Source organism: Agelaius tricolor, unplaced genomic scaffold (assembly GCF_023055355.1).
Source record: "Agelaius tricolor isolate 1412-34295 unplaced genomic scaffold, bAgeTri1.0.p SCAF_30, whole genome shotgun sequence".
In the NCBI taxonomy this organism is placed as follows: Eukaryota; Metazoa; Chordata; class Aves; order Passeriformes; family Icteridae; genus Agelaius; species Agelaius tricolor.
Window position 1 is genome coordinate 5,157,420 of NW_027269290.1, and position 273,603 is coordinate 5,431,022.

Here is a 273,603-nt window from a genome sequence, read left to right on the forward strand (position 1 = left end):
CGGTGCCATGGCTGCAGGGCTGCAATCTGCAGGGTCGGTGCCTCCGTGCCCAGCTCCAGGAGTCACCAGGCTGGGCTGGGGGCCTGGGCAGGGTCCTGCCAGCCTCACCTGAGCCATCCTGGCCACCAGCTCAGCTGCTGGGGGCTGTCCTGCTGCCCATCCCCTCCCCGTGGGTGACAATCCCGGGGTGCAGATCCCACCCTGCTCCAGAGGGCTCCACACCTGGCTGGCACTAAAGGGGCTCCCCTGCCCTGCCAGGTGCAGGATCCCGAGGGATGCACGGTCCCAGGGATGGGGAGGAATCCAGGGGATCTCTCTGTCCCCCATTCCAGTGCTGGGGTGCCTGGGGAGTGTTGTCCAACGCTGGGGTGCAGGATCTGGGATGCTGGGATGTGGGAAAGGGAGCAGGGTCCCCTCTGTGCCCCGACATGGGGATGTGCAGGGGAGCTCGGTCCAGGCTGTGCCCAGACTCTGGGATACGGGTCCAGGATGTGGCCAGGTTCTGGAATTCGTGTCCAGGCTGTGCCCAGGTACTGGGATATGGGTCCAGGCTGTGCCCAGGTTTTTGGGTGCAGGTCCAGGCTGTGCCCTGGTTCTGGGATGTGGGTCCCCACTGTGCCCAGGTTCTGGAATTCCTGTCCATGCTGTGCCCAGGTTCTGGAATTCGTGTCTGGGCTGTGCCCAGGCTCTGGGGTACGGGTCCAGGATGTGTCCAGGTTCTGGAATTTGGGTCCAGGATGTGCCCAGGTTTTGGGGTACAGGTCCAGGCTGACCCCCAGGCTCTGGGATGCGGGTCCAGGATGTGCCCAGGTACTGGAATTCGTGTCCAGGCTGTGCCCAGGTACTGGGATGCGGGTCCAGGCTCTGGGATGCGGTTCCGGGCTCTGGGATGCGGGTCCAGGCTGTGCCCAGGCTCTGGGATGCGGTTCCGGGCTCTGGGATGCGGGTCCAGGCTCTGGGATGCGGTTCCAGGCTGTGCCCAGGCTCTGGGATGCGGGTCCAGGCTCTGGGATGTGGGTCCAGGCTCTGGGATGCGGGGTCCAGCGGGTCCCGGCTGCTCCCCGCGGGGTGCGGGGGTTGTGCTCGGGCCGTGCATCGCTCTCCATGCCCCGGCAGGGTCCCGGTTCCCCCCGGCGGGGCCCAGGGGGGCTCGGCGCGGTGCCCCCGGGGGCTGCGGGGGTGGGGGGCGGTGGGGGCGGCGCGGCCCCCCCGCCCCGCTCGGTGCCAGCCCGGCGTCACGTGCCGCTCGGTGGCCCCCGAGCATGCCCAGCTCCGGCTCCGGCTGCGGCTCCGGCTCCCGCTCCGGCTCGGGCTCCCGCTCGGGCTGCGGGTGGCCGGGAAGATGCTGCGCCCGTAGGCAGCGGGGGGGATCCGGCCGCTGCCCGCCCCGCACGGTGAGTGCCTCCGGCGCGGCTCCTTCCTCCTCCTCCTCCTCCTCCGCTCTTCCTCCTCCTCCTCCCCGCGGGCGCTGAGCGGGGGGCGCGGAGCGGCAGCGCAGCCCCTCAGGGTGCTGGGGGGGCTCTTTTAGGGAAGGGGGGGCTGCGCTCCGGCCCCACGGGCAGAGCAGGGCGCGCTGTGGGGGCCGGCACCCCCGGCTGCCCGAGGGGCTCCCACAGCGCGTCCTGCCCCTCGTGCCCAGCTTTGGGTGACGAGTGGGGCCCCCCGAGCTGTTCCCGCCGTGTGTTTATGGGCTGCGAGCTGGTTTGTGTCCCCAAAACCCCAAATGCTGCGGGCTGGGAGCCCCTGGTTTGGAGCCCCCGACTCCGTGCAGGGGCAGAGCAGCGCCGAGGCTTTGGGGGAGCCCCGCTATTCGCTGTCTCAGCACCCCCAAACCCCATCCTGGTGAGGGGGGGGGGCTCGGGAGGGCCGGACCCCCGAGAGCCGCGTGCCGCGCTGGGGACGGGATGTGATGGATGGGGCTGAGAGATGTCGTCTGGCGCTTCCCAGGAAAGCCGAGACCTTCCCTTGGCTCCGCGGCTCGTTTCGCTGCCTGCTGCGAGCGGAGAGCCATCCTCCTCCTCCTCCTCCTCCTCCTCCTCCTCCGCCTCCTCCTCCTCCTCTGGGCCGGGAGGAAGGGCAGCGCCGCCGCTCCGGGGCCCCCCCTGCACCGGGGGGTGTCTGGCGGTGCCGGAGACGCGAGAGGCGCAGCCGCTGCCCCGAGCCCTCAATCGCAGCTTTGTTGCGCCGCTCGCAGCTCGCAGGGAAACAGCCTCTGATTCATCACATGATGGGGATGTTCATACGCCACGAGTCTATTAAACCCCAGCGGAAGGGGCCGGACCGGCCTTTTCCCCCCCCGCCCCGGGGGACCCCCCTGCTGACCGCGGGCCGGGGGCGTCCGCTCACCCCGGCACCTCCGAGCGGGTCCGGGCCGCACCTGGCGCTGCCACCCCGCGGTCCCTCGGGGGCAGGGGGGCAGGGGGGCGGGCCCCCCGCTCCAGATGGCCGCGGGAGCCGCTCCGTTAATCCCGGCGTGCGGGGAGGGCGCCGGGGCCACCGCGGGGTGCGGGGAGCGCCGGCAATGGAGGGAGCCGGGGCCGGCGTTTGCTGCAGGATCCGCCGCTCCAGGCTGAGCTGCGGCGCTGCGGGCGGCTCTGCAGCCGGGCATCGGCAGCACCCCGCTGCTTTCTGCCGCTCCTGCGCGGCTGCAGGAGCGCCTGCAGCCCGCCGTGAGCCCGCGGTGCATCCCTCCATGCATCCCGCTGTGAATCCCGCTGTGAATCCCTCCATGCATCCCGCTGTGAATCCCTCCATGCATCCCGCTGTGAATCCCTCCATGCATCCCACTGTGAATCCCTCCTTGAATCCCACTGTGAGCCCGCCGTGAATCCCACTGTGAATCACACTATGATCCCTTCGTGAATCATGTTGTAGATCCCTCCATGAATCCCACCCTGATCCCTCCATGAATCCCACCTTGATCCCTCCGTGGATCCCACCACAATCACTCCACAAATCCCACCATGAATCCTGCCTTGAATCCCTCTGTGATCCCCCCATGAATCCCACTGTGATCCTTCCATGAATCCTGTTGTGATCCCTCCATGAATCCTGTTGTGATCCCTCTGTGAATCCTGTTGTGAATCCCACTGTGATCCCTCTACGATTCCGTGAATCCCGCCTTGAATCCCGTTGTGATCCCTCCATGAATCCTGTGATCCCTCTGTGAATCTCATTGTGAATCCCACCGTGATCCCTCCATGGATCCCCCTGTGGTCCCTCCATGAATCCCACCCTGATCTCTCCATTAATCCCTCCATGGATCCCACTGTGATCCCTCCATGGATCCCGTTCTGAATCCCTCCATGAATCTCATGAATCGTGCTCTGCACCGAGCTCATCCCGGGGTGCCCAGGGCTTGGTGTGTGCATGTGGCTGCTCCAGACCCTTCCCCAGGGTCCTGCTGGCATTTCCTCAAGGGAAAGGGGAGCTCCTGGAGCTCCTGTCCCACTCGGACCTGCCCCTGTCCCTCTTGTCCCCATCCCTTCACCAGGAGATGCTTCCCAAGCCAGCTCCTTCCCTCCTTGGCCTGGCAGAGCCGTGGCTGGGGGACACCTGGGCCTGTCACCCACCCCGAGCCACCCCATGGGGACACTGAGCCAGGATTAGGATCCCGGAGAGGGGGTGGCTGAGGAATTACAATTCCTGAGCTAAAAATCCCATGGGAAGCACAAAATCCAGTTTTCATGGACATCGGTGTTTGCGGGGGACCCCTGGCACCCATCCTGCTGCACTGGGCCAGCAGGGCCATCCCACAGGGACAGGGGCTGTGGCGAGGGGTGCCCAGAGGTGCCCCTGGCAGAGGCGGTGACAGGGTGACAGCAGCTGGCACCGGGCTGGCGCTGCAAGCCGCGTTTTCCTGCCGAGTTCCCATAGAAACCGGCGGGAGGCTGGCGAGGACGAGGCAGAGGAGGGACGGGCAAGGAGGGTGAGGGACGTGGCTGGCAGTGCCTGGGTGAGGCCACGGAGCCAACACCTCGAGGGCACCGCTGACCAGCGGCTGCTCCATTCCGTGGGGAAGGGACAAGGGACAAGAGCGTGGCCATGGCCGCGTGTCACCGTGACACGGGTGAGTGTGCCCGTGTGTGTGTGTGTGTGTGTGTGGTGGTGCCCACATCCCCCACACCACTGGGCACAAAACCCACCCCAGATGGGCACTGAGAGGCACAAACCCCACCCCAGATGGGCACTGAGAGGTTTTTAATCCCCCCGAGGCCTCCTGAGCCAGCCAGGCAGGGTCGGGGTTGTTTTCTGCTCCATCTGTGCCCCCGGGAATCAGCTGGGCTGGGGATTTCTCCTAAAGCTGGGCTGGAAGGGGCTGTGTGGCTCCGCTGCTGCTCCTCTCTCTCTCTCTCTCCCAGGATTTGGTAGTAGCATCCCCCACTCCTGTTTTCCTGGGAAAACACACAATCATCCGCAGCAGCAGCAGCAGCAGGAACAGCGCCTGGAGGAGCGCGCTGCTGCCTCCTCTCCATCCTCCTTCCTCCGCAGCGTTCGCAGCTCTCCGCCCACCCAGGGAAGTCCTGCCCCGCCGGCAGCCCCTTCCCACTGCCCCGTGGGGAGGTGATGATCCAAAACATCCCTGATGATCCAAAACATCCATCCCTGCTTTCCCAGCATGGTGATGATCCAAAACATCCCTGATGATCCAAAACATCCCTGGTGATCCAAAACATCCCTGGTGATCCAAAACATCCCTGATCATCCAAAACATCCCTGATGATCCAAAATATCCCTGGTGATCCAAAACATCCATCCCTGCTTCTCCTGGCACGGTGATGATCCACAACATCCCTGGTGATCCAAAACATCCATCCCTGCTTTCCCAGCACAGTGATGATCCAAAACATCCCTGATCATCCAAAACATCCCTGGTGATCCAAAACATCCATCCCTGCTTCTCCCAGCATGGTGATGATCCAAAACATCCCTGGTGATCCACAACATCCATCCCTGCTTCTCCTGGCACAGCTGAGGAGTGCAGGGGCACGGGTAGATTGAAACCTGCAGGCAGAGAGAGGGAGGGGGCACATGTGGAGCCCCCCTTCCAGCCCTGCCTGCTCCTTCCACCATCCCAAGGTGGAAAATCCCCCGGGATTGGGTTATTCTGTGCAGGCAGCGCTGCTTTTCCACGTGGATTTGGTTTGATTCTGGTTTTCACTCGGTGGTAGCAGCACAGGGAGCCCTTCCAGGGCTTGTCCAGAGCTCCAGAGCCAGGCTGGAGCAGGGAAAAGGCTCCAGAGCAGCGGCTGCGGGGTGAGGTGGCCCCGGCTTGCAGGGAATGAGGCTGGATGGTGACAGGGAATGGATGGTGACAGGGAATGAGGCTGGATGGTGGCAGTGAGTGAGGCTGGATGGTGACAGGAGCGAGGCTGGATGGTGGCAGCGGCCGGGTTGTGCCCTTAATCTGCGAATCCACTAAAGCTCTTTAATAAAGATTCCAAGTCACCAAGTTCTCAATTAAGGGATGAGGCAGCTCTTGATCCGCGTTTCTGGGTCAGCCGGAGAAAGGCCATTCCAGACCTTTGATGTTTCCAGGGAACGAACACCTGGCTCTGCAGGAGGACGGGAGGCTCGGCCTCCCCCGGGGCAGGACCCGGGTCCAGCCCCGGCTGCTCCTGACTCACGGGCTCCTTCTGGGAGAAAGTGGAGCTGCTGGAGCCGGCCCAGAGGTCACGGAGGTGCTCCGAGGGTTGGAGCATCTCTGCTTGGAGCCAGGATGGGAGAGGAGGCTCCGGAGAGAGCTCAGAGCCCCTCCCAGTGCCCGAAGGGACTCCAGGAGAGCTGGAGAGGGATTTGGAACAAGGAATGGAGGGACAGGAAGCGGGGAACGGCTCCCGCTGCCAGAGGGCAGGGATGGATGGGATTTGGGAAGGAATTCCTGCTGTGAGGGTGGGGAGGCCCTGGGATGGATTTCCCAGATAAGCTGTGGCTGTCCCATCCCTGGAAGTGTTCAAGGCCGGGTTTATGGGATTTGGAGCCGCCTGGCACAGGGGACGGTGTCCCTGTTCCCTGCCCAGCTCTCCCAGAGGAACTGGAGGGCTCTGGAGTTCAGTGGGACCCTCTGGGCTCATGGGTGGTCCCCACCCCGCCAGGGCCCCCCGGCTCTCCAGGGCTCTTCAAACCCTCTGTTTACCTCAACAGCAGCCGCCTGCACGGGTGTTAATTGCAGGAGCCGGCAAGGCACTAATTAGGGGATAATGAGACGCCTTTGTGTGTGTTTGGCAGGCCGGCGACAGACGCCCTGCTCCGAACACCCGCGGGCCGGGGATGGGCCGGGGCGTTGGGGAGGGGCCGTGTCCGTGATCCCCCCCACGCTGTGTCCGTGGTCTTGGATCGTGTCCCTGATCCTGGGCTGTGTCCGTGATCCTGGGCCATGTCCCTGATCCTGAGCCATGTCCGTGATCCTGAGCCATGTCCAGGATCCCCCCATGCCGTGTCCATGATCCCCCCGTGCCGTGATCCCTCCACACCGTGTCCGTGACCCTGGATCATATCCCTGATCCTGGGCTGTGTCCATGATCCCCCCACACCATGTCTGTGATCCTGGATCGTGTCCCTGATCCTGGGCTGTGTCCCTGATCCCCACATGCTTTGTCCATGATCCCTCACACTGTGTCCGTGGTCCTGGATCATATCCCTGATCCTGTGCCGTGTCCATGATCCCCCCACACCATGTCTGTGGTCCTGGATCGTGTCCCTGATCCTGTGCCGTGTCCATGATCCCCCCACATCGTGTCTGTGATCCCCCCACATTGTTTCCCTAATTCCCATCCTGTATCCATAATTCCTGTGCCATTTCCATAATCCTTGTGCCATGTCCATGATCCCTCACACCGTGTCCGTGATCCCCACATGCCATGTCCATGATCCCCCATGCCGTGTCCCTGATCCTGGATCGTGTCCCTGATCCCCTCATGCAGTGTCCGTGATCCTGGATCGTGTCCCTGATCCCCTCATGCTGTGTCCGTGATCCCCCCAAACTGTTTCCGTAATTCCCACACCGTGTCCCTGATCCTCTCAATGTGATGTCCACGATCCTGGGCTGCGTCCCTGATCCCCCCATGCCATGTCCATGATCCCTCCATGCTGTTTCCATAATTCCCACACTGTGTCCCTGCTCCCCCCGTGCCGTGTCCATGCTCCCCCCACGCTGTTTCCGTAATTCCCACGCGGTGTCCGTGATCCCCCCGTGTCCGTGATCCTGGATCGTGTGCGTGCTCCCTCCCTCCCTCCGTGTCCCCCCATCCCCTCTCCCGGGATTTATTCAAACCCCAGCCCCTCTCCCACCCCGCGGTGTCCCCGCAGCTGCTCCCGAGTCCCTCCGGAGCCTTTCCCGAGCATCCATCCCTTTGTTCTCGGAGCGGGAGGCAGGACCCGCTGCGGGCCTCCCGGTGCCCTCCGCCATCCCCGGGACCGTCCCTCCGCTCCTCGGGGCGTCCCCATCCCTGGGGGGCTGGAACCGGAGGGGCTGGGGCTTGTCCTGGTGAACATCCCGCATCCTCCCGCATCCTCCCGCTGCTCCCGCACCCCCGTTCCTGCCTCTCCCCTCCCGCCGCAGCCACCGGGAGCCGCCGTTTTCCCCCCTCTCCGAGCTTTCCTTACGTAACGGAGCCGGCAGCGGCTCCTCCGGCAGCTCCTCGGTGACACCGAGGCCCGGGCGTCGCGTCCAGGTGGAAAAAAAAAGGGATTGTGGCTGCTGGATTTCTCCAGGATGGGGTGGGAGATCCCTCTCTGTGGACAGGTGGGGTGGGAGCGGAGCTGGGAGGGATTTGGAGGTCCTGGAGCTTTTGGAGAGACCCCCAGGAGGGTTTGGAGAGACCCTAAGGAGGGATCTTGAGATCCAGGAGCATTTGGAGGGACCCCCAGGAGGGTTTTGGAGATTCTAGAGGATCTCCAGGATCTCTCCTAGAGGGTTTGAAGAGACCCCTAGGAGAGTTTTGGAGGTCCAGGAGGACTTTTAGGGACTCCCCAGGAGGGTTTTGAAGATCCAGGGGAGTTTGGAGGGACACCCAGGAGGTCTAGGAGGACTTTTAGGGACCCCCCCAGGAGGGTTTTGGAGCATTTGGAGAGACCCTCAGGAGGCTTTTGGGGATCCTAGAGGGTTTGAAGAGACCCCTGGGAGAGTTTTGGATGTCCAGGAGGATTTGTCGGGAGCCCCCAGGAGGATGTTGGAGGTCCAGGATTGTTTGGAGGGACACCCAGGAGGATTTTGGAAGTCCAGGATTGTTTGGAGGGACTTTCAGGAGGATTTTGAAGGTCTAGGAGGACTTTTAGGGATCCACAGGAGAGTTTTGGAGATGCAGCAGGAGCATTTGGAGAGACCCCCAGGAGGATTTAGGAGGTCCAAGAGGGTTTGGAGAGACCCCCAGGAGGATTTTGGAGGTCTTGGAGGATTTTTAAGGACCCTCCAGGAGAGTTTTGAAGGTGCAGGGGAGTTTGGAGGGAGACCCAGGAGGATTTTTAGGAACCCCCAGGAGGGTTTTGGGGCCCAGGACCCTTCACCGTGGGCGCTGCTCCACAGCTGAGCTGGGCGATGAGGTTCTGCTGATCCACAGGCACAGGGCTGGGGACAACCAGGCTGAGGCCGCCCCCGGGGGCTCGGGTGGCTCCGTGGGGCTGTCCCGGAGCCCCGGGGATGCCGGGCCGGGCTCGGGCTCCGGTGGAACAGCCGGGACCGGTCCGGCAGCCCCGGCCGCCTCCCCGCCCTGCCCGGCCGGTCCCGCCGAGCTCGGCAGCGCCTCCCGGAGCAGGCGGAACGCGGAGCTGCCGCACGCCCGGGGGCTGCGGGGCACGGGGGAGGCCGGGGAGGGGCCGTGCCCATGGCAGAGCCCTGGCACAGCATCCCAGCCTGCGGGGGAACAGCTGGAAAATCCCATCCCACTGGCACTGCCGGCCTGAGCCTCGTACCCACAGCCCGGGCTGGGCACCGCGAGGGGCTGGAGGCACCCCCAGGAGGGATTTGGAGGATTTGAAGGGACCCCCAGGAGGGATTTGGAAGTCCAGGAGTGTTTAGAGGGATCCCCAGGAGGGTTTTGGAGGTGCAGAAGGATTTACAAGGACCACAGGAGGGTTTTGGAGAGACCCTCAGAAGGGTTTTGGAGGTCCAGGAATGTTTAGAGGGATCCCCAGGAGGATTCTGGATGTCCAGGAGGATTTGGAGGGAGCCCCAGGAGGGTTTTGGAGGTGCAGGAGGGTTTGCAGGGAGCCCCAGGAGGGTTTTGGAGGTGCAGGAGGGTTTGCAGGGAGCCCCAGGAGGGTTTTGGAGGTCCAGGAGGGTTGGCAGTGAGCCCCAGGAGGGTTTTGGAGGTCCAGGAGGGTTTGCAGGGAGCCCCAGGAGGGTTTTGGAGGTGCAGGAGGGTTTGCAGGGAGCCCCAGGAGGGTTTGGAGGTGCAGGAGGGTTTGGAGGGAGCCCCAGGAGGGTTTGGAGGTGCAGGAGGGTTTGCAGGGAGCCCCAGGAGGGTTTTGGAGGTCCAGGAGGGTTGGCAGTGAGCCCCAGGAGGGTTTGGAGGTGCAGGAGGGTTTGCAGGGAGCCCCAGGAGGGTTTTGGAGGTGCAGGAGGGTTTGCAGGGAGCCCCAGGAGGGTTTTGGAGGTGCAGGAGGGTTTGCAGGGAGCCCTCCTGCCGGGCTGTCCCCTGGCCCCGTGTCCTTGGTGCTCTGTGGCCGTGGCGCGCCCAGATAAGCGGGATCCTGCAGGAACGAGACTGATGGGGCCAAAGTTCAGCTGCCCTGCGCAGCCACGGCCCCTGGGGCACGGCACGGCCGAGAGCAGAGCAGGGCCACCCCCTGCCAGGTGCCACCGAGCGCCGGCCCTGGTGCAGGAGGGGCGGAGGGGCAGCACGGACCCGTTCCCGTCCCCATGGGACCATCCCGGCCGGGGTGGGATGGGGTCTGCGGGACTGGGGCGCTGCCCTCCGAGGCAGAAGCACCGCGGGGGATTTTGGGGTGCGGGGATGGGGGCGCTGGGGCTGTCGGAGCCTCAGGGGCGAGGCTGGGAGCAGAATACGCGCCCTCAACCAGGGAAACTGAGGCACGGAACCACCCAGCGTCCTCATTCCAGAGGTTTTTATGGGGGATGGGATGGGGTGGGTGGGATGTGCGCGCCTGTGCACCCGCGGGCACCCAGCAGCCCCGTTTCCCATTTCCCGATCGGCTTTGGGTGTTGCCATGGCGTAATTAGCGGTAATTGCTCTCTAATGAGGCAGCAATCCTGCGGCTTCCCCCGCCCCGGGCCGTGCCCCCGGTGGGCGCTGGGCGGGGGCTCCCGGGGAGATTTGGGGACATCCGGACACAGGGGTGGCTCCCTGGTGGCTCCGGGGACAGCGGGCGGTGGCAGCGCCCGTGCCAGCCTGGCAGCGCGCCCCGCTGGGCACTTCCCCTGCCTCGGCCCCGCTTGTCCCCGCTGCTGGTGCCACCCCTGGGCGGTGTCGCCCCACTGTGGCAGTGTCACCCCTCTGGCGGTGTCACCCTGCTGGCGGTGCCACCCCTGGGCCGGTGTCACCCCACTGACAGTGTCACCCCTCTGGCGGTGTCACCCCACTGTGGCAGTGTCACCCCTCTGGCAGGGTCACCCTGCTGGCGGTGCCACCCCAGTGACAGTGTCACCTCACCAGTGGTGCCACCCTGCTGGCGGTGCCACCCCTCTGGCGGTGTCACCTCAATGACAGTGTCACCCCTCTGGCGGTGTCACCTTGCTGGCGATGTCACCCCACTGTGGCAGTGTCACCTCGCCAGTGGTGCCACCCTTCTGGCGGTGCCACCCCGCTGTGGCAGGGTCACCCTGCTGGCAGTGTCACCCTCCTGACAATGCCACCCCTCTGTGGCAGGGTTACCCTGCGGTCGGTGCCACCCCTCTGGCAGTGCCACTCCTCTGGCGGTGTCACCCCATTGTGGCAGTGTCACCCTTCTGGCGGTGTCACCCCGCTGGCAGTGTCACCCTTCTGGCAGTTGTCACCCCACTGTGGCAGTGTCACCTTTCTGACGGTGTCACCCCACCATGGGTCACCCCGTGGGCGGTGCCACCCTCTGGCATTGTCACCCCGCTGGCCCCGTCCCCTTTCCCTGCCCCACCCTTCCCCAGAGGAAAAGCCACCCCACGCCAGCCCCGTGTCCCCGCAGTGCCACCACGCAGGTCCCCCCGCTCCTGTCCCTTTGTGCCGCCCTCCGCGGGTGCCAGCGAGGGGTGCCACCCGATAGGGGAATTTTGGGTTTTTTTCCCTTTAATTCTCCAGTTTAAGCCCCACGCTGGCTCCGCCGGGCGCGGGGGTCGCAGGCGCGGGCAGATCCCGGCAATGGCACCGAGGCTGCCAACGCTGCCACCGGGATGGGAGCGGGCACCGGGGCCTGGCACAGCTTTGGGGTGACCCCTGGAGCGCGGGGTGGGTTCCCCTCCTCTTTTCCGGGGAACCCTCGGGGACCCCTGGAGCTGCTCCCCCCTCCCCGAGATGGGCTCCCCTCCTCTTCTCCCTCGGGGGACGCTCAGCCCGCGGTGCCCCAGCGAGGAGGAGGAGGAGGAGGAGGAAGGCTCGGGTGTGCGCCAGCCCCAGGTGTGTGCCAGAGGTCCCCGTGCCCCTCGCTGGCCGCCGCGGGTTTGGTTTTGTTTTCCTGGCTCTCCTTTCAGCTCGGCTGAGCAGCGATGATTTGCAATTCCAGTTTTCGTGGCAGCACCTAATGCGGGCCGGGCTGGGTGTGCCCCCCCTGGCGCTGTCAGGGGAACCCTGACACATTATTTGCTCTGCTTTGTGATTTATTTGTTATTTTGGTTGCGTGGTTTGTTTTGGTTTGGTTTGGTTTAGTTTTTTTTAATTTTTAATTCAATTTTTCCCCTTTCCCCTGAACCAACGCTTCGCCCGATTAGGAAACAACAACCACAGGGGGAATGGGGTGGAAATTTTAAAGCTCATCCAAGCAAGAGGCTGATGGGGGAGGAGACGTTTGGGGGATGTTTGGGGGGTGCTGGACCCCTCAGCCTTGGGGTGCAGGGCTGGAGGAAGGGCTGCTGATAGCGCCGAGGCTGCCCAGCCTTATCTCATCCCCTCTTATCAGCAGACATGCTTGAGCTGCAGATAAGCGGGACCTTGGGTTCAGGCTCGGGTTGCTGGAGCAGGGGAGGGGATGCTCCGTGTCCCAGAGGGGTGGGAGGTGTTGGGGGGGCTGAACCCCCCGTTTGGGAGTGGGGGATCCCCTAAAAAGCTCCATGTGGGGCTGGGGTCACAGAGCAGCCCCTGGCGAGTGGAGGCTGCGCCTTTCCCTGCATGGATGGGGCAGGAATTGGGGCTGGGAACGGCCTGGGGGGGTTGGCTCTGTTCCTTCTTCTCTTGAGGTGAAAGAAACTGAAGAAAAAAAATCACATTTGGGGCCAATTTGATGACTGTGCATTCAAAACACCCATGGAGAGGCTCCCAATTCCTCCTCCATCTCCCCCAGATCTCTCTCCGTGCTGGCAGGAGCTCCAGCCCGTGGTGGAGGTTCCCTGCTCCATCCCCAGGGATTTTTGCTGGAGGTTCCCTGCCCCATTCCCAGGGATTTTTGCTGGAGGTTCCCTGCTCCATCCCCAGGGATTTATGGGGATGCTGGAAGGTGATTTGGGTGCTGCCAGGCCTTGTGATCGCTGCTGGGGGGGGAATTTTCATGCCAGGGGCACGGTGGGCGCCGTCCCCAGGAGCCAAAACCCTCGGGGTGGCCCTGGGGAGGAAATTCTCATCCCACTCCATCCAAATTTGCTTTTCCAAAGCACCTTTGGGGGATGCTGAGGCTCAGGGCGCTGCACCCCCTGTACTGGGGAGTGTCCCCACACCCTGTGCCTGTCCCTGGGGGCTCTGGGGACAGCTGGTGGCCCTGTCCAGCCCTTTGGGGTGGATCCAGGAGCTCCAGCTCTTCCTGCCAGGGCGCTGGGAGCCGGGGAAGCAGCAGGTGGCTGGGATGGTAAACAGGCTGGGATTGTCACTGCGCCCTCGGGGCCGCTTGTGCAACCGGGGCGGGGAGCTGGCTCCGAGCTCCGTGCCTGATTTCCAGAATTCCGGTCCGGATCAGCCTTGGGAGAGCAGGGAATGCGAGCTGCACCTTCCCAAACTCAGCTCCGTGGCACGAAGCTGTCAGTGTCCCCACAGATGTGCCGCGGAGAGGCTTCACCCTGCCACCGGCAGAGCTCCTGGCATTCCCTTTCTGGATAAATTATTTGGATAATTTGGATCGTTTGGATAATTCCCAGGACACCCTGCCTGGCCCGGCCTCGCCCGTGGTACGTGACCGTCCCAGTGCGGGGCTGAGCCTGAAGAATTGGGAAAAGCAGGGCCGGGTTTTGTCCTCCCGGCGGGCTCTGTCCCTGCGCAGGAAGGGCGGGAATTCTCCCCACACAAGGAAGTCCTCAGTGGCACGGCGTGGCCACGTCCCGGCCATCAGCCACCAGCCACCGTGTCCCCAGCGAGCCCAGGGTGTCACCCTGCCCTTGTCACGCCCGTGGTGTCACCCAGGGCGAGGGGACATTTCCCACCGGCTGACCCAGCGCGGCGCTCAGCCCCTCCCACCCGCATTTTTAAGGCTAAACCCCGCGTTTTCGCTTCTCCCACGCGGTTTATTCCCGCATTCCCCAGCATGGCAGCGCCCACCCGGTGCCCACCGCGGGTCCCGTCCCCTTCCCAAAGCCCAAACCCCGCTCGCAGCCGCCCCGTGGAGCCCGAGCGCACCTGAAGCGCCACCCCAAACTCAGCGAGAGGCTCCACCTGGAGCACGGGGGAGGGCAGGACCGGCGACAAGGGGCTCGGGAGCGCGGCTGTCGCTGTCGCCGTCGCAGCGGGAGTGGCAGCGCGGCCGGGGGTGTGCGTGGTGTTTATATAGCGAGCAGCCCAAGCTGCAGGTTCGGGTTTCAGCCCTCGCTTTATCAGCCGGGCTCTTCCTGCCGCGCTCGCTCGGACGTGGCGGCTCCCGGAGGCTCCCGGAGGCCACCGAGGCTTTTCCCGTCCCTTTTTCCGGCCAGCTCGGGGCTCCTGGGCTCTGCTCCCTCCGCACCTGGAGCAGGTAACCGAGGCGGCTGCGTCCTCACTGCCCGGCTTTAAGGGTTAAAAATGGGATTGAGGCGATGGAGGGAAACTCCGAGGGATGGAGGGGTTGAGGGGGAGCCAAAGGTGGGGTTTGGAGCATCTCGTGGGGAGGGGACACAGCCTCGGATGTCACACGGGGACAGTGGCACCGCGGGCAGGTGGCACCGCGGGCACAGCGGGCACAGCGGGCACAGCGGGCACGGGCCAGGCCGTGCCGTGCCGTGCCAGGGGTTAACTCCGTGCCGGAGCTGCGGGGAAGGTGTGGCAGCAGGATGAGGCTGGCACGGCCGGCAGCGGGGCAGGGGCAGCAGCCCCGGGGCTGCGCTGGGCTCCGATTCCAGCCGGGATTGGGGGGATCCTGCCCGGTTTGGGGGGATCCTGCCCGGCTAGGAGAGATCCTGCCTGGTTTGGGGGGATCCTGCCCGGCTAGGAGAGATCCTGCCTGGTTTGGGGGGATCCTGCCCGGCTAGGAGAGATCCTGCCTGGTTTTGGGGGAGATCCTGCCTGGTTTTGGGGGGATCCTGCCCGGCTAGGAGAGATCCTGCCTGGTTTTGGGGGAGATCCTGCCTGGTTTTGGGGGGATCCTGCCTGGTTTTGGGGGAGATCCTGCTTGGTTTTGGGGGAGATCCTGCTTGGTTTTGGGGGAGATCCTGCCTGGTTTTGGGGGGATCCTGCCTGGTTTTGGGGGGATCCTGCCAAGCTTGGAGGGGATTCTGCAAGGCTGAAGGGGATCCTGGGGGAGCCTACCCGGCTGGAGGGGGCTCTGGGGGAGATCCTGCCCAGCTTTGGGGGGATCCTGCCTGGTTTTGGGGGAGATCCTGCCCTGTTGGAAGGGGATCCTGCCCGGTTTTGAGGGAATCCTGCCTAGCTTGGAGAGATCCTGCCTGGTTTTGAGGGGGATCCTGGAGGGATTCTGCAAGGCTGGAGGGGATCCTGCCTGTTTGGGAGGGGATCCTGTCCAGCTTGGGGGGATCCTGCCCATTTTGGGGGGATCCTGCCTGGTTTGGGGGGATCCTGCCCAGCTTTGGGGGGATCCTGGCTAGCTCAGAGGGATCCTGCCTGGTTTAGGGGAGAATCCTGCCTGGCTTGGGGGGGATCCTACCCATCCTACCCTGTCCCTGTGCCACGGGCCAGGCCCAAAGCCTGGAGGAGCAGCCCTAAGGGAGCTGGCTGGGATTCTTGTAGAGATTCCAGCTAAAATCTCCTGGAAGTGCTGCTTCAAATCACCTGGGAGAGACCCCGCCGTGTCTCCTGCTTCATTCTCTCTAAAGGGGTGGTTTAGAAAAGGCTCTTTTAAATTGACTTTTCCCTGTGGGCCCTGTCAAGCTTCCCAGGGTTTTCCTGGAGCTTGGAAAAGCCCTTTGCTCCCCAAATCCCAGTGTCAGGTGTCCCAACCCCTGTTTGGCAGCAACGTGTGGGTGTGCAGGGATTCCCTGGCCTGATGAGGGATTTGGGATTTCCCTATCCTGATGTGGGATTTGGGATTTCCCTATCCTGATGTGGGATTTGGGATGGCTGTGGTGGGATTTCCCTGGCCTGATGTGGGATTTGGGATGGCTGTGGTGGGATTTTCCCTGTCCTGATGTAGAATTTGGGATGTCTGTGGTGGGATTTCCCTGCCCCACTGTGGGATGTGGGATTTGGGATGGCTGTGGTGGGATTTCCCCATCCTGATGTAGAATTTGGGATGTCTGTGGTAGGATTTTCCTGCCCCACTGTGGGATGTGGGATTTGGGATGACTGTGGTGGGATTTTCCTGCCCCACTGTGGGATGTGGAATTTGGGATGTCTGTGGTGGGATTTTCCTGCCCCACTGTGGGATGTGGGATTTGGGATGTCTGTGGTGGGATTTTCCCTGTCCTGATGTGGGATTTGGGATGACTGTGGTGGGATTTCCCAGTCCTCATGTGGGATGTGGGATGTGGGATGTGGGCTGGCTGTGGTTTCCATGCCATGGCTCCCAGCCATCCCTGGGATGCCCGGGAGCTGGGAATGAGCTCTGCAGCACTGGCAAGGGGGCGGGTTTGGAGCTGAGCTCAGTCCTGGCTCCTGCTCTGTCCCTCCCTGAGCTCACCCCGTCCTGCTGGGACAGGGAAAGGTGAGGGGGGACAAGGCCCCGGGGCAGGGATGGCTCCTCCCTGCTTCCCTCAGGAGCTTTGGGATCACATTCCCTCCATTCCTGCTGGCTCCTGGCCTGGGGCACACGGTTCCAATCACATGGAACAGCATCCCTGAGCCAAACCCATGGGAAATGGGAGCCACGGAGCCGTGGGCACCTGCTGGAGTGATCCCCCTTGGATCCACCTGTGATCCCCCTTGGATCCATCTGTGATCCCCCCTGGCTCCACCTGTGATCCCTGCCCTGGCTCCACCTGTGATCCCTGCCCTGGATCCACCTGTGATCCCCCTTGGATCCATCTGTGATCCCTGCCCTGGATCCGCCTGTGATCCCCCTGCTGGATCCACCTGTGATCCCTGCCCTGGATCCATCCATGATCTCCCTCCCTGCTGGATCCACCTGTGATCCCTGCCCTGGATCCACCTGTGATCCCTGCCCTGGATCCCCCTGTGATCCCACCTGGATCCATCTGTGATCTCTGCCCTGGATCCCCCCTGTGATCCCTGCCCTGGATCCCCCCTGTTATCCCCACCTCCCTCCTCAGCCCGGCCGCTCTTCCCACGCTTTTATCCCGGCTGTGCCCTCTGGGAGTGTGGGACAGCCTCGGGCTCTTCCCAGGGCTCAGCAAACCCATCCCAGCCCCTTGGGCTGTTCCACTCCTTGGTCCCAGCTGCTTGTGAGGACCCTTGGAAGGATCCTGGGACATTTTTGGGGGGGATTCTGTGGCACTTTTGGGAGGGATCCCGTGGGCATTCCAAGGTGGGGATCCTGCGACATTTTTGGAGGGATCCAGTGTCCAGTGAGCGTCCCAAGAGGGAATCCCATGGGCACTCCAAGAGGGGATCCATGACACCCTTGGAGGGACCCTTGTGACAGTTTTGGTGGGATCCTGTGAAATTTTGGGTGGAATCCTGTGACATTTTTTGAGTGATTCTGTGGCACTTTTGGGAGGGATCCTTTGGGCATTCCAAGGTGGGGATCCCATGACACCCTTGGAAGGACCCTGTGACATTTTGGGTGGAATCCTGGGACACCCTTGGTGGGATCCCGTGACATTTTTTGAGGGATCCCGTGACATTTTTGGAGAGACCCTGCAAGCACTCCGAGGGGGAATCCTCTGACATCCCAAGGGGCTCATCCCGAGCTGCTCCCCCGCCGCCAAAGGCCCCTCCGAGGGCTCTCCCCAGGCCGGGCCTGGCCCGGCTCCAGCCCGGCTCAGCCATCCCGTCCTTCCAGCTCCGCTCCCCGGCTCCGGGGCCGCTCCTCCCCGCGGGGCGGAGGAAGCGCCGGGGCCGCGTTTATTTGTAGGGGAGAAGGAAGGGGGAACTGGCACCGGGCTCCGGCGCTCATGGGATTTCTGGGAAGCGGCGCTCCGGCGCTGCTGGAACTGTCCCGATTTCCAACTGGAAGCGTCCCACGGTGACCAAACAAGAGCCCGACCCGCCCGTGGCGCTGCGGAGGTGGCGCTGGGAGGGGGACAAGCGACACGGCCAGGGCTGTTTGGTGACACAGAGGTGTGTCCTTGTCCCCGCACTGCCTGGGAGACTCCCAGGGTTTGGTTTTCGGCTCCGTCTGTTTTTTCCCCCAGCAGATTCCCGGCTTTTCCCCCGCAGCTGCTGCCCGGGGCTGCTCCGGGCTTGGGGCGCTGATGAGGACGCGGTTGGGAAGCTGGGAATGAGCTGTGATTCACCGGGAAGCCGTTCCCGGGCACACCAGGGTGTGGTGGGCTGGAGGTGACAATAAATCAGGGCTGTCACATCCGAGGACAGCGAGGGAAAGGCTGCGATTCCCCCCGGGATGTCTCAAGGGAATTTCCAGAGGAAATCTTGGCAAAGGCTGCAAATCCTGAGCCTGACCCTGGGATTTGGGGAACCACGAGTGTGGTTTTTTTTAGACCTTTTTGCTTCGGACAAACCCAATTTGAGGGACCTTTGGCCCTTTTGTACACGGGGATTGGTGAGGTGGGCACGTGCCCATTTTTTGGGGGGGCTGGAGCTGCTGTGCCATCCATGGGTGCCAGGCTCGGCTCTGCAGTGGCTCTTCCCAGGCACTCAGGAATGCTTTTGGCTGCCCCACACATTTCCTGGCACCCAGGCCGCAATCCCAGGGCCGTGGGATGTGCCACAGATGGGTTTGGGGCTGGAGAGCCACCGTGGCCAGCCTGGAACCAGCCGGAGCCGCCGTTGATCGCGTCCTTGGGAGCAGTTTGGTGCAAAGCCCTTGCACAACCGGCACGGCTGTGTCACCGCCGGTGACACGCTGTTCCCAGGCCTGGCAAGGTGTGGGATCAGATCTAAAAAAGGAGAATTTCCCCATTCACACCCAGCCTGACACAAGGGACGTGTGGCGCCGCACCAGCAAAACAATGGGGACGCTCGCTCAGCGAGGTGACAAAGCTGCCCACAGTGACAGGTTCGCCGTGTCACCGGAGCACAGCTGCTCCTGCCCCGCCACCCCGGCCTTGGGACCGTGCCTGGGATCCATAAATCTGCTGGCACGGCCTGGATGGTGCCGCTGGCACCTTCCCAGCCTCCCGCTCCGGCAGGTGTGGGGCTCCGGGTGCCGGCTATGCCAGGAATGTGCCGAATGTGTCGGGGCTTGACTGCGGGAGGTCGGGGGCGCGGGGTTGGGATGAATCACCCGAGGCCTGGCAGCGCTGCAGCTCCCGGGCTGGGGCAGAGCCAGCGCTGCCCAAACCCCTGATCCTGAGCCTGCAAACGGCCCCGGGAAATGGGATCCCGTGGTGGCAGCAGCGATGTGGAAGCCGCCGCTGTCTCGTGGCCCTGAGGTGCCGCGTTTGTGGCTTTGCTGGATTTTTGAGCGTGGGAGATCTGGAGCGGAAAATTGGGGAGTTTAGCCAAAAATCATCAAGAGCTGGGGCTCACCCTGTGCCCCATCCCGGTGGGCCAGAGTGGGAATAGCAGCTGCTGGATTTGCAGAATCACTCAAGAATCACTGCTGGCAGCAGGGGGATGCTTCAGCTTCATCCCCCTGCACCCCCTGAGTGCTCCCAGTCTGGGGTGTTCACAAGGAATTTGTGGCTCTGTTGGTTTTTTTGAGAGTGGGAGATCTGGAGTGGAAAATTGGGGAGTTTATCCAAAAATCATCAAGAGGCTCCACAGCCTGATGGAGCCCGGGCTGGGGCTCACCCTGTGCCCCATCCCGGTGGGTCAGATAGGGAATAGCAGCTGCTGGATTTGCAGAGCCTCAAGAATCACTGCTGAGAATGCTTCACTTCACCCCCCTGCACCCCCTGAGTGCTCCCAGTTTGGGGTGTTCACAAGGAATTTGTGGCTTTATATCCCAGGTGGGAATGGGAATTCCCAAAGCTGTGCCCGTTCCACAGCATCTCATGGACACGGGGATCCAAACCGAGCCCCACATCCGCAGGGCCTTATCAGCTGCTGCTCCCGCCTCGTTCCCCCGGGCGGTTTTGTGGCCTTTTGGTGGGATTTGACCGTGATTGAAACCATCCCGCGGCCGCCCCGGCTGCAGCCCGGGGGTGGTGCCGTGCAGATGTTTGTCCAAGGCTGTTTGTGATCATTCCAGCCCCGACGCCCCCGGCTGGAGCTGCAGCTGGGGCTGGACAAAGGCGAAATTCCCGCGGTGGCCGCGTCGGGGGGGAAGGTGGTGCCGGTGCTGTGAGTGCTCCAGGGACGTGGGACAGGGGTGAGGGACAGGGTGGGGACCCTCTGTGTGCTTGTGGGGACAAACTGAGGGCTGGGAGTTGGGACAGAGGTGAGGGACAGGGTGGGGACCCTCTGTGTGTTTGTGGGGACAAACTGAGGGCTGGGAGTTGGGACAGGGGTGAGGGACAGGGTGGGGACCCTCTGTGTGTTTGTAGGGACAAACTGAGGGCTGGGAGTTGGGACAGGGGTGAGGGACAGGGTAGGGACCCTCTGTGTGTTTGTAGGGACAAGCTGATGGGGCCTGGCATGGGATGCTCCAGGGACATGGGACAGGGTGGGGACCCTCTGTGTGCTTGTGGGGACAAGCTGATGGGGCCTGGCATGGCCCGCTCCTGGGAGCTGGTGACAGAAGCGCAGGGTCCCCAGGTGCCACCGCGCCGCGGGGCTGTGCAGGGACAGCGCCGGGAGCCGGCGGCGGCGCTGCCCGAGGTTAATCATTCAACCCCTCGGCAGGTTGGGTAACGCGGCGGGGGCGGGGGGAGGCGACAGGGACATCTGTCCGTCCGCTGCGCAGGGCTCGGGCACGGGGACAGCGCTGTGCTCCTCCTCCTCCTCCTCCTCCTCCTCCTCCAGCCCCCTCTGCGTGGGGATGCAGGTGCTGATCCCGATGCGGGGGGCACGGCGAGGGGGGACACAGGGACGCTGTGACAGCGCCGTGTGGCGGCTGAGCGGGAGCCGAGCTGGCCCCCGGCACGGCTGAGGGAGCCAAGAGCCGCAGCTGGGTTGTAAACACGCCGGGATAAAGTTACAGCCATTGATGATCCTTGGAAAAGCTGCGGGCAAAGGGAGAGGGAGCTCCGAGAGCCCCGAGCTGCGGTGCCGGGGTGCGGGGAGCGGTCCCGGGGTGCAGGGAGCGGTCCTGGGGTGCAGGGAGCCGTCCTGTGGTGCGGGGAGAGGTCCCGGGGTGCAGGGAGAGATCCTCAGGTGCAGGGAGCGGTCCTGGGGTGCGGGGAGCGGTCCCGAGCTGCGGTGCCGGGGTGCGGGGAGAGCTCCTGGGGTGCGGGGAGCGGTCCCGGGATGCAGGGAGCGATCCTGGGGTGCAGGGAGCGATCCTGGGGTGCGGGGAGCGGTGCCGGGGTGCAGGGAGCGGTCCTGGGGTGCGGGGAGCGGTCCCGAGCTGCGGTCCCGGGGTGCGGGGATCAGCTCCTGCCCCTCGGGATCAGCTCCTGCCCCTCGGGACCAGCCTGAGCGTGGGGATAGCGGCGGTTCCAGCAGCTCCCACCGGGATGTGGCGATTTGGGCACCTCGGGGACACGCGGGGCAGCTCCCAGCGCTCGTGTGCCGGACACAGGGGACAGGGCAGGGGGGACACGCAGTCGGGACACTGCAGGAGCGGCCGCGGCTCCGTAGGGGTGCGGAGCCCCTTGGAAACCCTTTTTCCTGCCGGGCCGCTTGTCCTGCGGTGACTTTGCCGTGTCACGGTGCCATTAAAGGAGAGCAAGGGGTGGCTCCCGGCGCTGCGCCCGGAGCCGAGGGGGTTAAGCTGGCGGCAGCTGCGGCGGCTGTTAATGATTGATACCGATGACGGTCTCCATGGGCTTGGAAGGGAAATCAGGGAAATCATCCGCCCCGGCCGGCTGCGGGAGAGCCACCGGCTCGGCGAGTGGCGCAGCAGGCGGAGGGGACGCGCGGTGGCACCGGTGAGTGTGAGCGCGTGTGGCTCTGTGCGTGTGCGTGTGTGTTTGTGTGTGCAGCCTTGTCACAGAGCCCGGACGTGTCACACGGACCCTGGAGGTGTCACACGGACCCTGGAGGTGCCACACGGGCCCCGGCCGTGGCACTCGCGGGCCATTGTCTGCGGCCAGCGAGCAGCGGGTGGCCCGAGGGTGGTGACAAGCAGAGGTGGCAGGAGCAGCACGCCAGGCACGGCCCCGGCAGCACCGGGTGTGATTATGGAGCCCACGGCTCGGGCAGGGGATTTGTCCCAGCAGGATTTTCCCAGCGGCGCTGCCGTAAATCCCCTGAGCTGACCTGGCCGGGGAGGGGTTGGGGCCGCGCTCCTTTGATGCCAGGGATTGCTCGGGACAGGAATTCCCGGTCCTAAAGAGCTTAGGGAGAGTTCCAGCCCTCCAGGGGCGAGTCCAGGCGGTGGCTTGGAGGTTGTGGTGGGAATGGTGGCACTGGGTGGGAATGGTGGCTCCATGTGGGAATGGTGGCTCCATGTGGGAATGGTGGCTCCAGGAAGGAGTGATGGCCCCAAGTAGGAATGGTGTCACTGGGTGGGGATGGTGTCACTGGGTGGAGATGGTGGCACTGGCTGGGAATGGTGGCTCCAGGAAGGAGTGATGGCCCCAAGTAGGAATGGTGTCACTGGGTGGGGATGGTGGCACTGGCTGGGAATGGTGGCTCCATGTGGGAATGGTGGCTCCATGTGGGAATGGTGACTCTGAGGGGAGATGGTGGCTCCAGGTGGGAATGGTGGCTTTGAGGGGGGAATGGTGGCTCTGAGTGGGAATGGTAGCACTGGGTGGGAATTGTGGTTCCTGCTGGGAATAGTGGCTCCATGTGGAGATGGTGGCTCTGGGTGAGAATGGTGGCTCCTGCTGGGAATGGTGGCACTTGGCTGGGAATGGTGGCACTGGGTGGGAATGGTGGCACTGGGTGGGAATGGTGGCTCCTGCTGGGAATGGTGGCTCCATGTGGAATGGTGGCTCCAGGTGAGAATGGTGGCTCTGGGTGGGGATGGTGGCTCTGGGTGGGAATTGTGGCTCCGGGATCCCGGTGATCCCATGCACAAGGAACTGCAGCTCGGTCCCCACCAGGGGACAATGGAGTGACATCAGCGCTGCCAGGGCACAGACTGTCACCCACCCTGCCCCGATCCAGAGCTGTCACTCTCCCCAAATGTCCCCCCACGGGGTCAGGACGCTGCTGCCGCGCCTGCTCCAAACCCCGGCAGCAGCAGCAGCAGCAGCGGCGCTTTTTGGCCGGCAGCCCCTTGGGCCGTGCCTGGGACGGAGCCGGGGTTTCCAGGGAGATAAAACACAAACTCCCGGTGCTTTTTTTGTGCTTTTTGTGCTTCTCCCCGACCCCAGCTGGCGCGGCAGCGGGGGACTCACCCTCCCCGCCACGCTGGCTGCCAGCAGCCGCTTTGTTCTCTGGAAATCCCCGGCCTTCCCCCGCTCCCGGCCCTCCGTCCGTCCGTCTGTCCATCCATCCATCCATCCATCCATCCATCCATCCATCCGTCCATCCGTCCATCCCCCCGGGAACTTCTCCCGCTGTCCCTCCCTGCGCCCCCCAACCCCGGGATGTCCCCGTGTGACGCCGCTGATGTCACACACGGCCCATGGTGGCTGCTTCCTTGCCCGGCCGCCCCTCCCGAGGACTTTGCCCAGCTTGGCAGGGCTGGCACCGCAGCCCGGCCGCTTCCTTGCCCAGCTTGGCAAGGCTGGCACCGTGACCCAGCCACTTCCTTGCCCAGTTTGGCAAGGCTGGCACTGCAGCCCAGCCACTTCCTTGCCTGGCTTGGCAAGGCTGGCACCGCAGCCCGGCCGCTTCCCAGGGCATCCAGCTCAGCTCTGCCCCCACCTCCCCTCCCTGGCCGCTCCCACGGGAATCACGGCGTGAGGGGGAGCTGGTGGCCAGCGTGTCCTGCAGGAGAGGGTGGCCCTGCGATGGCTTTTGGGGCCTGGGAGGTCCTGGGATGGTTTCTGGGGTCTAGGTAGCCCTGGGCTGGTGTTTGGGGTCTGGGTGGCTCTGGGCTGGTGTTGGGATCCAGGTAGCACTGGTTTCTGGGGTCTGGGTGTCCCTGAGATGGTTTCTGGAGTCTGGGTGTCCTTGAGATGGTTTTTGGGGTCTAAGTGGCCCTGGGATGGTTTTTGGGGCCTGGGATGTCCTGGGCTGGTGTTGGAGTCTAGGTAGCACTGGTTTCTGGGATCTGGGTGGCCCTGGGATGGTTTCTGGGGTCTGGGTCGTCCTGGGATGGTTTTTGGGGTCTGAGTGGTCCTGGGATGGTTTTTGGGGTCTAGGTGGCCCTGGGATAATCTTGCTGGCCAGGGCAGGAGCTGGGATGGGCCCGTGTGGAGATAGAAAATTTAATTCCGTTAATTTTTTTAATCCCTATGGTCCATGCAGGATGGACCCAGAGTGCAGAGAATCCCTGGATTTTTGTGCCTTACAATCCATTTTTCCCCCTGTGTTTTGTGCTTTATAATCTGTTTTTTCCCTGATTTTTTTCCCCTTTTTTAATGCCTTATAATCCATTTTTTCCCACCCTGGGCTCCTGTGCAAAGCGGGGCTCAGCAGTTTGTCCTTGCTCTCCCGAGGGTGGATTGTCCCTCATGGGGACCGTGGGTGACAGGGTGACCCTGAGTGCCCTCCCCTGGGTGCTGAGCGCTGCAGTTCCCAGGGAGAACAGAAAATGGGATTTGCAAGGGCTGCAGCAGGAGGAGAGGGATGAGAGGTGAAGAAAGGGTTGGAAAAACAAGGGAGGGAGGAAGGGAAGGGAAGAGAAAAAGAGAAAAAAGGAAAAAGGGGGAAAAAAAGGGAAGGAGAAGGCGGGAAAAGGGAAAAGGGGAGGGAGGGAAGGAAGGAAGGAAGGAAGGAAGGAAGGAAGGAAGGAAGGAAGGAAGGAAGGAAGGAAGGAAGGAAGGAAGGAAGGAAGGAAGGAAGGAAGGAAGGAAGTGGCGGAAGTGGCGGAAGTGGCGGAAGTGGCGGAAGGAAGGAAGGAAGGAAGGAAGGAAGGAAGTGGCGGAAGGAAGGAAGGAAGTGGCGGAAGGAAGGAAGGAAGTGGCGGAAGGAAGTGGCGGAAGGAAGTGGCGGAAGGAAGGAAGGAAGGAAGTGGCGGAAGGAAGGAAGTGGCGGAAGGAAGGAAGTGGCGGAAGGAAGGAAGGAAGTGGCGGAAGGAAGTGGCGGAAGGAAGTGGCGGAAGGAAGTGGCGGAAGGAAGGAAGGAAGGAAGGAAGGAAGGAAGGAAGGAAGGAAGGAAGGAAGGAAGGAAGGAAGGAAGGAAGGAAGGAAGGAAGGAAGGAAGGAAGGAAGGAAGGAAGGAATCAGCCGTGGCTCTGCCATGTCCCTGCCCATCCCCAGACACCACTGACTGTGACAGTGCCCAGCTGGTGCCCGGACCTGGTGCCAGCTCTGGGCTGGCAAACCCGGCCTGAACCGAGCTCAAAGCCCCCAGACCTGGCACAGCCCCAGTGACACCGAGCTGCTGTGGCAGAGGGTGACACCCCAACACGGAGCCTCCCGTGGCTCCCTCCCTGCTCCTACCACACTGTCCCCAGATCGCTGTCCCCAAAAATGTCCCCAGAGCCTCCCATGGCAGGTGCCACCCCACCATGGTGGCAGTGCCACCGGGCGAGCCCTGGTGTTGTCACCAAGGAGGGCTGGCACGCACCTGGAGCCATTGGGGGACCTTGTCCCCGGATCCTTGGCTGGGGGTGATGGAGGAGCGGGTGAGTCACTGTGGTGGGGACATGGGGACAGGGGGACAGGCAGCACTGGGGCATGTGCCACTGGTTCAGACCCTGGCACGAGGCTGGTGCTGCCCACAGGCCGTGTGGTGGCAGTTTGGCCAGGGACATGTCTCACCCCATGTGCCCGGTGCCTTAAAAAGGTGGATTTGGGTTTGATTGGGCTTTGTTTGGATTTGTTTTGGTTTGGATTCAGTTGGGATTTGGTTTGGTTTGGGTTTGGGTTCAGCTCAGTTTGGATTTGGTTCAGTTTGGATTTGGTTTGGGATTTGTTCGAGTTTGGATTTGGTTCGAGTTTGGGTTTGATTCGGATTTGGCTTAGTCTGGAATTGGTTTGGTCTAGGTTTGGTTTGGTCTGGGTTTTGGGTTTTGTTTGGATTTGTTTCAGGTTTGTTTTGGGTTTGGTTTGGTCTGGGTTTGGTTTGGGTTGGGATTTGATTTAGGCTGGGATTTGGTTCAGTTTGGATTTGGTTTCGGTTTGGATTTCGTTCTGTTTGGAACTGGTTTGGTCTGGATCTGGTTTGGGTTTGAATTTGTTTTGGTCTGTTTTTGTTTCAGTTTGGATTTGGTTCAGTTTGGATTTAGCTCGGTCTGGATTTGGCTCAGTTTGTGTTTAGTTTAGTTTGTGTTTAGTTCAGATTGTGTTTTGTTCAGTTTGTGTTTAATTTAGTTTGTGTTCAGTTCAGTTTGTGTTCAGTTCAGTTTGGATTCAGTTTTGTCGGTGCAGCGTTGGCACATTCTGGGATGGGCTGGGACCTCTGGTGCCACCCCTGGGCTGGTCCCTGGCACTGAGCTCACCCCAAAGGGGCACAATTCGGATTTTTGGGAGGAAGATGCGGTGCTGGGCAGTGCCCCAGGGCGCTCCGGGATTTTCGGGAGCAGGGCCGTGGCAGGAGGGAGCCCAGCGGCCTCCCCGTGCTGCGCTTCCTTCTTTGGAGCTTTCCTGGCCGTGTCAGCCCCATCCCTTCCCTCCCTCCTGCCCACGGATCTTCCTGCCCGCCTTGAGGGCTCTGCATTCTCTCCCCGAAGTCCAGGCAGAGCGTGGCTCACCCCAAATCCCGCTCTTGACCGTTCCCAAGGCCTCCCCGGGGTTTTTTGGGGGGTGCTGATGCCCTGCGGGTCTGTCCCCCCCACCCCGGTTTTGTGCTTGTCCCCATCGTGGCCCCCGGGATTTCCTCCCGGTGTCCCCTGGGGAAGGAACAGCCGCGAGGAGGAGGAGGAGGGTGACACACCCGGGGATGCTTTGGGGACACCCGGGGATGCTTTGGGGACACAAGCAGGGGGAAGGGACGCAGCCGCTGAATCCAGGGCAGCGGCAGAGCTCAGCTCAGCGCGGCTGCTTCCCGTGCTGTGACACCCGCCCTTCCCGCTGCCCTGCCGGGCTGGGGGGGCCCGGGAGCCCCTCACCAACCCCTCTGAGCCCCCCTGAACCCCCCCGAGCTGCTCGTGTCGCCCTTTCGCTGCCACCAGCATCTCCCCGGCTCCGCACCTGGGCTGGGGGAGGCGGCTGTGCCGCGCTGCCCTTCGCCTCTCCTCTGCGGAGCTGTTTGTCCCCGCTGTCGCCTTCCCCGCCGCCTGCCGCACACCGGGGCCGCCCAACCCCGCCGCTACCGGAGCCACCGGAGCCACCGGAGCCCTCCCGGAGCCCCCCGAGCTCCGCCGCCAGCGGCACCGCCAATGCCACCGGCTCGGGGCGGCTGGCACGGCTGGCAGAGCACGGGCAGAGCCCTCGCCCGCCGCCCGCGTCCCCCTGCCCCGCGGGGCCGCCCCGCTGTCCCCGCTGTCCCCCGGCAGCGCGGTGGTGGCAGCGGTGCCATGCCCGGAGCCGGGAGCGGGCGCTGAGCCGGGCGGGCCCCCGGGACCATGCTGAAGTTCCGGGCGGACCGGAGGGTGAGGTAGGAGCCCGCGGGGGGCTGGGGGGGCCCGGGGGGACCCGCGGGGAAGCGGCGGGGCGGGACCCCCGGCCCGGGCAGTGGATCCGGGCAGTGGCTGCTGCATTGCAGTGCTGGGAGGCCATGGGCACTGGCGAGGTTCGGGAGCGGAGGCAGCCCCGGGAGCGGCCGCCGGGCGCTGCTTTCCGGAGCTTTCGGCTCCTCCCGGGGGCTGGGGGCGCGGGCAGCTTTGGGGTGGGGGAGGCAGCGCGGTGGGTGCCAGCAGGAGCCCAGGGGGGCTGCGAAATGGGGGTGTCCCGCCCGCAGGGAGAGTTCGGGGACCTGCAGGGATTGGGGGATACCCAGTGTGAGGTTCAGGGACCTGCAGGGATTGGGGACACCCAGCGTGGGGTTCAGGGATCTGCAGGGATTGGGGACACCCAGCGTGGGGTTCAGGGATCTGCAGGGATTGGGGACACCCAGCGTGGGGTTCAGGGTGGTGGGCAGGGATGGGGGGACACCCAGCGTGGGGTTCAGGGACCTGCAGGGATTGGGGGACACCCAGTGTGGTGTTCAGGGACCTGCAGGGATTGGGGGACACCCAGTGTGGGGGTGGTGGGTGCTGGCAGCGCCCACTTCCCACGCCTGGCGCTTTCGGGGTGCTGCTCTCAGCACTGCACCCTCCCCGCACGCCGGCGTCACTGCGGGGATGGGACCTGCCCCAGTTCCCGGCATTTGAACCCCTCCGAAGGCACCGCCGGGGGCAAAGCCGCGCCGGGAGCAGCTCCAGCCCTGGGGCAGAACCGCCCGGGCTGGGCTGGAGCGCGGGCTGGGCACTGAGGGTGGCTCTGCTCCAGCCAGGAGGGCACTGGGGGGATCTGGAGAGCGAACCCCCCCCCAATTATGGGGTGCACGCACATCCCCCGGGTTTTAAAGGTGCCCCCAGAGGGGATCAGGAGCCTGGCAGGGGTGGGGGCTGCAAGGCAGCAGCAGCAGCAATTTTTGGGGTGTCAGTGGTGAATGGCTCCAGAGCCGGGTGGGTGGCATGGCATGGCATGGCATGGCATGGTCTTGGCAGCAGCGTTTTTTTGCTCAAACTTCCCCCATTTTGCTGACTGGCAGGAGGAGTGGGTGGCGTGCTGGGGCTGCTGGCACAGGGGTGGCTCCGTTTCCTGGTGCCCGGCGGGTTTGGGAAGGAGGGGATGGGATCGGGTGTGAAATCCCTGGGACGGAGCTCTGAACCTCATCCTTTCCCCCTGAGCACCCCAGGAAGCAGCATGGGAGGGGGGTCTGGGGTGCCTGGCAGTGCCATCTCTGTGGGACAGGGCAGGGATGTGGCACAAGGTGCCAGCTGAGCCTGGGACAGCCCTGTGACACCGCTGCTGGCACTGCCAGGGATCCCTACAGCTGCACCCAGTGCCAGGGAGGCAGAACAGCTTGTGTTGGGAATCCTGGGCTGGAGTTTGGGGTCTGAGGGGTCCTGGGGTGGTTTTTAGGGTCTGAGGGGTCCTGAGGTGGTTTTTAGGGTCTGAGGGACTCTGTAGTGGTGTTTGAGGTCTGAAGGGTTCTAGGCTGGTGTTTGGGGCCCAGTCCCCATGCCCAGGTGACCCCACTCAAAGCTTCGAGGTGCTTTGGAAATGGCTCCGAGAGCAGCCAGGGGAGGAGGTGACATTGGGGACATGGCTGCAGGCACAGCCCTGGATGGGCCATGGCCGCTGCTGCTGCTGCTGCAATGACTTGTGAGTGTGGCCAGTGGTGACAGCTGGGATGTGACAACAGCAGGAGCGGTGGCGCGGCCACCACAGCCCTGATTTTGGCACTTGAATGAAATCTTTGCGTGCCCAGGGAAGGGGACAGAGCTGGGGAAGGGGCTCAGCCTGGAGAAAAGGAGGCTCAGGTGGGACCTTGTGGCTCTCCCTGACAGGAGGGGGCAGCCAAGGGGGCTTGGGCTCTGCTTGCCAGCCCTGGGAGTGTCCCATGCAGTGGATGTGGCACTTGGGGACACGTTTGGTGCTGGGTAAATGGCTGAGCTCAGTGATCCTGGAGGCCTTTCCAGCCTAAACCATTCCATGATGCTGTGAACGATCCTAAATCTGGGATTAGTGGGGTGCTCAGGGCAGGGCAGGGGATGCCAGCCCTGGTGCCAACCCCGGCGTTGTCATGGAACCAACAGAGCAGCAAACGTGGCGCCAAAGGGACTTTGTGGGTGACACAGGGACAATGTGAGGGACACGGGGACTCCTAACACCCACCCATTGCTGTCCCCACAGCCACAATGAAAGGCGGAACACCTTCCTGCACCCAGTGACGGGACAGGCCCCCGAGGACACCTCAAGGCTTGACTTGCCAAAGTAGGTCTGGTCCCAATCCCCTTGGGCTGGGGGAGCCAGGGAGGGCTGGGCTGGGAACACTGGGGGAACCAGGGAAGGCTGGGCTAGGCTGGGCTGGGCTGGGGGAGCCAGGGAGGGTTGGGAACACTGTGGGGATGACCCCAGCAGGGTGCAGGAGCACAGACCCGCTGATTCCCCTCTCCCATGTCACAGACACAGCTCGGACATGTCCAGCAAGGCGGGCAGCAAGCGGCCGGCCACCGTCCCCAGCGAGCCCCCCAACCACGCCATGGTGGCCGAGGTGCCCCCGGAGCGCCCCGGAGGCCGGGTGAGTGCCCGGGGAGCTGTGGCATGGCTGTCACCAGCTCAGACAGGGACTCAGGGAGCCCAGCCCGGGCACTGAGCATCCCCTCTCACCCCACGCAGGCTCCGCGCTCATCCCGCAAGGGCATCGCCTTCGGGAAGCGCTCCAACTCCATGAAGAGGAACCCCAACGCCGCTGTCACCAAGAGCGGGTGGCTCTACAAGCAGGTACCCCCCCGTGCCGCCCCTCCCGGCCCTGCAGAGCCCCGGGAACCCCCCTCTCACCGCCCCTCTCCCTTAGGCCAGCTCGGGGGTGAAGCAGTGGAACAAGCGCTGGTTTGTGCTGGTGGATCGCTGCCTCTTCTACTACAAAGGTACGGCCACCCCCGGAGCCCGCGGCCACCCCCGGCGTGCCCCAGGGCCACCAGCACAAAGTCCCCAGGCTCTTTCCGCGCTCCACCCTGTTTCTCCCGGTGTTTGCCGCGCCCAGGGGTTAATCCCGAGTTTTCCCCGCCTCCCTGGCAGCTCCCGGGCTCGCATCAATAATTGAGGAGGTTGTTTGTGAGCCTGGCACAGCTGCGGGAGCAGCAACAGGCAGGGAGCCGATCCCACAGGTGGGATGGAGCCGGGGCACGGGGAGGGGGCTGCGCCGGGGGTCCCTCCGTGGGTGTAACCCCAGGATTTGCCTCCCCCCCCCAGACGAGAAGGAGGAGAACATCCTGGGCAGCATCCCCCTGCTCAGCTTCCGCGTGGCCGCCGTGCAGCCCTCGGACAACATCAGCAGGAAGCACACGTTCAAGGTCAGTGCCCCTGCCGGGGGCTGGCAGGGGACAGCGTGGCGCTGGCGCGGCACCGCGGTGGCACTGGCGATGCTGGCAGGGTCCCCGCTGCTCTGGTGGCTTTCTCGGTGACGGGGCATGGAGCACGCTGCGGTGACCCCCCCCCCCGTGGGTTGGGTCTGGGTCACAGCAGTGTCCCCAAGGTCAGCACCCACCCTGCAGGGCCCTGCGGGTGCTGCCACCGCTCTCCCTGCCCTGCTCTCCCCCGTCCATGGCTGCTGCCCCCAGCGGCTGCTCCCGGAGCCGGGCTCGGAGCTGTCCCCAATTCCAGCCCCGTTTGAGCCGCTTGCCTGGCAGGTGTCACCAGCAGCTGCTGTGGGGCTGGAGAGGGGAGCAGGGAGAGGTGACAGCGGCTGCTGCTCCCCCACATCCATCCCTGGCAGGGTCTGAGCTTCCCCGGCGCTTTCTGGCACCACTGGGCACCTTTGGCATCACCGGGCACCGTCCCCAGCCCAGCTGCTCATGGTCACGGGTCTGACACTCCCTTGTTGACCCCAGTGTGCCCTCTCCGTGTCCAGAGCTGGGGCTGGGCTTCCCACAGGACATTCCCGAGTTTTCCCAGTCTAAGGGAGGGATTTGTGGAGCTGCCCTCCCTTAAACCTGAATTTAGGCTCAGCTGAGCAGGGTTTAGAGGGGAGGGATGGCATGGGGTCTGCCCTGTGCCTGTGCCCACCCTGGTGTCGCCTTCTGTGACCTGGGGGTGTCCAGGGAAGGGTTTGGAGAATCCTGAGGGAGCTGGGAAGGGTTTGGAGAGTCCTGAGGGAGCTGGGCAGGGGCTCAGCCTGGAGCAAAGGAGGCTTAGGGGGAATTTCTGGCTCTGTCCCTGCCAGGAGGGGACAGCCGGGGGGATTTGGGATCTTATCCCAGGGAACAGGGACAGGAGGAGAGGGAACGGCCTCAGGCAGGGCTGGGGAGGCTCAGGTTGGACAGCAGCAGGAATTTCCTCATGGAAAGGGCTGGAAGGGGCTGCCCAGGGGGGTTTGGAGCGCCCATCCCTGGAGGTGGCACTGAGTGCTCAGGGTGGGGATCGGGCACAGCTGGGACTCGATGATCCCACAGGGATTTTCCAGCCTCAATAATTCCATGATTCTGTGAAATCCCTGCTGCCTGGCACTGATGAGGGAAAACCTCTCAAAGCTGCAGCCCACACCCCAAGCTCTGCAGCTCCAGGGTTTGGGAGAAGCGTTTTGTCCAGGGAAGGACAGAGGGGTTCCCACCCCACTCCCACTGACCCCGTGTCTGTGTTTCCTCCTCCTCCTCCCTCGGCGGGTGAGGATGCCAGGACAGGAGGGGTTCTTGGTGCCACCACCACGCCAGCACCCAGCCACCACCAGCTAGGTAGTGTTCCACCTTCTTGTGTTTGTGGTGCATGCAGAGGCTGAGGGACCCCTGGGCTTGCTCTGCTCCCCGCTCCTGCTAATCCCAGGGATGGATCCCTTCAATTTCCCCTCTTCCTCTGCCTGCAGAGCTTCCAGAACTGCATGGGGGGGCTCAGGAGGTGACCCCAGCTGGGCACGGTGGCTGCATGCTCTGGGGAGGATGGAAACTCAAGGGAGGGGTTTAATCAGACTTAATTTTTCTGTTTTAGTTCTTTTTCTTTTTTTTTTTTTTTAAGAGATTGAACCCTTGAAATTCTTTCAGGAGGAGAACTCCGCTTCCTCCCTTTTCTTCCTCCTCGCTTTCCCCCACCCCTTTCCACAGGGGGAAGGTGGAAGCTGCAGAAAGGCTCTCAAATAAAGGCTCCTTCCAGCACGTTCTGGGCAGAGAATGAGCACCAACACCTTGGATTAAAACTGAGCCTTTTCTACCCAAAATATTTCCTGGGCCGAGAAACCACCTTCCCCCTCACCCTGCATGGACGATGCTCCTCCGGTGCTGCCGCTCTTGCTGGGCCCCTTTGCCCCCCAATATTGGGGTGCTCTCGGGGAGGTGGGGGTTGATCCCAAAAAATCCTTGTGAGTGACTCCAAAGGGGATAAAACCCCGCCATGAGGGGCCTGCAGAGCTTTCCCCCCGCACACAGAGGGGAAGGAGCACTGCTGGCAACCCCTGGAGCAGCGGGATGGGGCGCCAGGCTGGAAGCGGAGCTCTCACCCCCTGTCTGTGTCTCCCTCCCCGTTCTGTGCCCCCACAGGTGACGGTGTGCTGGGTGGAGGAGCTGCCGGCGGGTAACGGGCAGTCCCTGTCTCCTCCCCAGGCCGAGCACGCCGGCATCCGCACCTACTTCTTCAGTGCTGAGAACACGGAGGAGCAGGAGTCCTGGATCCAGGCCATGGGCGAGGCCGCCCGCGTGCAGATCCCGCCGAGCCAGAGGTCAGTGCCACCGCACTGCCCGGATCTCCTGGGGACACGGTGCTGTCCTTGTGTCCTTGCCCAGTGCCACCGCACTGCCCGGATCTCCTGGGGACACGGTGCTGTCCTTGTGTCCTTGCCCAGTGCCACTGCACTGCCCGGATCTCCTGGGGACACGGTGCTGTCCTTGTGTCCTTGCCCAGTGCCCACAGCACTGCCCAGCCCTCCTGGGGACACAGTGCTGTCCTTGCCCAGTGCCACTGCAATGCCTGGCCCTCCTGGGGACATGGTGCTGTCCTTGTGTCCTTGCCCAGTGCCACTGCACTGCCCGGATCTCCTGGGGACACGGTGCTGTCCTTGCCCAGTGCCACCGCACTGCCCAGACTACTTGGGGGCATGGTGCTGTCCTTGTGTCCTTGCCCAATGCCACTGCACTGCCTGGCCCTCCTGGGGACGCAGTGCCCTCCATGCTTGGGGACATTTGGGGGGTGTAAGTAAGAAACACTCTGGAGAAGGGAACTGCGGGAGCGGTGACCCCACAGGGCTCAGGGAGGGACAGAGCAGACCCAGAGGCCAGTGCCCAGTGCCATCACACTGCCCAGCACTCCAGGGGACACGGTGCCCTCCATGCCTGGCGACATTTGAGGGCATGAGGGGCACTCTGGAGAAGGGAGCTGGGGAAACTGTGACCCTGCAAGGTTCAGGGAGGGACAGGGCATCGCCGGCCACCCCAGGGACACTGCCAGGCCTTGGTGACCCCTCTGTGGTGTCTCGGCACCCCCAGGCACGAGAAGCCGGACTCAGAGAACATCCCCCCCAGCAAACACCACCACCACCACCACTGCAACGCCGCCCACCGCGAGCACCCCAAGGCTGAACCCGACACCAAGACCCGTGGCGAGGGCGACGGCCGTGGCTCGGAGAAGATGGAGCGGAAGCCGTCGGAGCGGGCGGACGGCAAGAAGGATCCTCTGGCCAAAACCAACGGCCTGGTTGGGCAGGAGCCGCCCTCGGAGCCGGGCAGTCCCTACCCCGAGGGGCCGCGGGGGCCGGCGAGCGCCGAGCGGCCGGCACAGCCCAACGGGTGGCCGTACCCCTCGCCCAGCCGGCCCGGCAGCACTGCCTTCCCCCCGGCGGGTGACGGTGACAGCGGGGCCCAGCGCCGGGGCGTCACCCCCAGGTCCCACCCCGAGAAGGTGGCCCAGCGCAAGAGCTCCATGACGCAGCTGCAGCAGTGGGTGAACTCGCGCCGCGCCACCGCGCCCACTGAGGAGCTGCGCAGGTGAGGCTGTGCCAGGTGCTCCTGTGATCCAGGGTTGGTCCCTCTGGGAATGTTCTGCCCCTTCCTGTCTGTTTTGTGGCCTCCTGGGGGTTAGAAAATCTCGTTTTTCTCTCCTTTTTTCTTTCTCTCCCTGTTCCAGCTCGGAGCTGGGTGTAGGACATCCCAAAAAGGGGTGGGTTGTAAAGGGGAGTCCCTGGGACGAGGAAAGCCAGGATGGGAAAGCCACCACAGGGTGCTTTGGAGGAGGGATACAGGGACAAGAAGCCACCAGAGCATCTCTGGGACAAGGGAGCCACCTCAGTGTCCCTGCAGGAGAGATATGAGGAGAGAAGGCCACCATGAGACCCCAGAAAGGAGGAATTCCATGAGGGGAAGCTCCCGTGGAGCCCCTGGCAGGAGGAATTCCACAAGCACTGAACCCCTGGCAGGACAAATGCCACCCATCCAGCATTCCTGCTGTCCTTGCCCACCACCACCTTGCCCAGGCACTGCCCACTGCCAGCCCGGCTCTCACCTCTCTCTCCCCCTCTCCAGCCCCACCAGGTTTTACCCCGTGTCCCGCCGGGTGCCCGATTATTACTCGCCCTACTCGCCGCAGTACCCCGAGGAGTACCAGTACTACCCGCCGGGCGTGCGCCCCGACAGCATCTGCTCCATGCCCGCCTTCGACCGCGTCAGCCCCCCGTGGGCGCTGGAGGACAAACGCCGCTCCTTCCGCAACGGGGGTCCCTTCCACCCCGCCTTCGGCCGCCAGGACGTCCCGCTGTGGCTGCCGGCGCCCTCCAGGCCGCCGAGCTACCTGGACGAGGTGGACGCGGCCTCGGGCTCGCTGCGGAGGATGTCGCTGCAGCCGCGCTCGCGCTCGGTGCCGCGCTCGCCCAGCCAGGGCTCCTACGGCCGCGCCAGGGTTTACTCGCCCGTGCGCTCGCCCAGCGCCCGCTTCGAGCGGCTGCCGCCCCGCGGGGATGAGATTTACGCCGACCCCGCCACCTTCGTGATGCGCAGGTCCATCAGCTCACCCAAGGTGGGCACCGGCGGGGCGGGGAGATGGGGCAGGGGTGCGGCCGTGTGGCGGCTGTGTCCCCTCTGTGTGCACAGCCTGGCTGCAAAGGGACACCGAGCCCGTGGATTGGGGCAGAGAGGGGCTTTGGGGTCCTCGTCGGTGTCCTGCAAAGGTTCTCTGGTTGTGTTTGTTGGGTAGGATGGGATCCGTGGGATGGGATCCATGGGATGGAATGGGATCTGTGGGGTGGGATGGGATAGGATGGGATCCATGGGATGGGATTGGGTCAGTGGGATGGGATCCATGGGATGGGATGGGATGGGATGGGATAGGATGGGATTTGTGGGATGGGAAGGGATCCATGGGATGGGATCAGATAAATGGGATGGGATCCATGGGATATGATGTTTTGAAAGGAAATGATGTGGAGTTTTTAGAGCAAAACCATGATTTTGCCAGTGGTTTTTGGAGGAAAACCTTGGAGGAAAACCCTGATTTTTCCAGGGGGGTTTGGAGGAAAATCCCAGATTTGCCAGTAGTTTTTGGAGGAAAGCTTTTGGGAGCCCAAGATGTGCTCCCAGGCAGGGAGTGCTGATGCCCCAGTCCCTCTCCTGTGCTTTCTCCTCCTGTCCCGTGTCCCTGATTTTGGGGTGGGGGTCCCCTCTCTCCACAGTACGATTACCTGGGTGACAGGCGGCCCGTCCCGGCCGGGATGTACCCCTACCACTTCCCGGCGTCCCCCACCATCCACGACAAAATGGTACGTACCTGCTGTCCCCTGGGGGTGACACTGACGGGGGGCACAGACCCCACCCCGGGCACGTGGGGCAGTTTGGGGGGTCCTCACTCAGGTGGCCAAGGAGGAACCAGTGCACTCCAGGGGCAGAGCTGGGCCTTTCATTGGTGTCTCCGCTCCCTCCTGGCCATTCCCGCAGGAATCCACATGGGAAGGTCCCTCTGTAGCAGTGGGACACCCTCGGACCCCCAGGGTGGTCCCTGGCTGAGTCCAAACCTCTCCCGCTCTGCTTCCTCACATCTGGCCACAGCTGCTTTGTTCTCCTGCCTCGTGTCCCCTCCCAGAGCCGGGGGGTGACACCAGGAGGTCCCCACAGATCCCAAAACCCTGGGACGGGACCGCCAGAGGAGGGAGAAGCCTGAATTTCACCACAGCCCACCCATGCCGCCCATCCATCCCCGCAGCCGGAGGCAGGGTCTCCCTAGAAATAAAAAGATAAATAAGAAATCAGCTGCCCGAGGGTCTGCAGGGCACATTCCCAGCAGCATTCCCGGCAGCATTCCCGGCCCGGGGGCCATTCCATAGGCTCCCCCCTAACTGCTTTGCTTCTTCTTTTATGTGTTTTGCTGCTCGTTTCTTGCCTGCTGGCTCCTGGTAGGATGAACTTTTAGACCTTCAGTTGCAAAGAAACCTAGAATATTTGGACCAGCAGGTAGGCGGAGCTGGCTGCCAGCCTCACCTCACCGGCTGCTTCTCGTCCCCTCCCGTGTGCCCTGTGTCCCTGTCCCCTCCTGCCATCCATCCTCACCGGCATCCCAGCAGCATCCCAGCAGCACCAGTTGTCTTTATTTTTTAGTTTGGCTTCTTCCATCCTCTGCATCCATAGGGCCGCTCATCGCTCAGCAGAAAATTCGCCCCCCAACCTCTGGCAGTGCCTCTGTGTGGTTTTTTGGGGGGAGTTTTGGGGGTTTTGGGGCACATCCCCAGCATTTCTGGGGGTTGTCCTGGAGCTCAGGGGGTGCAGCGGCTCTGGAACCCCCCAGGTCGGTGCTGGGCACCTGCACGGTGCCAGCGTGGCTGTGATGTCCCCAAGGCTGGCACCCTTTGCCCAGGATGTCCCCTGTGCCAGGGGTGGCAGGTGATCAGTGGGGACCACGGCCGTGGTGATGTGGTGGCCCCTCAGGGCTGAAAGGCCTGGTGAAGGTGGGCACCAAAAGCCAGCAGTGCTCAGGTGGTTTTGGAGAGGTTTTTGGAGGAAAATCTTGGTTTTGCCAGTGGGTTTTGGAGGAAAACCTTGATTTCGAATGGGGTTTTTGGAGGAAAATCTTGTAGGAAAAACTTTGACTTTGAATGGAGTTTTTGGAGCAGAATCTTGGAGGAAAAACTGTGATTTTGTCAGAGGTTTTGGAGGGAAATCCTGGATTTGCCAGTAATGGTAGTTTTTGGAGGAAAACTCTAGTTTTGCCAGTGGTTTCTGGAGGAAACCTTGATTTTGCCAGTGGTTTTTGGAGAAAACCCCTGATTTTGCCAGGGTTTTTTTGAGGGAAAACCCTGGAAGGAAAACCATGATTTTGGTATGGTGTTTTTGGAGGAACACCCTGATTTTGCTAGAGTTTTATTGAGGGAAAACCCTGGAAGGAAAACCATGATTTTGGTATGGTGTTTTTGGAGGAAAACCATGATTTTGCTAGAGTTTTACTGAGGAAAACCTTGGAAGGAAAACCATGATTTTGGTATGGTGTTTTTGGAGGAAAACCCTGATTTTGCCAGGGTTTTTTTTTGAGGGAAAACCCTGGAAGGAAAACCATGATTTTGTATGGTGTTTTTGGAGGAAAACCATGATTTTGTATGGTGTTTTTGGAGGAAAACCCTGATTCTGCCAGCAAATTTTGGAGGAAATCTGCACTGACTCCATCCCAGGAGCGTGGGGAGGGGGATCCAGCCGGGAGAGCCCCCAGGGACGCATCCAGGCAGCGTCTGAAGCCTCAGCCGGGCACAGGAGCTGCAGCCAGGCTGGCACAGAGGGAGCTGCTCCCGGCACGATCCCATTTGGCTGCAAATCTCCCCATGGCCGGGATCTGTGTCCGCCTTGGAGCGGGGCCAGGAGCTCCCGCTGCAATAAAAGCTCCCTCGCAGCCGCCGGCAGCGCCGCAGCCTCTCCACGGCTCTTTAAAACGCTCCCTAAAAAGGTTTGGCATCTCCTCCTCCTCCTTTCACAGAGGCCTCTGGAGAGGTTAATTCGGAGTGACGCTGTCAGGGCCTCTTTTCAAACATCCTCCTGCTCTGTTTGCTCTCTCCTTCCTCGCCCACGGCTCCCCGGCTGCAGCCCCAGCAGGGTTTGGGCCCCGCTTTGGTGACAAAGTGTTGTCACCTTTGGGATTTCAGCTGTCCCAGGGCTTCCCTGGAATGTCCTGCTCAGGGCTGGGGGCTCTGGGATGAGCTCCAGTGCTGGTGACTTGAGTGGCTTTGTCACCTGGCACCCAGGGAGCTGTGCAGCGCTGCTTGGGGACAGTGCTGTCCCCGTGGAGTGGCACAGAACACGCCTGGCAGCAGGGATGTGCCATTCCCATGCCACCTGGAAAAGGGGACGCTGCTGTCCCCAGCTCCAGCTGTCAGTCACCTCCCCAGCACCCAGCAGGGCTGTGCCAGCCCTGACTGAGCACAGAGCCACGGGGCAGTGCCAGGACCTGTCCGTGTGTCCGTCTGTGTGCCGGGCCACGCCGCTGCCGTCCCTGTCCGAGCTCGTGTCCGTCTGTGCCGTCTGCTCCGAGCTGGCTCTGTTTTATCCGTGTTTTCCCCCCAACAAAGGCACTAAAAGGAGCAACAGCAGCGCCAGGCCACAGCTGGAGCCCCTGGGCCATCTCAGGAGGTGGCACTTTGCATCCCGAGGGCTCCTGGACCGGTGACCGCTGGCACAGGCGCGTGTCCCCGCTGACCTGTGCCCTTTCCTTCCCTGTGTGCCGCAGATGAGCGAGAGCGAGACCCTCATCACTATGGTGAACAGGATGGTGGAGACCTCCTCCCCTAGGGCCCAGCTCTACATGCAAGTAAGGCTCCGGCCACCGGGCCCCGCATGGCTCGTGCCTGGCGGCCACCCAGGGTCACCTCCTGCCACCCGGGGTCACCTCCCGCCATCGCCACTCACGCAGCGGCCGCGGCATCCGGCACATCCCGCTCTCGCTCTCGGGGGAGGCGCTGCTCCATCCCAGGCTTTGCTAATCCATCCATGAGCCATCCCAAGCCGGCAAATCCTCGTGCTGGCAGCGCGAGGTGGGCACGGAGCTGCCCTCGGGGACTCGTGGGGACGGAGCCACCCTGGGGACTCTTGGGGACGGAGCTGCCCCGGGGACTCTCGGATGGATCTGCCCCGAGGGTCTCTTGGGGACCGAGCCATCCCGGGGACCCTTGGGGACAGAGCCAGCCCCGGGGACTCTCGGAGCTGTCCTGGGGGTCTCTTGGGGACGGAGCCGCCCCCGGTGACCCCCGGACACGCAGGGCTTGGCTCGTCCTTGTTTCTCAAGGAGAAGTTGTGGGGTGACAGGAATGCAGCTCTTAAACCAAGGGAATAATTCCTGAAACAGGGACAGGGAACGGCCTCCCACAGCCCCCGGAGGTTCTTTCTGTCCCCAGCACTGGGACATCCCTGCAATGTCACACGGCTTGAGCCCCCCCCCGCCCGGTGCCACCCACCCCGGGTTGTGCTGCCCTGGGCACTTCCTGGATGGGATTTTCCAGCAAAAACGGCGCCTGTTTGCATCTGCTGCCAGCAGGGATGTGCTGGAGGGTGAATCAGGAGCTCCCGGGATGCTCCTCCGGCTGGCCGGGCTCCCTGCCCGGAGGCCGCCTCATCCCGATCCGGCCGGCTCTGCCTCCGTCCCCTCGGGCATTTCCCAGATCCGGATCCATTTGCATCATCCCGGAGCTTTCAATGGCTCCAAAGCGCCCTCTCCCTTTCTAGCAATAACCATCCCCTCCTGCCTATCTGCTGCCTTTCATCTCCGGCTCCTCGAGGCAGTTAATTGCCGAAGGTCCCATTAGTAATTGAGATTTCCAGGAAAGGAAAATGACTCACGGAGGAGCCAGGCGGGGGTAAACAGGCCCTGCTGCTGCTTTATCGGCGCTCCCACTCCGCCGAGGTGGAATTGGAATTACAACTCAATCTCGCTGCCTTTGTTTTTCCCCGCCGCTGGAATGGTGCTGGTGGTTAATGATTCACGAGGCAGCTCCTGAAACTCCTTGCGCGGAGCTTTTCCCTGCACCGTTCCCGCTGGGAATGGGCAGGGAGAGGCTGCGGCTTCATGCCGGTGACTCCCGACTGATGGGGAGCGTCCATCGCTCCGGGGCTCGGCTCCTGCCTCCTTTTCCCGGCTCGCAGGGAGGGCAGAGGGGGCTGGGAGCTGCCTCCCCTCCCCTGCGCGTCCTGGCGAGGGCTGCGCTCACCCCTTGCTCTCCTTGCAGGTGACGCCGTTCCCGGAGCCCTACAGGGACACCCTGCACCCCTACAAGATCAGCGAGCAGGACACCGATGTAAGAGCCAGTCCTGTCCCCTCTGTGTCCCCTGTCCCTGCAGCCTGGTCACTTGGTGCCCCTCAGGGATAAATCTTCCCCTGAGTTTTGGTCTTGCCCCATCTCCCAGTTTGTCCCGTGTCACCCCAAAGTCCCTGCAATGACAGCAGGAGTTTGGAAACCTCCCCCAGTGCCATAAATCCCCAAAAATCCCATCAGTCCTGGCTGCATCCCAGTGGGGTTCTCATCCTCTCCCCGCTTTCTCTTCCCCCCTGGCGCAGAAGCTGCTGGGGAAGCTCTGCGAGCAGAACAAGGTGCTGCGGGAGCAGGAGAGGCTGGTGCAGCAGCTCCGCGCTGAGAAGGTACCTGGTGGCACCTCAGGTGGCCACATGGGGACCTGGTGGTGGCACCTGCGTGGTGAGGAAGGGACGTCACCACGGGAGGGTTTGGGTTGAACCTGGACGTCCAGGTGTGAGTGTCCCCTGTCACTCTGAATCTGGACACCCAGGTGTGTGTGTCCCCTGTCACTCTGAACCTGGACATCCAGGTGTGTGTGTCCCCTGTCACTCTGAACCTGGACATCCAGGTGTGTGTCACCTGTCACCCTTAACCTGGACATCCAGGTGTGTCACCTGCCACCCTAAACCTGGACATCCAGGTGTGTGTGTCACCTGTCACTCCTAAACCTGGACATCCAGGTGTGTGTGTCACCTGTCACCCTTAACCTGGACATCCAGGTGTGTGTCACCTGTCACCCCTAAACCTGGACACCCAGGTGTGTGTGTCCCCTGTCACCCCTTGGCCTGGACATCCAGGTGTGTGTGTCACCTGTCACCCTTAACCTGGACATCCAGGTGTGTGTGTGTCACATGTCACCTTTAACCTGGACATCCAGGTGTGTGTGTGTCCCCTGCCACCCCTGATCCAAGTCAAAGTGTCTCCTGCCACCCCTGTCTTGAAGGGACATTGAAAATCTCTCATTCCACCCTTGGGCCGCCATCCCAGGTTCTCCAGCCTGGCTTTGACCCTTCCAGGGATGCGGCAGCCACAGCCTGGGGACATTTCTGAGCTGGGGGAGACTCCTGGTGTGCTACTGAGCAGCCAGGACCTCGTGGCTCCGTCTGTCCCCACAGGAGAGCCTGGAGAGTGCCCTGATGGGGACACACCAGGAGCTGGAGATGTTTGGGAGCCAGCCTGCCTACCCGGAGAAGCTGCTGCACAAGAAGGAATCGCTGCAGAACCAGCTCATCAACATCCGCGTGGAGCTGTCCCAGGCCAGCACGGTAACGGGCGGGATTCAGGTCCCTTTTGTCCCTTTTGTCCCTTCCTGGCTGGGAAACAGCAGGGAATTCCCCTTGGCTGCCTGAGGACAAAGTCCCTCGCTGGGGACAAAGCACCCTCCAGGTGCCACCTCAGCTCCTGGTTCTGTCTCTGCTGTGCCCCGGGCACCTCCGAGCTTGTCCCCTCTGCTGCCACCCCCTCCCCAGCTTGGGGGGCTGTGCTGGGTGACAAAGAGCCCCCTGATCCCCCCACTGTCCCCTCAGGCCCTGGCAAACAGCACGGCCGAGTACGAGAGCCTGGAGAGCGAGGTGTCCACCCTGCATGATGACCTCTGGGAGCAGCTCAACCTGGACATCCAGGTGTGTGTCACCTGTCACTCCTAAACCTGGACATCCAGGTGTGTGTCACCTGTCACTCCTAAACCTGGACATCCAGGTGTGTGTCACCTGTCACCCCTGAACCTGGACATCCAGGTGAGAGGGTCACCTGTCACTCCTAAACCTGGACATCCAGGTGTGTGTCACCTGTCACTCCTAAACCTGGACATCCAGGGGTGTGTGTCCCCTGTCACTCCTAAACCTGGACATCCAGGTGTGTGTGTCCCCTGTCACCCCTGAACCTGGACATCCAGGTGTGTGTCACCTGTCACCCCTGAACCTGGACACATCCAGGTGAGAGGGTCACGTGTGACTCCTAAACCTGGACATCCAGGTGTGTGCGTCACCTGTCACCTTTAACCTGGACATCCAGGTGTGTGTGTCCCCCTCTCATCCCTAAACCTGGACATCCAGGTGTGTGTGTCACCTGTCACCCCTGAACCTGGACATCCAGGTGAGAGGGTCACCTGTCACTCCTAAACCTGGACATCCAGGTGTGTGTGTGTGTCACCTGTCACTCCTAAACCTGGACATCCAGGTGTGTATGTCACCTGTCACCCCTGAACCTGGACATCCAGGTGTGTGTGTCCCTGTGCCACCCCTTAACCTGGACATCCAGGTGTGTGTCACCTGTCACCCCTCAACCTGGACATCCAGGTGTGTGTCCCCTGTCACCCCTGAACCTGGACATCCAGGTGTGTGTGTCACCTGTCACCCCTAAACCTGGACATCCGGGGTGTGTCACCTGTCACTCCTAAACCTGGACATCCAGGTGTGTGTCACCTGTCACCCCTGAACCTGGACACATCCAGGTGTGTGTCCCCTGTCACCCCTTGGCCTGGACATCCAGGTGTGTGTGTCCCCTGTCACCCCTTGGCCTGGACATCCAGGTGTGTGTGTGTCCCCTCTCACCTTTAACCTGGACACCCATGTCCCCTGCCACCCCTGTTGTCCCCATGGAGATGAAATCCCCCCTGTCCCCCCACCCGTGGGTTCTCTGTGCCCAGCCCTCACGTCCAGCTCTGGCCACTGTGGCCACCTGGGTGCCATCGAGGGGGACAGCCCAGAGTCCCCACAGCCGCCCCAGCCCTGGTGGGCTCTGGGGAGCCGATCCAGGGATTCCAGCAGGATAAAAAACCCTGGATGTGGCAGTTCAGCCCCGCTCAGCTCCTGTGGCTGGGTCTGGGGCCGGGCTCTGCCTGGTTTGGGGTTGGCACCGGTGCCCTGGGACCCCTCTGAGCGCTGCCTCTGCCCCATCCAGAACGAGATGCTCAACAGGCAGATCCAGAGGGAGATCTGGCGGATCCAGGACGTGATGGAGGGGCTGAGGAAGAACAACCCCTCCCGAGGCACCGACACGGCCAAGCACCGAGGTGAGGGGGGCTGGCCCTGCAGGGGGTGTCCCCAGTGGGTTCCTGCTCAGCGGGGTGAGAACCTTCATTATTACCTTTAATTATCTTTAATTATCTTTAATTATCTCGTTCCTCCGCAGTGGCCCTGGGCCCCTCGGGCACGTACAGCTCCAACAGCCCTGCCAGCCCCCTGAGCTCTGCCAGCCTCACCAGCCCCCTGAGCCCCTTCTCCCTCATCTCCGGCTCCCAGGGATCGCCCACCAAGCCCGGCCCTGGCGAGGTCAGTGACCCTGGCTGTCCCCTCTTTGTCCCCAGCGGGGATGGCAGGCTGCTGGGCACGGGCACGGAGCTGCCTCCCCTCATGGCTCTGCTTGGGGACACCGTTTTGGTGACGTGGATGGGTCCTGGTGTCACTTTGGGGCCCGTGGTCCTTGCAGGGCTGTGTGTCCGGAGGGACGGGAGTTGCTCAGCTCCAGGAGCAGCTCCTGGTGCCACCACAGCTGCTCTGAGCGCCCTCCCCCGGGGCTGGTGCCACCTTCACACACACCACATTCATTTAGGGCACAATCTGGGGACTCCCCAACCCCACCTGGCTGCACAGAGGTGACACCAGCGCCCCCAGGAGCTGCCAAGAACCCTTCACTCGGACAGCCCCAAGCCCTGCCTGGCCTTGGGGACTGTGACCGTGCTCACAGGGGTCCCAGGATGAGGGAAGAGACGAGGATCTGACTCGATGTTTCAGAAGGCTTGATTTATTATTTTATGATATATATTATATCAAAACTATACTAAAAGAATAGGAGAAAGGATTTCATCACAAGGCTAGCTAAGAATAGAATAGGAAAGAATGATCACAAAGGTTTGTGGCTCGGACTCTCTGTCTGAGACAGTTGGACTGTGATTGGCCATTAATTAGAAACAACCACATGAGCCCAATCCCAGATGCACCTGTTGCATTGCACAGCAGCAGACAATCAATGTTTACATTTTGTTCCTGAGGCCTCTCAGCTTCTCAGGAGGAAAAATCCCAAGGAAAGGATTTCCCATAAAAGATGCCTGCAACAGGGGACAAGCAGCAGGATGTGGCACACCCAGAGGAACCCCCTGGAGCCACTCCCTCCCCTCCATCCCTTCCTCCAGGACGCTCCCGCCGTGTTTCTCTCTCTTTTCTAACTCTCTGTTCCTTCTCTGCTCTCACGCCTCCCGCTCTGCCCGCCCCAGGAACCGGGCCCGCCTCGACCTCCCCTCCCCAAGTCCTACGTGCCCCTGGAGTCTCCTCCGGCCGTTCCTCCGCTCCCCAGCGAGAGCCGCCTCTGGCCCTACCCCGCCTCCCCTTCCTGGCACCAAGGAGAGGCCAAGCGGGGACAGGTACCGAACCCTGCCGTCCCCTTCCTCCTCCTCCTCCTCTTCCTCCTCCCCGTGGCATGGAAGGTGCTGGGATGAGGCAGGAGCCGGAGCTGCCCGCCCTGAATCTGCAGGGACAGCGTGGAGGTGGCACTTGGTGCAGGGACAGCTCTGCATCCTGCCCTGCCACACCCCTGGTATCCCCAGGGTCGCCACGCCCTGTGCGTGCCCAGGACAAGGATTGTCCCCTCCTCTCCTCCCCCTCTTCCTCCTCCTCCTCCTCTTCCTCCTCCCTGTGGCATGGAAGGTGCTGGGATGAGGCAGGAGCCGGAGCTGCCCGCCCTGAATCTGCAGGGACAGCGTGGAGGTGGCACTTGGCGCAGGGACAGCTCTGCATCCTGCCCTGCCACACCCCTGGTATCCCCAGGGTCACCACGCCCTGTGCATGCCCAGGACAGGGATTGTCCCCTCCTCTCCTCCCCCTCTTCCTCCTCCTCCTCCTCTTCCTCCTCCCTGTGGCATGGAAGGCGCTGGGATGAGGCAGGAGCTGGAGCTGCCCGCCCTGAATCTGCAGGGACAGCGTGGAGGTGGCACTTGGCGCAGGGACAGCGTGGAGATGGCACTTGGCACAGGGACAGCTCTGCGTCCTGCCCTGCCACACCCCTGGTATCCCCAGGGTCGCCACGCCCTGTGCGTGTCCAGGACAGGGATTGTCCCCTCCTCTTCCTCCCCCTCCTCCCCTCCTCCTCGTGGCATGGAAGGCGCTGGGATGAGGCTGCTCACCTCGAATCCACAGGGACAGCATGGAGGTGGCACTTGGCACAGGGACAGCGTGGAGGTGGCACTTGGTGCAGGGACAGCTCTGTGTCCTGCCCTGCCACACCCCTGCTGTCCTCAGGGTCGCCGTGCCCTGTGCATGCCCAGGACAGGGATTGTCCCCTCCTTCTCCTCCTCCTCCTCCTGGGGAGGTTGTCCCTGGTTGTCCCCTCTGCTTTGCTCTGCCTCTGTCACTGTCCTTTCGTGTGGCCGTGTGGCACTGGCAGGCTCTGAGCCCCCAGCTCCGGGGCAAAGCTGGATTTGGGAACTCCTGGTGACACCTTGGCCATGTGTGGGGACACAGGTGCCACGAGTGTCCTCACGGCCAGGGGTGGGGATGTGTGACCGTGGAAAAGCAGTGGCTGTGCCGAGCTGGGAAGGGGCACGGTGCCAGCACAGGGGGCACAGTGGTGGCTGTGTCATCCAGGGGTGTCAGGGTGAATTTAGGGGGACACTCTGGGCTGCTGGCCCTGTTGTGCCACCCCTCTGTCACCCCAGCAGTTCTCATGGGATGCAAGAGGGGAGGGACCCCAAAAATGTCCCTTTGCTGGCTCTCCTGTCCCTGTATGACCCCATGGGCACAGAGTGCTGTGGGAGCCCAGCACGGAGCCAGGATGTCCCTGTCCCCAGCTCCTGCAGGCTGTGCAGGGATTGTCACCCTCGTTGAGGGGACAGCAGTGGGTGCCCAGCCCTGACAGGGTGGGACACAGCAGGGAGAGGAGCAGAGCGCCCTCAGCTCCTCTCCCCACAATTTTGGGGTGCTCTGGTCCCACCTGGCCTCTGTCTGTGTGTCCATGGAGCATGATCACAGTCTGGCTGTCACCCCAAGAGCAGCTGGAGTGACAAAGCTGCCCGTGTGTCCCTGATCTGTCACCCCAAGCGCATCAGGTGTCCCCTGTCCGTGTGTCCCTTTTCTGTCACCCCAAGCGCAGCAGGTGTTCCCTGTCCGTGTGTCCCTGATCTGTCACCCCAAGCGCATCAGGTGTCCCCTGTCTGTGTCCCCTTTTTGTCACCCCAAGAGCAGCCGCTGTCCCCTGTGTGTCCCTTTTCTGTCACCCCAAGAGCAGCGGGTGTCCCCTGTCCATGTGTCCCCTGTCACCCCAAGAGCAGCCGGTGTCCCCTGTGTGTTCCTGATCTGTCACCCCAAGAGCAGTCAGTGTCTCCTGTCCGTGTGTCCCCTGTCACCCCAAGAGCAGTGGGTGTCCCCTGTCCATGTGTCCCCTGTCACCCCAAGAGCAGCGGGTGTCCCCTGTCCATGTGTCCCTTTTCTGTCACCCCAAGAGCAGCGGGTGTCCCCTGTCTGTGTGTCCCTGATCTGTCACCCCAAGAGCAGCGGGCGTCCCCAGGCAGAGCGTGGCCTCCAAGCAGGACCGGGGCTCACTGGGGCCCTTTTCCCCCCTGCACAGCCCAAACCAGGCCTGGAGCAGAGCAAGAAGGAGCCACCCCGGCCCAGCCCCCCCGGCCCCACGCCCGAGGGGCTCCCACAGACCCGCCCGGAGCACGACGGCGACAAACAAGCAGCTCTCAACAAGGGTACGGCAGTGGGGACAGCCGGGGGTGGCACTGGGACCCTGCCCCGGCTCCCCGAGGGCTCATCCGGTGCCGTGGTGTCCCCACAGTGGGAATCGTCCCCCCCAGGACCAAATCTCCGGCGGAGGAGGAGGCGGCGCCCAGGAGGAATGGCCTGGCCAACGGGCTCAGCTCCCGGGTATGGCTGGGCTGGGGGGGCTGGGTGAGCTGGGGGGGCCCTGCTGCAGCCTGGGGACAGGAGGGTGGCTCCGGGTGTCACCATCTGTCACTAAGGGACACGAAAAAACACCAGCGTGCACCGCTGTTCTCAAGGTGAAGGAAAAAGGGGGGTTTATTTTCTGGCTCCAGCATTTAGAGTTTTCCGAGAGTGACAGCGGATTGGAGGGTGACAGTGCCACCTCTCCAATGACACTGGGCAAACCAACAGCCCATCAAATTTCCCCTCCTCCATAAAGGAATGCAAAACAATGAGTTATTTACAGAAAATGTGTGAGAAAGTTCCCTACAAGAATGTCAACATCAGAAGGCTTAGAAAAATCTCAAAAAACCAGGGTGACAACCATCCACCTCCTGGAGCCCCCCAGGGTGAATTCAGCACCTTCCCCAGTGCTGGGAGTTCTCGGGTTGCTGTTTGATAATTGCTGCCCTGAGATGTGCAGGGTGTCTCTGTTTCACCCGTGCATCTGAAGAACGAGTCTGGACTCTTCACTTTTCACTCTTGAGGTTGTTTATTAATTCTTATCTATAAAATTTTCTTTCTGCCCAGCTGAGGTGTGCTCAGCAGGGCAGCCACAGGCACTCTGACCGCCCTCGGGGTGGTGTTGTCCTTTTATACTACAAACTACATAAAAAATATTGACACTTAATTCCCAATACCCATCACCTGTGTTAGACAGTGCACTTCTACTCTAAATATAACATATTTACACTTAATTTCCAATACCTATCACCTATGTTAGACAGTGCACTTCTACTCTAAACCAATCCCACAGTGCCAACATCACTGCAGAAAATGGAGAACAAGAAGAAAAAGAAGAAAGGCTGGACACGCCCATCTTGTCCCCATTACCCCCATACCAAAAATCCGAAAATCTACATTTTCACCCTGTGATCATTTTGTTATTATGCTATTTAAACTTCTGTGACTTTCATATCCTCATACAAAGCTGGTAACTCGCTCCAGGGGTCACAATCAAATCCCCAGGTGTTCTGGGCTGTGTGCCGGGGTCCTGGGCAACTCTGGACACCCGGAGGGATGCGCTGAGTTCCGACAGGGAGTGACATCCTCGGAATGTCACAGATATCCCAGCGGCTCCCGGCAGAGGAGGGTGGCACTGGGAGGATGTGACCGGCCACCAGCGGGTGACCGTGAGGCTGTGACTCGTCCCCAGGAGAGACCCAAGAGCGCCGTGTTCGCCACCGAGACCAAGGTGAAGATGAGCGTGGAGGAGCAGATCGACCGCATGAAGCGCCACCAGAGCGGCTCCATGAAGGAGAAGCGGCGCAGCCTGCAGCTCCCCGGCCCGCAGCCGCTGCCCGGCCCCCAGCCCGAGCCGCCCGGCACCAAAACCCCCTCGTCCTACAAGGTGGTGAGTCCCCGAGCCCGCGGGGACACCGCGGGGCGGCACAGGCGACAAGGCGCCACCCCGTGGGGACGCTGAGCGGGACGCGCGGTCTGTCTGTCGCAGGTGCGGCGGCACCGCAGCATCCACGAGGTGGACATCTCGGACCTGGAGGCCGCGCTGCGCTCCGACGAGCCCGACAAGGTGTACGAGACGCCGCAGGAGGAGATCGCCCGGCTGAGGAAGATGGAGCTGGAGCCGCAGCACTACGACGTGGACATTCACAAGGAGGTGAGCACGGCGCGTCCCCGAGTGTCCCCAGGGTGGCAGCAGCCCGGAGCAGTGTCCAGGCAGGGGTTGGGGGTCAGCAGGGGGGGCTGGAGTCCCCCAGGGTCCGGCACAGGGCAGCACAGAGCTTGTCCCTCTCTGTCCCCAGCTGTCCACGCCGGACAAAGTCCTGATCCCCGAGCGCTACGTGGAGCTGGAGCCAGAATCGCCCCTCAGCCCTGAGGAGATGAAGGAGAAGCAGAAGAAGGTGGAAAGGATCAAGACTCTCATTGCCAAATCCAGGTGAGGCTGTAGTGCCCATGCCAGCCATGCCAGGGGTCATCCTGAGGGGCACTGACCGCCCACCTGCAACCTGCACCCCTTCCCTGGGCACCCTGAGCAGAACCCACCTCCGTCCCTTCCCTGAGCAGAACTGACCATCAACTCCACCCCTTCCCTGAGCAGAACTGACCATCAACTCCACCCCTTCCCTGAGCAGAACTGACCATCAACTCCACCCCTTCCCTGAGCAGAACTGACCATCAACTCCATCCCTTCCCTGGCCATTCCAAGACCACCCACCCACCTCCACCCCTTCCCCACCCATCCCAGGGGGACCCTACCACACCTCTCCCCCATCCCATCCCATCCCATCCCATCCCATCCCATCCCATCCCATCCCATCCCATCCCTCTCCCATCCCATCCCGGGGGTCCTGGCAGGGGTGCTGACCCCAGGTGCCATTCCCAGCCTGCAGAACGTCATCCCCCTGGGTGAGGGGGAGGTGGACACCCCGCAGGACCCTGAGGTGCAGCTGCAGGAGCAGGAGAAGAGGATCGAGATCTCCTGTGCCCTGGCTGCCGAGGCCTCGCGCCGCGGCCGGATGCTCTCGGGTGAGGAACGGGGCCTTGGAGGGCCAGACCCTGCAGATTCCTGGCAGAGCGAGGTGCCAGGAGGGCAGGGGGGTGAGGACAGCACAGTGGGCAGGACAGGGGTCAGCCTTGGGACAGGGGGACAGGTGATGCCAACAGCTCCTGGGCCTGCCTGCCACACCTGGGGCTACCCACGTTCCAGCACGAGGGTGGGAGTGCCTGGCTGGGTGGCATGAGGTGGCATGAGATGGCATGAGGTGGCTGAGCAGGCACGGTGGCACCCCACGCAGGGAGGCTGTGGTGTCACCCCATGCCCGGGGAGCTGTGGTGTCACCCCTTGCCAGAGGGATTGTGGTGGCACAGGCTGGCACCTTGTGGCCGTGCATGGTGGCGCTTCATGCTGGGGGAGGATTGTGGTGGCACGCTGCGCCCAGGTGAGCACGGTGACATCCTGCACCTGGCTGACTGCGGTGCCACACCGTGCCTGGGTGCCCACGGTGCCACACCGTGCCTGGGTGCCCACGGTGCCACACCGTGCCTGGGTGCCCACGGTGCCACACTGTGCCAGGCTGCCCACGGTGCCACACCGTGCCTGGGTGCCCACGGTGCCATGCCATGCCTTGTCCATGAGGAGCCCTGCCGGGAGCTCACGTGTGCGTGCTGTGCCCAGCTGTCACTCTCTGTCCTTCCTGCCAGCTGTGACTGCCCTGCCAGCTGTGGCTGTTTGTCCTGCCAGCTGTGACTCAGCTCTGCCCAGCCATGGCTGTTTGTCCTTCCCAGCTGTGGCTGCTTTTCCTGCCAGTTGTGGCTCTGTCCTGCCCAGCTGTGCCTGTCTGTCCTGCCCAGCTGTGCCTGTCTGTCCTGCCAGCTGTGACTCTGCCCTGCCAGCTGTGATTCTGTCCTGCCAGCTGTGATTCTGCCCTGCCAGCTGTGATTCTGCCCAACCTGCGCTTGCTTCCCCCTTTCCTTTCTCTTTCCTCCCTGCCCCTGCCCTCTACGCTGTCTCTGTCCCCTCTGCGCTGTCCCCTCCTCGCTGTCCCCTCTGCTGTCCCCTTTGCTCTGTCCCCTCTGCTCTGTCCCCTCCACTCTGTCCCCTCCGCTGTTCCCTCCTTGCTGTCCCCTTTGCTCTGTCCCTTCCTCCCTGTCCCCTCCACTGTCCCCTCCGCTCTGTCGCCTCTGCTCTGTCCCCTCCGCTGTCCCCTCCGCTCTGTCCCCTCCTCCCTGTCCCCTCCTTGCTGTCCCCTCTGCTCTGTCCCCTCCGCTGTCCCCTCCGCTGTCCCCTCCCCTCTCCCGTGTCCCTCACCCCGCTCTCCCGTTTCTCGTTTCCAGCTCAGTGCGCCACCCCCAGCCCTCCCACCTCCCCAGCCTCCCCGACTCCACCGACCAACCCCCTCTCGTCCGAGCCGCCCCGGGCCGACAGCAGCCACCTCATGCGGGTGTGAGCCTGTGACGTAAGCACCTCTTCTCTCTGACGTCATCCCCTCCATCCCCTCGCTGCCACGTCAGCCCCGGCTCCTCCATGGACCGTGTACCCCCCCCCCCAAAGCCAAGCCCCCAAGGCCAAATGGGGGAAAGGGGGGGTCCCAGCATGAAAACCAGGGGGTTCCAGCCTCCTCCGGCTCCTTGGAGCCAAATCCCAGCCGCGTTTCCCATGGGGGGTGGGCACAGGGTGGAGCCCCCCCAACTCAGCCCCTCTGTCCTGTCCCCCCCACCAGCTCAAGCCCTGGCTGCTGCCGGCGCCATCAAGTTCCACGGGGCCACGTTTTAGTCCCCTCCTGAGGTGACACCGAACCTCTCGCCACCGTCCTCGGTTCTCCCAGACCCCCTTCCCTCCCTCCGGCGGCGACACCAGCGGGAGAGGTGGCACCGACGGGAGCCACGTCCCAAGGAGACGGGAGGGGGACTGGGATTGTCCCCAAGGAGCCCCCAGGGCTGTCAGTGGACACAGGGACACCCCCGGACAGCTGTGACAGCGGCCACCTGGACACAGCTGTGACAGTGGCCACCAGAATACACCTGGACAGCTGTGACAGTGGCTACAGGGACACAGCTGTGACAGCAGCCACAAGGATACACCTGGACAGCTGTGACAGCGGCCACAGGGACACAACCGGACAGCTGTGACTGTGCCACAGGGACACAGCTGTGACAGCGGCCACAGGGACACAGCTGTGACAGTGGCCACAGGGACACAGCTGTGACAGCGGCCACCGACCCCGTGGCGAGCACAGGACTCCTGGGACAGCCCCCCAAGCTCTGTGAAGGGGCTCTTGGGGTGGGGACCCGCCTGTCCCCACCACGGATGGTGCTGCCACCTCCCAGCGGACCTGGCTGCTCCCCCTCGGCTCCTCGGGCGCCGTTTCCCCTCCCTGGGCTCTGACCCTGATTTTGGAACCCGTCTGTGTCACCCCCGGTGGCTCAGCCGGAGGAAGAGGGGACAGGACGGATGGAGGTGGCACTGGGGGGACACGGAGGTGCCCAGGGCGCTCCAAGGGCTCTCCAAGCACGGAGCAGGAGCTCTGGGCAGGGACGGGGGCAGAGCAGGGAATTGGGGTGCCAGGTGGGATAACGGAGCTGTGGGGTCGGCAGGGACCCCCTCCGGAGGGTGGGGACGGTGCTGAGGAGGGGTCTGGGGACAGAGGTGTCACCTGGGGACCTGCTGTCACCTTCCAAAAATCCCTTCCCGCGGCTCTCCAGCCCCTTCCAGCGGTTCGGATTTCCTGTAGCAAATTCCCCCTTTTCTTTATCATCCCGGAGAGTGGGAAAGAAGCAGAATCCCTGGAAGGATGTGAGCATGGCAGGGGCCAGGAGCTGGATCCCCAATCCCACATCTCCAACCCCAAATCCCATCCATCCCTCCTGGCCCCATCCCAAACCCCCAGGACTTCCCTGCATCCCAATCCCAACTTAGCAATACTTGTAGGATCCCTGGAGCCCTAAACCCTGCTCCCATCTGAGCCTCCCTCAGCCCCTTTAGCTCATAAAGCTGGCCCTTTATTTTGCTATTTACATGCCTTAATATATGTTTGATGGAAATTCTACATTTATAATATATATCTATATTTGGTTTTTCCTCTTCTTTTCCCGGGAAAAAGCTCGTGCCGAGCTCTCTCTTCTCCGCAGGATTTGTTGGCGCCAGCCCCGCCAACAAAACAAAACAAATAAACAAAAAAAAAATTCTTTACCAATTTATCAGAGGGGGAAGGAAATAAAAAAACAAAACAAAAAAAAACCAAAAAAAGAAGAAGAAAAAAAAAAGGAAAAAAACCTATTTAAAAAAATATATCTATTTTTTCTGCTTTTATTAAAAGCAAATTTATTTAAAATAAAATATACAGAGACTGTAAGTTTGAAGAGAGGATGAGTTTATTTCCCTGTGTCCCCTCTTGGGTCACTGGGGCAGACCCCCCCCTTACTCTGGGGACGCCTTGGGGACATCCTGAGGTGGCTGTGGGGCAGCAACTCCCTGAGCTTTGGTCCCTTTGGGCAACTCTCCAGGACCCAAAGCATCCACCCTGCCCCTCCCAAAGCCACCAGCTGCTGTCCCCAAAGTATGACCCGGCCGCGATTTTATTTTATTTTATTTTATTTTATTTAAAAAAAAAAACAATAATAAAAAAAAAAAAGGAAACCAAACCTCAATCAATTAATTTTATTTTGGTTATTATTTTTCATAAACACTTCATAAAGCAGTGACTTGTTAACCCGGAAAGGATTTGCATCGGGAGGAAATAAATAAATAAATAAATCTATTTATGCATTTGGAGAGGGTGGGACGGGAGGGCTTTGGTTTTCTGGGATATTTTCCTAGCAGTAGAGAAATAAAAATATCTATGAAACAACAACATTCTCCTGTCTTTTATTCCTGGGAGTGGGCTTGGATGTGGATTTTAGCGTTGGGTTGGAGAAGCAGGGGGTAATGGGGCTCCAGAGGCAGCTGCTCCTCTCTCTCCCTGGTTTTTGGGATTTGTTTTTCCACTATGGTTGGGTTTGGTGCTTGTGGAGGTGCTGTCTCCGAAACTGTGACATGAAGCCACCACGTCCCCCTGGATCCACCATGTCCCTGATGGAGCCACCACGTCCTCCTTGAGCCACCTTGTCCCGCCTGGAGCCACCATGACCCCTTGGAGCCACCATGTCCCCCTGGAGCCACCATGACCCCTTGGAGCCACCACGTCCCTTCTGGAGCCACTGTGTCCTTTCTGGAGCCACCATGTCCCCCTGGAACCACCATGTCCCCTTGGAGCCACCATGTTCCCTTGGAGCCACCATGTCCCTCTGGAGCCACCATGTCCCCCTGGAACCACTGTGTCCTTTCTGGAGCCACCATGTCCACCTGAGGCCACCTTGTCTCCCTTGAGCCACCTTGTCCCCCCTAGAGCCACCATGTCCCCCTGGAGCCACCATGTCCCCTAGAGCCACCATGTCCCCCTGGAGCCACCATGTCCCCTGGAACCACCATGTTCCCTTGGAGCCACCATGTTCACCTGGGGCCACCTCATCCCCCTTGGAGCCACCATGTCCCCCTGGAACCACTGTGTCCCCTTGGAGCCACCGTGTCCCCTGGAGTCACCGTGTCCCCTGGAGCCACCGTGTCCCCCCCCGGAGGTGGCACCGTGGGCGTTCCCGGGCCGTTAATGATTCCCAGGATGACGTGGGGACTAAAGGGCTTTTCCAAGGGTCACTCTGCAAGCGGGGCCACCCTCGCCCGGCCTCGCCCAGCCCCGTCACCGCCAAGATGGTGTCCCTGAGCGACTTCCAGCGTAAGCAGGCACGGGGTGGTCTCGTGTCCCAGCTGGAATTCCTGTCCCGGCTGGAATTCGGGATCCGGGAGCTCCGTGGGGACCTTTGGCACATCCCAGTCCCGGCTGGGATCCCCCCTGGATGGGGTGGTTGGGGCAGGGAAGGGTGAGATGGAAAAGGGGATGGGCTGGGGGTGGAGAGATTCTCCAGGATCATCCAGGGATCATCTCCAGCTTTTCCTGGAGGGAAAGGGGAAAGGGAAAGGCTCGGGGAAAGGCTGGGCAGGGATTCCCCGTGGAGTTTTCCTTTGTGGTTCCTGATTTATCCAATGCCCTTGGGGGGTTTCTGGAGCACCAACGGCCTCCTCCAGGCCTGGCCTGGGTGCCAAGGCTGGTCCTGAGATTTGGGCGAAAAGCCCAAAGGGTATTTTTGGGAAGGAGCGGGACAGGGAGGTGCTGGGATCCCAGGTGTGGAGCCTTTGCCTCTGCTCACCCGTTTTCCGCAGGGATCGGAGTGGGCCTGGTCGGCTTCGGCCTCTTCTTCCTCCTCTTTGGGATCCTCCTGTACTTCGACTCGGTGCTCCTGGCTTTTGGGAACGTGAGTAGGGCCGGCCTGGGGATCCCCACAGGGGGATCAAGGAGCGGCCCTGACCCTCTCCCCTCCCTCCTCCCAGCTCCTCTTCCTCTCTGGCTTGGTCTTCATCATCGGCTTCCGGAGGACCTTCACCTTCTTCTTCCAGCGGCCCAAGCTGAAGGGCACCAGCTTCTTCTTCGGGGGGCTCATTGTGGTCCTCATGCGGTGGCCAATCCTGGGCATGCTGCTGGAGGCCTACGGCTTCATCTCCCTCTTCAGGTGCAGGATGGGATCCTCAGGATGGGATCCTGGGCATGGGATCCCTGGGATGAGATCCTTGGGATGGGATCCTCGGGATAGAGCCTGAGCTTGGGGGATGCTCCCCAGAGCTCAGCATGACCTTTTGTGTCCACACAGGAGCTTCTTCCCAGTGGCTTTTGGGTTTTTGGGCTCTCTGGCAAACATCCCCCTGCTGAGCCAGGTAAGAGGAGGCTGGAGACCCCTTTGGCTGGGCAGTGCCTGGCTGGGATCCATCCCCCTGTGCCCCTTGGGATGGGCAGTCCCTGGCTGGGATCTGTCCCCACGGATGGGATTGCACAGGAAATGTCACCGTGGTGTCCCCAGAGCTGACCAGGTGGATTTTCCCGCTGATCCTGGTCTGTCCCTGTTGCAGCTCCTGCAGAAAATGGGGGACAGCGGCTCCATGGTGTGACCTGACCAGTTCTGGGCCGAGTGGCTGCGATGGGACAGGGTGAGAGAGCCCCAGGTCTGGCTGTGCCCAAGAGCTGGGGACTCTTTTGTCCCCAGGACCCTCAGTGCTGGCCAGAGCCACCCCCCAGCAGGGACAGTGTCCCCTCACTGTCCCACAGGGCTCCTGAGCCAGGCTCCGGGCTCCAAGGGCTGTACCAGGCTGGATTCTGGAATTCTTGCAGTTATTTAATTATTTTCTGTGAAAGATTTAATTTAATAAAAAAATATCCGACAGTGAGCTCAGACTCGGCTCCTTTCCATTGGCTCAGGGCTTGTCCCAGCGCTGGCACCTCCCAATGTCACCAGGAGGCATCGTGGCCATGGCTGGAGGTGGCACAGGGACATTCCCGTGGCGGGAGATGACACAAACACATTCCCATGGCTGTTCCTGGAGGTGGCACAGGAACCTTCCCCTGGTCATAGCTGGAGGTGGCACAGGGGACATTCCTGTGGCTGGGGGGTTCCTCCACAGCTTTTTCCCTGGAATCAGCCTTAGTCCTAGGCTGGGTTTACTGCCTAGGGTCAGGGTTATGGTTACAGCTGGGGTTAGGGTTTGGGTTTTTAAAAGAGAAAGCCCAGAATTCCAGGCACAGTGCAAAAGGCATCCCAAGGGGAACAGAAAACTGCCAAGAAAACAGAAACGTGCCGTTCTCCACAGCTTTTGAGGAACCCCGGAATCATGGAATGATTTAGGGTTTTAAGGATCTTCACACCCATCCCATCCCATCCCATCCCATCCCATCCCATCCCATCCCATCCCATCCCATCCCACTCCCTGCCATGGGACACCTTCCCTTACCCCAGGTTGCTCCAAACCCCACCCAGACACTTTCTCCATTCCATCCCTCCCCATCTTCCCCAGGATCCTCCATTCCATCCCTCCCCATGTCCTCCAGGATCCTCCATTCCATCCCTCCCCATCTCCTCCAGGATCCTCCATTCCTTCCCATCCCAGCCAGTCCAGGATCCTCCATCTCCTTCCCACCCTCCCGGTCCAGCTTCTCCAGGATCTTCCCTTCCTTCCATCCCTCCCCATCTCCTCCAGGATCCTCCACCCCTTCCCTTCCTCCCACCCCGTCCCCATCTCTCCAACCCACAAACCCATCCCCTCCGTGCCTGTGACCCCCAAAACCTGACCCCATTTTGGGGCTGTCCCCGTCCCCCACAGCTTTTCCAGGGCTGGGAGCTCCCTCCCCAGAGCTCCTCTCCCGAAGGATTTTCCCAGGAATGTTCCCCCCTCCAGCTCAGTAAATCCTCTCTCTGGCAGGGTTTTGGTTTCAAGAACCAGCTCCGGGTTTGCCCTGACGTCAATCCCCGAATTCCCCCGGTGCCGGTGCCATCCAGAGCCTCCCCTAAGCCCTTCCCAAAAGTTGCTTTTACCCTGGAGCTTTTTGGTCACCCGGAATGAGGATCCTCACAAGCCTCGTGTGCTTTCACCGGCAGCAAAATACTGGATTAGAAAAGTGTGGAAAATGTGAGGGAAGAGCAGAAATTCACCTCCATTTTTCTGTGCTGCTGCTGCTGCAAAAAAAATCCCTCAGGAAATCAAAGCTGTTTGGCCAAACTTCACAATGATTTTGTTTGGAGTGTAAAGAGCTAAAGAATTTGGATTTTATTTTAAGGAAAGCACCCACACAGCCTAGCAGGAGAGAAGAAGGAATTTATCCATGGGGAAGGCGATTGTTCCTCTCTGGGAAATGTTTTCCTTCCATTCTCCCTGAAAAACAGACAGGAAAATAACTGGAAAATTCCCTGCTATTTCCAGAGGAGCTGCTCCTGATGGGATCCATAATTGGATAAAACCCCGGGATTTTGGAGCAAGGTTCCCCACATGGATCCAGTGAGGGATTCCTGCCTTTCCCTGAAGCTCTGAAACCTCCTCTGCTTGAAAATTCCACTTAAGGGAGACATTTTGGGGCTGCATGGGAAGAGTTCAGGATCTTCCCTGTGCATCTGAAGGGCTGGGAGTGAACCCAGCACTGTCCCAGACCTGTCTGATGTCCCTGTCCCCTTGCCTCCCATGTCCCTGTCCCTCTGACACCCCCAAAAACACTTTTCCAGGTTTTTTTAAGCCTTTTCCATCACAGCACAGGGGACTGGGAAATTCCTTGAGGGGGTTTTCCCAGCACTGGAAAAGTGTCCCATGCTGGGGACATCCCAGAGCCCTGGAGCTGGGACAGCCACCCCGGTGGCCGCCTCAGAGCATCAGCCCTTGGCTCTCTGATGGATTTGGGGAAGTCACTTTGCCCATTTTCCCTCCATTTCCCATCCAAGGGCGTTTTGGGGCCACCGAAGTGGCAGGGAAGGGTTGTGCCCCTCTGGTTCCCCCATCCCACTGCCCTTCCCAGCTCATCCCACCCTGGAGAGGGGTCCAGCTGTGCCTGCTGGGACAAAGCCATGCCCAGGATACCCCAAATCCTCAGGGATCTCACAGATGTTGCTGCCCTGGACCAGAAGGGGCTGGAAATTCAGATCCCCATGAATGGGGCCCCTTTTTCTTTTGAAGCCCCAAATCTCCAGGGATCCCACAGATGTGGCCATGCCCAGAATACCCCAAATCCTCAGGGATCCCACAAATGTGGCTGCCCTGGACCAGAAGGGGCTGGAAATTCAGATCCCCATGAATGGGGACCCCTTTTCTTTTTGAAGCCCCAAATCCCCAGGGATCCCACAAATGTGGCTGCTCTGGACCAGAAGGGGCTGGAAATTCAGATCCCCACCAACGGGGACCCCTTTTCCTTTTGAAGCCCCAAATCCTCAAGGAATCCCACAGATGTGGCTGCTCTGGACCAGAAGGGGCTGGAAATTCAGATCCCCACCAACGGGGACCCCTTTTCCTTTGAAGTCCTGCTGCACCCGTGGCTTTTCCTGTGGGGAATGGAGCTTGGCAGAGCCCGTGGGATGCCCGGGCAGGGATTTACAGCCGTGGGCTCCCGGCCAGAGCCTCTCAGCTCCTGACCCTGCTCCGTCCCCGCAACCTGCGCCGGCCACGAGGCTGCCCGGAGTGACGCAGGGACACGGGTCCTGCGTGGGAAAAGACGTCAGGGATGGGGGCAGAGCCCCGTGGGGCTGAGCCCTGGGGCCTGCCGGGGTCAGCAGTGCCCTGGCAGCCAAAATCCCACAGGGAATGAGGCGGTAAACGGCCAGCTTTGGGGAGAAAGTTGTTTGGAGTTTGTGGGGTGTGCCTTGGACTGGGGTGACAGCAGGGCCCTGAGCAAATCCCATAAACAGGAGGGTGATTGTGGGGCTGGGCTGGGGGGAAATGTGTCCTCAGGGCTCTTCCAAGAACAAATCCCATAAGCAGGAAGGTGATCGTGGGGCTGGGCTGGGGGTGGGGGGGAGTGCGTCCTCAGGGTTCTTCCAAGAACATTTTTATTGCCTTTGGGGTAATTTCCCTCTGAGATTCCCGAGGTCAGGAGACCCTGGGAGCGGCGGCGCTGATGCAGCACCCCCACCCCGGGCTGGGCACTGCCAGGGAGGCACAGCAGCCTGCAGGGGGGCCAGGGGTGCAGCTGGAAGCCCCTGAGGGTTTTGAGCAGCGTCTCCCACCCCAAACACCAGGATCCGGCCCCGTAAGGAGCAGCTGGGATGAGTTTGGCTGTTCCCTGCTCGGAGCTCCAGAGCTGGGGCTGGGGGGGTTCCCCAGAGCACCCCCCAAAGGGCAGAGGGGGCTGGGGGGGTCCTCACTCGGTGTCTCCATGGCCAGCAGGGCTGAGTGTCCTTTGCCATTCCCATTCCCCTGGGGGAAAATCCCATCTGCAGCTGGAGTCTGGGGACATCTCCTTGGCCAGGATGTCACCCAGATCTGTGCCACCACCCAGCACCCCCCATCAGGTCTCCCAGGTGGCACCAGCAGGGATTTGTGCCCTTCACATGCTGTGCTGGAGAGTGGAGCAATTCAGGAGCAATCAGCCCCATGGGATGTGGGATCCATCTCTCAAATATCCACAGCTCCCCTTGGCACGGGGCACAGGGGGCATCCTGGCCCTGCCACCCTCCGTGGGGACTGTCCCAACCACCTGCCCGGTGTTCTCCATGGCATTCCCACCCTGCCCAGTTCCATCCATGCCATTCCCAGTCTGCCCAGTGCCATCCATGCCATTCCCAGTGCTCTCCATGCCATTCCCAGCCTGCCCAGTGCCATCCATGCCATTCCCAGTCTGCCCAGTGCCATCCATGCCATTCCCAGTTTGCCCAGTGCCATCCATGCCATTCCCAGTCTGCCCAGTTCTATCCATGTCATTCCCACCCTGCCCAGGTCCATCCATGCCATTCCCAGTTTGCCCAGTGCCATCCATGCCATTCCCAGTCTGCCCAGTTCCATCCATGCCATTCCCAGTGCTCTCCATGCCATTCCCACCCTGCCCAGTGCCATCCATGCCATTCCCAGTCTGTCCAGTTCTATCCATGCCATTCCCGGTGCTCTCCACGCCATTCCCAGCCCTGCCCCTGCCAGGGGAGGAGAATCCCGCAGGGATGGAGGATCCCGGGCTATAAAAGCTTCCAGCCCTGCGGGAAGGGACGGGACTGCGCCGCCGGCAGGGAGGGGACAGCGGGGGACACGATGGCGGTGGCACCCAGCAGGAGCCTGCGGCGCTGCCTGCTGCTCCTGGCCGTCACCTGGGGCGCCACTTTTGTCCCCTCGCCAGCCCAGGCTTTGCAGAGGTAGCCGGAGCTCGTGTGGCCCTCACGGGGCTGTCCCCCCTTTTATTCCCGGGGTCTGCTGAGGACGGTGAGGGGCTCTGCTGCTTCACGCCCTTCCTCCTCATCCTCTTCCTTTTCCTCTTCTCTTCCTCCTCACTCCTCTTCCTCGAGCACCGCATGCTCACGGTGGGACTCCACGAGCGCGGGGGTCTTTCCTAACTTAATTTAGGAGCACCCCGAATCCCAAATAACCGAGTCTGAGGCCGGGCTCGGGGTCCGGGGGTGTCCCCAACCCACCTGGGGGTCCCCAGCTTGCGGCGGGAGCGGCGGGGAGCTGCTGCCATCTAGAGCCGCCGGGCTGGAGCTGGAAGCTGCCGGAGGGGCCGGGGGGGATCCCCCGGTGCCCCCCAGCTCTGTGCCGCCCCCCAGGATCGCCCTGCGGAGGATGCCCTCCATCCGCCAGACGCTGCAGGAGATGGGGGTGAAGGTGCGGGAGGTGTTCCCGGAGCTGCGCCGGGCCACGCGCGGAGGAGGGGACGGTCCCCGCAACGGGACAGCCGCCACCCTGCTCACCAACTACCTGGATGTGAGTGTGGCCCTGCCCAGGGGCGGGTTTGTCACCGCCGTGTCCCCCTGCAGCTGGGCTCGGTGTGAGCCATGGGGTGCTCCCCGTCCCCGTCCCCCCCCCCCCCAGACCCAATATTTTGGCGAGATCAGCATCGGGACCCCCGCGCAGACCTTCAAGGTGGTGTTTGACACGGGCTCGGCCAACCTGTGGGTGCCATCCTACAAGTGCTCCCCACTCTACAGCGCCTGTGGTGAGTAGGGGGGGGCACGGACGGGGCTGGGGGTGACCCCCCAAAACCTCAGAGCTGCTCAGACAGGGTTGGGGTGTCTCGTTGCTGATGGATTTTAACATGGGGGGGGTCTCTCTGTTGGTGTCCTGGCATTGAGGTGGGATGGGCCCTTTACTCACCCCCCCAGGGGGTTTTGGGGGACAGAGGTGCTCTGTGCCCCTCTGGGATGTCCCTGCTCCCTGTCCCCAGTGTCCCACAGCCGCTATGACTCCTCCAAGTCACGCACCTACATCGCCAACGGCACCGGCTTCGCCATCCGCTACGGCACCGGCAGCGTCAAAGGCGTCCTCAGCCAGGACATCGTCATGGTGAGCCCTGGGAACCCACAGAGCCCCCAAAATCCACACACCTGGAACCCACAGAGCCCCCAAAATCCACACACCTGGAACCCACAGAATCCCAAACCCACAGAACCTCTAAAATCCACACACTGGAACCCACAGATCCCCCAAATCCACACACCTGGAACCCACAGAATCCCAAACCCACAGAGCCCCCAAATCCACACACATGGAACCTACAGAATCCCAGACCCACAGAACCCCTAAAATCCACACCCAGGAACCCACAGAATCCCCAAATTCCATACACCTAAAATCCATAGAGTCCCCAAAACCCACAGAACCCCCAAATTCCACACACCTGGAACCCACAGAATCCCAAACTCACAGAATCCCCAAAATCCACACACCTTGAACCCACAGAACCCCTGAATTCCACATACCTAAAATCCCCAAAATCCACACACCTGGAACCCACAGAACCCCCCTAAATCCACACACCCAGAGCCGCCGGCTCAGCCAGAACACGTCTGGGGTTTTTTAGGGTTCCAGCCCTCCCAGCGCCCCAAAAATCCCCCCCATGCCCTCCCACAGGTGTCGGACATCCCGATCATCCAGGTGTTCGCCGAGGCCACGGCGCTGCCCGCCTTCCCCTTCATCTTCGCCAGGTTCGACGGCGTGCTGGGCATGGGCTACCCCAGCCAGGCCATCGATGGCATCACGCCCGTCTTCGACCGCATCCTGGCACAGCAGATCCTCCAGGAGGACGCGTTCTCCGTCTACTACAGCCGGTGGGGCTGAGGGGCACGGGGACACCCCCAAAACGGGCTCAGGGTTGGGGCGGTCACGGGCACGGTGGGGAGGGGTTTGTGGGTCAGAGAGATGGGGATGGGGATGGGGATGGGGATGGGGGGGAAGGGAAGGGAAGGGAAGGGAAGGGAAGGGAAGGGAAGGGAAGGGAAGGGAAGGGAAGGGAAGGGAAGGGAAGGGAAGGGAAGGGAAGGGAAGGGAAGGGAAGGGAAGGGAAGGGAAGGGAAGGGAAGGGAAGGGAAGGGAAGGGAAGGGAAGGGAAGGGAAGGGAAGGGAAGGGAAGGGAAGGGAAGGGAAGGGAAGGGGTGGAGGATCCTGGTGATGATGGGAGGGGATGGAATGGATGATCCTGGAAGAAATGGGGATGGAGGGAGATGGGGATCCTGGAGGAGATGGACTGGGACACTGGGAAGGAAATGGAGGCTCCTGGAGGAGATGGGAGGGAAGGAATGGAGGATCCTGAAGGAGATGGGATGGAGGGAGTTGGAGGATCCTGGAGGAGATGGGGTGGGATGGAATGGAGGATCCCGGACAAGCTGGACTGGGAGGATGAGAAGGAAATGGGGGATCCTGGAGAAGAAAGATGGGGTGGGATGGAATGGAGGATCCCTGGGAGAGATGGAATGGGAGGGTGCGAAGGAGATGGAGGCTCCTGGAGGAGATGGGAGGGAAGGAATGGAGGATTCTGGAAGCAATAGGGATGGAGGGAGATGAGGGAATTCTGGAGGAGATGGGGAGGGATGGAATGGAGGATCCCCCGGGCCTCTGTGTGTCACCTGTGTCCCCTGGGCTCCCTGGGGACACTGCTGGCCCTGGCACTCCATGGAGCATCCCTCTCTTTGCAGCGCCTCCAAGTAAGAAGACCCAAAGCGCGAGCGCCCTCGAGGCCACCCACTGCCAGCCCCCTGTGTCCCCGGTGTCCCCTGGTCCCTCTGCCAGCCCCAGGATGTCCTGCCCGGGTTCTGCCCCCACTCAGGAGCCACCACACCCACCTGGAGCATGTGTCACCTCGCTGTCCCTGCTGCTGACAGGGCCAGCAGAGCCTCATGGCTGTGGGATTTTTGGGAAAAGGGGAATCGATCCCTGCCTGGGTGGGATTTTTGGGGAATGGGGAATTGCTCTATGACAGAGCTGGGATTTTTGGGAAAAGAGCAATCATCCTCTCTGGGATGGGATTTTTGGGGAAAGGGGAATCACTCCCTTCCTGGCTAGGATTTTTGGGGAATGGGGAATTGCTCCTGTAGGGCTGGGATTTTGGGGGAAAGGGGAATCACTCCCTGCTCGGGTGGGATTTCTGGGGGAAGGGGAATCACTCCCCCTGGGCTGGGATTTTTGGGGAAAGGGGAATCCCTGCCGCTGTGTTTGGCACAGGAATGCTCCCCTGAAGCCCGGTGGGGAAATCATCCTGGGAGGCAGCGACCCAGCCCATTACACCGGCGACTTCCACTACCTGAACGTCAGCAGGAGTGGCTTCTGGCAGATCCGCATGAAGGGGTGAGGGCAGGGACAGCCCTGCATGGCCCGGGAACCCCAAATCCCGGGATTTGAGGTGGGAAAGGCCTTTGGGATCATCGAACCCAACATTAGCCCAGCACTGGCAGGTCCAGGGCTGCATCCCGCGGCTCTGTGAGGGTGGGATTTTGGGGATTTCGGGGATTTCAGGGATGTTTTCCCTCAGTGTTTTTCCCAATCTGGGGAGGAGAGGGGTGGGCCCCTCCAGCTCCTCCAGGCTCAGCAAGGAGCCAGGAGCAGCTGGGAATGCAGAGGGGGTGGCACCGTGGGCTGAGATTCCACCCGGGAGCTGCAGTTGGAAGAGTTTAACCCCCGTCAGTCCTGCGGGAGGAGCTGAAACAATCCCGCTCTGTTTAACCAAAAAAACCCAAAAAAATCAGCCCTGCAAATGATGGAGCTCAGATCCCACGTTGGAAAAGCCGGGAGCGGCACGTGCCTGGCTGGGGTGGGATGTGACATTCCTGGTGTCACCAGGGGACACTCAGGATGGGTGTGACACTCCCAGGAGCATCAAGGGTGTCACCAGGGATGTTTGGGTTGGATGTGTCACTCCCAGGGAGTCACCACAGGAGATTTGGGATGGAAGTGTCACTCCTGGGAGCACTCTTGATGTCACAAGGGGGCATTTGGGATGGAAGTGACACTTCCAGAAACATCCGTGGTGTCACCACGGGAGATTTGGGATGGAAGTGACACTCCCAGGAGCACCCTTAGTGTCACCAGGGGACATTTGGGATGGAAGTGACACTCCTGGTGTCACCAGGGAACACTCAGGATGGACATGTCACTCCCGGGAGCACCCTTGGTGTCACCAGGGGACATTTGGGATGGATGTGACACTCCCAGGAGCACGCTGGGTGTCACCAGGGGACACTCAAGGCCACCTCTCCCTCTCCAGGGTGTCTGTAGGGGCTGAGATCCTGTTCTGCAGGGAAGGCTGCTCGGTGGCTGTGGACACTGGGGCCTCCTACATCACCGGCCCCGCCGGCCCCGTGTCCGTGCTCATGAAAGCCATCGGGGCCACCGAGGTGGCCGAAGGAGAGGTGAGTGACAGCCAGCCCCTGCCCGTGTCCCCCTGGCTGCCCGGCCCTGTCCCAGCACTGTCCCCTCCCCTGCAGTACGTGGTGGACTGCGAGCAGGTGCCTCAGCTGCCCAACATCTCCTTCCACCTGGGAGGGAAGGTCTATGGCCTCAGCGGCCCGGCCTACGTGCTGCGGGTGAGTGTCCAAAATCAGCCCCAATCAGCCCCAAAATGATGCTCCTTGCTCGCCCTAAACCCTCCTGGTGGGTGGAGGTGCCCACCTGAGCCAGGGTGAGCTGTCCCTGCGTCCTTGGGTGGCCTGGGGGGGATTTGGGGTCAGCAGGGATGGGTTTTGCTGGGATTTGGATGTCAGGAAAGGTTTTTCATCCCAGAACAGCGGGAAGTGGCCACCAAGAGTTCACAGTGGGCAAATCCACATTTTCCCTGCGGTCAGCACGAGTGGAGCTGCAGATCACCATTGTTTGTGTCTGTCCACACTCTGAGGAGCTGATCCAGGACAGAGCCCAGCCTAAACCAAACCTAAATCTGGGCAATTTGGGCAGCAGGGACCCACCAGCAGGACGCTGAGGCTGCGGCTGCTCCCCAGCTCCAGCTCACCTGGAGCTCCCATGGGAAGGTGGTGCCACCCCCGTGCCAAGGGCCACCCCCCTGCCGTGGGAGCCCTGCCGTGGCTCGGTCCTGCCCCAGAGCTGCTGCCCAGCCCTTGGCACGGGCACCATCCCACCCTGACCAAACCAGTCCCGCAGGGGCTCCTGTGGCTGCTCCTGCCTCTGCTGCCCCGGTGGGATCCTCTCCACAGCGCTCAGCACCTCTTTGGGGCTTTGCCAAACCCAAAGCAGCGCAGGGAGGTCACCCCCAGGCACAGGGTGGGACTTTTGGGGATTTTTGGGGCTGGCTGTGTAGGGGAAGGAGCCGGTCCCGATGATCCTCGTTCAGGATATTCCATGATCCCCGAGGAAGGAGCAGCACCAGGGGGTGTGGAGCTGGGGCACGGCGACACCGGGACCCTCCCCCTGTCCCCTCCATCACCCCTGCAGCAATCCCAGCACCTCCGGGGGGCTTTGCCAAACCCAAAGCAGCGCAGGGAGGTCACCCCCAGGCACAGGGAGGGATTTTTGGGGATTTTTGGGGCTGGCTGTGCAGGGGAAGGAGCCGGCCCCGATGATCCTCGTTCAGGATATTCCATGATCCCCGAGCAAGGAACACCACGGGCGAGCAGGGGGTGACACCGGGACCCTCTCCGTGTCCCCTCCATCACCCCGCGGGTCCCCTTCCCGCAGCAATCCCAGTACGGCGAGGACGTGTGCGTGGTGGCTTTCTCCGGGCTGGACATCCCCCCTCCGGCCGGTCCCCTCTGGATCCTGGGCGCCACCTTCATCGGTCACTACTACACCAAATTCGACCGGCGCCACAACCGCATCGGCTTCGCCACCGCCCGCTGAGGGCCGGGGGCCGCGGGGGCCGGGCTGGGTGTGCAGAACCAGCCCGGAGGCTGCGGGAAGCAGCGAGGGAACAGCAGCTCCCTTCCAGCTCTGCCACCTCCTTTCCAAATCTCGCTGTTCCCGCTCCCAAAACCCCCGCGCTGTTCCCGGGAGCCGAGCCTGGAGCGGGGCTGCGAATCCCAGCGGGATCCTGCGGGCGGAGCGGCCCCTCCGGGCGCTTTCAGGGCCATATGCGATGGCAGGAGCAGCGCACAGCACGGGGACTTGGTGCTGGTGCGGCTGAGGGACCTCTGGGACTGTTCGTGTTGTTCCTAAATTGGGGGCAATAATCGGTGTTTAAGGATAGCTTTAGCCGGTGTCAGCCCTGCCCCTCTTTGTGAGTTTGATATTAAACGATTTAAAGCACCGGGAGGATGAGAGGAGGGCTGGTCATGCAGAGGGGGAGATTCTATTCCCTAAATATCCCTTTATTTAGGGAACTGGGCCACAAATGTCCCTGTGCCAGGAGCCACCTCTTCATTTGTGCCCCTTCCAGCCCATAAGGGTGCAATGCCCTCCCCAGCTCCTGCGGGCAAACCAAGGGCTCTGCAAAGCTCCTCCTGCAGCTGGGATGGTGCCAGGAGCCCCTGGTGTCCCCTTGGGGACAGGGACAGGGCTGTGCCTCAGCTCTGCCGTGGCACTTCAGGGAGGGGACAGCGCCTGCGGGTCTGTGTCACACAGGTAGGTGGCTCCTGTCCCAGGGTCTGTTTTCATTAAAAAAGCAGAGGTTTTCCTCTGCCCTGGGTGTGGAGGTGCCCCTGGAGGTGCCCCCTGTGCCAGCTGGCCTGGAGGGAGGGACAGGGCCATGTTCCCAGTTCCAGCCATGGATCCCCGTGCCAGGGGAACACGGGCTGGCCTCCAGTTTGACCAGTTCAGGTGGCTGGGAGTGGGAAAGCTGCTCCTGGGGCAGGGCCTGGAGCGAATCAGGAGCTCACCATGGAGGTGGCAGGAGCTCCTCACCCTCAGAGCTGCAGAGCTGGGGAATTGCCAGCACTGAGGAACCCCAGAGGTGACAATTCCCAGCACTGGTGAACCCCAGAGGTGACAATTTCAGTTCTCAGGAACCCCAGAGCTGACAATTCCAGAACTGAGGAATTTCCAGAGCTGACAATTCCAGCCCCGAGGAACACCAGGGCTGACAATTCCAGCGCTGCCAAATTCCCAGAGCTGCCAAATTCCCTCTCAGCTGCAGGGATATTTGGGAAGGGGAGCCAGCGGCTGCTGTGTGACCCTTGCAGCACCTCCCCCTAAGCTCCCAGCCCTTTATCCACCCCTCCCAGCCCGGATCCTCATCCCCAGGGCAGCCCCAGAGTGGAGAGGATGTGCCTGGGGCGGATGTTTGTCCCTCCTGGGAGCTTCTCTGCAGCTTCTCCGTGCTGGGATGCACAACCCGGGGGCTCCGGGGATGGGAAAATTCCGGCTCCGGGGCTCTGGGGATGGGAAAATTCCGGCTCCTGTGGATGGGATGTGGGGTTTTTTTTCTGTCACCTCCAACGCCGGGGTGGTGGCAGTGGCTCTTTGGGGCCGGGGTGTGGAGGGAAGGGATGAATTTCTGCTCTCATCCAGCGTTTCCTGAGCCACCCAGGAGTCGGGAAGCAGCGGCAGGGAGGGATGGAACCATCAGAAAAGAGGGAACCTGCTGAGGTCAGGGCACTCACAGCCTTCTGGATGCGCAGAAATGCTTGGCTCCCTTCCTACGGGAGGGAAATCGCACCTGGAAATGTCCCAGCCTCCTCTGCACTGCTCTCCACAGCCGAGGCCAAGTCTGGAGAAGACTCGAGTGGGTGCAAAAGGTGCCTTCAGCCCCCACCGCGGCTTCTGCCACATCCCGCAGCTGGAAAAGGCCCAGCCCGGCCTAAACCGGGATGGTTTTGGCGGAGCCGGTTCTGTTCCAACTCCGCGCACTCGTTTCAAGCAGCGAGAGTTAAAACCCGCCCGAGCCGCTGCCGGGCCCCTTAAGCCGGGTTATTAACACCTCTAATCGCTGCTCCGGGGGCAATTTCCCGCTGGATGCGGCGGCCCTGCCTGCGGGGCTCCGCTAGCCCGGATTAGATCGTTCCGGCCGAGCAATTAGGCCGCGCTCAGCCCAGCAAAGCGCGGCAGCAATTATGCGCATCCTATTAACACGGACAGGGCTGGCGCTATTTATAGCGACACGGGAAACTGCCCGGCGGGGTTTTTGTCCCCCAGTTCCCTCTCTTTAAATGATTTTTCCCCAGGTCTCCACGGTCCGTTGGGCTGGTTTTAGGCACGGCCAGCTGGGGGCTTTGGAGGGGGGCACTCCGCGGTGCGACGCTGTTATTTCCTCTGATAATGAAGCCGCGTCCGGCAGCTGCAGGGGCTCTGCCAGCGGGAAAATCCCGCTCTGTCCTCACCCCTAAAAGCTCTTCCCATTCCAGCTGTGAATCCCTACGGAAGTCAGTGCGCGGAGGGTGCAGTGGGAGAGGTGATCCCGAGCGGAGCCCTGGGGGCTGGAGCGCATCCCGTGCGTGGCTCCTCAGCCTTTGTCACCCCAAAGGAGGGAGTGGGGCCAGCGCGGAGCCCCCCGGGATGGCGGAGGGGTTCAGCTGATGGATGGGTGGGCATTGGGGCGCGGGGTGTGGCGGGGGCGGTCCCGGTCCCGCTCTCGGATCCTCCGGGGCGGCTTTGGGGTTCCGGGAATGGATGGGGAAGGCACCGACAGCAGGTGCGGAGGGGGGATCTCGGTGCGGGGCGGCTGCCGGGGGTGGCTGAGAGGCTCCGGGAATGGGTGGGGGAGGCACCGGCAGCAGCTGCGGCAGAGCGGGGTCCTGGTCCTGGCTCCGGTACCGGCCGGGCGGGGCCCCGCTGCCCAGCACGCCGTTGATGGGATGCCCCATCCCGGTGCGGATCCCCTGCCCGGGATGCGGTCCCGGTGGGGCGCTGGGGTCCCGGTGCGGGTGGGATGCCGGTCCGCTGATGCCGGTGCGGATCGGGGCGCGGATCCGCTGCACAGGTCCCGGTGCGGGTCCGCTGATGCCGGTGCGGATCGGGTGCGGTGCGGCGCCCGGGTCTCGGCGTGCGGGGGGTGCGGGTCCCGCCCTGCCCGGGATGCCGGTGCCGGTAGGATGCGGGTGCCCGGTCCGGGATGGCGGTGCCGATAGGATGCGAGTCCCCTCCCGCGGTACCGGTGCCGGTAGGATGCGGAGCGGCTGCCCGGGATGCCGGTGCCGGTAGGATGCAGATCCCTGCCCCCGGTGCCGGTAGGATGCGGGTCCCTGCCCCCCGGTCCCGGTAGGATGCGGATCCCTGCCCGCAGTGCCGGTAGGATGCAGATCCCCACCCCCGGTGCCGGTAGGATGCGGGTCCCTGCCCCCGGTGCCGGTGCCGGTGCGGGCGCTGCCGCCGCTGCCGGGGAGGCCGGCGGGAGGCGGGCCGGTGACTCATGGCTTCCCAACGGCGGCGGCTCCTCCCCGCGGCCGCCGGCCCCGCGCAGCCCCCGGCACATGGGCCGCGGCTCCGGCAGCGCGGAGCTGGCCATGGCCGCACCGCCCGCCCGCTGCCCCGACTGCCCGGGGCCGGAGCGGGGGGGCGGCGGCGCGACCTCCGCCGTGCCACACCTCGGCATTGCGGTGAACGAGGGGGACGTGCTGCCCGGGGCGCTGCGGATCGTGCGGCGGCTGAGACCCGCCTGGGACCCGGCCACGGTGAAGACCAAGGTACGGGGGAGAGCCTGAGCCGGCACCCCGCGAACCGGCGGCCGCTCGCACCGGGGATCGCCCGCTGGGGCTGCGGAGCCCGGCCGGGGGGCGGGTGTGGGGTTATAGGGTCTGTCTGAGGCGGCTGCGGTGCTCGCCCCGGCGGGGAGTGGGGGCAGCTCAAGGGGGGCTGAGGGGCTCAGCCTGGGCGCTATGGGGTCTGTCCTGGGGGGATTGTGGGGCTCAGCCTGGGCGCTATGGGGTCTGTCCTAGGGGGATTGTGGGGCTCAGCCTGGGCGCTATGGGGTCTGTCCTAGGGGGGTTGTGGGGCTCAGCCTGGGCGCTATGGGGTCTGTCCTAGCAGGGTTGTGGGGCTCAGCCTGGGCGCTATAGGGAGGCTGTGGGGTTGAACCCGGGGGGCTCCCGGGTCTGTTCGAGGGGGAATGTGGGGCTCACCCAAGGGGCGCCGTGGGGTTCACTCCGTGGGGGCTGTAGGGTTCACCATGGGGGGCTGTAGGACTTGCCCCACAGGATGTGACACCCCGTACCCCCACCCCTGGGTCTCCCCTTTGTGCCCAGAGCACGACCGGGGCTTCATCAGCTGTGCAAAGGCATGACACCCCCATGGCACCCCCCCCACGAGGTTTAGGGACCCCTGGAGTGGTCACCGAGCAGTGGCTGTGGGTACAAAAGTGTCCCCAGGCCGGCTGCCGAGGAGTGCCCGCAGGAGCGGCCGCTGCCGGGAGCCGCTCCTGTTTGGGATATTTGTTTGGCTCCCACATTTCCCTGACTGCGTGGGCTGAGCCCCGGTTCAGGTGGGAGCTGGACACCAGTCCCGGGCTCCTGGCACGGGACAGGGCTCGGCTGTGCGGGGCTGCCAGGGCTTTGCTGGGAGAGCTGGGCTGGCGTGGGAATCGCTGCGGCCGGGGCTGGGCTGACACAGGCTGGTGGCGCCGGTGCCCTCGGCTGTGCCCTGGCGCTGGGCACCGGAGCGTGGAGGGGCTGGGACTGCGTGCCCTTAAACGTCTGCACGTGAGCGAGTGTCCCCTCCGAAGGCACACGCTTCCCGTCATTAAAAATGTATTAATAGCCAAGTGTAATTAAATACAAGAAGCTGCAGGAAAAGCCATCTGAAAGGGCAGATGGCAGCGGGCAGGAAGCTGGGAGTTGGAGTTTGCCGGGGCAGGAAATGTCTCGCTCTGCTCGCAGAGCTCGGTGGTTGTGGAGGGACCCCGGCGCTGCCGTATCCAGGATCCGCAGGGGTCAGTGTTCCACAGCAGCTCGGGTGTGCGGGCGTGTGTTTTTAATTAAAAAAAAAAAAAAAAAAGAAAGAAAAAGAAAGAAAAACACTCAGGAGTTGAGGGAAAACCCTCCCGTTGTATTTCCCTCGGTTGCTTTCCCTCCTCCCGCGTTTCCCCTCGCAGGAGCCGCTCGGGATGGGATGGAGCGGGCCAGGGGCCTCAGCTGGTTCCCATTAGCGATCCCATTCCTTGCCCGGTGCCCTGGAGCTCTGCCCCGTTCCCAGCACCTCGCGGGGGCTGTACCAGGCTGTGCCAGTGGCTTGGGAAAATCTCCCGGAGCTCAGGAACGTGGCAAGAAGGATCTGGGAGCTCGGGCTGCCCTGCCCTGCGCTCCCGGTCGTGCCCAATTCCCAGAGCTCCTGCTCCTCATCCCCGAGGAATGTCTGTGCAGCTGAGCCAGCCCCTCCCAGGAAAGCACAAACTCCTCCATCCATCCATCCCTCATCCATCCATCCATCCATACATCCATGTATTCCATCCATCCATCCATCCATGGATTCCATCCCTCCATCCATGGATTTCATCCATCCATCCATGGATTCCATTCATCCATCCATGGACATGGATTCCATCCATCCCTCCATCCATGAATTTCATCCATCCCTCCCTCCATCCATCCATCTATCCATCCATGGATTCCATCCATCCATCCATCTATCCATCCATGGATTCCATCCATCCATCCATCCATCCATCCATCCATCCATCCATAGATTCCATCCATCCATCCATCCATCCATAGATTTCATCCATCCCTCCCTCCATCCATCCATCCATCCATCCATCCATGGATTCCATCCATCCATCCATCCATCCATCCATCCATCCATCCATCCATCTCTCAACCAGAGATAACAGCGGCAGCGCCACGGAGCCACAGCCGTGCGGGGTTGCTGTGCAGGTTTGGATGTTTTTAGCCCGGATTTGGTGACAAGGTTGCCCTGCTGGTGGCCAGCCCAGGCTGGGGGTGCTGAGGCAGCAGCACGGTGCTGTTTTGGGAATGCTGTGGGGGTCTCCTGGCAGTGAAGCACCAGCAGTTGGATTTTGCCGCCTCACCCCAGTGCTTTGGCACGGGACTCGCTTTGCGTTTAATCCCTGCAAAGTTCACGGAGTGTCACTCCTCCCCTCTGTCCCTGCTGCCACCTGGCTGCAGGAGGGAAGGATTTGGGGTGGCTGCAGCCTGGGCCCACAGGGAACAGCACTGGGCATCCCCAGGCAGCCACTGCCACCCTTGGGAGCCACCCCCAAAGGCAGCAAGTCCCTGCAGGTCACCCAGGAGCCACGTGTGCGTCTCCAGAGTCGGTGGCCTGGAATTCAGGGGGGGATAAGGCTCAATAATCCCATTAAACCTGCTGGAAAGGGCTGCCTGGGCTGTGGGGCAGCAAAACAAACAGCACCAAGGATTTCACTCCATGTGGAGCTGCTCACCTGCAGCTGACCCATGTGTGGCCCATGGTGACACCTGCATGGACAGGATGTGACACCTCTGCTGCCTGAATTTCCAACCTCTGGGGCCTGGCAGGACAAGAGGAGGAAAGAGCTGAGCACCAGGGTGAACCCAGATTATCAGCTCGGGGAAAAGCAGCTTGAGAAGGCTCTGCTGCAGCTGAGGGGGCTGCCCCCGAGGATGGGGCAGCAGCCTCGCCCTGCTCCCCCCAAATCCAGCTGTGGAATGGGGGAGTCAGCCCTGTCTGGCTTGGAGGGTCTCATTCCAGTGCCTGGAGTCTCCCCTGGGAGGCTGCTTGGGGAGCCCTATATATAGGAACCCTATAGGGGAGCGTGGGTTGCTGAGTGGGATGTCTAAAATTATCCGTCCCATCCCTGAGCTGCACGGCTGCCGGAGCAGGAGCCCTCTCCCCCCTCCTGCTCCAGCTCCTCGATCCCACAGGAGTGAGGGAATCATTCCCGTGGGGAGCCACGGCACCCCAGAGTGCCCAGTTTGGAGCTGGCACTATGGGGGGCAATGGGACAGGGGTTTCTTGTGGGGTGACAGAGCCCCAAACCCCCTCAGTACCCTGGGAGTGGCCAAATCCTGGTGGGATGAGGGAATCATTCCCAGGGCAGGCACGGAGTGCCCAGCTTGGAGATGAACATCCCACGGTGTGGGGGGCAATGGGGCAGGGAATTCCTGTGGGTGACAGAGCCCTAAACCCCCTCAGTGCCCTGGAAGTGCCCAAAATCCCAGCGGGATGAGGGAATCATTCCCATGGGGACCTGCAGCACTCTGGAGCTGGCACGGGGACAATGGGACAGGGAATTCCTGTGGGTGACAGAGCCCTAAACCCCCTCAGTGCCCTGGAAGTGCCCAAAATCCCAGTGGGATGAGGGAATCATTCCCAGGGGGAGCTGCAGCACCCCGGCGTGCCCAGCTTGGAGCTGGCACGGGGACAATTTCCTGTGGGGTGACACATCCCTAAATCCCCTCGGGTGCCGCAGAGATGCCCGAAATCCCGGCAGGATGAAGGAATCCTGCCCAGGGGGAGCCACAGCACCCCAAAACTGGCACGGGGACAATGGGACAGGGGTTTCCTGTGCGGTGACAGGTCCCCAGACCCCCTCGGGTGCCCCGGAGGTGCCCAAATCCCGGCGGGACGGGGCGCGGACCCCGGCGCGGGCGGCAGCAGCAGCCCCGGCATGTGCGCGGGCAGGCGGCCAAGGCGGAGCTCGGGGAGAACAAAACTCCCTTTCCATCTGCGGGGAGCCATCAGAGCGGTGACACGAGATGTCCCCAGCAGCGACATCCCCGCCTATCAGCGCCCCGGCCCGCGGGGAGGCTCGGAGGAGGGCACGGGGGGTGGTGTTTGCTCCGGCCTTGTTTTCAGCCTCGTTGCGTGGTTTATTTATTTATTGGTTTTTTGAATTTTGTGCCAATTGACGCTGATTTGCCCCCCACATCCTCTCCCCCCTTGGGGAGACATTCCCGGGGCTGCTCCCGTGCCAAGTGTGCTGGTGGCACATCTGGCCTGAGCTGCTCCTGAGATATCCCTGAGCTGTTCCAGGTGAAATTAGCAGGATTTCCACCCAAACCACCCCCTCTGCCTGCAGAGCTGTTCCTGAGCTGTTCCTGAGCTGTTCCTGAGCTGTTCTAGGTGAAATTAGCAGGATTTTTACCTAAACCACCCCTTCTGCCTGTTCCTGAGATATCCCTGAGCTGTTCTAGGTGAAATCAGCAGGATTTTCACCCAAACCACTACCTCTGCCTGTAGAAGTGTTCCCGAGCTGTTCCTGAGCTGTTCCTGGTGAAATTAGTAGGATTTTTACCCAAACCACCACCTCTGCCTGCAGAGGTGTCTCTGAGATATCCCTGAACTGTTCCAGGTGAAAAATAAGAGGATTTCCACCCAAACCACCACCTCTGCCCGCAGAGGTGTCTCTGAGATATCCCTGAACTGTTCCAGGTGAAAAATAAGAGGATTTCCACCCAAACCACCACCTCTGCCCGCAGAGGTGTTCCTGAGATATCCCTGAACTGTTCCAGGTGAAAAATAAGAGGATTTCCACACAAACCACCCCTTCTGCATGCAGAGCTGTTCCTGAGCTGTTCCAGGTGAAATTAGTAAGATTTCCACCCAAACCACCCCTTCTGCCTGCAGAGGTGTCTCTGAGATATTCCTGAGCTGTTCCAGGTGAAATTAGCCAGATTTCCACCCAAACCACCCCTTCTGCATGCAGAGGTCTTCCTGAGCTGTTCCAGGTGAAAAATGAGAGGATTTTCACCCAATCCACCCCTTCTGCCAGCAGACCCCTGAACCTCGGTCCTCCCAAACTCATCTCACTCCCCCCAGGAGCTTTCCTGGCTGTGTCTCCTCGCTCCTTTTCCTCATTTTTTGCCATTTCCACGAGGTTTTCCCGCCGGGCTGGGAAGCAAACATGGGGGTTCCCTTATTCCCAGCCCCACCCGGGTGTCACCCCCGCGGTGTCTGTCCCCTCCCAGCTCTTCACTGATGGCATCACCAACAAGCTGGTGGCCTGCTACACGGACGAGGGCATGGCGGACGCGCTGCTGGTGCGGGTGTACGGCAGGAAAACCGAGCTGCTGGTGGACAGGGAGACGGAGCTGAGGAATTTCCAGGTGCTCCGAGCCCATGGATGTGCCCCCGACCTCTACTGCGCCTTCCAGAACGGGCTCTGCTACCAATTCCTGCCAGGAATCGCGCTGGGACCCGACCACGTGAGGGATCCCCACATTTTCAGGTGCGTGGGGCGTCCTGAGGGGATCCCCCTTACCAGTTTTTTTCCCCAGTTTTCTGGGGGTTTGTTCTGTGTTTTCAGCTCTTCCCTGACTGTCATGGGTGGGGGTCACTGGTGTGCCCAGTCCTGGGGTAAATGGGGGTTGAGGGGTGAATGGGTCAAACTGCAGCCAGAGTTGTCAAAATTACCAAATTTCTGGTTTTTATCAGGTTTTGGTGAAGAGAGGTTTCCTGGGAAGTTGGAATTAAGGTTCTCTGGGAGGTTGGAATTAAAGTTTACTGGAAAGTTGGAATTAAGGTTTTCTGGGAAGCTGGAATTCCTTGGGAAGCAGAGTTTAGGGCTGAATTTACCCTGAAAATGGCAATTCTGAAACGCTTCAGAGGCCGATCCCTGGCACGGAATGAGGGCTCAGCTGTGCTAACCCTGTGTTTTAAGCAGGATTTTCAGGGAATCCCCCTGAAGACACCCCCAAATCTCTTCGGGGGATTTGGCAGGGGGGATTTTGAGGATCTGGGACCACCCCTGACCCCTCTGCTGTGCTCCATGCCAGGCTGGTGGCCCGGGAGATGGCCCGAGTCCACGCCATCCACGCCAACGGGAGCCTCCCCAGGCCCATCCTGTGGCAGAAGCTGCACAAATACCTCAGCCTGGTGAAGACAGAGCTCAGCCCAAAGGTATCCAACGCCAGGTAAAGGCAGAGGGATCCCACAGAGCCAGGCTCTGCCTCGGGCACCCCCTGCCCACCCTCTGGGGCCCAGGTTCCCAGGTAAAGCCTCTGCAGGGATTCGGGGCTGGATTTGGGGCTGGATCCCTCTCAGAGCGCCTGGAGCAGCTCCAACCCTTTCCTGCTGCCAGTTTGGGGGGGATTTCAGCTTTTTTGGAGCTGTGGGATGTGTCTGTGCAGGATCCAGCTGGAGCCACAGCCTCCCACTGCTGGAACAATCCTCCTCCTGGGAATTTAAGCCTAGAATAAGCCCCGAGCTCAAGCCCTGCTGAGCTGACAATTAACCCCAGAAATCAAAACACGCAGTTCTCACTCCCAGCCAGCCCATCCCGCTTTTTTGGGGCGGCTGGTTGGGCCCGGCAGGTGGGAGCTGGGGTGTCTGGGAAGGGCTGGGGCAGCCCCAAGGGGCGCAGGAGGTGAACGAACCCCGGGCAGGGCAATCATTAACCCGCGGCAGGAGCCAGCCGGGCTCTTCTCAGCACCCGCCGGGCCAGGGCCAGACTTTACCCACCCTGCGCCTTCCTCGCGGCCAATTAGGCAATCATTAACGAGCTCTCTTCTTGGAAGCTCTCCTGAGGTTACCGCCGGGCTGCCAGAGTCCAAAACATCCCCGGGGGCTTTGCCGGATGCTCGGGGAGCGAGCGCTGGGTGGATTTGGGGGGCGGGCGTGGGGGTTTTTGGGGACAAGGGATGCGCTGAGGCTGAGGTGGGGTGGGTGCCTGGGTACCAAACCTGGTCACGTCCCCAAAAACAGCCTTTGTGTCATTAGTGGGGTCCTTTGTAAGGCAAGGGAGGGAAAGTCGGGGAAATTCTGCCCCTGAGCCCCCAGGGAAGCGCTGAAAGCCAGGGAAGAGCAATTCAGCCCCTGAGCCCCAAGGAAAGCGCTGGAAACTGGGGAAATTCTGCTCCTGTAGCCCCAGAGAAGCAGTGGAAGCCAGGGAAGAGCAATTCTGCCCCTATAGCAGCAGCGATGCCACCCTGTCCCTTTTGTCCCTCTGAGAGCAGCAGCGATGCCACCCTGTCCCTTTTGTCCCCTCTGAGAGCATCAGCGATGCCACCCTGTCCCTTTTGTCCCCTCCAACAGCAGCAGCGATGCCACCCTGTCCCTTTTGTCCCTCTGAGAGCAGCAGCGATGCCACCCTGTCCCTTTTGTCCCCTCTGAGAGCATCAGCGATGCCACCCTGCCCCTTTTGTCCCTCTGAGAGCATCAGTGATGCCACCCTGTCCCTTTTGTCCCCTTCCAAGTGCAGCAGCGATGCCACCCTGTCCCTTTTGTCCCTCTGAGAGCATCAGCGATGCCACCCTGTCCCTTTTGTCCCCTCTGAGAGCAGCAGCGATGCCACCCTGTCCCTTTTGTCCCCTCGGGCAGCCTCCCGCGGGACGTGCCCAGCCCCGAGGCGCTGGAGCAGGAGCTGGCCTGGATGCAGGAGACGCTGTCGCAGCTGGGCTCCCCCGTGGTGCTGTGCCACAACGACCTCCTGTGCAAGAACATCATCTACGACAGGACACGAGGTCTGTCCCTCAGGGGGTGGCACTGGCAGCAGTCACACAATGATCCTGTCCAGGTGCTGTTATTGAGGAGCTCTGGGCGTCAGGGGTACAGACCCAAATCTGGCTCCGACATGGGCTTGGGATGAACACATTTTTGTACTTTTGTCCTTATATAAATACATATTAATTGTTAAACTTATATTGTTCTGTTGGATACATTGATCTCATCCAAGCCTGGGTTCTTGTAATTTCCATCAACCCCCCCAAACATCGTTTCTCATAATTTTTGTTGCAGTTAAGCAATAATTATATCTAATTACCAATCAATCATTGCAATTAGCAATAATTATATCCAATTACCAATCAATCATTGCATTTAACAACCATATAATTTATCATATTTAATGATAACTCTGATAAACATTATCATATTTATAAATATTATAATGAATATAAATATAATAAATTTGTAAATATGATAATATAATGAAAATATAATATATTTATATTTATTTAAATATTATGTTATAATATTTCTAAATTTTATAATAAATATAAACATAATAAATTTATACATATGATAGTACAATGAAAATATAATATATTTATGTTTATATTGATTTAAATATTATTTTATAATATTTATAAATATTGTAATCAGTATAAATATAATAAATTTGTAAATATGATAATATAATGAAAATATCATATCTTTGTATTTATTTAAATCTTACGTGATAATATTTCTAAATATTAAAATGAATATAAATAGAATAAGTTTATAAATATGATAATATAATGGAAATATAATGGAATATTTCTATATTTCTAATATAATATTTGTAAATATGATAATATAGATGTCATCATATTTATAATATAATTTATCATATCATATAGTAATTTCATTTATCATAGTCATTAAATTATTATACAGCTGCAGTTTCACATGATCCAGTAAAACCTAACATTTTCCCAGGGCCTACCAGACCCAACCTTTCTTTCCAACTGCCCTGAATATCCCACGATTTTGGAACCATTTTATCCCTGAGGTGCTGCCACCACCCCTGTCCCCACCGCTGACAGTTTTTGTCCCCGCAGAGCGCGTGCGCTTCATCGACTACGAGTACACGGGCTACAACTACCAGGCCTTCGACATCGGCAACCACTTCAACGAGTTCGCAGGTGGGGAGCACCCGGGGGCCCCCAGAGCCCCCCATCCCCGGCCTGGGGTGTCCCCATTACTGGGATGGAGGAGGGAGTCATCCCCAGTCCCATACTGGGAAATGGGGTGTTCCTGTTACTGGGAATTCCATGTCCCATACTGGGAAATTGGGTGTTCCTATTACTGGAAATTCTATGTCCCATACTGGGAAACTGGGTGTTCCTGTTACTGGGATGGAAGAGGGAGTCATCCCCAGTCCCATACTGGGAAATGGGGTGGTGTTCCTATTACTGGGAATTCCATGTCCCATACTGGGAAATGGGGTGTTCCTATTACTGGGATGGAGGAGGGAGTCATCCCCAGTCCCATACTGGGAAATGGGGTGGTGTTCCTATTTCTGGGAATTCCATGTCCCATACTGGGAAATTGGGTGTTCCTGTTACTGGGAATTCCATGTGCCATACCGGGAAACGGGGTGTTCCTGTTACTGGGATGGAGGAGGGAGTTGAATCCCCAGTCTTAGGGTGGGAAATGGGCTCTCTTCATCCCTGGGATGGAGGAGGGAAGTTTTTCCTGTTATTGGGGGTGAAGGAGGGAGTTTTATTCCCAGTCCCATACTGGGAAATGGGGCTGACCCCAGGGATGGAAGATGGAAATGTATCCCCAGTCCTGGGGTGGAAAATGAGCCTGGCTTGGGGTCTCCCCATCCCTGGGATGGAGGAGGGAGTTGTATCCCCAGTCCCATACTGGGAAATGGGGTATCTCTGTTATTGGGATGGAGGAAAGAGTTTTATCCCAGACTTGGGGTGGGAAATGGGGTCCCTATGTCCCCCCAGGTGTGAAGGAGGTGGATTACGGCCTCTACCCCAGCAAGGAGACGCAGCTGCACTGGCTGCACTCCTACCTGCAGGCCTACAAGGAGCTCACCCAGGGCCACCCAGGTGACAGCCAGGTGTCCCAGGAGGAGCTGGAGACCCTCTACGTGCAAGTGAACAAGTTCTCCTTGGTGAGTGAGGAGGAGGAAGGAGCCGGCCTCGCTCCAGGGCTGAAAACACAACCCAGGGGACGAGGGAGTGAGGGATTTCTCCTCTGCTCTTGGCCTTCCAGCTGGTGCCAGCTTGAGGGCTTGGGGACATCGGGGACAGGCTGTGCCACGGGGCCTGGCAGTGTCTCAGGGACACCGAGCTCCTGGGCAAAGTCACAGGGGTGTGTTGGGGACAGCTGTGCCCGACAGGGTGGCCTTGGGCAGCCCTTCAGAGGGGTCAGGCACGGCTGGAGTGAGGAAATCCTCTGTGCTGACTGCCAGCGGGCGGCCCCAGCCGGTTTTCTGGAAATTTCGGGTGAAACATTCTCTGTTTTCCCGGCTGCAGCCGCCGGGAGGGCAGCACAGGGGTGGAACCCCATGTTCAGCACCCTCCCTGCTGCTGCCATCCCTCGCTCCAGCTCCAGCCAGGAGCAGCCTCTGGAGGGCACAAAAACCCCGCCGTGGGTCCATGTCCTGTCCTTGTCACAGCCCTGGGGATTGGGGCACGGGGGTTTCTGTCCCCGTGGCTGTTCCCTGATCCTTGCTCTGCCCCTTGCAGGCGTCCCATTTCCTCTGGGCCTGCTGGGGCCTGATCCAGGATAAATATTCCACCATAGACTTTAATTTCTTACGGTGAGTGCGCACAGGCTGCTCCCAGGGAAATGGGTGGAGAGGGAGGAGCCCGGAGAGGGTCATGGGGAGGGTCCCGGGGAGGATCTTGGCAATCCCTGGGGAGAATCCTGGAAATCCCTGGGAGAATCCTGGGGGCAGTCCTGGGGAGGATCTTAGCAATCCCTGGGGAGAATCCTGGGGAGGATCCCGGGGAAGATCCTGGGTAAGATCCCGATGGTGCTTGGGGAGGATCCCAGCAGTCCCTGGAGAGGATCCTGGGGAAGATCCTGGTAATCCCTGGGGAGGATCTCAGGGAGGATCCCAGGGAGGATCCTGGCAGTTCCCAGGGAGAATCCCGGTGGTCCCTGGGGAAGATGCCAGGGAGGATCCCAGGGAAGATTCCAAGGATCCTGGGGAGGATCCTGGTGGTCCCTAGGGAGGATCCCGGGGAGGATCCTGGGGAAGATCCCAGTACTACCTGGGGATGATCCCAGGGAAGATCCTGGTGGTCCCTGGGGAGGATACCGGGGAGTATCTCAGCTGTCCCTGGGGAATATCTTGGCAGTGCCAGGGGACACGAGTGTCTCAGAGCCATCCCTCCTCTCTCCCTCTCTTTACAGATATGCAAAGTTAAGGTTTAAACAGTACTTCAAGATGAAGCCGGTGGTCACAGCCCTGCAGGTCCCCAAGTAGGGGCCACCCCGAGCTCTCCTGTCCTGGCCGTGCCCTCGCGCCCCCCTCGCCCCTTGCCCAGCCCGGCCGCGGTGCCAAGGGGGACAAGAGGAGCCCTGCCCCGGCCACCACCGCTCCCAGGAGAGCCTGGCCACCCCCAAGACTGGACCATGAGATGCTGGAGAGGACCAGGGCCCCGGCGAGGCCCCAGCCCATGCCAGGAAGCCTCACCACCGCCTTAATGCCAAGCCCCACGCGGCCCCGGTGCCCGGCAGGTCCGTGCCCCGCTGGCACTGCTGCTGCTGCTGCTGCTGCTGCTGCTGCTGCCTGGCACTGCCCCCTCCCTGCACTGCCCCGAGGGGCACACGGGGTCACCCCGGCTGCTCAGGGCCCCCAGAGCTGCCCCACTTTGGTCACTTTGACTGCCCCACTGTCCCCTCCTGCCCTGCTGGGTGCCACCCCCAAAGCAGCGCTGTCCCAGGTCCCTGCTGACCCCAGGCATGGGGCTCTTGTCCCTTTGGGGTGGCAGCTGCGGGCAGAGGGGCAGAGCCAGCCGTGAGCCCCTGGCACCCGTGGGGTGCTGCTGGTGGGCACTGGGTGCCCGTCCCCTCTGCAGGGTGTCCCCACAGCTGCCCCTGCCTGTCCCCACTGTCCCCTTGGCTTGGTGGCTTCCCCCCTGCCCTCAGCTCTGCCCCCAGGGTCAGGGGGGTCTGGGGACATGCAGGGGGGTCTGTCCTGCCTGTCCCTATCCCTGTCCTGCTCCCTTGGCTGTGTCCCCACCCCTGGCAGGAGGTGGCACGGAGCTGCCTCGCTCCGGGACCGGGCACAGCTTCACCCCTGCCCTGCTGAGCCCCATCCAGCTCCTTGCAGCAATCAGGGCCCTGTGCCCCACCTCGGCTGTGGGGACAAGGTGATTGTCCCTTCTCCAGGCACAGGGACCTCCTGTGCCCCACCCCTGGCTGTGGGGACAAGGTGACTGTCCCTTCTCCAGGCACAGGGACCTCCTGTGCCCCACCCCTGGCTGTGGGGACAAGGTGACTGTCCCTTCTCCGGGCACAGGGATGTCCCCCAGAGCCCTGTGCTCCCCTGGCTGTGGGGACAAGGTGCCCTGTGGGGACAGGGTGACTGTCCCTTCTCCGGGCACAGGGACCTCCCCCAGGTGGCCCCAGGGCTGCTGGCACATCCGTGTTTGTTTCCGTGGGAAATAAAAGCTGCTGGTAGCTGGAATTTGGGGCTGGTGGATCTGGGGCTGGAGCAGGGGCAGCTCCCCCCCGGGCTCTGGGGGTGCTCCTGTCCCTTCTGTAGCCTGAGATGTCCCCATCCAACCCAGGCCCCACTCTCTGCTCCAAAAAGTCACTTTTATTGTGCCAAGGGCCAGGGGGAGGAACGATTGTAAACAGGGATGTGAAATATACAGGTTAAGTTACTCGTTGTCTTATTAACAAAATAAAGCTCTATCTATATTTACAATCTTTAAAAAACAAAACGAAACAACAACAAAATAAAAAGAAAAAGAAATGGAAGAGAGACACAGGAAGAGCTGCAGCTGTGGGGAGGGGACACATCTGCTTCCAGTCCCTCTGCAGCACAGCCTGGTCCAGCCCTGGAGCTGGGACCCCTCCCCAGGGACCCCTTTCCATCCCCAGGGACCCCTGTCCCACCTCAGGGACCCCTGTCCCTCCCCAGGGAGTTGGGAATAAATAAAGCACTGACAAAGGGCAGGGGAGCAGGGAGGGGCTGGCTGGGCAGGGCAGGGGCTGGCGGGATGTCCCCTGGGATAAGGGATGTCCCCACGGCAGTGTCCCCACGGCAGTGTCCCCACGGCAGTGTCCCCAGCACTGGAATGCTGGTGCTGCTGAGATTCGGATCCCCCGCCCGGCTTGGGGACAAATGGACAGAGGGACAAGGGGACAGAGGCCGGTGCCCACTTTGTGCAGCCTCAAGCCCGGGTGGCCACGGTGTCCCCAGCACTGTCACTGTCCCCGCGGTGTCCCCACGGTGTCCCTGTTCCCGCGGTGTCCCCAGCACAGTGACAATCCCTGCAGTGTCCCCAGCATGGTGACAGTCACTACGGTGTCCCCAGCGCTGTCACTGTTCCTGCAGTGTCCCCACGGTGTCCCTGTTCCCGCGGTGTCCCCAGCACAGTGACGGTCCCGGCGGTGTCCCCACGGTGTCCCCAGCGCTGTCGCTGTCCCCGCGCTGTGCCAGGCTCGGGGCTGTTCCCGGCTCTGCCACACGGAGGTGCCGCAGCCCCGCGCACAGAGGGACAGCGGGGACACGGCCGGGGAGAGAGCGGCTGAGCACGGGGGGGACACGACACACACACCTGGGCATGGCACACACACCTGGGCACTGCCACACACCTGGGCATGGCACACACACCTGGGCATGGCACACACACCTGGGCACTGCCACACACCTGGACATGGCACACACTCCTGGACACCCCTAACTCTCACCTGGACACCGCCATGCCCAGCCACACCCCAGCCCCTGAACAGGTTCTGACCACACCAAGCTCATTTTTTCTCATCATTCCTTTCCCTCACGGCCGTTCCTTCTCCCTCCCTCTCACCCCACGGGGCTCAGGTGCAGCCCGGCCTGCAGGGCCAGGTGCCCGGGGACAGGCGGGCACGTCCCCCCCGAGGAGGGGCTGGCAGGGCAGGAACAGCCCCTGCTTTATTCCCAAACTGGGCCAGAGCTGCCGGCAGCACAAAGGGCCCCGAGGAGCCCTTGGCTGGAGCCGGGGCCAGGCTGGAGCTAAAATTGGCTCGGTGGGAATTGGCTGGCAGGCGCCAAAGAGCGAGCGGGAAGCGCGGCAGGGAGGTCACACCAGGTTAGAGGAGGGACCAGTGTGTCCCTGTCCTGTGTCCCCATCCCATGTCCCTGTCCTGTGTCCCCACCTCATGTCCCCTGTCTGTGTCCCCACCTCATGTCCCCACCCCGTGCCCAGCAGTGCAGCAGGTGAGGTTCTCCAGGACACGCTGCAGGTGCTGCAGGGCTGGAGATGCTCTGGACGTTCCCTCCAGCCCGAGAGCCTCAGGTCCCCTCAGGGGTGACAGCACAGCAGCCACAGCATCACCAAATCTCCAGGCTTGCTGGCCTCAGCTCCACGTGCCACCAAAGCAAGGCCAAGTCCTTGCCACCCAAAATCCCAGGTGCCCACCCTCGTGGGACCCTTCTACAGGTGGGCAGCTCCCCTGTGGCCGAGTGCCACCGCACCAGGACACGCCCAGAGGTGGCAGCCAGCCCTGCCACCCCCTCCTCTGTCCCCCTGTGCCCCTCAGTCCGTCAGCACCACCAGCTCGCCGTCACTCTTGTCCTCGCCCTCCGAGTCCTCGTCCTCGCTGTAGCGGTACATGTCCCCCTCGGGCACCGAGTGCCCGTCGTCCCCGGCGTCACCATCCTTGAGGCTGCGGGTGTTGACGATGACGGGCATGGTGGGGTCCACGCCGCGGGGCAGGTAATGCTCCAGGAGGGGCGGGGGCAGCTGCACGCCCACCGGCCGTGGGTACAGCACGTCCGAAGAGCTGGGGGGCACCTGGCTGCCCTGCGGCCTGGGGGACACGGGGGGCGGGCGCTCAGAGGGGCAGACAGGGCTCAGGGGGCTGCTTCCCTTGGCTGCCCCAAGGGGGGAATCTGTGCGGGGCAGGTGGGCACCAACCCCATGGGCACAAGGTGGGCATGCGCCCATGGTGACCAGGTGAGGCCCCACCCCATGGGCACCAGGTGGGCACAAACCCCATGGGCACCAGGTGAGCCCCCACGCATGGTGACCAGGTGAGGCCCCACCCATGTCAACAGCTGGGCACACACCCAGTTCACCAGGTGAGCCCCCCCCCAGCACCACCCCTCCAAGCCCATGGGGCGGGGCACACAGGGTGTCCCTTACCAATCCCTCCTTATCAATCCCCCTTACCAATCCCCCTAATCAATCCCCTTATCAATTACCCTATCAAGTAGTCCTGCCTGGTGTCCTGGCACCAGTTCCTCATCAATTCCCCCTTATCAATGCCCCTAATCAATGTCCCTTATCAATCTCCTCTTACTAATCCCCCCTAACCAATCCCCCCTTACCAATCCCCTTTACCAACCCCCCATTACCACCCCCTGTTACCACTCCCCTTATCAATCCCCTTATCAATTACCCTATCAAGTAGCCCTGCCTGGCGTCCTGGCGCCGGTTCCTCATCAGTGCCTTGTACTCTCCCACGCGCAGCCGCTTGCCCTCCACGATGCAGGTGCGCTTGGGCCGTGGTTTGTATTTGTAGTCCGGGTACTTCTCCAGGTGCTGCCGGCTCAGCCGTGCCTGCTCCTCGTAGTAGGGCTGCTTCTCCTGGTTGGACATGGATTTCCAGCGGGATCCTGCGTGGGGAAAGGAGGAGAGCGTCCTCACAGCCTGCCTGAGCGAGGAGATTGGGGGTGAACCCATCCCAAGGTCGATTGGTGCTGTTGGTTGGTTAATTAATGGTGTTAATTAATGGCATTGCTTGTGGGAATGGTGCCTGGATTTACAGCGGTGCTGGTGGGAGCCACGTGCCGCAGCTGGTTCTGCTGGAATATCAGGAACAGCTTCCCTGAATTTCCCTGGGCATTTCCAGGGATTCATCTCCTCATTCCCAGACCTTCCCTCCTGGGAGTCATCTCCTCATTCCCTGACCTTCTCCAGGCACCTCCAGGGATTCATTCCCTGACCTTCCCTAGTGTATTCATCCCCTCATTCCCTGACCTTCTCTCCAGGATTCATCCCCTCATTCCCTGACCTTCCCCAGGTCAGGGAGGTCCCTCCATTGAGATTCAGAGGGGATCCCCCGTCCCCAGACCTTGTTCCCATCCCTCCATGGGATGCAGAGTGGGTCCTGCCCCAGGATCTTGTGGGGGGCTGCAGAGGGGATCCCCTGCCCCAGGATCTCATTCCCATCCCTCCATGGAGATGCAGAGTGGATCCCCATCCCTAGATCTCGTTCCCATCCCTCCAGTGGCTGCAGAGGAGCTCCTGCCCCAGGATCTCACCCAGGATCTTGCTGATGCTGGAGTTGTGCATGTCTGGGAACGCCTGCAGGATCTTCCTGCGCTCGTCCTTGGCCCACACCATGAAGGCGTTCATGGGCCGCTTGATGTGGTTGTTGTTCCTGGACTCCGGGAAGTGCCGGGAGCCTGTGGGGAGACGCAGGATGAGGGCAGGAGCCAGAGGACAGAGCCACCCTGGGGTCACCACCGTGCTCCTGGCCACCCTCACCGTCCATCTCGCAGCTCAGCAGAGCCTCGTCCAGCCGGTGGCCGGGGGTCTCCTCCATCCTCTCCTTCACCGGGGAGGAGTCAATCCCGACGGGCTCCTGCCAGACAGAGGGGTCAGGAGCCAGCCCCCAGCCTGGGGACAGCTGTGGCTGGTGATGCTGGGGTGGCAGAGGGGACGGTGACCACACGGAGTGACCCTCACCTTGCGGTAGGGGCTGCTCAGGGACCCCTCCATGGCGGCGCCGTGGCCGTGCAGCAGCTGCCGCGCGTCGTGGATGGCTTTGGTGATGGCATCGCCCTCTCCCAGGAAACCTGGCAGGACACGGGCACCCGTCAGTGCCAGTGGGCACTCTGCTGACCACTCACAGCACCCCGTGGGCACCCGTCAGTGCCAGTGGTCACCTCACCGACCACTCACACCACCCACCCTTAGGGGCACCCATCAGTGCCAATGGTCACCCCACTGACCACTCACAGCACCCACCCCTAAGGGCATCTGTCAGTGCCAGTGGTCACCCCACTGACCACCCAACCCACCCCTATGGGCACCTGTCAGTGGCCACTCTGCTGACCACTCAACCCCCCCCTATGGGCACCCATCAGTGCCATTGGTCACCCCACTGACCACTCAACCCCTACGGGCACACATCAGTGCCAGTGGCCACCCCACTGACCATTCAACTCCTGTGGGCACCCATCAATCCCAGTGGTCACCCCACACTACTGACCCCACCCTGCCCATGCCCCAAGTGGTGGCACAGCCCAGGGTGACAGGGCTGTCCCTTGTGTCCCCACCCAGCGGGAGGTTGGAGGGGCTGCTCTGCAGCTCCCTGCTGGCCCCGTGGCTCGGTGCCAAGGTCTGGCAGCTGCTCATCTTCAGACTGGGAGAACTGGAGGCGCTGGGCAGCTCGGAGCCTTTGGGTTTGGCCGTCAGGTTCAGCGGCTGCGAGGTCTCCTGAGGAGGAGGTGGAGGAGGAGGGAGGGATGGAGGCTGAGGAGCTGCTGCCCCCAGAGCCCCAGCTCAGGGTTTGGGGGGGCTGTACCAGGGTTTTTGGGGTTGTACCAGGGGTTTTGGGGCTGTATTAGGGTTTGGGGGCTGTACCAAGGTTTGGAGGAGTTTTGGGGGCTATACCAGGGTTTGAAGGGGTTTTTGGGGCTGTGTGAGGGGTTGAAGGGGGTTTTGGGACTGTACCAGGGTTTGGGGAGCTGTACCAGGGGGTTGAAGGGCATTTTTGGGGATGTATCAGAGTTTTGGGGCTATACCAGGGTTTGGAGGGGGTTTTGGGGGTTGTACCAGGGTTTGGAGGGGGTTTTGGGGCTGTACGAGGGTTTTTTGGGGTGTACCAGGATTTTGGGAGCTATACCAGAGTTTTTGGGGTTTTTGGGGCTGTACCAGGGTTTTTGGGAGCTCTACCCAGGTTTTTGGGGGCTGTACCAGGATTTCTGGGGAACTGTACCTGGTTTTTTTTGGGTTTTTGGGTTTTCTGGGGCCGTACCTGCATCTGGAGGTGTCCTGGGCCCGCGGGTCTCTTCAGCGTGGCAGGAGGAGGGCTGTGCAGGAGCTGCACCGGGTAATCCACTGCGGGAGCAGAGGGACAGCGCTTGGGGACAACAGGGACACGGCTGGGGGACAAGGCCACCCCGCAGGGCTGGGACAGCCCCGACTCACCCGGTTTGCAGGGGATGGGCTGGATGGGCAGTGCCAGCTGGGACTCGGGGGTGACCGGGAGGGGCTGGTGGCCGGGGGTGAAGGCGGGGATCATCACGTAGGGCATGTTGACCTGCTGGAGGGGACAGGGACACCAGATCAACGCTGCGGGGCAGTGCCACCCCCGGCTGGGCACAGCAGGACACGGCTGCAGTCACAGGGACGGAGGTGTCCCCTGCCTTTACCTGGATCTGCTGCTGGAGGAGGTTGATCTTGTGCTGCTGCTGGATGAGCTGCTGCTGCTGCTTGGCGATCTGGGGAGGGGACAGTGGCGTTGGTGACATCAAGAACCTGGCAGAACCCAGCCAGCTCCACAGAAAAAGGGTGGCAAGGGGTCCCCAGGGCTGCGGGAAGGGCAGGAGGAGGGGCTGAGCCACCTTGAGGGACACAAGGGCTGTGTGTGACACCCCAGGTGTGACAGCGGTGTCACCCCTGCCCTTGGGAGAGGAAAACCTGGTCTTCAAGGAGCAGGTGAGCACAGGCAGGAAGCACCTGGGGTGGTTTGTTCATCTCGAGGAGCTCAGCCCCCATCTCCATCCACCCTTGGTCCTCCCAGCTCCGAGGGCTTTGGGACGGGAACACAAAACAGGGACCCCAAAGCCACTTGTGGTCCCGCGATCCCAAAGGGACCTACTCCTCTAACTAGGGAGATTGAAGACTTTGGGGTGTGAAATGCGAGGCAGAAAAGTCCTAAAGCCACCAGAGCCACCACTGGGTGAGCAGGGAATGTTAGACTGGGGAGGAATGGAAAGATCCCCACATGCTGATCCCAAAGGGACCCCGGAGGGGTGACAGCGCCCACCTGCTCCTGCTGCTGCCGTGCCAGCTCCATCTGCTGCTGCTGCTTCTCAAAGAGCATGGTGGCCATGTTCTTCTGCTCCGAGTGCGCCGTCAGCAGCTGGTCCCGCAGTGTGGACAGCTGGTTGATCATCACCAGCAGCTGCAGCTCCTTCTCTGCCAGGCTCTCCTGTGTTCCTGTGGGGGAAAAACCCAGCTGGATGAGGGTCAGGGTGTGGGGAGGGGGAGAGGGTCAGGCACGAGGTGGGCTGGAGGTGGTTTTGTTTAAGGAGTGTAATTCCCATTTCCGTTCACTGGGGAGATTGAAGAGTCTGGGGTGGGAAATGCGAGGCAGAGAAGTCCTAAAGCCAACAGAGCCACCACTGAGTGAGCAGGAAATGTCAGACTGGGGAGGAATGGAAAGATCCACACATGCTGAACCCCACCCACCAAGCAGAGGCAGCAGAGATGCTCACCTCCAAAAAAAAAAAAAAAAAAAAAATTAAAAATACGAAAAGTGGACATTTCCGCTCCTGCTTTGGTGCTCCCAGCTGGGATGCAGGAGGGAGCTTGGTGGAGGTGGATCCCACCTTTCACTTCCTTGGATTCAGCCGTGTTCCGACCCAGCAGCCGCTCCTTCCAGTCACTGGCCAGCAGCTTCTCGATAGTTGGCATCACTGGGGACAGGGACAGGGACAGGGAGGAGAGGACACCCACATGAGCACATCCCAAGGCTCTGCAGCACGGCTCGGTCCATCCCACAGCTCTGGGGAAATCCCAAGGGGCGGGGAAGGGATCCCAAGAGGTCCCTTGGGAACATTTCCCACCTTCCTTCAGGTTCCTGTTGAAGTCCAGCTTCTCCTGGCCGCTCCCGGCCGGCTCGAAGGCGGAGCGCCGGGGCTCGGGGACATCCCCGGTGGGAGAGCGGGATTCCTGAGAGGCACAGGACGTCACTGCCACCCCCAGGGACACCCCCGGCAGGGGACATCCCCGCCTGGTGGCATGCTGGGAGCTGGAGCACGCTCTGCCAGGCACATTCCCTGAATCCCGTCTAGAGAGCAGCATGGAAATGCTGGAATTTCCCCCTGAGCTCCTCTCCCCTCTCAGAGAGAGCAGGGAGAGGGAAAACCCCAGGACAATGGGAAAGGGAGGCTGAAGGGATGGGGAACACCTGGAGGGGGTCGTTGGGGGTTCCATGCCGAAGGTGAAGCCCTCAAAGCCCAGGGATGACCCCAGAGCAGCCCCAGGTTTGCCATGGGCAAAGCTGAGCTCTCGTTCCCGATTTTCCAGGTTTTTGGGACTCAATCCTCAGGCAAACCAACCCCTCACACCCTGGGAGCTCTTGTTCCCTGTTCCCCAGGTTTTTGGGTCTCAATCCTCAGGCAAACCAACCCTTCACACCCTGGGAGCTCCTGTTCCCACTTTTCCAGGGTTTTGGGGCTCAATCCTCAGGCAAACCAACCCCTCACACCCTGGGAGCTCTTGTTCCCACTTTTCCAGGTTTTTGGGGCTCAATCCTCAGGCAAACCAACCCCTCACACCCTGGGAGCTCTTGTTCCCTGTTCCCCAGGTTTTTGGGGCTCAAAAGAGCAGCCAAAAAAGCCTTGGGAAAGCCTCAAATTTCCGTGTTAATTCCTCGGGATAAAGAAAAACCACTCAGGGGAGCAGCCACTGCCTCCTCCATGGGATGGAGGGTCTGGAGCAGGGCTGGGGGCAGCACCACCTTTGTCACACCCACCTGTGGCAGGGCCTGGGGGTCGGTGCCATCCCTGGGAGGTGGCCCTGGCGGGTCGTGGGGCCGGGGCTCGGTGCTGGGGGCAGCCCCCGGGGGCGTCTCGGGGCCGCCCTCCTTCTTCTCCTCGGTCTTGACGGCGCAGTTCACCATGGTGCCCGCTCCATCCAGCTCCGGGGGTGGCGAGGTGGGGCTCCTCATGGACATCCTGGGGACAGCGGGGACGTCACCACGGCCACCCCTGGGTGTGGGCACGCCTGTCCCAGCCTGGTGCCACACTGGGGTGCCCCGCAGGGCAAGGACAGAGTCCCTGGGGTTTGCCGTGGGCAAAGCTGAGCTCTTGTTCCTGGTTCTCTGGGTTTTTGGGGCTCAGTCCTCAGGGAACCAAACCTTCACACCCTGGGAGCTCTTGTTCCTGGTTCTCTGGGTTTTTGGAGCTCAATCCTCAGAGAAACCAGCTCTTTATACCCTGAGAGCCCTTTTCCCTGCTTTTCCAGGTTTTCAGGCTCAATCCTCAAGGAACCAGACCCTTCACGCCCTGGGAGCTCTTTTTCCTTGTTTTCCAGGTTCTTGGGGCTCAATCCTTGGGGAAACCAACCCTTCACACCTTGGCATGGAGGAATAAATTCCTAAAGGCAACCCGGAGATCCCAGGGACTGGGAGTGAGGGACAGTTTAAGGGACCTTCATACCACATCCAGCAAGCCCAGGCTGAGGGTGACAGGGACCAGCACCCCAGGTCCCCTCACAGCTCCAGGAGCCGTGCCTAGAAAGCCGCCGGAGCAGCCGCGGGTTTCCCGATCCAGCGGGAAGGGGAAATCCTGGCTCTGCCCAACAATGGCTGGGACGGCAATGGAACGGCTCCTCCAGGAACCCCCGGCACGGGAGGGAGCTGGGACCAGGACTGGCCACCAGAATGGCTACTCCAGGAATCCCTGGATTGGGATGGGACTGGGACTGGCCACCAGAATGGCTCCTCCAGGAATCCCTGGATTGGGATGGGACTGGGACTGGCCACCAGAATGGCTCCTCTGGTACTTCCTGCCATGGGATGGGACTGGCCACCAGAATGGCTCCTCCAGGAGTCCCTGGCATGGGAAGGACCTGGGACTGGCCACCAGAACGGCTCCTCTGGGAGCCCCTGCCATGGGATGGGACTGGGACTGGGCACCAGAACAGTTCCTCCAGGAATCCCTGGAATGCAATGGGACTGAGACTGGCCACCAGAATGGCTCCTCTGGTAGTCCCTGCCATGGGGTGGACCTAGGACTGGCCACCAGAATGGCTCCTCCAGGAATCCCTGGAATGCAATGGAAGTGGGACTGGCCACCAGAACGGTTCCTCCAGGAGTCCCCAGCATGGAATGGATCTAGGACCAGGACTGGCCACCAGAACAGTTCCTCCAGGAGTCCCTGGCACAGCACCACCAAGGCCCTGCCAGGACGAGGGTCTGGCCCCAGGAATGGCTCTCCCTGATCCCACAAACCCCTTTGGGTGCCAATCCCCACCCCAGTGCTGCTGGATTGGCACTGCAGGAATGACAATGAGTTTTATAGGGAGCGTAGAGGACCCCGAGCACTGGAGTCCCATGGGGTTTGTCCCCAAAAAATGTGTCCCACCCCTCACTCCGAGTGCCAGGGCTGCCAGGAGCGAGTGCCAGGATCAGTGGCGCCCACGAGGACTTGGCTTCTGTGGCCACCAAGCCTCACACCACACACAGCAAGAACGGGGACAAGCATTGTCCTCGCCTTTCAGAGGGAATAATGAGAAAAGGAGGCAGCTAAGGAAGGGATTTATCCCAGAATCGGGAGCTGGGCTGTGGAACTGCCCTGCAATGGGGACAGCACCTGTCTGGGGGCTACCACCCCAAACCCAGCACGCTCTCACCTCCCAGACCCCCCTCAGGAGCCCCTAAAGACAGTTTGGGGGTGCAAAGCGGGGTGGGGAGGGCTGAGCTGGGCCGCCCGGCTTGGGGGCAGCAATTACATAACAAACAAAGCCCGGCTCAAGCTGCGAATTAATCAAACGGCTGAAAATAAAACCTTCCTCTCAGGAACTTCAAACAAAAGAAATGAAAACAACAAGGCCGGCTGGGTAATGAAAAGCCAGGGCTGTGAATAGGGGACAAAAGGAAGTGGAACAATGGGGTGTTGGACAAAAGCAATAAAGTAAAGGGAAGTGTGACAGCTCCACAATAGGGCACTGTGCTCGCCAGCCTTTCTGATCTTAGCGGGCCTTTTTTTAATCTCGGTTCCCTCGCCCTCCGCCGAACAAACCCGCCGGGTTTCCTCCCGGCCCCGCATTGCCCGGGGGCTGCCGCATCCTGCGGCGCCCCTTCCTGCCCCGGCTCACCTTGGCCGGGGCCACCCGGCCCCCAAAATCCATCACCGGGAAGGATCGGCCCTGGTGGGAAGCCGTGCCCGCTCCAGCAAGGATTGGCCTTGTGGGGATGTTACAAGTGGGGAAACTGAGGCAGGAATGCACAGCACAGCACCTCAGGTGTGCGTGACACTCCATTTTTCCAGCTTTTTTTGTGGTTTTTTTCTGTGCAAAAATCCAAATTTTGTAGGTTTAGGATGCTGCAACGGCAGCACCGCGGCACGGAGCGATGGCTTTGGTTTGAGGCAGGCACAAAATCCCATCCCAGCCCTCCCACAGGTCCCGTTCCCATTGTCCTTCACCTCCCGGTGCCACTGGAAGTTCACTCTTAAAATGGGGCCAGGCTTTAATAGGGCCGTGTTTGAAAGAGGCCTCCTCGAGGGTTTGTTATCCACCCCGCCGAGCAAACAAAAAAAAAGGGGGAAAGGGGAAAAGGCGCTGTTATCTCATTCCGGGCGGGTCTCAGGTGTGGGCTCCGGGGCTGCCTGGGGCACACAATGGGCACGGAACAATCGCCCTGGCACGGCACTGAAAGGATCTTCTTGGTTTTTAATGTTCCCCATTAAATCCAGGGTGGGGAGGAAGGGAGGGAATGGAGTTGGGATGGAAAGCACCAGCCCAGAGGACGGAAACAGATCCCAAATCCTCATGGGATGCTTCCTTCCCTCACAGCTTTTTGGGGGCTCATCCCACAAGCCCAGAAATTCCCATATTTCACCTTTCCTCCCGATCCCAGCCTGGCAGCTCCAAGATTTTGGGGATGGTGACAGCTTGTGTTTCCCGGTTCGTGGCGGTGAACGGCACGTCCTGCAATTCTCCCGGTGGCCGTGCCACCCTTCCTGCCCGCCAGCCAGGCCTGATCCTATCGGCCCTGGCTCTGTGGAGCAGAACAGCTCCAGGGGCTGGGAAAAGGGGATGAGGTGCCAGAAAACCCCCACCCTGCCCAGCACCGGTTTGGGGATCCGAGAGATGCCAAAATCCCGGCGCTGCAGGAGCTCGGAGATCCAAGAGATGCCCAAATCCCACAGCCTGGGATCCAGGAAAATCCAGGAGATGCTGAGATCCCAGCACTGCAGGAGTTTGGGATCCAGATGCTGAGATCCTGGCACTGCAGGAGTTTGGGATCCAGATGTTGAGATCCTGGCACTGCAGGAGTTTGGAGATCCAAGAGTCAATGGGATTCCAGCACAAATGGAATTTGGGGATCCAAGAGATGCTGAGATCCCAGCACAGCAGGGATTTGGGATGCAAGAGACACCAAGAACCTGGCACTGAAGGAGTTTGGGATCCAGATGTTGAGATCCCGGCATTGCAGGAGTCTGGGAATTCAAGGAGCAGCGAGATCCCAGAGCTGCAGGAGTTTGGGGATCTAAGAGATCTCCCAACAAGCAAGAGATGCTGAGATCCTGCCACTGCAGGATCTTGGGGATCCAAGAGCCACCAAGATCCCTCACCCTGTGTCACACCACTGCTGCCTCAGGGCTCATCCTGCTCCTCAGTCTGGGGACAATCCCACCCCAAGGACAGCAAGGAGACCCTCGGTGAGTTGGCTGGGGGAGCTGCATGCCCAGATTTTCGGGATCACCCTGCCCTCTCCTGCCCATCAGGTTCTCCCAGCTCCTGGAGTTCTTGCTCTCCTCCCTCCCAAAGCTCTCCATGCACACCTCTTCCCTTCAGGACCCCAACATGGTGCCCAAACATCCCATAAAAACCTCATCCCGCCACCAGAGCCCAGGAAACCAGGCAAAACAGGGAAAAACCCGAGGAGGAAACACCAGAGGAGCAACGCCGGCACGAGCAGCAGCCGCGACACCCCTGGGAGAGGGCAGAGGAAAAAATAAAGACACACACGGAGATTTTCCTCTTCCAGGCAGGACCTGAGGAATCCCGGCCGGCCACCGGGACAGACAATAGCCCATCTCCTGCCAGACAAGCGGGGCCGCTTTCCTGCCAGACTTGGAATGTCCTTTCGGGGCCGCTTCCAAGCGTTTCCGGCCCGCGTGTCTTCCAAGAGAAAAGAATGGATGTTTGCTCCGCCGTGCCCGGGCAGGGATGGCCAGGGGTGGCCCATGGCCCTGGATGGGGGAAGTTCATGGGGCTGCTGGCCCTTCCCTGGGGATCCAGAGCATCCTGGGATTTGGGGTCATTCCCTGGGAATGGCAGGTGGCCGTGGGAGAGGTGGGATGTGACATCCGTGCGTGGGGGTGGGAGAAAGGCGGGTGAGGAAATGCAAGACACCAGGGTTTGATGGTTTGGAAAAATTTGGTTTTAAACCCCAAAAGGGCAATGGGATGAGAATTTTCAGCCCCAAAAATGCCACCACCACATCATAGCCACAGGTTTTGTTGGTTCTGAAAATTTGCTTTTTAACAGAATGAGCGTTTTCAGCCCCCAAAATGTCATCACCATCGTGTCAGAGCCACAAGGTTTTTGGTTCTGAAATATCATTTTTTAGCCTCAAAAGGCAGTGGGATGAGTGTTTTCAGCCCCAGAAATGGCACCACCACCATGGCAGAGCCACAGGGTTTTCTTGTTCTGAAAAATTGGTTTTTAACCCCAAAATGCCACTGGATGAGGGTTTTTAGACTCAGAAATGCCACCACCACCATGGGAAAGCCACAGAACAACATGTCACTGCTCAGAGCCTGTGTCCCCAAGGTTCTGGTTCTGAAAAATCATTCTTTAACCCCAAAAGGCAACAGAATGAGTGTTTTCAGCCCCAGAAATGCCACCACCACCACCACGTTAGAACCACTGGATTTTCTGGTTCTGAAAAATCATTTTTTTAGCCCCAAAAGGCAACAGGATGAGCTTTTTCAGCCCCAGAAATGGCACCAGCAGCACGTGAGAGCCACAGCTTGTCGTGTCACTGCTCAGAGCCCGTGTGCCCTGCGCAGGCTGTGTCCCCACCCCGCTGTCTCACAAAGCAGCAGTGGAAACGCTCCTAATTTGGGCTCAGCCCCATCCTCGGCTGCCTCCACGTTCTCAACACCTCGGCAGCAGAAAAACCCAAAGAGAGCTCAGGGCACCGGAAAAGCTGCAAAACCCACCCTGAGATGGAAGATCTTTGGTGGCCACAGGGGATCTGGGGAGGGGGATGCTCCGAGGCGCAGCAGGAGCAGGATGGGAATTGTCCGGTTTGTCCTTTCCCAATGGAAAATCCCCATCCCAAAGAGACCCCCAGACCCCAAATGCCCCTTTCCATCCTGGCCTGGCCTTTGGGATGAGCAGGAACTGGGATTTCCCGCTGTCCCCCCAAACCAGGCGGGTGTTTGTCCATCCTTCACCCACCCTCAGCTCCCTGAAGGAGATTTCTCCTTCCCCGAAGGACAAACGGCCTCTGGAAACATCTGGAAATGTCCCCACGGGGTCAGGGCACGGTGACAGCGCCAACATCATGGAAACTCCCGGCACAGGAAGGGGTCGGGGTCACGCCTCTGCTTGTGCCACCTCCCTTCCACCAGGTCCCCTCTCCAGGGCTGTGGGACCCCATCCTGGTGTCCCCATGGAGGGATGTCCCCTCCTCATGCCCTGGAATTCTCAGCACAGCCACGTTATGGGGGTTTTTTGGGGGGAGCAGAGCATGAATTTTCCATCTTTTAAGATGGAAAGGAGCAATCCAGGTCTCCAGGTTGAATCCTAAAGAAATTACAACCATTTTTACCAATTTTATCCCAAAAAAACCCAGCCTGCCCCTTCCAAAGGCCTCCAGGCCATACCTAGGGTTATTAATGAGATGCACATTGCCCTGATGAATTCCTGCAGAGTTCTGGGGGCAAATCCAATCAATCCTCTCTAAAACTTGAGGAAAGAGGGAAATTAAGAGGGATTCACCCCTAAATTCTCTCAAATACAAGGCAGGGAGGAAAAGGGGAATTCCCAGGCTGGGCCAAGGGGAAGAGGAGGATCTGGGAGGCTCCATGGGATGCTCCATGTCCTCCATCAAGGACGTTTCCCATCCCCTATAAATCCCAGGATCCTGGTGTCCCAGGAAATGGGATGAGGACTAAACTGCAGATCAGTGGCCCCACTCCTGCTTTTCCCATGGGATTGTCCCTCTTGGCCAAATCCAACCCATCCCTTGGGGCTTGTCCTCCCTGTGTCCTGCAGGATCTGACGGGGAGAGGAATGGGGAAACAAAGCCCCCAGCAAAGCCTGAGAAGGATGAGTCAAACCCCACACATTCCCTGTGGGCATTGGGATCAGGATCCGTGCCCCCACACACCACTGGGATCAGGATCTGTGCCCCACACATTCCCTGTGGGCATTGGGATCAGGATCTGTGCCCCACACATTCCCTGTGGGCATTGGGATCGGTTGGGTCCATGCCCCACACATCACTGAGATCCATTGGATCCGTGCCCCACACATTATTGGGATCAGGATCCATGCCCCACACATCATCGGGATCTATTGGATCCATGCCCCACACATCACTGGGATCCATTAGATCCCTGCCCCACACATTCCCTGTAGGCACCAGGATCCGTTGGATCCATCCCAACCTCTGGGACCCATCCCAGTGCCCCTTTGGATGGAGAATTTCCATCTCCCTCTGCTTTCCCACTGCTCCAAGGGGGTTTGTCCTTTAGGATCCCAAAACCAGCTGGGACCTTCCTTCCCAACCCCAAATCCAGGGATTCTGCCTCCCACGAGCCCGTGTGACAAAACCCAGCCAGGAGGTCCATAATTATCCAAATTAAACCCCATCCCTGGAACATAATTACCCAAACAAAACCCAATCCCTGGAACATAATTGTCCAAATAAAACCCAATCCCTGGAACATAATTACCCAAATAAATCCCAATCCCTGGAAGCAGCCGGATCCTTCCCTGGCCCAGGGCCACCTCTTTTCACAGCCACGACCCAAACACATTTTTCCTTTTGCTGTAGGGAGGGTTTGAAACAGGAGGGGAGGGGAAAAAAACAAAACCCGCCTGAACCTCAGGTGGAACTTCCTGGCCGCGGGATTTATGAGGCGGGAATGATCTCATCAGGGAAGTGGAGGAAACTCCGCTGGAATTATTTCCAACCCCTCTAAATCCCCCCCCCCCAAATCCCAGGAACAATCCCAGGACGAGCCACGTGATGGCCCCGGGACCAGCGCTGGTCATTCCCATTTCCTGGCCCTCCAGAGCAGACTTTGGGAGTTTCGGGTTGGTTCTGCCACTCCAGGAGATAAATCCCTAAGGAAAAGGCTCCTTGCAGCACCTCCGGCTCTGCAGGGTCCGTGTGCAGGGAATTTTGTGGGGCTTTAGGGGAAGGGGATGATCAGGAGAGGGAAATTAGGGCAGAAAAGCACAGAGTTTCCTTCCCAGAAAACCACAGGTTTAAACCTCTAGGGAAAAGCAAAACCCTTTTTTTTTTTATCCCCCTTTTCCTCTGCCCTTCCCACCCCTCCCTGAATTAAAACCCTAAAAAACCCCAAAACGTTCCCATTTTAATAGAGGCAATCCTGGGGCTCTGAAAAATGGGGATTTACCCTTTTTCCCCTTTTATTTTCCTGCATCAGAAATAAACTTTAAAAGACATTTTGGATCCAAAATAGAGGCAATCCTGGCGCCCTGAAAAATGGGGATTTACCCTTTTTCCGTTTTTCTTTTCTGCATCAGAAATAAACTTTAAAAGACATTTTGGATCCAAAATAGAGGCAATCCTGGCGCTCTGAAAAATGGGGATTTACCCTTTTCCCATTTTTCTTTTCTGCATCAGAAATAAACTTTTGGATCCAAACCCCCCTGGACTGCAGGTGCTGAGCCTTTATCCCAAACCCAGCAGGGCTGGATCATCCCCATGACCCACAGCGGTGTTCTGGGGGCAGCTCCAGATCTTTGGGATCCAGCAAAAAACCCCTGGAGCAGCTCCCAAACCCCCTCCAGGCCATGCCCTCGCTCCCCAAGATGACGGGAATGAAATTCAAAAAGCGACAAAACCCAGAGAAATAAAGAAAAATCCAGGACTGAGGATGGGGACAACTCACCCAGAGGCTGGCACGGCGAGCCTGGCACGACGAGCCTGGCACGGTGAGCCTGGCACGGTGAGCCTGGCACGGCTCCCTCCTTGCCCTGCCCTGGCCCCAGAGCGGGGTTTATCAGGGTGGCCGATCTCGGTGGCGTTTTTGTGTCACTTGTGTCACTCAGCGTTTCCAGGCACGGCCGGGGGGTGGGGGGCTCGGCTGAGACGCTGAGCGCAAACAAGATTTTAATCAGGGATTTAAACCAGACTTGACTCGAAACCTGACTTTTTAAAGCAGAATCTCAAGAAGATTTTAAACCCGAATCTCAAGCAGATTTTAAACCAGGATTTAAAGCAGAATTTCAAGAAGATTTTAAACCCGAATCTCAAGCAGATTTTAAGCCAGGATTTAAAGCAGAATTTAAAGCAGATTTTCCTATCGCCTGAGGGAGGGAGGGCCAAGATTTCCAATCCTTTTCCCGGCCCTATTGGGAAAAAAAAAAAAATCCCAAAGCAGGGCTCACCCTCCTGCCCTGCAGCTCCAAGTGGGAGGGAAGCTCTTCCCAAACTCTTTTTCCATGGGAAACCCATGGGTGGAGTTGGGGATGTGCAGAACTTGGTGCTGGGACCATCCCAGTCCCTCGAGCTTTTATGGGATTTTAAACCTTCCAATAATTCCTTCTTTTTCCAGGTTTTTGGGGTGCCCATTCCATGTCAAAATCCATATCAGTAACCCCCAACTCTTGAGCTTTTATGGAATTTTAAACCTTCCAATATTTTATATTTTCCCAGGTTTTTTGAGTGTCCATCCCATGTCAACAATCTCCCATCCTTGAGCTTTTATGAGATTTTAAACCGCCCAATAATTCCTTATTTTTCCAGGTTTTGGAGTGTCCATCCCATGTCAAACCCCATATCCATAACCCCCCACTCTTGAGCTCTTATGGCATTTTCCACCTTCCACCAACCCATTCTTCTTCCAGGTTTTCCCATACGCGGGCACCAATCCCACCTGGAGTTTCCCAGGGTCGCTGGGCACACCCAGGAGCACCCAAGGGTGCTCAGAGCCAGCTCTGGGGTCTGTCACCAGCAGCACCCAAGCCCCCAATCGCACCCCAAAATCTTACGGGGCCGCGTTTCCGCCCTGCAGCCACAGCCAGCGGCGCCCCGGAAACCTTTGGGGTCCCTGTGCTCAGCATCCTGCGCTGCAGCAAACACGTCCTCACCTCCAGACTGTCCCCCCATGGAGGGACAAAAAGGGACATGGAGGGACACAAAAACACTTCCCAGATTTGGGGCGCGAGGAGCCCGAGATGTTGGGGTTGCTTCATGTCCCGGCAATGGGATTTTTTTTATGGTGCTTTGGGAGCTGCTCCAGGAGCCATCAGGGCCTTCATGAACCTCAGTCTGAGGGAAAAGGTGCCACTGGCTGCTCCTCACCTGCCCCAAAATCATCTCCTGTCCCCAAAATCATCTCCTGTCCCCAAAATCATCTCCTGTCCCCAAAATCATCCCCTGCCCCAAAATCATCCCCTGCCCCAAAATCATCTGCCCCAAATCATCTCCTGCCCCAAAATTATCTGCCCCAAAATCATCTGCCCCAAAATCATCTCCTGCCCCAAAATCATCTGCCCCAAATCATCTCCTGTCCCCAAAATCATCCCCTGCCCCCAAATCATCTCCTGTCCCCAGATCACCCCCTGTCCCAAATCCCTCCCCAAAGTCAGCCCTGACTCCATTCCCACCAGGCTCATGGGGATCAGGGATGGATGGGCTTGGATGAGACCCCCTGAACAGAACATTTTTAGCCCCATTTCCTCAGCCAGCCAGGGCTGTTTGGGTGCTGTTTGCCTGGTTTTGGGTGCGGGTTTGGGTTCCTGAGCTCATCCCCCACCTTGGGTGAGGCCGAGCATCCGGCGGCGCCGCTTCCGCGGCCTCGCGTGTACCAGGAGCTGCAGGAGGGCCTGGCAGCCATTGCTGTCACTGTTTTGTCATTTTTCGGGCATTATTTCAGCTCACAGAGACACCCCCTGCTTCTGGGGTTTGGCATTTGGGGTTTGGGACACCCCACTTCGCATCCCGCTGCGGGATCCAAAGGGATTTGGGAGCGGCGACCTCCAGATCCCCAAAGGGATGGGTTTGGGAGTTGGGCCTCTGCCCTCCTCTCCCTGCTGGGTTTGGGGGAATTAAAAAACAGCAAATTCAGCTCTGGGATGGGCTCCTCACCTCGGGGGGAGCAGAGGGACTTGGGAACGAGGGTTTTGGGAACAAGGGGTTTGGGGTGGTTTTCAACGCACAACAAAAATCCAGCACAGACAGGAAGTTTTGGGAACGAGGGGTTTGGCAATGAGGGTTTTGGGAACGAGGGGTTTGGGAACGAGGTTTTTGGGGTTGTTTTCACTGCACAGCAAAATCCCAGCACAGACCAGGAGCCGCCAGCCCTCCCCATTCGGGATGGGATTTCAAACTGAGCTCCCCATGTCCTGCAGCATGCAAGGGGCTCACGGTACTGGAGGCACCTGTGTCACCCCCTGTCTTGTCCCGATATTCCCTGGGCTCCCTGAGCAGTGGGAATTGGCAGCTCTGGCCTCCAGGTGCCCATCCCAGAGAAACAAATGGATCTGGGGGGGGGATTTTGGGGCTGTGTTTGCAGCCTGAGGAGTCCTGGGCTCCTGTGCCTGTTCCCTGGGCTGTGCCAGCTTTGCCCAGCCCCCAGGATGAGCTTTTTTGGGGGGGGGAAAACACACAAATCCCACATCCAAAAATGTGTTTTCCCCAGCCAGATTCCCAGCACGGACCCACAAACCAGAGGAAACACAACAGGAAGGAGCCAGAATGGGATCCCAGAGAACCCAAATCCCTAAAAGAGCCCCTAAAAGCAGCAAATTCTGCTCTGCCCTGCCCAGCCTGCAGCTGGGCTCTCCAGGAGACCTCCCTGCTCCAAAAATCCACATGGAAAACCAGCGGGAAAGGGCTCCCTGCGGGAACTCGCTGGAGCAGCCACGAGGGGTCCGTGCCACCCGTGCCACCCCCGCCCGTCCCTGCCGCGGATCCGGGCACGCTCCCGAGCCAGCCCTGCCCCGGGGGACCCCGCTTCCCGCTGGGCGTGAGAGGAGAACAATGGGGCCGAGCCCTCCATTGTTCCAGACAAAAGATAAGGCCGGGCTCTGGCATTCCCCAGCGCCCGCCCTGCTCGGGAGCTGCTGTTCCCGGCCCTGCCATTCCCGGCCCTGCCATTCCCAGGCTCTGCCATTCCCAGGCTCTGCCATTCCCGGCCCTGCCATTCCCAGGCTCTGCCATTCCCAGGCTCTGCCATTCCCGGCTCTGCCATTCCCAGGCTCTGCCATTCCCAGGCTCTGCCATTCCCGGCTCTGCCATTCCTAATTCTGCCATTCCCAGGCTTTGCCATTCCCAGCCCTGCCATTCCCAGGCTCTGCCATTCCCAGGCTCTGCCATTCCCGGCTCTGCCATTCCTAATTCTGCCATTCCCAGCTTTGCCATTCCCAGGCTCTGCCATTCCCGGCCCTGCCATTCCCGGCCCTGCCATTCCCAGGCTCTGCCATTCCTAATTCTGCCATTCCCAGGCTTTGCCATTCCCGGCCCTGCCATTCCCGGCCCTGCCATTCCCAGGCTCTGCCATTCCCAGGCTCTGCCATTCCCAGTTTTCTGCCATTCCCAGCTCTGTCATTCCTGGCTCTGCCATTCCCCATCTCTGTCACTCCTAATTCTGTCATTCTTAATTTTGCCATTCCCAGCTTTGCCATTCTCATTTCTGCCATTCCCAGGCTCTGCCATTCCCAATTTCTGCCATTCCCAGGCTCTGCCATTCCCAATTTCTGCCATTCCCAGCTTTGCCATTCCCAGCTTTGCCATTCCCGGCTCTGCCATCCCCAGGGTCAGGGCAGCAAATTTTCCAAGCCGTCCCCACAGCAGGTGACCCCTTGGGGCTGCTGGAGGGAACAGTCTGAAATATCTGAAATTTTGTCTCTCTGCAATTTAGAGCTCCGTTCCCAGGTCAGAAATATCTGAAATTTTGTCTCTCTGCAATTTAAAGCTCCATTCTCAGGTCTGAAATATCTGACATTTTGCTTTTCTGTAGCTCCCTGAGCTGCAGGAGCCCGGGCAGTGCCCAGCACCCGGCAGCTCTGTGGGGGCCGGGGCAGACCCCAGCCCTGCAGGGGCTCCCTGGAAGGCGCAGGATGGGCTGAAAACATGGAGATATTTTCCAGCAGAACTGTCAGAAACTGCACTAATTTATTTCCCTTCTGCGTGTTCCCCGCTGGGTTAAAGCGGGTGGGGATCGCTGATGCATCGCACAAAACTCCGGCCTGGAGCTCCCCCCCTGCGGTGCAGATAAACCAAACCAGAACCAGAACCAGAACCTGAACCTGAACTCAAACCTGAACCCGAGCTCAAACCCAAACCTGAACCCAAACCCAAAACTAAACTCGAACCTGTACACGAATCCAAGCCCAAACCCAAACCCGAATTTGAATCCAAACCCAAACCCAAACCCAACTCAAACTTGAACCTGAACCCGAACCCAAACCCAATCCCAAACCCAAACCTAAACCCAAACCAGAACCCAAATCCAAAGCCAAACCAGAACCTGAACTCAAACCCGAACCCGAACTCAAACCTCTACCCAAATCCAAGCCTGAACCCGAGCCCAAACCCAAACTCAAACTTGGACCTGAACACAAACCCAAACCCGAACCAGAACCCAAACCCTAAAATGCTGCAGGAAGGAGCGCGAAGAGCCCGGAGAGCCCGGCCCCTGTTCTCGGTGTGGCCTCAGGGCTGCCGGGAGCCCCGGCCTGGGAGCGCCCAGCCCAGCCCAGCCCAGCCCGGCTCGGCTCAGCCCAGCCCAGCCCAGCCCGGCTCAGCTCGGCCCGGCCCGGGGCTGCGCGGCTCTCCAGGCTCTGCCTCCCTCCGGGCGCGGCCGCTCCGGCAGCTCCGGCAGCTCCAGCAGCTCCGGCAGCTCCAGCAGCTCCGGCAGCGCGGAGCCCTGCGGCTCGTCCGGGTCTGCTCAGCTCCTCCCGAGCCCGCAGATCCTCCTGAGGACCCCCAGATCCTCGTGAACCCCTCCAGATCCTCCTGAGAATCCCAGATCCTCCTGAGGACCCCAGATCCTCCTGAACCCCCAGATCCTCCTGAGGACCCCCAGATCCTCCTCAGCACCCCCTCAGCTCCTCCGGAGTCCCACAGCTCCTTCATTACCATCCCTGAGCACCCAGAGGCTCCTGAGCCCCCCCAGATCCTTCTGAGCACCCCAGTTCTTCCTGAGCTCCCCCAGCTCCTCCTGAGCCCCCCAGATCCTTCATAACCATCCCTGAGCCCCCCCAGCTCCTCCTGAGCCCCCCAAACTCCTCCATACTCAGCCCTGAGCCCCCCAAAACTCCTCCATCCTCAGCCCTGAGCCCCCCCAGCTCCCCCCACTCCTCTCAGCCCCCCCAAAAGCAGCACCTCGGACCCCCCCGCCTCTTTTCCCAGGGGTTCAGGCCGGATTTAGGGGCTCCACGATCCCAAATCTCTTTTCCAGCGCTGGGAACCCCGGCATTGGGAGCAGCGGGAATTCCTCAGCCCAGCCCGCAGCGCTGCTCCCCCGGAGCACAGAACAAAAGAGGGCAGCGGCTCCTCCGGGGCTCCGCGGGCTCGGGGCAGGCCCTGCCCTGCCATGAGGGGATTGTTTTGCTCCAAAAAAATGGAATTTTGAAGGAAAATGAGCGGCGGGAGTTTCCCCAGCACGGCTGGGACAGCAGGAGCGGCGCTGCCCGAGGGTGTTCAAGGTGGTCCCTGACAGTGACCGCGGAGGGTGTCAAAGGTGGCCCCTGGGTGGTCAGAGCTTTTTTTGGAAGCTTTTTTGGGATTGCTGCCATCCCACGTGCAGGGACAGAGCCCTGGTGCCAGCCGGGAATGTTTGCAGGGGGATAAAGCTGGAGCGAGCAGGAATGGGGCTGTGGAGGTGACGGCGTCCCTGAGCGCCCAAACCCACGGGATCGGCTCTGAGGGACCCCCAGAAGTGATGCCAGGAGCTGTGGCCACCCCAATGTCCCTGAAAGTTTGTTTGGGGTTCGTTATTTGTGGGTTGGGATCCCAGAGCTGAGCACAGGGAGGGCTGGGACAGCAGCAGCTTCGAGAGATCGGTGCATCCCAGAGATTCCCTCTGCACATCCCAGAGATCCCCTCTACAGATCCCAGAGATCCCCTCTACAGATCCCAGAGATTCCCTCTGCACATCCCAGAGATTCCCTCTGCACATCCCAGAGATCCCCTCTGCACATCCCATCTGCATCCCAGAGATTCCCTTCATCTGCATCCCAGTGTATCCCAGAGATTCCTGCCACCTTTGTCCCAGAGATTCCCTCCACACATCCCACCTGCATCCCAGAGATTTCCTCCACCTCTATCCCAAAGATTCCTTTCATCCAGATCCCAGAGATTCCCTTCACTTTCATCCCAAAGATTCCCATCACCTGTACCCCAAAGATTTCCACCACCTGTACCCCAAAGATTCCTATCACCTTCATCCCAGAGATTTCCTTCCCCTGCATCCCAAAGATTTCCTCCACCTCTATCCCTTCATCTGAATCCCAAAAATTCCTGTCACCTGTACCCCAAAGATTCCCTTCCCCTGCATCCCAAAAATTCCTGTCCCCTGCATCCCCAACATTCCCTTCCCCTGCATCCCAAAGATTTCCTCCACCTCCATCCCAAAGATTCCCTTCCCCTGCATCCCAAAAATTCCTGTCCCCTGCATCCCCAACATTCCCTTCCCCTGCATCCCAAAGATTTCCTCCACCTCCATCCCAAAGATTCCCATCACCTCCATCCCAAAGATTCCCTCCACCTCCATCCCACAGGGATTCTCTCTCCCACCCCACATCCCCACCAGGAAAATCCCAGTCCCTGTGTCCCAAATCTTGGGAATTCTCAGCAGGGATGGACTCCCCACCCTTTTTTTGGGGTTTAGACCCCCCAAACCTCACCTGGGGGGTTCAAACCAGCCCGGAGTCACCTTCACCCCACAGCTGCTCTGCCCTGGAGAGCCCCAGCTGAGCACATGGGACCCCAGAAAAATCCCAAAATTAAAAATAACCCCACTGAAAAATTGCTTTTAACTGGCTCCCCTTCCCAGGAGTGCCAGCACCAAAATTACAAATAATCTCAGTGCCAGAGCAGATTTACTGCGTTCCCCTTTTTGGGGAAATTCCCAAAATTAAAAATAATCCCATTGAAAAAGCAGTGTTAAAATGCTCCCCTTCCCAGGGACCCTAGAAAACTCCAAAATTAAAAATAATCCTGCTGAAACATTGCTTTTAAAGTGCTCCCCTTTTTGGGGACCCCAGAAACCCCCAAAATTAAAAATAACCCCACTGAAAAATTGGTCTTAAAATGCCTCCCTGCCCAGAGATGCCAGAAAGCCCAGAAAATTAAAAATAATCCTGCTGAAATTTTGGTTTCAACATGCTCCCCTTCCCAGGAGTGCCAGCAAACCCCAAAATTCAAAATAACCCCAGCGCCAGAGCAGCTTCAACATGCTCCCCTTTTTCAGGGACCCCAGAAAACCCCAAAATCAAAAATACCTCAAAAAGCAGTTTTCACGTGCTCCCCTTCCCAGAGACCCCAGAAAACCCTGAAATTTTAAAAAAAAGCAGTTTTAAAATGCTCCCCTTCCAAAGAGTGCCAGCAAACCCCAAAATTCAAAATAACCCCAGCACCAGAGCAACTTCAACATGCTCCCCTTCCCAGAAACCCCAGAAAACCCTGAAATTTAAAAACAATCCCATTTAAAAAAAAAAGCAGTTTTAAAATGCTCCCCTTCCCAAGAGTGCCAGCAAACCCCAAAATTCAAAATAACCCCGGTGCCAGAGCAACTTTAACATGCTCCCCTTCCCAGGGACCCCAGAAAACCCCAAAATAAAAAATAACTCCACTGAAAAAGCAGTTTTCACATGCTCCCCTGCCCAGAGACCCCAGAAAACCCTGAAATTTAAAAAAAAAGCATTTTTAAAATGCTCCCCTTCCCAAGAGTGCCAGCAAACCCCAAAATTCAAAATAACCCCAGCACCAGAGCAACTTTAACATGCTCCCCTTCCCAGGGACCCCTGAAAACCCTGAAATTTAAAAACAATCCCACTAAAAAAAGCAGTTTTTAAAATGCTCCCCTTCCAAAGAGTGCCAGCAAACCCCAAAATTCAAAATACTCCCAGTGCCGGAGCAACTTTAAAATGCTCCCCTTCCCAGGGACCCCAGAAAACCCCAAAATCAAAAATACCTCAAAAAGCAGTTTTCACATGCTCCCCTTCCCAGAGACCCCAGAAAACCCTGAAATTTAAAAACAATCCCACTAAAAAAAAAAAGCAGTTTTTAAAATGCTCCCCTTCCAAAGAGTGCCAGCAAACCCCAAAATTCAAAATAACCCCAGCACCAGAGCAACTTCAACATGCTCCCCTTCCCAGAAACCCCAGAAAACCCTGAAATTTAAAAACAATCCCATTTAAAAAAGCAGTTTTTAAAATGCTCCCCTTCCAAAGAGTGCAAGCAAACCCCAAAATTCAAAATACTCCCAGTGCCAGAGCAGCTTTAACATGCTCCCCTTCCCAGGGACCCCAGAAAACCCCAAAATAAAAAATAACTCCACTGAAAAAGCAGTTTTCACATGCTCCCCTGCCCAGAGACCCCAGAAAACCCTGAAATTTTTAAAAAAAGCATTTTTTAAAATGCTCCCCTTCCAAAGAGTGCCAGCAAACCCCAAAATTCAAAATACTCCCAGTGCCAGAGCAGCTTTGCCGTGCTCCCTTCCCAGGGACACAAACCCTTCCCCTGCAGCCCATAAATGAAATTTAAACCCCTCGAGCACATAACAACTTTACGAGCTGCTCCACGTCCCCCACCCCAGGCTGGCAGGGCACAGATCCCCCCCCTCTGGAGGAATAATAATGGACATTTCGGCAGGGAGACAAAAAGTCCAGAAATTCTCCCCTCAGGACATCTCCCAGCCTGGGATAAACTTCGCTGCTGCGAGACAGATTTAGGGAGAGGGGAGGGTTTGGGTGGAGGTAAAAAAAGCAACGGGGGAGCTGAGATTTTTCCAAGGGAGGAAAAAGGGGTTTAAAAAAAAAAATGGGATTTAAAAAAAATGGGATTAAAAAAAAATGGGATTTAAAAAAAATTGGATTTAAAAAAAATGGGATTTAAAAAAAATTGGGATTTTAAAAAAAATGGGATTTTAAAAAAATGGGATTTTAAAAAAATGGGATTTTAAAAAAATGGGATTTTAAAAAAAATTGGGATTAAAAAAAAAAAAAAGGGATTTAAAAAAAGGAAAAATTGGGATTTTCGCTGATGGTTCTTGGTGGCATGGGAGGGACACGAATCAGTGTGGAGGGAGAGGATGATGACGGTGAAAATGTGTCAGGGAAAAGTGTCCTGAGCCTGGCCGCGCTTGTTAAAGGCCGGCTGCTATTTTTAATAGCACAAAAGCATCCGAAAATCGCCTGGTTTCGAAAAGAAAAGAGAAAAAAAAAGAGAGAGAGAGGAAAAAAAAAGAGAAAAAAGTACTGTATCAGTGTCACCGGAATGGATTCTCCAAATGAAATTGAACCGAGAGAGGAAATTGCAGGAATTACAAACAGGAGTTATCGGCTCCATAGGGGAGGGAGGGACCTTATCGGGGAAAAAATCCCATGGACCGAGCTAATTTTCCTTTTTCACTCCCCAAATCCATCACTCCCGCGTTTCTTGGGGAGTTTTCCGAGCCCGAGGTGCTCCACGAGCCTCCAGCACATTTTCCCTGGGCAGCATCATTCATTCCTTCCTCCCTGGCAGCGACCCCCTGGAAATGGCTCATCAGAGGTGGAAACGGCCGAAAATTTCTCTTTATTGGCCTTTTTGGCCTCAAAACCTCCCCTTCAGGAGCACGCAGCTCCCGCCTTTCCCTTCCCCGCTCAACTTCGCCGGGTTGGATGCGCTGAGATTTTTCCGCTCTCGAGGGGTGAAAAAAAACCCCAAATTTCCCCCAATTCTGCAGCCGCAGCTCCTGCAGGACCATCCCCGCTCTGGGGTCACCCCCGAGCCCCCCAGCCAGCCCGGGGATGTCGCAGTGACGGTGGCGAGGGTTGTGTCCCCTCAAAGCGACAGAGACCAGCGCTGTCCCCGCTGCCAAAGCCTCTGTCGCGACAGTGTCGCGGTGTTGGTGCCTCTCGCCACCCGCGGGTGACACCGGCCGGGTTTTCCCGTGTCCCCAGGCCAGGTGTCGCCTGGGATGCGCCCAAAGTGTCGCTTGTCCCGTGGGACAGCGATGAAGGGCGGGACAAGAGGTGGCGACAACGGGGACCCCAACCCGCGACAACGGGGACCCCAACCCGCGACAACGGGGACCCCAACGGGGACCCACAGCCGCGTCCCCCCCGGCCCCAGGACACGCGCGGCCCTGTCCGTCCGTCCGTCTGTCCCTGCGCACCGTGGGGACACCGGCTCGGTGCCCCCTGTCCCCAAATCACCCGGCGGGGACCGCGCTCTGTGCCCGCACAGGGGGACGCGCAGACCCCGGGATTAACCCCTCCCCTGCCGTCCTGCCGGGTTTAACCCCTCTCCTGCCGGGTTTAACCCCTCTCCTGCCGGGTTTAACCCCACTCCTGCCGGGCTCCCCGGGGCTGCGGAGGGGGGGGGGGGGCTCGCAGCGGAGTTCGCAGCCCCGAACTTTGCGGGGCTGAGCGGGGCCGGACCCTGCGCCCCTTTCCCCCTTTCCCCTTCTCCTCCTCAAGCCCAGGGGCTCTGGGGAGGTTCTCCCGCTCGGTTCCCTCAGCCGCCATCCCCGAGGGTGCTCCCCAAGCCCCGAGAGTGTCCCCTGAGCCCTCAGGGTGCTCGGCACCCTGGGGCTGTACCCCGGTCTGTGCCGGTGCCCCCCGAGGCTCTATCGGTGCCCCCGGGGCTGCCTCGGTGCCTCCCGGGGCTGTGCCGGTTCCTCCTGGATTGTGCCGGTTCCCCCCCAGCTCTATCGGTGCCTTTTGGGCTGTGCCGGTGCCCCTCGGCCGCACTCACAGCTCCGCTGCGCCGAGCCCCGGTGCCGCCGCCTCCGCCGGTGCTGCCGGTGCCGGTCTTGCCCCGGTGCCGGTGCCGGTCCCGCCCCGGTGCCGGTGCCGGTCCCACCCCGGTGCCGGTTCTGCCGCCGCGGGCTCCGCCACCGCCTCAGGTCCGCTCCATGTCCCCAGCGCCTCCGCTGGGAGCTGCCCCGGCGCCGGGCGGAGAGAGGGAGCGAGGAGGAGGAGGAGGAGGAGGAGGAGGAGGAGGAGGAGGAGGAGGAGGGACCCCGCTCCAGCCAGCCAGCAGCCGCCTCCGGGGCGGCCCCGTGCCCGTCCCCTCCCCTCGAGACCCCCCTGCCCACGTGTGACAGCGCCGGGGCTCCCACGCTGTGCCCGGAGCTCCGCGCAGAGCCCTGACCCCCTCCCAAGGCTGGGGCGGCACTCGGAGGGGTCTGGGGGGACCCTCCCGCACCCCGGGTTGGGCAGGGACCCAGCGGAGCCCCCTCGCTCGCTCCGAGCCGTGCCTGGAGTTTGGGGAGCCCAGCCCGCATTCCCGGGGGTGAGGGTCCCCAAAATCACAACGCGCCAGTGGCACACCCCAAAATCCGCCTTCCGATTTGGGGATCACCCCGAGTTTTGTTCCTTTCATCCCCCACCTCCCCTTTTTTTTTCCCCTGGAAATTCCTGACCATCCGATTCCATTCCAGCATCCCAGAAATTCCCGAGAATTCCGGAGACGCTCCCTGAGCGTACCGGGGAGGGCAAAGGCGGGAACAGAACCGGAAACCTCACCTGGGCAGGCCAGGTGGGGCACGGAGGGGGCACCCGCGCTCCTGGCAGCCCTGGCACCGCTTTCCCCTGGATGCCAGCCCGGCCCCATTGTGAGGCTCTGCCCGAGTGGAACGGTCCGATTGTGGGAGCACTTTGGGAATTCTTCCCGCTCCTCTGCTTGCCAGCTTGGCTGCTGGCCAGCGTGGAAACTTCCTGATGCCCCAAATCAATCATCCCCCGGCCCTACAAACACCTCAGAGGTGAGGCCCTCTGAGCTCACCTCCCTCGGGGACTCTTGGAGCTCCCAAACTCCCAGGTTTGGGATTTTCAAAGGCTTTTGCTGCTTACAACCCCCTAAAACATCTCCAGGCTCCTCCAGATCCCCAAAGGGTTTCCCCTTTTCCAATCCCAAGGTTTTCCCCTTTTCCAATCTCTACAAGATTTCCCCTTTTCCAATCCCTACAAGATTTCCCCTTTTCCAATCCCAAGAGGATTTCTCCTTTTCCAATCCTGAGGGTTTCCCCTTTTCCAATCCCTAAAGGATTCCCTCTTTTCCAATCCCTAAAAGGTTTCCCCTTTTCCAATCCCAAAAGAATTTCCCATTCTCCAATCCCAAAAGGGGATTTGATTTATTTCATAATTAAATCATAACTTCAGGGAACCCCATAGAATCATTCTTTTAAAAGGATTAAGTGCTGCTAAACCCTTTTTTCTGTTTTTTTTTTTGCACCCACCCCTTTTGTGTGCCACGGCAAGGCTGGCACGGAGCAAGGGGAACAACTGGCAGCCCCCCAGCTGGACAGATGGACAGACAGACACCATTCCCACATGTTTGGGGATGGAAAACCAGGAGCTCAGCTGGACCCACGAGGTTTTTCCTACTTGGGGAACCCCCAGGATCTCCCCACACCCCAAACCCAGCGCCCCACACACCTCACGCCCCCAGCAGCTCCGGGAATTCCATCACCCACCTTCCCCCGGGAATCAAATCCCTTCCAGGAGCAGCTGGAGAGGGACAGGGGCTGCCTCGGGCCACTGTTGACAAGGAGCCTTTTTTTTTTTTTTTCCTGCCGTGAAACCTTTAAAATGTTGTGTCAACACGGAAGGGCTGTTTATGTTTCACCAGCCGGGAAAGTTCCCATTGACTCCCGGCTCTTTCCTCCCCCACACCGTTATTTTCTGTTATTTTCTTCCCTGGGAATTTCTTTTTTTTTTTTTTTTTTACACAAGGGCAGGAGAGAAGAGGAAGAGATGGAGCTGCTGCTGGGATTTGGGGTTTGCTGAGCTGAGCTGGAGGTTCGGGAGGGGTTTGGGCACCCACACCCCATTCCCAGCCCTCTCCCTGTCCCCATCCCAAAGAGCAGAGCAGTGACCTGGGATCATTTCCCATCCTCACCCTGAGGATTTCACAGGAAATAGGGGAAATGGGCTGCACCCACAGCCCCCAAACCCTAAAGGGGCTCGGTGGAACATTCCTATTAAACCCCGTGGGACATTCCTGTTGAACCCCATGGGACATTCCCATTAAATCCTATGGGACATTCCCATTAAACCCCATGGGACATTCCTATTAAACCCTGTGGGACATTCCCATTAAACTCCATAGGACATTCCCATTAAACCCCGTGGGACATTCCCATATTCCCATTAAACCCTGTAGGACATTCCCATTAAACACCATGGGACATTCCCATTAAAACCCAGTGGGACATTCCCATATTCCCATTAAACCCTGTGGGACATTCCCATTAAACCCCATGGGACATTCCCATTGAACCCCATGGGACATTCCCATTAAAACCCAGTGGGACATTCCCATATTCCCATTAAACGCCGTGGGACATTCCCATTAAAACCCAGTGGGACGTTCCCATATTCCCATTAAACCCTGTGGGACATTCCCATTAAATCCCATGGGACATTCCCATATTCCCATTAAATCCCATGGGACATTCCCATTGAACCCCATGGGACACTCCCATATTCCCAATCCCACCCGGAGAGGATGGGACAGGTCTCCCCCAGCCCCTCCGAGCCCCCTCCCTCACTGGGGACACAGCTGGTCCCACGGCCACCCCTGGCACGGGCAGTCCCGAGTGTCCCCAAAGCCACCACCCCCTCAGTGTCACCCCCCAACCCCGACAGGACCCCGAGAGGCCCCGGGAGGGGGGGGTCTATGGGGGACCCCGCGACCCCCGAGGTCCCCAAAGCCACTCCAGGGGACACAGGAGCAGTCCCCAGACTGGATGGGGACACAATTCCCTGCAGGGCCAGGGACCCGCGCGGAGCTGGAGCTTTGTTGGGGTGGCCATGGCAGCAGCCGGCCCGGCCCACTCGGATTTTCACCTTCTGTTCCTTCCTCGCCTGCCCCGGTGGCCCCGGGGTTGGTGGCTGTCCCCTCAATGCCACCAGCACTGCTGGCCCTGCCCCTGGCACCCCTTGTGGATCTGCTGGGCACTCCCGGGACCTGCTGGGCACCCTCAGGACCTGCTGGGCATTGCCAGGACCTGCTGGGCATCCTCAGGACCTGCTGGGCACCCTCAGGACCTGCTGGGCATTGCCAGGACCTGCTGGGCATTCCCAGGACCTGCTGGGCATTGCCAGGACCTGCTGGGCACCCTCAGGACCTGCTGGGCATTGCCAGGACCTGCTGGGCACCCTCAGGACCTGCTGGGCACCCTCAGGACCTGCTGGATGCCCCAGAACTTGCTGGGCATCCTCAACACCCACTGGGCATCCCCAGGACCTGCTGGGCATCCTCAACACCCACTGGGCATTGCCAGGACCTGCTGGACACCCCAGAACATGTTGGGCACTCCTGGGACCTACTGGACGTCCTCAGGACCAGCTGGGCATCCTCAACATCCACTGGGCATCACCAGAACCTGCTGGACACCTCCAGGACTTTCTGGACACTCTCAGGACCTCCTGGCCATCCTCAGGACTTGCTGGACACCCCAGAACTTGCTGGCCATCCCCAAGGCATGAGGTGCCAGGCAGGGGACAAGGGCACAGCCACTGTCCCTGTCCCTGCCCTGGTCCCACCCGGGACTGGCTCCCATGGCTGCCGCAGCGTTCCCGGAGCCTGTCCCGGCAGAGGAAGCCGGGACAATGGCTGGGGGGGCCGGAGAGCCGCCCGGCAGCGCTGCCGGAGCAGGGGGCACGCAGGGCAAAGGCTCGGCCGGGGATCGCCTTCCTTTTCCCAGCCCCGAGCCCTGCCCGAGCCCGCGGGGCGGCGGGGCTGGGTCAGGGAAGGGCTCCGGACCCGCAACCGGCCCGGGGCAAAGCCGGGACAGGACAACAAAGCCGGGACATAAACCTGGGACAGCAAACCCGGCCTGTGGAAATCCCGGGCTGATGCAGTGAAGGCGCTGCCACTGCCCACGAGCTCACTGCCACCCACCCCTCAGTGCCAGCAGCTGGCCTGGTGGCACTGGCCACCTTCCAGCACCCCAAATCCATCCTTCAGTATCCCAAATCCACTTTCCAGCACCCCAAATCCATCCTTCAGCAGCCCAAATCCACCTTCCAGCGCCCCAAATCCATCCTTCAGCAGCCCAAATCCACCTTCCAGCGCCCCAAATCCATCCTTCAGCAGCCCAAATCCACCTCTGATCACCCCAATCCCACTTTCCAGCAGCCCAAATCCACCTTCCAGCGCCCCAAATCCATCCTTCAGTATCCCAAATCCACCTTCCAGCACCCCAATCCCACTTTCCAGTACCCCAATCCCACCCTCCAGCACTCCAAATCCACTTTCCAGAGCCCCATTTCCACTTTCCAGCACCCCAAATCCGGCCGGACTCCAGGCTCACCCCCCCAGTGCCCACCCTGGAGGTCCCCACCGTGTGTCCCCCCCGTGTGACACCGCTTGTGCCAACCCTCCTGGGGACACCCAGCTGCAATCAGGCATCCCCTGATTGAGGGGGACTCAATTCCCGACCCGCTTTTCACCCGGGCTGTTCGGATTGTCCCTGTCCCTGTCCCCGGCACAAGGGGCCAGCCCAGCCACACACCGCGGCAGTGCCACCACGGGGGGGGTGACACAGCCAGCCTGGCACTGTCCCCACCGCGTCCCAGCCGTGCCCAGACCGGAGGGGGTGACGCTGAGCGGGGAGGGACACAGGGACAGCGGGAGGGACAGAGGGGACGGCCGGACCACACAGCGGGCCCGGGGGGCAGCGGGGCCGAGCTGAGCCCCGACCTCCCCCGGGGCCCGAGCCCGGCGCTGCCGCTTCAAAGGCGACACCGAGGCTGTCCCAGGGCTGTCACCCTCCGCCAGCCCGGCTCCGGCGGGGACCCGGTGCCACCCAGCCCCACAGAGGGGCTTTTCTTGTCCCCCCGCCTTTGTTTTCTATTTAGTGCTTTTGTTCCCCCCTCTTTGGGGCTTTGTTCCAGCTCGTCCTTTGTTCCGACGCCTTTGGTTTCTCTTCCCTTTGATGCTTTGTCACTCCCTTCATCTTGGTGCTTTTCTTTCCCCGTTTTTTTTTTAGGTTTTTTGGTTTGTGCTTTTTTTGTTGTTGGTCCATTTTTTTCTTTTTTCTTTTTTTTTTTTTTTTTTTAAGCTGGCTCTTTGGTTTTGGGGGGATTTTATTGGGGTTTTTTTGTTGTTGTTGTTTTTTCTCTCCTGGCCGCTCCGCTCTTGGCATTTTTCTCTTTTCTGCTGCCTCGTCCACTCTCGGGTCACATGGACGCGGCCCGGATTGTCTCCAAATCCCCATTTGTCTTGTTTTGGTGCCTGCATTTCCCTGCCTTTATGTCTTTTTTCTTAAGAGACTCTCAGCGATTTCTTCTCCCGGCCGCGGGGAGAGCGGAGGGAGGGGAGGGGGGGTCGGGGCTTAATTAATTAGCGAGTGTAATCTTGAGCTGCGGGATGTGCGGAGCGTCATTAGGGCTGTCATTAGGGTGTTAGGGGTTAGCGAGGATTTAAATACCAGCTAATTGCAGCCAAGAGCTCCCGACTCCGCCAAAAAAAAAAATTCCAGCGGGAAGAGCCGGCCTTGGGTTTTGGGGAGAATTGGGAGAAATTCCCGGCAGGGAGGATGAGAAACAGGAGGGGGTAAAAGGGTGAAAAATCGTCACTTGAGGGGTGTTCAGTGTCACTTCGGGCATTCCTTGGCACGGCAGAGCCAGCCCAGGATGCCAGGGCAGAATGGGGAGGGTTAAATGCCCTGCGGGTGGCGATTTTCCCCCGTTCCCATCACCCAGGGAACCCTTTGGAAACGGGAATTCGGATGGACGAGCCCGGGCGGCACACGGGGCCGCTGCTGCCGCGGAGGGGACAAGGACTTGAATGTCACAGCCGTGACACGAGCGGCTCGGGGCACGTGCGGAGCCCCGCCGCAAGATCAGATACCGGGATTCGGGAGCCGTTTTCACCCCACGAGCGGCTCCGCTTTGATTTGAGCGCCCCAAACCAAGCTCGGGCGCGGTGGCACCGCTGAGGTGTCGCATCACCCCCAAAGCGAGCTCGGGGTCCTTTTTCAGAGCCCCAAATCCCCCCCGTGCCGCAGGTTTCGAGCGGCTGGCGCTGCTCCCCAGCTGCCGAGGGGAGGAAACAGCCAAAATAGCAACAGGATGTGCCCCCAGATAAGGTGATCGATATCAGAAAGCGCCGCTTTTTCAAGGCAGAGCCGAGCCCAGCTGCTCGAACAGGAGATCGGCCCCCGATAGGGGCGGCTCCGGCTTCTCGACACCCCAATTTCTCCTGCCCCCGCCGGTTTTCGGTAACCCGGTGACGTCCGCGGGGTTTTGGAGGGGTTGGTGTGGGAGGAGGGGGCGGAATTCGGATGGGGAGAAGGGCGGGAGGATCCCGGGAGCTGCAGGGAGAGCTGGCTGATTTGTGGGATGTCCTAAAGGTGAGATTGGGGTGGATCTGGCTGCTGCCAACACACCCCAAAAAGTGCTGAGGGTGTAACCGTGATTCCTGGGGTGAGCTGGGCACTGGGGGACAGCTGGGAAGGTTCCAGAAGATTTTCTGCGATGCCACCTCCATGATCCCACAAATGAGCACAGGCACAGCCGGAGCTCTCCATGGGTGAGGAGTTCCAGGGAATGGGCGCAGAGCAGCCCCAAACAGCCCCTGCCGACCCCAATCCCACATGGAAAACCGGGAACTGTGGCTCCAGGAGTGCCAAAACCTGAGCAGGACATCCCCAGGGACATCCCCGGGGACATCTCCAGGGGCATCCTCACCCCTCCCCAGCCCTGCCCTGCACATTGTCCCCTCCAAACTGCGCCACCGCCCCGCGTCACCGGGCCCGGGTGACTCCTCCACGGCCAAGGGGTGCCAGGGAGCCGTGCCAGCCGTGCCAGCCGTGCCAGCCGCTCCCGGCCCTGCCAGCACCTTCAGAGGTTAAAAACCAACACAAGGAGCCGCAAAACCCATCCTGCAGGTCTGCCCGGTCCCGCGGCTCTTCAAATGCAAACTCGGAGCCCATAAAACCCGATTGTCCATCCTAAAACTCCAGATTGTCCATCCTAAAACCCTGAATTGTCCATCCTAAAACTCCAGATTGTGCATCCTAAAAACCCAGACTGTCCATCTCAAAACCCTGGATTGTTTATCCTAAAACTCCATCCCAAAACCCCGGACTGTCCATCCTAAAACCCAGGATTGTCCATCCTGAAACTCCAGATTGCCCATCCCAAAACCCAGGATTGTGCATCCTAAAACTCCAGATTGTCCATCCCAAAACTCCAACTGTCCATCCCAAAACTCCAGATTGTCCCTCCTAAAACCCCGAATTGTGCATCCCAAAACCCCCGCGGCTCCCGCTGTGCCGTGGCCCGGCCTGGTGTCACCTCCTGCTGCCACCCCCTCCCCTGGCATTGCCACCGGATCACCCTGAGCTCGCTCTGCCGCGTCCTCCAAAGGGCTGAACCTGTTTTTATGGCAGAGCTGGCACCGGGAAGGCTAAAAAAAAAAAACCAAAAAAGCCTCCCCTGATCTCTGTATCTGCAGCCATGCAAGGAATATTGTTCAGCGCAGCACAAAAGCATCCCTGAAAATAGAAGCGCCAGGGCCAGGCCTGCCAGTGGCTGTGTGAGATAACGTCTACTTGCAAACAGTGTGTCTTTGTGCCGCTGTCACTGTCCCCATTGTTCAGGAGCCTATTGCCTCGGGGATATTGTTCCCTCCTTTTGTCTCAGCCCGGCTCCTTTTTGTTTGACTTTACTTTACCATTTCATTCCTCTCCTTTGTGCCGCCGTTCTTGCTTTTGTCTCCCTCTCTCTCTCTCTCTCTCTCTGCCTTTTCTCTCGCTGATTTGTATTTAGCGATTGTTCCCGGCTCGCTGCGAGCACAAAGTGCTCCGGGCTCTTTTCTCACTCCATTCATTCCCTATTCAGGTGCGTTTGTTTGCCCGTAGGTACCGGCAGGAGCGGATTTGGGGGGGGATTTGGGGTTTTAGGGGGTCCTGGAAGCCGGCAAAGGGAGCTGGAGGCTGCTGGTGGCCTTTGGGGACAGTCAGGTCCCCGTGTGCCCCATCCCCGCACCAAAAAAGCACCGGGAAAAGGACAAATGAGCCCCCAGGTGGAGCGGCCGAGGATGCTGGCAGGGACACGGGGGTGGCACCGGAGAGGTGACCGGGCCCGGTGCCAGCTGGGCCGATCCCAGAGCGGATCCGAGCCCAGCCGAGCAGTCCCGACCCTGGAACTGGCGGTCCCGGCTCCCCCCAGCCCCGCATCTGCAGCACGCCCGGATTTTAGGAGCCCCTGGAGGCACAAGGAGAACATTCCACGGCCTCTCCCCTCCTCTGCACCGCGGCTGTGCCCTCCCGGAGCGACCCTCGGGGTGGCACCACCCACCCCCGCTGCCACCCCCCGGTGTCCCCAGCTGGGATTCACCCTCGCGACCACAGGGACAGCGGCTGGATCCCCTGGAGGTGGCCTGGGGACATCTGGGGAGCGGCTCAGCGGCTCCCGGGGTGCCCCAGACCCCGCAGGATGGGGGGCACCCCCTGCCCCCCGGGCCCTGCCGCCTCCTGCCCGGACCTGCCCGCTGCAGGGAGGGCTCGTTCCCAGCGCCACGAGGAGGAGGAGGAGGAGGAGGAGGAGGAGGGTTCGGATTCCCCAGGAATCCTTCAGGGCGAGCTGACAAGTGGCCACCCCCGGAGACAACAAAGCCCCGCTGTTCTCCGGGCACGGCCCGCGTGACCCGACGGGACTTTTCCATCCCCTCCCCGCCACCGAAACCCCGGAGGATCCAAGAGAAACCTTCCTCCTCCTCCTCCTCCTCCTCCTTTACACACCCCACGCGAAGCGGGAGAGGCCCCGCGGGGACCCCCCCAGACTCACCCCGGGAACGAGGGACGGAGCGGGACGAGGGGACAGCGAGCGGCGAGCGCGGTGGCTCCGCGGGGCCAGCGGGAGCCCCCGGGCCCGGGCGGTCCCGGGGCCGCGGGGGGGGCGTGCCTGGGAATGGAGGGAGCGGACTGAGGGCCATTGTCTCATTGTTCGGGCTTCAAAGGACAATGGGCCATTGTTGTCCCCGGGGATGCCATTGTTTGCTTCCCCTGCAGATCCCGGCCGCGCACGGAGCTTTCCCGAGGGCCGGCTCCGTGTGTGGGACGCTCCAGAACAACGAGGCAGGAATGTTTCTTTCCTTCCCCACGCCCTGGTTTTGTTGTTTTTTTTTTTTTTTTTTGCACGGTTGTGCCATCCTGAAAAAAGGCACGGCCAGAGGGGATGGGACCACCCAGAGACCCCCCTGGACCCCGCAGGGATGGGCTGAGAGCGGGGGGTTCATCCTCCATCCCTGCACATTCCAAGGGTGAGAGCACAAAATCCAGCCGGGGTGAAGCCGCTTCTGCCTCCAGGAGCAGATATCCCGATTTTCCATCCCGCGGATCCCCCAGATCTGCCCCGGCACGGCGGCGTTTGGCTCCTGCAGCGCCCAGGAAAAGCGCTCGGGAAGGGACGGCCCGGCCCGGAGCGCTCCTGGAGCGGATTCCCGGGGCTGATCCCTCGGGGAAATTCAACGGAGGGGCCGAGGAAAAGCTCGGGGAGGGGGAAGGAGCAGGGAAAGAGGGGGGAAAGAGCAGAATTCCAGGAGCAGAGAAAGGTGCAGAATTCCAGGAGCAGGGAAACGCACAGGGGAAAGAGCAGAATTCCAGGAATAGGAAAGGAGAGGGGAAAGAGCGGAATTCCAGGAGCAGAATTCCAGCCCCTCCGCAGCCCGAGGCGAGCCGGGGGATGGATGGAGCAGGAAAGGGACTCGCTGTGCTCAGGGACACCCTCACTGCTGCCAACAGCCGGGAAAGGCGGGAGGAACTCCGGGAGCCCGGGACGAACCCCGGGATGAGCTCCGGGATGAACCCCGGGAGAGCTCCGGGATGAACCCCAGGATGAACCCCGGGAGAGCTCCGGGATGAACCCCAGGATGAACCCCGGGAGAGCTCCGGGATGAACCCCGGGAAAGCTCCGGCATAAACCCCGGGAGAGCTCCGGGAGAGCCCCAGGAGCGCTCAGGGCTGGCACTGGGGGAGAAGGGGGCACTGCCCCTGCAGGAATCGGCCTGGCCGCGGTTCCTCCCCTCCCCAGGGCTGCGACCACCCTCGGGATGAAGCCTTGGAGCGATCCCAGCCCGGCTGGAAGAGCCCCCGAGCGCCCCAAGCTCGGGCTCAGCCCCTCCAGAGCTTTGTCCCCATTGCCCGCCTGTCCCTGCGGGTCACCCGGCCCCTCTGGGGAGTTCCTGGGTCTCCGTCCATTCCAGCCGCCAGCCCGGGAGGTGACAGTGGCTGGGGACACGGAGAGGTGACAATGGCTGGGCACAGGCAGAGGTGGGCACAAACCCGGAGAGGTGGCAGTGGCTGGGGACACGAGGAGGTGACACAAATGGGAAGGTGGCAGTGGCTGGGGACACCGGGAGGTGGCAATGGCTGGGCACAGGGGAAGGTGGCAGTGGCTGGGGACAGGCAGAGGTGACACAAACCCAGGGAGGTGGCAGTGACTGGGGACACAGAGAGGTGACACAAACCGGTGCCAGGTCCTTTCCCAGTCCCCACAAGTGATTTGCACACCTGTGGGGTGACACACCCACCCTCAGTGCCCCCCAGTTTCCTCTCCCACCTCTGCTCTGCCCTTATCTCACCCCCCTTATCTCATCAGCCCTGCTGATAAGGGCTCGTGGCTGATGGGGCCCCCAAACGGAATTTTGGGGCCAGCTGTCCCCAAACCCCTCTGTGGGGCCCCGCTGCCGTCACTGCCCCCAAATCGGGGCTCCCCTCCCTCCTGCAGGGCCCCCCAACATCTGCAGGGCCCCGAGCGGCTCCGGGCTCTGGGGGGGTGACAAAAAAGGGTCGGGAAAAGAGGAACTCCCCAGGAATCCCGGCCCTGTTCCTCCTCCTCCTCCTCCTGATCCCGGGAATTCCGGCCGGGATTGGGGTCGGGCAGAGCCGGGATTGGGATCGGGAATTCCGGCCGGGATTGGGATCGGGCAGGGCCGGGACTGGGGTCGGGAATTCCGGCCGGGATTGGGATCGGGGAACTTCGGCCGGAATTGGGATCGGGGAATTTCGGCCGGGATTGGGGTCGGACAGAGCCGGGATTGGGATCGGGGAATTCCGGCCGGGACTGGGATCGGGGAATTTCGGCCGGGATTGGGGTCGGGCAGAGCCGAGCCCGCAGCTCCCCCTTCTGTCCAGAACCTTCTCAAAGTTTTTCCCCGTTCTGACAGGAATTTGGGACGCTCCAGGCAGAATTCCCACAGAATTCCCGAGGCTCGGGAAAAGGAATTCCAGCTGGGAATGAAAAATCCCCCGGGTGAGGCAAAGCTGAGGTTTGAGGGAGGAATGGGAAGGGATTTCTTGGCAAAAAGGGATTTGATTTGGGGAAAAAGAGATCAATTTTGGTGAGGGGGGGAAGGATTCTTTTTGGGATAAACAGGTTACTTATTGGGGAAAAGGAATTGGTTTGGGAGAAGGATTTTTTTGGGATAAAGAGATTGGTTTGGGGGAAAAAAAAAGAGGATTATTTTTAGGATTAAGGGATTTTTTTGTGGGGAAGAAGGGACTGGTTTATCCCTTTAGGAAAAAGGGATTTGGTTTGGGAAGAAGGGATCGGTTTTGGGATAAAGGGATTTTTAGGGGAAAGGGATTTTTCTGGGAAATTAAGGATTATTTTTGGGAAGAAGTGATGGGTTTGGGGAAGATGGGATTGGTTTGGGGAAGAAGGGATGGTTTTCAGGAAGATGGGATTGGTTTGGGGAAGAAGGGATGGTTTTCAGGAAGATGGGATTGATTTGGGGAAGATGGGATTGTTTTTGGGATAAAGGGCTTGGTCTGGGAAAACCTGAACCCCCAGATCCAACCCCACAGGGAAAAACCCTTGGAAAACATTTCCCCCACCCCGAGACTGAAACCCCATTCCCAGACTTTGTTACAAAAACCCCGTTTTATTGCCCAAAGAAAAGCCCAAACTACAAAACACGACTCCCAGAGGAGCTGAGGGGTTTCCCCCATGGCTCATCCCGTTTTTGCAGCGTTCCCAATCCCATTCCCAGCTGGAGCAGCCTGCCCCTAACTGGAGACGCTCTGCAGGAGGGTGATGTTGTCCCCCTTCAGCATGATCCGACCTGGAACCCAACGGGAGCGGGAATGGGCGCGAGTTTTGGGGTGGGAGCGCCCCAAAACCCACCCAGCCCCACAGATGGAGCCTGGAACCACAGCTGGAGCCCAATCCCACAGCTGGAGCTCAGCCCCAAAACCTGGATTTCAGCCCCAAAACCTGGAGCCCAATCCTGCAGCTGGATTCCAACCCCACAGCTGGATTCCAACCCCAAAATTTGGATTCCAACCCCAAAGCCTGGATCCTAATCTCACAGCTGGAGCCCAATCCCAAAACCTGGATCCCAGCCCCACAGCTGGAGGCCAATCCCAAAACCTGGATCTCAATCCCACAGCTGGATTCCAATCCCAAAACCTGGATCCTGGCCCCAAAACCTGGATGCTGGCCTCAAACCTGGATCCCAATCCTACAGCTGGAGCCCAATCCCAAAACCTGGAGCCCAATCCCACAGCTGGATCCTGGCCCCAAAACTGGAGCCCAACCCCAAAACCTGGATCTCAATCCCAAAACCTGAATTCCAAACCCACAGCCAGAGCCCAATCCCAAAGCCTGGATCCTGGCCCCAAAACCTGGATCCTGACCCCAAAACCTGGATCCCAATCCCACAGCTGGAACCCAACCCCAAAACCTGGATCCCAATCCCAAAGCCTGGATCCCAGCAGGATTTAAGGCACCACTTCCAGGTTCCAGGCTCCCACGTTGGGATTTTAGGGTCCAACACTTGAATTCCAGGATCCCACACCTGATATTTAGGACCCCAGCCCCAGATTTCAGGTCCCACCCCCAAATTCCAGGCTTCCCCACCGCCCTGCCCTACCCAGCTGCTTCCTGGATTTGGTTTTGGAGTGAATTTCCTCAGCATCGTCCAGCACCAGGTTCATGTACTCATCAAAGCCCTGCAGGAGCAGCACCAACCTCAGTGAAAATCCAAAAAAAACCCCTAAAAACCCCAAATCCCCCCCAAAAAACTCCACCCCCTCCAAAAAACCCAAAACCCAAAAAAAACCCCAAAAAACTCACCCAAACCCCCAAAAATTGAAAAAAAACAGAACAAAAAAAAACCCACCAAAACCCCAAAAAAATTTAAAAAGCCCCAAACCCAAAAAAAATTTAAAAAGCCCAAAACCCCAAAAAAAACCCCAAAACACTCCAAAAAACCCCAAAGAACAAAAAAACCCAAAACAAAAAAAAACCCAAAAAACAAAACAAAAAAATACTCAAAAAACCCCTCCACTCCCCCCCAAAAAACCAAATACAAAACAAAACAAAAAAGCTTCAAAAAACTCCAAAAAACCCCAAACCCCTCCCCAAAAAAGTCCTAAAAAAATACAAAAAACCCCAACCCTCCCCCCCAAAAAGAAACCCCAAAAGCCCCGAACCCTGCAATTGCCAGGAGAAGCACAAGGCAGAAATGGGTTCAGGGGAGGGGAAAAGGCAGAGGGGTGACCCCAGAGCAGGGGGGGTGACAAGGGGACAGTGGCACTCACGATGATGCAGCCCTCGATCCTCATGTTCACCTGCTCGTAGAGCCACACCTGGATCCTGGATCTCTGCAAGGCACCAAAAACACCTCTGGGGGGGCCCTGGGGGGTTCAGGGTCCATCCTCACCCCCAAATCAGGGGGGGTTCCCTGGGAATGTCCTGTGGGATGGCAGTGGGAGGAGCAGCAGGGCCTGCTCTGGTGTTTGGATGGATTAAATGGAGAGAAATGGGGTTTAAATGGGGTTTTGGGAAGGAATTGCTCTCTGGGAGGGGTTGGGGTGGAATTCCCTGAGGAGCTGTGGCTGCTCCAGCTCTGGGAGTGTCCCAGGCTGGGTTGGACAGTGGATAAAATGGATAAAATTTATAAAATGGATAAAAAAGATAAAACGGCACCCTTGGATGGTGGAAGGTGTCCCTGCCATGGCAGGGCTGGGAATGGGATGATCCTTAGGATCTTCCAACCCAAACCATTCCAGAATTCCATAAAAAATCCCAATTTCAGGACTCCAGACTCATTCCCAGCCTGCCAATTCTCACAGAATCTGAGGCTGCCCCATCCCTGGGTGTCCCAGGCCGGCCTGGAGCAGCCTGGCCCAAGGGAAGGTGCTGCCCATGGCAGGACTGGCAATGGGATGATCCTTAGGATCTTCCAACCCAAACCATTCCAAAACTCCATAAAAAATCCCAATTTCAGGACTCCAGACTCATTCCCAGCCTGCAAATTCCCACAGAATCCCCATCCCTGGCATGTCCCAGGCCGGGCAGGAGCAGCCTGGCCCAGGGGACGGTGTCGCTGCCATGGCAGGGCTGACACCGGGTGGCATTTGGGGTCCCTCTCCGCGGTGATTCACTCACGTTCTGCAGGTAGCGGAAGATCAGGTTCTGGAGCCGAGCGTTAAGGGCACAGCACAGCCGGGAGCCCCGGGCACGGCCGGGACGGGACCCGAAGCCCTGAGGGGACCCCGCGAGTGGGGCCTTGACCCCGCCATGGAACCCGCCCGCCCCGCTCCCTTCCCGCCCGCCAGCCCCGCGCTCCCCGCAGCCTCCCCGCGCTCCCCCGGTGCCCTCAGCGCTGGCGGCAATGTAGGATACGATGGGCTGCACCATCACCTTCTGCACCTTCTGGCCCTGCCCGCGGTACGCCATGGCTGCGCGGGGCCGAGGGGCACTGTGGGAGAGCGGCGGTGCGAGGGGATGGAGGAGCGCGGGGCACTGTGGGATGGCGGCGGAACAGGATGGGGAAATACAGAGCACTGTGGGATAGTGGAGGAACGGGAGCGGCACCGTGCGGGGCGCTGTGGGATGGTGGCGGTGTGAGGGGATAGAGGCGGTGTGAGCGGATGGAGGAGCGCGGGGCACTGTGGGATAGTGGCGGAACAAGATGGGAAACACGGGGCACTGTGGGATAGTGGTGGTGTGAGGGGATGGCACCGCGCGGGGCACTGTGGGATAGCGGCGGAACAGGATGGGGACACGGGGCACTGTGGGATAGTGGTGGTGTGAGGGGGAATGGAGGAGCACGGGGCACTGTGGGATAGCGGCGGAACAGGATGGGGACACGGGGCACTGTGGGATAGTGGTGGTGTGAGGGGGAATGGAGGAGCACGGGGCACTGTGGGATAGCGGCGGAACAGGATGGGGACACGGGGCACTGTGGGATAGTGGTGGTGTGAGGGGATGGAGGAGCACGGGGCACTGTGGGATAGCGGCGGAACAGGATGGGGACACGGGGCACTGTGGGATAGCGGCGGTGTGAGGGGATGGCACCGCGCGGGGCACTGTGGGATAGCGGCAGAACAGGATGGGGACACGGGGCACTGTGGGATAGTGGCGGTGTGAGGGGAATGGAGGAACGCGGGGCACTGTGGGATAGTGGCGGTGTGAGGGGATTGCACCGCGGGGCACTGTGGGATAGCGGCGGAACAGGATGGGGACACGGGGCACTGTGGGATAGTGGCGGTGTGAGGGCGGCCTTTTTTTCTTACTTTTTTATCATTATTTTTAGAATTTTTTTTTTCTCTTAGTAGGTTTTTTCTTGCTAGTATTACGGGGTTTTATGCCATTCTTTTATTTGGGTTTAATTACCATAATTCATTTAAAAAAAATTCCCTAAAAATATTCCCCTAGCTCAGAGCTATGTCCTAAAACACTCAACTTTCAAATAAAGTGATTTTTGTGCTCTTACAGCACCGCAGCTTTCCTGTTCATTTGTCCCTCAAGAAGAAAGCCTAAAAATCCCTGAAACATCTCCCATGGCCCCGTTCCCTCTCCTCCTGTCCCTGGTCCCTGGGATAAGATCCCAAACCCCCCCGGCTGTCCCCTCCTGGCAGGGAGTTGTGCAGAGCCAGAAATTCCCCCTGAGCCTCCTTTGCTCCAGGCTGAGCCCCTGCCCAGCTCCCTCAGGACTCTCCAAACCCTTCCCAGCTCCCTCAGGACTCTCCAAACCCTTCCCAGCTCCCTCAGGACTCTCCAAATCCTTCCCAGCTCCCTCAGCTCCTCCAAACCTTTCCCCTCTCCCTCAAGATTCTCTCCAAACCCTTCCCTGGTTTCCTCAGGTTTCTCCATTCCCTTCCCAGCTCCCTCAGAATTTTTCCAAACCCTTTCCCAGCTCCCTCAAGATTCTCTCCAGGCCCCTCCCAGCTCTTCCAAACCTTTCCCCCTCTCCCTCAGGATTTCTCCAACCCTTTCCCAGCTCCCTCAGACCCTTCCCCAGCTCCCTCAGGACTCTCCAAACCCTTGCCCAGTTCCCTCAGCTCCGCCAAACCCTTCCCATCTCCCTCAAGATTTCTCCAAACCCTTCCCAGCTCCCTTGGGATTCTCCAAACTCTTCCTTGGTGCCCCTCAGTTCCTCCAAACCTTCCCCAGCTGCCCCAGGACTCTCCAAAGCTTTCCCTGGTTCCCTCAAACCTCTCCCATCTCTGTCAAGCTTCTCTCCAAACCCTTCCCTGGTTCCCTCAGGACTCCCCAAACCCTTTCCAGATCTCTCCAAACCCTTCCTTGGTTCCCTCAGTTCCTCAAAACCCTTCCCATCTCCCTCAGGATTTTTCCAAACCCTTCCCTGTTCCCTCAGGACTCCCCAAAGCTTTCCCTGGCTCCCTCAACTCCTTCAAATTTTTCCCAGCTCCCTCAAGATTCTCTCCAAACCCTTCCCAGCTCCCTCAGGATTTTCCAGCCCCTCATTAATTCCTAATTAACACTCAGCATTCCCAATCTCTTTGGTGCCATTCCTTAAAAAACCCACGGACACCACACAGTGAGCAGCCTACCTTTAATCCCTTAAATAGAATCATACAAATATAAAATGGAAGAATAAAATATTTACAGAAAAACAAAAAAAAAAACAAATCCCAAAACAAAATGGAAAAAAACCCCCACGGGGATTTCACTCAATCCCATCTCCAAAGGGCTGGAAAAGAGGGAGCAGCCAAGGGGGAACATTCCAGGTGTTTGATCTTTCTCCCCTCCAAAAATGATCCCAGCTGGATGTGGGAGGTTCATTGCAGGGAGAAATCCTCAGAAGGCAGAGGCACTTGAAGCAATGTTCCTTTTCCAAAATCCCAGGAGGAATTTTGCTTTCCCCCATGGAAAAAATCCCCCAGATCATCCCGAGCCAGGCTCACCCTGGCAGGCTTTGGTCCAAAATCCTGCCTCAGATTTTGCCTCTTTTCCCTGAATTCCCCCCAAATGCGAGTCCATCCGTGGCTCCCAGAGTTGACACAGTAACTCCAGGGATTTTTTGGGATTTTCTGTCCAGGAGGAAGCTCTGGAGATGGGATCTGTGGCCCCTCAGGGCGTTCCAAGTGCTCTGTCCTGTCCCGTGGGGGGACAAACTCAGCCTGGAATTTTGGGATAACTGAGAGCAGACTCTGCCTAATCCTAACAATCCAACTGTGCTTCCAGCTGGGGCAGGGTCTCCTCCACAGATCCAACAACATTTACAGGATTTTTGTGGGAGGTGAGGAGAAAATTTTGTTTTTTCAGGGTGGTTTTTTTTTTTTGGTGTCGTGTCTTCTTTCCCCATTTTTTTTTTTTTTTTTTCCAAAAAACCTCCCCTCTCAGCTGTCAATCATCTCAGACAGTTCCAGCAGGAGATCATCCTCATCCTTGCCTGGATCCAGGTCGATTTCTGCCTCCAGTTTTCCCCCAGAGATCTCCCAGATGAGTTTCTCAAAGTCGTCCTCCACCGAGAGCGCGGCCTTGGCGCCGCCGGCCGAGCTCAGGCGCCGCAGCTTCAGGGGAGCCTCCAGGGAGGAGGAGGAGGAGGAGGATGTGGATGAGGAGGATGAGGAGGAAGAGCCAGACACCTCTGACTGTGCCAGGGAATCCCCCTGGGTGCCAGGCTGCAGCTCAGGGCTGGGGAGAGCAGAAGGGAGGAGTCAGCGAGGGGGGACCTGAGGGGGAGACTGAGGGTTTGGGTTTGCAGGGGGAGGGGATTGGGGAGGGTGGGGATGGGTTTGGGGAGTCCTGGATTGGGTGTGGGGAGTCCTGGATTGGGTTTGGAGAGTCCTGGGCTGGGTTTGGGGAATCCTGGGCTGGGTTTGGGGAGTCCTGGATTGGGTTTGGGGAGTCCTGGATTGGGTTTGGGGAGTCCTGGGCTGGGTTTGGGGAGTCCTGGGCTGGGTTTGGGGAGTCCTGGGCTGGGTTTGGGGAGTCCTGGGCTGGGTTTGGTGGGGGCTGGATGGGGTTTGGGGAGTCCTGGATTGGGTTTGGGGAGTCCTGGATTGGTTTGGGAAGTCCTGGATCAATTTTGGCAGGTCAGGATCAAATTTGGAGTCCTGGATTTGGTTTGGGAGGCTGGGACTGGGTTTGGGGAGTCCTTGACTGGTTTCGGAAGTCCTGGATCAATTTTGGCAGGTCAGGATCAATTTTGGAGTCCTGGATTTGGTTTGGGAGGCTGGGACTGGGTTTGGGGAGCCCTGGATTGGTTTGGGAAGTCCTGGATTGGGTTTGGAGAGTCCTGGATTGGGTTTGGTGGGGGCTGGATTGGGTTTGGAGAGTCCTGGATTGGGTTTGGAGAGTCCTGGGCTGGATTTGGTGGGGGCTGGAATTGGTTTGGTGGGGGCTGGAATTGGGTTTGGTGGGGGCTGGATTGGGTTTGGTGGGGGCTGGATTGGGTTTGGGGAGTCCTGGATCAATTCAGGCAGTTCAGGATCAATTTTGGAGTCTTGGATTGGTTTTCGGGAATCCTGGATTGAGTTTTGGGAGGCTGGGACTGTGTTTGGGGAGTCCTTGACTGGTTTGGGAAGTCCTGGGTCAATTTTGGCAGTTCAGGATCAATTTTGGAGTCCTGGATTGGGTTTGGAGGGCTGGAATCAGTTTTGGGAAGTCCTGGATCAATTCTGGCAGTTCAGGATCAATTTTGGAGTCCTGGATTTGGTTTGGGAGGCTGGGACTGGGTTTGGGGAGCCCTGGATCAATTCTGGAGTCATGGATCAGTTTTGGGAAGTCCAGGATCAATTTTGGGACTCCAGGACCAGTTTTGGGAAGTCCAGGATCAATTTTGGCAGTCCAGGATCAATTTTGGGAGCCCAGGATCAATTCTGGGAGCCCAGGATCAATTCTGGGGAGTGTCCACGTGCAGCATTTGTAGAACCCCAAAGCAGCTCTGCTGCACAGACATGAATTGCAATTAAATCTTCCTCTGTAGGATTCTGGGCCTGATTTCCCTCAAAGCTGGGATTTCCCCTGGTGCCCACCCCACATCCCATCCCTGGGGTCAGGAGGGAAAAGGGAATTTGGGGTTGGGATTTGGGGTTACCTGCTCTGGGAATTCTCCCTCCGAGGGTTGGAGTCCAGGCTGTTGTCTGGAGAAGGGGGAACAACCTGACAATGAGGAGCAGGACAAGTTTTAGGATCTAAAAAATCCCAAATTTTTCCTTTTCTGCTTCACCTGAAGCAGGACACTCCTGAAATAAGGAATTTGGGGTTTTTGAAAAGGAATTTTTGCCTTGGAAAGGATAAAAATCCTTCCCAAATCCCAGCAGGGAACTCTGGAGAACCTGAGAATTTTTAGGATCTAAAAAAATCACAAATTTTAGGAAAATTCTTCCTTTTGTGCTTCACCTGAAGCAGGGCATTCCTGAAATGAGGAATTTGGGTTTTTTAAAGGAATTTTTGCCTTGAAAAGGAGAAAAATCCTTCCCAAATCCCAGCAGGGAATTCTGGAGATGCCTCCAAAGCAGGAATGTGCTGCCCTTGAGATTCCTGGGGTGAAAAGGGCTGGGAGAGCTGGAGAAAATTTCAGTTTTCCAGGGTTTTTTTTTTTGGGGGGAATTTGGGGAGATTTGGGGCCTTACCTTGGCTGGGGACTCCTGGGTGTCCCCGCTGGTGGCACTGAGTGGCTTCACTGCCACCACAGCAGGGGGGTGGCCCTCGGGGCCCTTCCTCTTCAGGGGCTGCTTGGGAGGAGCTTTGGCATCCAGGGGCTTCAGGCACACCTTGGATTTGGCTGGGATGGAGAGAAAAGGAGGGAAAACAGGGAAAGGAGAGGGAAAATTTACCTATCAAACCCCTTCCTTTATCAATCAAACCCCTTCCTTTATCAATCAAACCCCTTCCTGTATCAATCAAACCCCTTCCTGTATCAATCAAACCCCTTCCTGTATCAATCAAACCCCTTCCTGTATCAATCAAACCCCTTCCTGTATCAATCAAACCCCTTCCTGTATCAATCCAATCCATTCCTTTATCAACCCCTTTATCAATCAAATCTCTTCATCAAATCCCTTTACTCATCAAATCCCTTTATCTATCAAACCCCCTTATCAAGCCCCCACCTCTGCCTCCCTAAACCCCAACCCAACCCCAAACTGAGCATTCCCACAAACCCCAACCCCAAACTGAGCATTCCCACAAACCCCAACCCCAGACCATTCCAACTAATCCCAACCCCACACTGAGCTTTACCATAAACCCCAACCCCAGAACATCCCCACAAATCCCAACTCCAGATCATTCCCACTAACCCCAACCCCACACAGATCATCCCATAAATCCTAACCCCACACTGAACATTCCCAACCCCACACAGCCCATCCCACAAACCCCACACAGCCCATCCCACAAACCCCAACCCCAGACCATTCTCACAAACCCCAAACCCACACTGAACATTCCCAACCCCACACAGAACATTCCCCTAAATCCCAACCCCACACAGAACATTCTCAACCCCACACAGCTCATCCCACAAACCCCAACCCCAGACCACTCCCCTTAACACCAACCCCAGACCATTCCCCTAAACCCCAACCCCAGACCATTCCCCTAAACCCCAACTCCAGACCATTCCCACAAACCTCAAACCCACACTGAACATTCCCAACCCCACACTAAACATTCCCAACCCCACACAGCCCATCCCACAAACCCCAAACCCAGACCACTCCCCTAAACCCCAAACCCAGAACATTCCCCTAAACCCCAACTCCAGACCATTCCCACAAACCCCAAACTCACACTGAACATTCCCAACCCCACACAAATCATTCCCCTAAATCCCAACCCCACACAGAACATTCTCAAGCCCACACAGCCCATCCCACAAACCCCACACAGCCCATCCCACAAACCCCAACCCCAGACCATTCCCCTAAACCTCAAACCCACACTGAACATTCCCAACCCCACACAAATCATTCCCCTAAATCCCAACCCCACACAGCCCATCCCCCTAAACCCCAACCCCACACAGATCATTCCCCTAAACCCCAAACCCAGAACATTCCCCTAAACCCCAAATCCACACTGAACATTCCCAACCCCACACAAATCATTCCCGTAAACCCCAACCCCACACAAATCATTCCCCTAAACCCCAACCCCACACAAATCCTTCCCCTAAACCCCAACCCCACAAAGACCACTCCCAACCCCACAAATCCCACCCCACAAACCCCAAACCCCACAAACCCCACACAGCCCCACCTCTGCCTCTCCTCTCGGGCAGCTGAGCTCCCTTTTTCCCCAGCTCCTTCTCTGGGGTTCCCCCTCCATCCTCGGGGGCTTTTCCTCCTCTCCTCCTGCCCAGCTGGGCTGACCCCACAGCAGCCTCAGGGCTCCCTGATCCTGGGGTTTTTTCCTGGTTTTTTTCCTGGTTTTTCTCCTGTTTTTTTTCCTGGTTTTCAGCTGGAACTGCCCCAGCTCCCTGCTGCAGTTTCTCCTCCTGCCGTTGTTTCTGCTGCCGTTTCTCCCACATGATTTCCTCCAGGCTCTTCACCTGAATTCCAGAATTCCCTGAATTCTGACAGGGGGAAAAAAAAACAAAAAACACCAAGAGGGTTCTTAGGGGAAAAAAATCTAGTGATAAAAACTTATGGAAATGGGAGGAACTGATCAGAAATGTGAAATTTTTGTTATAAATTTGTTCAGACTCACCTCAGCAGGGGCAGAGCCATTTTTGGGGGAAGGTTTGTTCAGCTCCACAATCATTTTTTCTTCTCTTCCAGGTGCTTTAAACCAAGAAAAAACATCCAAAAATTGGTTTTTTTGTTTTCTTGAGGGGGTTGTTTCCCTATTTTTATTGACAGGAAGCAATTCCTGTGGGATTTTCTCTCTCCTTCAGTCCCACCATTGAGCACCATCATCATTACTGTTATTATTACAATAATTATTTTTTGCTCAGAAATGGATAAATCCTTCCCAAACAATATTCCAAAGGGGAATGGGATGGATTCCACCATACAAAATCCAGGGCAGAATAAAAAGAGGGAAATTCCCAAGGAGAAGCAGAACTTCCAAATGAAAGCACAATTCCAAAGGAGGAGCAGAATTCCCAGGAGAATCAGAGTTCTCAAAGGAAATCACAATTCCCAAGGAAAAGCACAACTCCCAAAGAGGAGCAGAATTCCCAAAAAGAATCAGAATTCCCAGGGGAATGAGAATTCCCAAGAACAATCAGAATTCCTAAGGAAACACAGAACTCCCAGGGAGGAGCACAATTCCCAGTGGGAGCAGAATTCCTAAGAGGGAGCAGAATTCCCAGGGGGGAAGCAGAACTCCCAAAGGGAATCAGTTCCCAGGGACAATCAGAACTCCCAAGGACAATGAGAACTTCTGGGGGGGAAGGAGAATTCCCAAAGGGAATCAGTTCCCAAGGAGAAGCAGAATTCCCAAAGGGAATCAGAATTCCCAGGTGGAAACCACAATTCCCAAGGAGGAGAAGAACTCCCAAGGGACAACCCCAACTCCCAAGGAGAAGCAGAACTGGAACTCCCAGGGGGGAGAAGCACAATTCCCAAGGACAACCAGAACTCCCAAGGGACAACCACAACTCCCAGGGGACAACCCCAGCTCCCAGGGGACAACCAGAACTCCCAAGGGACAACCAGAACTCCCAAAGGGACAACCACAACTCCCAAGGACAATCCCAGCTCCCAGGGGACAACCACAACTCCCAAGGGGACAATCGCAGCTCCCAGGGGACAAACCCAACTCCCAAGGGACAACCAGAACTCCCAAGGAGAAGCAGAACTGGAACTCCCAGGGGGGAGAAGCACAATTCCCAAGGACAACCAGAACTCCCAAGGACAATCCCAGCTCCCAAGGGACAACCCCAGCTCCCAAGGACAACCAGAACTCCCAAAGGGACAACCACAACTCCCAAGGGACAACCACAACTCCCAAGGGACAACCACAACTCCCAAAGACAATCCCAGCTCCCAAGGGACAACCCCAGCTCCCAAGGGACAACCCCAGCTCCCAAGGGACAACCCCAGCTCCCAAGGAGAAGCAGAACTGGAACTCCCAGGGGGGGAAAGCACAATTCCCAAGGGACAACCCAAACTCCCAGGGGACAACCAGAACTCCCAAAGGACAACCCCAACTCCCAGGGGACAACCACAACTCCCAAAGACAATCCCAGCTCCCAAAGACAATCCCAGCTCCCAAGGACAATCCCAGCTCCCAAGGAAAACCCCAGCTCCCAGGGGACAACCCCAGCTCCCAGGGGACAACCCCAGCTCCCCAGGGGACAACCCCAGCTCCCCAGGGACAATCCCAACTCCCAAGGAGAAGCAGAACTGGAACTCCCAGGGGGGAAAAGCACAATTCCCAAGGACAATCCCAACTCCCAAGGACAATCCCAACTCCCAGGGGACAATGAGCATTCCCAGGGGACAATGAGCATTCCCAGGGGACAATGAGCATTCCCAGGGGCTGGATCCCTGCTCACCCAGGAGCTTGGTGACCCTGAGCAGTTTCCTGCCCCTCACGGCAGCCTCGGCCTGGCCAGGGCTGGCAGGGACGTTCTCCCCGCTCTGCTGCAGCCTCAGCGCCTTCTCCCTCTTGATCTCCTCCAGGGTTTTGATCCGAACTTCTCCAGCTCCTTTGGCTCTGCCAGGCTCTGCCAGCTGCACCCTGCCTGCCCCAGCTGGAGCAGGAATGTTCTGTTTCCTGGCATCTGCCTCACTTTTGGCCCTGCTGCCGAATTCCTCGGGTTTTTCCTTCTCCTCTCCCAACCTTTTGTGGTTTTTTTCCACCAGGGCTCCCATCAGGGATTTGCTGCGGGCAGCAGGGGAGGGTTTTGCTCCTAAATTTGGATCTTCAGTTTTCCTTCCTTCTCCTGGGATTTTGGCTGGGGGCTCTCCTCTCCTCTGGTTGGCTCTTTCCAAGCGGATTTCCTCCAGGGTTTTCACTCTGATCTCCTCGATGGGCTTGGCAGCTTTGTCTGAGGGCAGAAAAATCCAAGCCAGGAATCAAAGAGACATCAAGGAGAGGGGGAAAAGCCTCCAGAATTCCTCCCAGCACTGAGGGAATTTGGGATTGAGGGCTCTCAGTGCTCCTTGGCTTGGAAGGACTCTGAGGATCATCCAGGGACACTTTGCTCTGTGCCAGGTGGCTCCAAACAGGACTGGCACATTCCAGGGATGGAGCAGCCAAGGATTCTCTGGGAATGAGTCTGGGGTCCTAAACTGGGATTTTTTAATGGAATTCTGGAATGGTTTGGGCTGGAAGATCCTAAGGATCATTGCCACCCCATGCCCCTTCCCATGGTGCCCCAAACCCCATCCAGCCTTGGGGACTCCAGGGATGGGGCAGCCACAGATTCTCTGGGAATTTGCAGGCTGGGAATGAGTCTGGGGTCCTAAACTGAGATTTTTTTATGGAATTCTGGAATGGTTTGGGTTGGAAGATCCTAAGGATCATCCCATTCCCAGCCCATGCCCCTTCTCATGGTCCCAGGGTGCTCCAAACCCCACCCAGCCTTGGGGGCTCCCAGGGATGTAGGGGCAGCCATGGTGATTCCAGGCAAGGATTCCTTCCCAATATCCCAGCAAAGCAGCCCAGGGAAGGCTGGAATGGGTTGGGTTGGAAGGGATCATCCAAGGCCATGGGCAGGGACACCTCCCACCATCCCAGGGTGTCATTTGATGAATTTTACCCATTTTATTATTTTTATTCACTGTCCAGCCCAGCCTGGGACACTCCCAGGGATGGAGCAGCCACAGCTCCCCTGGGAATTCCATCCCAGCCCCTTCCAGAGAACAATTCCTTCCCAAAATCCATTTAAACCCCATTAGTCTGACCATTCCCCTCATCCTGTCCCTCCATTCCTTGGCAATATTCCCTCTCCACCTTTCCTGCAGGTTCCCTTCAGGCCACAATGAGATCACCCCAAAACTCCTCCTCTTCAGGCTGGACAATCCCAATTCCCTGAACAAAACTTCTCCCCCTCCTTTGAACCACTTGGATTTGGAAAATCAGAGCCAGTTATCCTTTAAAATCAGCAATTTAAGGCTGCAAGAAGGTTCTTGGGAAGAAAACAACAACAACAAGAATATTTTAAATCTAATTTTTACCTGTCTCAGTGCTGCTCTGTTCAGAGGGCAGCCCCAGCCTCTCCTTCAGGGACTTCAGGACTTGAACTAAAAAACAAAACAGTAAAAAAACGTGGCAAAAATCCCAATTTTGGGTGGGAAATGAGACAGGAGAGCACCTCAGTGGGACTCAGAGTGACCTTGAAACCACAACCAATGTGCAGGAAGAAGCAGGAGAAGAGAGGAGGAACAGAAAATCCCAAAGGGAAAAGCTGGAAAGAAAATCCCAAAGGGAAAAGCTGGACAGAAAATCCCAACCAGAAAAACCCCAAAGGGAAAAGCTGGACAAAAAAATCCCAAAGGGAAAATCCCAAGCAGAAAAACTGGACATAAAATCCAAAAGAGAGAAGCTGGACAGAAAATCCTAAGCAGAAAACCCCAAAAGGAAAAGCTGGACAGAAAAATCCCAAAGGGAAAATCCCAAGCAGAAAATCCCAAGCAGAAAAACTGGACAGAAAATCCAAAAGAGAGAAGCTGGACAGAAAATCCTAAGCAGAAAATCCAAAGGGAAAAACTGGACAGAAAATCCTAAGCAGAAAATCCCAAAGGGAAAAGCTGGACAGAAAATCCTAACCAGAAAAACCCCAAAGGGAAAATGCCAAGCAGACAATCCCAAAGGGAAAAACTGGACAGAAAACCCCAAAGGGAAAAGCTGGACAGACAACCCCAAAGGGAAAAGCTGGACAGAAAACCCCAAAGGGAAAAGCTGGACAGAAAAATCCCAACCAGAAAATCCCAAAGGGAAAAACTGGACAGACAATCCCAAAGGGAAAAGCTGGACAGAAAATCCCAAAGGGAAAATCCAAAGGGAAAAGCTGGACAGAAAACCCCAAAGGGAAAAGCTGGACAGAAAACCCCACAGGGAAAAGCTGGACAGAAAATCTCAACCAGAAAATCCCAAGTAGAAAATCCCAAAGGGAAAAGCTGGACAGAATTCTCAAGCAGCAAATCCCAAAGGGAAAATCCAAAGGGAAAAGCTGGACAGAAAACCCCAAAGGGAAAAGCTGGACAGAAAACCCCACAGGGAAAAGCTGGACAGAAAATCTCAACCAGAAAATCCCAAGTAGAAAATCCCAAAGGGAAAATCCCAAGGGAAAAGCTGAACAAAAAACCCCAAAGGGAGAAGCTGGACAGAATTCTCAAGCAGCAAATCCCAAGTAGAAAATCCCAAAGGGAGAAGCTGGACAGAAAATCCCAAAGGGAGAAGCTGGACAGAAAAACCCCAAAGGGAAAAGCTGGACAGAAAACCCCAAAGGGAAAAGCTGGACAGAAAATCCCAAAGGGAAAATCCCAAGGGAAAAGCTGAACAAAAAACCCCAAAGGGAGAAGCTGGACAGAATTCTCAAGCAGCAAATCCCAAGTAGAAAATCCCAAAGGGAGAAGCTGGACAGAATTCTCAAGCAGCAAATCCCACAAGATTTGGGGCAGCTGGACCCAATTCCAGGAGGGAATTCCAGGGGGGTTTGGTACCTGTGCCTCTCTTTGGGGCCTTTTCGGAGTTTTCCTGCAGCTCTGCCTTCCTCCCCAGCCTGTCAGCCACGCTCCTCCTCAGGGGAAGGAAAGTTTTGCCACCTTTCCAAAGACACAAAAAACGAGAAATTCTTGCAGGATATTCCTCTGCAGGAACCTGAATCCTGCCAGGTGAATTTGGAATGGGTTTTAGGGTTTAGGTGCTAACAGAATTTGCTGGTTTGGATGTAAATATTTCACAAAAAGCTCTCACCCATGAGGGTTTTCCTTTTCCCCAGTCTGTCAGGAAGGTTCAGCTGGATCACAGGGTCCTCCCCTAAAACAAAAATAATCATTTTTTGCACCAAAAAATCCCCTTATCCCAAAAAAAAAGCCATTTTCTGGCTGTCAAAGCACAGGAATTAAAGAAGGACTGGGAGGGAAATTGGTTTTAATGATAAAACTTCCTGAATTAATCCCAACCAAACCCAACACCTGCAAAAAATTCCCAACTTTTCCAACACAACCACAACCTCTAAAATTCAAATCAGTGAATCTCAGGATTATGAGGATAATTCTCCTAATTAACATCTGAGGATTATTAAGATAATTCTCTTAATGATCATTGATTGGATTTAGGGGGTGTGGAAGGGGAATTTTGGGGTTTTTTTACCTTCCTTGGAGGAGAGGGTCACAGTTCTCAGCACAGTCCTGACATTTTCCTTCTCTGGCACAGGAATGTTCCGGGCTTGGAGAGGCTCCACAGCCACTCCTGAAGGACCTTCTGCATGGAAAAACAGGGAAAAATCAGAATATTTAGGAATTTTCCTCAGAATTCTAAGCAGGAAAACACCAGCTGCCACAGGCCAGTGTAGCCCCTCTAAAAAAAATGGAATTTTGTTCCTGTAGGATCTCCTAATTTACAAAATAATTAATTAATTCCTTGCAAATTATCCAAGGAAAATCAGGATTAAAGCCAAGGATGAACAGAAGGATAAGGAGGGTTTTTAGGGATATTAACTCACCACCTTGTTTTTTGGCTTTTTCCTTGAGTTTCTTCAGTTTGATCTCTTCCAAGGTTTTGATTCCAAAATTTAAGTTGTCATCTGGAAGCACAGAATGGTTCATGAAACTGAGGTAAATCCTTCCCAGAATATTGGGAATAAACCCTCTCACCACTGCCCAGGGGTTAAGAAGCCCCAGAACAGGTGGGGTTTTGGGAAAGTGGCAGCTTCTTGCAGCCTCCAAGGGAAAATCCACATTTTAGAGCACAAAGTCATGGAGAGGGATTAAAGATTCCTGAATTCCTTGGATCTGGATCTCCACAATGCCTGAAGGGACTTGTTCAGACATTTCAAAACTCCAACTCTTTAAATTCCATTTTTACTCTTTGAACTCCTTCAACTCCACTTTAAACCCCTCCCAACTCCATTTTAAACCCTCTCAACCCCATTTAAAACTCCTTAAACCCCATTTAGAACCCCTCAAACTCCACTTAAACCCCTATCAACTCCACTTTAAACCCCTTCAACTCCACTTTAAACCCCTTCAACTCCATTTAAAACTTCTCAAAGTCCATTTAAAACTCCTCAAACTCCACTTTAAACCCCTCAAACCCCACTTTAAACCCCTCAAACTCCCACCTTAAAACTCCCACCCTAAACTCCACTTAAAACTCCCACCCTAAACTCCACTTAAACCCCCTCAAACCCCATTTTAAACCCTTTCAACCCCATTTAAAACTCCTTAAACCCCATTTAGAACCCCTCAAACTCCACTTAAACCCCTCTCAACTCCACTTTAAACCCCTTCAACTCCACTTAAAACTCCTCAAACCCCACTTAAAACCCCCTCAACTCCACTTAAAACCCCCTCAAACTCCCACCTTAAACTCCACTTAAAACTCCCTAAACTCCCCTTAAACCCCCTCAAACTCCACTTTAAACCCCTCTCAACTCCATTTTAAACCCTTTCAACCCCATTTAAAACTCCTTAAACCCCATTTTAAACCCCTCAAACTCCACTTTAAACTCCCTAAACTCCACTTTAAACTCCATTTTGCCCCACAAAACCAAACCAGGAGGCTTTTCCCTGCTTAGGAGGGAATGAGCTCCAGGATTCCCTTCAGCATCCCTGGGCTCAGGTTTATTTTAGCAATATTTAGTTTTTAACTCCCAAACTGCAGCCCTTGCATTACCTGGCTTTGCACTGGGGTTGGATTTCCTGGTGGAAATCACCCTCAGCCCATTGTGGCTCTCTGGGGGTGGAGGCTGCACTGGGGTTTTGGTTTCTTCTCCTTCTTCAGAAAGCTGGTCTGGAAAGGAAAATCAACCCCAAAATAAAATTATTTAAGGAGGAGGGATTTAGCAAAAATAGTTCATTTTTATGTAGTTTAATATTTCAACAACAACATAAAAAAATTACGATTCTTTTCTGCAGCTTAAACGCCAAATTTGAAAATTTGAAAATGAAAATCGATTTTCATCTCGATTTGAAGCAGAAATAATTGAAATCAACTCAAGATTTCTCACCATCATCATCTTCATCATCATCTGCAGCGTTGATGACCACTGGGGGGTGGGTGGGACTGGGGACATTCTCAGAATTCTCCACTTTCATCACCCCCCTGAGCTGAGGGCAGGGGTTGGACTGAGCCGAGAGTTTGTTCTGCTGCAGCTGCACCAACTTCACCTCATCCTCTGCAGCCTCGGGGGGGCTGGGGAGAGTGGCTGGAAAGGAAAAATAGCCTGGATTTTAACCCCAAATGGTGTGAATTTGAGAAAAGAACACTGCTGGATTCAGTTCTGTAGTTCACATCTATAAGGGGATTAAAGGAGAAGGGAAAAGGAAGGGAAAAGGAAGGGAAAAGGAAAAATATCCTAAATTTTAACCCCAAATGGTGTAAATTTGAGCAAAGAACACTGCTGGATTCAGTTCTGTATTTCACACCTATAAGGGGATTAAAGGAGAAGGGAAAAGGAAAAAATATCCCAGGTTTTTATCCAAAATGTTGTGAATTTGAGATCTGGATTCAGTTCTGTACTTCACACACATAAAGGGATTAAAGGAGAAGGGAAAAGGAAAAATATCCTGAATTTTGACCACAAATGGTGTAAATTTGAGAAAATAACACTCCTGGATTCAGTTCTGTACTTCACACACATAAAGGGATCAAAGGAGAAGGGAAAAGGAAAAATATCCTAAATTTTTACCCCAAATGTTGTGATTTTGAGAAAAGAACATTGCTGGATTCAGTTCTGTATTCCTCCCATATAAAGGGATTAAAGGAGAAGGGAAAAGGAAAAATATCCTAAATTTTAACCCCAAATGGTGTAAATTTGAGAAAAGAACATTGCTGGATTCAGTTCTGTATTCCTCACATATAAAGGGATTAAAGGAGAAGGGAAAAGGAAAAATATCCCGAATTTTTACCCCAAATGTTGTGAATTTGATAACAGAACACTCCTGGATTCAGTTCTGTATTTCACACATATAAAGGGATTAAAGGAGAAGGGAAAATGAAAAATATCCCAGGTTTTTATCCAAAATGTTGTAAATTTGATAACAGAACACTCCTGGATTCAGTTCTGTCTTCCTCACATATAAAGGGATTAAAGGAGAAGGGAAAAGGAAGTTGCAAACTCACTTTTGCTGGGGGGAAGGAAGATCACATCCAGGTAATTTTATGGAATATTCCCCATGAATTTTTGGATATTTTGAGGGAAAAAGAGGTGGAAAACTCACTTTTGCTTAGGGGTAGGAAGAGTCTGTCCATGTAATTTTAAGGAACATTGAGCATTAATTCTTGGATATTTTGAGGGAAAAAGAGGTGGAAAACTCATTTTTGCTTGGGAGAAGGAAGAGCCCATCCATGTAAATGAATTTTTGGATATTTTGGGGGAAAAGGAAATTGCAAACTCACTTTTGCTGGGGGGAAGGAAGAGCCCATCCACGTATCTGCCCTTGGTGTGGTGGAAGGCACAGTTGTGCTTCTGGCAGCCCCCAGGCTGGTTCTCCCAGTAACAGGCGATCTCACTGCGCTTTTTCTGGGCAAAAAACCACAAATCCCAGCTCAAAATAGTGCTGGGAAAACCACAAATCCCAGGGAAAAATAGTGCTGGGAAAATCACAAATCCCAGGGAAAAATACTGGTGGGAAAACCACAAATCCCAGGGAAAAATAGTGCTGGGAAAACCACAAATCCCAGGGAAAAATGAGAGACTGGAAAAATGGAATTTAGTTGGATTTTCTTCCTAGCATTCAGCTGGGAAAGGCAGGACACAGTCATGGAGTTAAATCAATACAAAATCCAAAATAATTCGATTATTCACAATACACAATCCAAAAGAATGGGATTATTCATAATACACAATCCAAAAGAATGGGATGGATTATTCACAATACAAATTCCAAAAGAATGGGATTATTCACAATACAAAATCCAAAATAATTCGATTATTCATAATACACAATCCAAAAGAATGGGATTATTCACAATACACAATCCAAAATAATTCGATTATTCACAATACAAAGTCCAAAAGAATGGGATTATTCACAATACAAAATCCAAAATAATTCGATTATTCATAATACACAATCCAAAAGAATGGGATGGATTATTCACAGTACAAAATCCAAAATAATTCGATTATTCACAACACACAATCCAAAATAATTTGATTATTCACAGGGAAAAATTGCCATTTTCACATTTCAGTTGCTGGTGAAATCCACCTGAATTTATCTTTCACAGCTTTAGCTCCTTCCCATCTTTTTTCTTTTTTTTTTTTTTTTTCTCCCTACCCTGGACAATTCCAAGAGCTCAGGATAAAAAAACTGGGGAGAAATTGCAGCTCTCAAGAATTCCAAGAGCTCAGGATCAAACATTTGGGGAGAGCTCAGGATAAAATAACTGGGGAGAATTTCAGCTCTCAGGAATTTCAAGAGCTCAGGATAAAACATTTAGAGACAAATTCCAGCTCTCAGGAATTCCAAGAGCTCAGGATAAAAAAAATTCAGGAAGAATTCCAAGAGCTCAGGGGAAAATTCCAGCTCTCAAGAATTCCAAGAGCTCAGGATAAAAATTTGGGGAGAGCTCAGGATATAAAAATTTGGGAAGAAATTCCAGCTCTCAGGAACTCCAAGAGCTCAGGATAAAAAATTTGAGGAGAAATTCCGGTTTCCAGGAATTCCAAGAGCTCAAGATAAAAAACTGGGCAGAAATTCCAGCTCCCAGGAATTCCAAGAGCTCAGGATAAAAAATTGGAGGAGAAATTCCAGCTCCCAGGAATTCCAAGAGCTCGGCATAAAAAAATTCAGGAAGAATTCCAAGAGCTCAGGGGAAATTTCCAACTCCCAGGAATTCCAAGAGCTCAGGATAAAAATTTGGGAAGAATTTCAAGAGCTCAGGGGAAAATTCCAGCTCTCAAGAATTCCAAGAGCTCAGGATAAAAGATTTGGGAAGAATTCCAAGAGCTCAGGATAAAAAATTGGAGGAGAAATTCCGGTTTCCAGGAATTCCAAGAGCTCAGGATGAAAAATTTGGGAAGGATTTCAGCTCCCAGGAATTTATTTCCCACCACATTAAAAGAGTGGAAATCTGGCAAAAATTTAGGCAATAACATCATTGAACACAAACATTTCCTGCTGAGAAACACCTTAAAAATTGATTTTTTTTTCCTTCCTTCCTGGTAACAAAATCCCTGGAAATTTTTTTGCTGGGAAAGGCCATTTATCCCCTAAATGTCTGGGATGATTTTGGGGTGTTTAGGGAGGGTTTTTGGGGGTACTCACATCGATTTCCATGTGCCTGAACCTGCAGACATTCCTGAAGCACCGGCCCTCCTGCCACAGGGTGCAGACGGTCTCACTGCCCAGGGCGGCCTCACAGTGCCGGAAGGAGCAGGAATCGCCCTGGAATTGGCAAAAAAAATGGGATTAAAAACAGGAATCTACCCTGGAATGCCAGAAATAAACAGGAATCTACCTGAAATGTCAGAAATCAGCAAAAAAAAATGGGGTTAAAAACAGGAATCGCCCTGGAATTGGCAAAAAAAATGGGATTAAGGTACAGGAATCTTCCTGAAATGCCCAGAAATCAGCAAAAAAAAAAGGGATTAAAAACAGGAATCGCCCTGGAATGCCAGGAATCAGCAAAAAAAATGGGATTAAAAACAGGAATCTACCTGAAATCCCGGAAATCAGCAAAAAAAATGGGGTTAAGGAGCAGGAATCGCCCTGGAATGCCAGGAATCAGCAAAAAAATGGGATTAAAAACAGGAATCTACCTGAAATCCCGGAAATCAGCAAAAAAAATGGGGTTAAGGAGCAGGAATCGCCCTGGAATGCCAGGAATCAGCAAAAAAATGGGGTTAAAAACAGGAATCTACCTGGAACCCCAGAAATAAACAGGAATCCTCCTGAAATCCCAGAAATCAGCAAAAAAATGGGATTAAGGAGCAGGAATCGCCCTGGAACGCCAGGAATTGGCAAAAAATGGGATTAAAGAAGACGAATCTCCCTGGAATCCCAGGAATCAGCAAAAAAATGGGGTTAAAAACAGGAATCGCCCTGGAACGCCAGGAATCAGCAAAAAAAATGGGATTAAAGAAGAGGAATCTACCTGGAATGCCAGAATACAGCAAAAATGGGATTAAAGAAGAGGAATCTACCTGGAATGCCAGAATACAGCAAAAATGGGATTAAAGAATAGCAATGTCCCTGAAATCCCCAGAAATCAGCAAAAAAAAATGGGATTAAAAACAGGAATCGCCCTGGAATGCCAGAAATAAACAGGAATCTACCTGGAACGCCAGGAATCAGCAAAAAATGGGATTAAAAACAGGAATCGCCCTGGAACGCCAGGAATCGGCAAAAAAATGGGGTTAAAAACAGGAATCTTCCTGAAATCCCCAGAAATCAGCAAAAAATGGGGGGAAACCACTTAGTTTCAAAGGAGAAATGAGTTTGGGAAGGAGATGGAAAAAGGACCTGGGGTGGGAGAAGGACAGAGCTTAAAAAATGGGGTGGGAAAAGGAGAAAGGTTAAAAACAAAAGGGTTGGAAAAGGACAGGGTTAAAAATGGGATGGGAAGAGCATAAAGATTAAAAAATGGGATGGGAAAAGGACATGGGTTAAAAGTGGGATGGGAAAAGGACAAAGATTAAAAAATGGGATGGGAAGAGCATAAAGATTAAAAAATGGAATGGAAAGGAAAAACTCACAGGTTAAAAAAATGGGATGGGAAAAGCACAAAGGTTAAAAATGGGATGGAAAGGAAAAACACACAGGGTAAAAAAATGGGATGGGAAAAGGACATGGGTTAAAAAATGGGATGGGAAAAGGACAAAGATTAAAAAATGGGATGGGAAAAGGACAGGGTTAACATGGGATAGGAAGAGCATAAAGGTTAAAAAATGGGATGGAAAGGAAAAACTCACAGGTTAAAAAAATGGGATGGGAGAAGAACATGGGTTAAAAATGGGATGGGAAAAGGACAGGGTTAAAGTGGGATGGGAAAAGGACAAGGATTAAAAAATGGGATGGAAAGGAAAAGCAGAAATGTTAAAAACAATGGGTTGGAAAAGGACAGGGTTAAAAATGGGATGGGAAAAGGACATGGGTTAAAATAATGGGATGGGAAAAGGACAGGGTTAAAATGGGATGGGAAGAGCATAAAGGTTAAAAAAATGGGTTGGAAAAGGACAGGGTTAAAATGGGGTGGGAATAGGACAGGGTTAAAAATGGGTTGGAAAAGGACATGGGTTAAAATAATGGGATGAGAAAAGGACATGGGTTAAAATAATGGGATGGGAAAAGGACAAAGATTAAAAAATGGGATGGAAAGGAAAAGCAGAAATGTTAAAAACAATGGGATGGGAATAGGACAGGGTTAAAAATGGGATGGGAAAAGGACATGGGTTAAAATAATGGGATGGGAATAGGACAGGGTTAAAAATGGGATGGGAAAAGGACAGGGGTTAAAATAATGGGATGGGAATAGGACAGGGTTAAAAATGGGATGGAAAGGAAAAGCACAAAGGTTAAAAGCAATGGGTTGGAAAAGGACAGGGTTAAAAATGGGATGGGAAAAGGACCCGGGTTAAAAAATAAATGAGTCAGAAAGGGAAAAAAACCCTCCAGATTTCCGAAGAGGGAGCTGCACAAGGACTCCATAATCAGCACTAATTAATGAAGTAATTAATGAAGTAATGAATGCAGAGGATTCACCCCCTGGCCCAGCCCCTGCTCAGAGCCCAGGCTGCACAGGGGATCCCACACCCACCTTGGTGCAGGTGGAGTAGAAGTAGAAGTAGCAGTCATCGCCCTGGCTGGACATGCTGCAGGGATCCTCACTCCCTACTCAGGCTTTGCTCCTCCCAGGGCTCTCCCTCCTCCAGCCTGGGCAGAATTGGCTTCTCAAAGGCTTCTCCTGGCTTAGCTCTGACAGCTGCTTTTTAAAAGTAACCCTGGAGAATAAAAATTGGGGTTTTTAGAGTGGTTTCCTGTTGGTTGATTTGGTTTTGGAAGGAGGGAGTGAGTTGAAATCAGCTAGGCAGAAAAATGAAGCAGAATTTGTTGAAATTCTGTTTTTTTTAAACAGATTTTTTAGGCAGATTCGGCCAAAACTGCAGCATAAATTGGAATTTGTGGCCTTAATAACAGTTCTGGGTCTTGAGGTAGAGAAAAATTGTGTGTGACCCAAAAAATTAGGGGGTGACCCAAAAGAGAGGCACTTCTTCAAAAGCTGGGTGTAATTTGGAGTTGGCAATGATACAGGAATGGTTTAATAATAAGGCTAATAAATTATTATTATTATTATTATTATTATTATTATTATTATTATCATTATCATTATCATTATCATTATTATTATTTCAATATTACACTATTCACACCAATCCCAGGGGGAATTTCCCCAAATCCCATTCCCCAATCCCAGGTTATTTTTTCCCTGATCCCAAAGGATTTTCCCCCCTAATCCCAGGGGCATTTCCCCCCATGCCCAGGGCACTTTTCCCTCTATCCCAGGGGATTCTTTCCCCAAATCCAGGGGATTTTTCCCTGATCCCACGAGGATTTTTCCCCAAATCCCATGAGGATTTTTCATTGATCCCATGGGATTTCCCCCCAGTCCTATCCCCTGATTCCAGGGGATTTTTCCCCTCAATCCCAGGGGGATTTTCCCCCAGTTTTCCTCCAATCTCAGAGCATCTTTCCCCTAATCCAGGGGGATCTTTCCCCCAGTCCCATCAGATTTTCCCCCAATTCCAGGGGATTTTTTCCCTGATTTTTCCCCTTGATCCCATGGCATTTTCCCCCCAATTCCAGAGGATTTTCCCCTCAGTCCCAGGGGGATTTTTTCCCTCATTTTCTCCCTGATTCCAGGGCATTTTCCCCCCAATCCCAGTGGATTTTCCCCTCGATTTTTCCCCCCAATCCCAGAGGATTTTTTCCCTGAATTTCCCCCCTTGATCCCATTGCATTTTCCCCCCAATCCTAGAGGATTTCCCCCCCAGTCTCAGGGCATTTTTCCCCCAATCCCAGTGCATTTTTTTCCCCGATTTTCCCCTCAATCCCAGGAGATTTTTCCCTGATTTTCCCCTCAATCTCAGTGCATTTCCCCCCCAATATTTTCCCCAATCTCAGGGTATTTTCCCCCTGATTTTCCCCTCAATCTCAGGGCATTTTTCCCCCAATCCCATTGCATTTTTCCCCGATTTTCCCCTCAATCCCAGTGCATTTTTTCCCCGATTTTCCCCTCAATCCCAGTGCATTTTTTCCCCTGATTTTCCCCTCAATCCCAGTGCATTTTTCCCCCGATTTTCCCCTCAATCTCAGGGCATTTTTCTCCCAATCCCAGGGTATTTTTTCCCCGATTTTTCCCCTCAATCTCAGGGCATTTTTCTCCCAATCCCAGGGTATTTTCTCCCTGATTTTTCCCCCAATCCCAGTGCACTTTTTCCCCAATTTTCCCCTCAAACTCAGGGCATTTTTCCCCCAATCCCAGTGCACTTTTTCCCTGATTTTCCCCTCAATCTCAGTGCATTTTTCCCCTCAATCTCAGGGCATTTTTCCCCTCAATCTCAGGGCATTTTTCCCCTCAATCTCAGGGCATTTTTTCCCTGACTTCCCCCTCAATCCCAAGGCATTTTCTCCCCGATTTTCCCCCAATCCCAGAGTATTTTTTCCCTGATTTTCCCCTCAATCTCAGGGCATTTTCCCCCCAATCTCAGGGCATTTTTTCCCCGATTTTCCCCTCAATCCCAGTGCATTTTTCCCCCGATTTTTCCCCTCAATCTCAGGGCATTTTTCCCCTCAATCTCAGGGCATTTTTCCCCCAATCCCAGTGTATTTTCTCCCTGATTTTTCCGCCAATCCCAGTGCATTTTTTCCCCGATTTTTCCCCCAATCCCAGTGCATTTTTTCCCCGATTTTTCCCCCAATCCCAGGTTATTTTTCCCCCGATTTTTCCCCTCAATCTCAGGGCATTTTTCCCCCAATCCCAGTGCATTTTCTCCCTGATTTTTCCCCCAATCCCAGTGCATTTTCTCCCTGATTTTTCCCCCAATCCCAGAGTATTTTTTCCCTGATTTCCCCTCAATCTCAGGGTATTCTTTCCCTCATTTTTCCCCCAATCCCAGTGCATTTTTTCCCCAAATTTTCCCCCAATCCCAGTGCATTTTCTCCCTGATTTTCCCCCCAATCCCAGTGCATTTTTCCCTGATTTCCCCTCAATCTCAGGGTATTCTTTCCCTCATTTTTCCCCCAATCTCAGTGCATTTTTTCCCCGATTTTCCCCCCAATCTCAGGGCATTTTCCCCCCAATCCCAGTGCATTTTTCCCTGATTCCCCTCAGCCTCAGGGCATTCTGGAGCTCACCCACCTGGCCACGTTGAGCACAGGCTCTGATCTTCCCAGCCATGCAGTTCCCCTCTCCTGTAGGCCGAAGGAGTCCGTGAATGAATAACAAAGGGGCAGAAAGAATTTTTGAATTTTGCCTTTTTTTGTTTTGGTTTTTTTTTTGTTTTTTTTTTTTTGTTTTTTCCTCCTGACAATTCCAAGGGAACCTCTCAGCCAACAATTCCAAACTCTGAGGTGCTCTCAGAACAATCTGACAACTAATGGAGGAATTGAGTCCATTGCAAATCTGGCACACTGGAGACAGCCAGGGATATTTTAGCTCTTCCAATAAAAAGAAGAAAAATCATAAAAAAAAACCAACAAAAAAAATTTATTAAAAAAAAAAACCCCAGCGCCTTTTTGGTTTTTTTTTTTGTTTTTGAAAGATGAACTCAGGATTCAAAGTGGCTGCAAAAAAAATGAGGCTCCATCTTCCATAGCTGGGGAAATTTCTAATTTTTTTTTTTTTAATTTTTTTTTTAATTATTTAATTCAGTAAGTTGCAATTTCGGGTCTTCTGAGATTTCTTCACCTATTAAGAAAACACAAAAACCTTCCCCCGTATTTATGACCTGTACAACAACAAGAACAACAAAAAAAACCCCAAATTTTGTGTGTATAAACCCAGAAATGTGTTTATACACACCCCAAAGCAGGCAGGGACAGCAGGACAAGGAGAAAAGCAGCAAAAAAATCGGGAATTTTGGCCCATCAAAGTCTCACTGGGGGAAAAATGCGATTTTTGGGGGGGTTTTGGATGAGGGGGTTTGGGGACATGGGGACAGCACAGGGACAAACTCATCCATGCCCATCCCTCAGCCAAGGAATTGGTTGGGAATTTGGGGTTTTCCATCCAATTTCCCCATTTTTCCATTTCTGCTGTTCCCTGATCATTCATCCAGCATTAGCTCCAATGCAGCAGCTGATTGGGGTTTGGGTGCCACCCAAAATTGGTTTTATTTTCAGCCTTTGTTGCAGGTGAATCCCACTTTTCTTTTGGATATTCTTCTAAAAATTCTGATTTTTAGGGTTCTTTTCCGCACAACCTCGCGACCAAACCGGCTCAAAACCAAATAAAAATCAATTTTACCCCCCTGACATTGCTGTGCAAAGGATTTCTGACTCTCTGGGGAGGACAAAATTCAATGAAATTGTTCTGTACAGCTTAAGAAACACTTGGAACCTTTTACTCACACAAAGGAAATTTTGTGAATTTTCCAGGATATTTTTTTTTTTTTTTTGGCCAGGGAATTTTCTCAAATCTAAAATTAAAATAAAGAGAGGAAAAGTTGGGTTCTCATATTAATTATTGTAGGGGTTTTTTTCTTTTTTTTGTCTGCTTGACAAAGGGAATAAAAATAAACCAGGATTTAAGTGCAGGGTTCCCTCCTGTTCTTCCATCTCCACAGGGTTAAATTCACTTTTGGAGCTTCAAAATCTGATGGATTTTCCAGGGAATTTACTCCTAAAAACTCCTGGAGCTCCTCCTGGTGGAAGTTCAAGTTTTCCCAAGGTGTTTTCCCCAATGCTCTTGGGAGTTAAAAATCAAATTATTTCAAGCCTGAATTCTTCTGTTTGCTGAAATCCTGCGAGTGAGGGGTGACAAAAGCAGAATTCCAGCCCAAAGCTGGAGGAATTCCCAGGCTGGAAGGTGGAATTTCCTTTCCTCAGGTATTTTCCACACCTAAAAATGCAACATTTCTACATCCACCACCCGGGGGGGGGGAGAGAAAATCCCTTCAGATTGAATTGTTTTAGAAAATAAATCAGTTTTTTTTTTTTGGCCTTCCAGGTTTTTCCATATTTCAGTTCACAGTCTGAATCTTGTTTAAAGAATTGGAATAAAACCTTGAAAAAATAAACAAAACAACAGGAAAAGAATCAACCAAACCTCCCCCCAAAAACCCCTCCAAGGTCTAAAAACTTCATTAAGGTGATTTAATTATGAAAAAAGGTTCATTAAAATCCATTTTTTGTCGAATTTTAAACTGGTGTCAAATTAAAAAAAATCAGAATAAAAATGAGTAACTCTGGTGCACTCAGCAGGTCTTGAATGAATTCAAGTTAATGAGAATTTGAAACAGTTTTTTGTCCAGAATTCATGAAAATTTTCATGAATTTTTTTTTTTAAACCAATTATATACAAAAAATCAAATCAAAAATGCAGCAGCTGAGGGTCAGCAAAAACCAGGCTAAAAACCCAACACAACTTTTCTATTTTTAAAGGGAAAATAAAGAAGTTTTGCTGCACCTCCCTGTGAGGAATTCCTGGATTTCAAACCCTCAAATTCCTCTGGAAAATTTTCTCCTCCTGCTTCATTTGTACCTTGAATTCCTTTGATGATTCACTTCCTGTTTATCAGGTGACAAAGAAGGGAAAGCACCAAGAATTCCACATTTTAACCCCTTTTTTGGCCTTTTTTTAGCCATTTTTTCACTCTCCTCCAGCTTTTCCTCCTCAGGAATCAACCCCAAACCAAGGGAAGCTGCTCTATCCACTCTTGAATAAAACAGCAATAATTAAAGCAAATTTATTTTAATTTTCTGTACTTCTGAGCTCAACCTCAAGGCCTGGCAGCAATTCCCTATGACAATTCCTCCACCTCACGGGAATCTTTTCTTAAATTCAAAAAAAAAGTCGATTTTCCCAAAAAGATTTGATTTTCACCTTGGAAAAATGTCATTAGAGCTGGGAAACAACACCACCAGGAAGTTTTACCTGGAAAACTCCTCCTGCTCTGCTTCAGCTGTGCCCAAATTCAACCCCAAAATCCTTGATTCCCCAGGAAATTCCCTTTTCTTTATTTCTATTTTTTTACAGCCAAACAAAGCCGGGTTTTATTTAGGAAATGCGACCCTGAGTGCAATTCTGGGAATAACCTGGAGGCTTTGATCCCTTCAACAACAACAACAACAAATTTGCTTTTTGGCGTTTCCATAACAAAAATCGACGTCAGAAAGCAGAACCTTTAAAAAAACAAGAAAAACACCCCAAAAATTCACAGAACCGCGTTGTTTTAACCACCTCCGGGAGGAATAACTCTTAAAAAACAAAGAAAAAAACACCAAAAATTCACGGATTCGCGTTGTTTTTAACAACCTCCGGGAGGAATTCAGCCCGGCTGCATCCAGAGTTACTCAGCTCCTGAAGTTCCTTTAGGGAATGAGGTGACTACGTTAGAAATGCCCCTCAGACGCGTTGCTACAACAGGAAAAAAGGAGTTTTGAAGTGAAAATGAGGAGATTCCGAAAATACCTGGGCTGGGATCGCCAGTTTGGAGAGGGGACGAGCGCCAAGGAAAGGCCTCGGGCCTACCCCGGGCACGCAGCTCCCCCTCCCCAAAACCCCGGGGGATCAAACCCACCTCACCTTGCCTTTATTCCCACATAATCCCGGTTTTATTCCCACCTAATCCCAGCTTTATTCCCCCCTAATTCCACCTCGCCCTTCAGCGTTCCCCTCCCGCTGTGGGGACGGCGCGGGGGCCGCGCGGCCTTGCGGAGGAGCCGGGGTTGAGCCAGCACCACCCTTCGCCTGTTCCTCCCCATCTCCCACCAGCCGCCGCGGAGGCTCCGAAGCGCTCTATTTACGGTCGCTCAGGGAGTTTTACCGAGCCCCCGGGGGCCGCCGTGTCGCTGTCGCCGCGCTCCGCCGGGGCCGCCGCCGCTGCCGTGTCCCCGGTGCCCGGCTCAAAGATGGCGCCCGGCGCGCGCGCAGCCTCAGCGCGCCCGCGGCCAAGATGGCGGCAGGAAGTGGCTTCACCCGCCCGATAGGAAGAGAGGGGGTCTGAGGGGGAATGGGGGTGGATTTTGCTGTTTTTAGGCTTCCCTGCACTTCAAAACTCCTTCAAAAAGAGGATAAAGATTTTTTATTAAGAAAACAGGGCCGTGTTTCTCCATCCTGCAGCGATCCGTCGTCACCGCCGCCGGGTCCCGGTGCCCGGCTCAAAGATGGCGCCTCCTGCAAAGATGGCGGCCGGAAGTGCCCTCACCCGCGCGACCGGAAGAGGGGGGTCTGAGGGGGAACAGGGGTGGATTTTGCCGTTTTTTGGCTTCCCCGCGCTTCAAAAAGCCTCAAAAAGAGGAAATTTTTTTTCTTTATGAAGCGAACAGGGCCGTGTTTCTCCATCATGCCGAGATCCGCCGGGGCCACCGCCGTGTCCCGGTGCCCGGCTCAAGGATGGCGCCCACTGCCAAGATGGCGGCCGGAAGTGCCGTCACCCGCTCGACGGGAAGGGAGACCGCGGGCGGGCGGGCGCCTGAGGCGGAGCGGGGGTGGATTTTTGTTGTGCTTTTTGGCTTCCCCGCGTTTTAAAAATCCTCCAAAAGGTGACACATCTTTTCCCTGTGAAGCGAACATGGCCGTGTTTCTCCATCCTACCCTCTTCTCGTAGAATTTAGGTTGAGAATCCCTCCCGGATCATCCACCTGTTCCAGAGCCCTCAGTGCCACGTCCAGTCCTTCCTTGTCACCTCAAGGGCTGAGGGGCACTCCAAACCTCCCTGGGCAGCCACTTCCAAATCCTGGCCGCCCTTTCCGTGAGGAAATTCCCCCCGATGTCCCCAGAATGGTCCCCACTCCCAGGTGCCATCCCCTCCTCCCTCACGCCCCCTCAGGGATGTGAATTCCTGGGCAGGGTTTGGGACAGACAGACCTCCGAGCTGCCGGACACACGGAGCGCGGCACAGTTACACATTTTATTCTCTGGATGTAAGACTTTCTTACTCAACAGCCAAAAGCTTCTCACTGCCTTTTCCCCAGGAAAAATCCTGGGAGAGAGAATTATGTGTCTGAATACCACACATGGGGTCTATACCAATTATTAAGGCAGGGCAGCCCCTCACGGCCCAGCAGGACCTTTTTGGTAGCATTTGGCACCAATTTGGGCACTTTGCTTCCAGATTATGGAAGAAGAATCAATGAAATGACAGAAACCCCACACTGAGGAGAGCTTGGGTTGGATCCCCAACCATTTCCACCCCACTGGAGCCGTTCCTGGGGAGGATTTGGGACAGACCCCCCGAGCTGCCGGACACACGGAGCACGGCACAGTTACACATTTTATTCTCTGGATGCAATCATTTCTGCTCAACAGCCAAAAGCTTTATTGATTCCAAACCGTTCCCCTTCTCCCTCTTCATTTCTTTTTTTCTTACTGCACCCCCTTTTCCCAACCCTTCAAGCACTCTGCTGCTTCCATTTTGGAGTTTTAGCTCTGCTTGGAGTTTGTTTTCTCAGAAGAAGCCAACGGACAATTCATTCAGAATCTTTTTTTTTTTTTTCTCCCAAGATCCATATAAATTACATGCAAAACATTGTACATAGAGATTAATATCAAAATGCAATACAGATCAGGTGCACTTTAAGCTGGACTCTAGGATATGGCAAACACACCAGGGTACATATTGCTTTGAAACCACCATTGTTTTGATTTTTAATGTCATGCATACCACATAATATTCAGTCTTTTGTTTTGTATTTTGGTTTTTTTTTTTCTTTTTTTCTCTCTCCCATTTTTTTTATACAAAAATACCAGTGCTTATTATACTGAGTTACTGGAAAAAAAAAAAAGAAAAACTCGGCTCCACGTGCCCTCTTCAAAAGAAAGTTTTGTTTTGTGAGAGCGTTGGATAAATATATATACACACACATAAATGTTGAGTTCAGACTGTATATATATATATATTTATTGAAGGGGAGGAAATAAACTAAAGGCATTTTTAACCATGGGTTTTGCTGGATGAAAAATGGGGAGTTTGGAGAGAGCAGAGTCGGGGTGAGGGGGGGATACTGGAGAGGAAGAAATGCCAAAATCCCCATTTGGGGGAAAAAAAAATCCTGTTTGGATGGAAAAAGAGCAGGAAAAGGAGCAGGAAAAGGAGCAGGAAAAGGATTCCCCCACATCCCTGTGGCCCTAGGGGAGATTTGGGGGTGCAGGAGGCGTTTTGGGCTCAGAGGGTTGGGGATGGAGCAGAAGCCATGCAGGCCCAGGTGTCCCCCAGAGAGGGACAAAAACCTTCTCAGGTGGTGCCAGAGGTGCCAGGAGCTGGCAGTGGCACCTGGAGATGCCTTTTGGGCATTTGGGATGGGATTTTTGTCCAACTCAGGTTTTTTTCCCCTCAGAGAGGGGCTGAGGCCTCCAGGCCCGGGCGTGAGGGGAAAAAGGCCGCCCATGCTCAAATGCGGTTTAGTTTATTTCCTTCTTGAGATCGCTTGGAAAATTTCACTTTATTGCACGGAAAACCTTTGGGGAAAAAAAAAAAAAAAGAAATTAAACCCCCTCCCCACACCCATCTCCCTGTGCAAATCATAAAAACCTCAGCAGGAGAAAACCTCAAGAGCTGCCTGGCCAGCGAGCCACGCACAGGCCGCGGTGTCTTTGGTACCAATCCGCCAATTCCACGGAAAATCCACGGAAAATCCACGGAAAATCCACAAATCCGCCCTGCTGGGATCAAGAACTGGATGCAGAAGGATGTTCAGAGTGTTTTAATAACAAAGCATTCCAAGGCAAGTTGATCACAAGGAGGAGGGAGGGGGTGGCTTTGCTTCCTGGCGGGCACGGCGCCGGCCCTCCCCTGCTCCGCGCGCACTCGTGGCAGTTCAAACAAAGCAAAAAAAACAGAAATTATTCATAATAATATATATTTATATGGATATTTATATCTCCCCCTAGTCAAGGCATGTTGCAGAAAGTCCCCAAAAGTCCGTGCCGCCGACCATGCCTTTTTCTTTTTTTTTGGAGCACCAATCTCCCCCAAATCTCTTTTTTCTTTTTTTTTTTGTGTAATGTCCTCAATAACTTAAGCCAAGAGTCAGCTGCTGCCAGGACATCACTGAAACTTAACCCAAAAAAACAAAACTTTACAGGAAATCTGCACAAGAAACATTTATACTTGAAGCAACCAGCCATACACCAACATAATTTATAGATATTTATATAAAAAAACCCCATTTGTGTCATCCAACTCACGGCTAGTAGAAAGATGGCTGCTCAGAGAAAAGGAAGCTGACTGGCATCCGATGGCTGAATTAATTAATCCACGGAATTAATTAAAGTGTCCCTTGCAACTGCCCTCAAGCAGCGGCAGGACTCGAGATCTCTTTATTTTCTTTTTTTTCTTTAAACAAAATACATATGGCTGACGTAAAAATATCAGTTTCTGAGCTAAAGAAAACTAGATTTTTTTTCTTTTTCTTTTTTTTTTCTTTTTTTACTTTTTTGCATAATATTTATATAGCATTATTTCTCCCTCCCCCCCACTCCTAAAATGGAAACTAGAACGACAAAAATAGAGCAAACTAAAGGAACGACCAGACCCTTGTGGCAAACCCTGCCAGTCACAGATTTCTGGGAGTGACTTTGAGAGCCTCCAAAGTTGGCTTGAAGTTGTTGTTGGTTTGAGTCTTTCTTTTTTTTTTTTTTTTATTTTATTTCTTTTTTTCAACAGGTCTGAGGTATTAAAAAAAATATCAAAAGGAAAAAAAAAAATAATTGGTGCATCCCCCCAAAAAGTATTTAATAAATATTTATGTAAGCTTGTAAGAACACCATATCTTCTCTTTTTTTTTTTTTGTTTTTTTTTTGCAAGTATTTAAAATAGAAAAAGTGATTTTTTTTGGTTTTTTTTTTTCTTTAAGCAACGTCACCTTTAGCACAGAACCAAAACCCCACAACCACCCCTCGTTTGGGGATTTTATTTTTTTTTTGTGTTGTTTTTCCTGGTGTTTAACCCAAGATCCCCTCACTCCCCTGGGTTATTTTTTTAAAATAATAAAAATAATATTTATCTAAATATTTTTGGGGGAGGGAGGCAAGGAGGAGCCAGGCATGGGGTGGACACTGAATTTGCACTGGGGACGGGCAGTGGTGGCAATTTCTTCTTGCTGTTGGCAGTGAACAAAGCCCAGCTCGCCAGCACCAGGGTGGGACACTCGGGATATTCAGGATATTTGGGATTTTTTGGGATAAAGACCTTTCCTCAGCAGGAAAAAGGAGCTCATCCTTCCCTCCTCCTCCTCCTCCTCTTCCTCCTCCTCCCAGCCCAGGGAAGGACACAGACACAGAGACACTTGGTTTGTGTTTGTGGTTTAAGGAACACTTAAATCTTGGCAAAGATCTGGGCCTGGCGTGGCAGGAGGTGCTGCAGGCAGTGCTCGGACAAGGCACGGGAGATTCCACTGTGCGTTCCTGGTGGGGCAGGGTGGGGAGGAGAACCCAGCCAGAGCCAGCCTTTCCCGAAAAAAAAAGAAAAAAGATTAAAAAAAAAACCCCTCAGGGTTTGGAATCCCAGGGTTTGCCCATCCAGGGGTGGGAATGGCCTCGTTTCCAGCTCGTTTGCTCTGCTCCTCTCAGCCAGAGGGGATGGAGGAGAGCAGGGAGGCTCCCAGGAGGAGGAGGAGAAGCCCAAGCCCTGCTTCCACCTCCAGGGGTGGCCAGAGGGACAATCAGAGCCACCTCCAAGGAAATGAACTCTCACTGGGTTGTTCCCAGGGCTGGAGGTGAGGAAGGGCTCAAAGGGAGGAGATGGAGGAGAGCAGGGAGGTGGCAGAGCTTCCCCAAGTGGAGGAGAAGCCCAAGCCCTGCTCCAGCTCTGGGATGGCCACAGGGACAATCAGAGCCACCTCCAAGGAAAGGGGACCCTCACTGGGTTGTTCCCAGGGCTGGAGGTGAGGAAGGGCTCAGGGGAAGGAGATGGAGGGAGGTGGCTCCCAGGAGAAGCCCAAGCCCTGCTTCCACCTCCAGGGATGGCCAGAGGGACAATCCAGAGCAAATTCCAAGGAAAGGGACTCTCACTGGAATCTCAGTTCTCAGGCCTGGAGGTGAGGAAGGGCTCGAGGAGAGGGGATGGAGGAGAGCAGGGAGGTGGCAGAGCTTCCCCCAAGCTCCTGCCTCCAGCTCCAGGCATGGCCAGAGGGACAATCCAGAGCCAACTCCAAGGCAATGAACTCTCACTGGGCTGTTCCCAGGGCTGGAGGTGAGGAAGGGCCCAAGAGCTCCAAAAGAATCAGCCAAGTGAGGCCAAGCCTCCAGCAGCTCCTCCTCAGGGAGACCTGCAGCCATCCAAACCAATCTAAACCAAACCAAACCAAGGCAAACCAAGGCAAACCAAAGCTCCAGGAAAATCTGGGATCATCCAGGGGCATCCCTGCCTTCCACTGGACTGTAAGAACAGCTGGGGTGATCCCCACTCATCCTCCCACGGCTTTTGGGCATGGCTGGAGCCTCCTCCCAGATCACTGTGAGGCTGAGGGGACCCCAAGAGCACAGAAAAAAGGGCAAAACCCCTCTGTTCTGGAGGGCAGGAGCTGCAAAAATCCTCTCCCCAGGAGTTTCTGACCAAGAGCAGCAGAGAGGCCTCTCCTAGAGGAGGAGAATTCCTAGAGAATTCCTCAGGAAGAAGCTGCATCCCTCACAACCGGAGGGCTCTCCCCCCACCTTTTCCCTGGCAGTTTCACCTCCACCTTTGCAGGAAAATCAGAATTTATCATTTCTCACCTCCCAGTTTGGAAACAGAGAGAGAAAAACGTGTGGGCTGACACAGAGGGGGAGTTGGAAGAAGCCCAGGTACCATTTTTCAAAAGTGGAAGACTGGTGGGCATGCCTGGATCTCTGAACCTTGGAGTAAACACCTTCCCCTGGCTGGGATTTTTTAGTTTATTCCTTAATTTTTGCACTGGAGCAGTGACTTCCCCTCCCCACTTCCCACTGGGTAGGGGGGCAAATCCCACAAGCAAAGAGCAAACCCCAACATTAGAAGAAAAAACCCCTAAAAACCACATGTGAAAAAAAATAAAATAACACAAAAAAAATAAAATCAAGTCACAAGTGCACCCCCAGCCTTCGAGCTGAGGGAGTGTAAGACTACAACAATTTGAATTTCCTTGGAACATGCATTTTTCCAAAGTGAAAAGCCCAAGTGAAAAGCCCAACTCTTGGAGAGGAAAGAACCTGGCAGCTTCCCCTGGGTGAGTACCACAGAAAATCAGGGATGGAGATGCACAATTGGTTTTTTTTTGTTTTTTTTTTTTTTTGGCTTAGCCTCTCTCCCAACACCCAGCGTGGTGGTACTCTGGTTCCCACTGCTAAATAACGGTAAAAAAAAAGAACAAAATGAAACAAAAAAAAAAAGAAAAAACACATTAAACCCCCACCCCACCCCAAAAAAAACCCCAAAAACCCCCAATGATGATACAGGCATGAGCAGTTTGACCGCAGCAGTGTGATCAGTTACTGGTGCTGGGATCACACAGGGCCCAGGTGGATGAGGACGAGGAAGAGGAGGAGGAGGAGGGGGAATTCCAAGTTCTAAGGTCAAACAGAGGTCTCCAGGCTGTGGAAGGGGCTCCCGGGCTCGGGGAAGCTGAACTCGCTGTCCACGGCGTTGTTGTTCCTGTTGAGGGCCGTGGAGCCCCCCAGGCTGCCCCCACCTCGCTTTTGGAGTCCGTCAGGCTCGGGCTCGTCTTCGGTGCCGTCAAGGAATGGTGTCCGAGGCTCGTCTTCCTCCAGGATGAACTCTGGGTGAGTCATGAAGTTATGGATGGAGCTTCTGGATTCGGGTTTCTCGAGGCCTTCGTACAGGGAGCTACGGAACGCATTCACCACTTTGATCTGGGTGGCGCGGGGAGGAAAAAAACAAGGGGTCAGTGGTGCTGCCAGAGGGCAGGGCTCGAGGGAGAAAGTGAAAGAAATGATGAGAGACAACCATCAAACAACAACAACAACAAAAAAAAAAGAAAACAACGGAACAACCACAGCGACAAAATCACCACTGAACAGACAGCTCGGTCAAAAATGAGACATCTACGGTGAACTGGGGGCAGTCAGGCACTACGGGGGTGCTGGGGACCCACCAGCCTCAGAAGAAAAGACAAAGGACGACTCCAAACCTCCACCCCAAGATCTCCAGTCTGCACGGACGGGAGCCAGAAGGCGTTAATTAGTCGTTAAATTGGTGTGGGGGTGCGCGCGCCCCGGCGTGGACGGACGGACACGAGGACAAGGGACGGACGAGGTGGGGGAACTACGGCTCCAAAAAGAGGTGGGTTAGGCAAACAGCGGGGGCAAACTCTACTGTGGGAGCCGTGCCTGGGCTCGGGAGGGTCCTTCCTACAGCTCTGCAAAGGACTGGGGCTTGCCAAAGGAGTCTCCAGCTCTTTTGGAGCCCCTGGGAGCAGAGATCCAGGTGGGTACTGTGAGGATCCAGGTGAAGGGCCAGGTCTCTGTGGGGCTCCCCACACTGCTGGAGCTCTGCAGCCTTCCCTGCACCTGCAGGAAACCCAGTGGTTTCCAAAGGCAGTGAAAAATGGGAATTGGATGGAGCTGGAGACCAATTCAGATTCTGTTGGATATTCTGAAGGAATTCCTTCACAATCCTGGGAAAGCCCTGGGGCAGCTCCACTGAAATCCAGGCTGGAGCAGGAGATCCAGAGCACCAGGACATGGCTCTGCCACCTGCCCTGCACTGGGAGGGAGAGCTCTGGGAACACACCTGCACAGTGGATTCCCCTCAGATCCTCTGGAATTCCAGCCTCAAACCCCTCCAGCTCACAGGTTTGGCCTCAGGTGGGTGACAAGTGTCACATCCCAGCCCTGCTGGGGCTCCAGGGAAGCAGCAGAAGCCTCAGCTCTGTGGAGCAGAGCTCACACGGGACCAGATCTCCTATCCCAGACCCCTGGGAGCAGCAGGGAAGGCTCCCTGGAGCAATTTCAGTCTGTGCTCGGTCTCCAGCCCCACAGAAGGAGCTTTGCATGAGCCTGGAGCACCACTGGCCTGGAAAAATGGGAATTTGAGTGAGCTGGGAACCAATTCAGAGCTGGATTTGTGCACTGATGACCTTGGATCAGTTCCGGTGAATGCACAGGCCAAGGGACACCACCGGGGCCACCTCAGACTGATCATCTGTCACATCAGCAACAACTTGAGAACAGCAAGTCCTGAGCCCTAAAACAGCAACTGAACCAAGGAGAACAATCCCACCAAGCCAAGGAGACCCAGGGACTGCCAGAGCCACGAGGAGGTGGCCAGGGACAGCCCAGGGACTGTCACAGCCACAAGGAGGTGATCAGGGACAGCCCAGGGACTGTCACAGCCACAAGGAGGTGGCCAAGGAGACCCAGGGACTGCCAGAGCCACGAGGAGGAGGCCAAGGAGAACCCAGGGACTGTCACAGCCATGAGGTGGTGGCATCTACAATTCACATTTAGGAGCAGCTCCACAGAAGCCTCCCCCTCTCACGTGGGAGCAGGAGATCTCCTCTCCCAAGGAATCACCTCCAGAGCCCTGGAGATTTGTCCAGCACTGCCAGGAGCAGCAGGGAAGGCTCCCTGGAGCAATTCCAGGGAATCTGTGCTCAGTCTCTTGCTCAGCCCCCTCAAGGAGCTCCTGCTGCAGCTTCCCTCAGATTTTCCTCCCTTCTCCATCACCTGCTGCGAGATGAATTCAGCTGTTCCCTCTCAAAGGAAGGGAACAGGGAGGAAATGTGTTCTGAATGAGGCAGGCAGCGCCAGCAGAGCTGAATTCCAGCCTGGAGCCGCCCCTCCCTCCCTCCCACGCCCGGCTCCTCCCGCCTCCTCTCCACCTGGAAGCTTCAAATGCAACCTCCAGGCTTGGGATCGATTCCTGTGGAACGTGAAACCTCCACGTGCTGGGGGAGAGCCCCTGGGCATCTCATCCCGTGCCCCTGGCTCTGCCCAGCCCCTCAATCCAGGGCAGAATTCCCAGCAGGAGCAGCTGGGCTCTGCCAAAACCTGAGCATGGATTCCTGAGAGCTCTGCAGCAGCTCCAGGAAGGGACACAGCAAATCCAGCCCTGGAGAAACTCATCCATGGGAGAGGGACACCACAGATCTGCGTGGAGGGAAGAGGAGCTTTGGGAGAGAGGGAAGCAGCAGAGGGAAACAAGAGAAATCCAGGCAAGAAAACAGCAGGAAATTTGGAGACCTGGGTTAGCTCCTGGCGAAGTTTGCATGAGCTATCCAAGTTTTCTATTCCCTCGCTGCAAAATGGGGGAAAACATGGATCCACAGACTGCAAAAAAGCTGCATTATGGTCTCATCCCCACCCCTGCAAACCCTCTGCTCTGAGCCCCTCTAAGCAGATTTTATTCCATCAGAAAATCCTGGAGGTTTTCCCAGATGCAGGCAGGAGCAGGAGGCAGCTGTGCTGCTCCAGAATCGCTGGGGTTAAACCCAATCAGCTGCCAGCCTCAGAGTCAGCTAAACAGAGAGAAAACAAAATTATCCCAAATTCTCTCTCCTCCCCCACAGTGCATAAACAGCAGAGCCTGAAAGCTCTCCAGAAAGTCACCGAGGGTATTTCTCTAATCAGAGGAGAACAGGGATAAGTGACTGTGCAATAAAAAAGCCAATTATCCAGCAGAGCCACATTCCCTGCTCCCAGCCTGCAGACAGAACCCAGGGCCACGTGCTCACCAGCCCCAACACCGAACACACAGAGGGTTCTACATCAGACAGGGCCTTTTTGGGGGGGCCTGGAAAGCCAGGATCCAGAATTCCCATTGATACGTGGCTTCCATGCCCATTTCCATGCACAGTTGTGTGTCTGCACACCCTGGGATCCAGCATGTGCAGAGCAAGCTGTGATGAACACAGACAGGGCCTTTTTTTAGGGTCTGCAGACCCAGTGCCAGATCCATGATCCAGAATTCCCACTGGGATGCAGCAGGAATTGTTTTCCATGCACAGTTGTGTGTCTGCACACCCTGGGATCCAGTGTGTGCAGAGCAGCCCACGATGAACAGAGAGAGAGCCCTGCACCAGACAGGGCCTTTTTTAGGGTCTGAAAACCCAGTGCCAGCTCCAGGACCCAGAATTCCCACTGGGATCCAGCAGGAATGTGGCCTCCATGCCCATTTCCATGTAGAGTTGTGTGTCTGCACACCCTGAGATCCAGAATGTGCAGAGCAAGCTGTGATGAACACAGACAGGGCCTTTTTTTAGGGTCTGGAGATCCAGTGCCAGAACCAGGACCGAGAATTCCCACTGGGATCCAGCAGGAATTGTGTTCCATGCTTTTTTTAGGGTCTGGAGAGCCAGTGCCAGATCCAGGACCGAGAATTCCCCCTGGGGTCCAGCAGGAATTGTGTTCCATGCTTTTTTTAGGGTCTGGAGATCCAGTGCCAGATCCAGGACCCAGAATTCCCACTGGGATCCAGCAGGAATTGTGTTCCATGCTTTTTTTAGGGTCTGGAGAGCCAGTGCCAGATCCAGGACCCAGAATTCCCACTGGGGTCCAGCAGGAATTGTTTTCCATGCCCATTTCCATGCAGAGCAGTGTCTGCATACCCTGGGATCCAGAGTGTGCAGAGCAAGGTGGGCACCGAGGATCCTCTGGCTCCCCAGGGCAGCACAGGGATGTCCCCAGGCCATGCAAGTCCCCAGGTGGGGACAGAGAGGGGGACAGCAGCCCCGAGGCGTCACCAGCTGAGCCACAGGCAGCACCCAGGGCAGGAGCAGGTCCTGTTTGTCCCTCCTTGCCGTGGCTCAGCCAGCCTTGGGGACAGTCCCAGTGGCCACTCTGCCTCCAGAAGAGATTTCAAGCAACTCCTCTGCCCATCCCTGGGGTGGCCCAGGGCTGGCCAGTGGGAAGAACCAGCAGGATTTGGGCTCAGCCTTGCCCTCCTCCCAGCAATGCTCGTGAACTCAGGGGTTTTTGAGCAAGAACTGCCAATTTTTGCCCACCCTCAGGAGGGTGGACACAAACACCAGCCCTGCAAAGGAGGAGAAGAGGTAAAACTAGAGGAAGCAACAAGGAACTGGGGGGGGAAAAAAGGACCAGAAAGGTTCATAACTTTGTTAACAGCATAAAAAAACCCTGGGGTTTTGAAGGGTTTCCCGCCCCATCCTTCAGGTTTGGGACTGAGTGTGTGAGTCAAGGCTGAGAGGGAGAGAGAGCAGGCGGGGTTAGGGGGGTGCAGGTGCTCTCTGTGCTCATTAAAGTCATGCATTGTAATAGAGACCATCACTCACTGCCCGCAGGAGGAGATGCAGCAGCAGCAGCAACAGCAGAAGTGGTGGGAGTGGAATTGACGGAGGAAAGAGCTACATGGGTTGGGCTAGAAACATTTTTTACATCGTGGTGCTGGCTCACGATGGAAGGCTGTCTCCTGAGGGCTCCCTGCAAAGAGGAGGCGCCGGTCTGGAATGTGTAAACTACGTCCATCTGCAAAGAACCAGAGAGTGAGATAGCGACACCCGGCCAGGGACAGGGACAGGGACAGGGACAGGGGACAGGGGAGGGCGGGCAGACAGACAGCAAGGAAGGAGGAGGATGGAGAGGCGAGGAAGAGGAGGAGGAAGGAGGAAAGAGCCCACCCCACACTCCCTGAAACCCACGTGGGGTTTTGCTGTTGGAGCAGAGAGAGTGTCCAGCTCTGCCCTTCCCAGAGCAGCAGGGTCGATCCCCCCACCAGAAGGGCTGTGGTGGGAGGCAGTGGCAGAGGAAACACCTGGGGTTATCCAAAAATCTGCAGGAGGAGCAGAGACAGACAGAGAGGGTGGGCAGAGTGCGAGTGGGCAGCTGCTGGGAAGGGCTCCTGATGCCTCAGCCCTGTGGGGCACTTTGGGGACACTCCATGGAGCCCAGGAGATGTCCCAGCCCCTCTCCCAGGCCTCAGGGCTGCTGGGGATGCAGCACCCTGGTGGTGGGGCCATGGCTGCCCTGTGGATGTGTCCCAAGGCTCGAGGAACTGAGCAGCATTCAGGGGCCACCGTGGCTTCCTGGGCACTTTGTGGCTGGGTGATGCCAGCCCCGTGGCACCTTCTGGGCACCTCCTCCAGCCCCAGCTCTGGCTGGGCAGGTGTTTCACACATGGCTTGGCTCCTGCCCCATTCTGATATCCCTCTTCTCCCCTGAGCCCTTTTCACACACCCCAAATGCGGACAGGAGCCCCCCCCAATGCTCAGGTTGGACCCCAAAGAAGCTCCAGGACGTGCCAGCACCCATTTCTCACGTGGCAGGAGCTCATCTCAGCTCCAGCACAGGGAAACACCTGGGAAGATCCAGGCTTAGCCCCAGGGGCACCTCTGGCACTGCAGCCCTGCAGAGCTCCCGGATTTCCAGCACATCTGCAGCACTTCCAGGAGGGCCTGGATGCTCCCAGCACGTTCCTCATGTCAGTGAAGCACTGGTTACCCCCACACAGAGCCCAGCTGCCCCTCGGGGCTCACAGCCAGCCAGGAACCGAGGCTGAGCTTCACCTTGAGGCCCTTGAGGTGCCACTGTGGAGGTGACAGCTCAGAGAAGCAAAGTTAACTCTGCCCCAGCCCCTGTCCCCGTTTGTTTGTCACAGAGGAGGGACAGAGAAGGAACAAAGGTGACCCAGCAGCTCTGCCTGCCTGGGGACACCAGGATTTTTCCCTCCATGGGACAGCTCTGCCCTGGCCTCCAAGGAAAGTGAGGGGCTTGGTGGGAGCAAAAATCCACCCTTTTGGGGTGGGGAAAAAGGAAAAAAATCAGGGGAAAAAAGTCAGGGAGAACCAAGTGATGTAAAAAGAAGACTGAGAGATTTTCTCCTGTCGTGTGCCGTGGGGCTGAGCTCTGGGTGTGCAGCACGGGGAGGTGGCACAGAGGGGTGGCACAAGGAGCCACACCTTGAGGCTCTGGTGCTGGCAGATCCCTGCTGGGCACATTCCCACTGGGAACAGCATCCCAGCATCTCAGCAAGAGCAGGGCAGAGCCTGGGGCGCTCCGTGCACCCCTCACAGCCTCCTGTGCTGCTGAGGTGACCCTCAGTGGCACATCCAGCCTCCTGCTGACCAGCAGCACAGTGCCTGCAGCAGAACAGCCTCCCTCCACCCCCAGCTGTCCCCAAATCCAGGTTATCCTGGCTCCCTGCAAAGGCACAGACCGAAGCCTGGCCCGGGAGGCGATGGCATCCTGTGAGCAGCAGCTGTCACCTCTCTGCAGACACAGCCCCTGCAGGGGGAGAGAGAGAGGAGGGGACACAGCAGGCAGAGCCCCCCCCAGCCCTGCTGCCCCCCAGTACCTGGGTCTGGATCCTGTTGAGGCCCCGGAACCACAGGATCTGCCCCCGCCGCAGCTCCATCTCCGCATGGTCGATCTCGTCCACGTCCTCGGGCAGCTCCTCCTCGGGGATCTCCTCCTTGGTGATGCCGTGCCCAGCCTCCTTCAGGAACTTCAGGTGGCTCGTTGGCACGGTGCAGATCAGCTGGGGACAGGCAGGGACACAGCAGGGACTTAGCCTGAGGTCCTGGGGATGCCTCAGGGTTTTGCTTTTGGGGTTTTTAGATTCTGTGCTGCTTTCGTGCGTGGGTCTGAGCTTTGTACTAAGGGTTGGTGAGCTCTGATCACAGAGTAGGGAGAGAAAACAATCCCTTCTCTATGATCCACATTTCAAATGATCCAAATCTGAGGCCCCCTCTATGATCCAAATTTCAAATTATCAAAATCTCAGGCCCAAAAGCATTAACAACATGGACCGAAGAGAGAGAAACAAGAATGGGACTTCATAACCTGAAGCTGTAATTGGACAATTAACTCCAATATGCAAATGGAGCAGAACTTATAAAAGTGAGAGACCCCGTGACCAGATGTCCATTTTGTGACCATTTTGGGTTCATCTTGGGTTCATTTTGTGACCATTTTGGTTCACCTTGGGTGCAGCCCTGGCTGGGCTCTTGTGCTGCCCAAGGTGGATCCATTGAGGAGATCCTTTTAATAAATCCCTGCTTTATTCTTTGGCTCTGTCCAGTCTCTCTTCCAGCTCAGCCTTCTCAAGGCATCAGCTGCAGTGCCACCAGCCCAGGGGAGCTGCCAGGACCCAGTGGGGACACCAGGAACGTCCCTGTCACTTCTGGGTGTGTCCCTCTGCAGCAGGGTGGGACTGAGGAGGGAATGAGCGACCTCCTTTCCTGCTGCTGGGGTGGGGCATCAGCCCCATCCTAAACACCTTCATAAGGAGCTACCCTGGAGAAAAACCAGGGAGAACACGGCCAGGGAGGGAAGGATGGGGCAGGATTTGGGGCTGGCCCTTACCTGGCCCCACAGGAGCTCTCCCACTCCGATGAAAATGCACCAGAACCACTGGCTCAGGGTGAGCCCAGAGCAGCTGAAGGGCTTCCCACCAAACTCCACAATGATGATCTGCAGCACAGGAGAAAAGAGTCACACCTTGGGCATGGAAAGGTTGCCTCGGGCCACACCTTCCCCTCTCTCCTGGGATTACAAGAGGAGGAGCAAGGACCTCACATCCAGGCTGGGAATTTTAGGAGCAAGGACCTCACTCACTTCCAGGCTGGGAATTTTGTGGAACACCAGAGAGGTACAAAGACATCTCATCCAGACTGGAAAACTTATGGGACACCAGAAAGGAGCAGGGACCTCACACCCAGGCTGGGATTTTGGGTTTTTAGTCCATCCCATGGATTTGGACTAAATCAGAGTTTCCATGGTCTGGAAGCAATCCCAGTGGAATAACTCATGGAGCAAAGTGGAATAAACCATGGAATAACCCACGTGGAATAACCCATGGAGCAAAGTGGAATAACCCATGGAACAAAGTGGAATAACCCATGGAACAAAGTGGAATAAACCATGGAATAACCCACATGGAATAACCCATGGAGCAAAGTGGAATAACCTATGGAATAACGCATGTGGAATAACCCATGGAACAAAGTGGAATAACCCATGGAATAACCCATGTGGAATAACCCATGGAGCAAAGTGGAATAACCTATGGAATAACCCATGTGGAATAACCCATGGAGCAAAGTGGAATAACCCATGGAATAACCCACATGGAATAACCCATAGAGCAAAGTGGAATAACCTATGGAATAACCCATGTGGAATAACCCATGGAACAAAGTGGAATAACCCATGGAATAACCCATGTGGAATAACCCATGGAGCAAATTGGAACTCAAGTGGAATAACCCATGGAGCAAAGTGGAATAACCCATGGAATAACCCACGTGGAATAACCCACGGAGCAAAGCAGAAGCCACGGAATCCCAGTGGAATAACCCATGGGGCAAAGCAAAACGCCCGTGCTGGGGTCACCTGGGCGAAGAAGGTGCCCAGCACCACGGAGCAGAAGATGGGGTTGCGGTAGATGCCCTCGAAGACGTTCCTCTCGCCGTGGATCTTGCGCGCGTTGATCTCGTTGAAGAGCTGCATCATCACGAAGGTGTTGAAGACGATGGTGTAGTGCTCGGTGGGGGGCGAGTGCAGGGGCGCGTTCCGGCCGCTGTCGATGTCGAAAAACTTCTCCCCTGAGCAGGAGAAAAAAGGGGAATTGGGGAAGGGAAGATGTGGAAGAGGTTTTACAGCATTTCTGAGAGCCACAGGGAAGTTTGGGAAGAGGATCCGTGTTTACACTGAATGAATTTTCTACCAAGGTCGTTGACATAGAATGACCAAAATGTGCCAAAATAGAAACTGAGAAAGAAAGAAAAAACAACAGAAACCAAAAAAGAAAGAAAAACCAATAGAAATCAAGAAAGAAAGAAAAAACCTTTCCTTTCCCCCTTTCCCTTTCCTCCTTTTTCCTTTCTTTTTTCCCTTTCCTTCCTTCCCTTTCCTTTTTTTCCCTTTCCTTTCCCCCTTCCCCTCTCCCCTCTCTCCCAGGACACTCTGGCCCTGCGGCTGACCTGCGAAGAGCAGGGTGAAGATGATGGTGAGCTGGTAGACGGCGTGGCCCAGGATGTTTTTCATCATGGTGCGGGAGATGAGCGGCTTGTTGCGCCCGTAGGGTTTGCGCAGCAGCAGCGACTCCGACGGCGGCTCCGTGGCCAGCGCCAGCGAGGCGAACGTGTCCATGATCAGGTTCACCCACAGCATCTGCACGGCCTTCAGGGGCGAGTCCTGAGGGGACAGAAGATGTCACACCACCAAAATAAACCTTTGTTCCTTCTTTGTTTCACTCTCCTCCTGAAGAGAACTCCAGAATTGCTCTGGGGTACTTAACACCTTCCTAAAACACCCCCCAAGATATTTCTTCTTTTCTCTGGGACCTCCTGTGTCCCACCTGCCCAGGTGAGAACCCTCCCCATGTCCCACCCACCCAGGTGAGCTCACCTGTGTGATGCAGGCGCCAGTGAAGGCCACGATGATGCCACCACCATGTCCCACCCATCCCAGGTGAGAACCCTCCCCATGTCCCACCTACCCAGGTGAGCTCACCTGGATGATGCAGGGACCAGTGAAGGCCACAATGATGCCACCACCATGTCCCACCCACCCAAATGAGATCCCCCATGTCCCACCTACCCAGGTGAGCTCACCTGGGTGATGTAGGCGCCAGTGAAGGCCATGATGACAGCACCACCATGTCCCACCCACCCAGGTTAGACCTCCCATATCCCACTTGTCCAGGTGAGCTCACCTCTGTGATGCAGGGACCAATGAAGGCCACGATGATGCCACCATGTCCCACCCATCCCAGGTGAGAACCCTCCCCATGTCCCACCTGTCCAGGTGAGCTCACCTGTGTGATGCAGGCGCCAGTGAAGGCCACAATGACGGCCACCACGTTGACGGTGAGCTGGAACTGCAGGAACTTGGAGATGCTGTCGTAGACGTTGCGGCCCCACATGACGGCCTTGACGATGCTGGTGAAGTTGTCGTCGGTCAGGATGATGTCCGAGGCCTCCTTGGCCACGTCTGTGCCCGCGATGCCCTTGGGGACAAAGCCAGGGGTGAGTCACGGCCCTGCCTGGCTCTGCTGTGTGCCAGGGATGTGCCCAGCAGGAAAAGCCCCTAGAGCTGGTGCCAATCCCTGCTCAGCAGGACCAGCAGAGCTCCAGGGGCTTCAGGGACAGGCTCTGAGGCGGCCCGGCTTCCCCAGACAGAACCATGGTGCAGAAAAGCTGGAAAACAGCTGGGAAAACACTAGGAAACGGACAGAAAACAGCTGGGAAACAGCCAGGAAAATGCCAGGAAACAGCCAGGTAAGGGATGGAAAACTGACATGAAAACAGACAGGAAACAGCCAGAAAACAGCTGGGAAACAGCTGGAGAAAAGCTGTAAATCTGCTGGGAAAATGCCAGGAAACAGCTGGAAAACAGACAGGAAAACAGACAGGAAATAGTTGGAAAAAAGCTGGAAATTTGCTGGAAAACAGCTGGGAAAATGCCAGCAAACAGCTGGAAAACAGGGGGAAAACAGTCTGGAAAACAAACAGGAAACAGCTGGAAAACGAACAGGAAACAGCTGGAAAACGAACAGGAAACAGCTGGGAAACAGCTGGGAAACAGCTGGGAAACAGCTCCCTCCATCAGGGATTGGCTCCATCCCGGGCTGGGCGCCTCTGCTGGGAGCCCAAGGGAGGCAGAGCTCAGCCCGGAGGGTTCTGCCCCAGCCTGGGCTGAGAACGGCCCTGCATCTTCCCAAAAATCCCCAAAACTCCCAAAAAATCCCCAAAAATCCCTGTCAGGATCTCCAGGGCAGCGGGCCGGGCTGCGCTTCCCGGAGCCGGCACAGCGAGGCGCTCGCCCCGCAGGAATTCCATGCAGGAATTCCAAGCCCTGCCCAAAACGAGCCCATTCCTGGCGTTTTCCCGGATTCCCCAGATCCCAATCCCTCCTCAAAGGGGAAATCCCTGCCTGCTGCAGCGAATGGGGTTTAGGGGAACAGCTTTCCCTGCTTCTGGAATTGAGTTTGGCTGTTCAGCACATTTCTAAAAACACTTCCCTAAAAATCTCTCATTTGCTCCCCACCCAGCTCCTGCTCATGTCCCTAAATTAACCCCCAGGGAACCTGTTAAAAACAACAGGTTTATTTCCCTGCTTCTTTCAGACAGGATAAAAAAGCATCAAACCAGAGTTTTCCCCCATAAATCAATTCCCAAAGCCTGATCCAGCACCATGCCTGGAATTGGGGTGAAAAGCTGCAGGAAAAACCAAATCCTGGGGTTCCCTCCCATGGCTGTCCTGGATCCAGCAGAGACACTGGGACAGGGCAGGTCCCTGCTCTGGGACCTCCAAGGAATTCCCAACCCCTTTCTCACAGCCCTACGCAGCTCAGACTCCAACCCAACACCCTAAGAAAATCCCTTTTTGGGTTTTCAGTCCATCCCATAGATTTGGAAAAGAGTTTCCATGGGTTCTGGAAGCAATCCCATGGAACAAAGGAAAACCCCCAGGCTGGCCCTACCATGGCAAACCCAACGTCTGCTTTCTTCAGGGCTGGGCCATCGTTGGTGCCGTCCCCTGTCACAGCCACCACCTGCCTCTGGTCACCCACGGTGCTGTCGATGATTCCTGCCATGGAAACAAGAAATTAAACCCCAAGGAAAGGATCCCAGCCTGGACCAGGCTGGAAAAACTCCAGGGAGGAGCCTTGGAGAGGGGCAGTGCCCACCTTTCACCAGGGTGTGCTTGTCCGTGGGTGAGGAGCGTGCCAGCACCCGCAGCTTGGGCCAGATCTTGTCCAGCTGCTCCTGCTCCACCTGCAGGACCGGGAAGAGGGAAGTGAATCCTCCCCAGGAATCTTCTGTCCCACCAGAGAGCAAATCCCAAGTGGGACGGGACAGTGGCTTCACCCCAAACACTGCTGAGCACCCCAGCAGCTTCCTTATGCAAGGAAACAAGGAAAACCCAGCGGGATTTGGGAAACCCAGCAAGATCCTGAAAACCCATCAGGATTTGGGAAATCTATCAGGATTTGGGAAACCCAGCAGGATCTGGGAAACCCCTCAAGATTCAGAAAGCCCATCAGGATTCTGAAAAACCAGCAGGATCTAGAAAACCCAGCAAGATTCAGAAAACCCAGCAGGATTTGGGAAATCTATCAGGATTTAGGAAACTCATAAGGATTCTGAAAACCCAGCAGGATCCTGAAAATCCCTCAGGATTTAGGAAACCCAGCAGGATCCTGAAAACCCCTCAGGATTTAGGAAACCCCTCAGGATTCGGGGAACCCCTCAGGATTTGGGAAACCGCTCAGGACTTGGGAAACGCATCAGGACTTAGGAAACCCCTCAGGATTTAGGAAACCCCTCAGGATTTAGGAAATCCCTCAGGATTCGGGGAACCCCTCAGGATTTGGGAAACCCCTCAGGATTTGGGGTTTTTGCAGCTGCAGAAGCCTCCCTGCCCGCGCAGGGCCGAGCTCTCCCACCTCTCCCTTCTCGTTGCGGATCAGGCGGTTGAATTCCTTCCCCTCCAGGCACAGGAAGTCCTCCCCGGGCAGCAGGATGCCACACTTGGTGGCGATGGCACGGGCAGTGTTGATGTTGTCCCCTGTCACCATGCGGACGGTGATGCCCGCGCGCTGGCACTTCAGGATGGCATCGGGCACCTGGGGACAGGGACAGGGTTGGCACTGGGAACGCCGGGGGTGAGGCAGCTCCTCGTCCCTAAAAGGATCTGGGGAGGGCTCTGGAGGGGTGGGGGAGCTGCATCTGCCACCCCAAAGGGAAGGGACCTCGCTGCCACCTCACTGTCACCTCGCTGTCACCTCCCTGGGGCTCCCATGGCTCTCCTGATCCAGCAGAGACACCAGGACAGGGCAGGTCCCTGCTCCAAAGAATTCCCAACCCTTTGCTCACAGTCCCACACAGCCTTTCCTCCCTTCCAAAGGGAAGGGACCTCGCTGCCACCTTGCTGCCACCTTGCTGTCACCTCCGTGGGTGCCAAGGCACGTCCAGACCGTCCATAAAAGCAGGAATTTCATCCCCTCCCACCCCACTAATGGGTTTATCCATCAGGGAAGAGAGGAAATTGGAGTGAGCAATGAGCAAATTGAATCAGGAGCCTCCAGAGCTGCTGCAGCCAGGGGATCTGTAATGCAATTCCCAGACTGCCAGATCCCTGAACATCTCATCAGGGACCAGGAGAGCAGGGGGAGAGCTCCAGACTGCATCCAGAGGCAGGGATGGGGCATTATTGCATTAGCCCAGCACACAGCTCAGAGGGAAAACCAGCTCCAGGAGCCCAAGGATTCTTGCTGGCTGCTTCCATTCACCTGGAGCAGCACAGAACACAAGGATTGGGAATTTTGGGTAGGAACACGCTGCCATTGTTTTGTCCAAAAATGGGAGAGAAATGCCTACAGCAGGGATGGGCACAGAGGAGCTGCTGGAATTCTTTGGGGGAATATCAGGGATGGGCACAGAAGAACTGCTGGAATTCCTTGGGGGCAAAGCAGGGAGAGCTGCTGGAATTCCTTGGGGGAATATCAGGGATGGACACAGAGGAGCTGCTGGAATTCCTTGGGAGAACACCAGGGGTGGGCACAGAGGAGCTGATGGAGTTCACAGAATCACAGAATGAGGTTGGAAGAGACCTCTAAGATCATCGAGTCCAACCTATGCCCTAACTCCTCAACCAGACCATAGCACCAAGTGCCATGTCCAGTCTTTATTTAAACACACTGGGGACACAGAAGAGCTGCTGGAATTCCCTGGGGGCACAGCAGGGATGGGCACAGAGGACCTGCTGGAGTTCCTGAGGGGATCCCAGCCCTGAGCAGCAGGAAAAGGGCCAGGAACAGCACAGGCCAGGGGGGGTTTGGTACCTCGGGCCGTACGGGATCCTCGATCCCCACCACAGCAATGCAGGTCAGGTCAGACAGGATCTCGTTCTCGCTGTCCCAGTCGGGCTCTGCGTCCGCAGGGAAGTCCCGGAATGCCAGGCAGATGGTCCTGAGCCCGTGGCAGGCCATGGGCTCGATCACCTTCTTCACCATCTCGTCCCTGTCCTTCACCTTGAACACCCGCGGCTCGCCGTTCTTGTCCAGGATCTTGGTGCACCTGAGGGGACCGGGAGCTGAGTGAGGCACTGTCACATTCCTGGCACCCCATCCACAAAAACGGGGCTGTTCCTTTATCACAGCCCCCTCCAATTTCCCCAAATCCACCCAAAAAACACTCAGCACATTCCTGTCACCACATCCACAAAAAGGGGCACATTCCCCTTCCACAACTTCCACTTTCCAACTTTCACAAATACACCCAAAAAACACTTGGCACATTCCTGGCACCTCATCCACAGAAAAGGAGGCATTCCCCTCCCACAGCTCCTTCCAGCTTTCCCAAATCCACCCAAAAACCTCCTTGCCATATTCCCAGCATCCCATCTACAAACAGGGGCTGTCCCTTTTTCACAGCCCCCTCCAACTTTCCCAAACCCATTCCTGGCACCCTGTATGGACACCCCCTTTCCCTCCAGCTTTCCCAAACCCCACTGGGCACCTCCCAGCACCCACGCCCATGCCCCCTTGCCCCGTGGGATGCCCAGGATTCCCGGGGGATGGGGCAGGAGCAGGATTTACTTGCGCAGGATGATCTCGGAGGCGCCCTTGCTGTACATGCGGAAGCCGCCACCGCTGTTCCTCAGCACGGTGCTCATGGACTTGCGCACAGAGTTGAAGGTGTAGACCTGATTTGTGGGAAAAAAAACCCCCAAAACTTAACTCCACAACTTGTAAAAGATGTAAAGCTGGTATTTATTACAGCCCTGGATATATGTGGGGTTGTTCCTCCTAAAGGACACCCCTGAGAATTCCCGATCCTTTTTTATGCCCTTTACTTGCACAGAGTTTCACAATAGGTTTAGGTATATTCATTATAGGTTCATATAGGTTCAAATAGGTCCTATTCATTATAGGTTTATGTATATTCATTATAGGTTCATATAGGTTCTATTCATTATAGGTTTATGTATATTCATTATAGGTTCATATAGGTTCTATTCATTATAGTTTTATGTATATTCATTATAGGTTCATATAGGTTCTATTCATTATAGTTTTATGTATATTCATTATAGGTTCATATAGGTCCTATTCATTATAGGTTTATGTATATTCATTTTACTGGTTTTGAGTTACAATTTGCAATTATTCCTTGTACAGAGAACTCTCTGGTCACTCTGTCTGCAGCTTCAGCTTTGGCTCTCACCTTTGTTTCAAAGTTCAAGAGGCCCCTCTTATCTCCCTTTTTAGTTTGGGAGTTCCCATTCTTTCTCCTTAGCTGAGGCAGTTTGCGAGCACAGCAGAGTTAACACACCAAACAGGTTAAAACAGCACATTTCATCTCTGTTAGCAAGCTCCAGACTCAATAATGCAAAGCAGCACATTTCACTTAATTCCAAAATGGATTTCACCTAAATCCAAAATGGATTTCTACCCTGGTAAATTTCTATTCTGTTCCAGACCTTGTAGAGCTTCTCCTCGGGCACCTCATTGCGCACGGCCTGGTAGTCCTGCTTCAGGTCCAGCACGAAGCCCAGCAGGGCACACTCGGTCTTGTTGCCCACCTGGCGGGGCAGCCCCCCTTCCTTCTCTGGTGGCTGCAAAAAGGAGGGAGAAATGATGAAGGATGCCAAACCCGGGTGTGGAACAGGGTGGAATGATGAAATGATAGATGGAAGGATGGGTGGAACAATGGATTGAAGGATGGATGGATGGATGGATGGATGGATGGATGGATGGATGGATGGATAAGTGGATGGATGGAACAATGCCTTAAGTTTAAGCTTTTGTATTTTCCAGACTCCGTACTGCATTAGGATATGACTCTGAACTTCACGTGTTCTCCTCACAGCTCAGCCACACCAAACAATCCTTTTCCAGCCCCAGAACCAAGGACACTGCTGCAGCTTCAGCCCCAAAAAGTGCAAACAGGGAATTGAGAAGAGCAAACTGGGAGGATGGGACTGCACAACCTGGAGCTGTGATTGGACAATTTAACCCCAATATGGACATGGACCAAAACTTATAAAAGTGTGAAAACTCATGACCAGGTGTCCATCTTTGGGTGGAGCCACGGCCGAGCTCTTGTACTGCCCAAGATTCTTGAAGATTCACCTTGGGCAGGTAGGACAGGGGACAAGGTGAGTGGAACACAGAGAACAGGGACAGCCCTTCCCCAGCAGCTCTGGGGTCACTCTCACTACATTTTAATCAACCCCACTTTATTCCTTTAATTCTGTCCAGCCTGAGTTCCCAGGACGTTCATCAGGACGCCCCCAAGCTTCGGTGCCGCAGCTCACCAGGATCTTGGAGGTGTAGGCAGAGTTGATGGCCACGCCGTGGACGATGAGGTCCAGGGTTTTGGGCAGGATGGCCTCGGGGTCGGGGATCTGGCGGTAGTGGGTGTCCCCCACGTAGGCCTGCACCACGGTCATGCGGTTCATGGTCAGCGTGCCCGTCTTGTCCGAGCAGATGGCCGTGGCGTTGCCCATGGTCTCGCAGGCGTCCAGGTGCCTCACCAGGTTGTTGTCCTTCATCATTTTCTGCAAGCAGCGAGAAGGGTCAGGGCTAACCTCACTCCTGCCACCCCCGTCCCTTTCAGGAAGTTGTCTGTGATAATGCAATTGATTTTGAAAAGGAGTTTCAATCCTGGTAGGCTGCAGGAAATTTCACCTATGATCCTGCTTCTAATGTAGCCACTGCCTCTGTGCTTACCATCCATAATTCCACTGTTTACATTATCCATCCCATCACTGCACTAAGATTAAATCATCCAAAACAGTGCTCTACTGTCGCAGACATCTTTTCATGAAAAATCCTTTCTTTAGGATTTCTCCTCTTGAGAAGCTGAGAGGTCTCAAGAACAAAATTGTTAAACAATGATTATCTGCTGCTGTAGAATGCAACAGGTAGATCTGTGATTGGTTTCATAGAGTTGTTTGTAATTAATGGCCAATCACAGCTCAGTTGGCTCAAGCTTTCTGTCTGAGCCACAAACTTTTGTTATCATTCTTTTCTATTCTTAGCTTAGTTAGCTTTCTGATGAGAACTTTTTTTTTCTATTCTTTTAATATAGTTTTAATGTAATATATATCATAAAATAATAAACTAAGCCTCCTGAAACATGGAATCAGATCTTCGTCTCTTTTCTAATTTAAAAACTCTTGTGAACAGTGTCACACTCTACCCTTCAGGACATAGGGTGTGGGCACGAAAAGTGAATGAAAAGTAGCAAACAGCAAACTTAGAATCCTGCATTACTCGAGAACAGCTGGGATTCATTTGTGAAAGCAATACTACTAATGCCCAGGATGTGTGTCTAGACACTGAACAGAGTATCTGCCACTTCGAAATCCATCCAGTCACTGATCAGAAAACTGTGCACATATAACTGTGCTGATAAAGACAACTTTCTGAATTTCAGCTGGAAAATTACTGGAAATTATTGAATTTCAGCTGGAAAAATACTGATTAAAAGCCTGGGACCAAGGCCATTCAGCATTGCTTTGAATAGAAGTACTTTCTAATTCTAAGACTCAAGTTATAATTATATACAAAACAATTCTGTACATGAAAGCATGAACTACTTTCAGGGGGACCTCAGAACCTCAGGTCCCTCCCCTGATAATTCCCTCCCAGGTGTGTCAGACACTTCTCCTTTCCCCTCCCAGCACTGAAATCCTGGAATTCCAGAAGGGCATTGAGTGATTGGCAGATTCAAAGGATGCCCTCTACCCCTGGGGGCATTGGGCCATCCAGGTGTCCTTTGTCCCTTTGTCCCTCCCCTCCTGTCCCTGCTTGGTGCCTCCCTGCCCCTTCCCTGCCCCTCTCCCCGGGGTTAAAGGAGCAGCAGCCACGGGCTCAGGGAGTTCTGTTGGAGCTGGTGCTGCATTCAGAGGCCTGAGGGCCAGAATAAAGCTCTGGATCCAAACCCTCCATCAGAACCAACTCCTTTCCTTCACCATTGCCTGAAAGCTTCTCCACAGAGGGAAACCTGAGGAGCAGCCCCTGTTATGGGGGGAAGCTCCATCCTAGCACCACCAGAGCTCCTGCAGGCCTGGACTTGTCTGCAGGGCCCAGCTGCAGCACCCAGGCAGGCCAAAGTGTCTGTGGGGTGAAACACCACACACCCAGGCAGCCAAAAGTGTCTCTGGGGTGAAACACCACACACCCAGGCAGGCAAAAGTGTCTGTGGGGTGAAACACCACACACCCAGGCAGCCAAAAGTGTCTGTGGGGTGAAAACACCACACACCCAGCCTGCCAAAAGTGTCTGTGGGGTGAAACACCACACACCCAGCAGCCAAAAGTGTCTGTGGGGTGAAACACCACACACCCAGGCAGCCAAAAGTGTCTGTGGGGTGAAACACCACACACCCAGCCAGGCAAAAGTGTCTGTGGGGTGAAACACCACACACCCAGCCAGCCCAAAGCGTCTGTGGGGTGAAAACACCACAGTGGCCGCTGTTTGGTTCAGCAGCAGGGCCAGACAAGCTCAGGCACGTCCTGGCCACAACACTGGTGATATTCCAACAGTCCCTCCTCACGCCCAGGTCTCACCTTGACAGAGTAGGCCAGCGAGATGGTGACGGCCAGCGGGAGCCCCTCGGGCACGGCCACCACCAGCACGGTGACGCCGATGATGAAGAACTTGACGAAGTACTGGATGTAGATGGGGGTGCACTCGGCCAGCCAGGGCCGCTTCTGCACCCCAAAGGTGTCGATGACGAAGTAGAGCACCAGGATGATGACGGTGATGGCCGACATGATCAGCCCTGGGGACGACGACGAGGTCAGGGGACACAGGGGACACAGGGGACAGGGTCAGCCCTTCCTCAGTCTCTAGGGACACTGGGGACAAGCAGAGCCCTTCCCCACCAGATCTGGGGATAGGGACAAGGATGAGATAAGGGGACGCAGGACAGGGTCAGCCCTTCCCCACCAGATCTGGGGACACTGGGGATGGGGACAAGGACGAGGAGAGGGGACACAGGACAGGGTCAGCCCTTCCTCACCAGCTCTGGGGACAAGGATGGGATGAGGAGAGGGGATGCAGGACAGGGTCAGCCCTTCCCCACCAGCTCTGGGGTCATAGGGGACAAGCACAGCCCTTCCTCACCAGCTCTGGGGACAAGGATGGGATGAGGTGAGGGGACACAGGACAGGGTCAGCCCTTCCTCACCAGCTCTGGGGACAAGGATGGGATGAGGTGAGGGGACACAGGACAGGGTCAGCCCTTCCTCACCAGCTCTGGGGACAAGGATGGGATGAGGAGAGGGGACACAGGACAGGGTCAGCCCTTCCCCACCAGCTCTGGGCTCACTGTCACTGTCACTGTCACTCACCTGCCTTCCCGATCTGCACCGCCAGGCGCGTGAGCTTCCCCTGCAGCACCGACTTCTCCTTCTTGGGCACCTTCACCTTCTTCTTCTCCTTCTCCTCATTTTCCACCCCCTCCTGGCTCTTCAGGGGCTGGATCTCTAAGGCCACACCATCCTGAGTTTTAGCTACAGCCCGGGGGGCAAAAGAAGACACCACGTGTGAACAGGAGAGGCCCAGGCCAGGCTGGAGGACACCACGGAGGAGGATGGTGGTGGCAGAGAGAGAGAGAGAGAGAAATCCAGGACAAGAACCACTCCCGACCACACACGCATCCGAGCACATGGAAGCTCCGTGTCCAGGCCCTGCCACCTCTCTCCGGGGTGCTTTTCTGTCATCTACCCCCTGCCCACGGATCAGGGATCCTCAGAGGTGACTCTGGCACTCATCACCCCTCTGCAAGAGACCCTCTAGGCCAGATTTTGGGGTTCTCTTCCAGCCTCTAAGCCTGCAGAGGATTGGGAGTGCTTTGGAATGAGCCCAGAGATGCTCCAGTGTCCCCAGTTCCCCCAGTGCCACCCCTGCAGTGCCCTGTGGGCAGCCCAGCAGGAATCGCTCGCCAGGGAAGCGACGGAGGGGGTGAGATGGAGGGGAGGGTTAGAAATTGGGATGGAGACTGAAGAGCAGGGAGCCAGGAATCCTCCAATCCCAGCCTGGAGCCGTCCACCACGCCTCTGGGACCCGAGACAGCCCAGCTTCCCATTCCTAAAACTGGGCTAACCCAGCTGGAAGGCTGCCCTGGGCAAACCCAAGCCTGGCAGCTTTGGAGAGGGACGGGCAGCCCAGCAGAGGCTCCTCCTGAGCTGGTGGAGCTGGAGGAGCAGCAGTGGCCCCAGGGCCACCCCCTGGGGGTGTCCTGTCCCCTCCTGGGCTGGAGGCCACCCCGGAGCAGCTCCACGGTGACAAGAGACCCGACACGGACACAACAAAGCACCCGGACACAGCTGACTCAAGGAGGGCAACTCAAACTGCTGAGAGAGAGAGAAACAGAGAGAGAAACAGAGAGAGAGAGAGAGGGGTGGAGAGAGAGGTGCAGAAATGGGGCTTCCTCCACAGCCTGCAAAGAACAGGGTGAGAAACACTGGTGAGGAGACGCTCACGGAGTCGAGGCCATGGCAGGACAGGGTGCAAGCGTCCCATGGGCCAGGCCCTGGGGGAGATCTCATCCCAGGAATGCCAGGAGGGCACCTCCAGCTCTGCCCTGAACACCAACCCTGTGCAGGGACAGCTTTAAACCACCAAATCCCTGCTGGGAGTCATGGAGGTATCCCAAGAAAGGGATGCTCTACCAGGAGTCCTGCCTGAAAAATGGCTCTTCCCCATGCAGGAACAGCAGGAAGGTTCATTCCAGTGATGCCTTAGGATTTTAGCTTTTATCTTTTCCATACATTTATAATCCTGCAGTTCTTTAGTGTATAACTCTAAACTCCACACACAGTGTCAGCTGCTGCTTTCCCATTTTTACACAATTCCTCTCCAGGCCTGGGAATCAACACCACCTCACTGGTCAGGCCCTGAGAGATGGGAGCAAAAGGGAGTTGGGGGAGCAAATTTGGTGTCAATGGCTTCATTACCTGCAGCTGTAATTGGCAGATTAACCCCCAATATGCAAATGGGTATAAAAGTGTGAAAACCCCGTGACCCGTGGTCCATTTCTGGGTGGGCTTCATCTGCCCTAAATGCACCTGAAGGCCCTTCAATAAATAAAACTGCTTTTGATTCCCTTAATTGGGTCTGGCCTCTGGTTTTGGGCAGTCCCAGCACGGCATCCCCTGCCTTGGGTTGGGGTTTTGGGGACACCACGGGACCGTTGCACCCTGTCCTGGAGAAACGAGGCGAGAGTCCCGCCGGAGCAGCAAAGAGCACAGACTGATGAGGAGAAGGAAGAAGGAGGAAGGAAAGAAGGAAGGAGGAATGCCTGGTAGTTAGTGTGGTGCTGGTTCAAAGGATGGAGAGGCTGGCGTTACCTTTGTTGCGGTTTTCGGGGGCTCCGCTTTTTTTACCTGTTCAAAGAGAGAAAGGGGGGAGGGCTGAGCACAAGGAGCCGCATTCCCCGTCCAGCTGGGACGCTCCCAGGGGCCACTCCAGTGGTCACCCTCTGGACACCACGCCTTGGTCCACACACAGCTCGAGGCTCCGCAGCTCCCAGGCTGCCCTGGGCACCCCTGTCCCAAGGATTCTGCTTCTCCCCACCTGTAAATCACCCCCAAACCCCAGCAGTGCCTCGAGGGTGCTGGAGGTGCCTCAGATTTTCAGGAGGAGAAGCCACAGAGCAGATTTTCAGGAGAAAAAACCCTCCTGGCAGCTCCAGGTCCCTCCCTCCTGCTGCCACCAGATCCAGATGGGAAGCACCGACTTGTCCCCCACCATGGGCAGCACCAGACCCAGAGCAGGGAGGTGTGACCCCCCAAAATCTGTCCAGGTGGCACATGGGGGTGCCCAGGGCTGCTGCACCTCAACCAGCCTCAGGTGACAAGGGCTTTGTGTCACCCCACAGCTCCAGTGGGGACAAACTGGTGGCACCCCCTGGGCCTGCTCTGCTCCCAGACCCATTGAGTTTGAAGGCTGGGAAAGCTCCAAGCACTGGGTGGCTCCCAGTGCCATTCCCAGTGCCATTCCCAGTGCCATTCCCAGTGCCACTCTCAGGGCACCCTGTCCTGATAGCGGCACTGGAAATGGTGTGAGCTCCATAGCTCCCAAATCCTGGAGCTGGGGAAGGCAGGATCCAGTTCAGAGTTGGGGAAGGCAAGATCTACACCCAGAGCTGGGGAAGGCAGGATCCAGTTCAAAGCTGGGGAAGGCAGGATCCAGCTCAGAGCTGGGGAAGGCAGGATCCACACCCAGAGCTGGGGAAGGCAGGATCCAGTTCAAAGCTGGGGAAGGCAGGATCCAGCTCAGAGCTGGGGAAGGCAGGATCCACACCCAGAGCTGGGGAAGGCAGGATCCAGCTCAGAGCTGGGAGCTGGGGAAGGCAGGATCCAGCTCAGAGCTGGGGAAGGCAGGATCCAGCTCAGAGCTGGGAGCTGGGGAAGGCAGGATCCAGTTCAAAGCTGGGGAAGGCAGGATCCAGCTCAGAGCTGGGAGCTGGGGAAGGCAGGATCCACACCCAGAGCTGGGGAAGGCAGGATCCAGCTCAGAGCTGGGGAAGGCAGGATCCAGCTCAGAGCTGGAGCTGCAGCCAGCACAGCCCGGGAGCCTCTCCCGCCTGGCATCGCCTCCTGGGAAGGGCTCCCTGGCGCGGGGATGCCGGAGCAGCTGGCAGTGCCAGCCTGATGCTGCTGCCAGCGCCTGATCCCAGCGAGGCCAAACCTGCTGAGCAGGGCATCAGGGACACAGGGAGCTTCCCCAGCTGGAATAAGCAGCTGGATGTGAAAGCTGAGACGGGAGAGTGCTCCAGTCCCAGCACGATGGGAACACCTCGGCCTGGCTGCTGTCCCAGCCCTCCTCTGCCTCCTGCCGTCCCCTCCTTTCCCCCAGGGAGCTCAGGGAATGCTCAGGAGATCCTCAGCCAAGTCCTGCAGGGTTTGGATGGGCTAAAAAGACCCTGTGGGCACCCAGGACTCACCTTCCCACCACCACGGGGTGGGCAAGGAGCACAGCAGGGGAGCTGCCACCAGCCCCTCTTCCCAGGGGATCCTTGATCCCCCAAACCCCACAGCTCCAGGATGGAGAGGAGGGTGCTGGAGAAGGGTCCCAAAGAGGTCTGGGAGCAGGGAGGGACCAGGTGGAGGGGACAGGGATAGACCCCCAACCTCTCCCTGTTCCCCCATGTGGGAGGAGCCTGTGGATGCTTCCCAGGAAAGGGAGAAAGGAGGGGAAAAAAAGGCAGGTTCAGGGCATTTCCTTACCTTTCTTCACTTTCTTCTCCTCGTCACCCTCTCCTCCTGCTCCCAAGAGGGTGAAGATGATGCCAGTCTGGGAGTTGATGCCCACGGCAGTCACCACCATCCTGCCCGAGCCCTCCATCACGTGGGTACCTGGCAGGGCAGCAATGCCATGGGCACACAGGTGACACTCCCAGCTCCCATCCCACAGAGTCCCAGCCTGGTTTGGCTTGGAAGGGACCTTCAACCCCGTCCTGTTCCACCCCCTGCCACGGGCAGGGGCAACTTCCCCTATCCCAGATTGCTCCAAACCCCGTCCAGCCTGGCCTTGGACACGTCCCTGAGAGCAGGGCCCACCCTGATCCCATCCCAGAAGCCTCACCTGACAGCAGCATGGGGTCTTTATCCATGGATTTCTTCACCTGGTCTGACTCCCCGGTCAGTGAGCTCTCATCTATCTTCAGGTCATTGCCCTGGATCAGGATCCCGTCCGCTGGCAGGAGATCACCTGGACAGGAGGAAAACCAGGGATCAGCCCAGCCTGGGCTCAGCCCTGCCTGCCCCATCCCAGGAATGCTCCAAAAGGATCCAAAACTCAGGCTCAGAGCAGCTCTAGAGGGAAGAGAAGCAGCAGGTGGGGTTTGTGAGGGACAGGTGCAATCAAATGAAATCCAAGAGCTCCCAAATCCTCGCTGGAGACTCCTGGGGAGGATTTTGCTCGGTGCTTCCCCATCTGGTTTTAATGAATCCTTCCCAGAGCTCCTGATGCATCCAAAATCCACCATATCCACCTGCCAAGAATGGAATCGGGCCCTTGGGAAAACACACACTGTGTTGGATCAATCTCCTTCCTGAATGGGAGGAATATTCCCCCTGGGAAACGAGGAGCAGGGCCTGATTGATCCCAAGGGATGCAGCTCCTGGATAAGGAAACATCCAGCAGTGCCTCCAGGCCAAGGAAATAATCCCCAACAACTCCTGGGTAAGGAAATTTTCCCCAGCATCTCCTGGATGAGGAAATGCTCCCCAACAACTCCTGGATAAGGAAATATTCCCCAGCATTTCCTGGATAACAGAATATTCCCCAACAACTCCTGTATAAGGAAATATCCAGCAACATCTCCTGGATGAGGAAATGTTCCCCAAAACCTCCTGGATAAAGAAATGCTCCCCAACAACTCCTGGATAACAGAATATTCCCCAGCATCTCCTGAATAAGGAAATATTCCTCAACATCTCTTGAATGAGGAAATACTCCCCAAAACCTCCTGCATAAGGAAACACTCCCCAGCATCTCCTGGCCAAGGAAATATTCCTCAACATCTCCTGGATAAGGAAACATCCTTAACAGGGACAAGGTTGGGAAAATAAACTAACACAAACTAATAAAATAAATCAATTCTGATCCAGGAGCTCCTTAAAGCTCCAGGCCAAAAAGAGAAGGTGAGTGAGCCCATGGAGCTCCACTGGTTACTGGAGCTGGTTACTCCATGAAAATGCTGCCATGGAGCTCCATCACCTCCAAGGCACCATTTCCATGGAGCAACCAGAGGAGCTGCTGCTTGTCCTCAAGGAAGAAGGGCTGGAGAAGGTGTTTTGTGGAGATAATCAAAACTCCACAACTTTTGTGAGAGTTGTATAGCTGGTGTGTTTATTACAGCGCTGGACACATGTGGGAATCATTCTCCTGAAATGACGTGGGTACCTCTGGGAACTCCAGGTCCCTTTTTATCCCCCTCTCAAATACACACATGCATACAACTTCACAATAGGTTCATACATATCCACTTTTATGAATTTCACGTGACATTTGCTGCTAGTTCTTCTTTGTCAGAAAGAATTCTTAGGTGGGGCTGACCTGCTCTCACAGCAGTCTCTGCCTCTCTCTATCACTTTCTGTCTCCTCCCCTTCATCTCTGTCTTTCACTGAAGCAGTTTCTCTGAGCCTAGGCTTTTGCAACCAGGTTGTTTCCAACTACAGACTCAACTCAAAAACATGCATTTCCCCTAAATCAAAACGGATTTCTACTCTGGGAAATCTCTACCCTGCTTCAGAGGCTCCCAGGGGGGAGCACAGCCCCAGCCCCACTCACCGTACTTGATCTGGGCGATGTCGCCCACCACGATCTCGGCCACGGGGATCTGGATCACCTGGCCCTTGCGGATCACCGTGAACTTCTGCTCCTGCTCGATGCGGCTCTGGAGGCCCCGGAACTGCTTCTCCTTGCTCCAGTCGTTGAAGGCCGTCACCAGCACCACGATGATGACGGAGAACAGGATGGCAGCGCCCTCGATCCAGCCCGCCTGCGACTCGCCCTCGTCCTCCACGCCGCCCGTGGACTGCCCACACACTGCCCGGGATAACCCCAAATGAGAGAGTTCCCATGGGATAACCCCAAATGAGACAGTTCCATGGGATAACCCCAAATGAGAGAATTCCCATGGGATAACCCCAAATACTGCTCGGGAGAGAGCCCATGGATAACCCCAAATGGGAGAATTCCCATGGGATAACCCCACACACTGCCCGGGAGAGAGCCCATGGATAACCCCAAATGGGAGAATTCCCATGGGATAACCCCACACACTGCCCGGGAGAGAGCCCGTGGGTAACCCCAAATGGGAGAATTCCCATGGGATAACCCCACACACTGCCCAGGAGAGAGCCCGTGGATAACCCCAAATGAGAGAATTCCATGGGATAACCCCACACACTGCCCGGGAGAGAGCCCGTGGATAACCCCAAATGAGACAATTCCCATGGGATAACCCCATGAGAGAGTTCCTATGGGATAACCCCAAATACTGCCCAGGAGAGAGCACGTGGATAACCAGATCCCAGAGTCCCCCCAAGGGAATGGGTCGATCCCAGGATATCCCCCCAAGGGAATGGGACAGATCCCAGGATATCCCCACATGAAATGGGTCGATCCCAGAGTCCCCTCAGCAGGAACGGAGCAGATCCCAGGATATCCTCACAGGGAATGGGGCAGATCCCAGGATATCCCCACAGGGAACGGGGCAGATCCCAGGATATCCCCACAGGGAATGGGTGGATCCCAGAGTCCCCTCAGCAGGAACGGGGCAGATCCCAGGATATCCCCACAGGGAATGGGGCAGATCCCAGGATACCCCCACAGGGAATGGGGCAGATCCCAGGATATCCCCACAGGAACGGGGGCAGACCCAAGTGCCCAGCCCGGGGACTCACGCTCGTTGTCCCCTCCCGGGGGGTGGTAGAAGGACAGCCCCAGGGAGATGATGGCAGCGATCTCCAGGATGATCAGCGTCACGTCCTGCAGCGCCTCCCACACCAGCTGCAGGAACGTCTTGGCCTTCTTGGGGGGGATGAAGTTCTGGCCAAAGACCTGACGCCGCTTCTCCAGGTCCGTGGGGTTCCCAGACAGGCCTGGAGGGGTGGGGAGAACAGGGATGAGGGTAAATCCCACTGCTGTCCCTGTGGGATTCATCCAGGAGCAGCTCCCTGCCCGTCCCGGAGAATGTGAGGAGCTGGCAGAGGGGAGACAAGGTGTAAATAAATAAATAAATAAATAAAGTATAAGCAAATAAATAAAATAAAAAATTAATAAAGTATTAAGAAAATAAAGATTTAAAAAATAAAAATTAATAAAGTAGTAAACAAATAAAATTTTAAATAAACTATAAAATAAAGTATAAAAAATAAATTAAATAAAATTAAAATAAACTATAAATAAAGTATAAACAAATAAATAAAATAAACCTATAAATAGAGACAAATAAATAATAGAAATTACATAAAGTATAAACAACTACAATATAAATAAATAATATATAAATTATAAAACATAAATAGATAAAGTATAGATAAATAAATAAAGTATAAACAAAGAAAATTAATTAAATGAATAATACATTAAAAGATAATATATAAATATATAACATACAAATGAATCAAAATAGAAATAAAGGAATTAGTTAAATAAATAAATAATACATTAAAATATTAAATAGAAATATATAAAATATAAACGAATAAAACAAAATTATAAATAAATGAAATAATAAATAATTAAATTAAATAAAATAATAAATAATGAATAACCCAAAAGTATAAACAAACAAATAAATAATGTATCAGGCTGCAGCCTGGAGAACGTCACTGTCACCCCCAGGCAGGGGACACCAGGCTGCAGCAGCGCTGTGCCATTGTCACCCCCAGGCAGGGGACACCAGGCTGCAGCAGCGCTGTGCCATTGTCACCCCCAGGCAGGGGACACCAGGCTGCAGCCTGGCGAGTGCCCAGGTGCTGCCAGCTGGCACCGGTGGCCTTGTTTACATCAAATGAGCCGTAAATCTGGGCAATCCTGGGCAAATCTGGGCAAATCTGAGCAATTCTGGGCAATTCTGGCACTGGCAGTGCCCGTGGCCACCTGAGCCCTGTCCTGTGCCAGCCCCTGGAGCTGTGGGAGCCTCTCCCAGCCCTGGGGACACTGGGTCCAACTGGGATCTGGGCTGGTGCTGCTGGGAAAGGGGGGGACACAGGGAGGGAGCAGGACATGGAGCTGGGAGTGAGGATAGGGGAAAATGGGGGAAAATGGGGAATAAAAGGGAGCCTGAGCCCCTTCAGAGCCCAGCCAGCAGCCATGGGTGACAGTGGCAAAGTGGCCACCTCTAATAAAGCCATAAATACTGACAGGGTTGGATGGAGTGATGGGTGACAGCAGCAAAGTGACAGGGCCACCCCTAATAAAGCCATAAATGTTGAGGGGGTTCCAACCCATGAGCCAGCAATGGGTGACAGTGGTGACACGGCCACCCCTAATAAAGCCATAAATGTTGAGGGGGTTACCAGGAGGGAGCAGTGGGTGACAGTGGCAAAGTGACCCAGCCACTCCTAATAATGCCATAAATGCTGGTGGGGTGCCAGGCCACGAGCCAGCGATGGTGACAGTGGCAGTGTGACACAGCTGTGTCCCCAGCACCACCTTAAGGGACCCCCCCCATCCCATCCTTCTCCACCTTAAGATGTCCCCGGGGCCACTGCCAGGTCCCGGGATGCTCCAGGAATGGCCCTGGGCACATCCTGGTGGTGCCTGGAGCAGCCTGGCAGTGACAAGGGACCCAGGTCCTGCACGCAGGGGACAGCTCCGAGTCATTCCAGGGGACACCTTCCTGACAGACCTGGGTCACTCTGGGAGGACATCTCCCTGCCAGCTTCATGTCACTCTGGGGGGACACCGCTGTGCCCGCCCTGTGTCACTCTGTGGGACACATCCCTGCCAGCCCCATGTCACTCTGGGGAACTCCTGTGCCAGCCCCATGTCATTCTGAGGGGACACCTGCGTGCCCACCCTGTGTCATTCTGTGGGACACCTCCATGCCTGCTCCATGTCACTTTGGGGACACCTCTGTGCCAGCCCCATGCCACTCTGGGGACATCTCCCTGCCAGCCCCGTGTCCCTCTGGAGACACCCCCCTGCCTGCCCCCTGTCACTTTGGGGACACCTCCGTGCCAGCTCCATGTCACTCTGTGGGACACCTCCCTGCCCACCCTGTGTCACTCTAGTGACACCCCCGTGCCAGCCCCCGTGTCCCCATGTGTCCCCACGTGTGTCCCTGCAGCAGGAGGGAGATGCAGGATCGATCCCGCCCCGCTCCCGCAGCTGTGGCTGCAGCCCAGCTGCAGGGAGGGGACAGCTGGCAGCTGGCACTGCAGCCTCGCTGTCCCCACCCAGCCATGACGAGGAGGCTGAGCAGGATCCTGGGATGTCCCGGCCTCCATTCCCCAGCAGAGGGTGGAAAATGTGGCTCATGGCCACACGGAGCCGCGGGGACACACGTGGGGACGCACGTGGGGACACACGTGGGGACACATGGGGACACAGGATGGTCCCACAGCACAGGGCAGCCAGGGATCCCAAAGCAGGAATGATCCCAGGGCTGTCCCCCACCCTCCCCGGAACTGGAGGGGGTTCGATGGCTCTGTGCTGGCACAGGGAGGGTGACAAAGAGCCCGTGCCACCCAAATGCCACCGCAGAGTCTGGGGGGCCGATTAGAAGGTGACAAAGAGCAGCAGCCCTGGGCAGGTGCCACCCATGGGGCCACTGCAGACTCTGGGGTCAGGTTTAGCAGGGAAATGGGGCAGAAGCTTTGGTTGGAGGTCACATGTGACAGCAGGGAGCTGTCACCAGTGCCTGATCTGCCTGGGGACAGCGGCTGTGGGGTGGCACAAGGAGCCTCCCTGCAGGAATGGGGCTGGGTGAGTCAGGGTGGCTGTGCTGGCACCCAGGGGACACGGGTGACTCATCAGAGTCACACCCCACGCCACCCCAAAGCCACCTTGGGAGCAGCCCCGAGGGTTTGGGGTCTGCTGGCACCTCCTGGGGCAGAGCTGGAGCTGCCAGAACCAGCAGAGCCCAAAGTGACACTGGGGGTGGGGACCCCAAGGGCCACCCAAGGCGGGCTCTGGGGGACAGGGTTTGCCCACGAGGACAGGGGACAGCCAGGTCTGCAGCACAGGGTGGCACCCAGGGCCAGGTGCCACGTGGATCCAGGTGGGATCAGAGCACTGCAGGGCACGGATCCTACAGCAGGACAGGGGTGCTGGCAGGACACCCTGGGCTGACAGACAGGAGGACAAGGCCCTGTGCCACCCCAGAGGGGTGATCAGCAGAGGGACAATGAGAATGGGGATGGGGACAAACAGCGGGGTCAGACAGAGGTGCCACAGGTGCCCTTGGGGTTTTGCTCTTCCCAAAAATCCCTGAGGATTTGGAGCAGAGAACCTTTCCGTGCTCTCTGGGACTTGGGACAGCTCAGCTCCATGGGAGGGACACCCCAGGGGCATCGGGGTGGGACTGAACCCTTCACCTTCCCTAAATGAACCTTCTGGGTTCTCCTCCTGCCTCTCCTCCCACCCCAAAGCAGCCTGATCCCACTTTGGCAGGGCTGAGCACATTGTTTTGTGACCTGGGCTTTGTATTTCCACCGGGATTTCCCCCCCTTCTCTAACGACATCCCGATATTGTCTGTCCTTCCCGGTCCCGCTCGCAGCTGGAAAGCTGCAAATCCCCCCCTTGCAGCACTAAAAATATCCCACAGATTGTCACAGCTGAGCCCCCATCCCACAGCCCCAGAGCTGAGTCCCCATCCCACAGCTCCAGGGCTGAGCCCCCATCCCACAGCTCCAGAGCTGAGCCCCCATCTCACAGCTCCAGGGCCAAGTCCCCATCTCACAGTTTTAGGACCGAGTCCCCATCCCACAGCTCCAGAGCTGAGTCTCATCCCACAGTTTTAGGGCTGAGTCCCATCCCAGTTTTAGGGCTGAGTTCCCATCCCACAGTTTTAGGGCTGAGTTCCCATCCCACAGCTCCAGGAAAACCCTTGGAGCTGGAATCAGGGCTCTCTGCCCCCTGCACCCCGCCAATGCCAGGGAAGGCTCCACTGCTGTGCCAAGGTGCCACCAGTGCCACCAGCCTGGCTGATGAGGGGACCCCAAAAGCCAGCCCAGCCCGTGAGGGCAGAGGTGACACCCTGAGATCCTCCCAGAGGTGACCCCAGGTGTCACTGCCACCACTCAGCTGCAGTGTCCAGGTTTTCCTTGGAGCATCCTCAGTGCAGGAGGGACCTGGGCCCATCTCCCCATCCCTGGGTGCATCCCCCACCCACTTTGGGGACACACTGCTCCTGTCCCTAGCCCAAAGTGCCACCAACAGCTGCGGGTGGCACCTGGCCACCTCACCAACACCCTCCAACCTTTACACCTCCCCTCCCGCTCCGTAAATGATTAAACAGGGAAGGGCTGGAGCAGCACCTGGGCTGTGGCAAGGAGCTCCTCACCCCATCCCACATCTCTGACAGCCCCAGAGGTGACAACCCCAGACCATGGGACGGCCACTGGAGCCACCACCCTTGGATGTGACCTTCGTGTGGCTCCATCCCAGACCACGGGACAGTCACTGGAGCCACCCCCTTGGGTGTCACCTTCATGTGGCTCCACCTCAGAGGTGACAACTCCAGAGGTGACAACCCCAGACCACGGGACAGCCACTGGAGACACCATCTTTAAGTGTCACCTTCATGTGGTTCCATCCCAAAAGTGACAATCTCAGACCACATGACAGTCACTGGAGCCACCACCCTCCAGCATCACTTTCACATGGCTCCATTCCAGAGGTGACAACCCCAGACCATGGGAGCCACCACCCTCAGGTGTCACCCTCACATGGCTCCATCCTGGAGGTGATAACCCCAGACCTTGGGAGCCACCATCATTGGTTGTCACCTTCACATGGCTCCAGCCTGAAGGCGACAACCCCAGAGGTGACAACCCCAGACCACGGGAGCCACCACCATTGGGTGTCACCTTCACATGGCTCCATCCCGGAGGTGACAACCCCAGAGGTGACAACCCCAGACCTTAGGAGCCACCATCCTTGGATGTCACCTTCACATGGCTCCATCCTGGAGGTGATAACCCCCAAGGTGATAACCACAGACCACGGGAGCCACCACAGCTGGGCGTCACCTTCACCTGGCTTCATTCCAGAGGTGACAACCCCAAACCTTGGGAGCCACCACCCTTGGACATCACCTCCATGTGGCTCCATCCTGGAGGTGACAACCCCAGACCACGGGAGCCATCACCATTGGGTGTCACCTTCACATGGCTCCATCCTGGAGGTGACAACCCCGGAGGTGACAACCCCAGCCCACTCACCTTCGACCGGCGACGTCTTCAACCTCTTGCAGACGTTCTGGACGCCGCCGTAGGAGTCGTTGATCCGGGCCACGGCCTCGGCGCTCCTCAGCTCCATGAGGTTCCTGAGCTCCACCAAGGAGCACCCAAAGTCCCCCTCATGGTTGCCCTCAGCCACCGAGTTCCCGGGGTGGTGGTCGGCCACGTTGTTCGTCATCTTGTCACGGTGCCGGTGCCACCGGCGCGGCGCTCCCGGCGCGGCCTCGCTCGCGGCTCCGGCGGCTCCGGCGGCTCCGGCGGGGGATGCTCCGTGCGGCCCCTTCCCTGGGGGCTTCCCTGGGGGCTTCCCGGGGGGAACGGGCGGCTCTATCCGAGCCCAACTTGTCGGGATGAAGGTGTAAACAGGATGTGCATGTTACCGCGGAGGCGACCTTAGCAACGCCCGGCGTGCAGCTCCTGCAGCGGGAGGAGGAGGAGGAGGAGGAGGAGGAGGAGGGCTCCCTGGATACCACAGCAACTGGAGCTGCGAAAACAACCGTGGGAAACAAAAATATCGGCGTCAGGAGGGCTTGGAAAGGAGGGAGGCGCCCCATGGGGTGGGAAAGGGGAGCGGTGCTGCCCCAAGGAGGGGATTTTTAGGGAGAATTCGGTGTCAGCGTGGTTTGGGCAGAAATTCCTGGGTGAGAAGTTGAGCTCGGAGTGTGGAGCAGGGAAAAGCCGCAGCTGCAGGGCCGGGCAGGAAAGGAGCCCAGGTGGTTCTTCACTTTCAGCCCAGACAAACCCTCCCGTTGATTTTGGGTTAAAAATACCCCTCAGCAGTGGGAAACAGCTGCTTCCTCCCCTGGGCAGGACGTGGGGGCCGGAGCATCGCTCCCCGCCCTGCTGGCAGGTAGGGAACAATCCCAATATCCCAATATCCTGATATCCCAATATCCAAATATCCCAATATCCAAATATCCCAATATCCAAATATTCCAAAATCCCAATGTCCCAATATCCCAATATCCAAATATTCCAAAATCACAATATCTCAAATATCCCAATATCCCAAATTCCCAATATCCCAAATTCCCAAAATCCCGATATACCAAAATCCAAATATCCCAATATCCCAAAATTCTAATATCCTAATATCCCAAATTCACAATATCCCAATGTTCCAATATCCCAAATTCCCAATATCCCAATACCCTGATGTCCCAATATCCAAATCTCCCAAAATCCTAATATGCCAATCTCCCAATATCCCAAATTCCCAATATCCCAATACCCCGATATCCTGATATGCCAATGACCCAATATCCCAATACCCCAATAGAGAAAGGGGCTGCAGCACCCATGGGCTCTACGTCAGCTGGGAGATGCCACAGGAACCACGAAATAGAAAAGGGAAATGGCAGAGAAACCACCAAAACCTGAGAGTTTCTCAGAAATTGAGGTTTTTCCGTTAATGCCTTGTTCTGAGGTGGCTCCCTGAGGGCAGCGAGCGGCTCTCAGTGTCCCCAAGAGCTGCCACCCAGGTCACAACACCCCAGCAAGGACAGAGGAGCCCCAAAAACACTCCAGCCAAGCCAAGCAGGGACCACGAGCATCCCACAGCTCCCCCATTCCTCAGGGATTTGGGGGCTGGGATTCCCTGCTGGCATCTCAGAGTTCTGAGGGACAAATAGGGACATGAAGGGAACAGCACAGGCCAGAGGGAAAAAGGGCTTTTTGTCAGCCAGGGTTAGCTGTGTTCCCAAGCTCCAGGGAAGCTCCCGGCACTCCAGAGGCAAAAAGGCTGCGAGGGGAGGCTCTCATGGAGAGAAAATAAAAATTTTCTGAGGGCAAAATAAATAAAGAACAACAGGGGAACGGCCACTCCAGCAGCATCCGCCCCAGACGGGGCCCAGGGGTGGCAGAGCAGGCTGGGGAGGGACAGGAGGGAGGAGGGAGAACGTCCACGGCTGATCCCAGAACACGTGGGGTGCACCAGCCCTCAGAAACCCCACAGAAAGGCACCAAATCAGCACAGGGCTGTCATCAACAGCCCCAGTTCCAGCCCCAGGGCAGTCCCAAACTGCCCCATGCCAAACAACCCTGATTCCAGCCCCAGGGCAGTCCCAAAGTGCCCCAATTCCAGCCCCAGAGCTATCCCAAACTGTTCTATCCCCAACTGCTCCAATTCCAGCCCCAGAGCTATCCCAAACTGCCCCATCCCAAACTGCTCCAATTCCAGCCCCAGGGCTGCCCCAAACTGCCACAGCTCCAGCCCCAGAGCTATCCCAAACAGCCCTGTCCCAAACTGCCTCGATTTCAGCCTCAGGGCAGTCCCAAACTGCCCCAGTTCCTGCCCCAGGGCAGTCCCAAACTGCCCCATGCCAAACTGCCCCAATTCCAGCCCCAGGGTTGTCCCAAACTGCCCCAATTTCAGTCCCAAGGCTGTCCCAAACTGCCCCATCCCAAACCGCCCAAATTTCAGCCCCAGAGTTGTCCCAAACTGCCCCAATTCCAGCCCCAGGGCTGTCCCAAACTGTCCTGGCCCAAACTGCCCCAACTCCAGCCCCAGCCCCAGGGACTTTTCAATCTCTGGGGCAGCACAACCCCAAAGAACCAAACCCCCCCTGCCTGGCCCTCCTTATCCCACCAGCAGCACCCCCAGGGCAGCTCCCGGCACTATCAGGGCACCACAGGCACCAACTGCACCTCGGGGACAGCAGTGACACCGCAAGAATGTCCCCACCTCGGGAGGGACCTGTGCCCCAGCTGCAGGGAGGGGGGAGCAGGGATGGGGGACAGGGATGGGGACACTGGGATGGGAGCAGAGGGATTGGGAGAACGGGGATGGGACACAGGGATTGGGAGAATGGGGATGGGGGGACACAGGAATAGGGAAAATGGGGATGGTGGAGATGGAGATGGGGAAAACGGGGAGGGGAGGACAGGGATGGGGACACAGGGATGAAAGAACACAGAGATGGGACACAGGGATGGAAGGACACAAGGATGGGACACAGGAATAAGGACACAGGGATGAAAGAACATGGAGATGGGACACAGGGATGGAAGGACACAAGGATGGGACACAGGAATAGGGACACAGGGATGGGACACAGGGATAGAAGGACACAGGGATGGGACACAGGAATAGGGACACAAGGATGGGACACAGGGATGGGACACAGGGATGGGACACAGGGATAGGGACACACAGATGGGACACAGGAATAGGGACACACAGATGGGACACAGGAATAGGGACACAGGGATGGGACACAGGGATGGGACACACAGGGATGGAAGGACACAGGGATGGGGACACTGCAGCTCCTGGACACCCAAACTCCTCGGGCCAGAGCGTTTCTGCTGCCCCATCCAGCAGGGATCCCTGCCCATCCCCAGCCCCGTTATCCCACGGCTGCTCCTGGAGCTGAGCTCATCCATCCCTGCAAGGCAGCAGCTCCCAGCAGCGGGAAGCAGGAGGTGGCAGGCCCAATTAAGCAGGCTCCTGCTGATTAAGAGAAAAAACGCTAATTCCCCCACCCCACCACGCTCATTTCCTCCTCTTTCATAGCAACCGGCGCTGTCTGAGGAGCTGAGGAGCGCTCAGAGGTTAAGAGGGAGACAGTTAATTAATACTGTAACGGCCTAGCCCTTAATTACCCCTGACAGAGCTCAGGGAGCAGCGATCAGCACCATCCCTGTGTCCCACTGAGATTCCAGCCTGGAATTTGCTCTGTCCCGGGGGAAAAGGAGGGACCCAGCACCATCCCTGTGTCCCACTGTGAGATTCCAGCTTGGAATTTGCTGTATCCTGGGGGGAAAGGAGGGATCCAGCACCATCCTTGTGTCCCACTGTGAGATTTCAGCCTGGAATTTGCTCTGTCCTGGGGGAAAGGAGGGACCCAGCACCATCCCTGTGCCCCACTGTGAGATTCCAGCTTGGAATCCACTCTGCTCTCAGGGAAAGGAGGGACCCAGCACCATCCCTGTGTCCCACCCTGCAATCCCAGCCTGGGACTGAGGTGTGGGATGGTTCCTGTCTGCTCTGAGCATCCTCCCCCAGCCCTTTTGGGATCACAGCACCATTCCCAGGGGATCCACCCGGATCAGAGCCATCGCTCTGAGGAGCTCCCAGTGACCCCAGCACGTTCTGTCCTTCACTCTGGGAATCCATTCCCAGAGCCCCCAGGCCCTGGAGAGGAACAAACTCTCCCTGAGGGAAGAAAACAGCCCAGGTGGGAGAGGGACTGAGCTCCCTGTGTGTGTGACACCAGCTGTGTGTGTGTGTCACCTCCCAAATGCCATCCCTGAGCTGGGGACCCACCTGGAGCCTGGTGGGGTGTGAGGGGAGGAAGGAGAGGAGTGTGAGGGGAGGAAGGAGCAGGAGAGGGGTGTGAGGGGAGGAAGGAGAGGGGTGTGAGGGGAGGGAGGAGCAGGAGAGGGGTGTGAGGGGAGGAAGGAGTGTGAGGGGAGGGAGGAGCAGGAGAGGGGTGTGAGGGGAGGAAGGAGAGGGGTGTGAGGGGAGGAAGGAGCAGGAGAGGGGTGTGAGGGGAGGAAGAAGAGGAGTGTGAGGGGAGGGAGGAGCAGGAGAGGGGTGTGAGGGGAGGAAGGAGCGTGAGGGCTCCAGGCAGGAGGAGCTGGCGAGGAGCGGCGGAGCCGGTGCTGCAGCTGAACCTGCCCGGAATAATAAACGGCAGCACGGCACCTCTGTCCTGCCAGGGGCACCTCTGTCCTGCCAGGGACAGTGCCCAGGGCCAGGGCCATCACCCCAGCCCCAGCACCTGCTGGATTCAACCTTGGAGAAAAGTGATGAGGAAAAATTAATCAGCTGGAGATGCCACAAGTGACAACTTCAGCCACGGCGTGGGTGGCCCTGCTGCCAAGCCTGTGGCGCTGCTGATGGCACCAAGAGCCTGGCACGTGCCAGGAGCAGCCGTGGTTGGGTCCCTGGGTAAGGACAGGGATCCTCCTGCCCCAGGATATCAGATCAGATCCTGGATGGGAGCACTGCTCCATCCTCCCACGGATGGTCTGAGATGGAGCAATCCCTGCTCGAGCTCAGGAGGTTCTTCCATTGATGAAATCCGTGCCCCAGCTGGGACATCTCCCACCACCAGGCCAAGGAGAAGCATCACCAGCTGCCACATTCCCTGCCCAGAGCCACAAATCCCAGCTGGGATCAGGTGGATCAAGGTGGCAACACCTTCCCCAAGCACCTGGATCCCAGCCCCACACTCTGCCCCCCTCAGCAACACCCACCAGGGTCCATCGCCTCTCCCAGTTTGGGAATGGGGTGTTGGGAACACTTGGCTGCCGGAGGTTGCCATGGCAAACTCAATGTAAAGCTGTCAGGGATGCTGTTTATGTTGCCAAGTGGGGAGGAAGGGAAAAAAAATAATAAAAAGAAAAAAAAAAAAAGAAAAAAGAAAAAAATCAACTCCCCTAAAACTACCCTTCCTTGGCTCAGGTTTGAGATTTTTTTCTCATTGGGAATCCGAAGCTGCATCCGCAGTGGGATGAGAGAGGCAGCACGGACAGACGGACAAACGGAGCCAGAGCAGCCAATGAGAGCAGAGGAACGGCCTTGGAGCGCCTTTGCTGCCCCGCCGGCTGGAACTGCCCCTGCAGCGGCCGCGCTGCCCTCCCTGCCCACCTCACACCCCACTCACTCCTCTGGGAGCGGGGCTGGGCGCACAGAGGGAGCTGAAAATCCTCTGGAATGGCTGAATCCAGGCAGGAATCATGGGGTGAGACCCTCGGGGTGCTGCCATCACCGGGGGTCTGGGGAGAGCACCGGGAAGTGAAAATCCTCTGGAATGGCTGAATCCAGGCAGGAATCATCGGGAGAGACCCATGGGGTGCTGCCATCACCGGGGGGGCTGGGGGCACAGAGGGAGCTGAAAATCCTCTGGAATGGCTGAATCCAGGCAGGAATCATGGGGTGAGACCCTCGGGGTGCTGCCATCACCGGGGGGGCTGGGGGCACAGAGGGAGCTGAAAATCCTCTGGAATGGCTGAATCCAGGCAGGAATCATTGGGAGAGACCCATGGGGTGCTGCCATCACCGGGGGGGCTGGGGAAGGGACCAGACCCCCCTGCAGCCCCTCGGAGAGCAGGGAGACACCTTCCCAGTGGGAATGCAGGACCAGGCTCTGCACTGGCACAGGTGACAGCCTTGGGGACAGGGAGGGCACAGAAGGAGGGGACGGGGGGGACAGTGACAGCCTTGGGGACAGGGAGGGCACGGAGGGAGGGGACAGGGGGGACAGTGACAGCCTTGGGGACAGGGAGGGCACGGAGGGAGGGGGCAGGACCCCCACAGCGGGGCTGAGCGGGGTCGCTGTGCTGGTGGGACAGGGCCACGTGGAGCACGCGGTGCGCAGCCCGCGGTGACGGCGGCTCCGGGCGGGGTTCGTGGGGTCCCCGGTGTCCCCCCCGGAGCCACCGCGGGCAGCGGGGAGGGAGGGGGGCCCCGGCGGCGCTGGGGGCCCCTCCCCTGCACACTCACCAAATCGCAATGTGCAGATGGCAGCGGCTCCCGCTCCTGCTCCTGCCTGTTCCCAGCAACACCCCTGGCAAGGGAAGCCTTCCCTCCTTAACCCCTGCGGCGCCGGGCGAGGCCACCCGCAGGAGACACCGCGGGGCCGTCACCTCCTGCGGCGGGGGAGGAGACAAGGAGGTGGCGCACGGGGACAAACCTCATGCCCGGGGCTGGCGCGGAGGGACAGGGGACATCCCAGCCGGGATTGTCACCCTCGGCGAGGAGGGGCGGGGTGGCAGAAGGTCACGGTGGCGGAACCTCCATCCTGGTGCCACGGAGAGGAGAAGGGGACAAGGCCAGGCTTGCGACAGCCAGGACGGACCCCCGGACACTCAGGAGGACCCGTGCCCTTCCCCCGGCCACGCTGGGGTCCCCTCCTTGCCCCGGGCGGCTGCAGGTGCCGAAAGCAGAAGCGGTGGCAGCCGGGGACAGCCACCTGTGGCACCCGCGGGATGTCCCCTCCTCCCGCAGCAGCATCCGCTTCCTCCGCCAGGGGTGGGGACAGCGACACTGCCCTGCCCGGAGGGGCCCCCCCGCACCCCGCAGTGCCACCCCCGCCACACCTTGGGGACACTCCAGAGCCGAACCCGGGCACGGGGGACACCCCGGGGACAGCCAGACCCCCTCGCTCCTGGAGGGGCAGAGGGGGAAGGAGCCCGCAGGCTCCATCGGGCGAGGCGGGGGAAAAAACGTGGGGAATAAAAGTGCGGGGAATGTCCTGGGAAAGGAGCAGGAAAACGCCCAGGAAGCGCTGAGGCCTCACGGAGCGCGGCAGCAGCAGCAGCGCTGTGCCAGGGAAACTGAGTCACCAGCCCGGTGACAAAGCGAGTGACAAACCAGGCACGGAGCAGTGGCGGAGCCCAGGGCGCGGGGCTGGAGCTGCAGCCCAGGAATTCCTGCGGGAATTCGCTGTGGGGATCCGGCCCCTGAGGCTGCTCCTTGCCAGCCCCGCGGGCAGGGCAGGGTCCCCATGGCCCGCATCCCCGCGGGTCCCCGCGACTGACAATTCCCGACTCCCATGAGTGACAATTCCCGACTCCCATGAGTGACAATTCCCAGTTCTCACAAATGACAATTCCTGTCTCCACGAGTGACAATTCCCGATTCCCAAGCGGCTCCTCCACACCTCCCTGTCCACGACACTGGGCTGGGGACGAGAGAGGGGACACGGCCACAAGCCACCGGCTACCGCAGGCTCAGGGTGCCTCAAGAGCCGCTGGCCCCGCGGTGTCACTGTCACCGGCGATGTCACCGTGTCACCCATGGTGACAGCCCTGTAGTATTTCCTCCCACACGGCTGTGCCAGGCACACAATTCCCGGTGCCAGCAGCACAGCCATGGGGCTGCCACGTGCAGGGCACAAGGCTGGGGCCTGTCCCCTAACCGGCTGTCACCCCCTTGGCCGCAGACCTTTGTCCCCACGCAGGTGACACCAAGGCATTGTCCCGTGCCTGGCTGTGTCACACCATCCTCCTCTCCTTCCTCCTGCCAGGCCAGGAGGAGGGATGGCAGCAGGGCCAAGGTCACAGTGAAAGCAGAAGGAAAAGGCAGGAGGAGGTGACATTCCCCAAAATGAATGTCCCTGCTGCCACCCTGCAGGGCACTCACGCGGCCGCCACCACCCCGCTCATTCCAGCTGCTCTGGCTCCCATTTTGCTCCTATTTTGCCTCCTGCTAATTGACGTTGGAAAACTGCTGGGTTTTGGCGTGCCCAAGGCAGCAATTAACTCCTGCAAAGGGCAGGGAAGAGGCTGGAGGCGGAACGCTGGGCACGGCCCTGGCATGGATGCGGCGATCCACGACGCGGCTCCCCAAATCCCTCTGCCCTGAGCCCCAAAATTCACCCCCCTGAGCCCCCAAACCCACAGCTCTGAACCCCAAACCCCACAGCTCTGAGCCTGCTGCCACCAGGGGCTGTGACAGCCCTGGTTTGTGCCGTCCAGGCCTCCGAAATCGTCACATCCACGTGCCAAAGCCACCGGCGCAGCTGGCGGTGCCGGGGCTCAGGAATCTGCCCTCGCCCCCGGCCGGCCGGGGCTTCCCCGAGCCTCAGGGTGCAGCAGCCCAGGAATTCCATGGGGGTGGAAGCAAGGGAAAAGCAGGGAGCCTCCAGGCGAGCTGTCAGGGGGAATGTTTCCATCTAAGGCCTTGGTATTTCTCTGGCGGCGCCTGCACTAAATCAGCGCCGCTCCTCTCATTATTCTCTCGTGCTTTACAAGGTAGCATGGCCGGTGCAGGAATGCAGGAGGATGGGGAGCAAAGCCAGCCCTCTCCTGCAGCAGCAAACACCTGCAGGCCTCACCCTCTGCAGGGGCACAGCATCCCCTGGGCAGCCCCTCTGACACCTCCCTAGCAGCTCTGGTGCTTTTAACACCAAATGGTTTTGTTTGTGATCACCAAAATCAGAGAATGCGGCTTTCAAAATCAGAGAATGTGGATGTCACACCTGAGTGTAACATCCAGAGGACATTAAAAGCCATGGAGATGTGGTGCTTAGGGACGTGCTGCAGTGCTGGATTAAAGATTGGACTTGACAATCTTAAAGATCATTTCCAGCCTCAACAATTCCGTGATTCTACACCGGAGCCCTCAGGTAGGGAGGAGCTGGGCTGTCTCGCTCTTTGCTCTGCATCTGTCCCCGTCTCCCCAAATTCACCTGGTCCCTGGAGGTGACAGTGGCACAGGGAGGATTGTCCTGGATGCCAGCACGAGGTTTTTTCCACTCCTCCATCCCAGCTGGCACCAGGAAATGGGCTCTGCCCAGCCTGGGAGCACTGGGAAGCCACCTCGGGGCGATGTGGCAGCAGCTGGCACACAGTGGGTGACCCTTGGGCACACAGTGGGTGACCCTTCTCTCCTCTCCTCCCTTCCCTCCAGGTGGATCTGCTGCAGGGAGGTGTCCAGGGCAGCAACTCCCACCCCACTGCCCTCTCCAGCTCTCATCCCTCCTCCAGACCCATCCTGGGCTTGGCTTAGCTCTGATTCACAGCCCAGAGCGAGTCCAAAGCCGAGCTTTGGGATTTGGGCAGCTTGGAATCGTGGAGCAAGGGGAGGAGGATAAAAACAAGGCAGCAAAGCAGGCCCTGGGGCTGCTCTGGCAGCACTCCAGGATGGACACGGAGCAGTGGCCACATCCCAGCCCTGTCAGAGCCCCTGTCACACCTGGGCAGCAGGGAGGTGACACCGAGAATCCTGGCAGGATGGGGATCCCAACCGCAGGGAGATGCTGCAGCCCCAGCACTTGGATGCTGTCCTGGGAGGCCCCTGAGGAGCAGGAGAGGCCAGGGAAAGGCTGGGGGCAGTGTCTGAGCTGGCCAGGCTGGAGCAGAGGCCACAGGGCTGGGATGGTGCCGAGGGCAGGAGGGAGGAGCCCGGAGCCCTCTGCTCCAGAGCCGTTCCTGGGCACAGCCCCAACCAGGATTTTGGGTTTTTTGGATCCCAGGATAGTAGGATGTTGGCAGGAGCTGGGGCAGAGCCTGGGTTATCCCAGTGCAGGGCAGGGATGCTCTCACTATTCTCAGCTCTCCCCAAGCAGGATTTTGGGTTTTTTGGATCCCAGGACAGCAGGATGTTGGCAGGAGCTGGGGCAGAGCCTGGGTTATACCAGCCCAGGGCAGGGATGGTCCCACCATTCCCAGCTCTCCCCAAGCAGGATTTTGGGTTTTTGGATCCCAGGATGTTCCTTAGGCAGGAGCTGGGGCAGAGCCTGGGTTATCCCAGCCCAGGGCAGGGATGGTCCCACCATTCCCAGCTCTCCCCAACCAGGATTTTGGGTTTTTGGATCCCAGGATGTTCCTTAGGCAGGAGCTGGGGCAGAGCCTGGGTTATCCCAGCCCAGGGAGGGATGGTCCCACCATTCCCAGCTCTCCCATGGGATGGGGCAGCCCAGGAGCACTGGGAGCAGTTGGTGTCCAGCTCATCGCCCCACACACCTGAGCACAGCCCCAAAGAGCAGAGATCCCACCAATCCCAACTCCCACCTTCCCACATCTCATTCGAATTTTAAACTCAGCTGAAATTAAATCAAATCCAGAGCACGGGGCAGTCTGAGAAGCAAAACAACACTCGGGGGACAGGAGAGCCACCGGGCAGGACAGGAGGACACAGGCACGGTATTTTTAGCAGGATTACACAGGGACAGGGGATTCCTACCCCGAAGATCCCTGGGGGATGAAAATAGGGCCCGTCACTTCCTCCAGCAGCAGCAGCCGGGGGAAGCATCTGCTGCTCAGGGCAGGCAGCAGGAGGAGAGGGGCAGCCCGTGGGTTTTGGGGTGCCCAGGACACCCCAGGACAGCGAGGGGCACCTGGTGGCTCACCTTGTCACCGCCGGAGCCGCTTCCTCTTCCCTGCTCCGTGAAGAATCCCGTGGAAAAAAAAAACCCAAACTGGCAGCAATCCCTCCCAAAAATCCCCTCTGGGGAAACTGAGGCAGGAGAGGCAGAGCTGGTGGGACAGCACAGGGAAATTGGGGGATCCCCTAAAGCCGGGGATGTGCCAGTAGGGGATCCCCAACAATTCCAGATGTGCTGTAGGGGAACCCCCAACAATTCCAGAGTGGGAAGGGCGCTCCAGCACTCAGCTCCCAAGGGTGGCAGCAGCCCTGGGGACACGGGGAAGGGCTGGGGACAGCAATGCCCCTCCTGCCACCGCCACCACGTGAGCCGGGATGGGTGTCCCTGCTCCCAGCGCCGAGAATTCCCGCTCTGGATCACATCCCTGCTGGCCACCCTGTAACTCCTGCCAGCCCGGCTAGCTCAGATCCCTCTCCCCACACTCACATCCAGCCCTAAATCCATATTTTCCCATCAAAAAAAAAAAAAAAAAAAATAAATCCCCCGAGCCCAGCAGGGATTTTCTAAGGGACAAAACCAGCAACAAAGGACGGGAGAAAGGTACAAAAAAAAATAAAATTAAATTTAGAAAAAAAAAAAAAAAAAGCTGCGAACGCTTTTTGCTGCTGCAAAGGGTTAAAAAAAATAAAGTCGGGAAAAGCGATAGGAAAAACACACGCGGCTCCCAGGGAAGAGCGCGCCGGCTGCTCCCGTTTCCCTTCCCAACATGCCCCGCTCCTGGGAAAGTGTGGGCTGTTTTCCATATATAACTGCGAACTGTTCCATGCAGTAAGAAGTCTAATTAAAGGGAGCCAGGCGAGCAGAGGAAGGCGATATTTATCCCGGAGAAAAGAACCCCCATCCTCAAAATCCTAAATGCAGACCCCGAGCCCAGTAAGGGGGGAAAAAAAAAAAAAAAAAAGTTCTGTGGTGGTGGTGGTGGTGTGGAGATCGGGGAAACAAAATAAAAAAAAAGAAAGAAAAGGAAAGGAAAGGAAAAAAAAAAAACAGGCGGGAGAGGCAAATCAGAGCTTGGAAAATATGGAGAAATAGGAGGGGAGAGCCAGATGGGCCAGGAGAGCATGGGGAGGGGCAGGGCAAGGGGAGGGAAAGCTCCTCTGAGCTGGGGTGGGCTGGGAGGGGGCACAGCCACCCCCGGGAGCCTCCCTGGGTCCTCCTTGCCCGGCCCCCCGAGGTGGGAGAAGCGAGGATTTGAGCAAACAGCAGGAATCAGCTTGGAAAATAAATAGGAAAGGGGATCTAAGCGTGCGGGAAGGGGCTGGGGGTGGGAAATGCCGGGAGGCACCGTGAGGGACCCAGGGTGGGTGGGAGAGGCGGGGAGGGAAGGGGCGCCACGCTGGGCACCCACCCTGAGCACCCCCCGGCAAAGGGGGGGACCCACGGGGTCCCACCCCAACACCCCAGCCCGGCCGAACCCCACGGGTGTTTTGGAGGAACTGTCTCTGAGGGATGGAAAAAACCTTGGAAAAAGCCTGGATGTGCTTTTGAGAGGAGCTTTGTTCGAGCTGTGCTTCCCACCAGCGCCAGGCACTGCCCTAACCCAGAGCAGGCACCACACTCCCGGTTCGGGGGGAGTCAGAGCAATTAAAAACCGTTAGCGGGCTTTAATTAAGTGCTGATTATACGAGCTGGGGAGAGGCACCACCACCAACACCACCACCATCATCATCATCATCATCATCATCATGGGCGATGATTCCAACTGGATGGGGCTCTTTGCTCCCTAAAATTGCACTTTGTCCTGCTGCCACCCTGCAGTCACCCCAGTCTGGAGCTGCGGAGTTTGGGGGGTCATTCCCAGCCCTGTCAGTCATTCCTAACCCTGACATTCCCAACTTTGACATTCCCAACCCTGACATTCCCAGCCCTGTCAGTTGTTCCCAACCCTGAAATTCCCAGCCTTGTCATTCCCAGCCCTGTCAGTCATTCCCAGCCCTGACATTCCCAGCCCTGACATTCCCAGCCATGACATTCCCAACCCTGACATTACCAACCCCAACAGTCCCAACCATGTCATTCCCAACCCTGACATTCCCAGCCCTGTCAGTTGTTCCCAACCCTGAAATTCCCAGCCTTGTCATTCCCAGCCCTGACATTCCCAGCCCTGTCAATCATTCCCAACCCTGACATTCCCAACCCTGACATTCCCAGCCCCGTCAATCATTCCCAACCCCGTCATTCCCAGCCCTGTCAATCATTCCCAACCCTGACATTCCCAACCCCATCATTCCCAGCCCTGTCAGTCATTCCCAACCCTGTCATTCCCAGCCCTGGCATTCCCAGCCCTATCCCCGCCCTGCAGCCCTGACCTGCCATCCTGTTTATGCCACATCCAACCCCACGTGTTCCCTCCTCCCAGCACCTCCCAGCTGCACCAGTAACCCCGGCAAACTGGGACAGCCCTTCCCTCAGACAGACGCATGACGTCCCTGCAAGGAGAGATTGGGGCCTTCCATGGCCCTAAAGCCAGGCTTCGCCATAAATCCCAGCTCCCCCAAAAAAAACCACCTGCAGTGATGCTGGGATGCAATCCCAGATGGTTTGGGGTGGAAGAGACCTTAAAGCTCATCCCATTCCATGGGCAGGGACACCTCCCACTATCCCAGGGCGCTCCAAGCCCAGCCTGGCCTTGCTAGGATGAGCTCAACCTCAGACACAACAGGGACGGTGCTGCTGGGGGGGCTCACACCCCAAACAGCTCCCACAAAACCCCGCAGCCTCTGCCCAGCCTCCAAACAAAGCAGCCCTGGGGTCACCCGAGGTGACAGGGGCCACCAGCCCCTGTGTCCTGGCTGGAGCTGGGGCTGTGGGAGGCTCTGGCACGGCCAGGCCCTGCCCCAGGTGGGGCTCTAAGCACCAGCGCTAATCCCGGGATAATTGCGGCTTTAGCAGCGATAGGGCCCAGATTAGTGGGGAAATCCCGGTGTTAGGGGCACCGAGCTGGCACCGAGCGGCCACGGAGCCAAGGGAGAGATGGATCCTGGGAATAGAGTGAGGGATCCGTGGGAATGGAGTGAGGGATCTGTGGGAATGGAGTGAGGGATCTGTGGGAATATAGTGAGGGATCTGTGGGAATATAATGAGGGATCCCGGGAATAGAGTGAGGGATCCATGGGATACAGTGAGGGATCCCAGGAATAGAATGAGGGATCTGTGGGATACAGCAAGGGATCCCAGAAATACAGCAAGAGATCCATGGGAATACAGCAAGGGATCTATGGGGATACAAGGAGGGATCCGCAGGAATACAGTGAGGGATTTGTGGGATACAGAGAGGGATCCATGGGAGTACAGCAAGGGATCCTGGGAATGCAGCAAGGGATCCACAGGATTCAGCGAGAGATCTGTGGGAACATAGTGAGGGATCCCAGGAACACAGTGAGGGATCCATGGGAGTACAGCAAGGGATCCATGAAAATACAGTGAGGGACCCCAGGAATGCAGCGAGGGATCTGTGGGAACACAGTGAGGGATCTCCCCAGCCACGGGCGCCCAGCACAGACACACACACACACCCGTGGCTCAGGGTGTGATTTCCACTCCCCATCCCAATGGAAAAATGCCAAACCCACGGGCAGGATTCCCCTCCAGCCCAGCTGTCCCGCCCGGGATTGCTCTGCCTGCCGGAATCCCCTCCATTCCCAAGGCTTTGTTTCCTCTTCCCTTTCCCAGCATTTTCTCTGCAGTATCAGGGGCCTTCCTCATCCTCTCCATCACCTCCCACAGAGCCCAGGCAAGGGGCTGGGCAGGGGGGTTTGCTCCTGGAATAAAGAGGAGAGTGGGAATAAAGGATGGGAGCTCGGATTGGGGTTGTCCAGCACTGTTTGGGATGCCCCAGAACTGTTTGGGATCCCCCAGAACTTTTAGGATCCCTCAGAACTGTCTGGGGTCCCCCAGCATTGTTTGAGATTCCCCAGCATTGTTTGGGATCCCTCAGAATTGTTTGGGATCCCTCAGAATTGTTTGGGGTCCCCCAGCACCACCTTGGCTGCTCCCACACTCGAGAGGAGGCTGGTTTGGGTGAGGAGGCTGAGATTTGGGAAAATCCCTCTGCTCCCTGCTGGCTTTTCCTGGATCCCTTCCCAGCGACCCTGTTCCCAAAGGATCACCCCGAGAGGGGACAGATCCCAGCCAGGTCCCAGGGACTGAGACACAACAAGGCCGGGCCGTGCAGGCAGCTGCGTCCGGGGGAGTGGGAGGAGGAAGGGAGGCTCCCTCATTGTCCTCTCCAGAGGGAAAAGGGACAGTCCCGAGCCTGGAAGCACCAGGGAACGCCAGGAAACACTTCCAGCTCCTCACTCCAGCCCCTGGGGCCGCAGGGCCCTGTCCCCCCGGCGCTGCAGAAACTCCATCTGCAGCAGCTTCCCGGGATTCCATGCACTTCACGTCCGACTGCAGGAGCCGGAGGATCCCCTGGCTGCTGACCTGCACGGAAACGCCCGGCTGCTGCTGCTGCTGCTGCTGAGGGAGGGAGGGAGGGAGGGGAAGCTGGGCAAGGAAAGGCCATTCCTGCAGCCAGCTCTGGGTGGGGGATGCTCCAGCAGGTGCCCAGTGAGGTGAGACAGGCACAGAGCACATCCAGGGATGGGGAGAGGTGGGAAAACGGTGCCAAGAAGGGAAGCGGGGAATGGGGAGGGATGAAAGGCACAAGGGATCCTCTGCTCCCTGCTGGCTTTTCCTGGATCCCTTCCCAACGACCCTATTCCTAAAGGATCACCCCCAGAGGGGACAGATCCGAGCCAGGTCCCAGACCCCCCCAGGTCCAAGGGATGAAAGGTCAGGAGCTGGCACAACAGAATCCAGTGGTGGATACGGAGCTGGAGCACGGCATGGATGGGTTTTGAGCCCATGGGATGGGCTGTAGCCATTCTGGAGAATCCATGGATAGCAGGACAGCCCCCTCTGGATGAGCTTCCCCCAAAACAGGGAGCAGCATCTCCGCACTCTGCCCGTGGTTCCAGCCTTTTCCACCTCCTCCTGGAGCCCCAACCAGCACCCAGCACTCTCCAATAAATCCAAAATGTCCCTGAGGTGGATTTAACACCCCGTGGAACAGCCAGGCCGGCTCCCAGGGGCACAGCACACCCTGGGGATGCCAGAGCAGGTAGCAGGATGAGGTTTTCCAGCTGGATTTCCCCATGGGGATGCTGTTTACTTTCTCCTTCCCCCGGGAAATCTCTTGCTGACTCAGGAAACACCCTCAGGCACAGCTCTGCGGAGAGGAGACACTTCCCAGCCACAGCTTTGCTCCTTCCTTTCGTTTTTTTGGCCAGTCCAGTTGGGGTCAGATTGGAGAGCAATCAGTCACTTGGGAAATAACACCACTCCAGGCCTCCTCCCTCAAAGAAACCTCAAAAGACAGCATTTAAGGCGAGCTTAATTTGGACAACTAAAAATAGCCAGCACCAGTCACACTGGAAAATGCAGGATGTGGAGCTTCACCCTCTCCCAGCTCCAGCCTGCACACGGGGGTTTGTGGCCCCCAGCCCCACAGGTTTGTCCCTAGGGATGGCCTGGCTCTGCCAGGGAATCCAGCAGGACCCTCTGAGGCCCATCCCAGAGCCCTGCCCGGCTGCTCCGATCAAAGTGTGGGGACCCAAAACTTTCCCAGGCAGGATGTGGTGACTCAGAGCCACGTCTGCAGAGAGGGACACCCAGGAAAGATCCCAGCCACGCTTCCCAGCTTCTCCTAGCCCAGCCAAGTCTGTGATCCTGGCTCCCTGCAGCTGATTCAGCCCTGGGTGAAGGCAGCCAGGCCTTGAATCCTGGTTGTCATTCCCGCTGTTCCAGAGGCTGTCACCCACACTGTGACCCCTTCCAGCCTTGCTCCGGCCATCCTGAGGTTCCTCCAGCGCCAGCCTGGCATTCCCAGCTGCCAGCACGGCCACAAATCCAGGCTGCCCTCATTTCCCTGCACTCCCCCTCCTTGCACCGAGCTCTCCCTCCTTGCACTAATCCCTCCCTGCTCCAGAGGCAGGAATAATGTTTAACTCAGGTTCACGCCAGAGCACGAGCTCCCTCCCAGCCCGGGTCAGCCCCAGGCGTGTCCCCATCACCGAGGCCGTGCCAGATCCCTGCTGCTGGCACAGCCACGTGCCCGGCTCCGTCAGGAAGCCCCTCTGGAGCAGGAATCTCCAGGAAGCTCTCGGCTGCCAGCTGCAGCGATCTGTCACGCCGGGGCTGGGACGCAGCCGGGCTCAGCTCTGCAGGTGCCGTGAGAATCCCACAGCCGGCAGATCCCGCTCGGAGCCGTCCCACCTGCCCGGGGATCATCCCAAAATCAGGAGGCTTCGACAGAGCAAGGATGAGAGGGGACTGCTGGAGGACTGAGCCATCTCCTGGCTCATCCCGGTGTCCCTGGGCTGCCTGTGGAATGGCAGGAGTGGGAAAGCAGCTTTGCCACCGCATCCTGGGCTGTGCCCCCAGCAGCGCTCCAGCAACACAGGGTTATTTTTAAGAAGCTGGTGAGAAGGTGGGAAGGGAGGCGAGGAGCTGGAACGCCGCGAGGGCCACGCCACTAAGCTATGGAAAAGCTGGAGCCCCTGAGAGGCGAGGCATCGGCAGTCCCAAGCAGGAACAAAAGGCGAGAAGCGAAAAGCCGAGGGCATTTCAGGGGCCACGGGGCATTCCAGGGGCCACGGGCACCTCCCGGCCGAGCGAGGGGTGGCGAAGGGACAGTAAAGCTCCAGCTGCTGCAGCAGGGTCCTTAATTAGCATCTCGAGAAACGGCGCCGAAAATCAGACACCTTCTGCCCGAAATCCGAGCCCGGACCTGAAAATCCGATCACCGACCCCGATGCTCAAAGAGCAAAGGTCACTTCCAACCCCACGCAGGCCCCGCCACCGCCCCACAGGGCTGCGCTGCCCCTCGGTCCCCCCGGAGCCCGGATTCACCCCCTGCCCACCGCCAGCCCCCCCAGACCGAGCAGAGGCAGCACGGTGAGGGCCAGCGGCTTATTTTTAGCCTGGAGAAGGCAGGAGCCGGGAGCAGCCATCCCGACTCTTGCCCTTGGCATGGGACACGCCGCTGTCCCCCCCGGGCCGCCCGCACCCCGCTGCCCCCCGGCTCTGCAGCGCTGCGTCCCCCCCGGGCTGGCATCACCTCCCCTGGCACGGCTCCTGGGCCCGGGCAGGAGGAGGAGGATGCTGGGCTCAGCCCTGGAGCCGGCCCCGCGGCACAAGGAGCGGGATTATTTACAGCTCCTTAACGGAGCGAGGCAGGGCTGACCTTTCCGAGCCGCAGACAAAGAGGAGATGTCGGGAATCGCTGCTGCGGGACCCTTCCCGACCCGGCGGGATGAGCGAGGGGCCAGACCCACGCTGAGGGGGGTTCGGCAGCGGGGAGCCGGCCAAGGCCACGGAGAGCCAAGCGCGCTGGGATCCCAGCCTGGGAAAAGGAGGGATCGGATTCCTCCCTCCCCGGCCCCGCCGGACAAACTCTTCCGGGTGGGGACTCCTACGCGCCGCGCTCTGCCCAGGCACAGCTCGCTGCTCCTTCCCGCAGCCCACGGCTGCCTCGGCGGCGCCAAAACACGGGGATACGGCACGGAATGGCAAAATCGGGGCCGCTCCTCGCCCCCGGCGCCCCGCTCGGCTCAGCCCAGCTGCCGACTCATCCCTGCCGTGGAAGCGTCGAAGGAAAAGTTTCCCCGTCAGCACAAAACGCCGACACTTGGCCGAAGCTTCCCCTTGGCTGCTGCTGCCCTGGCCAGGAGTTCCCCCCGCTGGGGACACGCCAGGGCCTGGCCCCGGGTGGCCGCAGTGGGCGGGGGTGGCAGGGGACAGGCCTGGTCCTTGCAGTGTGGCACTGGTGTGGCCCAGTCCCCGCATGTGGCACTGGTGTGGCCCCAGGGGCTGCCACAGCCCCTGTGCTGCAGGGAAGGGAGGAATTCCTGAAGCCAGGAGCGCTCCCATTGGCACTGGGCAATGGATGATCGATCCCATGATGATCAATCCCACAATGGATGATCGATCCCATGATGATCAATCCCACAATGGATGATCGATCCCATGATGATCAATCCCACAATGGATGATCGATCCCATGATGATCAATCCCACAATGGACGATGGATCCCATTTGCTCTGAAGCTGCAGGATTTGGGCAGAGGGCTCCTGGTGTCACAGCTGTGTGTCCCCTCCCCAGCCTGCACCCTCCTGGTCCGTATTTAGGTCCCCATGTAGGACTTGATGCCACGATCCAGAAATCCCAGGATTTTCAGCCCAGGAGCACCCCACCAGGGTCCCCATGTCCCTCACCACCAGCCTGGGCCACAGCGGCCTGGTCACCCCCAGCCCCAAAAGGGAATCCCACAACCCCAGTCCCTGACTCCAGGGGCCTCGCTGTGCATCAGCTTCCCACGTTCAAATCTGAGACCCCTCCCAGAAGCTCACAAACGCAGGAGGACTCTGAACTCAGCTCTTACTCACAGAGAGCTCTCCCAGGATTTAAGGTGCTTAATTAGCGGTTTAAAAGAGTCACCAGCTGGGTGGGTGACACCCCAGTGGGTGTCATGCACTCCACAGGGCTCCAGCTTCCCTCCTGTCCCTACCCAGGCTTACCTTGTGTGTTTTTTCCCTTTTCCTAATGATCCAGCAGAGGGGCAGGGTCCATAGAAACTCTATTATCCCCGTGCATTAAAGCCAAAAGCAACTAATTAAAACATCAAAGTCACAGGGTTCATTAGCTCGGCCTCGGTGCTGGTAGGAGGTGACAGGGATTGTGGCTGTCACCCGACTGCTCCCAGGGACCCCAGGGCTGGCCCTGCACCCCAAAACACATTCCCTGTCCCAGTGTCACTGGGAAAGCCAGTGGTTTCCACTGGAAAATCACTGGGCTGGGCAGGATCCTGTCACCTGCATGTCCCCCAGCTGGTCACCTTTGCCTGCACCAGTGTGGAGAGGAGGGAGGTTGGGGACAGCTCTGCCACCTTTGCCATCAAAGCTGCTTCCCCCAGGAGCATCTCCAGTCCCATCACAACCCATCAGATCCCTATTCCCACCCAGCACAACACGAGGGGGACAGGGATGGGTTCAAATTCCCAGCCCTGCACACCAGATCCCCTCTGGTGTGTGAGAACAGCCATTCCTTACCGGGAATGCTGCAGCGCCCCTGGATCTGGGAGTTCCCAGCAGGCCACAGGACATGGGGGACACCAGGGAAGTGGCACCACTTGTGGCCACTTCCCATCAAAGGGCCTGCATCCATCACCATGGTCACACTGAGCACTGGTCACTTCCACTGCCATGGTCACACCGAGCACTGGTCACCTCCCATTGCCATGGCCACACCAAGCACTGGTCACCTCCCATTGCCATGGCCACACCAAGCACTGGTCACCTCCCATTGCCATGGCCATATGGAGCATGGGTCACTTCTCATCCAAGACCTGCATCCCATTGCCATGTTCACACTGACCATTGGTCACTTCCCATCCAAGGATCTGCCTCCCATCCATCACCACAGCCACACTGACCACTGGTCACCTCCCAAAGGACCTGCATCCCATCACCATGTTCACACTGACCATTGGTCACTTCCCAAAGGACCCACACCCATTTCCACGGCCACACTGACCATTGGTCACCTCCCAAAGGACCTGCACCCCATTGCCATGTTCACACTGACCATCGGTCACCTCCCAAAGGACCCGCACCCATTTCCACGCTCACCCCGCGCCTCCAATCCGGGGCTCGCTGTCCCTGCCCAGCCGCTCCCGGAGCCCAGCGGAATCCCCGGGCTCTCACCGCAGGTTTTCCGCCGGCTCCTTTCCCAGCAGGGCGCAGCCGTGCCCGGCGGGGAGGAGCCGTGGGCGAGGAGGAAGCCAGAGCTGCCAGCCCTTTTCGCCGGGCCCTGCACGGGGAGCAGCAGCAGCAGCAAACGGGCGGCGGCTGCGAGTCCTCCCCACCGCAGGGATTTGGGTCCCCAAATCCCCGCAGGCTGGAACGGGCGCGTGTGGCCACTGCGGGAAAACTCCGCTCGTGGCCTAGCAGGGAGGAGAAACAGGAAAATGGGGGAAAAAAACCCCAAAACAACACATAACCCGAGAGAGGAGCGGGGAACGCGCGGAGAACGCCGGCCCCGGCGAGGGGCGGGCGGGGAAGGAGCGGGCTCGTCTCGCAGGGCTTGGGGACAAGGGGAAACTCCAGGCTCAGCTCCACCCCGGCGCTTTCGACTGCTAAACAATAGTGGAGAGGAGCAGCCGTCCCTCCCTGCTCTTACTCATCCTGCCCGAGGATCTGTGCCACCCTTCGGCTGCCCCCGCCCTGCCCGGCCTCTGCCCGGGGGCTCGGGCACGGCGGCTCCCAGCTCCGGAGGCTCCCGCAAGGCTCGGGTGACAGCGACAGATTTCCCCCGGGAAGAGATGCGGACCCACGGCACGCGAGCGGCGAGCCGGCAGCGCAGGGAATTCCCTCCGTCATCATCGCCAGCGGAAAAAAAAAAAAAAAAAAAAAAAAAGAAAAGAAACCAACACCCAACAACAGCCTGCGCCCTCTCAAACCTCTCTACCTGCAGCGCTCGCAGCACTTCCCAGCGCTTTTCCAGGCGGGAAGGAAGCGGGGAAGGAGCCGGGGCTCGGGCGGGGAGCGGCAGCCGCGGCCCCGCCGGCGGCCAGGGCGGGACGGGGCCGGAGCCCGCGGGGAATGCGCGGTGCCAGGGCAGGAATGGGGAAGCGCTGCCTCCTGCCCTGGGCGCTTCCCAGCTCCACCTGCCCCATCCCGGCACCTTGCCCGTGCCACGGCCATCCACGCACCCGAGGCGATCCAGCCCGGCCTCAGGGAGTCACAGGGAGCGATTTGGCCTCCAAGCCCCCCCAGCGCCCATCGCTGAGGAAGGGTCCTGCACCCCTCAGATCCGAGGGGCACCTGCAGCCCCCCTGAGCCGCCAGGCAGCCCGTGGGGAGGGTTCCGGGGGGGTCACCTGAGCGGGCAGCCGGGGAGGGAAGCCCAGGGCTGGGGAGGGATCCCCGGGGCGCGGCGGGGTGGGGCTGGCGGAGCGCGGGGGCGTCAGCCTCTCTCGCTCATGATTTAATAATTTAGGTGCGTTTCAGTGCTCAGAGAAGCGAAAGATTGAGGGCAGTGTCTGGAGCCAGGCAGGGCGCAGGCAGCGGTGCAGCCCCTGCCTTGCCCACGCAGCCCCGGGGGGTTTGGGGTGGGGGGCTCAGCTCGGGGTCCCCCCGGCCCCAGGATGGCTCTGGGTGCTCCATGGCGAGCTCCGAGCACTCACCTCCACCCCAGGTCGCTGCCCTCTGCTCCTGCCCGTCCACCCACGTCCAGGGCTGCCGGTCCACGGCCACGGGCAGAAACTGGCTGCACTGGTTTGAGCTTCGCAATGCAAACCCCCACCCAAGCTCAGGTCTCCAGAGATAAGAGCACAATAACCTATTGTCCCTCCTCCCCTCCCAACATCTCCACTCGCCTCTGGCGAAGCAGGGAGGGACCACCCAGCTCCGCACAGCCCCCCCGCCCCCGCCGCCGGGCAGCCCACGGGGGGCACGGACCCACCGAGCCAGGCCAGGGATGCTCGGAGGCTCCGGAGCCGGGGCTGGGATGCAGGGAGAGCGCTGAGGGCAGAGGCAGGAGGAGGCGGACGAGGCCAGAGCCTGGCGGGGCTTCCAATAGATTTCCTGATTTATTTTTTAATTTATTTTCCGCCTCCCCACTCCTGTTTTCTCTGAGAGCCGTGGCTCTGCCCAGCTGGATTGGTGCAGGCAGGAGGGGGACGTGCCCAGCCGTGGCGTGGGCAACCCCCACGCACCTCCCCACCGCATCCCACCCTTCCCACCGCCCCCCACCCGAGTCACCCCACTCCAGGCAGGGAGCAGCCCCCTTTTCTGCCCCACAGGTGGGGAAAAACCACCCCAAACCCACCCACGCAGCACCTTCCCCGCTCTGTCCTTGGGCTGCCGCAAGCCCCCCTCCCCTTCCCCCGCCTCTTCCTTCCTCCATCATCCTCATCCTCCTCCTCCCCGCAATGCCACAACTCGCTGCCTCCCAAAAAATCCAGCAACACGCGCGACCGGGAACCCCCGCGCCCCCCGCCAGCCGCCTCAAGGGCGGGCAACAAGTTGTAGGATCCGACCGGAGCGTCCTCCCCCACCCCAAATACCGGGGGGCTGCCGGGCTTGCCCCCCACAAGATGTTTGGGGGCTGCACGCCCCGCAGCCGCCCACGCCCCAGAGCGGCCGGACCGCGGTCACCCCACCACCCCACCTCTCCCACGTGGGGCTGGGGTCGGGGGGATCCCACACCGAGCCCCCCGTGATGTAGGACCCCACGCCGAGTCCCCCCCATCCCACCTGCTGCACTGGGACGGAGCGGGGCGGTGAAATCCCCGCTGCCCGCGCCCCACCCGCCCGGCACAGCGGGGACAGCGATGCTCCCACCCACCCGCGCCCCCCGCTCCTACAAAGAACCCACTCCGCGTCCCCTCCGCGCCACTCCCGTGCGTCCCCGCAGTGTCCCCAACACCTCCAACCCCCCCTGGGGACCCCCGTACCCCGCTCGCTGGCGGGGTCCCCTCGCGCACTCACCGGCTCCGGTCCCACGGCGCCCGGCTGGCGGCGGAGCCCCCGCGACTGGCCATGGGATGGAGGGGGAGCGGTCCCGGAGCTAACGGGAGAAAATGCTTGTCATGGCAACCCCCGTGCCGTGCGGGGCCGTGCGGGGCCGGGCCGGCGAGGGAGGGGACGGCGGACAGGGAGGGGGAGGGCTTGTCCCAGCCCGCCGGGGGAGGGGCTCCCTTAAGGTGGCTGCACGCCCCGACGGCTGCTTAAGGGGGACGGGGAAAGGAACGGGGTGAAGGGCACGGCCAGGGGGGACAGCGGGGTGGGGGGACCCCAAACTGGGGCAGGAGCCCATGGGCAGAGTGCGGGGTGCACGTCTGGAAAGGGTGGGGACAGCCCTGGGCAATGTGGGGACACCTCCAGGAAATATGGGGATCCCCAGGCAGGGTGGGGACACCCCCGGGAAGAATGGGGACACCCCTGGGAAAATGGGGATCCCCAGGCAGGGTGAGGACACCCCTGGGAAAATGGGGATCCCCAGGCAGGGTGGGGACACCTCCGAGAAGAATGGGAACACCCCCAGGCAATATGGGGACTCCCAGGCAGGGTGGGGACACCTCCAGGAATAGTGGGGACACTCCCAGGCAATATGGGGACAACCAGGCAGGATGGGGACACCTCCGAGAAGAATGGGGACACCCCTAGGCAATATGGGGATCCCCATACAGGGTGGGGACACACTGGACAATCCAGTGGGTGCACCCCCAGAAAGGATAAGGACACCCCCAGGCAATTTGGGGACCCCCTGGGAAGAGTGGGGGGGATGCACCCCCAGAAAGTTTAGGGACCCCCCAGGACAAGAGAACATTTGCACCCCAAACAGTGGGAGGACCCCACGGGCAGAGCAGGGGGTGCGACCCCAAATAATGTGGGGACCCGACGGGCAGTGTGGGGACCCCAAAAAGCAAGGGCACCCTCATGTCCAACCCTCTCCCCACTCCAGGTGTGGAGGAGGCAGAAGGAACTCTGTGATCTGGGGCAAAATTGGGGTTCTTTGTGGGATTTTAGCGGTTTTTGTGTTGGTCCCCGGGTCTGACTCACCCTGTCCCCTCATGGGCCACCATCACTTTTGGGTAATGTGGGGACCCCCACGGGCAGTGTGGACACCCCATAAAGTGAGGGCGCCCTCATGTCCAACCCCCTCCCCACTCCAGGTGTGTGGGAGGCAGAAGGAACTTTGTGACCTGTGGCAAAATTGGGGTTCTTTGTGGGGTTTTAGCGGTTTTGGTGTTGATCCCCTGGTCTGACCCACCCTGTCCCCTCATGGGCCACCATCACCCTGAGAGCCACCAGGGTCCAGCATGACCAACCCCCCCTACCCCAGATCCCACCCTCACCCCTTTTTTTAAAGGAACCCGGATAAAATCCCTCATGGAATCCTTCCCAAAGCAGGAAAAAGCTCTGGCCCTGCTGCCCACAGGCGGCGGCCCCGGGCCCAGCAGGGCAGGGAGGGGGCGCCTTCAATAATCCCCTCCCGAGGCCCAGTTTGGGCTCCAGCACTTCCAGTTAAACCAGTGGAACGGCCACAGCCCCTCATTAGCCCCTCATTAACCCCTCATTAGCGCACTCAAGAGTTTTTTTTCCCCTTGGGGGCCTGCACCTCCATAATTCCACATCCCGAGGCCCCCAGGCCCTGAGGTGCTGCACAGGCCGGAGCTGGGCCTGCATGTGGAGCCCAAGCCTGGGAATTAATTTCCATAACATTTTCCATCAAAATCCTTCCCTCACTTCACCGGGATGGACCTTCCTGCTCAGCTGAGCTGATCCAGGGGTTGTTTTGGAGCAGGGAATGTTGTTTGGAGTCATCTAAATTACATTAGAGCTGCCCATGTTGGATTTAATTCCATCTCTGCATCCTTCCAAACTTTGGGAAGAGGAAAATGCCCTGGGCTTGAAATTCCTCCTCAATTCCTACTTGGGAGTTCACAGGGTCATTCTTACTGAAAATAAAATAAAATAAAATATTCCTACTGAAAATAAAATATTTCAGGGCTAGGGATTCTCATGACAAGGACAACGAGTCTCAAAAACCAAACTCAGGCCTCTTCCACTGAACCGCTCCACGTTTGCCTGACACAAAAAAAATGGGAATAAACCCAGGGATTTTATTCCTCCACCAAAATCTGCCAGCCCTGACCAGACTGGGTCTCGGTGAGCATGGAACAGCTTGGAAAAGAGGTGTTGGAGCAGCTGGCAGGCACCACTTCCAATGCAAAACTGCTATTGAGACATAATGGCCTTTTCCAACAGGTTCTGGGAGCTTGGAAGGAATCTCTGACCATCTGGATTCTGGCTCCTGGAAGGAAATCAGCCTTCCTGCCTCAGGGAAGCCGTGTGAGCAGGGCAGCTCGGCTATGCTGGGAATTTGCAGCCTCCTCATGTTCCTGGGTTTGGGTTGAAATGGGGGGAAAAGCAGATTTTCCACCCGGGGCAGTGGCTGCGGGAGGGAGCAGCCAAAATTCGTGTGAGAAATGTGATTCCTGTGTGGTGACTCCTGAACAGAACCATGAACAGCCCCAGAGCTTCTTCCAGGCCACGTTTAAAGAGAAGCACATGGAGGAAAAAGGAAAATCCTGGCAGGAGCAGGAGTGTCACCTCCAAGCCAGCACTGAGCTGTCCCCACAAGCTGCAGATGGGAAAAATTCCTTCACAGAATATTTTGGGACCCTCTCTGTGTGTGTCTCTGCTTCCCTCCTGCTCCACCCCCTTCAGCCACAGGCCACCTGCTCCTCCTGGTGGCTTGGCCACCCCCGGGGTGGTGACAGAGGTGTCCCCACACCGCACCCGGAGCAGGGAGGAGAAGGACACAACCCCAGAGCACGGGGGTAGCACTGGGGACAGGCTGGATTTGGGGTGACAACAGGGACAGGCTGGATTTGGGCTGACAACAGGGACAGGCTGGATTTGGGGTGACAGTGGGGACAGGCTGATTTGGGGTGACAATGGGTACAGGCTGGTTTGACTCTTGTCAGGAGCTCACAGGAGAGCTCTGAGGGAGATTCTGGATCCCACTGGGAATCCCTGCAGGGCCAAGGGCTGTGTTGAGCCTTTGTCCTCCTTATCCTCCTCGGGTCACAGCTGAATTGGGGTTTATTCCCTTTTTTCCCATGGTCTGGCCATGGATGCAGGGGCCAAATCCCCTTTCCCAGCTGGGATCCAGCCAGGAGCTCTCTCCTGGGTGCAGGAGGGATTCTTGGGGGGATTCCTGGGTGGATTCCTGGGTGGATTCCTGGGTGAATTCCTGAGTGGATTCCCAGCTGGATTCCCAGGTGGATTCCCAGGTGGATTCTAGGGTGGATTCCTGGGTGGGTGCCCATATGGATTCCTGGGTAGATTCCTGAATGGATTCCTGGGTGGATCCCCGGGTGGATCCCCAGGTGGATTCCTGGGTGAATTCTTGGGTGGATTCCTAGGTGGATTTCTGAGTGGATTCCTGCATGGATTTCTCTCATTCCTTGCACCCAGCACCTGTTGCAGACTCCTCTGGATCCCCACCACATCCCAAAGGCCTCTCCCTTCCCATTCCCTGGAAAATCAGCCAAACTCCCCCAGTGACCAGCAGCACCCAAGTTCTCCATCAAGGCCCTAAATCCCCATGGGAATCTCGGCTGTTATCCTGATTTTTGCCACCTCTTTCCTTCTCCCAATGCTTTTCTGGCTGCTCTGGAAGCAAAGCAGAGCAGTGGGCAGTGACAGGCCTCAAGAAGACCCAGCATCACTAAGGTAAAATAAATAACCCCAAAACAGAAAACTTCTCCCCTAAGTTCTTCCCTAAAAATAAAAGAATGAAAAAAGAAAAAAAAAAATCTGTCTTCCCTGATGATTTCCCTTTAAACCCAGCCTCTAATATTTGGATTAATTTGCTTTTAATGCCTCCTAGGCTGGGAACTTGTAGGTGGAGTTTTTTAGCCCGAAAAATGAATTAAATCAGCCGAGTTGTATCAGCCAAGTTACAAACCCATCAAAACCCGGGGCCAGATCCTGATCTCATCCCTGGAGGGGGCGGACGGGGTAAATCCAGCGCCGCTGGAATACGCGGGGAAAGATTTTGGTGAAGGATTTTGGGATAGAATTTCGGGAAGGATTTTGGAGAAGGATTTGGGGAAGAATTTTGTCACCGAGCTCCGGATTGGACCCCCCGGGTTTCTCATGGAAACACTGAGTGACTTTGGAGCACAAGGCAGAGTCAGGCGTCTGTGAAATCTCTCTCCATTCAAGGGCTAAATATAGGGAGAGGAGCGGCAGCAGCAGCGCTGTGACTGCTCGGGGATAAATAAACCCCGGAGAGGCTCTGCCGGGAATGCCGCGGGGTCCTGGGGGCACTGCAGGGACCACGGAGCTGGAGATGCTCCCAACGCTGCTGCAAAGGGGATTGAAGGGATTTTTCCTGCTTTTTCTGCCTCTTTTCCCTCTCCCTGCTCATCCCTGAGCTGCAGCACTCAGAGGTGCCCGTTCAAGGCTTGGATTCTTGCCTGGGGTTTGGGATGCCAATGGAAAAGGTCCCATCTCGGTCCCATGGCATCCACACCAATTCCCTGCTCTGCTCCCGGCCTTCCCCTCACTCCAAGGCCTTTGGAGACCCCCCCAAAAAAAAATTACCGAAGCCATGGAACTGCTAATTACCCATCACCACACTAATGAACCTCTCCTAGCCCGTTCCTGCTCCCAATTACTCCAACAGCCCCGTTAATTCCTAATTAAGCAGCTCCTTCATCAGGGAAAAGGACCTTGACAGGAGAAGGGAAAACGCCAGAGGAGGAATTTGGGGATTGGGAGGGATTTTTGCTTTATGGCTGTAATTAGGAGATGAAATTGTTTGCTCACCTACAGAATTCATCACCAAAGTGCCTCGGAGCCTTCCCCTTGCCCATCCCTGCACATCCCCGGTTGGAAGCATGGCAGGATTTAAATTTGTTTAGGGCCCGTTATTAAACCCCCAAAATTTGTGACAGCTCAGGAGGAGCCTCTGGGCTGGATGAGGAGGAATCCCAGGATGCTGGATCCGTGCTTCTCCATGGATCCCCCCATTCCCCTCCCCAGCAACTCCCAGGGAAACAACTCCAGGGAAAACCCCCGAGATCCCGAAATGAACATTTTATCCCTCCAGTTCCGACCTCGTTTCATCAAGGAGGAACCTTGTACTCGGTGTTTGCAGCGCGGTAACAGCTCGGGGACCTTCGTGGGCCCGAGGAAAGTCCCCGCTGCCGGCGGTGACAGCGCGGTGGGCGGTGCTGAAAGGGAGGGGAGCGAAGTGACAGCGAGGGAGAGGGAGAAAAACGCTCTGCCCGTCACTCCCGAGCTGTCAGCCCCGAGCCGGGGAGGCGGGGGAGCTCCCGAGCCCTACTTTGGGACCGTTTTTCCCTCCGGGGATGAGAGGAGAAGGTGCTGGAAGAGCTGGAGATGCTCTTGGTCCCACCTGGATCCGGGTGACCCCGCAGAGAATGGAGGTGAAATCCTGGGATGCGGCAGCAAAGGCAGGGATGACCCCAGCAGGGTCAATTTTGTCATCTTCACAAAGTTTTGGGGTAGGGAGCGGCTTTTCCAAAGGCCCAAGAGAAAAAAATCCAAAGGCCCAAGAGAAAAACCTCCCAAAATCCAAAATTTGGAGGCCAAACCAGCGGCGCAAGCCCCTGTGCCACACGTGGAGCTCCAGCAAAGCCACCAGGAGCTTCCAGACATTCCCATCCTCCAGGATCCTCCCGATTCCTGCTCTCAGAAAGGTCGATTTCCCCTCTAACCCCACCTTCAGGTGCTTTGGGAGGCTGGGTGACAATAAGGGGACATCACCGGTGTTGATGCCACAGGGCAAAGCTGTGGTGCCACCCGAAAGATGAGGGAAATACCCAAAAGAGGGGTGAAATACCAAAAAGAAAGGAGTGAAATACCCAAAAGAGGGGTGAAATATCCATGAAAGGGATGAAATACCCAAAAAAGGGATGCAATACTCAAAAGAGGAGAGAAATACTAAAAAAAAGGGGGTGAAATATCCAAAAGAGGGGTGAAATACCCAAAAAAGGTATGAAATACCAAAAAAAGGTGTGAAATACCCAAAAAAGGAGTGAAAATGAGTGGGTAAATATTGAATACAAAGGTGACCTCTTGCTAAAACAGGAATAAAGAGGGAATAGGGAAAACCAGACACATTTCCAAGTGCAACAAACCAGGAACGGCTCCTTTATTGGAATAATAACCATCAATAATGCATCGCTAAGGAGCTGCAGATGAGTGCAATTAAAAAAAGCAGCGCATTCCCCGAGCAAAAACCGAAATTATTCCTCACAGCTTCCCCGAGATTTATGGAAATGAAGCAGTTCCTGAAGCTCAGCAGAGCCGGGGAGCCCGGCAGGGGAGAAAGGGAAAAAAAAAAAAAAAGGCAGGAAAAAAAGAAAAAAAAAAAAAGAAAAAGGGCCTTAATGTAGGGATTTATAAATATTTTACAGCTGAGGAGGAGTGGGGAGCCATGGATATAGATGGGATTGCGGGTGGCTGTGGTGGGAGGAAGGAATTAATCACAAAAACGGAGGAGAAACTTTCCTCCAGGAGCACGTGGCCACACCCACGGCTCCCGAGGGGCCCCTGCTGCCAGGGAAAGTTTGGAGTTTGCTCTGGGAGGTGCAGATGTGACCTGGTGGCGATGCCCTCCCTCCCCTTGGCAGCGTGCCGGGCATGGAGGAGGCACCAAGAATTCCTTGGGAAAGGCGGAGTGTAAATATTGACCAGGAAAAGCTGGTGGATAAGGGCTGGGAAAGCCACGCTGAGGCAGGAGGGGGTGATCTGGGATTTGGGGCCGCTCAGACAGCCCAGAATTCCCATCCCAGCGTGGTGGGATCCTGGGGAATGAGATGATCCCAGATCCCAAACTCCTGTCGCTGTCCGGAGGGGCCCAGGACTGGGCTGGCAGCTCCCCCTCACCTCCTGCCAGGCAGGGAGCAGGGAATGAGCCCCAGGAAATGTCACCTGGGATGGGGACAGCAGTGCCCCGTGTCCCTGCAGGGAGGGGAGGGTCCTCTGCCTCCCTGGAGAGCAGCAGAGGAGCAGGGGGAAGCCAAGGCCGTTTCACGGGATCCTGGAATGGTTTGGCTGGGAAGGGACCTTACAGCTCATCCCTGGGGACAGGGACACCTTTCACTGTCCCAGCTTGCTCCAAGCTGGCCTGGGACACTTCCAGGGATGGGGCAGTGCTCCAGGTTTGTGGAGCTGGAGCTGTTCCCCCCCTCCACAAAGATGGAGCAGGGGGAAGCTGGGGCTCCTCAGAACCTGCAGGGATCCTTCTGAGGCTGGAATATTTTCCTTTTCCCTCCCAGCGCTTGGCTTGTGCTTCCCAGGGACTTTGCAGCAGCTGGAACATCCCATCCTTGCTCCATCCAGGCTGAGCACAGGAACAATCCTGCACCAGGATCCCATTTCTGGTGTGGGATCCCGTTCCCAGCTCCAAACCTGGCTCCATCTGCCGGGTCCTGGGTGCTGAGAGCTCCTTGATCCCCATCCATCCTTCCCTCCTTGCCTCCTTCCATCCATCCACCCATCCATCCATCATCCATCCATCATCCATCCATCATCCATCCATCCATCCATCCATCCATCATCCATCCATCCATCCATCCATCCATCATCCATCCATCATCCATCCATCCATCATCCATCCATCCATCCATCCATCCATCCATCCATCATCCATCCATCCATCCATCCCTGTGTCCATCCATCCATCATCCATCCATCCATCCATCCATCCATCCATCCATCCATCCATCCATCATCCATCCATCCATCCATCCCTGTGTCCATCCATCCATCCATCCACCCATCCATCCATCCATCATCCATCCATCCATCCATCCATCCATCCATCATCCATCCATCATCCATCCATCCATCCATCCATCCATCCATCCATCATCCATCCATCCATCCATCCATCCATCCATCCATCCATCCATCCCTGTGTCCATCCATCCATCCATCCATCCATCCATCCATCCATCCATCCATCCCTGTGTCCATCCATCCATCCATCCATCCATCCATCCATCCATCCATCATCCATCCATCCATCCATCCATCATCCATCCATCCCTGTGTCCATCCATCCATCCATCCATGCATCCATCCATCCATCCATCATCCATCCACCCATCCATCCATCCATCCATCCATCCATCCATCCATCCATCCCTTTATCCAACCTGGAAAAGCTCCATGGCAGCTGCTGGAAGCCTCTGCAGGTACGAAACCTTCCCAGGGCTTCTTTAAAAATCCAAGAATTTCTCTTGGCCAGAGAGAAATGAGTCACGGCAGGGAGAGAGGGAGAGGAGAGGGAGCTCACGGCAGCAGGAGCAAGGAGAGGCAGCAGCAGGGCTCGGACATGGCAGGAAAAGGGACAGGAATTCACTGGGAACAGCCATGGCCTGGGACACCTGGCAGAGCTGGAGATTTGGGACACAGCCACTGTGAAGCTGAGGGTGGGATTTTCCCTGCAGGATTTTCCCTGCACGATTTTTCCCTGCACGATTTTTCCCTGTGGACACGGAGCTTTTGGCACCCAGGAAAGCCCAGCTTGGAAAAGCAGATCCCTGCCTTGCTTGGGAAGGTGGCAGGGACATCCCAGCCACCTGCTGGGTGAGGCACTGCCCCCACACAGGGGAGGCTCAGGTTGATCACCAGGAGGAATTTTTTTCCTGGAAAAGGCAGGATTGGAAGCGCCCGGGGAGTTTTGGAGTCCCCACCCCTGGAGGTGCCCAAGGAAGGCGTGGATGTGACACTCCAGGTGACAACGCGGGCACCGGACACAGCTCGGACTTCACCATCCTGGAGGGACTCCCCAGCCTCGCTGGGATTCCGGGAACACGTCGGGGGCTGCAGGAATCACTGGCGGGAGGGTCCGCGCTGCGGCTCTGGCACAGATGTCCCTCCCTCCCTCCCTCCCTGCCTCCCTCCCTGCTGTGCCTGTGTCGCACATCAGCGGTGACGCCAGCAGCTCCTGTCCCCGCTGACTGCCGCGACAGCCGATGCCAGCTCCCGGCTCTGACGTGGGAACCTGCCCTTCATTTCCAGTGCCACCGAGCTGTTTTATCCTTTTTTTTTCCCCCCTCCAAGCCCCACTCGGCTCCGCACGGGATGTGACAGGCGGTGATGGAGCACCGGGAGGCCCCGGCCTTGGCACGTCCCGGCCTCCCGAGGAGTAATTAAGCTAATGAGGGCCACGGGCTGGGCTGGCAGCGTCCCTGGCAGCTCGCGGTGAACCCGGGTCAGGAATGACACATCTCATCCATAAAGGATGGCCATGGATAGGGCTGAGCTCCGGGGGAAAAAATAAAACAACCAAGGAAGGGCAGGAGGGGAGGGAGAATCTGTGCCCAAAGCTGGGGAAGGGGATGGTGCAGCCCAGGGGATGAGGGATTGAGGATCTCTGCAGGATTGGGGTGCTGAGGGATGGGGGTGGATGGGGCAAAGATCTGGGATAGGTGTTGGAGGTAGGGATGCAAACCTGAGTCCAGGTGTGCTCCAGAGCCAAACCCCTGTCCAGGTGTGCTCCAGAGCCAAACCCCTGTCCAGGTGTGCTCCAGACCCAAACCTGAGTCCAGGTGTGCTCCAGATCCAAACCTGAGTCCAGGTGTGCTCCAGAGCCAAACCTGAGTCCAGGTGTGCTCCAGACCTAAACCTGAGTCCAGGTGTGCTCCAGAGCCAAACCTGAGTCCAGGTGTGCTCCAGAGCCAAACCTGAGTCCAGGTGTGCTCCCTGAGCCATAGCTGAGTCCAGGTGTGCTCCACATCCAAACCTGAGTCCAGGTGTGCTCCAGAGCCAAACCTGAGTCCAGGTGTGCTCCCTGAGCCATAGCTGAGTCCAGGTGTGCTCCCTGAGCCATAGCTGAGTCCAGGTGTGCTCTGCTGGGTGATCCCACAGAAGAAAATCTGGTGATGGAAACGCTCCTGGGAAGAGCCCCCTGTGCAGGGGGGGTTCAGGGGGTGGCACAGGGTACCTGGCCTGGTTGGGCATCTGGGGGAGGTTTCTGGATGGGAGAGCTTGGAGCCTCTTCCAGGGCCTAAAGGGGCTCCAGGAGAGCTGGAGAGGGACTTGGGACAAAGGGTGGAGTGACAGGACACAGGGAATGGCTCCCACTGCCAGAGGACAGGGATGGATGGGATATTGGGATGGAATTGTTTCCTGTGAGGGTGAAGAGGAGCTGGGATGGAATTCCCAGAGAAGCTGTGGCTGTCCCATCCCTGGAAGCATCCACGGCCAGATTTATGGGATTTGGAGCACCCTGGGGTAGGGGAAACTGTCCCTGTCCCTGCCATGGCAGGGGTGGCACTGGGTGATTTTGATGATCTCCTTCCACCCCAGCCGTGCTGGGATTCCCCGGCCAGTGCAACATTCCCCAGGTGAGCTCTGGGATGCCTGGAGCTCCTTCCCCTGGTTGTGCCTCCACCGAGCCCCGGTTTGCAGGGAAAGACCCACAAAGGGCTGGGTGGGAGCACCACCCCCGGGGAGCCGCGGGCTCTGTGCTCCTCCCCGAGCCCCACAGAGCCCCGGCTCTGTCTGTCCTGGCTGCGGATCCACAGAGCCCCGGCTCTGTCTGTCCTGGCTGCGGATCCCGGCTCGGGGCACCGCGGCCGGGAACAGCCTCGCCTCTCAGGCAGGAGCTGTGGGCAGCGCCGCGGGCACACGGGGAGGAGCAGCAGCAGCAGCAGGAGGAGGAGGAGGAGGTGGAGAAGGCTTCGAGCGATCCCTCGGGGCACCGCGGCTGCAGGTGCGTGCTCAGCTCTGCCCAGCACAGCCCAGCAGGGAGGAATGCAGGCAGGCAGAAGGGACAGGAGGCAGAGATTCCTTGTGTGCCATCCAGGAGGGACTGGGGGGGGTTGAACCCTCCAGCCCTGCCGCACAGCCCCTCCCGCCGCCCTTTGTCCCCTTCCCCTTGTGACGAGTATCTTTCCTCCCATTCTCCCTGAAATCCCAGCCTGTGCTGAGCTGGGATTGGGATTGAGGCTTTCCAACCCAGATCCTGGAGGAGACTGAGCAGCTGCAGCCTGGCAGAGCAGGGTCCAGCCTGCGGGCACATCAGTGTCATTAGTGTCCATTCCATGGGCACATCAATGTCCATCCTGTGGACAGAGCAGTGTCCACTTTGTGGGCACATCAGTGTCCAGCCTGTGAGCACATCAGTGTCATCAGTGTCCAGCTTGGGGACAGAGCAGTGTCCAGTTTGTGGGCACATCAGTGTCATCAGTGTCCAGTTAGTGGGCACGTCAATGTCCAGCCTGTGGACACTTCTCCAGCCTGTGGGTACATCATTATCCATCCTATGGACAGATCAGTGTCCATCCTGAGGACACCCCACTGTCCATCCTGAGGACACCCCAGTATCCATCCTATGGACACCCCAGTGTCCATCCTGAGGACACCCCACTGTCCATACTGCAGACACCCCAGTGTCCATCCTGAGGACACCCCAGTGTCCATCCTGAGGACACCCCACTGCCCATCCTCAGGACACCCCACTGCCCATCCTCAGGACACCCCAGTGTCCATGCTGAGGACACCCCACTGCCCATCCTCAGGACACCCCACTGTCCATCCTGAGGACACCCCACTGTCCATCCTGCGGACACCCCACTGTCCATCCTGACACATCAGCTGCTTTTTGTGCCCCGTTCCCAGCGGAGCAGCAGCAGCAGCAGCCCCGCTGGCCGGGCCGGGCCGGGCTCCTCATTCCAGCGGCGTTTTCCAGGGAAGGGGAGCCCGGGGAAGGGCCCGAGGCGCAGCAGAGCTCTCAGCCCACGATGGCCCCTCCCTCCCTCCCTCAGGAAGCAGAAGTTCGCTCCTTCCCTCTCGCTCCCCACTCAGATTTTCCAGTGACCCAGCGCTGATGGAAACTCAGCTGCTCTCTGGCCTTTTCTTCTCCAGAGTGTCTGGGTGTTGGTTTTTTTTTAAATTTCCAGCTGCCCCCTCCCCAGCCCTGACTGACCCTTGGAGGACAAAGCATCACCTCTGGCACTGGCACAGTGCAGGGCTCACCCTGTTCTGCTCCAGGCAGGGGAGATCTGCAGGGAAAAGGGGAAAATTCCCATTCCCAGCCCCATTGGGAATCCCCACAAAGGGGGAGCAGCCCTAAGCAGAGCCCACCGTGACTGGGGACTGGGCCCAGCCTGGCCAGGGACAGGGAGGGGACATGGATGCAGCATCCCCTTTTCTTTGGGATTGTTAGGGAAGGCTGGAACAGCATCCTCTTTTCTTTGGGATTTGTCAGGGACAGCCAGGAGCAGCATCCCCCTTTTCTTTGGGATTTCTCAGGGAAGGCTGGAACAGCATCCCCTTTTCTTTGGGATTGCTTAGGGAAGGCTGAAACAGCATCCTCTTTTCTTTGGGATTTCTCAAGGACAGCCAGGAGCAGCACCCCCTTTTCTTTGGGATTTCTCAGGAGCAGCAGAGGCGAAGCTGCTGCCCAAGGGGACAGGCAGAGCCCAGCCCGGGGCACCCAAACATCCAAAAGGAACAGCCCTGTCCCCCCCTCTAGATGACACTGATAACACAGTGGAAAATTCCGATATTTAAGCATATTTTGGGAATCTGGAAGCACCTGTAAAAAGCTTCCCAGCCATGGAGAGCCTCGCTGGAGCTCCCCAGCAGAGCTGGACACCTGGCCACATTCACATCTCCTTTCCTGGCAGCAAAACCACTCCCAGCAGGGCTGGATCAGGGCTGGATCAGGGCTGGATCAGGGCTGGATCAGGGCTGGATCCCGGCTGGATCAGGGCTGGATCAGGGCTGGATCCCGGCTGGATCAGGGCTGGATCAGGGCTGGATCAGGGCTGGATCCCGGCTGGATCCCGGCTGGATCAGAGCTGGATCCCGGCTGGATCCCGGCTGGATCAGAGCTGGATCCCGGCTGGATCCAGCCCAATTCCCAGCCGGCCTCACTAACACGAACCCCCGGCGGCATCTCCGGCACGAGCTCGGGCTTAATCAACTCCTCAATTACTCATTAAAAGCCCCAGGTTGGAATCCGCAGCCCGCGCTGGAGCGGAGGCACCGGCGGCCAACCAGAGCTCTCCCAGCGCTCATCCCTAAACCTGCTCCTAATTAGGACTGGACTCACCCCTGAAAATTAATTGCTGGAGTTGTTCGTTAGCGCCTGGATACCCAGATCTGTTTGGGAGACGAGGCAGCAGGGTAATTAATCAGCTGGTAACTAATGAGGGCAGCGTCCAAACCCGTGGCAAAGTCGCTGTACCTGGCCGGGGGACAGCTGGTGGCTTCCAGCGGAAAGTTGGCTTTGGGACAAACGGGATTTGGGCATTTATTTTTTTTTTCCCCGGCTCTGGCGGTGCTGCGGAGCCGCTGCTCGTGGGCGCTGGCAGCCCCAGGGGCTGTCGCTTGGCGTGACACGGCTCCGGTGTCCCCGCTCGCCCCGGCCCCGTGTCCCCGCCTGCCCGCTCCTTGTCACCGAGCCCCGAGGGAGCCGCGGCTGGAGCTGGAACCGCCGGCTCCGATTCCTCTGCAGGCACCACGAGCCTTGAAGGCAGCAGGAATTTTTTTGTTTTTTCCCCATTTTCCCCGTGATTTTTCCCTGTGCAAAACAGGGAATATTGGGAATATGGGGAATAGTCCCCATCCCGTGGCACCGCCCTCGGAGCAAGCTCAGGAGGAGCTCAACCTTTTGCTAAACCTCCTTAAATCCATCTCAGCACTCCCGTGCCTCAGTTTCCCACCCCCGCAGGCTGCACGAGGCTCGGGGCACCCGCTGAGCCCGAAAGCTCTGGGTGCTATAATTAGGATTTAGGGAAGTGAGAGTCTTTCTGTGCCTCAGCATTTTCATTTTCCCTCAGCGTGGAAAAACAAAAACAAAAAAAGAACACCCCACACACAGCCAGACCCCCCAGGAAATCACGGCTGAAATCATCTGGGTGAAGCTCAGGGTCATTCCCGGGGGTTTGGAGCAGCTTCCAGAAGGTCAAGGAGGCTCTCGGGGCTGTTTTTGCAGCATTTTGACCATAATTGGGCTGGTTTGGGGAGGCACAAACCCTGGGCTCCCCCCGCTTTTGCCGGTCGTGGCGAGGGTCCCAAAATCAGTGAGGATTTTGCTACCAAGGCAATCTCCAATCAAGATATTTAGGGGGAAAAAAAAAAAGAGAAAAAATTAGCGAAAACTTAGGCAAAAACACCGCTGTGAAGTGAGGGAGGGCGCAGAGCTGCGTTCTGGGCTAATGGCTGGTGAAAATTACATTAAAAACTGGAGCAAAGCAGAGGCTGGAAGGCAGATCAATGCAAACAGCACCAGAAACTGGGACGCGGCTCCTAAGCCGGGATGTTTATGGCTGGATGGCGGCGAGGCCGCCGTGACTCACGCTGGGCTCGGCCGACCGGGCCCGGCTCTCCCGGGGGCTGGTGCCGCTCCAGGCTGCGCGCTCAGAGCCCAGCGAGGGCTCGGTGACAGCGCCCTGCTCCTCGAGGGGACGGATTTCTGCGTGAGGCAGCGCCATCCCCACAAAAATGCGTTTTCCCAGTCATAGCCAGGTTTTTCCAGCCGGGTTGAGGGATCAGAAAATACCCTCCGGGCTCTGCAGGCCGTCCCGGAATCCTCTCAAGGAGGGATTTTGGCCGCTCCTTGCCCGCCCCTGAGGAGGGTGGGGATAACCCTGGAGAGGGAGAAATCCCCTAAAGATCCCCTCGAGCCCTGAGGCAGCACCTGGGCAGGTGGGTGGGGGCAGCGAGAGGGATAAATGCGAGGGAATACACGGAGAAATGGGCACAGCTGGAGAGGGCAGCGATGGATGTGGAGGTGCCAGGGCAGCAGCACGGGCAGAAGGTGCCAACATCCCCGAGGAGCCGATGGTAATGATAATTGTCACCTGTTCCCAATGGTAATTGTGACTAGGATAATTGTCATCGTATTGGTGATGGATGATAATCATGAATTGGGATAATTAACAAGCTCAGCGAGCAAGGTCGGTGCAGCCCTTCCCGCTGGCCCGGGGGCCAGGGCGACATCAACCAGCTTTGTCACCAGCGGCTCGGAGTGACACGGAGCAGCTCCCGCAGCCCGGCCGGGGGTGGCAGCGCCTGGATCCGGCCGAGGCACCCGGGGCAGGGTTCCAGCGGCGCCCCGTGCCCCGCTCGGGTGTCACCCGCGTGTCCCTGCGGGAGATCCCGCTGGCAATGCGGCTTTAAGGACATCCTCTCCCAATCCCTGCCTCCCTGGAGCTCGCCCAGCCCTGAGCGAGGAGCAGCCAGGCTGGGACAGAATCTGTCCCAAAAAACTCCGCTCCGGAGCCCGAAGTGATTCCGGGCATTTCTCTTCCCTTTCCTCCACTTCCATTTCCCACTGCGGCTGCTCCTCCTGGAAACCCTGAGAGAAGGGGGAGCACCCACCCATCACCCTCCTGCTCCAACGGGACCCCCCAGTTCTCCCCCCGGAGCCCCCCAAATCAGCCTCTTGTGCCTCTCGGGGGAACTTGGCAGGAGGCGCCCGCTCCTCCCGGATTAATCCCGCTCCCCGCCACGGGCCAAGGGCTCCGACAGGAATAAACACATCCCAAATGCCTTTCCATAAGGGGAGCGAACCTGCTGGCCGAGGTGCCGCTCTCCCGGCTCCTTTCCAGCCCGGCGGTCACCGCGGGCCAGCAGGGAAAGGCTCTGGCACATCCCGGATTTTGGGGATGTCCCCAAAGCCACCCCACGGCAGCACCTCCGCTCCCCGCCCCAGACGCGGGAAGGACGTGCTGGGTTCAGAATGTGAGAGGCCGTGAATTAATGAATGGGTGTTAATTAGCGATAAGGGGGGGTGGGAGCTGGCGGTGCCCTCGGGGACAAAGCAGGGGGTGCGGGTCGCGGGTGCCACCTCACCCACCAGCAGGGATCCCCCTGCTCCCGGCAGCTTTTCCCATTCCCGTCTGTTTTCCCATCCTGTTTTCCCCTCCCATCGGAGACGGCTCCTTATATAAACCCTGCTAAGTAGGGCGACCTTTTCTGTCCCCCGGTGCCATCGCTGCTGGCTGCTGGTGGCCCCGGGTCACGGCGCTGTCCCCTCTGCCCGCCTGGCAGCCGGGGGTGAGGCTGGGCTGCCCTGGTGCCCAGCCCCGGGCCGTGGTTTTGGGGTGGCCGTGGGGACAGGCTGGATTTAGGATGGCAGCAGGGACAGCCTGGTTTGGGGTGACAGCAGGGACAGGCTGGATTTTGGGGTGACAGCAGGGACAGGCTGGATTTTGGGGTGACAGCGGGGACAGGATGGATTTTGGGGTGCAACCAGAGATCCTGAGCAGGAGCACAGCCTTGGGATTCCACACTGGATTGCTGCATGGGAAGGTGGAGCGGAGCATGGGGCTCTCCCGCTCCTCGGGTTTGGGTTGGAATTTTCCCGATGTGTTTGGGTGTTTTTGTGTCCCTGAACGCGCGTGGGAGCGGCGGCAGCAGAGCCTGAGCTTCCCACGGGGCTGTTCCTGCATTCCCAGTGCATCCCACGGCTCTGATCCCACTGGATCCCACAGCTCTGATCCCACTGCATTCCCACTGCATCCCACAGCTCTGATCCCCTGGATCCCAGAGCTCTGATCCCACCCCATTCCCAGTGCATCCCATGGCTCTGATCCCCTGGATCCCAGAGCTCTGATCTCACCCCATTCCCAGTGCATCCCAGGGGCTGTTCCTGCATTCCCAGCACATCCCATGGCTCTGATCCCGCTGCATCCCACGGCTCCGATCCCACCGCATCCCACACCTCTGGTCCCATCCTATTCCCACCGCATCCCCACAGCTCCGATCCCACCCCATTCCCCCCGCCCCGCTCCCGCTCTCAGCCAGGACCCCAAAACTTTCTTCCCTTGGAGGAAAGGAAAGCCCGGGCCCAGCGCGGCTCTCCCGTTGCCACGGCAACCCGCAAACATCCATCGGGAAATCGCCCAGGGCCCTCATCCCGCTCGCTGGGGCCGCGTTTTCCCTGCCCCATCCCTTCCCGGCCATCCCGGGCTCTCAAATCCCGGTGGGAATTCCAGGAGAGGCCAAGGAATGTCCCCAACGCCCTCCTGTCCCCCGGAGAGCCAGGAAAAGCCTCCTGGGGGACAGGGATGCCGTTTGCATTTCCATTTTTAATCTGAGGGGTGTCCATCCCCCCTCTCTCTGCAGGAACCTGGAAGCTTTGCCGTGCTGGGAATGAAAATCTATTTCCAACACTTGATTATTCTTGTTAATAATAATTTTAAAAATTGGCTGGAAAAGGCGTTGCTGACCTTGGCACAAAGAGTGCGCAGGGACTCAGCACCGGGTGGGGTAAATGGGATTTTTGGCCTCATCCCAAATCATTAATCCCAGGAAATGCCCTGTGACTCGGGGCAGTGCTGATTTATTAATGCAGGCTCCCATCCCTGCCAGCCTGGGGCCAAATCCTGAAATCATCCCGTGCACAGCAGCCCCTGGCTGAGGGAGCTGCTGCGGGGCCAGGCTGGGGCTGAGGGGCCAGGGGGGTGCGGGATGTGGGTGCTGGGGGATGTGGGTGCTGCAAGATTTGGGTGCTGCAGGATTTGGGTGCTGCAGGATTTGGGTGCTGCAGGATTTGGGTTCTGCAGGATTTGGGTTCTGCAAGGTTTGAGTGCTGCAGGATTTGGGTGCTGCGGGATTTGGGTGCTGCAAGATTTGGGTGCTGCAGGATTTGGGTGCTGCAGGATTTGGGTTCTGCAAGATTTGGGTTCTGCAAGATTTGAGTGCTGCAGGATTTGGATTGTGTGGGATTTGGGTGCTGCAGGACATGGATCCTGTGGGATTTGGGTGCTGCAGGATTTGGGTTCTGCAGGATTTAGGTGCTGAGGATGTGGACCCTGCAGGATTTGGGTTCTGCAGGATTTGGGTTCTGCACAATGTGGGTTCTGTAGGATTTGGGTGCTGCAGGATGTGGATCCTGTGGGATTTGGTGCTGCAGGATTTAGGTTCTGCAGGATTTAAGTTCTGTAGGATTTGGGTTCTGCAGGATGTGGATCCTGTGGGATTTGGGTTCTGCAAGATTTGGATCCTGCAGGATCTGGGTGCTGCAAGATTTGGGTGCTGCAGGATTTGGACCCTGCAGGATTTGGGTGTTGCAGGATTTGGACCCTGCAGGATTTGGGCTCTGCAGGATTTGGTTCTGCAGGATTTGGGTTCTGCAGGATTTGGGCACCACAGGACACGGGTGCTGCAGGCACTGTTAAGTCCAGTGGATAATCACTCCCACCTGGATGCAAAATTAATCCTTGTGGATTTGGACCATTCCACAGCCAGAAAACCCCTGTGGAGTGAGCACACCCCAAGCAGTGCAGCACCCCAAAACCACGGAGCCACCTGGAAAACCCTTCCCATTTCCCCTCATCCCTGCAAGGAATCCTCAGCATTCCCTCAGTTCTCCTCCTCCCACCACCTTTATCCCACAATTTTTCCCAAATGGGAAACTCAGCACCTCCTTTCCCTGCTCCTGCCCTGCTCTTTTCCACGATCCCGCTCCTTAAAAGCGAAATCAGCCCCATTTATCACCCTAACGATTTTCATTTCCCGGCTCTCCGCTGATTTATGGAGCCGCTTCCCGGAGCTGCTGAAAGTTCAGGGATGAGCTGGGGGTGGCCAGGGACACCCGGGGACACTGTGGGCTCCCTCAGAGTCCCGTGGCAGCACGAGCTGGGAAAAGGCTCAAAATAACCCGGGGGGGTGACAGAAAAGGGACATTTGGCCATCCCACAGCAGGGAATCAACCCTGGAGCTGCATGCAGTGGGAAAATCACGGGATGTGGGAGCAGCTGGTGGCACCTGGACTGTCCCCTGCTGCTGGCAATGCCACCCGGCCCTGCTGGTGCTCGGGGTGGCGGTGACAAAGTGACCTCAACGACCAGAGGGGTTTGAGGCCATAAATCCAAAGGATGTCACCCTGCCCTGGGTGTCCCCAGCATGGGCAGAGGGGATGTGGGGCTTAAAAATCAGCGGGGTTTGGGTCTGGGGATGCCACCAGCCCCATCCCACAGCCCTGGGGCACTGGGAACCTTTGGAAAAGCCCCTTTGGAGACATTTCCTGATCCAGACCCTTCCCAGCATCCCCATCCCTCAGCCAATCCAAGCTGCCTGGGTGTTTATTTTTGCCTGCATTCATTTGCCCACTTCTCTTTCTTTCTCCTTATTTTATTCTTCCTTTTTTCCTTATTTTATTTCCCCTTTGTCCTTATTTTATTCTTTGTTTTTTCCTTATTTTATTCTTCTTTTTTTTTTTCCTTATTTTCCCCCTCTTTTCCTTACTTTCTTCTTCTTTTTTTCCCTTATTTTATTATTCTTTTTTCCCCTTATTTTATTCCCCCCCTTCCTTATTTCCCCCCCTTTTTTCTGTATTTTAGTCCTCTTTTTTCCCTTCTTTCCCCCCCCCTTTTCTCCTTATTTTATTCCTTTCTCCCCCCTCTTTTTTCCTGTTTTATTCCTCTTTTTTCCCCCCTTATTTTCCCCCTGTTTTTCCCAAGTCCCAGCTCAGTTTCAGGAGCTCCAGAATTCAGAAACAATTTTGCTCCACGTGCCTCTCTCCTGAAGGGACCGAAGGCACCTCCCGGCAATCTCCGTGTCCCCATGGAGGGAGGAGCCATGGGGACGGCGACAGCGGTGCCACCAGCGGCCACCCCCTGGTCACACACCCCAGGGGGAAAAATCAACGTCGGAAGGAAATTCCTCTGGATGCGGGAATTCAAATTCCCCCACCTTCCTCTGGGTGCACAAAGGAACACCCCCCCCTCAAAAAAAAAAGCCAAAAAAAGGGGAATTTCCCCCAAATCCTCACAGGGAATTTCATCCCAACGAGCAGGACCAGAAAAAAGCAGCCGGAAGCACCAGGGCAGGGAAATAATTTCAGTTTCCTTGAGCAGCAATTTGGGCTCAGCGTGCTCTGCATTCCCGGTTTTCCCTGTGGGGAAGCTTTTCCCGAGCCCTGGAGAACACCCTGGCTTCCTCCTCGGCTCAGCCGGGTCCTTTCCCTGCAATCCTGCAGCTCCAACATTTCTCTGATCATAAATTAGCGACGCTTGCACTCAGAGCTGTTTCTCTCTTCCCCCTCTCCAGGTTTTCCACATCCCACAGCCGGGGAAGATCCAGGCTTGGCGTGGTTATTTTAAAATCAATCAGAGCTCCCCTCCTCCCTCCTCATCCTCGATCAATCAGAGCTCCCTTCCTCCCATCCTCATCCTCATCCCCATCCTCATCCCCATCCTCATCCTCATCCTCATCCTCATCCTCATCCCCATCCTCATCCTCATCCTCATCCTCATCCTCATCCTCATCCTCATCCTCATTCCTCATCCTCATCCTCATCCTCATTCCTCATCCTCATCCTCATCCTCATCCTCATCCTCATCCTCATCCTCATCCTCATCCTCATCCCCATCCTCATCCTCATCCTCATCCCCATCCTCATCCTCATCCTCATCCTCATCCTCATCCTCATCCCCATCCTCATCCTCATCCTCATCCTCATCCCCATCCCCATCCCCATCCTCATCCTCATCCTCATCCTCATCCTCATCCTCATCCTCATCCTCATCCTCATCCCCATCCTCATCCTCATCCTCATCCTCACCTCCCCAAACCCCTCCTGATCACAGCATCCCCCCCCACAAACCCACCCAAATCCCGCTTGGAAGAGCTCAGATTTAGGTCAAAATTTAAAAAAAAACCCCCACAAACAAAAATGGGGAACACTGAACTGCCAGTGGGGAGAGCCTTGTGCCCATCAGGATGCTGGACGAGATCCTTGGAAAATCTGGGATTGAGGCATGGAAGAGCCACTCCCGCTGGAGTTTTCCTCCATTCTGCCACTTTTCCATGCCCAGATGGGAGATGATCCCCTGGGATTGGGCCTGGAGGGAATTTTCCCTTTTCCAGGAGCCCTTGGGTGGGAGACCAATCCCATTCTGGGGGGGCACGCTGCTGTCACCCTCCAAGGAGGTGACACTGCCACTCCTGGCTGCCACCACCTCCCCATCCTGGGCACCCCCATCCCACCCCAGCCCCCAAACCCCCCTTTGGCCCCTCGGAGCCGTTCCCACATTCCCGGCAATTCACACTTCCCATCCCGGAGCTTTTCCCAGGCTTTGTCAGGGCTCCTGTTGACAGCACCTAACGCGTGGCTGCTAAAAATAGCGGTGTGGCAATCGCATCTCCCACCCCGAGCCGCTCGGGGCACGGGATCCCGATCCCAGAGAAAGGCAGGAAAGCCCCGGGATGCTGCAGGAACCCCCAATCCCTTGGGAATGCAGCAGGGAGGGGGCTGAGCCGGAGAAATCGGAATTTTTACGGATTATTTTTATACAATTCGAGGGGGAGGGGGATGTGGAAAAAAACAAGGGATGTGTTTGCTGCGTTTTGCTGGGTTTTTTCCTCCTCCTTTTTTTTTTTTTTTTTTTTTTTTTGTTTTGTTGGTTTTTTTGGGCTTTTTTTTTGTTGTTGTTTTTCCAGTGGTGGAGGGGAAAATGGGGAGAAGAAAAGCTCAGGCTGTTCCCCCCATCCCGTTCCCATTCCCATTGTTGAATTTCCCTGGAGGGACCCCAGAGCTGTCCACACCTCAGGGATAATTCATGGGTGTCCTTTTCATCCCCTGCTCCAACCTAATCAATCCCAGCTCTGGGATTTTCTGGGGAAAAAAAGGGGAAAAAGTCCGGAATTGGAGCAGCACCACTAATAATGAGAATAATTTGTTAATCCTGGGGGGGAATTAATTACTCCAGCAATGACCCCATTGGGATTGGGGCAGGAAAATGAGGTTTTGGTCATTCTGGGGGATCTTCCCAGCTTTTCCAGGGCCCAGGAGGCTGAAAAGTCCCATGGTCCTTCCGTGATTGCAGTTCCACATCCCTGAGCTGCAAGGGGACACCAGGGGACGGCTCTGTCCCCACGTGGTGGCCAAAGGACACCGGGCCCCTCCTGCTGGGGAAAAGGAGAGGAAATGTGGGTGAGGAGAAGGGAGAGTGGAGCTGGAGATGGAAACTGCTGAAGGGATGGAGGGAACTCCTGGGCACACACAGGGTCCCCCGGGGGTGTCACACGCTGTCCCTCAGGAGTGTCACACTCAGTCCCCCAAGGATGTCACACACAGTCCCCCGAGGTGTCACACACAGCCCTCAGGGATGTCACACACAGTCCCTGTGTCCCCAGGGGTGTCACACTCAGTCCCCAGGGATGTCACACGCTGTCCCCCAGGAGTGTCACACTCAGTTTTCCAGGGGTGTCACACTCAGTCCCCCAGGGGTGTCACACACAGCCCCCAGGGGTGTCACACGCTGTCCCCCAGGGGTGTCACACGCAGTCTCTGTGTCCCCAGGGGTGTCACACGCAGTCCCAGCTCCCCCCACACCCCCAGGCACGGCCCGCGCTGGTGCCACCTCCCGCAGGGGCAGCGAGGGAGCGGCTCCCGCTCTGCGGGGACATTTGGAGAACTCCCCAAATTCTGTCTCTGTTTCGGGGCTGGGAGCGGAGCGGGGAGGGCAGCACGGAGGAGGAGGAGGAGGAGGAGGAGGAGGAGAGGAGGGGGCGGGGGCCATCTGGAGCAGCCGCAGGATGCTGAGCTGGCGGGGGCTCTGCGAGCCGGCGCTGCCAGAGCCGAGCGATCAATGTGTGACAGCCCAGCCCCGCCGAGGGAAGGTGACCTTGAGCGGCACAGCGACAAGGGACGGGGGAGGCAGAGCCAGGAATCCGCACGGAAATGCTCTCCGGGCGAGGCAGCAGCGATGGAGGGGAGGACAGGGATGCCGAGCCCCGATGGCAGCCCCGGGAAGGGCTCTGTGCCCTCCTGGCTGCTCCAGGACAGGATCCCGGAGCTCCAACAGCGCCTGGGGACAGTCCCTGCCTTGGGGACAGTCCCGAGTGGCAGGAGGGGGTGGCGGTTCCCAGCGAGGACACGGGGGCGTGATCAATAACTGCCCCAATAATCAATAATTGAGCTCCAAAACAGCCCCAGCTCGGCCTCTCCAGGGTCCCTCGGGCCCCATCCTGGCCCCTCTTCCCTGGGGGTGACAGGGACGCAAAAGTCACCCAAGGCTGAGCCTCAGCTGTCCCCAGCAGAGCCCCCCAGAGCCCCTCATTGCTCTCGGAAATTTGGGATTTCCGTAAATGCGGGCGCCATCCCCTCACTGCCCTCACCCTCCTGCGCAGCCCAGCCCCTGCAGCTCCTCCGAGCCCTTCCCCGGATCATTCCCGGGCTGCTCCCGATCCCGGCGGGCATTCCCGGGATCCCCGAAGGCTCCAGGCAGGAGAGAACGCGGTTCCAAGGCAAGGTCCGACATTCCCGGCGCTGCCTTTGCCCTCTAGCGGGACCAACGCGAAGGGACCGGTGGGGAAAATCCGGCCAATTCCCTCCTGCTGGAGCCCCAACTGCAGAAATCCCAACTTTTCCAAAAGACATGAGCAGCTCTGAGCGGGATTTTCCACAGGAGGGTCGAGATTTAGCGGCGTTGTCTTGCCTTGGGTGGCTTTAGGGTCCCCTGAGCCCCGGGGAGGAAGGGACAGGAGGGGACAGGATGGGACAGGGGGGGGGGTTCCACCTTTTCCAGAGCTCTGCAGGGGCAGAGGTGGGGCTGGATTTGGGGAGGGGGGCGCTGGGAGCTCCATCCCATGGGATCAGCAGGATAGAGGCTGGTGGGAAGGTGTTGGAAGGGTGGGTGGGAAGGGGGAGGATGAGGAGGCAGCAGATCCGTAGGCTGTTGACACAACAGCAGCAGCAACAAATCCTGCAGTTCTGCATAAAACAACTCCAAATTCACGTTTCTCAAGGATTTTGGGTCAACAATCCATGCCTGGGCTGGGTTTTGCACGGAAAAGGGGCGAGAGGAGGTGCCCACACCATGCCAGCCGTGGATGAGGAGCCGGATCCACTTCCCAGGTTTTCTCCAGCCGCCTTCGGATGCCTCCCCGGGCTCTGAGGATGTGGGCTGAGCTCCGTGGTTTCAGTTCAGGGCTCTGGATTCTCCAGGGATGTGTCATCCCCCTCGCCGTGCTCCTTACACGTGGATAAAAATATAAGGGATGAATCCATGGCGTGGAAAATATCCCACAGCGCCGGGCAGGCCCCACTGGCTGCGGAAAACCGGGATGGGCCCAGGGATTTCAGCTCCAGCCCAGGGAGATCCTGGTGGGACTGGTGGGCTCGGGGAGCTCCTGGGCTCTCTGCAGTTCCAAATTCATGGATACTGTCCCAAACCCAATGATACTGTCCCAAATCCATGGATGCCATCCAAAATACAGGGATTTATACTACAAGTACATTTATACTATCCCAAATCCATGGATACCATCCCAAATCCATGGATGCCATCCCAAATCCATTTATACCTTCCCAAATCCATTTATACCATCCCAAATCCAGGGATTCCCCTCCCAAATACATGGATACTGTCCCAAATCCATGGATGCCATCCCAAATCCATAGATACTTTACGAAATCCATTTATATTATCCCAAATCCATGAATACCATCCCAAACCTATGGATACAATCCCAAACCCAGGGGTATCTTCCCAAATCCATGGATACCATCCCAAATCCATGGATGCCATCCCAAATCCATGGACGCCATCCTAAATCCATGGATACCCTCTTAAATCCATGGACACCTTCCTAAATCCATGGATACTGTCCCAAATCCATTTATACCATCCCAAATGCATGGATACCCTCCCAAATCCAGGGATACTCTCCCAAATGCATGGATACTTTCCCAAATCCAGGGATCCCCTCCCAAATCCATGGATACCCTCCTGGATCCGTGGATACCCTCCCAAATCCATGGATACCATCCCAAATCCAGGGATGCCCTCCCAAATCCAGTTCCAGGACATCTCCCAGTTCCTGTTGCCAGGACTGCAGCGGGTCTGGGATGAGGGGATGGAAGATTCCAGTTGCCCTGTGCTGGGATTTTGGGTTTCACCCTCTTTGGGAGCTCACGGGGACAGTCCAGCTGTGCCCAGTTCACACCTGGATGTGCCACACCCCCCTGGAGCTGCACCAGGGACAGATCACACCTGAGGTGGCCAAAGTGTCACCTCCCGGGGGCAATGCAGCTCCTGGTCCCTGGCCAGGACACCCTGACCAGGATCTCAGGATCTCCCTGAGGCTCTGGAGGGAATGGAGGAAGAAACGGGACACAGGGAAACCCCATCTTTGCAAATCCAAGCAAAAACTGCTGGGCTGGGGCTGGGTGAGGGCTCCCAGCTGCTTTCACTGTCAAATGCTTTGAATGCATTTTCAAATCTTTATTTCATTTTATTTTTATTTTACGTGTTTGCCCCAGCACCGAGCTCACCCTGGGGTGGAACACCTCCACTTTAATCACATTTTCCATGGAGCAGCAGGGTCTGAGCGCTCTGGGGCGGGAGCTGGGAACGCTTTCCTGCACTCGCAGCTGTGGGGGCTCAGGAGAAGCGGCCGGTGGGCAGGCGGGGCAGGCAGGAGAAGGCGTTGGGGAAGAGGCTGAGGTTGATGGGGTTCCCGTCCAGGCGGATGTCCTCGAGCGCCCGGCGGATCTGGCCCTGCTCCTGGCTGTCACAGAACGTGTCCTCGTGCATCGTCTGGATGTTGTTGTTCTGCGGGGACAGGACACGGGCACAGCCGGGTCAGAGGGAGCAGGAGAGGAGGGGCAGGAGGACCAGGACCAGAACCGGGACTGGGACCAGGGCGAGGAAAAGGAAAAGGACCAGGACCAGGACCAGGACCAAGACCAGGAAAAGGACCAGGACCAGGGCCAGGAAAAGGACAGCAAGGATGAGGAGGACCAGAACCAGTCCAGGACCAGAACCAGGACCAGGACGAGGACAGCAAGGATGAGGAGGAGGACCAGAACCAGTCCAGGACCAGGACCAAGATCAGGACTAGGAAAAGGACTAGGAATAGGACCAGGACCAGGATTAGGACAATGAGGATAAGGAGGAAGACCAGAACCAGAACCAGGACAAGGACCAGAACAAGAACAAGGACCAGGACCAAGACAATGAAGAGGAGGACAAGGAGGAGGAGAAGGGGGAGGAAGAGGTGGGATCTGCTAAACTCGGGCAAAACCCATCCCACCTGGAGGTGCAGGGAGCGCAGGCTCTCGGGAAGGGGCACTGGGATAAAATCCAGCTGGTTATCGGAGAGATGGAGGAACTGCAGCTGCTTCAGGTCCTGCGGGGAGAGGGCAGAGGTGAACCCCAGTAGGGATGAACCCCTAGAGATGAACCAATGAACCCCCAAGAGATGAACTCCTAGAGATGAACCCCAACAGAGATGACTCCCCCCCAAGAGACGAACCAATGAACCTCCTAAAGATGAACCCCATAAAGATGAACCCCCAAGAGATGAACCAATGAACCCCCTGGAAATGAACCCCATAGAGATGAACCCCCAAGAGATGAACCCCCTAGAGATGAACCACCAAGAGATGAACTCTCAGGAGATGAACCGATGAACCCCCTGGAGATGAACTCCTAAGAGATGAACCCCCTAAAGATAAACCCCCACGAGATGAACCCCAATAGAGATGAACCAACGAACCTCCTAAAGATGAACCCCCTAAACATGAACCACATAGAGATGAACCCCAATAGAGATGACCCCACCAGGAGATGAACCAATGAACCTCCTAAAGATGAACCCCATAAAGATGAACCCCCAGGAGATGAACCAATGAACCCCCAAGAGATGAGCCCCCCAGAGATGAACCACCAATAGATAAACCAATGAACCCTCTAGAGATGAACCTCCAAGAGATGAACACCCAAGAGATGAACCAACGAACCTCCTAAAGATGAACCCCCTAAACATGAACCCCCTAGAGATGAACCCCTTAAGATGAACCCCCTAGAGATGACCCCCCTACAAACAACCCCCTGGAGCTGACCCCCCAGGATCTGACCCCCCTGGAGTTCACCCCCTTCTCCCCTCCCTCCACGCCCCTGTCCCCCCGTGTCGGGCAGAGCCCCCCAGGCGCGGGGCGCACCCGGAAGGCCTCGGGGCGCAGCCCGGCGCTGGGGATGCGGTTCAGGCGCGCGTCCAGGCGCACGAGGCTGCGGGGCAGCTCGGGCAGCGCCGTCAGGAGGTTCTCGGGCAGCAGCAGCTCCTGCAGGCTGGGCAGCCCCCGGAACGCGTCCGCGTCCGCCCTCGAGATGGAATTGCTGCTCAGGTCGATGCGCTTCAGCTTCTCTGAGGGCGGGAGGAGGACAGGGACAAAGCCAGGGTGGTTTATTCTCTGCCGCCCTGACTTTTTAAGATTTTCTAATGCTTACATCCTTGTAACAAACTTCCTCACGCGCTTTCTGTAAATAACTGATTGTTTTGCATTCTTTTATAGGGGAAAAGAAATTTGATGGACTGTTGGTTTGCCCAGCGTCGTTGGAGAGGTGGGATTTTCCTGCTGGCGACCCCGACATACCGAGGCTGCGGAAGTCGGCGGCGCGCACGGCCCCGATGCGGTTGAAGCGGGCGTACAGGTACGCGGTGTCCGGGGGCAGCGCCGGGATCTGCTCCAGCCCCGCGTCGTCGCAGTACACCGAGCTGCCCAGGCACAGGCATAGCAGGCAGCTGGGCAGCCCTGGAAACAAGCACTGACCCCATAAAATACCCCAGAGCAGCGGGAGGAGCCCACTCTGCCATGGGGACATGGGTCTGTAACACCCAGAGCCCCCTGACCCCATAAAATACCCAAAAACAGCGTAAGGAGCACACCCTACTGTGGGGACATGGATCTGTGGCACACGGAGCTGTCCCAGCCCCCTAACCCCATAAAATACCCCAGAACAGAAGGAGGAGCCCACTTGGCTGTGGGGACACAAAGTTTGTGACACCCAGAGCTGTCACAGCCCCCTGACCCCATAAACTACCCCAGAACAGCAGGAGGAGCCCACCCAGCTGTGGGGATATGAGGCCTGTGACACCCAGAGATGTCACAGCTCCCTGATCCCATAAAATACCCCAGAGCACTGGGATCTGTCCACCCTGCCATGAGGACGTGAAGTTTGTGACACCCAGAGCTGTCGCAGCCCCCTGACCCCATAAAAGACCCCAGAACAGTGGGATGTGCCCACCCTGCCATGGGGACACAGAGCTGGTGACACCCAGAGCTGTCACAGCCCCGCATCATCCAGGGAAGGGCCAGAAACTCCCAGCAATAAGAAAACCCCCATAAATAAATGAAGTGCCTAGGATCAAACCCCTCCTGCAGGAGGAAGGGAGATTAAAGCCCCCAGATTCAGCTTTTTATACCCAAAGCTCTCCTGGCCCCTTTAATTTTCCCACTGGAGGAGGCAAAACTCAAGAAAATTCTTTTGAATCAAGAAAAAATCTGTCCCAGCTGCCCCCAAGGCCCCAGCACGGGGGGCAGGAGGGGTAAAACCGAGCCCACCCCCCACACCTGAACCCCCTCCTCTCCCCCGAGGTTCCCAAACCCCTTCCAGGGGGGTTCAGAGCAGCTCAGCACCAATTTCCTTTCTCCTCCCTCTTAATTTTTCCCAGCCTGGAGTGACAGAAAAGGAATAAAGATATTTATCCTCGCTGCAGGATTTTAATTGTCACTAATCTAATTGCCACTGTCACAAAGCCTCTGCTCATTAAAGCGTCACTGCTTTGCTGGAGTTCATTTTTTCCCAGCAATTTCTCTCTCTGCAGCCCTCCTGTGAGCAGACTCAAGCCCAGAACCCTGCAAAGAGCTGCTGGCAGCACCAGAATTCAATTTTTTCCCCCCCAAAACTCCACCTGTGTGATGTGGGGATGAATTGCAAGGGAGCACAACTCACCCTGCCTGGGGATGGGCGCCGGGGGCACGGGGCCTGCACTGCTTGGGGGCTGCAGATTGGGGGTTCCAGCCGTGGTTTCAGCCAGCTCTGGGAGGGTTTTGGGGTCCTTGGGGCGAGGAGCCAAAGTGCCAACCTCGATCTGCAAGCACGGCTGGGTGTGAGCTGGGGGTGATTTGTCCCCTCTGGGGTGGGTGGCACCAGTCAGGGTCACTGGGTTGGGATCATTGATTCCTTCTTGGAAATCCCTCCAAGCTCTCCAAGGAACCCCACAGCCCTCCTGGCCCAGAGGGATGAAGGAATCCTCACATCCAAGAGCTGGCAGGGGTTTGGCTCGGGTAAAACCTTCCCCAACCCCGGGAGAGCTGCCAGGGCTGCTGCCCCTGCGGTGCCACATCCGTCCCTGGCACCAAATCCCTGTCCCAGGATGCAGCCAGGGGCTCTCCTGTGTCCCCCTCACCTTGGGGACAAGGTCCCCGTAGTCGTAGAGCTCCTCGTAGTTGCTCAGGTCCAGGATGTCCCCGTAGCTCTCCAAGGTCACGTCGTAGTTTTCCAAATCCAGGTTTTCAAAGAGGCTCAGCTCAGCCTTGGGCTTCTCCACCTTCCTCCTGTCCTTGGCTGGCACAGCCCAAAGCGTCCCCAGGCACAGGGTGGCCACCCCCAGCCAGCCCAGGGGACACATCCTGCACCTGGCCGGGGTCACAGCACCTGGGGTGTCACCAAGGGCTGGGTGTGGGGCCAGCCCTGGGTGGGGGGGGACAGACAGACCCAAACCCAGAGGGGACAGACAGCACCAAACCCAGAAGGGACAAATCCCAAACCCAGAGGGGACAGACAGCCCCAAACCCAGAGAGGACAAATCACAGACCCAGAGGGGACAGACAGCCCCGGGAGGGACAGACAGCCCCAAACCCAGAGGGGACAGACAGACCCAAACCCTGGGGGGACAGACAGCCAGAAACCCAGAGGGGACAAATCACAAACCCAGAGGGGACAGACAGCCCCAAACCCAGGGGGACAGACAGACCCAAACCCAGAGGGGACAGACAGCCCCAAACCCAGGGGGACAGACAGACCCAAACCCAGAGGGGACAAATCCCAAACCCAGAGGGGACAGACAGCCACAAACCCAGAGGGGACAGACAGCCCCAAACCCAGAGGGGGACAGACAGCCCCAAACCCAGAGGGGACAGACAGCCCTGGGAGGGACAGACAGACTCAAACCTCAGCGTGGTGGGGACAGACAGCCCCCAAACCCCGGCAGGGACAGGCAGCCCCAGCCCCGGGGTGGCGGGGACAGACAGCCCCGGCAGGGACAGACAGAGGGGACATTCCTGACCCTTTTCAGCGCATTTCACGCTCGGCTGTGCAGGAGAGGCCCCGCGGGGCTGCCGGGGCTGCCCGGCTTTCCCAGCCCCGGGGGCGCGGAGGGGCTCGGGGGTGGTGAGGGGGGCGCAGAGCTCGTAGGGATGGGTGGAACCGGCCCCCGGCCCAACAAACCCAGCAGCGGAGGGGGACCAGCCCCAGGAGCCCCGGAACTGCTGCTCCCCACTTCTGCTCCCACATCCAGGTCTCAATCCCGATCTAAATCTGCTTTTCCAACATCCTGGATGGCCGGAGGCCACAGGATCCGTGTGACAGCACGGGGACATCCCCCAGTCCCACATCCAAACCCTCCAGGGCCCATTCCCACAAGAGAATTCCCTCCCGTGGGACATCCATGGCAGAGCAGGGTGGGGGTCCCGACCCCCTCCAGCCTCTCCCAAATCCCAAATCCCAAATTCCAAACTCATACTCCAAATTCCAAACTCCAAATCCCAAATCCCAAATTCCAAGTTCCAAATTCCAAGTCCCAAACTCCAAATCCCAAATCCCAAATCCCAAATTCCAAACTCCAAACTCCAAATTCCAAGTTCCAAATCCCAAATCCCAAACTCCAAATTCCAAATTCCAAGTTCCAAACTCCAAATCCCAAATCCCAAATCCACCGCCCAGCCCGGAGTTTTTTTCACTCCATCCTGAGGATCCTGCTCCAAATTCCTGCTGTTTTCCCCCAGATCTGCCCTTTCCCAGTGCTCTGAGCCCCCTGTACCCCCCTCCCCTCCAAACCCTCCCATCCTCCAGCTGCCCCAGCTCGGACGGACGTACCCCCTGTCCCTTCCTCCTCCTCCTCCTCCTCCTCCTCCTCCTCCTCGGCGTGGAGCCCCCTGGGCTGCAGGGGCTGGGGAAGGGCTTTTGAGGCAAGGAGAGGAGGAGGAGGAGGAGGAGGAGGAGGAGGAGGAGGAAGGGGCTGCTCGGGGGTCTGGCCGAGGGGACAGGCAGGACGCGGCCAATCAAACCCGCTGTCCCCTGCTGGGTCCTTACATTGTCCCCAAGGCCACCAGCCCGGAGGTGGCTCCGCTCCAGCAGCCCGAGCTGAGAGGGGCGGGATCGGAGGGGGACGAGCGGTGACACCTCCCGGGTGTCCCCAGGGGCGGTGGGGACACGGCCCAGGGCAGGAGCGGTGACACCTCCCGGGTGTCCCCAGGGCACCACGGCGCGGTGTCGGGGACAGAGCCAGGAGGTGCCACCAGAGAGGGACCCCCGGGATGCCCCAAAGCACCGGGGGGACCCCAGTGACCGGCCCAGGGTTTGGGGGGGCTGCAGAGACCCCCCCTGGCAGCGATGGATGGGGACACTGAGCTCAGCCAGCCCTGTGCCCGTCCCGGGGGTGCAGCACCCCCCAACCTTCGCTCTTTGGGGTGGTTTTGGGGTTTTTGGGGAGGGGAAACCAGTGTGGGTGCAGGGAGGGGGCTCAACACCCCAAACCTTCACTCTCTGGGGTGGTTTTGGGGTTTCTGGGGACAAGGAGCCGCTGTGAGTGCAGGGGGAGCTCAGCATCCCAAACCTTCACACACGGAGAGGTTTTGGGTCTTTCTGGGGAGGAGGAGCCGCTGTGGGTGCAGGGAGGGGCTCAGCTCCCCCAACCTTCACTCTTTGGGGTGGTTTTTTGGTTTTTTGGTTTTTTGGGCAGGAGGAGCCGCTGTGGGTGCAGGGAGGGGCTCAGCTCCCCCAGTCTTCACTCTTGGGGTGTTTTTTTGGTTTTTTGGGCAGGAGGAGCCGCTGTGGGCACAGGGAGGGGGCTCAGCACTGCTCCCCTCATTGGGGCAGGGTGTGAAAGCCCCCACGCCCCCCTGTGTCCCTGGGGGATGGCACCGCGGGGCTGGCACACCCCAGGAGGGGCAGGGCGAGCGCGGCAGCCCCTCCTGGGCAGCCTCGTGCCCACCCACCCACCCACGGCCCGCGAAAATGTTCCCGTCGCCAGCGGCGCATGGCCCCCCACGCACCCACCCACCCTTCCGGAGCACCCATCTGCTCGGGGACACCCCCGCAGCCCCCCCGGGGGCACCCGCAGCCCCCCAGCCCCCGCCAGGACGGCCCCGGCCCCTCTCAGCACGAAGCGGCCGCTAATCTTCATTAAGCCGCTCATTAGGCGGCTCGGTGGGCAAAGGGACGGAGCCGATGTGACAGATTGGGGGGGGGGGGGGGGGGGGTGGGAAATGGGGGGGCTGGCTCAGGGTACACTGGAAGTGGGGTCCGAGAGGGTCCCAAAGGGTGAAGGGGTCCCCGAAGATGAAGGGTCCCAAAGATGAAGGGTCCCAAAGATGAAGGGTCCCACAGATGAAGGGTCCCAAAGTGCAGTGGGGTCCCCAGAGGTGAAGAAATCCCCAAGGGTGAGGGGTCCCAAAAGAGTGAAGGGTCCCAAAGGGTGAAGGGGTCCCCAAGGGTCCCCTGGGCAGGGGGGTGCCCAAGATGAAGGGTCCCAAAGAGTGAAGGGGTCCCAGAGGGTGAAGGAGTCCCCAAAGATGAAGGGTCCCAAAGATGAAGGGTCCCAAAGGGCAGTGGGGTCCCCAGGGGTGAAGAAGTCCCCAACAATGAAGGGATCTCCAGAGGTGAAGGGGTCCCTGGGGGTGAAGGGGTCCCCGGGACAGTGGGGTCCCCATAGGTAAAGGATCCCAAAGGGCAGCGGGGGGGAGTTCAGCACCCCAGACCTTCAATCCCTGGGGTGGTTTTGGGGTTTTTTGGGGAGGGGAAGCAGCTGTGGGTGCAGCGGGGGGCTCAGCACCCCAGACCTTCACTCCCTGGGGCGGTTTTGGGGATTTTTGGGGAGGGGAAGCCGCTGTGGGTGCAGGGGGGGAGTTCAGCACCCCAGACCTTCAATCCCTGGGGTGGTTTTGGGGTTTTTTGGGGAGGGGAAGCAGCTGTGGGTGCAGCGGGGGGCTCAGCACCCCAAACCTTCACTCCCTGGGGCGGTTTTGGGGTTTTTTGGAGAGGGGAAGCAGCTGTGGGTGCAGGGGGAGTTCAGCACCCCAAACCTTCACTCCCTGGGGTGGTTTTAGGGTTTTTTGGGGAGGGGAAGCCGCTGTGGGTGCAGGGGGGGCTCAGCACTGCTCCCCTCATTGGGGTACGGTGGGGAGATGGCCCCGAGCCCCCCCTGGCAGTGGGGGATCCGCAGCGGGGTTATAAAACAGGGGGATGGCGGGGGGAGGAGGGTGCGTGCGTGCTCTGCACGCCACGAACGCGCACAAACGCGCTCGGCACCCCCGGGCCCTCACACCTTCCCCCGCTCCGCTCGGCATTGGCGGGGGCAGCGGCAGCGGCGCAGGGGGAGGAGGAGGAGGAGGAGGAGGAGGAAGAGGAGGAGGAGGAGGAGCCGCTGCCGCTGCCCACCCCGCTCCTGTGGGGACAGCCCGAGCCGATCCCGCTGCTGCCGGGCTGGGACCCCATGGAAGGGGCCCTGAATCCCCAGGTTTTACAGGGAATGTTTCGGGATGCTGGGATGGGGATGCGATCCCACAGATGTGTCCCTGCATCCTCAGATATTACAGGGAAGGATTCAGGATGCTGGGATGGGGGTGCGATCCCACAGATGTGTCCCTGCATCCTCAGATTTTATTTAGAGGGAAGGATCCAGGATGCTGGGATGGAGCTGTGGCCCCACAGATGTAGCTCTTAATCCCAGATTTTAGAGGGAAAGGAGCAGAATTTTGGGTTGGGGCTGTGACCCCATGGATGTCGATGTAGGATTTTGGGATTGGGGCTGTAATCTCATGGATGTATCCCTGAATCCTCAGATTTTACAGGGAAGGATTCAGGATTTTGGGATTGGGGCTGTAATCCCATGGATGTATCCCTGAATCCTCAGATTTTACAGGGAAGGATTCAGGATTTTGGGATTGGGGCTGTAATCCCATGGATGTGTCCCTGCATCCTCAGATTTTACAGGGAAGGATTCAGGATGCTGGGATGGTGCTGTTATCCCACAGATGTGCCCCCGCATCCCAGATTTTACAGGGAAGGATTCAGGGTTCAAGGATTTGGGATCAAATCCCATCCCATGATTTGGGTTCAAGGATTTGGGATCAAATCCCATCCCATGGGCAGGGACACCTTCCACAGCCCAGGCTGATCCCCCTTTGGAATCCAGGGATTCCCTGGGAATTCCATCCCAGCCAAGAATTCCTTCCCAAATTCAGCATCACTCCAGCCAAAACCCCAAACCCCCAAAACCCCAAAACCACCGGGAGAGTGATCCCCATGCAAGGAAATTTTGGATGAAGCAGCACCTGAGGAAGGCGAGGATGGACCAGGGAGAGGCTCAGGATCCCTTGTGAATGATTTTATTTCCACTGCTGCAGGGAGTGGGAGTGAGAATCCCATAAAACTGCCAGGTTGGGAGGTGCAGGTGGCTTTGGGAATATCTGTACACTCTACCAGTCTATATACACATCAGATATAAATATATATAAATCCAGGGGGGCTCCGTCCGGGTTTAGGGCTGAAACCTGTCCCCACCCAACTGCAGGGAGAGCTGCAAAGGAGATTTTATCACCAGGGAAAACCCTCCTTAATTAGCAGGAGGTTTTAATTAATGGGAAAAGGGGAGCATCCCTGTGCCAGCTGCAGGGAGGAGGACACGGTGCCCGTCCGTGGCCGTCCTGGGAAGGGTCAGCTCTGCTGGCTGGGCACAAAGGAGCTTTCTTTGGTTTATTTAATGCTCATTGCAGTTGGATTTTGATTTTTTTTTTTTCCTCTCTAATGCTCGGCCTTTAAATCCAAATCCTGAGACTCAGGAAGAAAAGAAGAGAATAATCCCCCCTAAACCCGGACACCCAATAAATGCAGGTACAGCTATCGGGGGGGGGAAAGCGATACATGTGGGGATGGGGAAGAGCAGGGATAAAAATAGCCCTTCCAAAGGATGATTCTTCCCTTTTCTTCTCCCTTCCTTTTATTTCTAATTAAAAAAAAAAAAAAAAAAAAAAAAAGGCAAAGCCCAGCCATGTGTGATTGGCTCCAGAGAGAAACTGAGCCGTGGATGTGGCCCTGGAGCCTCAGATCTCAGAGGGAAGGGTGCAGGGTTTTGGGATGGGGCTGTGACCCCACAGATCTGATTTTACAGGGAATGATGCGGGGTTTTGGGACGGGGATGTGACCCCATGGATGTGGCCCTTGATCCCAGATTTTACAGGGAAGGATTCAGGAGGTTGGGATGGGGCTGTGTCCTCATGGACGTGGTTCTACATCCAAAGATTTTACAGGGAATGATGCAGGATGTTGGGATGGGGCTGGGGCCCCATTTATGTGGCCCTGTATCCCTCCAGCTTAGAGGGAAGGATTCAGAATTTTGGGATCAGGCTGTGGCCCCATGGATATGGCCCTTGATCCCAGATTTTAGAGGGAAGGATGTAGGACACTGGAATGGGGCTACGGCCCCATGGATGTGGATGTGGGATGTTGGGATGGGGCTGTGGCCCCATGGGTGTGGGATGTTGGGATGGGGCTGTGGCCCCATGGATGTGGATGTGGGATGTTGGGATGGGGCTGTGGCCCCGTGGATGTGGATGCAGGATTTTGGGATGGGGCTGTGGCCCCATGGGTGTGGATTCAGGATGTTGGGATGGGGCTGTGGCCCCATGGATGTGGGATGTTGGGATGGGGCTGTGGCCCCACGGGCCAGTGCTGGGCTGGGGATTTGAAGCCAGGCAGGGTCTGTTCCTGCCCAGGGGGGGTGGGAAGGTGCCCCCCCACAGGGGCAGGACCCCCTCCCTGCTCCATCCCCGCACATCCACAGCTCCAGGAGGGATTTAGATCCTCCTCCTCTGGAGAATTGTGGAGCCAGAGCTCTCCAGGAGGGTGACAGGAGTGTCCCCATCCCCTGGCATGGCCTGGTTGTCCATCGTCCCTGCAATTCCACGGATCCCACCACCCTCAGCTCCAGTTCATCCCATCCCAGCTCCAAAACCCACCGGGAATGGTTCCCGGTGCTGGACACGCCCCGAGCCCAGCGGCTCCATCCGGACCGACCCCAAACCCTGCGGGGCACCAAGGGAGAGACAGAACCGGGGGACAAGGACAGCGAGCTGTGACCGGGGGTGACACTGGGACACGGCGGGGAGCGGTCCCCAAGGAGCCACCGGCGTCCCCGCAGGGCAGGAGAAGGGGGGAACGGGGAGAGGGATGGAGGCGGGCAGTGAGCGGGGGGAGAGGGAGGAGAGAGGGTCCCACGTGTCTGAAAAGTCCGAGCAGAGCCGGGCCTGGGAGAGGCGGGGCAGGGCTAAAACACCACGGACTGCAGCAGGCGGAAACACAGCATCAGGTCCAGAGGGATGGGCGGCTTCAGCAGGTTCCCGTCCAGCCGCAGGTAGCGCAGCCGGGGGACGCTGTCCAGGTCGGAGGGAGAGAAATCCTGGATGGACATCAGCGAGGTGGGGCAGATCTGCGTGCCGTTGATTTCTGCGGGGACAGGGGACACACAGGGGTGAGGGGTAGGGAAAAGGGGATGTGGAGAGGAGGAACAGAGGGATTCAGGTCAGGGAAAAGGGGAATGTGGAGAGGAGGAACAGACGGATTCAGGTAAGGGAAAAGGGGAATGTGGAGAGGAGGAACAGAGGGATTCAGGTAAGGGAAAAGGGAATGTGGAGAGGAGGAAGAGCGGCATGAGGGTTAGAGAAAGGGGAATGTGGAGAAGTGGAAGAGTGGGATACAGGTTTGGGAAAAGGGAATGTGGAGAGGAGGAGCAGTGGGATTCAGGTCAGGGAAAGGGGAATGTGGAGAGCAGGAAGAACAGGATGGGGGTTAGGGAAAAGGGAATGTGGAGAAATGGAAGAGTGGGATGCAGGTTTGGGAAAAGGGAATGTGGACAGGAAGAGCAGTGGGTTAGGGAAAAGGGAATGTGGACATGAGGAGCAGTGGGATGCAAGTTAGGGAAAAGGGAATGTGGAGAAGTGGAAGAGTGGGATGCAGGTTTGGGAGAAGGGAATGAGGACAGGGATTTTTGAACCCCCCTTGCTATTGAACCCCAAACTGGGGTTGTTTTGCCACCAAAAGGGACAATCCCAGGCTGTTCAAAGCCCCAGCCAGATGGAAAATGTGGCTTTTGATGAGGAGCGAAGTAGGTCACGTTCCTCGGGAGCGCAGCTCGGGATGCGGCGGCATTCCGGAGACAGAAGGGACCACCCCGCCCCCGGAACCTGCCGAGCCGGCCCCGAGCTTCCCAAAAAAACCATCCAGGAGTCCCGCTCCAGCCCTGTCACACCGGAGATAGCGCCAGCACCTGGCTCGCTGCCCCCCTGTGGAATTCCACCTGTCCCTGCCCAGCCCAGGGGCGTTCCTCATGGAAAACAAACCCCGGGACTGTGGTGTCAGCACCCAGCTCCAGGGATGGGAACCTCCGAAAAACCAGGGAAAACAGGAAAAGAGGAAAAGCTGGGTCAGGGCGGGCACTGGATTTCTCTCCGTGGAAAACGCCATCAGACTTGGATGCTGGGGGTGTGGGAAGGCAGCAGGGGTCACCACCTGCACCACAAGGTCCCCTCCTGGCTCAGATTTGGGGGTGTTTGATTAAAATTCAGATTAAGGAGCGTTGGAGCCAGATGAGATCACAGCAGGGTCCTGGCGCTCCAACAGCAGAAACATCTGGGGAGAGCAGGAATCCTGGAATGCTGGAATGGTTTGGGTTGGAAGGGACCATGAAGATCACCCAGGGGCACCTTCCACTATCCCAGGCTGCTCCAAGCCCCATCCAGCCTGGCCTTGGACTCTTCCAGGGATGGGGCAGCCACAGCTTCTCTGGGAATTCCATCCCATCTCTTCACCTCTCTCCCAGAGAAGAATTCCTTCCCAAGATCCCATCCATCCCTGCCCTCTGGGAAGCAATCCCCTGTGCCCTGTTCCTCCATCCCTCATCCCAAATCCATCTCCAGCTCTCCTGGAGCCCCTTTAGGCGCTGGAAAGCTGAATGGGAACGCAGTGGGATTCTGTCTCCTCCTCTGTGCTCGCTCTGTTTCCGCACATCCCAGGCTCCTCTGCCGTGGAATTGCAGCTGGATTTCCCTGGGATGGTGTGGGACAGCCCTGGCTGCTCTGCCTCCATGGCAGCCTTGTTCTCCCTGTTCCTTCCCCTCTCTGGGATGTTCCCTCACCATCCCGAGCTGTGTGTTTGGCATCTGTCCCTAAAACCTGTGCCCAGACTCTCCTCGTTAAATATCCCGATTCTGCCAGGGGAAGAGCCTTTCCAAGGGCAGGCAGCTCCACAGAACACAGCTGGGAAAAGTCCTGCAGCACCAGGGGGGATTCACTCTGCTCCTCCCCTTCCACCCAGATCCCCCCTCCATCCCTGTAGCTCCCACCTCATCCCACCCCTTTGAAGCGATCACATCCCACCAGGTGAGAAATTACTCTTCCAAGGTTTTTCTCCCCCAAAAAAACCCCGTGGGACTCACTCTCGATGGAGTTGTTGTTCAGGTAGAGGTGCTCCAGCTTGGGGCTGATGAAGGGCACGTTGGTGAGCTTGTTGTGGGCCAGGTGCAGCACCAGCAGGTTGGTGAGGTTGAAGGAATTTTTGGGCAGCCCCTTATCCGAGATCTGGTTGTAGTTGAGCCGGATGAACGCCAGGTTGGGAAACTCCTTGAAATAATCGCTGGGGATGTCCTCAATGTTGTTCCTGTCCAGGAAGAGCTGGTGGATGGCGCTGGGCACACCGGGGGGCATCTTCCTCAGGATGTTGTGGGCCAGGTTGAGCTGCATGAGGTTTTTGAGCCCCTTGAAGGTGTTCTTGTTGAAGACGCCGTCGCTCAGCTTGTTGTGGTGCAGGTCCAGCAGCACCAGGTTCTCCAGCTTGTTGAAGACCCCAGCGGGGATCTTGGAGATCTGATTCCTGCTGAGCCTCAGCTGCTCCAGGTTGGGCGGCAGGAAGGCGGGCACCTCCTTCAGCTGGTTCCTCTCCATGTAGAGGAAGATGAGGTTCTCCAGCTTCTCCAGCACCTTCCTGTCCACCTTGCGGATGCGGTTGTTGTCCAGGTTGACCCACTTGAGGCCGGTGGCGTTGCGGAAGGACTCCTCGGGCAGGTCGGCGATGAAGTTGTTCTGCAGGTACAGGTAGTGGATGCGCGCCGGGATCAGCGGCACCGTGCGCAGGTTGCGGCTGTCGCAGTACAGCGCCGAGGGGAAGTCGGGCGGGCAGTAGCACTCCCGAGGGCAGTCGGGGAACACGGACGGAGGGCCCGGAGGGAGGGGAGGGGGCAGCTCTGTGGGCTCCACGGGCTCCTCGAAGGGCAGGGGAGGCCGGGTGGGTCTGCGGGGGGGTTTGCGGCGCTGCCCGCTCGCCACCAGCGCCAGCGCCAGCGGCAGGAGGAACGCCAGGGCCGCCCTCATGGTCCGGGTGTTTTCCTGCAGGGACACGAGCAGAGGGGTTGGGTGTCGCAGGCATTTGTGTGGAAAATCCTTTCCTTAGGATTTTTCCTCCTGAGAAGCTGAGAGGCCTCAGGAACAAAATGCAAACAATGATTTTCTGCTGCTGTGGAATGCAACAGGTGCATCTGGGATTGGTCTCATGTGGTTGTTTCTAATTAATGTCCAATCACAGCCCAGCTGTCTCGGACAGAGAGTCTGAGCCACAAACCTTTGTGATCATTCTTCCCTATTCTATTCTTAGCCAGCCTTGTGATGAAATCCTTTCTTCTATTCTTTTAGTATAGTTTTGATATAATATATATCATAAAATAATAAATCAAGCCTTCTGAAACATGGAGTCAGATCCTCGTCTCTTCCCTCAACCTGAGACCCCTGTGAGCACTGTCACAGGCTGGGGAGGGGTTGGTTGAGGGGTTGTCACCTCCCCACTGCTGGCACACAGGGGTTTATCCCTCAGGGCTTTATCCCTTGTCTCTGCTGCCTGCGTTCCTCTCCCCTTCCTATCGGGAGTCGTCTTCCAATCCAACCCCTCCCCAGAGCAGGAGTCGCTGAGCTCCCTGTCCCTGGCTCACTGCTGTCCATGGAATTCCTCTCCCTGGCTCATCATTATCCATGGAATTCCGCTCTCATTCACCATTATCCATGGAATTCCTCTCTCATTCACCATTATCCATGGAATTCTTCTCCCTTCCCCACCATTATGCATGGAATTCCTCTCTCACTCATTATTTTACATTAATTCCTATCTCATTCATTATCCATGGGATCCCTCTAGCTCACCATTATCCATGGGATCCCTCTCTCATTCACCACTGTCCATGGAATTCCTCTCCCTGCCTCACCATTATCCATGGCATCCTTCTCTCATTCACCATTATCCATGGGATCCCTCTTGTCCATGGGGAATGTTGTTGTCGTTGTTTGTCTTTTTTTTTTTTTTTAATTTGGGTTTTTGTTTCATTTTCCCACCCCGCATCACCTGGGCCCTCCCCAGAGGCCGCTTCCATCCTCTCTTCCCATAAAGGATGGATCAGCCCTTCAGACTCCTGGATGGATTTGGTTTCATTTGGCACTCGGGACAGCAAATCAATGATTCCACAGGAAACTGGCTCTGGAAAAGCGCCGGGAACCCGGCAGAGGTGAACGGGGCAGCAGAGATGGGTGACTCGGGGCGAGGAGCAGCCCCTCTGCCAGCCCCGGGATGCAAAGGGCATTCCCAAGGCTGGAACAGCACAGGGGTTTGGATCCACAGCTCCCTGTGCTGCCCACAGAACCCATCCAGCCCCGCTGCTGATTTGGGACGAGTCACAGCGGGAGACTGGGAGGGATCAGGTGAGGTCTGTGTGCTCCAAGCCAGGAAATTTCTCCTGGACATCATCCCTGGCCACCTCTCCCTCCTCCCTGGCTCCTGCTCACCCTGAACCATCCCTGCTGCTGCCTGGAACAGCAGCACCTGCTCATCCTTGCCGGATTTCCTGGGAATTCTCCAGCTGCTGGGGGATGGATCCAGCAGAGAGGCTCCGTGCAGGTGGGGTTTGGGTGTTCCCACAGCTGGAGCAGGCTGGGATCGGGGTGGGATTCCTGGCAATGGACCCTGGGGGCTCACCAGGCTCTTCCCAGGGGGGTTCATCGCCAGAGCAAGGCAGAGGGAGGGCGGGAAGGAGCAGGGAGGCAGAGGAGAGGGAGGAAAATGAGGGAAACCAGAGGAGGGAGGGAAAGTGCTGCTGAGATGGGAGAAGCCTTTGGAGGTGCTGGAGCTGCCGGTGCCAATTTTGGGGGAAATCCAGCACATCCAGCACAGCAGAGTGGGGTGGGCCGCCCATCCTCCCTTTCCAGCCCATTGCCAGCTCTCCTCACACCCGGAACCCCCAATTTCCATCATCCCTGAAGGGGCAAAACCCCCACCCAACCCGAGAACCGCAGGGACCCTCTGGCCCACCCTCTTCCAGGGCCACCTCTGCCAGCCCCAGCTCCCTTTGCAGCCATCCCACGCTTTCCTGGGGCTCCAAGGAATTGACTTTCTCCATGAAAAGATCCTGTTTTCGGCCCTCCTGCAGGCCCAGCCTGTTCCTGCCGGCTCCCATCTGGCTCCGGTTAACCCCGCACGCCTCCCGGGTCGGCTGCTTTCCATCAGGGCTCTGGCATCTCGCTGGGGGAAGGGAGGAGCAGGGAAGGAGCCAGCAGAGCCCAGAGCTGCCGGATCCTGAGCCCAGCACAGCTGCAGCAGGTCCTGGTGGGCGATGGATGTGATCCTGTCCCTGCATTCCGCGTTTGGTGACAGGAAAATGGGAAAATCCATGGCAGGGATGGGCTGTTTGTGCAGTGCTCTTCCCATTCTGGCAGCATCCCGCTCCTTCCCCGGCCACACCACACGGATCTCACTCTGTCTTGTCTCAGAGCTTTCCATGGGGTTTTCCCTCTGCTCCAGAACCTGGATTTTAACCCCCACAAGCACCCAAGGGAGCAGCGGGGGCTGAGGTCAGAGCTTGGCCTGGCGCAGAGGGGAGGGAGCAGCTGGGAGGTGACCATTCCAGCTGGGAGGTGACCATTCCAGCTGGGAGGTGACCATTCCAGCTGGGAGGTGACATTCCAGCTGGGAGGTGACCTTCCATCCAGGACACAATATTCCACGCTGTGATCCAGGTGTTGGAGCCGCTCAGGCCACCCAGCAATGCCCCAGCAGGTCCCCAGTGCTGTCACCCTGCTGCTGATTTGACATCCCAGACATCTGGGGACTCAGCACAGAGCAGGAGCAGCCACCCAGGCCAGGAATTCTGGCTGGAGAGTGACAACATCCTGTGGAATTCTGTAGGCACAGACAGTGGTGGGAGGGTGACACCACCCCTTTTACCCACCCTGTGGGGACTGTCCCAGCCCTGTGACACTGCCACCACCCTTCCCCTGGGACCCCTGCTTGCCTGGGGAAAGCAGGACCCACTTTTTTTTTGTTCCAAGCAAACTGCAGGAAAGCAGTGACATTCCCAAAAAAACCCCAGGGATTCAACGAGCCCGAGGCCACCACAACGTCACAATTGCTGGAAGATTCCAAGCCAGGAAAAGCTGGAAATCTGTTCTCCACCCGGCTGGATTTACTGGCATGAATTGCAGGAGCAGAATTCCCAAATCCCACCCCTACTCCAACCCGAGCCCCAGCACAGCCCCTGCCCTGCCAGCCTATGGGACAGCTCCATTCCAGCTGCCCACAAGGAATCCGCGCCACTGGAACAAAGTTAAGTCATGGAGCAACGGAGGAATTCAGGAAACCGACGGCCTGGCGTGGAAAAAAGGCTCAATTCATGGATAAAACCAGTGCTGACACCTCCTCGCTCTGCAAGGCCAAGGCACCCAACAGATCCCGGGGTTTTTCCCAGAAGGAGGCAGCTGCTTCCTCAGCCATCCCGGTTACAATGGACAAAAAAAAAATTAAAAAAAAAAGCGGTGCAACAGCTGGAAATTCCAGCCCCGAATGCCACTGGGGTTTGCTCTGCACATAGTTTCTCTTCCCTGCATCCCAGTAACCCCCAGCTCCCAGCGGCGCTGGCCGCCAGCCCCGGGATGGGACGGGCGCCAAGGGCAGGGAGAAGCCGCCACCCCGGGGCGAGAGGGAGCCGTGCAAAGGTCACCGAGGGGGATTTGTCACGGCCCAAGCCCCCGCCATGTCCCTCGGGTGCCTCCTGCAGCGGTGAGGGGAGAGGGAGCAGCTGGATCCCGGTATTTGTCCAAGATCCCGCTCCCGCAGAGGGATAAAGGGAATTTAAACTCTGGGAGAGGCAGGAAAAGCCTGGATGACTGGAGCAGGGCCCCTTTCCAGCTCGTTGTTAGCTCCTCTCGCGCATTCCCGCAATTCCCGTCAGCCCTGGTGGGGGAAAAGCCCCTTCCAGCCTGGGAACGGGAATGTCGGAGCAGAACGAGATAAAAATAACCACAAGGATCGGGCAAAGCTCCTTCCTTGGCTTCCCTCCCATCCAGCACCGCTCGTGTCTCTGCGAGAGCCTGGCCCAGCACAGGGCTCGTCATCCAGCGCCTCTGGAGCGCCGGGAATCGTGGAAAAAGGGCCGGGGCAGCCAGGCTGTCACCCGAGCATCACCGGGGTCCCTTGGGAAGTGCAGCCCTGATGCAACAACCCCGCGGTTCTCGCCCTTTCCCAGCCCTTTCCCAGCGAGCAGCGGAGCCGGGCTGGAGCCAGGGCTGGGTCCTGCCGTGTTCCCTCTGTGTCCATGCAGGGACGGGTGACACCTGCCAGGACACTCGGTCCTGCCCCATTCCCACTGGGATGGCGCTGTGTCCATGCAGGGACGGGTGACACCCACCAGGACACTCGGTCCTGCCCCATTCCTGTTGGGATGGCACTGTGTCCATGCAGGGACGGGTGACACCCACCAGGACACTCGGTCCTGCCCCATTCCTGTTGGGATGGCACTGTGTCCATGCAGGGACGGGTGACACCCGCCAGGACACTCGGTCCTGCCCCATTCCTGTTGGGATGGCACTGTGTCCATGCAGGGATGGGTGACACCCGCCAGGACACTCGGTCCTGCCCCATTCCCACTGTGTCCATGCAGGGATGGGTGACACTTGCCACAGCTCAGCCAGGACAAGGTGACAACAGCGTGGGGCTCCTGCCAGGAGGGTCCCCAGAGACCCCGGGATGATCCCGTCCTTTGCTCCCGGGTCCCCAGAGTTCCCGGGATCCTTCCCAAAGCTCACCCCATCCTCTTCTCCCAGATCCCCACAGACCCTGGGATCCTTCCCAAAGATTCATCCCATCTCCTTCTCCTGGGTCCTCAGAGACTCCAGGATCCTTCCCAAAGGCTCATCCCTTCCTTTGCTCCTAGGTCCCCAGAGTCCCCAGGATCCTCCCCAAAGGCTCATCCCGTCCTCCGCTCCCTCCTCCCATGGGAAGGCGACCCTGGCTGGGAGCACCTTCCCGCTGCTCTCTTGGTCTCAGCAATTTCTCCCTCCCTGCGTGTCCCGACCCTTCCCAGCGCCTCTCCCAGCTCGATCCCGCTGCCACACGCAGTGGGAATGGCTGGACAGGGACAAAAGCGGATCCCGGCTGCCAAAGCGCCGCCGGCCCGGACCCCACGCACGCCCCGCTCGCCCCCCAAGCAGCCGCCTCGCCTCGTTCCGCTTCTCCCTCAGGCTGGGAAGCGGCTCCAGCGCCTCATTCCCTCCTCCCCAGCCTCTTCCAAGGGCAGGGGAAACCTCCCACGGCTGCGCTTTGATCTCTTCCCGGGCTGGAAGTGCTGATCCCTCATTCCCCGGGGAGCAGGGACACGATTCCCGCATTCTGGCTGTGCCAGGAAAGGGCACTGGGATGCCCTGGGCTCCACATGAGGTACGGCCAGGATCGCAGGATCCCATAATCCCAGGATCCCAAGGATTGCAGGATCCCAGAATCCCATGATCCCAGGACCCCAAGGATCGAAGTATCCCAAGGATCGCAGGATCCCAGAATCCAAAGGATTGCAGAATCCTAGGACTGCAGGATCCCAGGACTGCAGAAACCCAAAATCCCAAAATTCCAGGATCCTAGAATCCCGTTATCCCAGGATCCCATGATGACAGGATCCCAGGATTACAAGATCCCAGAATCCCAGGACTGCAAGATCCCAGGATCGCAGAATCCCAGAATCCCAAAGTCCCGGGATCCCAGAATCCCAAAATCCCAAATTCCCATGATCCCATGATCCCAGAATCCCAGGACCCCCAGGACGTTTCTAAGCCCTCACATGCCGCACACCGCGGGGATAAATTCCCATGTTTTGCTTTGGAGCTGCTTTTCCCCAAACCTCTCCAGCCGGCGGGCAAGGGCAGGATTGGGATCAGCCGCTTCCAAGTAACAAAACTCCGTTTTTTCCCCCCCGGGATTTCGGCGAACATCGAACATCGTTTCCGCTTGTTCCTGCTGGCGGAGCGGGGACAAAGAGCCGGCTCCGAACGCGACCCCCGCGGGGAGGGGGCTGCGCCTCCCCTCCCACCTGGAGCTGAGCTGGCTCCGGGCAGGAAAAGCGGGATTACATTCCCTGGGAATGTTCGGCGCGATCCAGGCGGGAAAGAAAGGCTTTACCACCTACATTTTGGGCAGAAAACACCCGTTGGAGCTGTGGGGCTGCTCGCTCGCACCCCGCTCTGGCTCAGTCCGAAATCCCCTGTTCCCGCTCCATGGGAGCAGCCCCCCAGAGCCCCCCCCAAACCCAGGACGAGGTGCCCCGATGTCCCCGGAGGCTCCTGGTGGCGTTCCTGGCTCCGGAGGGGTCCCTCCTCCCCTCAGCCTCTCCCTTTCCTCGCTTGTTTTCCCTCCTGCTTCCAGGGCAGGGATTGCCCTGGGCTGTGCAGCCCTCCCAGTTCCCCCAGTTCCGGCCCCCAGCGCCCCCAGTTTGGCTGCAGAGCCGAACGTGCTGGGCTTTGGGGTGTGGGGGACACACAAAGGGCACCTCGTGTCCCCCCAAAAGCGCCTGGCAGTGGCCGCAGCGCTGTCACAGCCCCCGGGCTTCCCTGGTACCCCAGAGCCCCCAAATCCCCCCCTCGTCCACGCCAGAAACTCCTGGAAGCGGAGCAGAGAGAGAACAAAGACTCCAGAGCGCTGCAGGACAGAGGAACCAAGAGGAGAGCGGGGAAAGGAGGGAGAGCAGATGTTTTTGGGGATGGGAGGGAGGCCGGAGAGGGCAGGAGCATCGTGGAGTCCTGGCTGGGAGGCTCAGGCAAGGTGAGAAGAGCCTGGGGGGGAAACACCTGCCCAGAGCTTACCTGTGTGCACCTCTCCCTCCTCCTGCCTCCTATTAATCCCCAAGACAAGTTTCTCTCTGGCTTCTCTCTCCCTCCTCCTCCTCCTCCTCCTCCTCCACCACCACCTCCTCCTCCTCCTCCTCCTCCTCCTCCTCCTCCTCCTCTCGGCTCCGCCACGGGCGAGCCCGGCCGGGCGCGGGGGTTTTGTGGCTGGGAGCGGAGGGAGAGCGGGGGGCGGAGGGCTGGGAGGGAGGGCTGGGAGCGCTGGGAGGGAGGGCTGGGAGTACTGGGAGGGCTGGGAGCACTGGGATGGAGGGCTGGGAGCACTGGGAGGGCTGGGAGGGAAGGCTGGGAGCACTGGGAGGGCTGCAGCGAGGCACGCTGACAACAATCACGTCTTTCTCTGGCAGCCGAGAGCGGCGGGCTCGGCGCACGGCAACAATTCCTCCTCCTCCTCCTCCTCCTCCTTCTCTTCCTCCTGCTGCTGCTGCTGCTGCTGCGGAGGCAGCTCCTTGTTTCAAAACAAAGCTAATTAATCACGGAATAAGCCCTGCCCTCGCCGCCGGCTCCGCTTTCCCAGGAGCGGGCTGGAGGTTTGCGGAGGGGCGGCTGCTGTCCCCTGTCGCCACCCGCAGGGACACCCGGCTGTCCCCACACCCCGAATTCCCGGCCCCTCGGGGCAGACGGAGCCTGGACAATGGGGCGCAGGGGTTGCTTTGCTGCCAGCCGAGGAGGAGCTTTGGTTTAAATCCTGGTGGCACTTGGCGAGGACAGGGTGGGGGTGACACAGAGGTGGCACCAGCTGAGTGTCCCTGCCCGCTGGAAAACAGAAACGCACCGAGGGGACACGGCCAGGAGGGCTCGGGGGGGACGTTTCTGCTCCAAAAGGGACATTTTTGTCCACGAGGGGCTCAAGGAACTCGGGACCTGTTGCGTGCTCAGAGCTCTGAGGGGTCCTGGGGGGCACAGCAGCTCCCAGCCCTGGGAATCGCCAGCCCAGATCCATCCCTGTCCCAGAATCTTTGGGATTTGGGATCCATTGGGGCAGAGCACCCTCCCAGCCCCAGGAATCACCATTCCAGATCCATCCTGACCCCGGAATCGCCGGGATTTGGGATCCATGGGGGCAGAGCACCCCCCCAGCCCCAGGAATCGCCATCCCAGATCCATCCCAATCCCGGAATCTCAGGAATGTGGGATCCATGGGGGCACAGCAGACCCCCAGCCCCAGGAATTGCCATCCCACATCCATCCCAATCCCGGAATCGCCGGGATTTGGGATCCATTGGGGCAGAGCACCCCCAGCCCCAGGAATCGCCATCCCACCGCCATCCCGACCCCGAAATCCCCGGGATGTGGGATTCAGGGGGGCACAGGAGCCCCCCAGCCCTGGGAATCTCCCTCCCACCGCCATCCCGATCCAAAATCCCCAGGATTTGGGGTCTGGGCTCTCCTCCCTCCCTCCCTCTCCACCGTCCCCCCGTCTCCATCCGCAGCAGGACCGTGAAACCCGAGCTGCTCTGGCTCCTCGAAATCCCAACCCGACCGTGCCAGGGGCTGGCAGCCACCCAGGAGGGGCTGCTCCTGCCCTTCCACACCGGGCTGGCAGCCGGAACCGGAGCTTTCCCCCAAATTCCCCCTCTCTGCAGGGCCCCTTTTGCCTTCAATGTATTTATCCCCAACACGGGGCTTTTCCTTTTGCCCCAAAACCTCGGGATTGCTCCTTGCCGAGGGATGGAGGAGGACGATCCCAAGCCTGAAATCCAGCAGGTAGATGTAGAGGGAGCCAGGAAAAGGCATCGAGAGGACCCACAGAGGAATTCCAGCCCGTTTACACAAAAAAGTCGGGATGGAGGCTCGAGTTTGCCAGCTGGAAAAGGACCAGGATCAATAAGGAAAGGAGATGCTGTTTGAAAAGGAGATGCTGCTGGAATTTGATGCTAATTCCTTTCAAAACCGGTCCAAAAATCCAAAAATCCCCAACTCCATGGGGACATGTTCCATTGGAGGGGGTTTGCTTTGGTTTGGTTTGGTTTTTTTGGTTTTTTTTGGGGGGGGGGGGGGTTAATTTTTTTAGGGGTTTTTTCTTGCTTGGGTTTTTTTTTTTTTTTTTTGTTTGGTTTGGTTTGGTTTGGTTTTTTTTGGGGGGGGGTTTGGATTTTTTTGGGTTTTTTTTTTTGTTTGGTTTGGTTTGGTTTTTTGGGGGGGGTTGGATTTTTTGGGTTTTTTTGGTTGGTTTGGTTTTGTTTGGTTTGGTTTGGTTTGGTTTTTTAGGAGGTTTTTTGGATTTTTTGGGGTTTTTTTTTGGTTTGGTTTGTTTGGTTTGGTTTTTTTTAAATTTTTTTTTCTTTTTTTCCCCTTTAATTCACAGCTGCTCAGCCACGCATGGAAACGGAGAAATTGAGGCGCCAAAGGGGCAGCTCCTGGCACTAAAGCGATGCCAGCCATGCAAAGGTGCCACATCCCAGAGCTCCTCCCTGCCCTGCCCGACCTCCGGAGCCGCTCCCACATCGGGAAAGCTCCAAATTCGGGAGGCAGCGACCCCTCCCCGCCGCTCTGGTGGCGACGGCGAGCGCTGCTCTCGGCCAGGGACGTTGTTTGTTGAATTTTCTCCCTGCAGGAATTCTCTCCCCGCCGCGGCCAAGTTTCGGATCCACCTTCAAAGGCGCCCTTTGACATTTTTCAGCCCTCGGACGTGGCTCTGGGCACCGTTTTTTCCATGTCTGGAGTAAAATCCAGCCCTGCTCTCGCAGGGAAAGGGGGGCTGTGTGTCCCCAACCTTGGGGACATCGCGGTTCTGGTGGCTCTGATGTGGATTTTCGGCCATCCTGGTGGTTGATCCCCATTTTCCTGGTTTGTCCCACAGGGATTTGGAGCCAAACCCATCTTGGGTGTGGCAGAGGTGAGAATGGGAATGTCCAGAGCTTGGGAATGCCAGGGGACAGGGCCAGGACAGCGGGAGCGGCCAAGGGGACCAAGCACAGCACGGGGGACAGAGGTGGGAATGGGGGGGACACGGAGGAGTTTGGGTCCTGGTGGATCCCAGCGTGTCCCACCAGGAATGGGGAGGTTGGAGCACTGGTCACTCTGGCCATGTTCTGGTCACTGTGACCATTCCCTGGTCATTGTGACCATTCCCTGGTCACTGTGACCATTCCCTGGTCACTCTGGCCATGTTCTGGTCACTGTGACCATTCCCTGGTCATTCTGTCCTTCCCTGGTCACTCTGGCCATGTTCTGGTCACTCTGGCCATGTTCTGGTCACTCTGGTCATGTCCTGGTCACTCTGGCCATGTTCTGGCCACTGTGACCATTCCCTGGTCACTCTGGCCATGTTCTGGTCACTCTGGTCATGTCCTGGTCACTCTGGCCATGTTCTGGTCACTGTGACCATTCCCTGGTCACTCCAGCCATTTCCTGGTAATTCCAGCCATTCCCTGGTCACTCTGGCCATATTCTGATTGCTCTGACCATTGCCTGGTCCCTCTGGCCATGTTCTGGTCACTCTGGCCATGTCCTGGTCACTCTGGCCATTTTCTGGTCACTCTGGTCATGTTCTGGTTGCTCTGACCATTCCCTGGTCACTGCAGCCATTCCCTGGTCATTCTAGCCATTAGATGACCATTCTGGACATTCCATGGTCACTCTGGCCATGTTCTGGTCACTCTGGTCATGTCCTGGTCACTCTGGTCATTCCATGGTCACTCTGGTCATGTCCTGGTCACTCTGGCCATGTCCTGGTCACTCTGGCCATGTCCTGGTCACTCTGGTCGTTCCATGGTCACTCTGGCTATGCCAAGCTCAGAGTTGAAGGGCAGGGTGGGAGCAGGGAGTTCCCATCACGACCTGTGACTCCACTATTCCAGCTGGGAAACAGGGAGAGCCTTCATCCTCTCCATCTTCATCCTCCCCATCTTCATCCTCTCCATCTTCATCCTCTCCGTCCCCTCCATGCTCTCCATTCACCCCAAACCCCTCATGGACCATGGTCCCAGTGGCTCCTGTCAGGTGTTCCTTCCCCAGGAACTGATTTTCATGGGTTTCCTGCATGGATAAACTACTGGGAGCACCAGGAATTGCCAATCCCAGTCCTGGGAAACCAGGAATTGCCAATTCCAGCCTTGGGGACACCACAGGACACCAGGAGTTGTGGAAGCGTCAGGAGCTCTCAATCCCAGCCCCAGGAAATTCAGGAAAGGGAATTTTCCAGAGCAAAGGGCTGTCCCCAAACCAGGCTCACCTTCCCCACATCCCAACCTGTTTTTCTCAGGAATATTGTGTTTAAAATGTTGATTTGGCTCCAGGGAGAGGATTCCTGGTGTTATCCCTGTCCCAAGCTGAACTTCCACTCGGTGCCACGAACCCAGGGGATTTCTGGATCTTTCTGAGGGCCAGAGCTTCAAAATTCCCTTTGGAGAGCTAAAAAAAAAAAACAACAGGGAATTTCAGAAAGGGAAAGGGGGGGGGGGAAGAGCAGGAGGAAGGGAAGGGAAGGGAAGGGAAGGGAAGGGAAGGGAAGGGAAGGGAAGGGAAGGGAAGGGAAGGGAAGGGAAGGGAAGGGAAGGGAAGGGAAGGGAAGGGAAGGGAAGGGAAGGGAAGGGAAGGGAAGGGAAGGGAAGGGAAGGGAAGGGAAGGGAAGGGAAGGGAAGGGAAGGGAAGGGAAGGGAAGGGAAGGGAAGGGAAGGGAAGGGAAGGGAAGGGAAGGGAAGGGAAGGGAAGGGAAGGGAAGGGAAGGGAAGGGAAGGGAAGGGAAGGGAAGGGAAGGGAAGGGAAGGGAAGGGAAGGGAAGGGAAGGGAAGGGAAGGGAAGGGAAGGGAAGGGATGCCCCAGAAGGATGTCTGGCAGTTCGGGACGGCGCCATTCCCGCAGGATGCGGTGGGGAGAGGCCGCGCCGCCCTTCCCGGGGCTCTGCCGGGCGTTCCGGGCGGTGCCAGGCTGGAAAATCGCGCTCAGCTTCCCCCGAGCTCCACCCGGCCCCTCCGGCAGCCCCCGCACGCCAGAACCGCATCCCGAGGGCCGGGACGGCGTCACCGGGAGCCCGGGACAAGGGCTTGGCTCCGGGAAAAAAGCTCTGGAGCTGGGAATGAGCGAAAGGGAAAAGAATTCCGGGATGTAACGAGCGGATCGCGCCTCACGCGGCGGCTTTGGGGCCGCGGGGAGCTGGGATGGGGAGGGGGAACCGATCCCTGGCCGCCTCCCCTGCCCTAAAGCAGCCGGGAATGGCCGGGGGAAGGGGCTGGGGCAAAGCTGGCCCGGCCACAAAGCGCTCCAGAGGCGCTGGGATTTGGGAATTCAGCTCGGGCTCGGTGGGGCTTTGGTTATCCCGGCACAGGGATCCACAGGGAGGAGGAGGAATTTCGTGCAGATTCCAGGCATCCCAAATATCCATCCCTTCTTCCCTGGCATGCCCATGCATCCCTGAGCATCCCTGAGTCTGGAGCAGGATCCCTGTGCATGGAAAAGGATCCCTGAGCATGGAAAAGGATCCCTGAGCATGGAGAGGGATCCCTGAGCCTGGAATGGGATCCCTGAGCATGGAAAAGGATCCCTGAGTCTGGAGCAGGATTCCTAAACCTGGAGCACAATTCCTGAGCCTGGAATGGGATTCCTGAGCCTGGGATGGGATCCCCAAGTCTGGAATGGGATCCCTGAGCCTGGAAAAGGATTCCTGAGCCTGGAGCAGGATTCCTGAGCCTGGGATGGGATCCCCAAGTCCGGGATGGGATCCCTAAGCCTGGGATGGGATTCCTGAGCCTGGAACAGGATTTCTGAGCCTGGAGCAGGATTCCTAAACCTGGAGCACAATTCCTGAGCTTGGAATGGGATCTTTGAGCCTGGAATGGGACCCCTGAGCCTGGAGCAGGATTCCTGCATCCCCACGTCCCCCCATCCTCCCATCTCCGCCCTCCTGGCTCCCCCCGGGCCCATCCCGGCCCCGGGGCTGACTCAGAGCCGGCCCGGGCGGAGCTCGGGAATCGCCGCTCGCTGTCCCCGCCGAGGTCCCCGCGCTCCTCCCGCTCCCCCCGCTGCCCATGCGGCTCCTTCCGCCCTCCCCGCTCAGCCCGGACCCTCCTCTCCCCCTCCTCGCTATCGATGGCTTTAATTATTTTAATTTCCGCCGTTAATTACCGCTGCTCCTCCATCTCCCCCTCCCGCAAGGGAGCCGAGGCTGGAGCCTCCTCAGTCCTGGCTCCTGCCCTTCCCAGGACATCCATCTCTCCCTGCTCCAGCCCCGGCCTGCGGCATTCCTGGAGGAAAAAAAAACCCTGGATTTATTCCCCACAAAACCACAGAACCGCTGATCTCCGTACCTGTCCCTGATTCCCAGCCCTTGCAAGCAGGGCAGGGGCCAGGCTGTCCCCACAGGTGACAAACAGCGACCAGGACAATTAATCACGGCAAAATCAGCGTTTAAAGCACTTTGGCCCCCGAGGAATCAGCATTCCCCGGTTGTATTCCCAGGTTTTATTCCCAGTTTTTATTCCCAGGTTCCTACAAGGCACCGGGGCAGCCACGAGGACTTCGCTGCCTTTAATCAAATCCCTTCATTAGGTTGTTTAATTAGCAAGGGAGCTCTGGGAGCGCTCCCAGGAGGAATTTGTGGCAGAGCCATTAAGGCCCAATTAACCCAAATTTAATCTTCGGGAGTTCACTTAAACCTTCCCCATTTCCTCCTTTAAACCTTCCCTGCTGACCCTCGGTCACCCCACGCCAGGGGACACTGCCCTGGAAGTGCCCAGAGGGTTTGGGGTGCTCCAGGGACCCCTTTGGAGCATCCCAGCACCCCCAGCTCCGCAGGGAATTCCAGGGAATTCCAGGGAATTCCCACATCTGATCCTGCAGGGATTGGAGAGGGAAGTGCTGAACCCCACCGGGGTTTGTGGGGCACAGGAAAAAGGGTCAGGGGAGGAGGGGAAAGGTTTCTCATCCCAAAAAAAACCCCAAATTAATTGAGGTTTTCCCAGCAGGGAGAAGATTCCGGCCTCCAAATTCCACCAAGAGCTGCAGCTGTTGAATTCCATGGTTTTTACCCCTATTTCCCACCCCTTTGCACCCCAGGACAGTGACAACAACCCAGGATAGGGGACTGTGACCCCCCCTCCACCCCTGAGGTGCCTCCCTGGCCCCGGGGATGGGCTGGGATGGCCAAGGAAATGTTTGTTTGTTTGTTTGTTTGTTTGTTTGTTTGTTTGTTTGTTTTTCCAGGGAATTCCACATCTGATCCTGCAGGGGTTGGGGAGGGAAGTGCTGAGCCCCACCGGGGTTTTGGGGCACAGGAAAAGGGTCAGGGGAGAAGGGGAAAGGCTCCTCATCCCAAAAAACCCCAAATTAATTTGGGTTCGCCCAGCAGGGAGCAGGTTCCAGCCTCCAGATTCCAGCCGTTGAATTCCATGGTTTTTACCCCTATTTCCCACCCCTTTGCACCCCAGGACAGTGACAACCATTGAGGACAGGGGACTGTCACCCACCCTCCACCCCCGAGGTGCCTCCCTGGCCCCGGGGCTGGGCTGGGAACGTTTTTATCCCGGGAATTGCAATCCCAGCTGGCACCCCCGGGACAGTGAGGCTGTGGCCAGGAACCAGGGTCAGCTCAGGGGGCTCCTGCCAGCACCAGGTTTGGGCAGAGGCCATCCCAAAACAGCCCCAGGAGCTGCCAAAATCCTTGGAAAAGCTGGGATTAGAGCTGACGGAGCCCCTTCCCAAAAAAGGGCACCTGTGTCGGCCCTGTGGCTGTTCCAGGGTTCATTCCAGATGGATTTGCTTCTCATTTTCCCAACTTCTGGACCTTTTGTGCTTCCTGTGGATTTGTCTCACCCCGCTGTCCTCTCTGGAATTTGCAGATCCTCCCAGGGTTTTGTGTTATTTCCTCCCTCGTTCCCCAAGCCCAGTAAACAGCTGGTCCTGCAGGCCACCCCCAGACCTGCCCTTTCCATCCTCCTGGGCTTTCAGAGCCCTGAAAATCCTCACATGGAGATTCCCACAGCAAATCCCACCCCACGGACCCCCAGCTTGGCTAAAATGATTGGTTGCTGGATGTATTAATTATTTTATCATTTACTAGGAACTAGTGTTTAAATTCCATTTTACGCATCCATTGTTTTTATCTTGACTTTTTTTTTTTGGTCAAATAATTAAACCATTTATCTCTATATAATCCAAATCACTCGTCATCAATGCACTTTCAATTAACCTTCCTCTATATTTCCTAATATCAAAACCAACAATCAACCATCATCATCACTCCACAACCACCCCCAAACAGACATAGAATGAACCCCAGAAATAACCCCCCAAAAAAACCAAACAAAAATACAAACCATGATGACAAATCATTGACCAATCACCCACCAAATTTTACGTTCTTGTAGCTTACAGAAAGCACGACACTGAAGATGCCCTTCAGGCAAAACTCAGATCTCACCTGGAGCCACTCCCTGAAGTCCCGGGTGTCCCCAAATCCCAAAAATGCTCCAACCCAGGGCGAAGACCTTCCCTGGGTCATCACCACTTCCCCCAGGCTTGGAATTTGGCTGGAATTTCAGCTGAAGGTGGAAATTTCCATCCCAAAGGAGCTGAGTTGGAGCAGCTCAGGGTGTTTGGTCTCTCCCATGGATTCCCCTCAGGTGCTGCTCATCCCAGCCCTGGGTGTGCGGTGCCTTTCCTTGGATGTCCCCAGCCTCAGCCACGTCCCCTTTCCCAGCTCCCTGCATTCCTGAGCCCCATCCCTTGGGAATTCTCTCTGGTGGCCCTCAGGCTCCAAGGAAACCTCGGCAAGGTGTCAAAGCCACCTGCACCTGCCTCATTTTCCCTTTCATTTTCCCTTCCCAAGGGAAACACCCGGTTCTGGGGGCGGACACCTCGTTCTAGGGATGAACAACTGGTCCTGAGGATAAAAACCCAGTTCTGGGGGTGAACACCTGGTTCTGGGGATAAACACTCAATTCTGGGGATAAACACCCAATTCTTGGGGTGAACGCCCTGTTCTAGGGATGAATGCCTGGCTCTGGGGATGAACAAGTGGTTCTGAGGATAAAAACACAATTCTGGGGTTGAACACCCTGTTCTGGGGGGGAACACCTGGTTCCCGGGGATGAACACCCAGTTCTAGGGATGAACTCCTGGTTTTGGGGATGAACTCCTGTTTTTGGGGATGAACACCAAGTTTCTGGGAATAAACATCCAATTCTGGGCTTGAACACCCAATTCTGGGGATGAACACCCAGTTCTGGGGGTGAGCACCCTGTTCTAGGGATGAACTTCTGGTTTTGGGGATAAACACCTGGTTCTGGGGGTGAACACCCGGTTCTGGGGGATAAACACCCTGTTCTGGGGGGGGATAAAAATTCTGGGGGTGAACACCCAGTTCTGGGGGTGAACACCCTGCTCTGGGGATGAACACCTGGTTTTGGGGAAGAACACCATGTTCTGAGGATGAGCTCCTGGTTCTGGGGATAAACACCTGGTTTTGGGGATAAACACCTGGTTTTGGAGATGAACACCCGGTTTTGGGGATAAACACCTGGTTTTGGGGATGAACACCCTGTTTTGGGGATGAACACCCGATTCCCAGGAGAACAGCAGGGCCCGGCTCCTGTCCAGGCTGTCCCGGAGCCGCTGCTGCCCCGACACCTCCTCCTCCCTCCCTCCCTCCTCCTCCTCCTCCTCCTCCTCCCTCCCTCCCTGTCCCCGTGACGCTCCAGCGAAAGGAATCTGGAGAGCTCCCAGAGCCGCGGCTCGGCTGTTCCCAAATGTCAGGTGGAGGTGGAGGCGCAGGAAGTGTTTTCATCCCCGAGGCATCCACAGCTCCACTTCCAGACGCTCCCAGGGCCGATCCCTCCCGCCTGGGGATGCTCCCGAGCCTTTCCCGCAGCCCCCAGAGCGGTGGAGGGGATGGAGCAGCTGGAAAAGCGCCGCTGGTTCCTGTTCCTTAAAAATCCATCCAAGCCGGCCCGGAACAGGGAAAGTTCTGGAAGGGAAGGGGAGGCACCAGCAGCCTGGATGGATGGAAATGTGGATGGAAATCATCCCTCTCCTTCTGGATCCAGAGGGGCTGGGAGAGGGAAGGGCAGGGGCAGAAGGCAGCAGGTGCCCCCTGGGTGGGTTCCAGCCCTGGGGCTTTGCTGGGGCTGGAGGAATCCGTGTTTTTCTGGGAGGAAACGAGGCAGCACTGCTTTAATAGGAAACCAAAACACATGGAAGGAACACAGAGCGGGACACGGGCCTGGAAAAACGCGGAGCCGTCCAGCGCTGTCTCGCCAGCAGCCCCGACACTGCCAGGGGCTGCAGGGCCACGCTGCCCTCAGCCATGCCCTGATCCCACAGGAATATCCCACAGGGATGATCAGCCATGCCCTGATCCCACAGGAATATCCCACAGGGATGATCAGCCATGCCCTGATCCCACAGGAATATCCCACAGGAATGAGCTGGCCATGCCCTGATCCCAATGGGATCCCATAGGGATGATCTGGCCATGCCCTGGTCCCATAGGAATATCCCATAGGAGTGATCAGCCATGCCCTGATCCCAATGGGATCCCATAGGGATGATCAGCCATGCCCTGATCCCACAGGAATATCCCATAGAGATGATCAGCCATGCCCTGATCCCACAGGAATATCCCACAGGGATGATCGGCCATGCCCTGATCCCACAGGAATATCCCATAGGAGTGATCATCCATGCCCTGATCCCAATGGGATCCCATAGGGATGATCAATCATGCCCTGATCCCACAGGAATATCCCAAAGATCTCCACAGGGATTCACCCCTGTGGGGTGGCAGGGGGTGCTGGGGGAGAGGGAGGGAGGGATGGAATCCATGGATGGATGGATGGAATCCATGGATGGATGGACAGACAGATGGACACATGGGTGACCACATCAGCAGATCCATCTCCAATGAAAACCCCTGGTGCTCCCCACCCAGCTGCCCTGGCATTTCCAAGAAGGAGCAATTCCATGCCCGCCTGGAGCTCTTGGAAACCCCCCCAGGATTCCATGGTTTCCTGCAGGATTGGGAATGGGCATGGACACAGCCCAGCGGGGAAAGCTGGGGCAGGAATCAAACTCCTCCCAGAGCTGTGGAAGCCAAAGCCGGAGTGAGAAATGCACTCAGGGGAGGTTTCCATGGTCCAGCCCTGTCCTGGCTGTCCCTGGGAGCTGCACCTGGGCTCCAGCCACACAGGAGGGGCTGGGAGCTGGAATCTCGGCCTGGAATTCCCTAAAAACCTGGGCTGTGCCGCGCCTTTGTCATCCCTGCGCCCATCCCCGCATTCCTGCATCCACCCGGGAGCTCCAGCAGCTCTGAGAGCGGAGAAAGCCTTTGAAAGTTCTCCTCAGAGGCGACCTGCTGGGATTTCTGGAGCTGTGGAGCTCCTGAACAGCCTCGCTCGGAAGTGTTTGATTGGGAAGGAGCGAGGATGGAGCCCGGGGATGGGGGGGAAAGGCTGGATAAGAGCTGGGAGCTCGGGGATTTGGGGTTTTTTGGGTTGTCCCGGTGATGCTCCAGCATCGCAAATCCCCCGGGATCGCGTTTGGGAAAAGCTGGGAGAAGGAGGGGCGGGAGGAGAAAGCTTTGGAAGGAGATTCCAAATCATTCCCGCAGCCGCTTTCCCGACAAAAAGCCCCTTCAGCCGCGGCCAAGGGCAACACTCGCGCCTCGGGAGCTGCAGGAAACGCGGAGATTTTCCAGCACATTCCCTGCCCCGCTCGGGGAGGGGGGAGAGGCGGCGACCGGGGCGGCTCCGGGGGCTGCTGGGAGCGGGAAAAGCTTTAAAGCTTCCCCTGGATCAGCGGGATCAGCCCCGCATCCCTTCCTAACGGCCTCGGGGGTATTTTCCGAGAGAAATCATCCTGGGATTCTTTCTGCCACCCCAAAATCCCACGGGACGTCCCTGCTGGGAGAGGGGGACACGGCTGGGGGGCCCCACCCTGGTGTCCGCTGCTCCCCAAATCCTGCAGGGCCCTGGCAGAGCCGGGATTGGGGTGCCCGGGGGGTCCCCTCGCACCCATGGGTGACAGGGGGGGCCCCCATGCGCGGCCACGTGGCTGCGCAGCTGCTGCCCTGCCCGGGGGTGTGTAATTAGTACCAGACCTCGTTTAGGCTGCTCGCTAATTAACCCCGCGCCTCCGCGGCTTTCCCTTTCCGTTTCCTCGTGGATTCGGGGGGCAGAGCCGAGGAAAATTCTGGAAACCCCCCAGAGAGTGAGGGGAGCCCCCCCCCCGCCCCACGGGATCATCCCTGGCGCCATCCAGGGGTGAAACTTTTATGGAGAACAAACCCAAGGACAAACCATTCCCAGCCCTCCCGAGTGGCCGCGGGAGGAGGACCCGAAATCCTGCCAGGATTTTTGGGGGGTGATTCCCAATCCGACACCTGGGGGTGTCCCACACCAGCAGGGCAGGACTTTGCTCCTGGCTCCCTGCTAAACACACCTGGATGGAGACATTTACCCAGGATCTGCCGTTATTGAGCAGCCGCGGCTGGAAAAGGTCGGGAAAAAAATCAAAAATCCGCTGTTATTTCCCAGAGGGAAAGCTCGGGGAGAGGATCCCGCGGGGGTCTCCTCAGGCAGCTCCGCAGCAAAGGGGAATTTTCCCTCCTTTAAAGCACCCGGAGGGGGGAAAAAAATAAAATATCTCCAGAGGGAATGAGCGGGATGAGTTTCTGGAATATCCCGGAGCCGTCAGCGGGGCTGGGATGCTCCTGGAGCATCGCTGGAATCATCCCCATCCATCCCCATCCCTGCGCAGCCCTCGGGGGCGTTCCGTGAGAGGATTAATTAAATCCTGCAGCCGAGCGCGGGGCTGGGTGTGATGGTGAATTATTCATCCCTCCAATAACGCGGCTGATTTATTGATGAAAAGGTCAGAGAGCCGCTGGAAGAGGAGAATTGTTGGAAAAAAGCGCTTTGGGATTGGGAGGATTCGGGACGAGCCGCGCTGTTCCTCGCAGCCCGAATCAGCGCGGAGCCGCACGTTCCCGGCTGGAAAATCGGGAATATCGGAGCCTGGAGAGGGAGAAAGAGAGGGAGGAGAAAGAGGAGCGGCCTCCGCTGCCTCCTCCCGGCAGGAGAACCTGGGGAGCCGAGCAGACCCAGAGCTTCCACATCAGCAGGGGAGCGGCCCCGATCCCTCCCCGCGGAGCCGGCAGGGAGCAGCGGGAGCTCCCGAATTCCCTCGGGAATGATGGAAATCCCGGGATCATGAGCGCTTTTCCCCGTGGTTGTTCC

The 273,603-nt window shown here is 57.5% G+C and overlaps 12 protein-coding genes and 1 long non-coding RNA gene across 56 annotated transcripts; 6 read left to right on the forward strand and 7 right to left on the reverse strand.

The window, feature by feature from the left end:
* Positions 1-1,341: 1,341 nt before the first annotated feature.
* Positions 1,342-53,416, forward strand: PLEKHA6 (pleckstrin homology domain containing A6). 12 transcript variants are annotated; one of them, XR_011682832.1, is made up of 28 exons: positions 1,342-1,394; positions 29,405-29,485; positions 29,678-29,792; positions 29,891-29,995; positions 30,069-30,141; positions 30,467-30,567; positions 32,740-32,918; positions 33,682-34,179; positions 34,714-35,203; positions 35,856-35,942; positions 36,577-36,630; positions 38,885-38,965; positions 40,377-40,445; positions 40,706-40,786; positions 41,558-41,707; positions 41,969-42,064; positions 43,344-43,455; positions 43,575-43,714; positions 44,656-44,802; positions 47,001-47,127; positions 47,214-47,302; positions 48,516-48,713; positions 48,813-48,977; positions 49,123-49,256; positions 49,704-49,846; positions 51,155-51,276; positions 51,541-51,951; positions 52,004-53,416. XR_011682832.1 is itself a non-coding variant. In XM_071449994.1 (27 exons), exons 3-26 carry the CDS (start codon positions 29,691-29,693, stop codon positions 51,265-51,267), a joined length of 3,534 nt encoding a protein of 1,177 aa, XP_071306095.1. In that variant the 5' UTR covers positions 1,342-1,394; positions 29,405-29,485; positions 29,678-29,690; the 3' UTR covers positions 51,268-51,276; positions 51,541-53,416. The 12 variants fall into 12 exon arrangements, 11 of the variants coding, with proteins under 11 accessions (XP_071306095.1, XP_071306096.1, XP_071306099.1 ...); XM_071449994.1 differs by having other exon boundaries at positions 51,541-53,416; XM_071449995.1 differs by having other exon boundaries at positions 48,516-48,710; positions 51,541-53,416.
* Positions 53,417-54,563: 1,147 nt separating this feature from the next.
* GOLT1A (golgi transport 1A) lies at positions 54,564-55,853 on the forward strand. Its single transcript, XM_071450034.1, has 5 exons — positions 54,564-54,588; positions 55,074-55,165; positions 55,242-55,420; positions 55,559-55,622; positions 55,815-55,853. The coding sequence occupies exons 1-5, from the start codon at positions 54,564-54,566 to the stop codon at positions 55,851-55,853; spliced, it is 399 nt and encodes a 132-aa protein (XP_071306135.1).
* A 4,497-nt stretch (positions 55,854-60,350) lies between these two features.
* Positions 60,351-66,479, forward strand: REN (renin). Its single transcript, XM_071450035.1, has 10 exons — positions 60,351-60,556; positions 60,965-61,121; positions 61,230-61,353; positions 61,582-61,700; positions 62,268-62,464; positions 63,329-63,337; positions 63,855-63,977; positions 64,894-65,038; positions 65,114-65,212; positions 66,318-66,479. Exons 1-10 carry the CDS (start codon positions 60,456-60,458, stop codon positions 66,477-66,479), a joined length of 1,236 nt encoding a protein of 411 aa, XP_071306136.1. The 5' UTR covers positions 60,351-60,455.
* Positions 66,480-69,136: 2,657 nt separating this feature from the next.
* On the forward strand, positions 69,137-82,881 carry ETNK2 (ethanolamine kinase 2). 7 transcript variants are annotated; one of them, XR_011682839.1, is made up of 10 exons: positions 69,821-70,195; positions 75,410-75,669; positions 76,217-76,354; positions 77,760-77,902; positions 78,983-79,066; positions 79,883-80,052; positions 80,630-80,703; positions 81,303-82,264; positions 82,327-82,388; positions 82,458-82,881. XR_011682839.1 is itself a non-coding variant. In XM_071450024.1 (8 exons), exons 2-8 carry the CDS (start codon positions 75,464-75,466, stop codon positions 81,373-81,375), a joined length of 888 nt encoding a protein of 295 aa, XP_071306125.1. In that variant the 5' UTR covers positions 69,137-69,204; positions 75,410-75,463; the 3' UTR covers positions 81,376-82,881. The 7 variants fall into 7 exon arrangements, 2 of the variants coding, with proteins under 2 accessions (XP_071306125.1, XP_071306124.1); XR_011682837.1 differs by having other exon boundaries at positions 81,303-82,388; XR_011682838.1 differs by lacking the exon at positions 82,327-82,388 and having other exon boundaries at positions 81,303-82,326.
* On the reverse strand, positions 82,699-119,866 carry SOX13 (SRY-box transcription factor 13). Of its 10 annotated transcripts, none has more exons than XR_011682833.1 (14): positions 110,190-110,412; positions 90,816-91,017; positions 89,905-90,010; positions 89,668-89,754; positions 89,103-89,275; positions 88,486-88,554; positions 88,089-88,376; positions 87,388-87,547; positions 86,795-86,904; positions 86,594-86,690; positions 86,368-86,511; positions 85,503-85,719; positions 83,774-84,911; positions 82,699-83,736 (listed from the first exon to the last, which is right to left on the reverse strand). XR_011682833.1 is itself a non-coding variant. In XM_071450020.1 (14 exons), exons 2-14 carry the CDS (start codon positions 91,014-91,016, stop codon positions 84,638-84,640), a joined length of 1,833 nt encoding a protein of 610 aa, XP_071306121.1. In that variant the 5' UTR covers position 91,017; positions 110,190-110,412; the 3' UTR covers positions 82,699-84,637. The 10 variants fall into 10 exon arrangements, 7 of the variants coding, with proteins under 7 accessions (XP_071306121.1, XP_071306122.1, XP_071306117.1 ...); XR_011682835.1 differs by having other exon boundaries at positions 82,699-83,717; positions 83,756-84,911; XR_011682834.1 differs by having other exon boundaries at positions 82,699-83,680; positions 83,718-84,911.
* A 2,450-nt stretch (positions 119,867-122,316) lies between these two features.
* SNRPE (small nuclear ribonucleoprotein polypeptide E) lies at positions 122,317-125,438 on the reverse strand. The gene is made up of 5 exons (XM_071450033.1): positions 125,084-125,438; positions 124,847-124,873; positions 123,997-124,059; positions 123,327-123,405; positions 122,317-122,516 (listed from the first exon to the last, which is right to left on the reverse strand). Exons 1-5 carry the CDS (start codon positions 125,135-125,137, stop codon positions 122,461-122,463), a joined length of 279 nt encoding a protein of 92 aa, XP_071306134.1. The 5' UTR covers positions 125,138-125,438; the 3' UTR covers positions 122,317-122,460.
* A 1,804-nt stretch (positions 125,439-127,242) lies between these two features.
* On the reverse strand, positions 127,243-151,887 carry ZC3H11A (zinc finger CCCH-type containing 11A). Of its 9 annotated transcripts, none has more exons than XM_071450006.1 (18): positions 151,773-151,874; positions 148,145-148,197; positions 145,544-145,727; positions 143,053-143,172; positions 141,179-141,302; positions 139,788-139,985; positions 139,454-139,570; positions 138,282-138,362; positions 137,930-138,040; positions 137,531-137,593; positions 137,278-137,379; positions 135,790-135,855; positions 134,163-134,657; positions 132,368-132,441; positions 131,918-132,233; positions 130,288-130,439; positions 129,750-129,814; positions 127,243-128,344 (listed from the first exon to the last, which is right to left on the reverse strand). In XM_071450006.1, exons 3-18 carry the CDS (start codon positions 145,595-145,597, stop codon positions 128,047-128,049), a joined length of 2,436 nt encoding a protein of 811 aa, XP_071306107.1. In that variant the 5' UTR covers positions 145,598-145,727; positions 148,145-148,197; positions 151,773-151,874; the 3' UTR covers positions 127,243-128,046. The 9 variants fall into 9 exon arrangements, with proteins under 9 accessions (XP_071306107.1, XP_071306106.1, XP_071306110.1 ...); XM_071450005.1 differs by lacking the exon at positions 151,773-151,874 and adding an exon at positions 149,356-151,363; XM_071450009.1 differs by lacking the exon at positions 145,544-145,727 and having other exon boundaries at positions 151,773-151,887.
* On the forward strand, positions 128,395-129,517 carry LOC139601209 (uncharacterized). Its single transcript, XR_011682841.1, has 3 exons — positions 128,395-128,724; positions 128,945-129,367; positions 129,428-129,517. It is a non-coding gene; the product is annotated as an uncharacterized lncRNA (long non-coding RNA).
* LOC139601204 (uncharacterized) lies at positions 132,520-134,156 on the reverse strand. 3 transcript variants are annotated; one of them, XM_071450030.1, is made up of 2 exons: positions 133,984-134,156; positions 132,520-133,732 (listed from the first exon to the last, which is right to left on the reverse strand). In XM_071450030.1, the coding sequence occupies exons 1-2, from the start codon at positions 134,135-134,137 to the stop codon at positions 132,783-132,785; spliced, it is 1,104 nt and encodes a 367-aa protein (XP_071306131.1). In that variant the 5' UTR covers positions 134,138-134,156; the 3' UTR covers positions 132,520-132,782. The 3 variants fall into 3 exon arrangements, with proteins under 3 accessions (XP_071306131.1, XP_071306133.1, XP_071306132.1); XM_071450032.1 differs by having other exon boundaries at positions 132,520-133,707; positions 133,796-134,156; XM_071450031.1 differs by having other exon boundaries at positions 132,520-133,242; positions 133,324-134,156.
* Positions 136,403-136,712, forward strand: LOC139601364 (uncharacterized). The gene is made up of 2 exons (XM_071450350.1): positions 136,403-136,566; positions 136,604-136,712. Exons 1-2 carry the CDS (start codon positions 136,403-136,405, stop codon positions 136,710-136,712), a joined length of 273 nt encoding a protein of 90 aa, XP_071306451.1.
* A 1,752-nt stretch (positions 151,888-153,639) lies between the features above and the next one.
* Positions 153,640-214,300, reverse strand: ATP2B4 (ATPase plasma membrane Ca2+ transporting 4). Of its 6 annotated transcripts, none has more exons than XM_071449993.1 (23): positions 214,138-214,300; positions 190,749-191,250; positions 185,258-185,455; positions 184,140-184,397; positions 182,429-182,554; positions 182,071-182,199; positions 180,190-180,225; positions 178,189-178,350; positions 177,404-177,618; positions 175,145-175,387; positions 174,308-174,442; positions 173,424-173,530; positions 172,668-172,902; positions 171,270-171,449; positions 170,511-170,598; positions 170,304-170,410; positions 168,636-168,827; positions 167,800-168,013; positions 167,210-167,421; positions 166,181-166,288; positions 165,171-165,353; positions 163,256-163,345; positions 153,640-158,773 (listed from the first exon to the last, which is right to left on the reverse strand). In XM_071449993.1, the coding sequence occupies exons 2-23, from the start codon at positions 190,942-190,944 to the stop codon at positions 158,477-158,479; spliced, it is 3,711 nt and encodes a 1,236-aa protein (XP_071306094.1). In that variant the 5' UTR covers positions 190,945-191,250; positions 214,138-214,300; the 3' UTR covers positions 153,640-158,476. The 6 variants fall into 6 exon arrangements, with proteins under 6 accessions (XP_071306094.1, XP_071306088.1, XP_071306090.1 ...); XM_071449987.1 differs by having other exon boundaries at positions 158,598-158,773; positions 163,153-163,345; positions 214,138-214,299; XM_071449989.1 differs by lacking the exon at positions 214,138-214,300 and adding an exon at positions 213,110-213,228 and having other exon boundaries at positions 158,598-158,773; positions 163,153-163,345.
* Positions 214,301-239,416: 25,116 nt separating this feature from the next.
* OPTC (opticin) lies at positions 239,417-243,628 on the reverse strand. The gene is made up of 6 exons (XM_071450207.1): positions 243,367-243,628; positions 242,910-243,048; positions 241,550-241,708; positions 241,118-241,320; positions 240,208-240,303; positions 239,417-239,726 (listed from the first exon to the last, which is right to left on the reverse strand). The coding sequence occupies exons 1-6, from the start codon at positions 243,586-243,588 to the stop codon at positions 239,556-239,558; spliced, it is 990 nt and encodes a 329-aa protein (XP_071306308.1). The 5' UTR covers positions 243,589-243,628; the 3' UTR covers positions 239,417-239,555.
* A 4,922-nt stretch (positions 243,629-248,550) lies between these two features.
* PRELP (proline and arginine rich end leucine rich repeat protein) lies at positions 248,551-260,467 on the reverse strand. Of its 3 annotated transcripts, none has more exons than XM_071450059.1 (3): positions 260,390-260,467; positions 252,670-253,615; positions 248,551-250,682 (listed from the first exon to the last, which is right to left on the reverse strand). In XM_071450059.1, exons 2-3 carry the CDS (start codon positions 253,598-253,600, stop codon positions 250,504-250,506), a joined length of 1,110 nt encoding a protein of 369 aa, XP_071306160.1. In that variant the 5' UTR covers positions 253,601-253,615; positions 260,390-260,467; the 3' UTR covers positions 248,551-250,503. The 3 variants fall into 3 exon arrangements, with proteins under 3 accessions (XP_071306160.1, XP_071306162.1, XP_071306159.1); XM_071450061.1 differs by lacking the exon at positions 260,390-260,467 and adding an exon at positions 259,432-259,656; XM_071450058.1 differs by lacking the exon at positions 260,390-260,467 and adding an exon at positions 255,056-256,746.
* Positions 260,468-273,603: the final 13,136 nt, after the last annotated feature.

What these genes read in the sequence shown, in the direction of transcription:
- ETNK2 (XM_071450023.1), top strand. Translation starts at nt 69,836, where the DNA reads ATGCGGGTCCCTGCCCCCGGTGCCGGTGCCGGTGCGGGCGCTGCCGCC. An exon ending in CCAAAGGTATCCAACGCCAG is followed by an intron (nt 76,355 to 77,759) that starts GTAAAGGCAGAG and finishes CCCCTCGGGCAG; the next exon opens with CCTCCCGCGGGACGTGCCCA. An exon ending in CATCTACGACAGGACACGAG is followed by an intron (nt 77,903 to 78,982) that starts GTCTGTCCCTCA and finishes TTGTCCCCGCAG; the next exon opens with AGCGCGTGCGCTTCATCGAC.
- SOX13 (XM_071450017.1), bottom strand. Translation starts at nt 91,016, where the DNA reads ATGTCCATGAGGAGCCCCACCTCGCCACCCCCGGAGCTGGATGGAGCG. An exon ending in CAGGACACCTCCAGATGCAG is followed by an intron (nt 87,548 to 88,088) that starts GTACGGCCCCAG and finishes CCTCCTCCTCAG; the next exon opens with GAGACCTCGCAGCCGCTGAA. An exon ending in AGGCAGGGCTACTTGATAGG is followed by an intron (nt 84,912 to 85,502) that starts GTAATTGATAAG and finishes CGTGTCCCCCAG; the next exon opens with GCCGCAGGGCAGCCAGGTGC.
- ATP2B4 (XM_071449993.1), bottom strand. Translation starts at nt 190,944, where the DNA reads ATGACGAACAACGTGGCCGACCACCACCCCGGGAACTCGGTGGCTGAG. An exon ending in AGACCCCATGCTGCTGTCAG is followed by an intron (nt 182,200 to 182,428) that starts GTGAGGCTTCTG and finishes CTGCCCTGCCAG; the next exon opens with GTACCCACGTGATGGAGGGC. An exon ending in GAGAGCTCCTGTGGGGCCAG is followed by an intron (nt 165,354 to 166,180) that starts GTAAGGGCCAGC and finishes GCCTGTCCCCAG; the next exon opens with CTGATCTGCACCGTGCCAAC.
- PLEKHA6 (XM_071449994.1), top strand. Translation starts at nt 29,691, where the DNA reads ATGTCCAGCAAGGCGGGCAGCAAGCGGCCGGCCACCGTCCCCAGCGAG. An exon ending in CAGATCCCGCCGAGCCAGAG is followed by an intron (nt 32,919 to 33,681) that starts GTCAGTGCCACC and finishes CGGCACCCCCAG; the next exon opens with GCACGAGAAGCCGGACTCAG. An exon ending in CCAAGCCCGGCCCTGGCGAG is followed by an intron (nt 43,715 to 44,655) that starts GTCAGTGACCCT and finishes TGCCCGCCCCAG; the next exon opens with GAACCGGGCCCGCCTCGACC.
- REN (XM_071450035.1), top strand. Translation starts at nt 60,456, where the DNA reads ATGGCGGTGGCACCCAGCAGGAGCCTGCGGCGCTGCCTGCTGCTCCTG. An exon ending in TGCTCACCAACTACCTGGAT is followed by an intron (nt 61,122 to 61,229) that starts GTGAGTGTGGCC and finishes CCCCCCCCCCAG; the next exon opens with ACCCAATATTTTGGCGAGAT. An exon ending in GCCCGGCCTACGTGCTGCGG is followed by an intron (nt 65,213 to 66,317) that starts GTGAGTGTCCAA and finishes CCCTTCCCGCAG; the next exon opens with CAATCCCAGTACGGCGAGGA.
- OPTC (XM_071450207.1), bottom strand. Translation starts at nt 243,588, where the DNA reads ATGTGTCCCCTGGGCTGGCTGGGGGTGGCCACCCTGTGCCTGGGGACG. An exon ending in CGCCGACTTCCGCAGCCTCG is followed by an intron (nt 241,321 to 241,549) that starts GTATGTCGGGGT and finishes TCCCGCCCTCAG; the next exon opens with AGAAGCTGAAGCGCATCGAC. An exon ending in TGCGCCCCGAGGCCTTCCGG is followed by an intron (nt 240,304 to 241,117) that starts GTGCGCCCCGCG and finishes CTCTCCCCGCAG; the next exon opens with GACCTGAAGCAGCTGCAGTT.
- LOC139601204 (XM_071450030.1), bottom strand. Translation starts at nt 134,137, where the DNA reads ATGCTCATTGTCCCCTGGGAATGCTCATTGTCCCCTGGGAATGCTCAT. An exon ending in TCTCCTTGGGAGTTGGGATT is followed by an intron (nt 133,733 to 133,983) that starts GTCCCTGGGGAG and finishes CCCCCCTGGGAG; the next exon opens with TTCCAGTTCTGCTTCTCCTT.
- SNRPE (XM_071450033.1), bottom strand. Translation starts at nt 125,137, where the DNA reads ATGGCGTACCGCGGGCAGGGCCAGAAGGTGCAGAAGGTGATGGTGCAG. An exon ending in AGGTGATGGTGCAGCCCATC is followed by an intron (nt 124,874 to 125,083) that starts GTATCCTACATT and finishes GCTCGGCTCCAG; the next exon opens with AACCTGATCTTCCGCTACCT. An exon ending in GGATCGAGGGCTGCATCATC is followed by an intron (nt 123,406 to 123,996) that starts GTGAGTGCCACT and finishes CTGCTCCTGCAG; the next exon opens with GGCTTTGATGAGTACATGAA.
- PRELP (XM_071450058.1), bottom strand. Translation starts at nt 255,100, where the DNA reads ATGAGCAGGTGCTGCTGTTCCAGGCAGCAGCAGGGATGGTTCAGG. An exon ending in AGCAGCAGGGATGGTTCAGG is followed by an intron (nt 253,616 to 255,055) that starts GTGAGCAGGAGC and finishes GTGTCCCTGCAG; the next exon opens with GAAAACACCCGGACCATGAG. An exon ending in GAACAACAACTCCATCGAGA is followed by an intron (nt 250,683 to 252,669) that starts GTGAGTCCCACG and finishes CTGTCCCCGCAG; the next exon opens with AAATCAACGGCACGCAGATC.
- GOLT1A (XM_071450034.1), top strand. Translation starts at nt 54,564, where the DNA reads ATGGTGTCCCTGAGCGACTTCCAGC. An exon ending in TGCTCCTGGCTTTTGGGAAC is followed by an intron (nt 55,166 to 55,241) that starts GTGAGTAGGGCC and finishes CCCTCCTCCCAG; the next exon opens with CTCCTCTTCCTCTCTGGCTT. An exon ending in GGCTTCATCTCCCTCTTCAG is followed by an intron (nt 55,421 to 55,558) that starts GTGCAGGATGGG and finishes GTGTCCACACAG; the next exon opens with GAGCTTCTTCCCAGTGGCTT.
- ZC3H11A (XM_071450006.1), bottom strand. Translation starts at nt 145,597, where the DNA reads ATGTCCAGCCAGGGCGATGACTGCTACTTCTACTTCTACTCCACCTGC. An exon ending in GAAAAGGAAAACCCTCATGG is followed by an intron (nt 137,380 to 137,530) that starts GTGAGAGCTTTT and finishes GTCTTTGGAAAG; the next exon opens with GTGGCAAAACTTTCCTTCCC. An exon ending in CAGGGTCACCAAGCTCCTGG is followed by an intron (nt 132,442 to 134,162) that starts GTGAGCAGGGAT and finishes CTTGGTTTAAAG; the next exon opens with CACCTGGAAGAGAAGAAAAA.
- LOC139601364 (XM_071450350.1), top strand. Translation starts at nt 136,403, where the DNA reads ATGCCAAGCAGACAATCCCAAAGGGAAAAACTGGACAGAAAACCCCAA. An exon ending in AGGGAAAAACTGGACAGACA is followed by an intron (nt 136,567 to 136,603) that starts ATCCCAAAGGGA and finishes AAATCCCAAAGG; the next exon opens with GAAAATCCAAAGGGAAAAGC.